We start from the raw sequence: 217,322 nt of genomic DNA, 5'->3' as shown, positions 1-217,322 counted from the left end.
AGAGTCGTCCAGGTGTGTGATCTCCCACCATCCAGAGGCCCTGGGACTGCAACGCTGGGCTCCTTTGACTCTGGGCTGGAAGTCCCCAACCTGGGACTGAAAGGTGATCTGCAGCCCCGCATGAGGGCTCCTCTTAGCAGGAGTGCATGATCTGTGCTTGAGGTGCCCAGGTCATGGCCTGCTATGCCTGACTGCATGGATTTCAAGCAGTGAGTGTGGAGATCCCCTTTACAGACAGGGAAACTGACACTCAAAGGCTTTATGGGACTTGTCCAAGGTTACCCAGCTTTTCAGTCATAAAACCTAACTTTGCCCTCATTTGATCCCAAAGTCTCTGATTTTCCACCTTCTGCCCTCCCAAACACACCGCCCTTTTCTGAGGGCCCAGAACCAAGAGGACCACCCTTCCCTGCCCTATCAGGTCCTTTGCAAATACCACCGTCATTCATTGAAAGCTCATGGAAAATCATCACAACAGCACTTCTCAAAATTTAATCACCCAGGGAGCTTCTTAAGATGCAGATTCTGATTCAGTAGATCTGGGGTGAGGCCTGAGAATTTGCATTTCCAACAAACTCCCACATGGTGCTGATGCTGGTCCACAGGCCACAGTTTGAATAACGAGGCCTTACAGTCCGAGAGATTCTGAGTTGAGAAAATTCCTAAGCCAGCTCAGTGGTAAAGAATCTGCCTGCCAATGCAGGAGATGTAGGTTCGATCCATGGGTCAGGAAGATCCCCGAGGAGGAAATGGCACTTTAGTATTCTTGCCTGGAGAATTCCATGGACTGAGGAGCCTGGCAGGTTGCAAACAGTCCATAGACGTGCAAAGAGTTGAATGCAACTGAACATACACACTCATCCTAAGCCTCTTGCTGAATGCCCAGCTTTGTAGCATACGGAAGGACGTTTCCCTCTGCACCATGGCATAGGCTCCCCACGCAATCTCAACTCCTCTTCCCAATGAACCAAGGTAGACATGGACACAGGAGGGGATTTATCATCCTCAGGGGTCCACATTTATGGATGAGGGCATCACAGCCCCGAAAGCCCCCAGCTCATTAGTTAAAGGGAGTACCCACGCCCCAGCCTCTTGACTCATAGCCCCAGTGTTTCCACTTGTCTTGCTTCCCGTGTGTCACTTACTCCCCGAAAGCAATATACTGACCATCTGGGCATGCACTCCAAAGCCACATTTCCCAGGAAGGGAGGCCAAACTGCTGAGGGTGTTGTCTCAGCATTCAGGAGGAGCCAAGGAAGGTGAGAAGGTCTGATGAGAGGAAAGCGAAGCCAGCAAGGGCACAGAGCTGAGGGAGGAGAGTCTCGTGCAGCAGGCTGGCCTGCCATCTTGGCTGAGTGGAGAGGGGCTGGCAGCATCTGGTGGTGCCCACTGCCCCAGCACAGGGTGGTGAGGTCTCTCTCAAACAGCAGTCTCAGCCCAGTCCTAAGTGCAGAGGCCACACTGCAGGGCAAGGGGAGGCTGGGCAGTGCATTCGCCACACATACCCTTCCCTCTTGGAGAAGGCAATGGCACCCCACTCCAGTACTCTTGCCTGGAAAATCCCATGGATGGAGAAGCCTGGTGAGCTGCAGTCCATGGGGTCACGAAGAGTCAGACAAGACTGAGCGACTTCCCTTTCACTTTTCACTTTCATGCATTGGAGAAGGAAATGGTAACCCACTCCAGTGTTCTTGCCTGGAGAACCCCAGGGACAGCAGAGCCTGGTGGGCTGCCATCTACGGGGTAGCACAGAGTTGGGCATGACTGAAGCGACTTAGCAGTAGCAGCACCCTTCTCTCTATCCTGAAAAAGATAACCTCCATCATTTGATGTGACTATAATTACATTTGCTAGGGACTAGGTGCTTTCTTCACCATCTCCTTCCCTTCTCTCTCTACTCCCCTTCTCCACACACCCAAGCTGCTCCCCTGCCCTCCCTCCAGGCAGGGAGCACACATTCCACACCCAGCATGACCCTGAGTCCACCCGCCCCAGCTTTGCTCTCCCATCCCCCTCTCCTTCCCCAAGGGACTGAACTGGCTGGCACCAAATTTAGTCTTCCTTATGCTTTTACTTTGAGTACATTAAAAAAAAAATAGCATGAGTTTTTATCTGACAAAGTGCAAAAAAAAAAACTTGGAAATTATGGGAAAATGCAAAGAAAAAATAACACCCATTTTCCTATCACTCGGAGAGAATCTCACTTTGAAAACATTTTGGTGCACTTCCTTCCCATCTTTTTTATGCATGTAATACATGCTGCTGCTGCTGCTGCTGCTGCTAAGTAGCTTCAGTCGTGTCCGACTCTGTCCGACCCCATAGATGGCAGCCCACCAGGCTCCCCCGTCCCTGGGATTCTCCAGGCAAGAACACTGGAGTGGGTTGCCATTTCCTTCTCCAATGCATGAAAGTGAAAAGTGAAAGTGAAGTTGCTCAGTCGTGTCCGACTCTTAGTGACCCCATGGACTGCAGCCCACCAGGCTCCTCCATCCATGGGACTTTCCAGGCAGGAGTACTGGAGTGAGGTGCCATTGCCTTCTCCGGATAAGTATTACAAAATGAAAGTCACACTTGTGCATTTCATAATTTCTCAGTAAATTTTCTTGGTAATTTGGTCTTCCTGTCTTATTGACTGGCTGCAGAGTAGCTAACCGCCACACTCGCTCCTGATAGCATTGAATCTGCCTGCAATGCTGGAGACACAGGAGACCTGGATTTGATCCCTGGGTTGGGAAGATGCCCTGAAGGAGGGCATGGCAACCCATTCCAGTATTCTTGCCTGGAGAATCCCACAGACAGAGTAGCCTGGTGGGCTACAGTCCATGGGGTCACAAAAGAGTCGAACATGACTGAGCGAGTGAGAACACACACTCACATCCTTATGTACACTCCTTCGGAGGCGTCGGCTTTTTTCCAGTCTTAGATCCAGCCTTAGAAGCAGAACTGGAAGCAGGAATTCTTGTGCAATTTGTGGAGGGCACCCCCTGGGGTTTCCCTCGTAGATCAGTTGGTAAAGAATCCACCTGCAGTGCAGGAGACCCCGGTTCGATTCCTGGGTCGGGTAAATCCCCTGGAGAAGGGATAGGCTACCCCCTCCAGTATTCTGGCCTGGAGAATTCCATGGACTGCATAGTCCATGGGGTCACAAAGAGTCAGACACGACTGAGCGACTTTCACTTTCCTCTGGGCTGCAGCACGTGAAGGAAGTAGGACAGAACAGGGAAAGGAGCTGGAAAAAGATGTGGTTCCCATGAAGCCCAGCCTCACCCTGATCCCGTGGGAGCTCTGAAGCATAAAGGCCATCACAGGACTGTCCCACCTTGAAGCAAGGGGACAGTCAGACACTGGCTGCAGCTGCCCCCAGAGGGGTGATACAGTCTCCTAAGGTGGAGTCACTTCCCTTTAGCCCAGGGACATGTTCTCGGGCAATAGGCATCACCAGCTGTTAGCAACCAACATCCACAGTAGCTGGAGATGGTCACACTGGTCCCTTAAACAGGATCCGGGTGGGATACCAGCAATAGGCAGTGTCCTTAGGATACATTCTAGAAGGCAGAATTGCCGCATTTCTAAAACATTTGAGTCATATTACCAAGTTGGGGGTCCAAAAAAACTAGTTTTTACTCCACCCAGCTGTGTGTGAAAGGAGCTGCTTCCCCACAGCCAAACTGACTGGGGGTTCCCCTCACCCCATCCACCTGCACCCCATGCCTCTTCCTCTTCATCAGTCTGATGAAAGAGAAATGGCATCTTTTCCTTCATTTGGATTTCCTTGATTACTGGTGAAATGCAGCATTCTTTTTCAGAGTTCATTGGTGAATCTTACTTTCATTTTCATGAACATCCTTTGTTGCTTTTATTTTTAAACCAAGTCACTGTTAAAAATCCCTTTGGTTCACTTCCAAAATCCAATTCAAGAAGGATTCCTTTCTCACTTGTGTTCGGCTTCCCTGCAAAGTATAAGCAGAACTGTGTGTCCCCGCTGGCTCCAAGGAAGTCCTGGTTTGTATCTCGCAGGGCCTCCTCCACTATTTCATGCTACCTCCCCAGAGCAGAGAAAACAAAATGTTGCAGGTGAGCTGCTTCCCAAAGCTCCCCCAGGGGCTGTGGCCAGGGCTGGCTAGGTCCTTTCCTCTCCTTGGGCCCCACTGCTGTGGGTCTCGGCCACCTATCAACTTGCTTCCTTCCTTCCAGGCCTTTGAAGATTTTTACCTTGACCGGAAGCCCACGGTGAAGGCCTTGCTGGAGTACACTGACAGGGTGTTCACGTTTATCTTTGTGTTTGAGATGCTGCTCAAATGGGTGGCCTACGGCTTTAAGAATTACTTCACCAATGCCTGGTGCTGGCTGGACTTCCTGATCGTGAACGTGAGTGACCCAATGGGCATTTGTGGAGTTGGGGGTCCTTTCCTCTGGCTGATGGCTGCAGCTAGTGCAAAGAAAGTTTAGCAAGGGGTCTGAGAATAGCCCTGCATCCCTGTGATCCAGGTAAGACCTAAACAGTGCATGATTCGAACACAACAGTGACCTTCGGGTGAGTCTTTAGGTCCTTGGTCTCCATCCAAAAAGACCACTTTCTACTCTCTGTATTTTATATTCAAAGCAAGATAGACATGACCTTGAGTCCACTGGCTTCCAGACCTCATGATGCTAAAGACTGCCTGGCACAGAGAACCTGCCCTCCCTCTGACTCAGTGATCTCCAGCCCTGGCTATGCTTTAGAATCACTTGGGGAGCTCATAAGAATACAGTGAACAAACACTCCTCTTCCCAGAGATTCGGGTCTTCCTGGCCCTAGATGGAGTCCAGGCATTAGTGTCTTATAAAAGTTTCTGGGCAGGTCCAGTGTGTGGACAGGATGGAGAACCACCGAGCTTGCGCCACTGGCATTTCCCAAGTGGCACTAAAAGTGGCAGAGGGCCCCACTGGAGAGGTGATGGCCTGGAGCCTGCATGTTCAGATGAACTTGTGGCCACTGGCCCTGCATTAGGGGATTTACCAAGTGCCTCCCACACATTAAACTTGGGCTTTCTCAAAGCTCTGGGGAGACCATACTCAATAAAGTCTCCTAATAGTCCTTCTAGCCCCCAAAGCCCAGAGAGAGTGCCTCCTCTTCTGAACCATACAGTCCTTCATCTGTCCAGGCTCTTGCAGTCTTGGCTTTTCGGGATGGCTGCCTGAGCTATTTGTTCACTGCTGCATGTCTGAGGGTCCCTGCAGGCAGGGGGAGGCACGTGCTAAGTTTGTCTCTGCTTCCCACACTCCCACAGCCATCGGTGCCAAGGTCTGCACATCAGAGGTGTTAGGAAATGTGTCTGTATTTGGTGCTTGCCTCCTGAAGCTGGATGGGGTCCAGTTCAGAACATTCTGTCCAGCCTCCTGTGTTGGCAGGTCCCCCACAGCAGGTCTGGGCACCCAATTCTCTTCTTTCCTGATACCAGTGCACTAGCAGCATCAGGCCACTGTATCACAGGGATTAGCTGTGAGGCCTGAAATCTGAGTCACAGGTGATAATTTCGTAGGTTATCAAATAATTATTCATAGATGAAGGATAAATGTTTAATTCCAGCCACCCACCCTTGTGAGGTGCAGTCACTCCTAAGTAGGTCTCACTAATTGCAGTCCTAATCACCTGAAATGGTCACCCACTCATCCACCCATTTTCCTACTAATTCTCCTTCTGACCACCCATCCCGTCTTCCATCTATCCGACCATTCACCCTGCCCTTCTTCCTTCCTTCCAAACATCCGTTCATGTTTATGTCTCCTATTTATTCTCTGTCAGTCCTCTCCCTCCCTTCATCCATCCTCATTCTTCTTCCTCTCGTCCCTTCTGTCCCTTTGTTCACCCTAACTTTCTGTCCATCCATCATTGATCCTTAACCCTTCTCTTTCTATCCTTTGATTTCTCTTTCTGTCAAACTGTCCAGCTATCTAGCTTTCTATTCATGCATTCAAGCACCTTCCATCCAAGTTGGACGTTTCTATCTTTCTCTTCTTCCTTTAATCTTCCTCATCCGCCTGTCCTTCCTTCCTTCCACCCATCTGTCCATTCATCCCCTTTTCTTCCATTCATCCATCCTGTCAGCCTTCCAGCCATTCTCTCATCTCTTCCATCCTTCTATCCACCTATCTCTTCATTCATCCATCAGTCATTTCACCCAGCCAGCCCTCCTTCCCCAATCCACCCACCCCATTTATCCACTATGTCAATTCTTCTTTGCCTTCTTTCTTCCATCCTCTCTTTCAATTCTATCATATCCATCCTTGTATCACGTAATCCATTCTTCTATCCAATCATCCTCAACTTTCTATCAATATATCTTCCTTTCCTTCCTTCCATCCACCCATCCCAACATACTGCTGTCTCTCTTTCAATTTGTCAAAATGCTTATTTATAACTACAGAATATAAGATTGTCTTATGAAGTGTTCTGGGAGAGATAGAAATTCCCTATCTCCAGAAGTTTATACTTTAATCCTCCAGCAGATAGGACACACAGAGAGAAATAAACATATGATGATTGAGGATGCTGTGAGCACTGCTGGAAATAATTACTGTCTTAGGGACATAGAGATAAAAACCTGCATCTGCTCTGGGGGTGGCATAGCTGGGAAGGCTTCATATAGAAGTTGGCATTAGATATAGAACTTAAAATGAGTGGGAGCAACAAGGTACAAAAAGGGGTGGGGTGGCCAATTTAATTAAAAGATGACCCTGGGCAGAGGCACAGACACAGGTGCATTCAGGGAATGATTTGATTTGGATATATGGATGATATATGACTGGAAAGCAGGCTGTGGCCATATAATGTAGGCTAAGGAGTCTGGAGCTTGTCCTGCGATGATAAAGCATCAGGGAAGATTGGGAGTAAGGGAGAAACATGATCATAACCAAGTTTGCAGTGGAGAATGGGTGGGATGGATCCAGCAGCGAGGCCTAGAGATCAGTTGGGAGGCTTGTGGCCTGAGCTGTAGGAATGGAGATGGACTTGAGCAGGAGAGCTTTGATGGAGAGGCCCCAGCTCCTGATTGCCCCAACTGCAGATTTTGCAGCCCTCCTGGGGACTGAGCAAAAGACTGAACAGGGTCCAGGATGGAACTGGCCCCAAACCTCCTGCTGTCAGTCAGCCAGGTAGCTAGGTGCCGCCTGCTGACGTCTGGAGAGTTGCCTGGGTGAAGGAAGGGGATCTTTCCCATTCCAGTTTTTTGTCCTAGTGGAATAAGCTACAGTTCAGAGAACAGGCATTATTTGGGGCTCTAGCACCCAAGTGTAAACCCTTTCTTTTCTGACATACCTACCCAGCTATCAAGGCAAGCTGAGCCTGAATTCAGCCCACCAGTCATGGTGCAGTTGGGGTCTCCCAGGATTGGGTCACAGTCTCTGGCGAGCTCATGCCAATGCATAAGGTATCTCTCTGGAACCTTCAAAGTTCCTGGGGAGCATGACTATTTTTCCATGTCAGTTTGCATCATTTGCAGTCCTTGGTCCAACACTTTAAAAATGCAAAACTGACTGACCAACAGGGACTCACAACTCAAGTCATTGTACTTCAGCTGTCTGTCAAAGCTGAATCTCCCGACCCCATGCCAGTCATCATTCCTGAAAAACTGCAGACCTGTGAGGGCCTCAGAGTTTCTTAATCTGACTCCTCACTTTACAAAGGGTAACAACTTTTGTACACCTGGACTAACAAGGCACTGACTGAAGGTCGCAAAAAATATCAGTGTTGAAAGGGAACTAGACCCCACCCAGTTTCTCCAGCGGCTCAGCGGTGAAAAAAAATCTGCCTGGCAATGCAGGAGACACAGGAAAATCCCCTGGATCAGGAGGATCCCCTGGAGAAGGAAATGGCAACCCACTCCAGTATTCTTTCCTGGGAAATCCCATGGACAGGGAAGCCTGTCAGGCTACAGTCCATGGGGTTAGACACAACTGAGCAACTAAAAAACAACAGGCCTCACCCAGCCCAGGACTCTCTCCTTCCCTCTTTTCTGAGCACATACAATTGAGACTCGCTTTATAGTCCTCAAGGTAGACTTTGAGCATCACCCCCATGAAGGGCCAGCATCTCTCCAAGCCTCTGAAAGTCAATCAAATGTTGAAGGCTGTTGGGACCTGGCTAATGCCCCTAGAGGGGAAAGGGAAGGCTGATTTAACTCCACCAGGAGCTTGACCAACTACAACCAGGGGGTGGCAATGTGAGAGACTGAGATTTCCTTGAACAACAGTTCAGCTTAATGTTGAATGAAAGCTTTAATGAAAGTGAAGAGATGGGACTCTTGCTATACCTCTCATTAGAGTTCAGAGTAAGGTGGAAGCCAGGATGACGGCTCCTACAGAGTTGGGAGTGGCAGGGATTTCCTGTCTTCTTCCACCAGGGCCAATGGAGGAAGCTTAGGGTGATGCCTTTGCTCTCTGCCTGCTCTCTTGCTAGATCTCACTGACAAGCCTCATAGCGAAGGCGCTGCAGTATTCTGATATGGCGCCCATCAAAGCCCTTCGGACCCTCCGCGCCCTGCGGCCACTGCGGGCTCTGTCTCGATTTGAAGGCATGCGGGTAAGACTTCTCTCCTAACTGCTCTGGTCTGCAGCATTTGGGTTCCCCGCCACCTTCACGCTCTGTGCGCCACTGACCCTGAGCTCCGGGCCCCGCCCCCACAGACCCCCGCTTTCTGCTGTCACACCGGTGCGGCAGTGTCCCAACTCTCCTGGTTCTCCTTCAAGCCCCTCAGTAAGCCCTCTTCGCTTCTCACATCCAATAGGACTCAGACCTTACTCTCTCTTGCTCTCAGTGAGGTGACCCTGCTTCACGCCTTTGCAAGTATCTCTGACCTCAGTCTTCCACTCTGCCTTTTGTCCTTCTTGTAAAAGTCTTCACAACATCCCAAGCTCTTCATCTTTCCATGACAAATGAGCCTTGCCTCTGACATTCCATTTAAATGCAGTGACACACAGCAGCTTAGCCACCACCCACCAGCAGGGATCGTTTCTCCAACCCAGCCCAATCATTTGTCCTATGGATTCTCTCCTTTGATCCATCCCTCTCCTCATCCATGGCTTCGGCCTACACCTTGCCCTCCCTGTCCTCAGAATGGAATGCTCACAAGCCTGACCCTTGTCTCACAGGGGGACAGGGGACTGCTCATTTCTGCTCCCCCCTCTTCCTCATAATCATGAAAGTCTCCTGGTACAGAAGCAGGTTTGCTTTCTTCCTCCACCATTGCCTCAAAAAATACACAGGACTTTCAAAACAAGTGTGGACTTTTAAAATTAACTTGTATCTTTACAAACACTAGGAACTTATGATTGAAATATTTTGATATTTATTTTATCTCTAGGTTGCTGATTTACAAATCAGCAAGTTTGTGAATATGAATTTGGGTTCTCACTGATTATTGACCAAAGTACACTATATATTTTATAAAAATATACTTTATAAAATAAAGTTCTAGAAGTCTGTGTGTGCAAGTACAAAACACACTTGCACCCCCAACTGAGCATGTATGTACTTATAAATGTGTCCTCAATTTTGAGGAGAGACAGTGAGCCCCCCTGAGTGACCTTGAGAGAGAAGGTATAAACCCATCTTCAGCTGCCCAGTGCCTCTGTCTTCTGAGTCTGAATTTTGGCTCTGATTAACCCACTTCTCTTCCTTCCAAAGGCCACTGGCTTGTGACGCAACCTGAATAAATGTAGAAAGAATTGGAATTTAGCAAGAAAAGTGGCACATTGGTGGGGCTCCAGGTCTTTCTGCCTTTCTCCCCAGGTGGTGGTAGACGCCCTGGTGGGCGCCATCCCATCCATCATGAACGTCCTCCTCGTCTGCCTCATCTTCTGGCTCATCTTCAGCATCATGGGCGTGAACCTCTTCGCGGGGAAGTTTCAGAAATGCATCAACAAGACCAATGAAGGCTTTCTTCTTGTGCCTTGGTCTACTGTGAATAACATGTCTGACTGTGAGCGTCAAAACCACACTGGAAGCTTATTTTGGGTCAATGTGAAGGTCAACTTTGATAATGTTGCAATGGGCTACCTCGCGCTTCTGCAGGTGGTGAGTCCTGAGATCAACCTTGTCTCTTCCTTTGGCTGCTCAGTAATGTGGACAGTCTGGGGTCTCCAGAAGATGCTATGTGGAGACTCTGCAAGGGATAGCACTCAGCGTGAACTGAGATTATTCCCTATTCCTTCAGAGGACACTGTGAGGCTAGAGGAGCTTATCACTGAGTGTGACCTCGTGGTGGTGCAGTTAGACCAATGTGGGCTAACAGAATAAAGGGATGGGCTTGCCATGGGACTCTATCGGGTGATAATTTAGAATTCACTACTTTTACAAAATAGACCTGATACAGTCACATAGACTAAACAGTCTTCTACTGCAAGTCATCTCCTAGAGGGTAATAAACTATGTTCCAGGTCTGTTGTAATGACAAGTAATGCTGGCTTGTGAATGTCAGTGACAGTCACACTTCCATTCATTCATTCATTAATCCCTTGCCTTCATCCACTTGTCACTCAGTGTTGCTGCAATTACTTATATATTTGTCACGCAATTACCCACGACTTCCTGCACGCCACCATTTGTTCACAGATTTGTTCCACAACTAGTCCCTAAGCAGCTATGGCATGCCAGCCTCTGAAATCAGAGGCGTGCCAGAACTGGCTCCGGGGAGTGGCGGGGGGTTGGGGGGGAATGCTCTATGAGAAAAACAGACAAATAAGTGAATCAAAATAGAGGCCAATGGAGATGACTGGGCGGACACTGAGTGTCCTCTGCTCCTTGTTTCCAGGCAACCTTTAAAGGCTGGATGGACATCATGTATGCGGCTGTCGATTCCCGGGATGTGAGTCTCAGCCTGCAGTGCCTCCCGCCTCTCCCTCTGTGCATCCCACCCACACTAGTCTATTTGAAATGGACTGAAAGCGGCCTTGGTGCTGAGAGAGGCGATCATCTAGCAGTCTGGCTCTATTCCACAACCCGGAACAGCAGCCAGCGGGCCCTCTGTTGGATATTTAAACCAACCTAGTCTTCTAGGCTTCTCAGGTTCTTCCTCTGTTCACCATTGAGGAAATTATCAGAGAACCTCTAAAAGACTGTGTGTGAGGCTACTCCCTGGGCAGAGGGGGGGCCAAGGGCCGTGTAGCTAGAACAGTGGAATTTCAGACACCATCATGGCAGCTGATGGGTGGAGATGGGTGCTGTTGGGGAAAGATCCTTTCCTGCTGGGGCAAAAGACACTACTGACAGTCTGTCCCATGTCCCCTCGGCCACCTCTGGGTTCGCTCTCATGCTCTGTTTCTGGTTTTATCTGAGATTGGATTTTCTTCAGTGCCTCAGAGTTTGCTCAGCAGCTCCTCCTGCAAGCACAGAGGACTGCAAGCCTGCAGGGGTGACCCTCACGTGTCAGCTGTGGGAGTCTGTAGACACATGCTCTTGCTTCCTTGTCCCTTCGAAGTACAGTTCTGAGGTGTGTTCTGCGGTCCTTAGAGGATGGAGCGCCACTTGCCTGTGATGATGGTGCTGCCTTTATCCTATTCCTGCTTCCCCTCCCCTGCTCTCATTTCTGCTTCCTGGGATCACTTCCCAAAGAAGCCCTCTGCACCCAGGTCCTTGTCTTGGGGCTCAGGGTTCCTTGGGGTTACCACAAGCTAAGATGTCCCCTTGTTCCCATGCCACCACTTGTCTGCTCACAGGTGAACTTTCAGCCCAAGTGGGAGGACAACGTGTACATGTACTTTTACTTTGTCATCTTCATCATTTTTGGAGGCTTCTTCACGCTCAATCTCTTTGTTGGCGTCATCATTGACAACTTCAACCAACAGAAAAAAAAGATAAGTGGGGCTCAAGTGTTTCTGGGGGAGTGTCAAATCTTAGACTTCCCATCTGTCCCCTGGCCCCGTGACTGAGGCACCACGAGTCACAGCCCCCATGCCTGACCAGGAGCCCAATCTTGGCCTTTAGCACCAACAGTGACCGTGGCCCCCTGATGTCAGCCTTCATCCCTGTCTGGAGTCTGGGCCCAGAAAGGGCTGAAGGCTGCCCTGGGGGCAATAACAGTGGTGTGTATTATCCTGTCTCTTTGCACTTAGGAGGCCAGGACATCTTCATGACAGAGGAGCAGAAGAAGTACTACAATGCCATGAAGAAGCTGGGCTCCAAGAAGCCCCAGAAGCCCATCCCACGGCCCCTGGTGAGCCCCAAATCCCCCCGTGCCCCTCTAGCAGAGCATGTCTAGAGCTCCAACCTGGCAGCCCATGCCTATGCTGGTAGCGGTCTGACCAGAATTCTCTGTGGAGGAGGACATCTAGTTGAGTTTGGGGATGAGCTAATGAGAGTTTCCAGGCCCCAGGGAAAAAAGTCTGCGAAAATCAACTCTGGTCTTCTGGAGTGAACGTACTCCTGTAGATGTTCCAAATAGACCCGTGTAGGGAAGTAGTGAATTGCCCAACAGGCTTAGGGCTCCAGCACCAGATCAGAAGCAGATTAGGCTAAATGATGTTAAGGATGGTTCGAGACCTGAGATAAAACATTTGTGATTATGAGTCACGATGTAGGTTGCAGTGTATCTCCAGGCTCACCGCCACATTCCACCCTATGCTTACAGGTAGACAGAAGAAATGGCCAAACCCAGCCCACCTGGGATCCTGGGCCCAGCCATGGTCATGGTCAGGGGACACAATAGGAACCAAAATTATCCCACTTTAGTGTTTAAAGACTGACTGAAGCTTAGCACCATACTCCCCTTCGATTCCTTTGTTCACTAAGAGCCATGGCTCAAGCCCAGTAGCCCTTCCCCACACAAGGGCAAAGCCTAAGGACCTTCAGCAAAGGCACAGGCCTTTTCCTAAATGAATCAGGGAAACATACATTCTGTTGGTCAAGGCGTTAGGATTTCTAAATCAAGGCATGGGGTTTGCATAAATTACTAAAAACTTCATGAGCACAAAGTCTTAAAAACATTTACAGGAGGGGGAAAATGCTGTGACCTCTCACACATTTTACTTGGAAACTGTGATCACAAATGTATTACTACTCTCAATTCTGATAAGATGTGTTACGGTGGGGAGTGAGAGGACGTTTAGATCTCTGTAGGGGCAGAGGTTTCCTTCCAAATCCAGTGTAAGATCAAGATAACTGGGGTTGAATTAGCCTGAAGTGAGTCCCTAAGTTTCAGCAAGTATCCCTCCAATGTCCAATGAACAAGTTCAAACTTAGAAAATGTAGATGAAAGGCTGAGCCCAGCCAATCATACTCAAGAAGGGGTTACAGGAGAAGGCTCCTAAGACCTACTGAGAAGCAAGCAGCTGAGTCCCTGCTAGTCTATACTGATGGCTGGACTGGTTTTGAATCCACGTTTGAACAGACAGAAAGGTGTTCTCTGCTAGAGGCAACCCTTGGCAAAATCATGACAGTTTGGGGTACCTCTCCCTACATACTTGCTCCGTCTCTCGATAACATCGCAGTTTCTCCCCTCTCATCAACCAGTCCCACATGCCATCACAGCTTTCTCCTCTCAAGGAGGACAGTTTCCTTGGGACAGAGTGGGTTGCATTTCCAAAAGGGACCATGGAGAGGGTGCTGTCTCAGTACAAAGGTAGGAATCTAGTATTGAAATTTCAGACAGTACAATAGGGGTGGAAGTCAGTGATTGAGCAGGAAGACCTACAACAAAATCATCATGTTTCCTAATTGTGTGCACCATCCCCAAGGTCCTCCAAGCTGGGCACTGGAGGAGGCCTTCCATGTGGGTGAGAAAAGTAAGGCCTCATAGCCCAGCTGAGTTCCTGACATTAGTCATCCCTTTGGATGGGATGGGGGTATATCATTAACTATCAACACTGATAGCTCTAGTGGAGGAACGTGACTCTCTCCTTAATATTCTGGTCCAGGCATGGCCAACATTCTTTCCTTTGTTCCGTTCAGCATAGCTGAGGCAGGGTTGGAACATTTAAACGAGACTCTGAGGCTTAGGGATGCCAAAAGGGAAACTAGCAGAGCAGGGCCTGAGCAGCAATTGCGTCTGGCTGGTCTCCAGGACCCACAAGCCTTGGCCCGTCCTAGCTCCTGGCTGGCATCCACATGGCAGGCGACATCTTGGCACCCACTACCCACTGGGACAAAGCTGATCATCTGCCCTCCACAATGTCCAGAGCCAAGAAAGAAGCCCAAGCCCAAAGAGAAATGCCTGCTCCCATCTAAGACTCACCTCCCCAGGTCCAGTCTCCTCCTCATCAGATTACTGGCACTGGAATGGCTACCTTCTTCCCTAAGGGGTCCCAACAGGTGGAGCTGGTCAGGTAAGGTGAGCATTGGCATAGGACTCTGCTCCACAGGTGCCTATGTGCCAGTTCATAGCAGGGCCAAGCTCGGATGGCATACAGACCTCCAACACATGCATGCACGTAGTACTCCTTGCCTCAGGTGAAGCCCGAGTTCTAAATCTTATGCTTCATTATAGCAAAGACAAAACCTTCCACAAGACTGGTAAATTTTATTCTGCAACATTCCCTACTACAGAAATCACTAAAAGTAGGTTTCATATACTCCACTTTATAAGGAAATAATAGGCTCCAGAATATCACATCATCAGTCACCCACTTCATCATCTCTGAGAGCACTGAGGGTTCCAAAGAGGTGATCTCTGCCCACAAGCTAAGCCAAGAGCAGCTAGAAAGCTGCATCATTCCCTAGCAGCTGAGTATCTAGGACAAACATGATGTCCAGAACTTAGTAATGTTGCCTGCTCTGTTTCATTAGAAGTCATGAATGGGCCTGTATTTTTTTTTTTCACCATTTTCAGTGATGAAATTAAAGCTACTAGTGGCTCAGCATCCCAGAAAAGACATGAGCCAGCAGCTATGCCTGGAGCCAGGCCCACTTGGGTCTGATTCTTTGCTCAAACCCTGCAGGGTAGCATCGCATCCCCACTGTGAAGCAGAAAGCAGGAACCAGCCTCTATCACAGCCCTTCTCCCCTCTGCCTGCTTCGCAGCTCCTGGGAGCTCCCTTGTGAGACTCGCAACAGGTTCCTTTCTCCCTCACAGCCACTCATGCAGAGCCCTGCATATATTATGCACTCAGGAAGTCCTTGTACAGAATTAAATGTAATCAACCTAGTGCAGGGACTTTATAATTCTATTTGAAGTGTAATTCAGCTGTCCTTTCGGTCATCCATTCATTCAGCTATCTATTGACCATCTATTGCATGCTAGATACTATGCAGACTCTGGGGATAGAGCAGTAAGAGGTTCCTGCCCTCACAGAGATGGCAGTCCAGTGACACAGGAAAACAGTTAGCAAAAATCACGCACATATTAATTCACAGGCTGGAGAAATTGCCAGGAAAGAAAGAATGGGCTGAAGAGCAAAGGGTACCTAAGACTGAGCCTGGAGGAACTCTAACATCTCAAGGTTGAGTAAAGAAGACTCAAAACAGAGCAGCCAGAAAGGCAAGAAAAGAATCGGGGAAGTAAGGCCTGCTAGGAACCAAGTAAGGAGCGTTTCAAGGTGGAGGAAGTGCTAAATGACGTCAAACAAGTGTCTTGGGATTTTGCATCACGGAGGTTATGAGATCTTAACAAGAGACATTTTAGCGACAGGATGGGGACTAAAGCTATGTTGGAGGGAGCTGAGGAGTGCATGGGAAACAATGACTACACACAACTCTTTCAAGAAATTTAACTGTGAAAGTGGGGAGAGAAGTAGTCTGGTAGCTGGATAGAGACATGAGGTTCAAGATTTTTCTCTAAGGAAAAGCTAGATCATTAGAGATTTAGCTAAGGAACTGAGAGCAAATAGCCAAGAGCAGTCAAGTGTGGCCAAGAGTCTCACTCATGAGTAATAAAGCAGAGAGACCAGGATGTAGGTAAGTGGTAGCAAAGAAGAGAGGGCGAAGCTGGGCTAACTTGATGACGCAGGTGTCAGAGGAGGCGAGGTTTTATGAGACACAGGAGGAGCAAAGGTCTGGAGCAACAGTGAGGAATTAGAGGGACTTCACCTCTGTCCCCAGCCCTGGGGTCTATGGAGTAGGGAGAATAAGCAGCTGGTGAGTAAGAGAAGTTTACAGATCAAGGCAGGTGAGTTCCAGAGAGCTCAGAAGTGTCCAAGACAAGGTGAGGGAGGAGAGTAAAGTTGGAATCAAGCACTCACAGAGCAGTAAGATGTTAACAGCACAGGAAAGACTAGGGGGCCACACAAGGAAAAAAAAATTTTTTAATGCCATAAAAACAGCCCCTACCCAAAATAATCTCTTGGTTGTCCAGGCCACTCTGCCTCCCTCTAAGAAAGCAAACAACCAAGACCTGGCTCCGTGCCCTGCTTAGACATCTACCCAGGAATAAAAAGAGCATTTATAAGAATCAGTTGTACCACTGCACTTGACTTTGTATGCGTGTGCACTACTTGACTTGACTCTCAAATAATTTTTCAAGAAGTTCTTGAACTCTTGCTTCTCTTCAGGGCGCTGCAGGAACACAAAATTAAATAAGACATGACCCCATCCTCAAAGAGCTCATTTTCTAGTAGAAAAGAGAGGTATACACGAAACACTAGAACTCTAGACCGACTGTAAAGGCTGTTCAGTTCAGTTGCTCTGAACTGAGTTGTGTCTGACTCTTTGTGACCCCGTGGATTGTCCATCACCAACTCCCGGAGCTTGCTCAAAGTCATGTCCATTGAATCGGTGATGCCATCCAACCATCTCATCCTCTGTCGTCTCCTTCTCCTCCTGCCTTCAATCTTGCCCAGCATCAGGGTCTTTTCTAATGAGTCATTTCTTCAGGTGGCCAAAGTATTGGAGTTTCAGCTTCAACATCAGTCCTTCCAATGAATATTCAGGACTGCTTTCCTTTAGGACTGACTGGTTGGATCTCCTTGTAAAGGCTGGGGGAGCCCAAAGAAGGGATGAAGCAATGTGACTGAAGAAGATTCCCTGAAGGAAGTGGGGATTAAGAGAGAGAGATCACTCAAGGGGATTAAATGGCCAAGAGAAAGGACTGGAAGGGCACTGTAAGTGGAGGGAAGAGCACAGACAAGGACAAAGTGCCTGGTGATGTTATGGGGCCAGGGGTGGCAACCAGGACTTGAACTGAGGCACTGAGTTAGAATCAACTATGAGTGAGATTTTGGAAGATCAAGACTTGGCTTCTGTCAGGATGTGGAGTGCGAGGGAGACAAGAGACAGACTTTAAAAACCCTTCTGTAAAGAACACTGCCTCTCCAGGTGCCTGGTTTATGTTGCCCAAAGGCCTGATGTCCCACCTCTTGTTTCCTCAGAATAAGTACCAGGGTTTCGTCTTTGACATCGTGACCAGGCAGACTTTTGACATCGTTATCATGGTCCTCATCTGCCTCAACATGATCACCATGATGGTGGAGACTGATGAACAGAGTGAAAAAAAGACAAAAGTCCTGAACAAAATCAACCAGTTCTTTGTGGCTGTCTTCACGGGAGAGTGTGTCATGAAGATGTTTGCCTTGAGGCATTACTACTTCACCAACGGCTGGAATGTGTTCGACTTCGTCGTCGTGGTCCTCTCCATTGGGAGTAAGTGGACATTGCATGTGGTTGGGTCACCCAGCCTCTGCTTGGGGTCGTTTTGACTGGTCTTTTAAAACCAAAGGGACAACTAACAAACTTCTAAAAACCTATGTTGTATATTAGAGGAGTCCAGTATTTGCTGCTTTGCAAGAGCAGCGGATTTAAAATGCCCTGCGCCTCCTAGTGAAAGGGAGAGGTTCCACTGGCTTTCTTCATGCTGCCATCAAGGGTATTCCAGCACGTGCTGTAGGCACCACCATCGTCAGAACGTGGGGGGCGGGGGGCAGTAGGGAAGCTAAGATGACGGAATTTCCAGTGGGTCTTATCTTTATGGCCTTCAAAGCAGAGAGTGGGTGGTGTGGTGTGAGGTGAGTCATAAAATACTTTCTGGAAAAGGAGTGGTTGCCAGAAGAGTGAAGAAAGACTAGAAGGAGATTGTTCAAAGGAGATTCTTAAGTCAAGGGTCTGGAATTAACTCTCTGTATAACTATCCACTTAGGGAATATGAGTGACAGAAAAGTCAAGGGACCAATGCCAAGAGATCAATGCTGTTATGAGCTAGTCTGGGTGTTGTTAAATGACAGGCCCAGTATTTGGGGGTCAATGCTATTTGGAGAAAATGAATGGAATCAGAGGCTCAAGTGGGTAATGCAGCCACCATATAATTGAGTGCTTGCTGAGTTCTGAGAACTGGGCTGGGATCCATGGATCTCCGCAGCAGCCCTGGGAAGGAGATGACTATAGTCATTTTGTACATTTAATATGGAGCTTCAGAATTAAGAAAGTTATACAAGGTCATATAGTTTGTGAAAGGTGGAGCTGAATTTAGACCAGGTTAATGTTCTTTTTAATAAACTAACAGCCTCCTACCAACAACCAAGAGACTGTCCCTAGCCTTCATGTGATTTGCCAAAGTTCGGCCCTATAAAGGCCAAATCCCAGCACAGCAGCTTTACTTTGCATTATAAATATATCCTGACCTGTTATATCATGACCTGCTCACTTTTCATGTCATAGCATAGCTATAGATTTAATTTCCCATTGATTTACCATCAAGAGCTAATAGCCTCTAAATACAACCAACCGGCACTTAATCAATCTCTCTCTCCTGGTGCTGAAACACAGCCTTGGGTTGTGTTTGGGGAGTTGAAATTTATTTTTGTTTTTTTGTTTTGTTTTGTTTTGTTTTCCTATTGCTGCTGGGTTTTCTGGGGGTGGGAGGGTTGCTTTGTTTGTTTTCCTTCCAAAGTGAGAGACTCTGAAAGCCATTTTTTATTTTATATTAGAGAAGGGAGCTTGCTTATGTGACTTCCCATATCAGTACTATAGCAATAAAAGATACACAAAGTACTCCATTCTGTCTTGGGGACAACTTAACTACTAGTTCCTTTGACCTACGCAGCAACACCCATCACTGGCAGAAAAGACAGCTTGAAAACAACCGCAAGAACCCATCAGCCATGCTTCTGTCCTCTCTGCCTTTCTTCCTTCCCACCGATAAGACATGTTTGGAGTATTTAATTGTTACAAGTATGAAGACTCAATCTCCCTTGTAGAAGTAGACTAGTTGATTGGCAAAATCTTAATAGATTATAAAAACACATAATGTACCTCACACCATGGGAGAATGCCCCAGTTAAACTGGACTTTAAGAGAGGGGCTTTCATAAAGATTTCATAGTACAAAATTATAAGTATTTCCCAGTTCTCCTCCCATTTCCTTCTTCCTTCCAACATACTACCATAACTATCCATATTCATATGACAAAAGACAAGTAGGAGAATTGGATCAAGGGCACCCTGGCAAGGAGAGCGAGCTTCTGCCATACCCCCTCACCATTTCTCCTGAGAGGTTTTGAATCCTGAATGACCTAAAGGCCTTGCCTAAACTTTGGTGGTCTTAACTAGCCTCTTCATGTCCCCAAGACAAATCTTCGAGTTGGATATCACACAAGGAGACATGCAAACTCTAGTTCATAGTTTGGATTGAGGTGCTGTAATTGACCCCAAACAAACTCATCTCTGGGCCGTAACACATAGTTCAAACACAGCTGGAAATGAAAGAAACAAATAAAAGCCATTATGCAGACAGCTGGCCATTCAGAGCCATTCTGCTTTAGCTGTCAGCAAGCTGCCCAACTCCTCAGGCCCCTTATAATTTATTCCAGGCTCTGTACAATTATCCATAGGACCATGTGCCAGGAACGGAGTCAATCTTCACAGTAGGAGACGAGGATATGAATCATAGAGGGTCCCGGCTCTCACAGAGCATGCGACCAGGGTGGAGGAACACGCATGACCTGAGGGCTGAATGTTCAGGGGAGAGCCAGGTCTGCGTCACAGACAAAGGATGCTCAGCACGTGGCACAGATGCAGTCACATCCAGCTGAACAGACAGCAGAACCATGGAGGCTGACTAGCAAGGCATCTGGATGTAGGGAAAGATAAGAACATGGTAGGAAGGGCGAGCCTGACTCAAAGGAGACAGATGTATGCAGTGGACACTTACTGAGCCCCTACTTTAGGCCAAGCACTGTGCCAGGCTCAGAGGGCCCAGAGTGCTTGAATGTAGATGCTCACATAAAAGTCCACTCAGGGCAGACATGAGGGGGTGAGATCACAGCCAGCTTTGACAGGGCTCATGGTTGGAAGTACTAATCAGACCATCTTCCCTCACTTTTAAAGGCCTGGTGTTCTCTGCAATTGTTACGTCACTTGGAAGTCTCTTCTCCCCGACGCTCTTCCGCGTCATCCGCCTGGCCCGCATTGGCCGCATCCTCAGGCTGATCCGCGGGGCCAAGGGCATCCGCACGCTGCTCTTTGCCCTCATGATGTCCCTGCCCGCCCTCTTCAACATCGGGCTGCTGCTCTTCCTCGTCATGTTCATCTACTCCATCTTCGGCATGGCCAGCTTCGCCACCGTCAAGTGGGAGGCCGGCATCGACGACATGTTCAACTTCCAGACCTTTGCCAACAGCATGCTGTGCCTCTTCCAGATCACCACGTCAGCAGGCTGGGACGGGCTCCTCAGCCCCATCCTCAACACGGGGCCCCCCTACTGCGACCCCAACTTGACCATCAACAACAGCACAAGAGGGGACTGCGGGAGTCCCATCGTGGGCATCATCTTCTTCACCACCTACATCATCATCTCCTTCCTCATCGTGGTCAACATGTACATCGCAGTGATTCTGGAGAACTTCAATGTGGCCACGGAGGAGAGCACAGAGCCCCTGAGTGAGGACGACTTTGACATGTTCTACGAGACGTGGGAGAAGTTTGACCCAGAGGCCACTCAGTTCATCACCTTCTCTGCCCTCTCAGACTTTGCAGACACCCTGTCTGGCCCCCTGAGAATCCCCAAACCCAATCGGAATGTATTAATCCAGATGGACCTGCCCTTGGTCCCTGGAGATAAGATCCACTGTTTGGACATCCTGTTTGCCTTCACCAAGAATGTCCTTGGAGAATCCGGGGAGCTGGATTCCCTGAAGGCAAATATGGAGGAGAAATTTATGGCAACTAATCTTTCAAAAGCATCCTATGAACCAATAGCAACCACCCTCCGATGGAAGCAAGAAGACATCTCAGCCACTGTCATCCAAAAGGCCTATCGGAGCTACATGCGGCACCGCTCCAGGACGATCGCCAGCCCTGCGGGGGTGCCCAGGGCTGAGGAGGGGGCAGCATCACTCCCCGATGAAGGCTTTGCTGCGCTCATAGCCAATGAAAACTGTACGCTCCCAGACAAATCTGAAACGGCTTCCACCACATCTTTCCCACCATCCTACGACAGCGTCACTAGAGGCCTTAGTGATCAAGTCAACTTGAGCACATCCAGCTCAATGCACAATGAAGGGGAGGCTGTCAGTAAAGAAGCTGCTGGGCCCTCATGTGGACCCTCCAGCAAGGGCACGTCCAGTTCTGATGTGTCCGCTGCTCTGTGATAACTTAGCACCACCGACTCACCAATGCATGCCACTACTCACCGTGTCACACCTGGGCAGGGAATGCAGTTGGTACCCACCTTTGGAGAAACCCTCACACAGCAACAGGAGTCAGAAGCCAAGGGCATCTCCACAGTGACTTCCTTTTTCAATTTCAGTATCAGATGGTGGGTTCCCTTACTTTCCAGAAAATGTCCCTGGTCCTTTTATTTTGATGGTGACTAGAGCTTATCTTTACCAAGACAAACATCTCAGGACCAGAACTTTCAAAGATACATGGCAAGGATGTTGCTGAAGGGCCAAGGTTGTCCTCTGTGAAACAGCGCATAGAGATCGGCAGTGCTATTTAGGATTTTGCATGACTGCATGTTGAGAGCTGCCAGACAACTACTCTGGCCTAAGATAATACCTGTGGTATTATCAGGCCTTTTCAAAGAAAGGCCTCTGAGCTATCCATTAAAATTAATATTTTTAAAGATATGTCAAAACCAATGTTATAACGTAAAGCATCATTTAAAAAAAATTATGTGACACTGATGTGTCATAAATCATGTCTCATTCACTTTCAAGTTTCCTGATATCTTGCAATTTGCAGCTAAAGCTGGGCAGACGGGAAGGAGCATTGTCCTGAGAGCTTGTTCTCATCCTAGCCAGTTCTTCCACTGCTCGCCTGGCTGACCTGGGCAAAACTCTTTCCCTTCTGAACCTCCTTGCCCATGGTGGCAGGAGGCAGAATGGATAGTCCCTGTAGTCCTTGCATTCCGAGTTGTAGAACTCAGTGATGCCCTGTCCCAATTGAGATGAAGAAAACACTCTTCTGAGGCAGCAATGGCCAGACCGTTCTGCTGTCTAGCCAAAAGGCAGCTTTTGAATATATTCCAGAGCCTCTTTGACATCTCATAGACTTTAAGGAGAAAGGTTTTCACATTCCCCTCCAGCCAGGACTCCATAATTAGTATAAGTGAAAGAAAAGAGACATTTTGAGAAAGATGATCTGGCAGATAAAAGGTAAGGCCAATGCTTTGTTTAATTCATCCTACAAATGATATTAAGTGCCTATTATTTGACAGACCCTGCTCTAAGCACAAGGCATAATGGGAATTAATCCCCCAAAGATTCATTGAATTTATGCAGTGGATGGAGTAAGGGTTGTCAGAGGATGATATTCAGGTCAAGGGCACATGGCAGGTCTTGAGATGAAAGAGAGTAAGAAGTCTGTGTGACATCATAGGACATGCAGGCTCTAATAACAGCTGTGATCGTCTGTCAACTCTTGGCACATTCTCTGTCATGATGATGAGACAAGGATCAGGTCAATTCATTGATATGTGCTTGATCATTTCATAAAATTTCCCATGTATTCAGTTACAAAACCTAAAGACTGGTCCAGCTTACGTGCTTCACAGACACAGATTTCCTGGGGCCTCACTCTCCTTTCCCTATCACAGTTGACCCATCAGAGACCAAAGAGGCTCTCCAAATGCTTGTTGGGGTTTGCAAGCACCAACAAAAGCAGATTAGTAAGATGATTATTAATAAAAGAGCACACAACCTAATTAGTAATCAGGGAAATGCAAATTAAAACCATACTGCTATATCACTATGCATCTATCAAATCTGCAAAACTTTTAGAATCTATAACAAACATCAAGTGTCAGCAAAGATATAGAGCAACAGGAAGCTTAACGCACTGCTGGAGCATGCAAATTGGCATAAGCACTTTGGAAAACAGTTTAACTTTCCTAAGAGTTTACAATGTACTTTACTAAAGTACATATACTCATCATTTGGGTTTTCCACTGGTAGGTATGAAACCTCGAAAAATCCATGCACACAAGCTCTAGGAGACATGAACAAGATTCCTTATTATCATTGTTCATAATAGACCCAAATTAGACACAGCCCAATGTCCATCAGCAGTAGAATAAATTAATAAATTTTGGTGTGTTCTTTAAATGTAATTTTATGCAGTAATGAGAATGAATGAGATATAGCCCTGTACAAGTCTATAGATGAATCTCAAAGACATAATACTTGGTGAAAGAAGCCAGACACCAGACTATATATACTATATGATTTTATGAGGTTCAAATCAGGCAAAATTAAATATACTGTTTGGGGATAAATAAAGAAAAGCAGGAATTAGTCCATGAAAGTCGGGGTAGAGGTTACTGAAGAGGCGAAGGAGGCATTTGTGACTAGGTCTGGCAATGTTCTAATTTCCCACCTAGCTGGTTCTCTTTACAAGTACTGTCTTTATAACCATGTGTCAAGTTAAATATATATATCTAATGCACTTTTCTATGTGTATACAGCTCACAAGTTAAATTTTTTTAATATCTTGGATTGGACTCTCCTCCCTTTTCACAGAAGTATTTACTATCTGCTGCTTGAATTGTGGCATTTCTATCTTGGACTTGGATTATCTGTGTTGATTTTTTAAAGGATTAGGAGTTCTATCTTGGGTAACAAAAGGAAATTCTAGAGAAAGGAAACTTTCAATTACCAACTTATTCAAGGAACCATCATCTCTTACAAGTATTATTTCAATAGCCTTCCAACTGGTCTCCCATGTCTACTCTTGTCCCCAGCAGTCTATTCTCAAACAGCTGCTGGAGCTCAAAATCCACCTGTGGCTTCTATGTTCTCCAAGTAAACATTATTACCATGTTTTACATAATCTGACCCTTATTCCTCTCTGACCTCATCTTCACCCCAATTCCCAATGCTTCTGCCACGCTGTCTTCCTTGCTTCTCCTTAAATACACTCGGCATAGTCTTGCCTCAGGACAAAGACCCTTGGAACTTGCTTTTCCTTCAGCCATTGTATCCACATTGTGCGCTCCCACACTTTCTTTAGTTCTTCCTTACCAACCCATCTAATTACCAGCCCAATCCAGCATTTACCACCTTCTGAGATGTTATATCGGAGAAGGCAATGGCACTCCACTCCAGTACTCTTGCCTGGAAAACCCCATGGACAGAGGAGCCTGGTGGGCTGCAGTCCATAGGGCCGCTAAGAGTCGGACACGACTGAGTGACTTCACTTTGACTTTTCACTTTCATGCATTGGAGAAGGAAATGGCAACCCGCTCCAGTGTTCTTGCCTGGAGAATCCCAGGGATGGGGGAGCCTGGTGGGGGTCTATGGGGTCACACATAGTCAGACACGACTGAAGCGACTTAGCAGCAGCAGCAGCAGAGATGTTATATATGTACTTGCTCATTGCCTGTCTTCCCCACTAGAATGTAAGCCCTGTGAGGGCATGGACTCTATTTGCTCATGGATGTATCCGCAGCACTGAGAGCAATGTCAAAGTAAATTAATACTATTAGTCTAACTTTGTTCTTCTTAAACAGTCCAAAGTTAGCTCCTCTTGGCCCAGTCCCCAAAGGCTAGCCATCACACAGACAAGGCGTGCTGGCTAAGTTGCTTCATTTATGTCCAACTTTTTGCCACCTATGGACCATAGTGGAGAAGGCACTGGCAACCCACTCCAGTACTCTTGCCTGGAGAATCCCAGGGACAGGGGAGCCTGGTGGTTGCCATCTAGGAGTCCCACAGAGTCGGACACGACTGAAGCAACTAGCAGCAGCAGCATGAACCATAGCCCCCCAGGCTCCTCTGTCCATGAGATTCGTCAAGCAAGAATACTGGAGTGGGTTGCCATGCCCTCCTCCAGGGAATCTTCCCGACCCAGGGATCGAACCTGTGTCTCATGTCTCCTGCATTGGCAGGCAGCTTTTTTTTTTTTTTTTTTTTTTACCACTGGCACCACTTGGGAAGCCCTCACATAGACAATAGTATAGGATAAATATGTTAACTTCAATAACAACCTCTATTAAGAAAAAAAGAAACCAGATCCAGAAGTGCCAGCCCACAGTGTACCCGGAGCCTGTACTGCTGGCCTTGACAGTGGAATGATTTCTTGGTCCTGCTTCTGGGAGCCTTCCTCATCCTCTCTCCTGCTCCCTCGAGACAGGAGCACCAGGAAGCAATTTCTTCTAAGGAACAGAGAGTGTATTGTACTTCCTGTTGGTTATCAGTGAGCCCTGCATGCTGTCTTAAGGTCTGAGCAATCACGGGCCATTATTTCCCTGGACTGAAGTTTCTGCGGCAATACAACTCCCTCAAAGCGCTAGTATGATTTCTGTCTCTTGCATTTTGCCAACTCATTAGATCTTGTCGGGTTATGGTCTTTCAGTCTAAAATTGGGACTGGACATTACTGCCTGTTAGCAATAGATGATTTGCCCTTCTTCACCCGTCAGCTGAATTGCATGCGTCCTGTCTGCAGGCAGCCACCATACAGACATATTGTTAACAAAAAAATTGGCTTGGGTGGCGAGGTACAGAGGAAGCTTACCTTCCCTTAACCCAGTCTGTATTCCATGGGCAGCTCTTTAGATTGGAGTAATAATCTTCTTTGCCTGGTAAGAGTACAGGGACGGGATCCTTGGAAGGAGGTGGGAGGAGGGGAGAGTGTTAGGCTTCTCCAAGCTCCATTCTTGCCTCTGTCTCTAATTTTCCAATCATCAGTATGCTGGTAAATATTAAACAGTTAGATTTTCAGGAGTAAAAAGGAATCCCTCATTTGTAGCATTTTCTGTCTTCTCTGATGTAAATACTCCCACCACAGGCCCATGTCAAGCTACCGATGTGATATCCCTGGAGGCAGAATTGGGAAACGATGTCGACCTGAGTCAGTATGAGCTGGCTCTAGCATACCACTGTTTCCAATTCTCCCTGCCTTTTCGCCACCAATATTAGCTTGGGACAGAAAGCTGGATGTTTTTTCACTCTCCAAGGCATGATTATAAGATCTTGGGCTGCTGGCCATAGTTAGAAAAGGCCTCCCTTTCTGTTCTCATATTGGCCAGTTGAGGCAAAGTTTGTTTTTTGTGTGTGTACCTTTACTAAACCTTCAAGAAGTAGCCCACACCTTTCCAAATTCTACAGATCTTTCTTTCAAGGTCCTTCAACTCCTGCTGCACGAGGTAGGTGGTCTGAGTCTCCAGTTATAACAGGTTACAGCATGACAGAAATTTCTAGATTCAGACCAGGGGGATGGGAGATTCTCAGTGCTAGCCTAGCTCATCTTAGCCAATGCTACACTTTAAGGTCTATTATTAATAACACCCATCTCCATGTATCAATTTCTATGTCAGTAGGAGTTATTTGGTTACAAGCAACAGAAATCCATTGCAGCATAAAATGTACTGGATGACTGCAGGGAAACTCAGAATGGAACTAAAAAGCTGAACACAGCAAGGAAAGCAGCCAAGACTGGGCAGGTTTCTGGGTATTAGGTACCAATAGACAATCTCTTCATGGGGTCAGGACCAATCAGTATCTACTTTTCTTTTTTGGTTAGTGTCCAGTTAGGATTCAGATTTCAAGGAGAGAGCATCTGATTGGCCATCTGCCGCAAGAAAAGGGAGGGGCATTTTGATTGACAGTTCCAGCATTGAAGAAGAAAGCTAGGCAGACAAACATGCCTGAGGAGTATTCAACCAAGAGTTAAATTCATGTTCTCTAAAGATCCCTCTGGTAACAGCGACAGGTTATAGAAATTTTGAATTTGGGGGCAGAGATTAAGGAGGGGGTTGTGCCAAATGGGGACCCGAAGTATGGATTTGTGAGTGTCTCTTGTATATTGACTGCTGGTCACCAAATCTACTCAAAAAGAATGTTTCCCCCCTCCCCACCCGACCCTCTGTCCCCACCCCCGCACCGTGGACAAGGGTGCCAGCTTCCATCTACATCTCTGGTGACAGTTCCCAGTCCTTTTCCTCCAGATAAATGCTCCCTAGGACCCAAATATCAGCAGTGTTACTATGGAAAATCACTCATATATTGCCTAAAGTGGAAATATGTTGCAAGCATCTTCCCCTGAGAAGCCCCAGATGACTTATCATCCAAGTGAGTTCAGGCAGAGAAAAGCTGGATTTGCCTGTGGGCATTGAATCTATACCAAGGAAAGTTCATGGCTACTGTTGGCCCTTTAAGACACCAGTCAAACCAACAACCACAGCAAAGCTTGGTCGGTATGATTCATCGCGCAAAGAACAAATTCTAAAGGGGTATGCATGGAGAGGACTCATTACTTTATTTTTCCCTGAGCAGAACTGAGTTAATTGATTATTAGAAATGCAGCTGCTCTTGCTTACAGACTTAATCATATTACAAAGTAACATAAAGGCATGTGTGTGTGTGCCTGTTGAATAATGATGCTTCTTGTAGTTAGAACAGGGAGCCCCAGCACTACTTGGAAGCTGAAGATGTCTGCAAATGATCCACACAGAAATACTCAACTCATCAGCTAAGTAAATTGGTGCTCCGGACCAAGTTCTGGATGAGGCCAGAAGGTCCCACTTTGATTCCAGACCTTCTCTTGCTCACACATCATAACTTCTCTGAACAACCTTCTTTGTCTCTACAGCAGGAATAAAGATTCTTCACCAAGGAGGTTTAACAGAATAAAAATGCCCTCTCTGCCCACTGAAAGAAGCAGAAAGAGAAAGGGGGAGAAAATGAGAGAACCCATCCTGCCGCACCATATCCCAGGGTGTCCTCGTTGCAATGCTGCACCCCACCCCCACTGAGTGCGAGCTGGGTGGGAAGCACTGCGCTTCCTGTGCAAAGGAACATCTCACCACACGTGGGGTCCTCTCTGGACACGACCAGCACTTTGAGGGTCAGAACAGATGGTAGCTCCTCCAAAGTCCGCTGTGGGAGGCCACACTTGGGTCCTACTGTTTCAACTCCACTGTGATTGTTGCCCAGTTGCTCAGTCGCATCTGACTCTGTGACCCCCTGGACTGCAGCATGCCAAGCTTCCCTGTCCATCACCAACTCCTGGAGCTTGCTCAAACACACATCCATTGAGTCAGTGATGCCATCCAACCATCTTATCCTCTGTCATCCCCTTCTCCTCCTGCCCTCAATCTTTTCCAGTATGAGGGTCTTTTCCGATGAGTCAGTTCTTCGCATTAAGTGGCCAAAGTATTGACGCTTCGGCTTCAACATCAGTCCTTCCAATGAATATTCAGGATTGATTTCCTTTAGGATTGACTGATTTGATCTCTCGGCAGTCCAAGGGACTATCAAGAGTCTTCTCCAACACCACAGTTCAAAAGCATCAGGTCTCTGGCACTCAGCCTTCTTTATGGTCCAGCTCTCACATCCATACATGACTACTGGAAAAACCATAACTTTGACTAGATGGACCTTTGTTGGCAAAGTAACATCTCTGATTTTTAATACGCTGTCTAGGTTTGTCATAGCTTTTCTTCCAAGGAGCAAGCATCTTTTATTTCATGGTAGCAGTCACCATCTGCAATGACTTTGGAGCTCAGGAAAATAAAGTCTGTCACTGTTTCCATTGTTTCCCCATCTATTTGCCAGGAAGTGATAGGACTGGATACAGGTCTTCGTTTTTTGATTGTTGAGTTTTAAGCCAGCTTTTTCACTCTCCTCTTTCACCTTCATCAAGAGGCTCTTTAGTTCCTCTTTGCTTTCTTCCATAAGGGTGGTGTCACCTGTATATCTAAGGTTATTGATATTTCTCCCAGCAGTCTTGATTCTAGCCTGTGCTTCATCCAGTCCAGCATTTCTCATTATGTACTCTGCATATAAGTTAAACAAGCAAGGTGACAATATGTAGCCTTGATGTACTCCTTTCCCAATTTGGAACTAGTTCATTGTTCCATGTCTGGTTCTAACTGTTGCCTCTGTAGCGGGTCCTATTTGTGCCCCACACCACAACATCCCTTGCCTCATCTGACTTTGAATAGAACTCTGAAGCTTTTTGTCTTCAGGGCCTTCTCCAAAGCCACTTCTCCCCACACAGACACGGCAGCCCAGAAGCGCAGAGGGAAGGGGAGATGTTGACAGCCTCGAGGACAATCCTCAACCAATGCAAGAATGCAGGATTTGGAAGATGAATTACCATCCCAGCCTCCCAAGCTGTGGAGGGACAATTCTGAATCAAGTTTCTCAGAGAGTCGATAGAAAGTCTGAGTCCTCATGTAGGGCCAGTCTTTCGCAATCCTGAAAGTAAGGGCCTCCTTACCTTTCCACTTGGGTAACTCTGTGGTTTCATCCTGACCCTGCCCTGCCCAGTTGCCCACAGCACTAACCAGCTTTGAGGGGAGTTTCTCCCTTCCTTAGCTAATTCTCTCTCTGCTTCTTTACTTTTGACTCCTGGAATCACCTTGGAAATAAACCTGCCTCCTAAGCAAAGCACTCCAGTATTCTTGCCTAGAGAATCCCATGGAAGGAAGAGCATGGCAGGCTACAGTCCATGGAGTTGCAAAGAGTCGGACATGACTGAGTGACTGACACACACACCCAAACCCTTGTCTCAGCTCCTGATTTGGGGGAATACAAATTAAGACAACCTCCCAGATAGCCCCCTGCTCAGAGTTAGGAAGCTGTTTTCTCATGCTGTCCACATATCCATCATCCCATCTGCAGGCTTTTTATATATTGCTGCTGGACCAAGGTCTGCAGGAAAGGAATCACTTCTGCAAGGTTATATGAGGTGTGCAAAGTGTCCCACCCAGAAGTGAGAATGTCATCTTCTCTCGTAGCTCTCTACCCATCACCCAGCTCCTTCTGACTGATGAGACGGTTAAAGCTCCTATCCCCTATTCAATAGGGCTCTCAAGCACTATTGAAGATTTTATTTTGGTGATAACTGTCCTAAGACCAAGTAGATCCTTGCCTCTGCTTCAAAATTGTTCTATGATGAATAAAAGTTTAATTACAAGCTTGAGTTTCAGTTTCCCACCACCTCTTATAAACGGTCCAAGGTTCTTGACAAGCCCACAACCTTCTATGGCCCCCTTTCCATCAGTTTATTGTATTGGGCTACTTTGCTGCTGCTGAGTCGCTTCAGTCGTGTCCGACTCTGTGCGACCCCAGAGACTCCCACCAGGCTCCCCCGTCCCTGGGATTCTCCAGGCAAGAACACCGGAGTGGGTTGCCATTTCCCACTCCACTATTTGCAATAAGGCTCTCCAAACTGGGACTTTGCCCAGAAGTTGTCATGGTGCCTTTTTCTGGCACACAGCATTATACTAAGTGACCGTCAGTTAACAAGGAACTCGGCTGGTGCCACTCGGAGCAGCAGAGGACTATGGGAGAAACTTCCTGGCTTCCCCCTTGTTGTCTGCCCCAGAAAGAAATCAATGAGCAGCCAAAGCTGTCTCCAGAACACTGACAAATAAGGGGTCAAACCAGTGGCTTCATTCCAGTGGCGGCATGTATGTGGACTGTGGTGCTCACCTGAGTCGCCCACTGTGCACTGTGGACTGGGTGACTTCTTTGGACTGAGCCTGCACCATGCTTTACATTGGTCTAAATCTCTCTGGATAGAGATCTCTTCGAGGATAATAGTGAGCACTTCTAGATATGTTTATTCTGCCAGTTGCAACACTTCCTGCAGCCACTAGTTCTCAAAATCCCTCCCAGGATCTCTCCCAAAGGGAACTTACCGGCTAAGACAAACTTTACCCACAACACCCTGCAATGGTGTGGAAAGGACTACTGTGCCCATCCTGGCCCCCCGAGAGCTGATGTCCAGTCAGAACTAGATGTGCAAGGGGTTTATCAGGAGAAGCATTAATGAGGAATAAAAGGGAAGGAGCAGGAGTCAGCAGAGAGAGACTTAGTCTGTGATGCAGGTCTGCCACTGTGAAAGGAGAGAGGGAAGGAAGGAAGATGAGACAGGAAGAACCTCAGACCATACTGCAGCTCTGAGAAAGTCACAGTTGGTGGAGACTCCCCGGCAAAAGACTGCCTAGTGGAGGACTCTGTCGGGCAAGAATGACCCAGCTCTTGTTCCCGCCTACCTGTCTTTAGTCATGGGTGGGTACAGCACAGGAGGAGCATAGCTTCTGCATGGACATTGCCATAGATCGCGAAGATGCTACAGCTGGAGGTCACTAGAGCACATGTTCCGAATATATTGTCTAAGAATCCCGAGCTGTCTTAGACCGTAAGAGATGTTTTCTGGTTACATCTAGCAACACCTCCTCCCTGAGTCCCCACGGTCACCATGGATTGCTCTGAAGCAGAGGCCCCATTCAAGAAGACTCCATACAATAATTTTCATATTTTCCAGATCAGGACAGAGGAGGATGCTTACCTCCTCCCCTCCTGTAGGGCTGGTCCCTTATCTTCTAGTACCATCTACCAGGGCAGGGACTAGAGTGAGAAAAGCAAGGTGTCCTGGGCAGAAAATTTCAGGAAATCGCTCATTTTCAAGTGCTGATCTTGCGCTTGCACAAAGCCAAGAGTTAAATTTTGCATCCTGACACCTTTCTGGCCTCATCTGGGTTTGCCCCATGACCACTGCTTCTAATTCATCCACGGAACTCTGGGGTGTCATCAGCGGTATCATCAGCCGGAGGTTATTCTCCACCACTCAGCCATGCCACAGCCTCTAGCTCACTGTCCACAACCCTATTCCTGTCCTCAGTTTCAGAGTGATTGGCCCAATACACAGGTTTCTCAGATCCAGTGATCATATCCCTCACCCTGCATTCGCTACTGAGACTGTGGTCTATCCTGAACCTTGTCATCACTATCAACAACACCAATCTTATGCTTTGGCCAACTATCCCCTCACCAGTACACTTACCTTATTCAGTTCAGTTCAGTCGCTCAGTCATGTCCGACTCTTTGCAACCCCATGAATTGTAGCACACCAGGCCTCCCTGTCCATCACCAACCCCCAGAGTTCGCTCAAATTCATGTCCATCGAGTCGGTGATGCCATCCAGCCATCTCATCTTCTGTCGTCCCCTTCTCCTCCTGCCCCCAGTTCCTCCCAGCCATCAGAGTCTTTTCCAATGAGTCAACTCTTCGCATGAGGTGGCCAAAGTACTGGAGTTTCAGCTTTAGCATCAGTCCTTCCAAAGAAACCCCAGGACTGATTTCCTTTAGGATGGACTAGTTGGATCTCCTTGCAGTCCAAGGGACTCTCAACAGTCTTCTCCAACACCACAGTTCAAAAGCATCAATTCTTTGGTGCTCAGCTTTCTTCACAGTCCAGTTCTCACATCCATACATGACCACTGGAAAAACCATAGCCTTGACTAGACGGACCTTTGTTGGCAAAGTAATGCCTCTGCTTTTCAATATACTATCTAGGTTGGTCATAACTTTTCTTCCAAGGAGTAAGTGTCTTTTAATTTCATGGCTGCAATCACCATCTTCAGTGATTTTGGAGCCCAAAAAAATAAAGTCTGACACTGTTTCCACTGTTTCCCCATCTATTTCCCATGAAGTGGTGGGACCAGATGCCATGATCTTAGTTTTCTGAATGTTGAGCTTTAAGCCAACTTTTTCACTCTCATCTTTCACTTTCATCAAGAGGCTTTTTAGTTCCTCTTCACTTTCTGCTTAAGGGTGGTGTCATCTGCATATCTGAGGTTATTGATATTTCTCCTGGCAATCTTGATTCCAGCTTGTGTTTCTTCCAGTCCAACATTTCTCATGATGTACTCTGCATATAAGTTAAATAAGCAGGGTGACAATAGACAGCCTTGACATACTTCTTTCCCAATTTGGAACCAGTGTGTTGTTCCATGTCCAGTTCTAACTGTTGCTTCCTGACCTGCATATAGGTTTCTCAAGAGGCAGGTCAGGTGGTCTGGTATTCCCATCTCTCTCAGAATTTTCCACAGTTGATTGTGATCCACACAGTCAAAGGCTTTGACATAGTCAATAAAGCAGAAACAGATGTCTTTCTGGAACTCTCTTGCTTTTTCCATGATCCAGCGGATGTTGGCAATTTGATCTCTGGTTCCTCTGCCTTTTCGAAAAACAGCTTGAACGTCTGGAAGTTCACGGTTCATGAATTGCTGAAGCCTGGCTTGGAGAATTACCTCCCCTGAAATATAATTCTCCAAAGGCTGTAGGTCTTCCATCCCTTGCCTTTTCATCACTCCCACTCTCCCCTTGCCCACTCTGATGTCATGGTCTAGCTTGATAATCACATGCTTCAAAACACTTTCAAATCTTTGCCGCCTGCCCCTTGAATCCTACATGTCCAATAAAACCTTAAACAGACTTCCCTGGTGGCTCAGACGGTAAAGCATCTGCCTACAACGCGGGAGACCAGGGTTCAATCCCTGGGCAGGAAGATCCCCTGGAGAAGGAAATGGCAACCCACTTCAGTATTCTTGCTTGGAAAATCCCATGGTCGGAGGAGCCTGGTACGCTAAAGTCCATGGGGTCGCAAAGAGTCAGACACGACTGAGTGGCTTCATGTTCACTTTCACTCCAATTAAACCCAAATCTCTACCCTCTCTGCTCCTACTCCAGACAGTGGCTGGCCTTACTTCAGTTTCATAATCACAAACCTTAGATGGCCTCTAAATACTGTCCAACGACCCTGTTGCATTTCTCTAGAAAGTTCATTTTCCTACCCACCAAAATGACACTTTTGTGTCTCTTCTCAAACCTCCAACCCTTCTAACTCCTGACTTCTCCCCTCATTGATTCTCAGTCTATGCTCCCAACTCTTACTTCTCTGCTCAGTGATGCAGCTTCATTTTTGCCATTCACCGTTTCTTAAATTTTTATTTTTTATTGAAGTGTAGTTGATGCACAATATTATATGTTAGAGGTATAAAATATAGTGACTCAAAAATTTTAAGGGTTTATCCTCCATTTATATTTACTATAAGATATTGGCTCTATCCCCTGTGTTGCACAATATACCCTGATACTTTATTTTATACATAATAGTTTGCACCTCTTAATCCCCCACCCTCATATTTCTCCTCTTCCCTTAACTCTCTCTCCTGGTAGCCAGTAGTTTGTTTTCTATATCTGATGAGTCTGACTCTTTTTTGTTAGATTCTCTAATTTGTTGTAATTTTTAGACTCCATAGATAAGAGATATTACACAGTCTTTGTCTGACTTCTTTTACATAGCATAATAACCTTCTATGTTGCTCCAAATGAGAAAATTTCATTCCTTTCCTTATGGCTGAGTAGTAGTCCAATGTGTGTGTGTGTGTGTGTGTGTGTGTGTGTGTGTGTGTGCGTGTGTGTGCGCACACACACACCACATCTTCTTTATCCATTCACCTGTTGATAGAGACGTGGTTGCTCCCATGTCTTGGCATTTGTAAATAATGTTGCTATGAACATGGAGTACATGTATGGTTTTGAACATGTGTTTTTTCTTTTTCACATACACACCCAGAAGTGGAATTGCTGGGTCATATAGTAGTTCTACTTTAGTTTTTTGAGAAACCTCCATACTGTTTTCCACAGTGGTCACATCAATTTACAACCCCAGCAACAGTGTACGAGATCGCGACGTCCTCGCCAACATTTTTTGTGTTCCTTTAGCTGACAGCCATTCTGACAGGAGTGTGATGATATCTCACTGTGGTTTTGATTTGCATTTCCTTGACTGTTAGCGATGTTGAACATCTTTCCAGGCACCTATTGGCTATCTGCATTTCCTCTTGGGGATACAAGATGTAACACTTCTGAATGAAATCTTGGATTATCCCAGAACTTTCCTAACTACTCTTATGTAATAAGAAGCCCATTGGTCACTCTAAGTCCCCTGTTGATGTGATACTTAGCATGTCAGTCCTGTGTAACAGCCAAAGTTTCCAACTTCACTCAAGGTTCTGGCTCTTCCTCCTCTTGGCTAAGGCGGGCTGCAGCAGGCTGCCGGCCTCCTGGGAAGGGCTGTTGGCCGTGTTGATTGCTTTCTCCCTCACTTGCCCTAGGTGCTGTCTCTGATTCCAACAGGGTTTGGGGGTTGGAGAGAGAAGGGCACTGGAAAATTCTCCCGCTTTCTGAGCCAGGCCAACATTTAAAGATAACTCTGGGAGTTTTTGTGAATTCATAAAAGCTCTGATTCCTGAGATCACTCACCTGCAGGTCCTTTGTTTGGAGTAATACCCTCCCCTCTGGCTCATCCTCCTACTCACCTCCTTCTGTAGCCCTGAGAAGCCCTGAGGCGGTCCACCTCCAGGTGCTGTCTGCTGAGGGGCCCTGATAGATTCATAGACTCCCTCTCTTTCTCTCTCTCATACCCCACATCTGATGCCTGGGAACAGTCACAGGTCTGACAAATACTCTGCCAAATTCTGGGAGGGCATCTCCATCACAACAAAGCCACCTCTCCTTCAGTTTCTCTGCCAACAGCTAGGACAGCCCACTTTTAGCTGATTCATGTCCCAGGCAGGAGCAAACACCAACCACTGCATCTCCCATTTGCAAGGATCTCAAAGCTGGCCTCTTAAAATCCTCCTCACAGGGTTCCGATATAAAGGCAGGCACCCCACCCACAATACCTCGCCAGTGGATGTGGGGATGAGCCTCTGTACACTGTCTCAGCCCGCTCTTGCCCCTCCCATCAAGAATCATCCTTAAACATCCTTCCACCTTCAGGCAGATTGCCTATCTCCACTCCTCCTAGTTTTCGCCTGGATTTCGCCTTGCTCCTTCCTCTGAAGGATGTATTGCATGGTGTCTAACTTTCTGTTTGCGGTCTCCATTCTGCAGGCCGCAGGGCTACAGCTCCTCCCACTTCAGGTGTCTGCCCTCGGATGGGTGGCGTTGGTCCAGGGGCCTGTGCAGGCTTCCTGGTGGGAGGGCCGGTTGCCCTCTGGAGGGTAGAGCTGGGTTTGTCTTTCTGGTGGGCAAGGCCACGTCAAGGGGTGTGTCTGTTTAGAGGTGGCTGTGGGCAGACTGTCTGCTGGTGGGTGGGCCTGCATTCCACCCTCTTGGCTGTTTGGCCTGAGAGGTCCCAGTACTGGAGCTTGCAGGCTATTGGGTGGGGTCAAGTCTTGGCACCAAAATGGCAGCCTTCGGGAGAGCTTGCAAAGAGGACTCTTCTCTGAGGCTTCCACCACCAGTGTCCTTGCCCCCAGTGAGAGCTCCAGCTGCCCCCCACCTTCCCAGGAGACCCACCAAGACACACAGGTCAGTCTGGTCCAGGCTCCTACAGACTCACTGCCCTGCCCTGAGTCCCAGTGCATGTGACATCTCCTGTGTGCCCTCCAGCACTGGGGTCACCATTTCCCCCAGTCCTGAGCAGCTCCTGCACTCAAGCCCCGCTGGCCTTCAAAGCCAGGTGCTCTGGGGCTCCTCCTCCCTATGCCAGACCCCCAGGCTGGGGAGCCTGACGTGAGGTTCAGAACTCTCACTCCTGTGGGAGAACCTCTGTGACAGAATTACTTACCAGTTTGTGGGAGACAGTGGATCTGGAATTTGATTATATACCAAAAGCTGCCATCCTACCATCTCATTGTGGCTTCTTCTTTAACTTCGAATGCATGATATCTTTTTTGGTAGGCTCAAGTCTTTTTCGTCAATAGTTGTTCAGCAGTTAGTTGTGATTTTGGTATTTTCGAGAGAGACGGTAAGCTCAAATCCTTCTACTCTGCCCTCTTGTCTCTTCTGTCTCTCGAGTGTTGGCATAGGTCTGTTCAACAATACATTCAACTTTTAGGGTAGTTGCAGGGCTTCCAGGAAAAAAAAAAATGCATGTCTCATAGCATATATCGGTGATCCATGGTTTCAGGATTCCTCTAGCCCCAAGGAATCCTGGAAGACTCTCACCCAGGATTCAGGTGGCCCTTTCTCACCTGGACCTCGAAAAATTCTTCCATCATCATCCTGACAGCCTTACTCCTTCATCCCTCAGTGTAGGTGGAGTTGTAAGAGTCATGTCAATATTTCTTCAAAAATTTGCATCTTGGTCTAGCACCTTACTTTAACATGTCAGATGTATTATATTTTGGTGTCCCAATCAACACTTACAATTTAACATCCTTTTACACTTCATTGAAAGAATAAAGTTATCAGACAACTTCCCACCAGCAAATAGACCAATTCACCCGCCTCAATGAGCATATTCTCTGTGTTCCTTCCTCCTCAAATGGAAAAAAGTTTCTGCTGAAATCAAAAGTCAGCCTGTACTCCAGACCACATACATCCTCATCCACCCGCCTTCTTCATCGTCAACGTCTTCATTCCCATCAGCCTTCAAATATATTCTTTATCCCCCACCTTAAAACACACGAACTTCCTTCCCCCTTCTCCTGAGGTCTTCCTCCTGTCCATCTCCCTGCTCTCCTTCACAGCAGAACTTGACTGAACAATGATTTAGACTCTGTCCACTCACTTAACTCTTGTTTGTTGATTTATTTGGTTCGGATAGAATTTTTTCTTGCTAATTTTTATTCTAACTTTAAAACAAAAAAGTAGAAAAGGACAATTCCACAAGCAACCCCTCATTGACCCACTACCTAGTGGTCAAGGGTATTGAACATCTTTTCTTGTCCTTATTTGTCATCTGTAAATCCCCTTCAGGGAAACATCTGTTCATGTCTTTGGTCCATTTTTCAGTTTGATTGTTTGGGTTAGTGTTACTGTTGAGATTAGAGAATTTTGTATATATTCTAGATAGGAGTCCTTTGTCAGGTGTGTGAGCTGCAAGTATCTTGTCCCTGACTGTAGCTTGTCTTTCCATCCTCTTTACAGGATCTTTTGCAGAGCACAAGTTTTTTAATTTTGGTGAGATGCAATTTGCCAGGTTTTCCTTTTATGGAGCATATTTTTGATGTCAAGTTTAAGTAAGTCCTGAAATCTTTCACCTACATATTTTTCTAAAAGTTTTTTAGTTTTACATTTACATTTAAGTATGTGATCTATTTTGAGTTAACCTTGAGATTTGGGTTTTGGTTCATATTTTTGCCTAGAGATAGCCAATTGCTCCTACACCATTTATTCAAACGTCTTGGACTTCCCTGGTGGCTCAGCTGTTAAAGAATCTGCCTGCAGTGCAGGAGACCTGGGTTCGATCCCTGGGTTGGGAAGATCCCCTGGAGAAGGGAAAGACTACCCACTCCAGTATTCTGGCCTGGAGAATTCCATGGACTGTATAGTCCATGGGGTCGCAAAGAGTCAGACACGACTGGGCAAGTTTCACTTCACTTTCATCCTTACTCCACTGAATTGCTTTTGCATCTCTGTCAAAAATCCGTTGGACACTTTGCGTGGGTTTTTTCTGAGTTCTGTCTTCCATTCCAGGGACTTTTGTGCTGAGCTCCTCACCGGTGCTCCACTATCTTGATTGCTGTGGATATGCAGTAAGCCTGAACATTGAGGAGAGTGATTCCTCCCACTTTTTATTTTCAAAATTATTTTAGCTATTGTAAATCCTGGGCCTTTCCATACACATTTTAGAGTAAACTTGTCAATGTCTACAAAAACTATTGCTGAGATTTTGGACAAGAATTGCAATAACTCTGTAGATTAATTTGGGAAGAATTGACATAGTCACTATAATGAGTCTTACAATTCATTAACATGGTATGTATCTCTATTTATTTAGATATTCTTGAATTTTTAAAATCCACATCTTCTAATTTTTAGCATGTAGATCCTATACATGTCTTACTAGCTTTATATGTAAGTATTTCATTTTCCTTGGAGTAATTATAATGATAGTTGTGTTTTAATTTCAGCTCACTCTTAGTATAGAGAAATGTGGTTATATTTCGTGTGTTGATCTTCTCTCCTGGGATCTTGCTCAACTCGTCGGTTAGTTATAGGAGTTTGCTTTTGTAGATTCCTTGGGATTTTCTAATAGATGATGTTATCTCAGATAGGGAGCTTTCTTTCTTTTTAATATGTATGCTTTTACTTCTTCTTCTTGCCTGGCTAGAACTTCCAGTACTATGGTGAACAAGACTGATGAGAACAGTCATCCTTGCCTTGCTTCCCAGTCTTAGAGGGAAAGCATCCTGGTTTTCACCATTAAATATGATGTCAGTTGTAGGTTTTTTACGGATGCTCTTTCTCAAGTTGAGGAAGTTCCCCTCTATTCCTAACCGAGTGAGAGGTTGTATCGTGACTAGGTGTTGGGTTTTGCCAAATGCTTTATTCTGGATCAGTTAATATGGACTGAATATAGCATTGGCTCCTACAGCAGAGGCTTAGACAGCCAGAGGTTCATTACTCTGACACATAAAAGTCCAGATGAGACGTCTAGGACTGAAAAGCAGCTCCAGAACCATCCTTCTATCGAGCTACTCTGACATCTTCACCATGAAGCTTTTATCTCATGGTTCTAGGGGGCTTCCCTGATCCCCACTGCTGGACCCGTATTCTGGCCAGTAGGAAGTGGGGAAGGGAGGGCTCATTCTTTCTTTCTGAAGGCATGAGTGGAAGCTGCCCACCTTTCTTTTCTCACAGCCCCCCTCACGACTAGCTGTCGCCACGTGACTAAGTTCTAACAAGAACACAATCCCATCTAGGTTCTGGTCCTGCACTATAACTGTTCACACCACTTTGGCTGCACCCTCAGGGAATGGCACACCACCCACCATGGAAAGGGTTCTCTTTACACCTTTTCAGTTACCTAATTGACAACTTAATACCTCATTAACAATCTTTATATTAAATTACTCTCTATCTAAATAAGTGGTAAGGAGTTCTAGCTTCAGCTTGAAGATGTAGATAGCTAAAAGCTGAAGCCAAGCTCCCTGGGAAGCAAGGCTGATCTGGTGCCCGACACTCCTTTCCAGTATGGGGGTCCTCAGGGATCCTGTTCACTGCACCTCTCAGAAATTACGAGTCCAGAGCAGCTCCATACTCCCACAGTGCACACTGAAGATGCCAGGGCCCCAGATTCACCCCTAGGGACCCCAGCAACCACAGCCACTGCCACTTCCAGGCCTGAGGCAGGCCACTCCTTGTCCCGGGACCATCCCCTCCCTTGAGAGCAGTGATGGAGCTGGCATGGTTGATGTCCCCGCCCCGGCAGCCCCGACGCTATGAGCGGGCGAGAGTGGGAGGCAGCTCCTCTGTTCTCCTGTCAGCCTTCTCTTGAGAAGCCTGCACTCCAGCCCCTGCCTCTTATCTCTTCAAAAGCTGATATACTCGCAGACAAGAGGCGGCTTTTGTCAGCTGCTGCCAGTTCTGAGCATTTTCTGGCCCAAAGCAATGACTTGCAGTGAAAAAACCAATTTCCCTACAAAGTCTTCTGAAGTCTCTTGTCAGGCCTGGGCACCCTGGCTCACCCTCTTCTCTCAGGAGTGTGGAGGTGGGGGAGAGGGGGTTGGGTGATCTGCCATGGCGCCCCAGGACACGTGTCAGCGTGTGGACAGAGTCCTTCCGTGGGTGCCTGTGGGCTTGTGGGCTTCCTTCCTTCGTTGCTACAGCATTCTTGCGAAATGTCAGAGAATTTCATAATCCCCACAGGCTTTTTGTCTTAGAGACGGGGAAACTGAGGCCCAGAGGATTCTGGGAGTTGGTCTGCCCAACACCAGGGCTTGAGTCACTGGGGCTGCTGACCCCATATTCTTTTTGTGTATCTGTGAAGCTGTTACTCTTAGGATGCTGTGGATGCTGGAGAGGGGCAGGTGCTGAGAAAGCTCAGAGGTTCTCTCGGTGTGGAGCCAGGACTCACTCACTGGCTCCCCTTGCTCTCCACCACTGCGGCACTAGGGAGGAAGTGTCTGGGGGAAAAAAAAAGAACCAACAAACAAACCAAAAAAAATCCAGGCTTTCATTTTAATGTCCACAACCCCTGTTTCTGGGCAACCAGAGCCTTTGGTTCAAGCTCATGTACAGAGCAGTGAAGACTGAATGCCTGCAGTCCAGAGACCCTGTTCCAGCTCTCTGGGGCTCGAAACAGCAGGTCTGGCCATTGTCTCTTCAAGAACCACACACACCTTTTCTTTCTCTTCCACACACACCCACACCCACACCCACACCCACACCCACACGCTCACACATTCCTGAAGGAAATACCCCTTCTGTTCAAAAAGGTAAAGATGCCTCCTTTTTTCAAGTTTTGTATTTATATTTTAATTTACATTCAGGCAAACTCATCCTTTTTAGTGTACAGTTCTGAGTTTTTGTCAAGTGCAGAGTCATGTAACCACCACCACGGTCATGACCCAGACCTTAAAACGCTCCCCGCCTCATGCTGCCCTCCACCGCCGCACCTCCCTCCACACCAGCCCCTGGCGCCCAACGATCTGCCTCCTGTTCCCTTAATTTTGCCTTCTCCAGAATGCCGTTTAGATGGAATCTTCCAGTATGTGTAACCTCTTGAGGCTGACTCCCTTCACCCAGCGTGGCACATTTGAGATTCACTCAAGTTATGTGTATCAATAAAAATGCTTCACGAAGGCAGAAAAATCAAACTGTGATAGGAGCTCTGTGACTAAGCACAGTGCCCATCTGGTGGGGGCCTCTAGCTCTGAGCATAGCTCCCCGGCTCCCCTGTAACCAGCCTCACCCTCCATCAGCCTCAATTCCATTCCTGCCCCAAACTGCTTCCCTACCCAGAGCCCAGAATTTCCGTCCCTCCCATCAGCACCCACCTACGTCTGATCCTCGTTCACGTGAACACATGGGGTGCTCCACAGTCCTCCTGGGGTGCTGGGCCCTCATCCAGAAGAGGAGAACCCCAACACTCACATAATACATAATGCAACGTAAAACATGATAGAGAAAGCAATGGTGGGAACCAAAGAGGACAGTGTGTGTCTTCCCTAAAGACATCTGTAGCACTACAAACTGTCAGACACACTGGAGCTGCCCCTCAACATCCCCTCCCACAAGCACATCTGTGGGCTGCACTCAGGAGCCCAGACTCTGGTTGCCAGTCTCTGAGTCTCTCATAGTGAACCTCTTCCTCGAATCCACAAATGTGCTGATACAAGCTATGACACAGGGCAACCACGTCACAGTTATGAAGATGGCAGGACCCAGGGTGACCACGTGTCCTTTGTGGAGTGGGACAGAACAGGAAGCAGGTTGCCCTCTGTGGACCTGGGATGCGCCTATGGAATATGCTTCACACAGGTGAAGCTGGGAGCAAGGGCCGCTGAGTAGAAGAAGTGAAGCCCGGGAGATCTGATCCTGGCCACAGCAGGGTGGTGCTTCTTATTCTACAAAACCCAGACCCAGGACGGTTCTTCTGTGCACAGAATCCATCTTTGGCTCTTTTCCAACACCTGCCATATCACATCTGCTGAGACCAACACACTCCCCCTCATATACGACCCAGGGAAAGGTGATGCTTCAGCAAACTGCCCAGAGCCCCTCTTAGGATCGAGGTACTGTTGTCCCTCCCGCTGCCAGGAGTATGGTTGCTGACAGCTCAAAGCTGCACCCACTCTGAGCACTGCCCCTGCCTTGCAGGAGCTGCCTCACCATTATACCACCGATAACTGAAGTTCAGGTAGAAAAGGTTGCTCACTCTCCTCAATCTCAACTGGGGACAACTCCGTGGGATCACTCTACTCCAGAGTCTCCTGTGGCCTTTGGCTGAAGCTTCTGTTGCAGTTGCATTGGAGATCAATGTCTCCTCTGCCCAACCCTGCTCCCTCACATCCTCACGGACATTGAACCCCAATCCAGTCCCTAGAAACCTCATACATGAAAACCTCCATCTCAGAGTGTTTCCAGGGAACCCAATCGAAGGCAAAGGGTGAAAAGGCTTCAGTCAGTACGAATGCCAAGTTCAGCCTGTAAAATATTTATTGTAGTTCTCACGTGTTGTTTCATTTGATCCTCCCAACGACTCAGGTGGGTATATAGTTATTCCACTCTGTATATGAGTAAAGTCTGGAACGGTTCTCTGTGTCATCCGAGTTCACGTGGACAATAGTAACTGATCCAACCTGAGCTTCCCACCCTCCAAGCCTGGATCTCTAGTTCACTACACTGGTCAGAGCTGATGTGTGAGGGACAACAGTCTATGAGGAAGAGGTGGTCGAGGCGGAGGCAGGCGCAGTCGGCCACATACAGCTGTGCTTCCCACAGTTTGGGGGCAAAGTACACATTCTTAGCCGTCAGAGATTTACGTCTGTTTTCTCTCGACTCTCCAGCAGATGGCAGCTGAGTGTCTGAAGGAAGGGGCGGCGCTTCATTTGAAGGCCGGCATCATTTGGGCTGGGAGCCGGCAGAGGTAAGCGGTTGGGGTGACTAGGGCTGAAGGTACATGTAGGACACAGCAGGCCCCAGCCGGCAGTGGTCCCTCAATAACTGTCAGCCTGTCCTTCATCTAGGTATAAAGGGGGCATCAGGTCACCATCCCCTGGTAGCTCAGCTGGGTAAAGAATCTGCCTGCAATGCAGGAGACCCCAGTTCGACTTCTGGATCAGGAAGATTCCCTGGAGACGGGATAGGCTACCCACTCCAGTATTCTTGGGCTTCCCTGGTGGCTAAGATGGTAAAGAATCTCCCTGCAATGTGGTAGACCTGGGTTCGATCCCTGGGTCGGGTGGACCCCCTGGAGAAGGGAACAGCAAGCCACTCCAGTATTCTTGTCTGGAGAATCCCCATGAACAGAGGAGCCTGGTGGGCTACAGTCCATGGAGTTGCAAAGTGTCAGACATGACTGAGCGACTTGCCCTTGACCATGAGCAAAGCCCCTTCCAAGAAGAATGCTGACAACCCACAAGGGTACCATGCGATTGCTACTTAAACTTTTCTGGAGGAGAAACTGATATGGAGGACTTCCTTCAAAATATAGTGGACTGAAGACACCTGTTAAAATTACAATATAATTGTACCGAAACAATTTTAAAAGACATAAACCCTCCCTACAAGGACAAAATGTCTGGAAAAAAAGCAACAGCAGATATGATGACAACTTTTTGAAAGTTTGAATGGTAACTGACTTCAGAGCGGGGAAGGTTGAATTCAAAGAGCGTGCCAAGGGAGGCATGCCAAGGAGTGCAAAGAACTCATCCACCTCAAACCCCCGGGGACATTTCTGGAACTCGGACACTGTGTACCTCTGGAAGTGGGGAGGAGAGGTGAGGCCAAAAACAAGAGAGCTGGTGTACAGTTTGTATTAAGAGCACCTGGGTTTCCAGACCCCTCCCCATCCAGCACAACCTGGTTGCAAATAACAGAGAATCTGGTTTCGTCTGTTTACACAAGGGGTGAAAGGAAGTATGAGGGGTGGGCTCTGGGGATCTTGGTCATTGGGGCCAATGGCTCCAAATCTCCTGGCCTTCCCTGCATGGCCACATGATGGCTTCATCAGCTCCAAGCATCGTGCCCTCATTCAAGGCAGGAGGAAGGGGAAGAAGCAAGACAGCTCACCCCACTGCTCCTGTCCTCTTTTATCAGGAGAGGAAATGCTTTCCCAGAATCTGCCCTTCCCCAGCAAAGCTTTGCTTATGACTCCAGGCCGCTAGAGAAGCACGTGGCCAGCCCCAGCTACAGGGAAAATTGGACAGGCAAATGCTCAGCTTGTCCAGCCTCCATGTCCAGCCTCCAGAGGGGAGACAGGCAAAGGAGAGATGATGGCAATGCATGTGGAGGGAGCGCAGCTCCCAGGCAGCAGGGCTTCCAGTGGACGAGACTGGGTAGGTGCCCCGGATCAGAGGTCTTTTCTCTTGGGCTGGTCATTCTCTCAATGAGGAATTCCTCAGTCTTTTGCCAGAGTTATGGCACCTGCAGAGAGAAACAGAGCTCTCAGTAGATCCCTTTACTCACAGGAAGGCTTCCCACTCCTGCCAGATGCCTGCCCCCAGAGCCAGAGGTAGTCGGGTGGACGGGGAAGGACCGGCCCTTAGCTTGGGGAGGTAGGGAGGAGGCATCTGCCTGGGGCTGTGGGGTTTTGTGTGCCGTTTCCCCCCATACCTCCTGTTTTTAGCCCCAACCTGCACCTCCACCTTCTAAGATGCGTAGTGCTAAGTGGATTCTGAACCCTGAATCAGCTTGCTTCTTCATCTCCCCCTACTCCGCCTCAGGCATCAGCAGAATGAAGCAAACAGAAACACAATCCAGTTACTACTCTTCCATCCTCAACCCTACCTAGCATCCCTCTCGAGGGGACTGGATAAATAAAACTCGGTGGGTGCATAACACAGAACACGCTGCAGCTATCAGAAGCCAAGAACTAGCTGCCCACACCAAAACATGGATAGAGCTCAAAATCACAGCGTTAAGGGAGAAACATAAGAAAAAGAATGAAAGTTAGAACAATGCCCATTTTATACAAATGGAAAGTACATACACACAAATGGCCAATAAACCATGAAAAACGCTCCATTTCATTAGTCATCAGGGGAATGCCAATTAAAACCACAATGTGAAACCTCTTCCCACCCACTCAAGTGGCTAAAATGAAAAAGACAAAAATACCAAGTGCTAGAGGATGCAGATGAACCAGAATTCTCTATACATTCACCACTGGTGGAGTATGTTGGTAGAACCACTTTGGAAAACTATTTGGCCGTGTCTCCTAAAAGTGAGCACACTCCCATGGCCCAACAACGCCACTCGCAGGTATGCCCCTGGCAGAAATGCACACAGATGGCCACTGAAATTCACACCCCGGAAGGTTCACAGCAGTGCTAGTCGTGGTAACCCCCAGGTAGAACCACCAAATGCCCATCAGCCAAAGAGTAGATAAAGTGTGGGGTATTCACACCGTGGAACTCTATGGAACAAATGAACTATTTATATGACTACAAGCAGCCACAGGGATGAAGCTCACAAACCTAATCAGAAGAACCAGACACAAGCATTTGTACTATCTGATGCTAGTTAAATAAATGTCAGAACTGGGCAAAACTAACCTAGGGAACTGGCTGTGAGTATAGCAGTTAATCCCGGCTGAGAAATGCTGCTGACAGGAAGCGGGCAGGAAGGGGAGGTCTGGGGTGCTGGTGCCATTTGGTTTCTTGACCTGTGTGAAGCCTATAGGGATGGGTTCAACTAACAGGGTTAAACAACTCTTGCACTGAACACTTTGGGTTTGTGCTCTTTTCTGTATGTCGTTTCAATAGAAGTAATGATGCTAAAGCTGAAACTCCAGTACTCTGGCCACCTCATGCGAAGAGATGACTGGAAAAGACTCTGATGCTGGGAGGGATTGAGGGCAGGAGGAAAAGGGGATGACCGAGGATGAGATGGCTGGATGGCATCAGTGACTCGATGGACGTGAGTTTGAGAGAACTCTGGGAGTTGGTGATGGACAGGGAAGCCTGGCGTGCTGCAATTCGTGGGGTCGCAAAGAGTCAGACACGACTGAGCAACTGAACTGAACTGAACTGAAAACAACAACAACAAAATGCTGGGGCAGTAAACACACATATGAAAATCCATAGGCACAAACAGCAATACTGCATATTTTACAAAGATGTGTACATATTTAAAGACCTCACCTATAAGGAAGGGCTCCTGTGTGGGGAGAGAGCTGACAGCAAGGTGGTGGTAGCAGGGAGGAGAAATGAAAGGAAGTAATACAAGAGGGGAAGGAATCCTCTGTGGGTGCACAACGACAAAGCGCTGACCCCAACTGTGAACCTCGGTTAGGGGAAAGAGCAGGAAAAAGGCAACGGTTTTTAAAACCTTGGATGTTCCTGCTTTCATTAAATGGGGCCTGGCAAAGAGAAGGGAGTCTCCCAGATCTTGACAAGGGCTCCTTGTGGGAGATGCCCTTTCTCTGGTCCATTAACCTTTCCTGCCCTCTGCCGCCACTCTCAGACCACCAGATATGTTTGCTGAATCTCTGAATCCGAACCAAATCAGGGCTTTTGATCCTCCTTCTAATGAGCTTCTTTGCCCTTGTTTAAATCTGGGGTGCATACCTCTCCTGCGAGCAAAATCCAGGTGCCCACCGTAAGGAGGAGTGCGAGAAGCTCACCTCTGCTAGACGTAGATGAAGCAGTCTCTCTGAGCCCACCTCCACCCCCAGCAGCCTCCGTTCTGAGTCTCCTTCTTGGCCCGACGTTCGTTTGCAAGTCTGAATCTTCATTCTGGGGCTCCAGAAGCCTGGTGGAAAACCTCAGGGAGAACCTAGGTTCTGGTGCCCTCTCCTCCCACCTAGGAGGCATGGGGTCAGGTGGTGCTAAAAACAGACATTGCCTGCACTTCCTTCTCTGGCCGCTAGTGGGAGATGCTGGCCTACCTGAGACCCATCAGGGGACCAGAAGCAGGAGGCGGGAACGTGGTTTATCTGGCGCCAGCCACCCTATCAGACCCAGGGCCAGAAAGGGTCCTGTGCCCTGAACTTTCCTACAGACTGACTTTCTGTAGGGACAGATAGCTCCTCAGTACATAGGTAAGGCACCCAGTGATCCCTGGAGCTCCACACCCAGGTCCCAAATGGAGGATGGCCCCCTGGTGATGCCTCCAAGATCCCGAAAATGGAGAAGCAAGTCACAGCTTCTAAACTCCCAAACACAGCACCTGGGTGCACTCTGAAAGCGCTATTTACATTTAGGAGCGTTGAAAAAAAAATGTCAGGAGAGATTAGAAGGCTGCTGGGGAAGAAGACAAAGGCTGTGTATCTCTGTGTGTATTTATGTGTATGCTCCTGTGTTGACTCTGGGCAATGGCCCGTCCCTTCCAAAGATGTTTCTGGCCTGTGGGCAAAAACTGGTGGCCTGTTTCTTTTAAACAAGGATGTGTGTTGCTGGGTATGTCTCCCTGTGGGTCAGCCTGTGTGTGTGAATGACTGCACTAGTCAGTGTTCGGGTCTCTGCGTGCATGTGTGAGAGACCGTCTGTCCCAGTGCCGGCACGTGAGTGCTGACGGGTGTGTCAAGGTGTACGTTTCCTGTAGAGCAACAGGGTGAAGTGAGTGTGTAGGTTTCAGTGTGGGTGACCCCGGCCGTGTTGGTGTGTCTGTTGTGTTGGTTGTTTCTGGTCTGGGCGTGTTTCTGTCAGCACCAATGTGTCAGTGTAAGTGTCCACCATTGTGCAGACTTCTGTGCTGTGTGTGTGCACGCGTCTCTAGGAGGCTGTGGTTTTCCATGTGTGTGTCTCTGTGTCAGTGTGTCAGTGGATGTGTGTCTCTGAGTCACGTAGGTGTCCCTGAGTTTGTCACAGTGTGTCTGCCTCAGTGTCTGTGTGTGTCAGTGATGTGTCTGCCTGTGTCCGTGTGGGTGTCTGTGTGTGTCTATGACAGCGGGTGTCTGCGAATGTCAGTGTTCGTCCGTGTCCACAGAGGTGAGGGCTGTGGGAGGGTCCCCAAGTCAGTGAGCATGTGTGAGTGTGTACCTCGCGTGTGCCAGGGTGTTTGCCTGTCCGCGTAGGCGTAGGTGGCTGTAGCAAAGCGTCTCCGGGGGGCTATGTGTGTACCCCCGCGTGTGCCGGGTCTGCGCGCGTCTGTCGTGTCCGCGTGGGCCGCTTTCTGTGGCGGGGCGCCCCCAGGTCAGCGCGGGGGTGTGCGCCCCGGCCGGTGCCCAGGACTTCACCCTGAGAGCGGGCGGAGCGCCACGTGCGGAGTCCGGGGCGCGTCGCTCTGGGGCGGAGCCAGCCTGGGGCCCCAAGCCCCAGGCCGAGCCCAGGCGGGGCCCGCCCCCGACCCCGCCCCCAGCCCGAGCCCGCGCCGCCCGCCGAGCCCCGGAGCCCGAGCCGAGCGGCGGAGCCGAGACGGCGGCGGCGCCCGTGGGATGCGGGGATCGCGCCCCCGGGGCCGCTGAGCCTGCGCCCGGTGCCCGGAGCCCCGCGCCGAGCCAGTCCGTGCCGAGCCGCTGCCGCCCATCCCGGGACCCGGGCCGGGGGACCAGCAGGTAAGCGAGCGCCTCCTCCAGCAGCCCCGGCCGGGCCGGAATCCCCTCTGCCTGCCGCCGCCCAACTTTCCTCCCCGAGGGTTGGAGCCTCCAACCCCTGCGCGCCCCCTCCCCAACCCAGGGTCCACCGGCAGGCTCCCTCCCCCATCTCTGCCCCCGAGGGTAGGGGAGGGAGAAGAAGGGGCGCAGAGCAGCCTGGCTGGAGGGTATCCCCGGGAGGGGGGGCGTCTCTAGCCGGCGCGCGCCCCCCCCCTTCCCTTTCCTTCCGGGTTTCCCAGTTCGCTGTCGAGGGCCGGGGGAGGGGGAGCTGCGGCCCCGGCTTCCCGGCCGATCCTGGCGCAGAGTCGGGGAGGGTCTGGGATTGGGACCCGGATTCCGGAGGCCGGAGACCCCAAGGTCAGAACAGCGACTAGGAGCGCAGTGAGTGTGACTCCAGAGAGCGGGGGAACTGACCGAGCAGGGCTGGGAATGAAGGGGCCATGCACCCTCCTTCTGGGCCCTGCGGAGCAGTCCGCCGGGGCTGTCCTCTCTGGGTGAGATCTCTGCGTGTCCTGACCGGGGATAGATCTCTGTGCACCCCGAAAGGAAAAGGTGTATGTCGTGGGTCCTATCTCTGCGCGCTCCGACCATAAAGAGAGCTCTGTGCCTTCTTGACGCCCTAACGGGGACACATCTGGGCTCTGTGAGCCCTGGCTGCGGAGGGATCTCCGTGGGCTCTCTCCAGGGGAGACTGTGCGCTGGATTCGGGCGAGTTCTTTGCCCTCTTCGCTCTGACAGGGCAGATCCAAGCGCCCTGACGGAAGGCCGTTTTCTACTTGTTATTTGATCGCCTTTGGTGGCGCCCTGGGAGGAAGCAGAGGTTCCTAACCTTGTGGGGGCTGGATATGTGGAGAGTGCTCGTGGTCAGGGGAATGCTGGGGACCAGGCGCTGGCCTTAGGCCCGCCTTGCAAACACCTGTTGGAGGTCAGCGCACGGCCGAATCCGGAAGCCAGGCCGAGGTTGCGGCAGGAGTCATCTTCTCTCCTTAGTGCTTAAGACCAGTGGGGGTGATGGGATCAGTCTCCTCTTGGGGTTCTGGGCTGGTATTCCATTCCCCCAGCTGTCTCCTCCCATCCTGCTGAGACCCCAGGCACCTCCACAGACAGCTTAGACATTCTGGTGGAGACCGGCACTGCATATGAGCCCACCATGCCGCAGCACGTCTCCCCCTCCCTGATTCCCACAGCCCTTCAGGATCCACAGGGTCCCTGAGTGGCAGAGGCCCCCCCCGCCATCAGAAACCCAGGCCCCTCCTGCTGCCATCAGCCTTTCCCCTTTAGAACTGGGCAGGTGCAGGAGAGTGGGCGGTAATGGAGCTGGAAAGTGGGATGAGAGTGGCATAGGCTGATAGCTCAGGCATTGCTGCAGTCACAGAAGTGAGGGTCGGGTCGGGTCAGAGAACTGCCAGAGTTGGGAACATTGCTTTTATACCAGAATGTCCAGTCCTGTGCTGAAATGAGCCTCAGTGAACTTTTAATCCAACCCTATCATCATCACCACATCGTGCCAGGGTGGTGAGAAACTGAGGCCGAGAGTGGGTCAAGGACTAATCCAAGGTCACCTGGGAAGTCAGTGGATTGGGGGCCCCACTCAGGGTGAAAATGCCTTGAGATCTACTTTCTGAGAGCCGAACTGACCTAGGACTGATCCCAGAGAATCTGAGCAGAAAGGGAACTGGCCCTGGGGTGCCGAGAGCCAGCATTCAGTCCAGTGTGGTGCAGCCAGCTGCTGTGCCCTTGGGGCACTTGGTACTGACTCTGTGGTGCTTGAAGTTCCTCTGGAAGATTTCTGGGATTGACTCACTCAACATGAAGATGGAACTCGGAGTAGTGGTGGGAAGCACCAGAGAGGGCTGGGAGTTGGGGAGCACAGGAGCTGGTGTTTAGGGGATTCAAGGAGAAGGGAATTCTGGGGCCAGCCTGGGACAGTGGTAAACAGCAGTCTCAGTTCTGTTCATAGGAAGCTGATTCCTGCTGACCCTTGGGAAGCTTATTGGAAAAGTGTGCAGCCATAGAAGTGTATTCCCACTCCACTCAAAAGAGGAGTGATTATCTTTGGCCAGGAGTCAAGGGTATCTATCTAACAAAAATAACTTTCCAGCTGGATTTTGAAGGATGAATAGGAGTTTTCTAGGTGGGGAAGGTGCAGCTTAGCCATAGAGACGCGAAACAGTACAATTGTTCAGTGACTCGACAGGTCCCATGGTATGAGGAAGAGAAGAGTGGAAGCTAAAGCCAAGGTCACAGTCACGGGGGCCCTTGTGAGCTCCGCTCAGGAATTGGGAATTTATCCTCAGTAATGGTACTAAAAATAGCTAACATTCACTGAGTGCTTTCTGCCAGCCAGGCACAGCACTAAGCACTTTATAAGACTCATCTTGCTGAATCGTTGAATCAACCCTGGAGGCAGAGACCATAATAAGGACCAATTTGCAGATGGTGAAACTGAAGGCCCGGAAAGGTTAAGTAAAGTGCGCACCATCACACATCTACCAAGTAGCGGCACTTGAGTGGGAGCCCAGGTGTCAATCTAACAACTTTGCATTGTACTACCTGTCCAGTGCAGACCATGGGCTCCGCCAAAAGTTTTTCAGCTGAAGGAGAGGGACAAGGAGATGACCACAGGTGATAGAACTTGTGGTGTTCCAACTTCCTTCCCTGTTAAAGGATATGCCACTCTCCCACCCCTAGCTTCAGCTGCTCCCTAATGAGGTTCGCTGCTGCCATATCACACTATGAGAAGAGGATGGACGAGTGGAATTTGGGTTGATCAGCTTGATGTAGAACCAAGGAGAAGGTGATGAATGTTTCAGGGTCCTGATCTGAACCTGTAGTACTTCCAGGGAGATGCCAACACCCTACCGTCAGTTGGAGGGTCTAGGAAGGAGATTTGGGCTGGAGGCAGAAACTTGGAATCATCCGCAGAGGCTGGTCGTTGGGGCCGTGGCAGTATTAATTAGATTTTGTTCAGTGAGAATGCAGACCAGTGGTTCTCAACCCTGATGATATTAGCATCACTTTGAAAGCTTTTTAAACAAAATCAATCTATGCCTAGGCCCCACCCCCAGAAATTTTAGTTCATTCGACTTAGAAGTGAGGCCCAGGCATCATAGTTTTGGAAGCGCCAGGGCAATCCTAATGTGGAGAAGAGGGTGGGAGAAAAGAGAGTTGAGTCCAGAGAGCCCTGAGACACTGCAACAGTTGAGGCTGGAGAAGTCTGCAGAGGAGGCTGGGATGGAGCAGTCAGAGAGGTGGGAGGGGAGCCAGCAGTGGGAGGTGTCACAGAAAGCACGGAGGGCACATGTCCCGGGAGTCTCCTGATTCTGCCAGGGAGAGTTAAAATACGTTCTGAGAAGCTTGTGGATGGATGAAAAAGAATGCACAGTTTCAAAATGAGTGTCCATTGGTTTGAGCGACTCTGAGGGTGCTGGTGACCTTGAACACAGAAATTTCCCTGTTGGCACCCACCGAATGTGGTGCTGGGTATGTTGTTGAATGAATGAATGAATGAATGAATTGGTGAGAATGGAATTTCAGTCTGGAGTAGGTTGAGGAGCAAGCAGAAGGTGAGGACGTGCAGAGAGCATGTGTAGACAGCTCTTTCGAAGAGTTTATGGTTCAAGAGGGAGGAGATAGAGGGGAGCTGGCCGGGGGGAGGTGGGCTCAAGGAGGGGCTGTAGGAGGGCCTGGGGTGGGCGGGCAGGCGTGTGTGTCCGTGCGGTGTGTCCACGTGTGCGAGCTTATGGGGAAGATGCCTCTCCCTCCCAGGGAGGGCGGGAGATCTGTGAGGTGAAAGCGTGCCCGTGGTGTTCTCAGTTGCTTGGTTTGTCCACTGGGCTGGTCAGGAAGGCCTAGGGTGGAGTGATTCTTCCCATGCGGCTCTGAGCGGGTGATTTTGATGGCAGGAACTGTGATTCCTGCTGGGGGCAAGGGGCAGGAAAGAGAGGAAGATTTGCTCTGAGGAGAGAAAAGGGTTCCGGCAAGCCGATGTCTGGGGGATAAGATGCGGTTGTCGAGAGCAGGTTTCCAGAAGTAGAGGGGCTGGGCTAAAAGTCCTATGGCTAAATGCACAAGGGAGGCAGAGTCGAGAAGATGAAGCCAGGGCAGCCCGTGGAGAGAGGCTGGACGATGCAGGGCACAGTCACGGGAGGGTGGGGCTTCAAAGGGAGCCCAGGCTTCAGTGCCCACTGCCCTCCGCCAGCCCAGACTTGCCTGTGGTGGTGGTCTGAGGCTGAATTCAGCCTTCGGTGGTCGGAGAGCACCTGGTTTGGGTGTCCAACACATAATCTCTGCCAGGGAACATTCTAGAAGCGGTACAATTCAGATATGATACCTGCTCTCATAAAATTTGCATGCTGTTGGAAAAGACAGGCTGGGTACCATGAAACAAATAGATACCAAAGGCAGCTTTAGATTTTGACCAGTGCTCTCTGTATGTGTGTTAGTCACTCAGTCGTGTCCAGTTCTTTGCAACCCAAGGGTTAGTCGTTCAGTTGTGTCTGACTTTTTGGTGATCCTGCGGAGCCCACCAGGCTCCTCTGTCCGTGGAATTCTCTAGGCCAGAATACCGGAGTGGGGAGTCATTCCCTTTTCCAGGGGATCTTCCCAACCCAAGGATTGAACCCAGGTCTCCTGCATTGCAGGCAGATTCTTTACTGTCTGAGCCACCAGGGAAGCCCAACCAGTGCTATAAAGGAAATAAAACAGGATGAGGTGGTGGAGAGATGGGAGTGACTCTAGACTGGCTGGTCAGGGAGGGCATCTTGAAGGAGGAGACTAAACTGAGACCTGAATAACACGAAAGAAGCAATCCTGAGGCGATCTGGGGCAGCAGTGTCTTGTAAAGAGAAGACTCCCAGTGCAAAGGCCCGGGGGCAGGACCAAACTTCTGAGCAGGGTTGGCTGCTGTGCTGGAGCAGAGGGACTAGTGTGGGGATGGAGAGGTCCCTTGTGTCTGTACCCCCACCTCCCAGTTCTCAGCCCCCTCAGACCACCCCTTTGCTTATGTACTGCTTATACCACTCACCTCGGACAGGCAGCAGTTCCTGGGGATGACACTATATTTAGACTTTTCTCCTCTCTGTGGGCCTGGAACATACTGTGTGTTTTTAAGATGATCAATATGGGATGGGTGCTATTTTTAGAGACCCCAAGTCAATTCCTGGGACCTGGGGCCCTTAAATGGTGGAGGAAATCCAGGACTAGGCTTTGTGGGGGCAGCCACCACCGCTGGCAGAGTGTTGGAGCCATCTGACTCACGGACTCTGAAAGTGGTATCACCTCTCCTGGCAGGCCCGCCTCACCCATCTCTGCAGAGTCACCACAGCCTTAGTGTGGGGAGCTTGGATGTCCATAGCCTATCCAGCTCCAACTCTGTTTTCTTTAAAAAAAAAAAAAAAAAAAAGGAACACTTCATGAATTTGAGTGTCATCCTTGGGCAGGGGCCATGCTAATCTTCTCTGTAGCCTTCCAATTTTAGTATATGTGCTGCCGAAGCGAGCACTCCAACTCTGTTTTCTGGAGGAGTACCTGGTGTGCCCCAGGCCCAACAGAAAATTTCACTGTGATTGTCGAAACCAGAGTCTGGTGGGACAGCCTGTCAATCTCTTGTTCATTCCTCGCTCTGTTTACTACTCTGAGTGAGCAGAAAAGGACCCTCAGGGCCTCCCAGGTTCACCCCACAAGCCAGAGAGAGGTCTGCCCAGGAGTAAATGCGAGGTTGGAGTTGGGAGCTTAGTCTCTCCAGCCGGAGGTCAGTGTGGCTAGGAACAGCCAGGGGAGGCTGCCTGGAGAAGGTGGGATGGGAGTCCAGCCGTGGAAAGCACACCATTAGGAGAGGCAGAAGGGAGCAGGCCAGGTTTTCAGCCTGTTTTCGGAAGAATGTTTATGATCTGAGGCTGGAGTTCTTTCTCTTTCTCCCCTCTTCAGTTCTTCTCCTGATTAAATCTCCCAGGGAGACAGTGGAAAGTCACGTCCCCACAGAGATATTAGCTGAGTGGAAGGACGAAGCTGCTCTCACGGAGTCTGTGTGGGCTCGAGAAGATGCCTCACCCACTTGGAGATCCCGCTGCCCGTCATCTCCAAGGGCATTCACTTCCCTCCTGAGAGCCCCAGGAAGCCAGGGCCGCTGCTCGTTGCCCCCTAGACTCAAGGTCACGCGGGCACGCACGTGGCACTAGGCCCAGAGCGGTGTCTCCCTGGCCCCACCCAGGCCTTGCCCAGGCAGTCCCCGTGCTTTCTGGGAATGGATTTTGAACAGCAGAAAGGCTCTTGCTGGCATCAGGAGGGTAGTAAACACCTTTCTGGCTGGTATTGATTCCTCGAAGGCCTGTGTGAAGGAAGAGCCTGGCTCAGGAGGCAGTTTTCCGAGGGACAGCAGGGTGGGGGCAGGGTAATCTGGCTTGAAGTACCAACTCAGTTCTCAGGCTCATTAGCATCCCTGCATCTGGACTGGGAGGTGCCCGGGAGGATCTAAGATGGGCGCAGGGGGAGATCAGACCATGGGAGGGACCAGCCCATCCCGGTCAATACCTCTTCGTGGCCATCAAAGCCCCAGCCTCATCGACCTGGGCCGAGAGCAGGAAAGTGGTCCAGAGAGCGTCTAAGAGCCAAGGTGCCTGCTCTCTGCTGCCCAGCACTGCTGCCTGCTTCTGGGCCTCTTCCTGGGGAAAATCCCAGCCCTGGGCCCATTCCCTTTAGGGCCCAGGGTGCCCCCCAGGGGACACCCAACTGGTGTAGTGGTGCAGAGAGGGTGAGCGATAGAGGCCTGCCCACCGTGCCCAGACTTGAGCAGGAGAAGTCCCAGGAGCTCAGAAGCCCATTCCAGTGCCAACCCTGCCATTGTGCTGGGTCACGGGCAGTGCAGATGCCAGTTAATAAAGCGACAGCTAGTTGATAACGAAACTGGAAATGCAGGGGAAAGCCCCCACTCACTTGCTGGGCCTGGGTGCTTATTAGATGTATAATCGCTGAGCTTCCATTTCAGGAAATGTCTGAGGGAAGAAGGGGAAAAAAAAAAAAAAAACCCTCCATAAGAATCCCCCGGGGCCGATTGTCCCCAGAGATGGCTAGACTTGGGGTCCCTTCCAGCACTTGTGCTTTATGATTGAATTAAGGACTTGTCCCCAGATGGGTCACTTGTGTTCCTGTGAATTGCGCAAGTACTTTAAATGGCACTCACCAGCAAATAAAACGTAGACGTCTCAAAAGCATTATGTTAAGCAAGAGCACAACACACAAGAGCCCATACATTGTGATTCCATGTATGAGGGGTTCTAGAACAGGCAAAGCTAATCTGCAGTGATAGAAGGCAGAGAAGCTGACTGGAAGGGGACAGTGGGGAGCCATCCTATCTGGGGTAGTCGTTACATGCTCATGCCTGCTGACTCTGTTCAGTCGTGTCTGACTTTACGACTCTATGGACTGTCGCCCGCCAGGCTCCTCTGTTCATGGGATTCTCCAGGCCAGAATCCTGGAGTGGGTTGGTTGCCATTTCCTTCTCCAAGGGATCTTCCTGACCAAGGGATCAAACCCAGGTCTCCTGCATTGGAGAAAGATTCTTTACCACTAGCGCCACCTGGGAAGCCCCAGTAGTTACACAGACATGTATTGAGTTGAGTTAAAACTCAGCCAACTGTACACCTAAAATCTATGCATTTTGGGCTGTATATTATGCCTCAGTTTAAAAGAGTGTCAAGGCTCAAGGGCCGCACATTTGGCTCTGCTGTGTTCTGGGCACTTTTGCGGCGTGAACTTTGTGGATTAGTGGATTGGCCTCTCCCTCTGGGGACTCCTAGGTTTCTCTGGGGGATTTGTGTCTTCTTCAGTGCACACAGTAGGTGCCCCCATAAATGCCTCGGTTGCCATGGCATCTGTATACAGTTCCCCTGTGGAGGCTTTTATTTACCCAGGTATTGAGGAAAGTGAGTTGGAAGGAACCAGGTCAGAGCAAGACTTGGGATGCTGATTGCTGTCTCGGGGGCACCTCTATGCCAGGAGGGTGTTTCCTGAGCCACAGTTGGGCACCTTTCCGGCCCGGTTGTATGTATTGTGTGGGGATAGCTGCTATAGGGTCTGGGGCCGAAGTGCCCAGGGTGACTGAGCCAGCTCTCCAGCTTCTGGTCTCTGAATAGTGGATGATCCAAGTCTCCACCCAGGAGACCCAGGGCCAGAGGCAGTGCTGGGCCTTGACTGACAGCTCAGAGCTGCTCAGCACATCCTTAGTCATGGGCATTGGAGGGGAGCGGGAGGAGGAGACTTGAGCTTGGGGCGAGGGGGTGCTGTGTGCCCTGTGGAGGGTTTGCGCTTCCCCTGACCTGCCATCAAAACAGCAGATGAGATGACCTGCCACTTCCTAGCCCCCAGGCCCCACCCTTGCTGTGGGGAAGCAGGGATAAAAAGGCAGGAGGCTTGGGCTGAATCCAGGGCTCGGCTCAAAAGTGCCCCTTTTGGACCTGAGCTGTCCCCACAGCTCCCAGTCCAGAAGGGGGCCTGGTCTCAAGGATCCCCTTTTCATCCCTGCCTGGGGAATCACTTGGGCAGAGCAAGCCAGTGAGGTTTTGCTGTCAGCTGAATTAGCTTCAGCTTCTGCCTGAGTGTTGGAATAAATGAGATGCAAATGCATGTAAATGAGGGCATCCCCGGCTTCTGGGGTGGGCGTGTTCACCTCAGAGAGAGATGAGGATGATTCTGCAGGACTTCCCCAGATTGCTGGGGGCTGGGAGGGCGGCTGGGAAAGGAAAGCCCCTTTGTGACGCGGCCCCCCCCTTCCCAAGGACCCTGCTCCAGACTGGACAGAGTTAATGCCTGTGCAGCCTCAAAGGAATGGAGCCTGCAGGGAGCCGGTTAGCTGAAGCCCCTGCACACACAAGGACATGCCAATGTGCCTTTGATCTGGGAGCAGGGACCTGAATGCACAGGCCACGAGCACCAGCTGACACCCCCACTGAGCCTTTGTCCAAGCTGTTACCCTGGGAGAGCCAGGACTGTGCAGATAATTGCCTGGGCAGGAGGGCTGGCCCGAAACACGCTGTTGACCCCTCCCCTTCCCCCCCCCCCCCACCATCCCAACCTGTGGCTGGAGCCAGCACAGCCACCCGCAGCCAAGACCAGAAACCCGGGTGGCCACTTTCTAGTCCGCTGAGGATGGCTCGCTTCCCACCCGTCCCCCGCCCCTCCATCTCTCCTCCCCTTCATTTTCTGCTCCCTCCCCTCCTCCACCCCCAGGCCAGCCAGAGGCCCAGCCCCGAAGCAGGTGGAGTTCTGTAAGGGTTTAGGGTCCAGTGGCTGGAACTCTAAGACAGTGCCACCCAATAGAGATATAATTCGAGCTACAAATGCAAAGTCCCAGAGGCAATTAAAAATGTTCTAGTAGCCACATTTTCAAGAGTAAACAAGTGAAATTAATTTTAATATGTTTTACTTCCCCCCAGTACATATATGCAAAATATGGCCAGTTTAAGTTGTAATCAATGTTTTAAAGTTAATAATGAAATAGTTGGCACTCTTTATCGTGCCAAGCAGCTTTCCGCACCGGTGTGGAGGTAACAAGAGCACATCTGGACTGGCCACATACCAGCCACAAGCCCCGAGCCACGGGGCGCGGTGGCTTCTCCCTGGGACCAAGCAGCTCCACCGGGCCTGAGCTGGAGAGAAAATCGCCGTCAGAGAAAATGCCGGCTCTGGGTAGGGGCAGAAATCAGGGGCAGAAATCAGTCAGGTCTCCCTGGCCACGCGTGGGCACCTGGGGGTGATCCTGGCCAGCTGGGCTGCGCCAGAGGAGGACCAGCCTCCATGGAGGCTGATGGGCTGGCTCTTAGCTTTGGAGCCAGGACCACAGACATGCTCAGTCCAGAAGGGCAGGCCACAGGTAACCCTGACCCTTCCTCCTTGCTTTCCGTGCCGTCAGAGGCGGGAGGCAATGTCGTGCAATGGCTAGTCTCACGGGCCTGGCTTCACCACGGATGGTGGCAGCAGGTCTCCGATCTGTAAAATGGGCATAATAACCTCCCCTCGTCCTAGGATTGTTGTGTGAAATTACTCCCAGGCAGATAACGAGCAGGTGACGCTGCTGGGATGACCCACCTCAGCTCATGGCTGGGGAGACTGAGGTCCAGAAAGGATGAGGTGGGTGGTAATAACATTGTCCAAGGTCATGGTGTGGTTAGTGGCTGAGCAATAGGAAGGTTAATCTGGCACTTCTATTCACGCATCCCTTCCTTCATTCACCAGGCCCTTATAGGCTCCTCTTGGGGGCCAGACTGTGCTTTGGGCGAGGGAGAGGCAGATGTGGAAGCAAATTATTCCACCTTGTGATAAAGCCAAGTATGGGAATGCAGTATGCCAGGAACACAGGGAAGGGAAGGGCCAGCCAGGCAGGGAGGGCAGGTGTGGCCGCAAGAAGGTTTTTCCAAGAAGGGTCTTCTGAGCTGGACTTCCTGGGAGAAAACAGAATGGCAACAGTAACCACAATGATTATAGCAAATGACACTCACTGAACGCTTTCTGTGTGCTGAGCATGTGCAAATGTTAATATGCTTATGCCTCAGAACAGCCCCATGAGATAGGTACTGTTATTAACCCCATTTTACCTGTGGGAAAAGTGAGGTAGAGAACCGTCAATTGATGGTTGCCCAAGAACTTGCCCAGGAACACACAAGTGGCCAGGACCCGGGATCACACAGGCAGTCTTGCTTCTGAGCCACAGCCCTGACTTTGCCGCTGTCCCGCATTGGACTTGGAAGCCTTTCAGAGACGGAGAGGCACGCAGACCCGGACACAAGGCTGGGTTCTCTGGTCCAGGGCATTCCTCATGCCAGTCTCAGCAACACCGAGTGGAAGTAGCCTCACAAGCTACCGCAGTCTCTTTGCTGGTGGCTCGTCTCCCTTTCCTATCATCGCACCTGTTGATTTGGAATCCGTCACCTAAGGAAGAAGGGTATTCTAAGAAGTCATTTGTAGGGCTGTGTGCAGTGGGTGCTGACTAAATGTTCACTGAGTCATTCAGTTAATAAAATGAGTCTATGTGTTGAGGTATTGATTAGTCCCAACGGATCCTCCTCAAGGAAGAAATGAAGTGGCTCCTGGTGCCCTTGCCTCTGCTTACGGGGAGTGAGCTCCTGCTTCCCGAGCACCCTGAGCCCCTGGGACTGAGGGGGCAGGGGTAGAGCAGGGGTGAAACCAGTGCCCAGGGCAATGGGTGCTCCGGCCTGAGGCCACCTGGGCTGCAGGGCGGAAAGGAGGCTCCCAGAGCCAAGGAAACCAGCAGAGATTTTCTAGGAAGCCAGGGAACCACTTCCACAGAGCGCTTTGCATAAATTTACATGGCAAAGAATATTCTTTGCCTGTTGTGTTCCAGAGGCTCCAGTTCCAAGGTGACCAAAATGCCAGACATGACTCAGGAACTGCCTTCAGGATCTGGGAGGAGAGTGGGCAGGAAGGGGCTGCAAGGAGGGCTTAGGCTGGAGTCGGGTCCCTCCTTACCCCAGGGCACGGCCAGCTGGCCTAATTTTCCCAGGACTGACGGGCATTTGGGGATTCAGGAATTTCAGTGCTGACACCAGGATGTGTGCGTGTCCGTCCTCCACCCCGACGCTACGCGGCTGCACTGCGGGCTGCCAGGCTGTCGTGCCCCATGTCCCGGCATCATGACCACCGCCGTCGACCCAACACCAGCTGTGTGCCCTGTGCATTCAGGGAATCTTCTTTCAGGAAGATGTAAAAATATGAGACAGTCTAGGGAGGTCCCGTTTCTGGTGTGAACAGTCAATACTCTCCCCCTACAGCATCTCCGCCCTGATGTGAATTCCTGTACCTACAGGCCAGTGGCTCAGAGGAGGGAGGGGCCCAGCCTTGCCCTAAGAAGGGGTTTCCCACATGTCTGGGGAGACCAGACCCACTCCACCAACTGTCAGAGGGCAGCTGAGGCCAGAAAGGGACGCAGGACGAGAGGCAGGCTCGGCCTCCTGGCCCAGAGGAGGCAGGTCAGTGTGGGCAGGGGCAGTCAGAGAGGGTCTCCTGGAGGAGGTGGGGCAGTGAGAGGAGCACGTGGCGACTCACGCTCAGGCCGTCAGCACAGGCCAGCGGCAGTGCTCGGGGTATCTGAGCCAGGGAGTGGTGGGAGCCGCACGTGGCGGGTGGAAGGAACCAGGGAGGAGGCAGTGGCGGTGGGATCAGGCTGGTCCCAGTCGGAGCCAGGAAGCCCCTCCCAGGGCAGTGGCTGTGGAGATGGAGGCCTGATGTCTGGTGGAGTTGGGGGATTGTGGTCAGTGTCCGAGGAAACGAAGTCAGGAGGAGCCAGTTTGAAAAGGAGGGCTCACCGTTTGCTCCCAAGGACTCTCAGGAGCCAGCAGAGCTTAGGGAGAGATGCACTGGCAATCCGCTGATGGACTTGGGACAGGATGGAGTACGGGCTCCTGAGAGCTTAAGTGACAGAACAAGGGGAACTGGCCCAGGAAGAGGGATCAGCTGGAAGAAGCTGACCCAGCCTAGGGGGTCGGTGAAGATGCTGGTGCAGATGGAGAATTTGGTACAAATGGAGAAGCCGGTATAAACGGAGTTGTTATTGTTTAGTCGCTCAGTCGTGTCTGACTCTTTGAGACCCCGTGAGCTGCAGCATGGCAGGCCTCCCTGTCCTTTACCATCTCCCAGAGTTTGCTCAAACTCATGTCCGTTGACTTGGTGATGCCATCCAGCCATCTCATCCTGTGTCGTCATCCCCTTCTCCTCTTGCCTGCAGTCTTTCCCAGCATCAGGGTCTTTTCCAGTTGAGTCGGCTCTTTACATCAGGTGGCCAAAGTATTGGAGTTTTGGCTTTGGTCCTTCCAGTGAATACTCAGGATTGATTTCCTTTAGGATTGACTGATTTGATCTCCTGGCAGTCCAAAATGGAGAGACTGGTTCAAGTAGAGAGACTGGTACAGGTGGAGAGACTGTTGCCAGTGGAGAAGTTGGTGCAGATGGAGAGGCTGTCCTGGGTGAGGGTGAGAGTCATGAAATGCTGGCGTCTAGAAGAGTATGATCTTTGTGTGATCTCTGAATCAGATCTGGCACCGGCTCCCCGATGTGATGGATGTGTGAGAGACAGAGGCCCCTGTACTTCCCCAGCCAGAGGTGGGTTCTTCCCACAGAGCTGAGGGCCTGTGCATCTATGCCAGAAGGGTATGGAGTCTGGAGTGTCCTCAGATCTACGCCAACGTCTCCTTACCCCGCTGTCACCGGAAAGCTTGCAGCCAGGGCTCAGCCAGTCTCAGCCTCAGCCTCAGCAGGGCGTGGGCCCCGAGCTTCTGAGGGAAGGGCAGGGCCAGAGCCAGGTGCAGGCAGCGGAGAACAAGGGAGAAAACGGATCCCACTCGCCCACAGTGGGCCACCTGTGGGGACCCAGAGACAAAGCACGCTCTTGGCAGGTTTACTTTGGAACCTGAAGCTGCCCTGCTGCTGGGGAGCCGGGAACTTCCTCTGGAATCTGGTTTCACAAACCACCAAGCCCCTGGGGTTTGGTTCCCTGCTGGAAGCCAGCTGCAGAAAGACCCTTCCCAGGACCCAGGGCCCTATTGTTGGGGCTTCATGATTACTTTATTAGATAATATCTAACAGTGGTTCTCGGAGAAGGCAATGGCACCCCACTCCAGTACTCTTGCCTGGAAAATCCCATGGACGGAGGAGCCTAGTGGGCTGTAGTCCATGGGGTCTCGAAGAGTCGGACGCAACTGAGTGACTTCACTTTCCTTTTCACTTTTCTGCATTGGAGAAGGAAATGGTAACCCACTCCAGTGTTCTTGTCTGGAGAATCCCAGGGACGATGGAACCTGATGGGCTGCCGTCTATAGGGTCGCAGAGTCAGACGCGACTGAAGTGACTTAGCAGCAGCAGCAGCAACAATGGTTCTAATACACGTGCATGCTCAGTTGCTCAGTCGTGTCTGAGTCTTTGCGACCCCATGGACTGTAGCCCACCAGGCTTTCTGTCCGTGGGATTGCCCAAGCAAGAATACTGGAGTGGGTTGCCGTATCCTCCTCCAGGGGATCTTCCCGACCCAGGGATTGAACCCGCGTCTCTTGCAATTGCAAGTGAATTCTTTACCACCAAACCACCTGGAAAGCCCCAGTTTTAAAGTAATCATGGCATAAGTGACATTCGAGATATTGCAGCCCCTCTCATGGGACAGGGAAATAGCTGCATTTCTGTTGGTCACCGGTAATGCTGGCCCTTCCATTTGGCTGCCTACATTCCTAATGGATGGAGATGTTAAGTTTCAGGTAGAGGTTAATTTGAGAAAGAGATGCAATCCCCTCCCCCGAATTTTTTTCCCATCACTCCAAGAGGTCTGTTAGGTGCCTCTGAATTGCAGAGACAGAGCTGGTGTCCTGACTATTAGCAGTCAGGAGAAAATGGTTATTCAGTTAGGGAGTGAAGGGGAACTAGAAATTACCTATTTCAGAGGAACTAGAAATTACCTATTTCCTGACCTGGATGCTAGATACTGGGTGAGTTCAGTTTGGAAATTCATCCACATGTGTGTACACTTAGGATATGGGCACCAATCTGTAGGAAAAGTTGATTTCAGTACAAATTTTACAAACAATTTTACTGGAACAGATGTATATGCAGGTGCAAGCTTGTGCACGCATACACACACACACATACACGGGTATGTACCAGTAAAGACTCCATAGGTCCGTGGGCATCCACGTGTCTCCAGAAACCTTGCAGGCGTGTGGACACAGATGGATACAGTGAGACAGAGAACACTATTTTTAGGAAATAATTCCAAGCAAAAGAGGAGGTTTCCTGATTTACGGGACTAGTGATTGCTCAGAGTGAAGAGGATTGCCCTGCAAGGAAGGGGCTGCTGGCATCCAGGCATCCTTTGATTAAAGGGGGACCTACTCCTTCACCTGCTGTTTTCAGCAAGGATGTGCCTTTCACTTTACTGGAGGGAAAGAGAAGGGCAAGTGGCTGAAGGACGGCTGGTTCTGACTGTCCTGGGACCTCTCTCCTCTGGCTTCCCTTCACACATTCCGCACCACGCCTCCCTTGGGACCAGAGGCGCGCTTTTGAGTCCTGGCTGTGTTGTGTTTGCTCACTGTTTACCTGTCACCTGGCCAGGTGCCTACTTCGAGGTGCTTGGGGCCCCCACCCTCGGTGGAGTATGCACAGGGGTCAGGGTGGCAGCCACTTGTTGGGGTCAGCAGTGACGTGTGTCAGGAGTCAGATCAAGGCCAAGCCGATCTTTGACGGAAAAGGATTTTGTCCTGGCAGAGACCTCCAACAGGTGCCCGGCCTTGCCTGGGTTTGATGTGGTAATTAGCAACACGGCCTTCCCCTCCCATTGGCTGAGGTGTCCCACTGGGGAGCTGGGCTGACCACATCCTGTTTTGGTGGGGCAGTCAGGCACACATTCTCCAGCCTCCGTATCAGAGTCAGAGCCTGTTCACACCAGGTCCTGGATCATCTGAGGCCACTGGGGGCCACATTCTCCCCGTATGGCGTCACGCGCAGGCGCCTGGCTGGACGTCCTAGAGGAGGCGGGGTCACCGTTTTCTGGTCCTGCTGTCTCTCGGGGTTTGTTCAGACTCAAGGGGAGGGGAGCGAGTGGAGGCATGGGGGAGTCTCAGATGCTCCGTCAGCATTTCCCATCTCTGGAAGGCTGTCTCCCTTGGGGATTTCCTTGAGATCCTCGGGGGTGGGCTCTGAGGCAGCTGTGTACACCAGGTTGCCAACATCTGGATGGCAGCTGCCAAATCGTTACCCAGCTGTTTCCCCAAACCTGCAGGACTTTCCTGGGCCTCGGTCAGCAGATCCAGATGCCCCAGCCATTGCCAGATGTTGGCACCTCTGTGCCCCAGGTGAAGTCTGGGCACCCTCCCCCACACAGGTACACGGTGGGAAGGCCAGACAGACTGTCCCCCACCCTCTGGTCCCACCACTCAGGCCAGAGAGCTGCCTGGAAAAGAAGCCCAGAGTTGGTACATTGGCCCGGGAGGCCTCTGATCGCCCTCCTAGGGTCCCAGGGTGACCTGCAGAGGAGGCAAGCTGAGAGGAAGGGCAGTGCCGGGTACCTTCTAATGGGCCTGCCCCTCGCCTACGTACTCACCCATTCATTCCCTCACTCACTCGTTCAGGACCAGCCCTGCCAGAGGTCTAAAGATGACCAGCCCCTTCCTGCCCCTTCCCGTCGAGTGTCCCCATCAGCCCAGATTGGGGGGGACAGCAGTAGTGAGAAGTGTGTCAAAGTGGGCTTGGTCAGAAAACCCACAGGTGTGAGGGTTTCCTTTTGTATTGAATAGGGCAGGATGAAGGGTCACTGGTGACCCAGTTTCTCATGCGTACTTGCTTTCAAAGTTGCTCCTCGGGATGGGGAAGGGACGAGTGCCCCTGCTGCAGATCCCCTTGCATTCCCTGCAGCCCAGAGGATTCTGGGTTTCCCCGGGTCGGCAACTGCAGGGTGTGCCTGTGGAGAGGTGGGGGCATCTCTGCAGGGATGTGGGTCTTTCCCTCCACCAGGTCTGAGCACCCTGGCCCCCAGCCCTGCGTGCAGCATCAGCCCCATGTCTGTGTGTCTTTCAGCTTCCCTACAGGCAGCGTGAGGACAGCCTGTGCCCCAGAAGCAGGATGAGAAGATGGCAGACTTCCTGTTACCTCGGGGCACCAGCAGCTTCCGCAGGTTCACCCGGGAGTCTCTGGCGGCCATCGAGAAGCGCATGGCAGAGAAGCAGGCCCGGAGCTCGGCCGCCTCGCAGGAGAGCCGCGACGGGCTGCCCGAGGAGGAGGCTCCCCGGCCCCAGCTGGACCTGCAGGCCTCCAAAAAGCTGCCGGATCTCTACGGCAACCCACCCCGAGAGCTCATCGGGGAGCCCCTGGAGGACCTGGACCCCTTCTATAGCACTCAAAAGGTGACTGCCACCCACTCCCACCCCGCCTCCCTGCAGCATCTCAGTCAACCAGGCAGATAGGGAGAGGGTCTCGCCTCCATACGGGGCTCTCTTTGGGGCTGGCTCCCTTGGGCCTCGGGGAAGTGAGTCATTAGCAATCTATATTCCAATCACCTTAACTTTGGAGTTCTAGAAAAAAAGCCCAGAATTATGCAGCCTGAGATGGTTTGGTGCTATGAAGGAAAGAGCAGGCAGCCACTCTGGAAATCTTGCCTCCTGATGGAGCATCTACTCAGGGAATAATCTGTGGTCAGATTTCCACCCCTGGAGGACTCCTGATCCTGCAGTGTGTGTGTCAGTCAGAGTCGGGCCCTGAGTCCTGTCCTGAGTTGAGTTTGGGCCTCAGAGCACGGCATGGGATCCCTCCCCCAAGCAAGGACAGCGTGTAGCCTCCGCCCCCCGCCCCAGAGAATTTGCTGGGCATTGGCTGTGCCATCACGGCTCGGGCTGGGGGCCACAGCAGCAGCATCTGGGCCTTGTGGGCTGGTGATGGGACTGTGACGGCTCGTGGGAAATCTGAGAGGAGTGGGAAGCCGGTGGCTTTGCCATTGTCCCTTCAGAGTGCGGGGAGAGGAAGGGACTTTGGTCCACTGTTTGTGTGCCTTAGTCACTCACCCATGGACTGTAGGTCACCAGGTTCCTCTGTTCATGGAATTCTCCAGGCAAGAATACTGGAGTGGGTTGCCATTCTGTTTTCCAGGGGATCTTCCCGACCCAGGGACTAAACCTGGATCTCCCACATTGCAGGCAGATCCTTCTACCACCAGAGCCACCAGGGAAGCCCTTTGTCCACTTGGATGGGTTACTCAAGCTTCCTCCAGCATGAATTTCTACCCAGGAGATAAATTCCCCAATCTGGGGCCCCTGCGCTGTCCTCATCTCTCAGGACCGTGTGCCCAGGCCTGCACCCGGCCAGACCTTGGGCACACAGGGCTCCTGCAGAGGCCTGAGTCCCCAACCCAGCTGCCCATACTTTGGGCTGCATGGCCAGGGGAAGGTGGGTTTCAATTTGGTGGAGGCCTCTCCCCAGAAGGCTAGGTGCTAAGCAAGATCGGTCCTGCCCACATCACTGCAGTCAGTCCCCGGGCTGAGGAGGCATTGAGACAGACAGGCTGGCGTTCCCAGGGCAGGGCCAGCACCTGGTGTTTGTGAGTGTGTGTCAGTGTTACCAGGCGTCCGAGCGGTGTGTCACTATGTACTATGCATCCAGGAGACCAGGGGTCTGAGAGTGGGAGTGATGCGCAATTGTCTCCCTGTGTGCACGCGTGTGTGCATGGGTAGAGGTCAAGCCCACCCAGGCTATGTGCACATGCGGGAGAAGAGACGGTGAATTTGCCCTCACTCCCCACCCCCCAATTCAGGTGACTCAGGCTCAGTGAAGATGAGGCCTCTGGCTATATTGGGATTAATCAGGGTGGGTGGGCCAGATCCTGGTTGGTCAGAGCTAGAATTAGGGCTGGGGTTAAGGCCACAGCTGGGACAAGCATGGGTTGAGTGGTGCATCAAAGTGGTGATGGGGCTGGAGTTCACAGACTGGAGTCATGGCAGAGGGACCCAACTGAGGGTGGCCCAGAGCTGGGCTGGGCTCTGGGAGCTGGTGGCAGCTGAGCCGGGGGCAGTCAGGGACACTCTCCTGTCCCTGTGACCGGGGACACTTGAGCAGTGGCCCCAGGTAGGATTCTGGCCTCTAACCCCCTGTCTTGCCTTGCTGACCCCTGGTCACACTGCCTGCAACCCCACGGAGTGACGCAGGTACCAGAGCAGAACTTTCAGTCCTGATCTTTCTGGACAACTTGTCTTCCTAGTCCACAGTAAATAGAACTTATCTCACCAGCTCAGCCCTGGGAGAAGCCCAGCCCCAGGCCTTGCCGCCTCCGCAGTGCCTGCGGTAGCCAACGGGGATGGACCGCTGTCCTCAGAGACGGCTCTGGACCCAGATGCCCGCTCCACGTGCTACAGTGCTGCCTCCAGCACCCACCATCCACTCCCGTGCCTCACTGTGCTGAGTAGATGGAACTTCCAGAAGCGTGAAGAGCAGGTTTACCCTGGGCAACACATGACCCTAGTGAGGAAGACACCAGGTCGTGGCCTCTGGTGTCAGCTGGGGCTACCATCTGTCTGGACTCCAGGAGACAGGGTCCCAGGGAAAGTTTCTGTCTCCTGGGCTGAGTTCTGCATTTTCCTCATCCCTCTTTGGTTGTCCCTGCTGACCCAGCTCCCTCATCGCACCCTCCGCCTTCAGTGGGCCCGGTGGGGAAGCACAGAGGGGTCAGAGGGAGAGGGGAACCAGGGGGGTGTCAGCTGGGTCCTGGCCTCTGCTATGATAACAGCTCAGCTAGGATCATGAAAGGCCCCTTCTCATTGAAATGAAACTAAATCTACGCAACCTGACAATCCCCTGAACTTGCTCTTGTCCCAGCCCAGCCATGGGTGACCTGCCAGCTCCCAGTACCCACCCCCACCCCCCGTCAGGCCGTCTCCTCTTCCTCTCACCCTACCCCTCTGCCAGAGTTTTAGACCTCTGAGCCCACACCTGCCCCCCAGGAGTTCCTCTCCGTTAAGGACCTAGGGCTGCCACCCTGCCTAAAGTGGCTCTCTGTCCACAGACCTTCATCGTCCTGAACAAAGGCAAGACCATCTTCCGGTTCAGTGCCACCAACGCCTTGTACGTCCTCAGCCCCTTCCACCCCATCCGGAGAGCGGCTGTGAAGATCTTGGTTCATTCATATCCTTTGCGATCCATCCCTGCTGGGTGGGCCCCACCCGGGGAAAGAGGGTGGACGGGGCGTTTAGCACTGAGAGCGATGTTGATTCCTGGTCGATCTTCAAACAAGCAAGCACACAGTCGTCACCTGGGAGCCATTTGGACATCAGTCTCTCAGACCCCACCCCAAGACCTGCCGATTCGGCATCTGCATTTTAACAAGATCCTGGGGGATAGTGGACACATGAAGGCTTGGGAGATTCGGCTGATTCTTCAGGAGAGAAGCGTCTTAGAAGCTGAGCTACTGAGGAAAGCAGAAGAAATGAGGCCGGTCAGTGTCCCCTGATTCTGGTCTTGGCTCCCCATGTCCCCTCGCATTGCACCCCCCCCCCGACCCTGCGACACCCTGCACCTCCCCACCCACTGGCAGGGACCTCTGGCAGGTCACCGGGGCTCAGCCAAGGAGAAACTGCTTCCCAATCAGGAGGCCTCTGGTTTAGTCATACGTGGGCCTCTTTCGAGGGAGGCAACACTTGCTTTTTGATTAGGTGTTGACAAAATGTTTGCAGTTTCAGAGTATCTCAAAGAACTCTGGTTAGCATTAAATTATATAAACCACAGCCTGAAAAAGCTTCAGGCTGTGGAGGAGACCGATGGGTGGGCTGTGGTGTGATGAGGGATAGGTACTGGTCTTTGGGTCCTAGAAGGATCCCGTTCAGACCAAGCATGAAACAGGGAAATGGCTGTTCTTCGGACTTCAGAAAAGGGATCCCAGGCGCAGAGCCTCTTGGGGAGGGCGGGTGTCTGGCCGTGGGGTCAGAGGTCCCTATGTTTCGGCATGAGGGCCTGGACAGCTTTGCTTTAGCTAAAGCTGGCTTGGCCATTAATTGATCAATGCCCCTGGGCTCAGCAGTGCGATTAGTTGTGGGGTTGGCAGGTTGGGCCCAAGGGAGCTCCCTAAAGTCTCCTCTCTGTTCCCCTTCTGGTTGGAAGGCCAAGGCCTCTGGGCAGGGCAGGAGGCTTGGGGAAAATGGCTGTCCAGTGAGGAACTGAGTAACCGAATGCTGACTACTCAGGGGGCCTTTCCTATCCAGGAAGGGTTGAGAGGTGCCCATTCCTGGCTCCATGGTCTGCCCACATGTGCCCCAGTGCTGACCCCAAACCTGGGGCCACTCAGAGGGCCTCAGGGCCCATTTGTTTTCCGCATGCAGTTGCTCTCTGGCCCGCTCCAGCTTGCTCTGGCCTTTCTCCTGGGGATCCTGAGACATGTACAGCCAGGGAACGCCGCTCCCCCCCATTTAGGCCGTGACCGTAGCATTAGCAGGGTGGTCTCCAGGGTGGGCAGACACCGTGGGGAGGGACTGTGTTCATGGAGCAGCCTGCTACTCACAGCTGCATCCTGCTTTGTGAGGCATGGGTGGTTCTGGATTTAATTTTGAGCCGTTCCCAAGCTTCCTGTAGGTGCTACACACTTTGCCTGGCACTCTGGGGTGCTTATCAAGCTGGATAAGTCCCTGTCCTTGCCCCCTTGGGAATTTTACAGCCCCCACCCCGGCCCCTGCCCAAGAGTGATTAGACAACCACATGAGGAGTTGTCATTTTGCCGGCGTGTGGGCATAGCCTGGTGAGAGCAGTGCAGTAGGAGGAAAGGCCAGCCTTCTTCTTGCTCTGAGCCTCTCTGGGACTCACTGCGAGGGCGTGGCCTCACTGAAAGCACGCTCTGGCTCCCACCTGGGGCTTCTCCTCCAGGTATCTAACCAACCAGCTCTGTTTAGCAGTCAGCTCAGCCCCTGGGGATGCACCTGCAGCAGGGCTGGGCCACGGGGCGGCTGAGGCCAGGGAGGCAGGTGGGCCAGGGGGACAGCAGGGCCAACACAGTCCCCAGCCTGGCCAGAGGGTCCACCAAAAGTGGTGGCTCTCAGGCTGTGAGGAGTTGGTTCCGCCTGGCAGGACTGCTCCTGAGGGCTCTGAGGTGGACCTTGTTTCCCAGGGCAGCTGCCCCAGGGAGAGGCTCAGCATCTGGGAGGCCCTGCGCTGGGCTCTTAGAGGCTCCCTGATGCTCTGCTACCTGGGGATGGAAGCGCATGGCGGGCCTCCCACAGCGCCCCCTAGCGGGCTCGGGAGGCACTGAGGGAGAGGAGGGGCCTGGATTGTGTGGTTGGGGAGCAGCCCTTCTGTGTCCTTAGGTCTCACCCTCAAAGTGTGGTGCACTGATCATCAGCAGCAGCATCACAAGGATCTTACAGGAACTGCTGACTCTCGGGTCCAGAACCTGTGTTTTAGGAAAGTGTCCATGATTTGTAGCTTCCCTGGTGGCTCACTGGTAAAGAATCCGCCTGCCAGTGCAGAAGATGCGGGTTCAATCCCTGGATCAGGAAGATCCCCTGGAGAGGGAAGTGGCAACTCTCTTCCAGTTTTCTTGCTTGGGAAAGCCCGTGGACGGAGGAGCCTCGCGGGCTACAGTCCATGGGGTTGCAAAGGGTCAGGCACGACAGCCAAAAACAACAACTGTGATTTGTGCACTCACTGCTCGAAGGCAGTCACTTCTAAATGTCAGTCTGAGTGGCACCAGGGAAGTTTGTTAAAAATGAAGACTCCCAGCCCCTTCCAGACCAGAACCGCCAGTGTGAGGCCTCAAATCTACAAGTTCTTCATGCATTTTTCAATCAAGATAAAATTCACATACCATAAAATTTACCATTTAAAGTGTACAGTTCAGTACACGTATATTCAGTACAGTATATTCATAAGGCTGTGCAACCATTACCACTCTCTAATTCCAAAGCATTTTTATCACCAAGAAGGAGTCCCATGCCGATCAGCAGTCACCATACATTTCTAAAGCATACAGATTTCAAGTCTTGAATTACAAAATTTTCCTCTCTTTCTCTGTCTGTGGATAGATAGATAGATGACTATACATAGCTAGGCTTCCCTGGTAGCTCAGCTGGTAAAGAATCCACCCGCAATGCCAAAGACCCTGGTTCTATTCCTGGGTGGGGAAGATACCCTAGAGAAGGGATAAGCTACCCACTTCAGTATTCTTGAGCTTCCCTGGTGACTCAGATGGTTAAGAATCCACCTACAATGCGGGACCTGGGTTCAGTCCCTGAGTTGGGAAGATCCCCTGGAGGAGGGCATGGCAACCCCCTCCAGTATTCTTGGCTGGAGAATCCCTAAGGACAGAGGAGCCTGGTGGGCTACAGTCCATGGGGTCACCAAGAGTCGGACATGACTGAGTGACTAAGCATAACACAGAATATACATATGTATACACACACGCGCGCCAGCTTCCCTGGTGGCTCAGCAGTTAAGAATCCACCTGCAGTGCAAGAGACACAGGAGATGTGGGATTGATCCCTGGGTTGGGAGGATCCATTAGAGAAGGAAATGGGAACCCACTCCAGTATTCTTGGCTGGAGAATCCTCATGGACAGAGGAGCCTGGTGGGCTACAGTCCATGGGGTCACAGAGAGTCGGACCTGACTGAAGTGATTGAGCACACACACACGTTTTGTGTGGCATAAAACATATAACATAAAATTGACCATCTTAACCATTCTTAAGTATCCAGAACAGTCATGCTGACATTGCTGTGCCACAGATCTCTAGTAACTTTTTCACGTTGCTAAACTGAAGCTAATTGTCTGCTTACATTGCTACAGATATTTAAACATCTCAGCCCCCAGTGTGCAAAGTTTTGTGCCAGGCCCTTTAGAAAGGGCAGTAGGGATAAAGACTGACTTGAAAGCAGGCAGGAACACAGGTCCTCCTCTCCAGGAAGAAATTCCTCTCACTTGTGGCAATCCAGGCATTCCCAGGGACCGGCTGGCAAGCGCATGATAACTCTGTTCAGCTCTGCTCTGGGCTCCACGCTCGCAGTGCGTCCCTGGGAAGGTGCCTAAAAAGTAAATATGGGCATGGAGAACTTTTTTTCCCGATGTATTTTTGTTATAATCCTGCAGAATGTGTTCCTGCCAGGATTAAATAAAAGAAACCAACAGAACTCCAAACTCCACTGCAGTCACATTCAGAGACGCTGCACATCCACGGCGGGCAGCATTTTGCCTTCCTGGGTGCACAGGATCTGTTCACAAAATCCTCCCACGTTCTTCCAGATTCAAATGGGCAATCAAACCGTGTGTGTGTGTGTGTGTGTGTGTGTGTGTGGTGTGTTCATTTAATAGAACAAATATATGAAAATACGCCGACTGTTAATTCCCTTCTCATTGGGAGTTTTTTGACTCCTTACCATCTGAAGACAGGCAGCCCCAGTTTCAGGCATTCCCCACAATCCAGGCTGGCAGTCCTTGCTGGCATTTTAATTATGAGGCTGGGAGTGGGTGTTTAGGGACAATGACATGACAGGATTGAAGATGTTCGGCTCGGCTCAGCCCCGGAGAGCTGGCCTCTGCCACTGCCCACGCAGAAAACCCGCTCAGTTGTCGGCCTGCAACCACCAGGCAGTGCAAACAGGTGTGCTCTGGCCGGGAGCGCGCCTGACTTCTCTCTCTGGTTATTGGCTCTGTGGTGGTTCCATGGGAACTCAGGGATGCTTGGGCAGAGTCACGTGGACTAGAGGCTCAGTCTATGTAGGAAAAGGTCACACACTCACACACCTACCCAAAAACGGCTGAGAGTAATGGAAGGGCCGTCCTCAAGAACTGGAGAGCCAGGCAGGGTTTTGAACAGTCAAGTGGCAGAGACTGGAGTCTCGGCAACTCACGCTAAGGCATTTCTTTGTCTGGAGAAGCCAAGATTCCTTCAGATGGCACCTTTCCTTTCGCCCTGTGCAGCGCAGGCCATGGCTGGCAGGGTTCAGAAGGGCTGTCCGGACCTCTGTCTGTGTCCAGCCGAGTCCTCTGGTCCAAGGCAGCCTGGCCACACTGCTGCTGTCTGCCAAGCAGCCTTTTCTCCACACTGATGAGAGCTGTGAGTGCTATAACCACAGCGGGGAGAGGCTCGGCTCCTCAGACAGGTATGTCTCTAGTCCTGAGCTTCCCCAGGACCAGCTGGGCTGACTGTTTGCTGGAGGAACCCTAACCAGCCTCCAGAACCTATGTGAATGCCTCCTCCAGGAAGCCTTCCTGCCCAGCCTCGCCGGAGACAGGTCTGATTTCTCATAATCTCCTATCTTGGAGCAGTTCAATGGCTTGGAGGTCTCCCTGTCTCCCACACAGAGCCATGCCCATGTGCTCACGTGAGGTGGGTTCTTAAAAATGACAAATAATTCAGTTCGTCTTCCTGGGTGGCTGTCTGCGCACACTTTACAGAGCGCTTCACCCCGTGTTTTTCAGCGTGCCTTGTGGGTGTCAGAGTCCCGAGTGTGGGACGGCACTCCCGTGATTCCCACAGGCTCTTCAGTCTGGAAGTGAGGGAAGGGACCAGGGGACGTTGCTGTCGTTGTGTAGAGGTGGTGAGGCCGCAGCAGAGTTCAGAGTGGAGCCTGCGTCAGGACGGTCAGGTCTCAGGTCTGGGCTCTGCCATTGACCAGGGTCGGACCCACAGTCATTTTCTGTGGCTGCTATAACAAATTACCAGACTTAGCAGCTTGAAACAATGCAGACTTGTCATCTTATGGTTCTGGAGGTCAGAAGTCCAAAAAAGATCTCACTGGGCTAAAAACAAGGTATCCGCAGGGCCGCAGTTCTTTCTGGAGGTTCTCAGAGAGAATCCGTTTTCTAGGTTTTTCTGTTTTCCAGGGGCTGCGGAAAATCCTCGGCTCTGGCCCCCTTCCATTTCCAAAGTCAGCAACAGCTGGTGGAGTCTTTCTCACAAACATCATGCTGACGCCTGCCTCTTTCTTTTTTATAAGGACCCGGTGATGACATTGGGCCCACCCAGATAATCCAGGATAATCACCCGATCCTTAATTTAATCACATCTGCAAAGTCCCCTTTGCCATCTACATGAGCGTTTATAGTTTCCAGGGATTAGGACGTGATTGTCTTTGCTGGGGGGCATTATTCTACCTACTAGAGTATCCTTCAAGGTAACCTCTTTGTGGCTCAGTCTCCTCATCTCTAGAGTGGAGAAGTCTCTACCTCCTGCATTCTCGCGAGAAGAGAAATAGTCAATGGATGCAGAGAGCAGAGCCTGGCACCTAGGAAGGGCTCAATAAATACTTGCTGTTAACATCATTACCTTCATATTTCAGGAGTCATCTGATCCTCAGTAGACAGTTAAGCCTGCCTTTGGGGATGAATAAAGGCTGGTTAAGGGGCTTGTTAACTCCCTGCCCAGTGAGGAAAGCCTTGGCAGGGAGCCGGGGTGTGAGGAATGTTTGTGTGTGTGTGTGTGTGTGTGTGTGTAGGGGAGAAGGGCTATTGAGATGGTTATCTAATCTGCCCTTGAATGCTGGAGAAGGAGCTAGGCCCAGTGGTGGAGACCAAGCTGAGGGAAGGACCCCAGTGTCTGGGGAGGCACCCCCTAGCTGGGGAGAAATCAAGGCTCCCTGCAGCCCTGGCCTCTGAGCTGAGCTACCAGCTTTCCAGTAGTCGTATGACTTTCCAGTGGTCATGTATGGATGTGAGAGTTTGACTATAAAGAAAGCTGAGCACCGAAGAATTGATGCTTTTGAACTGTGGTGTTGGAGAAGACTCTTGAGAGTCCCTTGGACTGCAAAGAGATCCAACCAGTCCATCCTAAAGGAAATCAGTCCAGAATATTCATTGGAAGGACTGATGCTGAAGCTGAAACTCCAATACTTTGGCCACCTGATGTGAAGAACTGACTCATTGGAAAAGACCCTGATGCTGGGAAAGATTGAGGGCAGGAGGAGAAGGGGAAGACAGAGGATGAGATGGTTGGATGGCATCACTGACTCAATGGACATGAGTTTGAGCAAGCTCCAGGAGTTGGTGATGGACAGGGAAGCCTGAAGTTCTACAATCGATGGGGTTGCAAAGAATCGGATACAACTGAGCGACTGAACTGAACTGAACCCTGTTTTAACTAGGGGTGAGGGTCCCCAAACTCGACCCCTGTCATCTCAGATGAGAAATTGGAGAATTCACTATAAAGCTGCGGGCTGGATCTGACATGCTATTGCCTGATTCCCTGGATTCTCTCGAAGAAGCACTGGAGGTGTGGAAGACATCCCACCTGTCTCCCCAGCTGGGCCAGCCCCCTCCAGAAATCAAAACCCTAGCTCAGCCCCCTCTCCAGTCTGACTGCACTGGACTCCGCATTGGGCCTGAGGTTGGGCAGGCCATGGGAAAGAATGGAACTGTGATGGGGAGGGAAAAGGCAGGCCCCTGGAGTTCAATTACTGCAGCACCTGAGCTGTCCATGTTAATCGCCCCGCGGGCCGATGCCAAAGCAAGATGGTGACTGTGGGAGCCGCCACAGCGGGTGGGAGGCCGTTTCCCCAGTCAGACTCCTGAGGGCAGCAGAGTGTCCTTGTTCTGGGCCGGGACCCTCGGGTGTCCCCGCCCACAGGAGGCCCAGGGTCTGGCCTTTGTTCCTCCGCAGTTCTGGTAGAGGCAAGAGAGTCCATGGTGGTCAGTCAGAGCTTCATCCACTCTGAAGCAGCGTCTGGGACTTGGAGCCAAGGAGTCAGGGATCAGTTCAGTGATGAGGCCAAGGGCCCCAAGGATGCCCAAGACACAGTCGTGGCATTTAAAGAGCTCCCCTTCTGGTGGGAACAGAGGGACACTGTCATTCGGAGAGGCAGACGTGCAAACAGAGGGGTGCCTGGTGCCCTGGGGATGCAGTAGGCAAGGAGTCAGGGCAGACCGCCCTGAGGAGGAGCTCCTTGAAGGAGAGAAGCAGGGTATCAGGTAGAGCAGAGGCCAAGAGAGAAGAGCCTGTGCAAAAGAAGCAACGGCCAGAGAGGCGGTCTCCTGCCTCCCCCAGGACAGTGTGTCCTGACAAGGCACATAGGTTTTGGCAGAAGTCCTGATTCAAAGGTCAGCCTGGGCCACTCCCGTAGCAGTGGAGGAGGGCACTCAGAGCCCAGCCATCGTGGCTTCCCTCCCCCCAGAGCAGTTGGCCTCCGAGCAGCCGTGTATAAAGGTAAAAACCTCTGAGGTCTGGGAGGTTCCTTCCTTCCATCCATCCCTCCGGGATGGGCCCTACAAGGGACTCTGCTAATAGCTCCAATTCAAGGGTCTGGTCCCTGTCAGAGGCTGTGGAGCAGGGCAGGTGTCCGGCCTCAGAGGGGAGGGATTGGCAAGGACTGGGCAGAGCCCCGGTGTGTTTCCTGGGAGCCCTCGTCTCGTCGACCTGGCAGCCTTGGCCTGGTGGTGTGGGGCCCGCTGGTGGTGGCGGCCCGGCTGGCCCCCTGCAGGCGATTTTCCTTGACACTGCGCCACGCTCTTCAGCATGCTCATCATGTGTACCATCCTGACCAACTGCGTGTTCATGGCCCAGCACGACCCTCCACCCTGGACCAAATATGTCGAGTGAGTATCCCCAGGGCCTCTCCAGCAGGCCCTGCCCCCTCTGCCTTTCCCATTCGAGACTCCTGGCCTCAAGGTCACCTGAGCAGAGGCCCACAGCTCACCCACCTGGGGCGCCCTAGGCCCAGCCCTTCCTTCCGTCTCTTGCTGCTTCCAGCACTGCCAAATCTGTGCTTTGATTTGTGTCCTCAGGAGAGGAAGCTCTCTGGGTTGGCAAAAGAAGGGCTTTCTCCCTGACCCGCCTGATGGTTTTGGAGAATGCACAGGGACAGTACTAACTAATAATTGAGTGAGCGCTTAGTGCACGCCAGGCGCTGTCCTAGAACTGTGAGCACCATGTCCCGTAACCCTCCTGGCAACCCAATAGGGCAGGTACAGCCGCTGGGCCCGTTTGACAGATGAGAGAGAACTGGAGAAGTAACCGCTTCAGACTGTGCAGCTAGGGGGAGTGGGCACCACGGAAAGGCCCTGGACTCTCCCTAGCTCAGCGCCACATGCTGCTGGCTCTTTTCCCTAAGTCCTACTTCCTATAACCAGTTTTAGAAAGCTGCCTGGTTCTTCCTTCCCAAATGAAAGTACCTGACCTATGGGCTCTAAGAGGACCCAACAGCCCTGGTGCGTTTGGCTCTTGTTTTCAGGGGACCACCAAAAGGCTAGGGAAGCCTCTCTTCCCTAAGCGGCTTGCCTTGTTCGCACAGGACCCGGCAGCATCACTGACGCTGCGCTCCGCATCCAGCTGCTAAGACCCGGGGACCAGCAGGGCTGTGGCCCTTTCCTCGTCTGGCCCTGTGGGCCGCAGTCCCAGCACCCGAGCATTTGGGATTGCTCAGCTGGCCCCGAGCACAGAGAGCAGCCCTCTTCCAGTCTCAGGTGTTAGAACATCAACCCGCTTTCAAAGCCCAAGGTAGACACCTGTACCCACCTACCTGTGGGTGGTTGACTACAGTCCAGGCTGTCCACTGAGAATCCACAAACAGAAGTGCGGGGCCATGACTGAGTGTCCTGCAGCCCTTCAGTGGCCACAGCGGGTACTTTACCCTCAACCCCCAGGGCTGAGGTGAGGAGACGGGTGAAGGGTCTTCTTACCTCAAGACAACTGAGAGAAGATAGAGAGTTCACACGGGAACGTGGGAGGCCTATGCACGATGCTGAGTAAACAGGATGACGCCTCAGCTGACCAGGTGTTTGGAACAAAGCTCCAGCTCCCGACCCCAGCTCTGCCATGAGGGCTTTGCAGAGAGGCTGGTCTGAGGGCCCTCGCCGAGGGGGACAGATGCACCGGGCGCGTGCCAGCCTGGCCTGCAGGCTTCACCCTCCTGTTGCTCTCTCCTCCCCAGGTACACCTTCACTGCCATCTACACCTTTGAGTCTCTGGTCAAGATCCTGGCTCGAGGCTTCTGCCTGCACGCGTTCACCTTCCTTCGGGACCCGTGGAACTGGCTGGACTTCAGTGTGATCGTCATGGCGTAAGTACCTTGTTGCTGAGCTGTTCAGGGAGAGGCCACACTGAGGGGCGTGGGCGCCACTCCTGGCCCCAGGCTGAGGCCACGTCAGCTCTGCAGGTGGCTATAGAGCAACCCACTTTCCTGCTCTGGAGGTGGGAGACGGCATGGAGGCCCTCAGCCCATCCTGGTGGGGAGAGATGGGTTCAGAGTAGCTCAGGCTTCCTTAGGGGTCAGGGCCACTGGCCCATCTGTGGCTCCGTGGCAGCCTTGTGCTCAGGGGGCTTCATTAAGATTCGGGTTTCGCATCCTCTGCGCTTTCCATCAAGGGAAACCAGTGTTACAACCTGAAATCTCTGGACCACTATGAAAAGTGACCTGGATTCCAAGGTGACTTAAACTGCAGGAGAGAGAGCAAAGGAGCCCAGAGAAGTGGCCAGACCTCCCCAGGAGCTCCTGCCAGGCACCCTGGCGTGGCTTCAATCTGCACTCACAGACCCCACGTCTGGCACATTGCGAGACCCCCTCCACCGACGTGACCCACCAGCCAGAGAGGTGGACGAGACTGGGGTTCCTTATCTCCATTTTACAGATGAGCAGACTGACGTAGGGACTCAGTGAGCAAACGCGACCCTAGGCCTGCTGCTCCACCGGCTGAAGCCCCACTTCCTTGCCTGGGAGGAGACCTCTTGCTGAGGGGCTGGATTGAGGCATGCCACTCTGGATAGCTCAGACAACGGATGCTGGGTTCTGGCGGAGTTGAGGGATCAGGGCAGGCCTCTCATGCAGGAGTCGTGGTCAGGGGCTTAGCCGTCAAACCCTTTCCGAAAGACTGATGTGTGGAGAGCCCAGTGTGCGCAGGGCTGGGCACTGCACCTTGGCAGCAGCAGAGCCGGTGAGGGTTATACTCCCTGCCCCCTCAGAGCCTTGCTTTCCCCACTGGTGAAGGGGTGGTGTTGAGCTGGGTGCTATCCGAAGTGCAGTTCCGCTGCCGCTTTCTAGGTTTCTCAGATTGACTAAGTTCACCTGTTCATGACGAAGTCTTTATTGGCCCTTGGGTGTGAGCAGCTCTGAGCTCAGCCATGCAGTGGAGGAGAGAGGGAAAGAGAGAGACTGGACCTTGATGATGGGGTGCTCTCTGTCTGCCGGTCAGAACAGGCAGCAGAGCCCCTGTTTCTAGGCACGCTACTGGTCAGCTGACTCCAGCCCACCCTTTTACAGGTGGGGAAACCAAGGCTCGGAGAAGGGCTACCAGTCTTCCCGAATCCAGTGTTGACTTAGGCCTGGACAGAGCTGAGCAAACAAGGGCCAGAGCCCTGGGCTGTGGGAGACAGACTTCAACCCTACAGGCCAAAAGAGTCGAGTGTGATGACAGCTGATGGGGGTTAAAAGCAGGGAGGGACGCACTCTGCTTTACCTTCGAGGAGGTGGCCCTGGCTGCTCTGTGGGTGGGACTCTGGGGAAGGGTAAGCGCAGAGGCTGTATTGGGAGCCAGGAGAGAGAGGATGGTGGCTGGGACCAGGGTCCCAGAGGAGAAGGTGCAAGATATGGTCAGATTCTGGGGGTGTTTGAAAGTAGGGCTGACAGGAGGCCTCGAGGCAGCTCTTGGCTCAGGCAGCTGGGTGGCTGGTGTGACCACGTGTCAGCCTGGAGAACGCAGGGCGGAGAAGACTCGAATATCCGGTCTGGACTATGTTAGGTCTGAAAGCATCCAGGGTGAGATACTGAGTCAGCAACTGATCTTCCAGCCTGGAGTTCAGGAAAGAGGTCCACTCGGAGGTATAAATTTAGAAGCCATTGGGATACGGATGGTATTTAAAGCCAGGAGACCGGATGAGATCATCTGGGAGAGTCGCCAGGGAAGGGAAGCCGCCTGGGGACTGTCCCTGGGATGCTCCAACATCCTGAAGTCAGGAAGAAGGAGGATGGAGCAAAGAGACTGGAGGGAACCCCCGGGGAAGGCTGAGGAAAATCAGGAGAGAGCAGTGTCCTGAAAGCCAGCAAGGGGACGTGACTCGAAAGGAACCACAAGGATGCTCGTGAGAACCGAGATGCACTGTTGAAGTCGACAACGTAAAAAGGGCGGATGACCTTGACCTTGACAAGACGGGGGACACACAGCTGATTAGAGAGGGCTCCAGGCGGGGTGGGAGGAGAATGGAGGAGGGCAAGTGTACCCATCTGGTCTGTGGGGTTTACTCTAAAAGAGGACCCAAGGTAAGACGGTGATCAGAAGGGAGGATGGGTGAAGGGAGGACCCTTAAGAAGGGAGCATCTGTGCAGGTTGATGGGAACGATCCAGGAGGGAGGGCAGGTTGGTGATGGAGGAGCGAAGCCCTTGAGCTGGCCCCGAGGGGTCGGGAATCCAGGGTCTGGAGGGAGTGTTGGTCATAAGAGCAGGGAAGACAGAATTCCCAGTGGCAGTGGGGGTGGCTGATAGAGCCGACGATGAGAGAAGGAACTTCCCTTCTGATTGCTTCTGTTTCCTCTGTGGTAAGAAGCAGGGCCATCAACTGAGGACACAGAGCTGGGAGGCGAGTCCCAGCTGTGAGAAGGGAGGTGGCGTTCTCTGTCTGCGCCAGGACTGATGAGAGTGGAGTAGGATCTCCAGGCCCAGGCTCTCAGGTGCCCTGCGGGAGGCGGGCGGCGATCCACAGACCCCCGAGGGCCCGAAGTCACAGGAGGAGGATACCGCCTCTGCCTGAGCCTCCCCTACCTTCCCATCCTGGAGCCTGAGCAGAGAACTGGATTATTGCACCAACACGCCCGGAACCCTGGGCCCCTTGTCTGATGTCAAGAGCTAGGCTTTGCCTTGTCTTCAGCCCGTGACTCTGGGCGGTGCTCTGAGTGCTCTCCATCTAGCTCTTAGGAAGTCCTCCAGTCCTGTCTCGCGAGAGAATCCCAGGCAGCTCCCCGCCCCCCACCCACAGAATCCCAAGGGAAGCTACTCCCTTCATTCAGAATCGCAGAGAAGGAAAGCCTTGCTCACCGAGGCCTCCTGCCCTCGCTCTATACTGACCCTGGGCTGAAAAAGCAGAGCGAACCTCCGAGGCAACCAGACTATTTCCACGTTTCTGAGTGTCTCAGAAGAAGTGGCCCGCTCACTTCCCCTGGGGCTGCCTGGGCCCACTGGGATGCCAGATCTGCTCTCTGGGCTAGATCGGCCCAGCACTTCGATTGACGGTGCTCCTGCTTTGTGAAAACAAAGAATTACTGCCGTGGTGAAGCAGTGAAAAGCGTTCTGCTGTAACCAAAGTGATTCAGTAATGTGGAGCTCCTAGAATAATCAGAGCGGCAGGAAAGTTCTGTTCAGCGACATTCCCGCGCCTCCCCTCCATTTTAACGATGGAGAAACTGAGGCTCAAAGAGAGCCTACCCCTTGCCTCAAATTGTAGGATGAATCAGCAGCAATGCAGGGACTCAAGCCAGGTCTCCTAACTTGTGTCCTTGAGAAGCACCCCTAATCTGATGTTTCTGACTTAGGCTTCCAGCTGATCCCCAGTCCCACCCACTTTAGAGATTGTGGAGGGTCAGAGGAGGGTGCCAGGAAGCCTGTCAGGCTCCACTTGCAACCCTCCAGCCAGAGCTCTTCCTGTGGCCCCCCTTTCAGCTGGGCATTACCAGCTGCCTCCCACCTTCTGGGGTTGTTATGGAAACCAAACCTGGAGGGGAAGGGAAGGAGGGCAGAGAGGAGAGGGTGGCAATCACCGCAGCAGCTAACGTGCCGGCTGTACCTCTGCTTCACAGCCCAGGAGGGGCCGTCTGCCTGGAATGGGAGGGCTGCCTGACCGGATTGGGGCTGAGCAGGAGCAAGGCCGGGCTCTGCCTTCCTTGTGGCTCCATAGCCTCCAAAAGCCTTCCTCTCGCACTGGGGCTGGTGTGTTGGGGTAGAACTCTCCCCCTCCACCATCTGATCTTTCTGTGTCAGGGCCCACGACCCCGCCCCAGCTGTCTGCCCCTGCCTTGAGGCTTGGCCCCCGCAGAAAGAGTGGAATGGCTTGATGGAGCATCTGGGCAGCACGGATCCCTGCTTCACCCCGTTCTGGGCCACTGTTGAAGCTGCCCCTTTGCTAGATGTCAGGTCTCTCCCACCTGGCCTTACTCCAGGGCCCCAAGAGAGGCTTCGGTGAGGGTCTAGGGCCCCGAGGTGGGAAGCAGTCAGGCACCAGGTTCTGGGTCGAGGGAAAGAGGCAGTAGCCCTCCATGTCACAGACGTGCTCACAGACACACCTTGCCCTCACCTTGCCCTGCACCCCACCTTCCAGGCTTGTTCCTCCTCGGTATTTTGACTGCTGGCCCCGCCCCATTCTCAGCCACCCCACTGGCCTTGAAGGCTATGGGAGCATACCCCTTGGGGTCTTGGCTTCCCTGTGCCCAGCAGGTGTTGACTGGAGGGCACTGTTGGTGCTAGGGACCCTTAGGGGATGGGGGAGACAGGGTCTACACTGGGACGGGCACAGACTGGCTAAATCCAAGCAGGAGACGGGCAGGGCTTCACTGGAGACCCGAGGGGACAGGCAGGCTCTGGGAGGGACAAGAGACTGAAGTAGTTGGCTCCCTCTGTGGCACAGCTCTCTGCCCATCCCCTATACCCAGGAGACACAGCCTTGAAGCCAGTGTCCTCAGCAAGAAAACTCAGTTCTGGGGCACACCCACTGGAGTAGCCACAGAAAATGGACCCAGAGCCACCTGCAGGCCGGAACTGTGGCTTCCATGTAACAGCGACATTGGTAACGGTCCAGGTTCATCCTGACAGCCCCATGGCCACACCTCATCAGGACAGAGTCCAAGCCTGAGAGGAGAATGTGCAACCCTCAGAGGCATGAGGGTCAGAGCCCTCACAGAAAGTGGACCAGCCAGCCAAAGTTGGGAGGGAGCTTCAACCAGATCAATAGATGAGGTGATGTTTACCTCCCATCGGGAGCCAGGGCTGTATCTGACTTTTGCACCCAAGAAAGATTTGCAAGCTGCCGTGAGTCCAGTGGAAGAAATGGAAACCACACCATAGAAAGGACCTGGTACAGGCAGAAGGCAAGCTCTGCTGAGAATGAGTCTGCTGACTTCCCATCCCTGAAGGGGTATGGAAAGGAGGGAGCAGGCTTGGTCCACAGAGCCCCATGAGGATGGAGGAGCCCCGTGAGTGGACGGAGAGGAAGCTGGTGTCAGCGCTGGACCAGGCTGGACCCGACCAACCTCAGGACACTGAGTCCCTTGGCGGAGCCTGCCAGGTCCCTCCCTGCAGACCCCCAGAGCTTGGAGGCACATTCAGAAGCTCTAAGCAGAGTGGAAGGGCCTGGAGGGCCACGCTGACTAGCAGAGTGAGTCCATCAGCCCTGTCAACCCACCCTCGACACTCACCCAGTGTCACTGGGCTGACATCACTCAGACACCGGGTCGGAGACACTTGGTTACACATGAGCCATCCAGAGTCCGCTGTTCTTTGTCAAACATCAGACACCTTCAGTTAAATGTCAGACACCCTGGATGTGAAACCTTTGATTAAATATCACCAGTCACTTGCCACTCTCCCAACAGCCCCGGGCACACACTATCCATCCATGCTCAGACATCCTGGTCATGGGACCCATCCACGCGTGTCCTTGTGTTCTGCTTGGGTGGGCGCAGCCCCCCAGAGACTGATGCCTTCCTTCTGGGCCTATGGAATCTGTTGTCCAAGGTGCACCCATGGCCACTCAGCCCAGCTAAGCACCACTCGGGCCCGACCAGGACATAGCCCCAGGAGGGCTGCTCACTTCCCAGGGTGACTCCTCCGATGGAGACCCATTGTAAGGGGACACCAAGACAGAGGTGGCCTCATGGGAGAGGGGTTGCCGCATCCCTAGGACTCCACAACCTGCTTTTTCCCTCTTCTTGTGTTGGTCATTGCCCGCAGTCAAAGAGCTCACTCTCTGGCCAACCTCCCATCTCGCCTTCCAAAGCATCCTCTTGGGAAGTCTTCTCCCTCTGAGTTCTCAGGTCACCACCACCTTCTGACTTCAGGGACTCCTGCACCAGCCCGTGCACAGAGATTTGTGGTTGGAAGGAGCAAGCAGGCTGCCTTCAGACACCCAGCCATGCCTCCACAGTGGTCTCGGGGGCTTCTGAGTCCCATAGGTCAGAGCTTCAAGGCGTGAGCCCATGCCACTGCAGAAGACGCAGGGCACACCCAGGACCAGACGCCGCCTGCTTCCTTCACTATGTTCCCCCTGGAAAATGGAGTTTCCCTCTTGGCCGTGTCCCCAGCCCCAGACCCCACCATGTGGCCGTGCGACAGTCTCCAGTGGCATGGAGAATGTGGCAGAGTAGCCGCCTCCTAGCGCCGGTTGTTCATGGGACCGTCACCAAGAGAGTTGCCTGGGAGCTTGTCCTGTGGACACTCTTGAGGCATCCTCGCTGAGGTCCCCGTGGCAGGAGGGATGAGAGCAGGAAAAAGACCTGGGGGAGGCTGCGGGTCGTGCCCAGCCCTTCCTGTGGGAGCGGGAGAAGAGAGAGAGGGCTGGCCGGGGAGGGTGGGCTGAGGTGCCGCTTTGTAATTCCCAATAACTGTGGTTTGATTCTGCAGGTATGTATCAGAAAATATAAAACTAGGCAATTTGTCGGCTCTTCGAACTTTCAGAGTCCTGAGAGCTCTAAAAACTATTTCAGTTATCCCAGGTAAGATGCTCAGCTTTGCTCCCAGATATCAGCTACAAGTGACTCTCTCTCTGTCTCCCCCACCCCACCCCCGACCGTGTGTCCTCCTGGCGTGCTGTCACTGTCCTGTGTGTGAATTTCCCCTGTTACAGATACACCACTGAATTTGTGGACCTGGGCAATGTCTCAGCTTTACGTACCTTCCGAGTCCTCCGGGCCCTGAAAACTATATCAGTCATTTCAGGTGAAAATCAGGTTAAACGCCAAGGCTGGAGGGATACGCTTGGGCCTTTCCAGCTACCTGGGGGCCAAGGCGGCCCTCGGGAAGGTCCCCCCGAATGTGCCTGTCCCCAGAGTACCTTTCCCAGAGCTCGGATGTGGGGGCTATTGGCAGTGGATATGGTTGTCCCCTCGGTGCCTCGAAGGGGCTCCAGGCCCACCCCAGCAAAGCCCACCACCACAGACCCCCGGGGGCCCAGAGTACACCATGGAAGGTCCTGGGTTGAACCCAAATTCTCCCCAGGACAGTGGTTGCTTTCCCAAGCTGAACTCAACTATCGGAAGGGGTCAAAGCTTTTGTGTGTGTTGCTTCCCCTCGAAGCATCGTCCTGCGATCAGGACACTAAAAGAACTGTTTGTAGGGAAACCACACCCAGAGCCCAGAAAGACAGCGCGGGCGCGGCCTTTCGTGGCTGAGCGCCCCGTCCCTGCCTGGAGCCCCCTTGATACATGCATAGCTGGCACTCCCGCCCCGTTCTGTGATACAGAGCGTACTCTGTGGACAGGTGTCACCAGGCCTTGGCGTCTAACAGCCCTCGCTGCATGTGCGGTAGACGTTTAGCAAACCGTGCATGGTAGCCTCGGGAAGAAATTCTCCTTGACAACATGTTGGCAATTGTCCCCGGGAAACCTGCTGAGGTCCAGGTGGCCTCTCTAGAAAGCCAGTCAACCCCATCCATCTAGGAATGTTCTCTAAGACTTCTAACGATGTCAGAGCCCAGAGGCACTTCCCAGCACGTCTACACTCAGAACCGGAGCAGGCGCTTCTTTTGAGCAGGCAGCTGGAAACAGGTTGTACACCACCGATCTGGGGAGATGGCAGAACCAGATGGTGGTATCCACTCCTGATTTGGAAAGCGGATGGGTCCTGGGCCCTTGGCCTGCTTTTGGCTATTGCTGCCTCCAGGGAGCCAGGGGCCCTGCTCTGAGCTCCCTAAAGTTCAGCCTCCCCTGATGGGGCTCATTTATCATATAAGGGGAGCCCCCATTCATGTTGACTTCACACTGAGCCTCAGAATGCTCCTTCTGACTCTGATCCCACCATGGGCTGAGTACACCCATGGGCTTGCCCCCACACTCCCCACAAGTGGCCCCAGCATGCTAGGAGCTCATAGTGAGTGGGACAGGCTGCTCCAACTCCCACGAAGCCTCCCCCACCCCACCGTCGTAACAGGTGTCATTGGCCTTGGTACACACACATCCTCAGATGCCTCGGGATCTGTCCTCTAGGGCCCTGAGGACTTCACAGCACACACCCAGCAAATGTAGGAAAGCACACTGACCAGAGCCATTAAGAAAAGCCATGCCCCAGTTTGTTTTATTAAAAAAGGGTGACAAGAAACTGTTTCTCCATCTGGGGTTAAAGGAGAGGGAGCCCGCCATTCCCAACCCAGCCCCACTGGATCTCTTCAAAGCTGCCAGACAGGAGCTCCTGAAAGTGAGCATCAGGAAAATGCTGTGGTCAGCGTTACGGAAGTCTCCCTGGAGGAGGTGTCCCCTGCGCTGAGGCTTAATAGCCGTGGCTCTCTCCAGTCTCCTTTGCTTTAAAATGGGAAGGAATCGGAATGGTTGGTTTCCTAAGGCTCTTCAGCCAGCCTGTTAGAGCTTCAGTGGAGGGAGACTTTCCCATTTGATCTGCCAGGACCCATCCCTTCCTAGGTCTTTTCAGAGAGAACCCCTCTCCCTGGTTGGAATCCTCCTGGCCAGAAGTGGACTCTGTCATCATCTGAGAAGTGGTTAAAGGGCTGGGCTGCCAACTGACTGTTCCCAAGAACACTGTCTCCTTAGACTAGGAGGTGTTCAGAACCTTGACCTGAGTGCTTTAGGGCAAAGATGCTGTGGAGGCAGAGTCCAGTTTGGAAATGTGAGCTGCTGCCTGCTGACACTCACTTTGCCCCCTTCCCCGTGCCTCTTTCAGTGGGCATGGTGAGGAGAACCAGATGCCCACCACAGGGTCCCAGAAGCTCTGCTAGAGATGAAGCATAGTCCCGGACTACAGAGGGCTCATGAGTCCCGTCACCACCACCACTCCAGGCCCAGACCCCTGCGAGGTCCACTCACTGCCCAGGCAGTTGCCAACATCTGCCAGGACGATTTCACAGAGGACGCTGAGTGCCTCCGAGCCCCGGGCAGGCAGCAGCGTTGCTGGCACTATGGGGATGACTTCCTCTCCCCTCTCCCGTGTTTGCCCATCGCTGCCTCCTTGTCTCTGAGTCATGGGCACTGCCACACGGGTGCTCCTAACACATTAACCGGCTGGACGATGGATGGATGGGGCTTAATCTGAGATCTGGCCGCTTTGATGGAGGGAGGAGGGCTGGGGAGGAGGGGTGGAGGGGGCAGGTCCCCGCTGCTGGCAGAGAAGCTCCCTCGCTCCCGATGCTCTGCTCGAACTTGTGAACTTGTCACAGGCCTGCAGCCAAGTGTCACACCAAAGGCGTCTACACGTGCTATTCTGTGTGGCGCTGGCTTCTGCAGGGAACTGGGCCGTGCAACTAACACATCACAGCCTCTCAGCTTTGGGAGCAGGATGGACGGGGACGAGTCCCCAGGGCGCAGGGCAGAGGAGGAAAGCACAAAACAGGTGCCCCTGAGCCATTCCCCAAAAGTGTGACTTGAGGCAGAACAGGCTCCTTGGGACATCCCCAACCACGGCCTTGCTGGATCCCACACCCCCACACACACCTGCCTGGCATACACATTCCCCCGCTGAGAATGGCGTGTCTCTTCCCATCTCAGGGTCAAGGCCAAGGCCCTCCGTTGCCCTGGCATGGGCCTGGCCCTCTGTCTCCTTCCCAGGGACTGCATTTAGAGGGACCAGTGAGAGAGGGACAGGCTTTGAGTGTTTTCTCCCTCAAGGAGACAGCATTTCCCATGCTTACATCAGGTATTTGCTATGGGAGAGCAAAGAGAACGAGGCCCCTCTGAAAATACACAGAGGCACTCCAGGCTGGACTCCCGCTGCAGGGGATCAGGACAGAATCTCGGCAGCAGAGGAAGAGGGGAGCTTTGGTCTGAAAGACCCGAGAGAGGCCTCCCTCCCCTGCCCGCACCTCATGATCGCCCGCCCGGCCCAGCACCCCTCAGGCCCGGCCCCTGCTCACTGGGGCAGGGGACGTGGCACCACTGGTGACCCCGTGCTCCGCCTCACCTCCCCCAGGCCTGAAGACCATCGTGGGGGCCCTGATCCAGTCTGTGAAGAAGCTGGCCGACGTGATGGTCCTCACGGTCTTCTGCCTCAGCGTCTTCGCCCTCATCGGCCTGCAGCTCTTCATGGGCAACCTGAGGCACAAGTGCGTCCGCAACTTCACGGTGCTCAACAGCACCAACAGCACCAACGGCTCCGTGGAGGCCGACGGCCTGATCTGGGGATCGCTGGACCTCTACCTCAACGACCCAGGTGCCAACTTGGCTCTGTGCCCCCCTGGCAGGGTTCTGACACCCCCACCAGAACTGGGCATCTCCCACCCAGGGCTGGGCATCTCCCATGCAAGCCTCCTTCCAGGGACATCCAAGCCCTACCCGCCCCCCTAGAGACCTGGCTGGGTGTCAGGGATCCCCGTCCCTGCCCTCTGGGGCTCTGGGAGAGAGGACAGGAGAGGAGCAGTCTTAGCACTGAGTTCTCAGGCAGAGTTCTCCTGAGTTCTCAGGCTGTACGGGGAGGTGACCCTTGAAGAGAAGGAGGATGGAGAGGTCGATAGGAGAACAGCAGTTGCGATGTTTGCAGGGTCAGGAATGGTGAAGAAAGCAGCCTGCCTGCAGGGCGAGGGGTTTCCCTTGGGAAGGGGTAGGGGAACAGGCTCAGAGTGGAGACCCCATCTGCTTGGCATGGGCTTTGTCACTGGAGGTCAGTGATCCTTGTCAGGATGTGAATTCCATCCGCGTGCAGCCCAGGACAAGCTCTGTGATGCCACAAAGCCATGCGGGCCCCTCGGGTTCTTCCACTGCTCTGTGAGTTACGCTTCCGCCGTCCAGGCTGATGGCCAGCACCCCCCCCCCGTCTAGAGCCGTCAGTCTGGACCAAAGGTTGATGGCAGAGGCTGGTACAAGGCCACATGCTCATCCACAAGGGCCCCAGGGGCCATTCTGAAGTCAAGGCCTCTGACCTACACCAGCAGTCCACTGTGGAAGAATGAAATAGATGGAAACTCTGTGAGTGCATCTACTTGTGATTCAGCTGTGGCCGTGTAGCAGCAGTTCCAAAACTTTCCTGCGTGCAAAGGTCACCTGGAAGGTTCCAGGAAACACAGACTGCTGGGCCCCACCTCCCGAGTTTCTGAGTCAGTATCTCTGGGAAGTTGCCTTTCTAATCAGCTCCCAGTTGGTGCTTGATGCTGCTGGTCGTGGAAACCTGCTGCCTAAGACTGAGGCAGCTAGTGGGGCAGGAGGGGGATTGATAGATGGCCCCAGAGTGGAGGTGACGGGATTGGTGTCCCATGTCTCACCTGGTCCAACCCGAGCCCTGTCTGAACAGACCCCTGCCTCCTAGTTCGTGGCCTCTCATGACCAAGGTTGGCCCCTGAGTGATTGGAGCAGGTGTAGAAGTTCCCTGTGGGGACTTCCTGAGTCCACTGGGGACACTGACAGCTGACTGTCTGAGGAAGAGCAAGCGGAAGGCCAGAGAAGCAGCCAGCATTGCCTCAAACCTAGCCAGACAGAAGGCAGAGGTCAGGGCCAGAGCAGAGAAGCAGACGGAAGACACCCAGCGGTGCCTCTATACCCCTCCCCACGCCCAAGATGTAAGTTGGAAACCCCAGGAGTCTGGACCCCACATGCCCCTCATTATCAGATGCTTCTCTTCCAGAAAATTACCTACTCAAGAATGGCACCTCTGATGTGTTACTGTGTGGGAACAGCTCCGACGCTGGGTACGTACCACCCACTCCCAGGGCCACCTCACTCAGCCAGGGCACTCTCCTTCCAGTGCTTTCTGTTTATGCCCTTGACGCCAGGGACAGCAAGACCGTTCCCTGGCTCTCTTCCCTGCCAGGTCTCTGGAATATTCCCCCTACCCCCACAGGGAGACAGCCGGGAGAGGAAAAGAAAGAGAAGGGGGCTCACCTCTGCAGGGAGGGCAGACAGAATGCTAAAGAGAGGACCCAGGAAGCACTGCAGGGGCCCCCACCAGTCCAACCCTGGCTCCACTCCCTTCCCAAAGCCCCCCAGGGTGGCACCCTCCCCTTCCAGTCTTCGCTTTCTCCGTCTTGAACTGTCCATCAGGTTAAGAGTAAGTTTGGCCTCCCGTGGCAGCCTAGACTCTCCTCCAGGGCAAGCAGGGTGTGGCTCCAAGAGATGCCCAGTGCCACGAGCACCATCCGGGGCCCTGTGTGCGCCTGCACCTCGGGCAGGGTAACTGCTCCACAGGGCCACACAGGCTCACCGAGGGGAGTGCTCTGCGGGGCAGTAGGCCTGCACGTCTGACTGTGGAGTTCCAGAGCCCTTCTTGTTGCCAGAGAGAAAGGCTTCTTTTCTTAGTTTATCACATTAGCAAGGCGCAGAGGCCCTTTGGTTGCACCCTCCTACTTGCCAAGTTTCCCTTGTCCCCATCCTCTGTCCACTCATGGCTCCAGCCCAGTGCTCCCTTTTGGGAAAGAAACTGTCCCCTCCAGACATGGCCGGGCCCCAGCCTGTCCAGCCTGGAGTCACCCCGCAACCCCATGGTCTGGCCTTTGCCCGGGTCTGTCCTATTCAGCTCAGCCTCCGTGCTCCCCCCATGTGTCTGCCCTGTGCCCAGCTCCCCTGGGGTGGGCAGGCAGGGAAGAAACCTGAGCCAGGCCCTGGACACTTCCTCTGGGAGGGGAGAGGCAATGCAGACACCAGTTGGGATGGCATGTCGTGTGGACAGAGGGAGCTGGATTTAGGCCTGGCAGCAGACAGACGAAGAGAAAAGGAGAAGCCTGTCCCGGGTGGGAGGCACAGCGTGAAAAATCAGGAAGGCAGGACCCCGCTGTGTGGAACTAGAGTCTCGGGGACAGAGGACCCCTCACAGTGTGAAATAGTCGGTGTGTCTGGCCACAGGACATGTCCCGAGGGCTACAGGTGCCTGAAGGCCGGCGAGAACCCTGACCATGGCTACACCAGCTTCGACTCTTTCGCCTGGGCCTTCCTCGCACTCTTCCGACTGATGACGCAGGACTGCTGGGAGCGCCTCTACCAGCAGGTACCTGGGGCGCAAGGCCACCAGGATGGGCGGAGGGCCCAGAACCAGGGCCCAGGCTGCACAAGTGACTAGTCGCAGGCGGCCCCAGCAGCTTCCCCACTGGCCAGAACAGAGTCGGGGCAGAGGGCTCTGAGGGGCGGGGGCTCAGCAGGCAAAGAAACTTGCCTTTTGTTGGTGACCAAGGACCCCGCACTCTATATAAGACACTCTGTGCTCTGTGAGTGGGATGCTAGTTCATCCTATGTGATGCAACACTTTCTCTGTCAACTGGAGCATTCTGCCTCCTCCCACAAGTGGGGCACCACCCCGTGCATGTAGGTCCCCCTCTGTAGGTTCAGATGCTTCTGTCTATAGGCGGGACATGTTCCACTGCCTCCCCATGCTGTGGCCGTTTGAACCCTTGGCACAGCCAGGCTGGGCAACTTGGAATTTGCGCACATGACCCGTATGGAGCTCCAGTGAAGATGACCTCTGCCCCCTTGCTCCCCTAGACCCTGAGGTCTGCAGGGAAGATCTACATGATCTTCTTCATGCTGGTCATCTTCCTGGGCTCCTTCTACTTGGTGAACTTGATTCTGGCTGTGGTCGCCATGGCCTACGAGGAACAAAACCAAGCCACCATTGCAGAGACGGAGGAGAAGGAAAAGCGATTCCAGGAAGCCATGGAGTTGCTCAAGAAAGAGCAGGAGGTGAGTGAGCAGTGCAGCCAAGGAACCTCCAGACCAAGCCTTCACCTGGCCATGGGTGCCTACAAGCGTGATACCTGCTGGGTCATACTGGTATCTGGGGGCGTGATGCATGTTGGGGAAAGCTGGTACCAGTGTCTGGAGGTATGATGCATGTTGGGTACAGCTGGTGGCTAAAAGTGATGCATGCTGGGTAAAGCTGGTACCTGCTGGATAAAGCAAGTGTCTGGTGGGTAGAGGTATTTCCTGTGAACATGGTATCTGCTGAATAAAAATTTGTTAGCTGCTGAGTAAAGACAGAGCCTGTTCATAAGGTGGGTATAAGTGGTGCCTGCTGTGTAAAGGTGGGCCTTGTGAGGATGATGCCTGCTGGGGGAAAGCTCTTCCCTATGACCATGGTATCTTCGGGTGAAGTGGTGCCAGGTGGATAAAGGTGGTGGCTCCTGGCTAGAAGCGGTCACTGTGAGCCCAGTGCATGCTGGGTAAAAAAGAATCTTGTGTCCACAGACATAGTTTATCCTGGTCAAGGGATACCTTCTGTTGGGATAGGAAGGCTCAGGCTCAGACTCAGCAGATGAGGACTGGTGATGCTGCTGTGGCTGTCCCCAGAGTCCCATACATGGGTGCCGGCAGCCAACTGCAGAACAAACCTTTTAGAAGCCAGGCCAAGGACATCCACGAACTGCCCTACGCCACCTCCTCCAGCACCCATTTTGGCCAGCCAAACCTTCTAGAAGATCCCCTGCCCTCTAGTTCTGTCACTTCTGCTCATCAGCACCCCCAGTCGCACCTGCCCAACACTCTGCTCTTTCATGAGCTGCCCACTTTGGCCACTACTCTCCTCCTCCCTGGATCTGGATCTCTCTCAAAACATCCTGGGTCTGTCTGTGCACACCTCTCCATAGCGCCCTCCTTTTGGGGTGAGTGGGCAGGTGCACTTACTGTTGGGGAAAACCAAGGTGCTGATAGTTGCCTGGCCTACCTTGGCCTGAGTCTGCACCCTGTCTCCATGACCACGACATCCCTTCTTCCACCATTTTCAGGCCCTCGCCATCAGGGGTGTGGACACCGTGTCCCGCAGCTCCTTGGAGATGTCCCCACTGGCCCCAGTAACCACCCACGAGAGAAGGAGCAAGAGAAGAAAACGAATGTCTTCAGGGACGGAGGAGTGTGGGGACGACAAGTTCCCCAAGTCCGACTCGGAGGATGGTCCCCGAGCAGTGGTAACCCCCAGCTGCGGCTCTGCCCCTTTCAGGATGGATCTGGCATCCAAAAGCCATCATGCTAAGCCTGGTGCTATCAGAGCCCCCACGGTTACTCCCCAAGGAAAATGTTCCTTGAGCCCCCTCCCAGTCCCTCCTGTTTCCCATGGCCACTCTTAGAGTGGAGGAGCCCTGGGCAGAGGGATAGGGTAGGTTTGGGTGTTAGCATATCCCCAACCTCAGCTAAGTCCCCAGCACTGGAGCTGGGGGGCACCCCCGTCGTGTGGATTGGTAGGAGCTCACAGACATGCCCAGATGAGCAAGGGACATGGCTGATTGCCGAGGTCCTGCTCGGGCCAGGCCTGTCTATACCATCAGAAGCCTTCTGCCTGCTTCTTTCCCATGTGAGCTTCAGTCTCAGAGCCCCAGGAGCACAGGCCTCAGGTGAGCAGAGATCCCAGAAAATGCAGGATTGCCTGTAATCCTGCACCCCTCCTCGGAGCACCCCTAGTTCAGCCCACTCAGTTCCTATGTGGCAGACAGAAGCCCTCAGTGCTCCGAGTTGAGCCAGGACCGATACCACGAGTGACAGGCCGGGGGCATGTGAAACGCTGTCCCAGTCATGTCCTCTCTCCATGCCTTCAGAATCGTTTCAGCATCACCCATGGCCTCAGCAGGACCTCCATGAAGCCGCGCTCCAGCCACGGGAGCATTTTCACCTTCCGCCGACGGGACCTGGGCTCCGAGACAGATTTTGCCGACGATGAAAACAGCACCGCCGGGGACAGTGAGAGCCACCGCACATCACTGCTGGTGCCTTGGCCCCTGCGGCGGCCTAGCACCCAGGGGCAGCCCAGTCCTGGAACCTCAACTCCCGGCCTCGCAGTCAACGGCAAAAGGAACAGCACTGTGGACTGTAACGGGGTGGTCTCCTTGCTGGGGGTGGGCGACCCCGAGGCCGCCTCCCCAGGGAGCCACCTCCTCCACCCTATGAAGCTGGAGCGCCCCCCGGACACGGTGAGCCTGCCCCACGACGCAGCACCAGGCACATCCCATCTCCCAGGCTGCTCACCACAGCCAGGTCTAAAACTACTTGCCAAGTATTTACTGAGCACCTACTGTGTGCTGGGCTTGGGGATAAATAAGCCTACCAAAAACAAATCTCTCCTTCCTAGACTTTCCAGACAGACACAAATCAAGAAAGAAAAAGAAGAAGAAGAAAAATATATATATATATGCATATCAGGGCTTCCCTGATGGTTCAGTGGTAAAGAATCTGCCTGCCAAAGCAGGAGACCTGGGTTTGATCCCTGGGTCGGGAAGATCCCTTGGAGGAGGAAATGGCAACCCACTCCAGTATTCTTGCCTGGACAATCCCATGGACAGAGGAGCCTGGTGGGCTACAGTCCTTGGGGTCGTGAAAGAGTCAGACACTACTTAGCGACTAAACAATGAACGAACGAATATATGCATATAATGGTGATAAACAGGGATGAGAGTTAAACATTTAGACACTGCAGCGGCACAGGAGCGGTGCTCCGGAGGCCTTGTGTGTGCCTGGCGTGGGCCCGGGACGGCTGTGGATCCTGGACCTTCTGGAGAAGGGCCAGAGTGGCAAGGGGACCTTTCTGAGGTTCTGGGCAACAAGAACCTCATCAAGTTTAGTATTTCAGCACTTTACAAACTGGTAAATGTCAGGGAATACCAGCCCAAACTCTTAAGTATTATGGAAGAACAAAAGTAGGAGAGAGAGAAAGGGAAACCTCCTTACTGCAGGGGTATTAAAACAGCAACTTGAAGGAGGCAAGTGGAGGGGGTGTTATGGCAGACAGGTTAGCACTGATTCTAGAAACAAACTGGATTTGAATCTCGCCTCATCGCTTACCAGCTAGATGGCTGTGAGCCAGTTCTTTTCTTCCTCTGCGCCTCAGATCTCTTGTCTGTAAAATGGATTTAAAACAGCCACCTCAGGGGCTTCCCTGGTGGTCCAGTGGTTAAGACTGCAGGCTTCCATTGCAGGGGGAATGAGTTTGACTCCTGCCCGGGACTAAGGTCCTCATGCTGCACGGTTTGGCCAAAAACAAATAAAATACCCGCCTCAGGGTCGACGTCAGGATGAAGGGCTAATATGCATAAAGTGCTCAGGACAGGCACACGTAGTTGATGTGGTGATAACGACGTAGAAACGGACTGTCTTTGCATCATCTGGGAGATGCATGTTCTAGGCCCAAAGAACAGCAAGTGCCAAGGCCCTGAGGCAGAAGCATGCCTCCCATACGGGAGTACACGCCATGAGGGCAGGGTGCTGGAAACCAGGGAGTAAAGGGGAGAGGTGTTGGAGCGACTGTCAGAAAGGTGACGGGGACGGAGGTGCCAGATAGTGAGAGGCTGGTCAGAGCTTTGATCACTCAGTCAGCCGATCCCGTGACAGGCTGGTGACCGCCCAGCCAGTCATCGAGTGCCCTTGCTGACCGCTGCCCCCCAACAAAGGCCTCGGAGCAGCCCACCCGGGAAAAGGGCAAACGTGCGGCTCAGACCCTGAGGCCGGCAGGAGGTGGAGAAGGACAGACTTTCTGAGGAAGCGGAACCAGACAGGGAAACCTGAGCAGGAAGGTGGAGGCAGGCCGAAGAGAGAGACCGTTGCTCCAGCTCAAATGGGTGCTGCAGCTGTGGGACTTTGCGCGGGTTAACAAACTTCCCTGTGCCTCTGTGTCCCCACCTGCTGGTGGTGGTGGTTTAGTCGCTAAGTCGTGTCCGACTCTTGCGACCCCATGGGTTATAGCCCGCCAGGCTCCTCTGTCCATGGGATTCTCCAGGCAATAATACTGGAGTGGGTTGCCATTTCCTTCTCCAGGGGATCTTCCCAACCCGGGAATCAAACCGGGCTCTCCTGCATTTCAGGCAGATTCTTTACTGACTGAGCTACAAGGGAAGCCCCGTCACCTGTTAAGTAGAAATAAAATAATATCCACATCAGCAGGTTGTCATGAGCCAAGCATGTACCATCCGATGAAGAAATAAAAATTTCGCCGGCACCTCAGATGCTCCCCAGCATCCCTCTTCCCAGTTTCCTCCCACCTTCCCATCCAAAGTTAACCATTATCCCAACGTCTAACACCAGAATTTCATTTGGCCTGTTTTTTGTATATTATATAAATGGAATCATAGAGCATTAAAAAAAAAAAAGTTGTGGCAAGGACTGAAAGAGTTAGAACCTGTCTGGTGCTTAGCCCAGCACCTGCCTCATGTTCCAGGAATCATTGTTATTAGCTGTTATTGTTATCAGAGAGCGAGAAGGAGCGGCAGCTCCAGGAGCACCCCCGGAGCGCCTGGGGCTCCCACGCTGCTCTGCAGTGGGCAGTCAAGGAGACGGTCCTGCGACCACACTGGGGGAGACCGTAGCTTCTGGGTGGGGCTGGGGAGGCCCCTGGCCGTCACCTGGAGGCTGGGGCGTCCGACTTCCCAGGAACACAGATTTCCAGGGCCGCAGGTCCAGCCCTGGAGCCTCAGCCTTGTGGAATCAGGTCAGCAGCTGGAGCGCTAATAGAATTTCCTAATCTCATTAGGGAGAAAATCATCTCATTGTACTGCACATGTCGGGAGGAATCCAAGTTCAAACACTTCATTACCAGGAACTCTGACTTCACCCATTCTCACTTCTGTGGGGCCCATTTGTAACCTTAAAGGGATTAGCAGGCCAAGGGGGTTATTTGAAAAGTTAAAGAGATTAGCAGGCTGTAGTCCCCTGAGGAGGCCTTCCCTGTGTCTGCGGGGCCCCTGGTGACACTCCTGCCCAGTTCTAGTCTGAAAAAAAAAGGCAGTGTCAGGCATATAGTGGGTGCTTCATCAACAGGGAGAGAGCTGACCCGACCGACAGCTGGCTTTAATTGGGAGCAGAGGGTGAAGGTTTGCTTTGCTTGATATCTGAATATGTGCCTGGCCCCAAAGGCAGAGGGGGTGTTAGAGGCACCTTGAACAGATTCTTCTCCTTCCTCCCTCCCGCACCCCCACAGTCATCTTAAGGACAGAGCTAGAATTTAACCCAGGCCCCTGGCTGCCACGTGTTTATCCATCCATCTAACATCTACCCAGGACCAGCCCTCTGTGTTGAGTGCCAGCCAGTGTTTAAGGCACCAAGGACATGAACAGAACAGACAAGAGCTCTGACCTCGTGGAGTTGGCATCATAGTCAAGAGGACAGTAAACGGATCAATATTTCTAGGGACCAGTAAGGGTCATGTGATAGAAAGTGGCTAGGGGGAGGGCTGGAAATGGGGAGCTATTGGTTAGAATACACAGGGAAGTCCTCCCCATGAAGGTAACATTAAAATTGACCAGTAGAAGATTTTAGGGAGCCAGCCACACATATGTCGAAGAATAGTGTTTTAGGCAGAGGGAACGGAAAGTGTAAAGGCATTGAAGGAAATAAGCTTAACATGTTTAAGGGATGAGAGGGCTGGGCAGGGCTGGGTGTGGTGGAAACGGAAAGGAATATGAAATGAGTTGGAGCAGTTAGGGTCTAGACTGTGCAGGGCCTTGTAAGCTATAGAGAAGTTTGATTTGCTATGAATAAGATGGGGGAGAGTTGTTATTCAAAGGATTCTCATGAACTGATTTACTTTTTAAGGGTATCTTTTTCAGCTGTGTAGAAAATAGAGAGACAAGAGGCCAGTTAGGAGGCTGTTGTAGTATTTTGGGGAAAGAGATGGTGATAGCATGCACTAGAACAGTACATTAGTCATTTCCATAATACTGCTGCGTAACAAACTCCCCCCAAAGTCAATGGCTAACAACTAGTGAGAAATCACACTCACTTCTCTGCAGGTTGACCATGGCTTGCCTGGTCTAGGTTGATCTTCAGAGAAGGCAATGGCACCCCACTCCAGTACTCTTGCCTGGAAAATCCCATGGATGGAGAACCCTGGTAGGCTGCAGTCCATGGGGTCGCTAAGAGTCGGACACAACTGAGCGACTTCACTTTCCCTTTCCACTTTCCTGCATTGGAGAAGGAAATGGCAACCCACTCCAGTGTTCTTGCCTGGAGAATCCCAGGGACGGGGGAGCCTGGTGGGCTGCCGTCTGTGGGGTCACACAGAGTCGGACACGACTGAAGTAACTTAGCAGCAGCAGCAGCAAGTTGATCTTGGCCAGGCAGCTGTGCCTCAGACTGCACATGGCCTGGCTCCATAGCATAGGTTAGGCTCAGGGATGCTCCCCTTGTGTTTGTCCTGAGCTGAAAGGGTGGCAGCTACTTGGGGAAGCTCTTTTCCTAGCGGATTACTGGCACACAAGAGCAAGGTGAATGGCACAAGGACAGTTAAAGCTTCTGTTCACAGCATGTCCACTGACATTCCCTTGGCCAAAAACAAGCGTGTCACCAACAGGACGGGGATTTTGCTTCAGTCACAGTGGGAGAGGAAAGAGGAAAATTTGCTGAATCACAGATGGTAGAGAAGTTGGGAAAATTTAAGACATGTTTGTGAGAAGCTGGCCTGATTTGTGGATGCACTGGACCCAGGGTACTACTGTTCCACCAGCTATGTCAACCCTCTCAGGCGCCTCTGCCTGAAAACTTCCATGACTGGGAGCTCACTACCTCCATAGGCAACACTTTAGGGCAATTCCACGGATCACAAAAGCTGACCTTAACTTGAGCCCAGATCAGTTTATTACCCTACCCAAGGCCCTGACCCTCCCACCCTGTGTTGCCTAGGCGCATTTTCCCTCTGACCCACAGAGATTATAGTGCCTCACTCTTGCACACTGAAGAGCCCAGTGCCTTCATCAGCCCTACCCTGGGCTCACAGACTGTGGCCATATGTGGCCATGCCGACACTAAGCCTCTGTGGGACCCGCCTGGTTCTGTGGGAGGCTCTGAGTAAGCCCAGGGAATGTATGTTTTGCCCCTTTTTTCACCAGGACACACGCCATCTCCATTCACAGGCCTGGTTCTTTTACTTACAAAATTGGTGCAAGCTTGTTGAAAACAAATCTAACAGTGCAGAAGTCAAAGTCCCTGCCCTCCCCACCCAGTCCCACTCCCCGGATATAGCCACTTTAACAATTTAGTGTGTTATCTTCCAGATCGTTTTCCTGTTTTCTCATCAAACTGTCCTGGAAGTGCTCCCATGGGAACACACGTGCAGCAGACTTGCTCTCCCTACTGTCTGTGTCAGAGTCCAGAGTTGGGCTGTATCCGTAACTGATTCTAATATTCTTCCTATTGATCAGTTGTTTTGTTTTGATGGTGTTAGGGACAATGCTGCGGCGAGCGGCGTTGCATGCATATTTTTGGTTGCACGTGTATAATTATTTATGAAGTTCGATTATTAGGCAAGGAACTCAGAGCCAGTTGGAAATTTTCTTAGTAGATATAGCTAAGTTACCTCCACAAAAGCTCCGACCAGCTATGTCAAAGCATCGTGCTTTACGTTCGCTTCCATTAACGTCACCTTAGAGCATGATGCGTTTTTTTTTTCAGCTTCTGTATGCTCATGACTCTAGGGAGCTTGGGACCATTTAAGACTCCCAGATCGTTTGCGTATGTACTAATGTATGACAGCATCTGGTTAAAGAACTCAGTACATGTCATTTCCCGCCCAGGAATCACCACTAATGAGAGATGGTGCAGGAAAAGAAAACGAAGGAGATAATGATTGGCGAGAGGGGAAGTGTTATCTGGGAGGGAGCTGGGAGCTTAGAAGCCCAGTGCCCCGTGTCACATCAAGACCCCTATGGTGGCCCCCTGGGACCTCCCCAGCCTGAGTCTGGGGCAACTGCCCCAGGTCCAGGTGGACCCCCATCCATCCCCAGGCTGATGCAGATCTCCCGGTTACACCCAGACCACACCATCGGAGGAGCCAGGCAGGCCCCAGACGCTGACGCCCCAGGCTCCATGTGTGGACGGCTTCGAGGAGCCAGGAGAGCGGCAGCGAGCCCTCAGCGCAGTGAGCGTCCTCACCAGTGCCCTGGAAGGTCAGCACCCCGGCGTCGTTCAAACACCCCCCCCCCCCCCCCGCCCCCTCGCTTCTGGTCTGAGCCATTGTCCGGACCGGAGCCAGGCTTGCCCTAGCTGCTGAGCCTGCCTTGGACGTTCCCACAGCTGTCCCAGACTTTTCAGTCTCTGTCGCCTGTCCGGAGTGTCTTTCCATCTGTGCCAGCTTGTTTTGTCCTGGGCATCCTCAGGAGTCATGCCTGTGTTTCTTCCAAATGTCCTTGCAGCCACCATGCCCCATCCTAGGTGATCACTGGTCTCATCCTGTCCTCTGCCGAGTATCCCCAGGTCTGCTGGGGCCGTCTCACCCCGAGCAGGCCTGTTCTAGCCTATTCCCCATCATTCCCCGTCTAGCCCAGGCTAGTCCAAGCATCCCACATCTGCCTCAGCTAGTCCCACTTTAGGCAACCCCACATCTCATTCATCCTGAGCTTGGTACCAGCAGTACCAGCCTGTCCCAGGCACCACCCCCACCCCCACATCTCTCCTGACATGTCCCAGATATCCACATCTGTTCCTACCTCTTGGGTCCTGAGTGTCCTTATATCTGCACTTGCCCATCTCAGATGTTGTCTCTGCCTGTCCTCCCCCGAGGGGCCCCACATCTGTGTGGCAGTGTTGTCTCCAGAGAGCCCACACCTGTCCTATCTGTCTTGTCCCCATTTTCCCCATACCGATGCTGGCCTTCTGTCCCTGTGGCCCTCTTTCCCCACATTCTAAGAGAAAGAAGTCAGGACGCAGGCCCCTCTTCCCCCTCGCCTTCCCTGGCCCGCTTTCTGTCCCCCTGCCATGTAGCAGCCCTGTCGTCTGCTGGGTGCGTCATACAGCTCTTCTGGAAAGTTACGTGACGCAGTCAACAGAGACAGGCCAGCCCACTGGCTCCCCCGCCCCCGCCCCCAGAGCTGGAGGAGTCTCAGCGCAGGTGTCCGCCGTGCTGGGTCCGCCTCGCCCAGCGCTACCTGATCTGGGAGTGCAGCCCGCTGTGGATGTCCATTAAGCAGACAGTGAAGTTCATGGTCATGGACCCATTTGCTGACCTCACCATCACCATGTGCATCGTGCTTAACACGCTCTTCATGGCGCTGGAGCACTACAACATGACAGCCGAGTTTGAGGAGATGCTGCAGGTCGGAAACCTGGTAAGCACTGCTGGCAGCTAACTCTCAAATGGGCACCGTGGTGTGAAGGGCTCTCGGCCAGCTGGCACAGCCTTCGTGGGTGGGGGAGGAGGGGCTCAGAGCACGAAAGGGTCTTCTGAAATAGGCCTCTTTATGGAAGACGTTCTGGTAGGAGCCTCAGGATCAGCTTTCAAGGATGGGCGATGCAGCTGGGAGAGAGAGGTTAGGGATAAAGATGCCCAAAGGCTAGAAAACAAAAGTGAGTTGAGGGGAGCCTCAAATGTGTGGGGACACGGGGCGTGGCAGTAATGGAGGAGGAGAATATGCCAAACAGAGGCAGTTCTCTTAGGGAAAGGATGGATGGATGTTAGGATGGAGAGAAAGGAGGAAGGGAAGGATACAGAGATGGATGGATGGATGACTGGGTGAATGGAGTGAGTGACTAAATCAGGCAGAGACAGATTTGAATTCTGACTCAGTCTTACTATATGACCTCAAGCAAATTACTTAGTCTCAGTAATTGGTACAGTAAGTATTTGTTGAATGTGATAAATGTAAAATTAGAATGACAATATCAAACTCAGGAAGCTAATGAGGATTGAGTGAGATAATGTGTGTAATATGCCTGGCTCAGAGTTTGATAAACAATAAGCACTCGAAATAAATGATAGCTGTGGTTATTATTTTTGTTGTTGTTATTGAAGAGACTATCCCTGGATGTCAGAACGTGCCAGTTCTTATTCTGATTTTTTTTTTTCTTGACACCAAATCAAGTCCTAGCTCTTCACCCTAAACATGGAAAACTGAGGCCAGAGAGGTGAGATGCTGGTGGCAGGGCTGGGCGTGTGGCTCTTGTCTCCTGACCCTAGGGGACAGGGTCCTGCTGGCTCTGTCCAGGTAAACGCAGGGTTGGCCCTTCTGCAGCAGATCCCAGGGCAGGGCTGCAGAGAGCCCACTGGCTTCTGGAAGGAGCTCCTGGGGTCGTTGCTGAGGTTGAGTGGGCAGAGGGCTCGTTCAGTCCGAGCTCTCTCCTCTTGCAGACCCAGCCCAGTCTGTCTCAGTCCCAGCTCCACAGTGGCCCCCACAGGCGGGCAGGTCCCCTACACTGTGGAGTGTGAGGATCATTTTCCCTTATTACTTTCCATGTCCAGAGCTCTAGGCAATTCTCTACAGGGTCTGTTCACATTTTTTCACAAATGTGAGTCTGTTTTGCTGTGGTTCTACTTTTCTTTCCTTCTTCTGTGTACAAACAGAAGGAAAAGCTAGCTCTCAGTCGGTAGGAGTCTCGCTGCACTATTGTGCCTGCCTTGTGTTGGGTGGTCTCCAAGTGGTGGTGATGTAGGGTCTCAGCTGAATGCAGTTTTAATGGAATGTGACCACTGGGTTGGAATGAGCCATAGTCAAGGTGATGAAGAGCACAGGTGGCTTCCCTGGGCCACTAAGTTGTGACTGAACTGTGACTGTGTTAAACTTGTGGTTAGATTATTAGTAATAGGTCATGTCATCAGATTACAGCTATTCTTTCCTATTTGGATAGCTTTATTGTTAGTATGTAAGATTTTAATTGTCTTGCACTTAATATATTCTAGATGGTTTAAATATTCAATGTAAAGAAACAAAACCACAAAAATAAGCATGGGTAAATAATCTTGGTGTGAAAAAAGCCTTTCTAAGCATGTCGCTAAAGACAAATTCCATAAAGGGGAGAAGATCGATAGATTTAACTAGCCCATTATATAAACAGAGGTTATAAGCAAATGAACCATCTGTTTTTAGCAATACTGTGGACAAGAAAACCTGAGATGTCTCCAGCTACAAAACAATTAAAAATATAGCAAATATTCTTTGACACGCATAGCAACGTTCATGAGAGGGAAACAAAAATCTCCAAGTGACAAAAACAAAGAGGGACTTTAAAACCGCAGCAGTAAACATGGGAAATCATTCTGTAGTTGCTCTGGGGGTGGGACAGGTGCTGATCGAGTAATTTTGGGGGCTTGGATTTCAGTGATCATGCAGAGGCAAGACTTGTGTTTGGGACAGTGAAAGTAGGGTTTGGAACCGAGTAGCCCATAAGAATATGACCCTACATTCAATACAGTGGTGAACTAAAGCAAATTCACACGCTGGCCCTGGGAAATGCGAAAGAAGAAAGGTTGTCAGTCTCAGTCAGGGCTGGAGAGAGGGGCTGAAAAAAAGTAACCCTTGGAAGCTTGTGACTATGAATTTGGCTTTATACAGATACGGAGTTCGAATTTATACCTGACTGTTCCTTGAACCTGTTTAAAAAATTAACACACAAAGAGATTCTAATAAGCATAGTTAACACTTGTTGAACACCTAATTTTTTATAACAACCAGTAAGGGAAATGCTATTATTATTACCCCTATTTTACTGATGGGGCTTCCCAAGTGACTCAGTGGTAAAGAACCCACCTGCCAATGCAGGAGACACAAGTTCAATCCCCGGGTCGGGAAGATCCCCTGGAGAAGAAAATGGCAACCACTCCAGTATTCTTGCCTGGAAAATCCCATGGACAGAGAGGCCTGGCAGGATACAATCCATGGGGTCGCAAAAGAATCAGACACGACTCAGTGATTAAACGAAAACAACATTTTACTGATAAGGTAGCAGAGGCAGAGTGGTCACACAACCAGGAAGTGAAAGACCCAAGATTAAAGTCCAAGCCTTTTGTTTCTCGGGCCCGTGCTCTTCGCCAGTAGCTTACACAGCTGTGCCGCAGCTCAAGCTTTGTTTCCGTCTCCCTGCTTCCAGTCCAAGCTATACTGGCGTCCTTATCAGTGTCGTAAGAGAAGAAAAAGAAGAAAGAAGGAAGGGGAAAACAGATCCAATGTGATTTTCTAGATTATGTTGTTGTCTAGAGAAATAATCCAAGAAAATCTACAGAAAGAATATTAGAACTAGTAAGAGAGTTCAGCAATGCTGGTAGGTACAGGCTCAATATATTAAAATTAATTCTGCTCCAAGCCACCATGAGTGATCATTTGGAGAGAGGAATTTATAAGTTAACACGAGAGCAATAAAAACTGAGGAATATAGGAATAAACATAGCAGAAGATTATAAATTTGATATGAAAAATTGTAAAACCATTGAAAACCAGTTGTGCAGCAATATGCCATTTTCATGGATGAAAGTCTGAATATTGTAGAAATATCGGTTCTGATCAAATTACACCTAGATGCTTGGTGTAATTCTGATAAAAATCCTAACATGCTTTTTACCCATGAGATTTGACAAAGCAATCCTATAATTCACATGGAAAAGTAAAGTCTGTCAAGACAAATTAAGGAATTAGGTGAGGAGCTTACCCTGCGTGTGTGCATGCTAAGTTGCTTCAGTCGTGTCCGACTCTTCTGCAACCCTATGGACTGTAGCCTGCCAGGCTCCTCTGTCCGTGGGGATTGTCCAGGCAAGAATACTGGAGTGGGTTGCCGTGCCCTCCTCCAGGGGATCTTCTCAACCCAGGTATCGAACCCGCGTCTCCCACATTGCAGGCGGATTCTTTATCACTGGGCTCCTGGGGAAGCCGGAGCTTACTCTCCCATGTATAGAATATGTTGTGGTATTTTCATGCGGTGAAACACTATGCCCAGCTAGAAGGAATGCATATATATCTTTCAATATGGATAAATCTCATAAACGTGATGTGAAGAGTAAAAGAACTGGCAAAAAAGGGACACATATGGCCTGGCCCCTTTAAATAAACCTTAAAACCAGGCAAAAATACTAGATGTCAAAACTGTAGAAACATGCATGATAGCAATTACCTTGCAGTCAGTGTAGTCCTGTGGAGTGGGTTGCCATTTCCTTCTCCAGGGGATCTTCCCGACCCAGGGATTGAACCCGGGTCTCCCGGGTTGCAGGCAGACGCGTTACCATCTGAGCCACCAGGGAAGCCCAAATAGGTACCTGCAAGACTCAGTTAGGTATTTGGCTATGTTCCTCTAGAAGTGAAGTGAAGTCACTCAGTCGTGTCTGACTCTTTGTGACCCTATGGACTGTAGCCTCCCCGGCTTCTTAGCTTTACCATCTGAACCACTGGGGAAGCCCTTCCCGTGACTAAGGATACAGCAAAGAGAGCTTCCTTGGACACGCCTCCTTGCACAGACCTGTGAGACTTTCTTAAGAATATACATATCTGACATTGCTACAGCTTAGGGTATGCATAGCTGTGACTTACCAGATACTGCACAACCGTTCCCTGAAAGGGTTGTACCAAATCCACGCTTTTACGGAGCGTGACTTCCCACTGTTTCATATCGTTGCCAACACACAGAAGTTTATTTTTGATTCTCTTATGGGTGAGAAATAGTAACTCAATGTTGATTTAATTTGCATTCTTCTGTGTTTCATTTGTTTATAGCCATCGGAATTTCCTCTTCTGTCATTTCCTCCATCCAGTCCACATCCTTGTGGTTGTGTTTTGCCACTGAGTTGTCCCCCTTCTCCTTATGGATGTGTAAGCGTTCAATATATATTCTGGATCCCATGTCTTTCCAGTTAAATACTTTTCATAACTTCAATTTCCAGTCTGTGGTAGTGATTTCACTTTGTTTACCATATCATTTATTATACAGATATAAATTTTAATGTATGTAAATTTAGCAATCTTTTCTTTCATGGTACAAACTTTCTGTGTTGTTAGGGAAAGCCTTCCTAACCTCCAAATTTTAAACATTTCCCCCCATTTTTATTCTAGAAAGTTTAAATTTTTATTGTATCTGGGTATTGAATCCATTTCCCTGCAACTAATTAAGGAAAGTACTGTGAGGTAGGAATCTAAACTCATTTTCCTCCATAGAGGTAACCATTCTTCTCAGCATAGTTTACTAAATAGTCTGTCCTTTTCTTACTGATTTAAAATGCCATCTCTGTTATTTATCAAGTCTCCAAATATGCATTTCCTATTTCTGAGTTCTTAATTCTGTAGCTCTAGTCTGTTTTTCTATATTTGCACCAATATTATAAGAAAATCACAATGTATACTGTGCATTTATTGCAAGGCATAAAGTACATTTATTTATGAACAACACCCAGAAAAGGCAAACACTCGAACAGGAAAATAAGTAAAGGATATAAAGAGGCAACTTTACAAAAGGAGAAATTTAAAAAATTGAAGAAATGTCCAACAAAACAACAATAAAAAATGGCCTTTGTCCTGTTGGACTGGAGAGGTGAGTGAGACAGGAATTAGCAACTTTATGAGGAAAACAGTTTTCCCATGTGGTTCATGGGATTGGTTAAAACCTATCTCTGAGGATCATTTAGCACCTATGTGTCAGAATCTCTGAGAATGTTTGTTGACTGTGCAATTCCGTTTCCAGAAATTTATAATAAGAAATGAATTGGACCAAGGATCATCGCTGGCATGGCTAGGACACGAGAGCACAGCTGGATAGTTTAAGATGTGCAGAGAACAGCAGCCAGACCTGGGTTCCAGAGCAGGGTCTGCCATGGGGGAATCTTGGGCCAGTTTCTCCATCTCTCTGAGCCTTGAGTGCCCTTATATGTAAAATGGGGAGAATAACAACTCCACAGGCTGTTTATAAGAGTTAGAGTTCAAGGATGTCAAGTGGGTGAGAGGGTGGTTATTGTTCTCTTTGGCCTCATTTATTATGACTGCTGAGATCTCCAGGCCCCAACAGGGGCTTCAGATACAAACAGCTCTTCGTGTTTTATAAGCTCACTGGGATCTGGCAGACAGGCTGTGAGTGTGGGCACCCACCTCCCCTGGCTCCCAGCAGATGGTTCACAGAGCCCTGAGTGCTAATAGTGGCTTCCCAGGAAGTGGGAAGATTTTGCCTACAAAGGTCTGTCTAGTTAAAGCTATGGTTTTTCCAATAGTCATGTAAGGATGTGAGAGCTGGACAATAAAAAAGACTAAGCGCTGAAGAACTGATGCCTTCAAACTGTGGTGCTGAAGAAGACTCTTGAGAGTCCCTTGGACAGCAAGGAGATCAAACCAGTCAACTCTAAAGGAAATCAACCCTGAATATTCACTAGAAGAACTGATGCTGAAGCAGAAGCTCCAATACTTTGGCCACCTGATATGAAGAGCCGACTCACTGGAAAAGGCCCTGATGCTGGGAAAGATTGAAAGCAGGAAGAGAAGCAGATGACAGAGAATGAGATGGTGGGATGGCATCACTGATTCAATGGACATAAGTTTGAGCAAACTCTGGGAGATGGTGAAGGACAGGGAAGCCTGGCGTGCTGCAGTCAACGGGGTCACAAAGAGTCAGACACGACTGAGCGACTGAACAACACCAAAACTCTCTAACCTTGGCTTATGTCTATAATGGGATCATACTGTACACATTATAAACTGACTTTTGAAACATAACACCTTGTGAATGTCCTTTCATACTAACTAAACATCATCTGCTGCTGCTGCTAAGTCACTTCAGTCGTGTCCGACTCTGCAACCCCATAGACGGCAGCCCACCACGCTCCGCCGTCCCTGGGATTCTCCAGTCAAGAGCACTGGAGTGGGTTGCCATTTCCTTCTCCTACAGCATCGTTTTTTTTTCCTGTAAGAAAAATAGTTGTGGGATATTCTACTGTACAGATGAGCCATAAATAGTTTAACCACTTCCTTGTGATGGGCATTCTTTTGTCCCTATTAAAAACACTGCCATAATGTTCTTCTGCTGGTTCTCAAATTTATGAGCTGCTTGACTCCAAGTACATTACTTAACCTCTCAGTGCCTCAATTTCCTTACCTGTAAAATGGGCTTAAGGCTACTTTTCTTACCTGGTTGTTAGGCAGGTTAAAAGAAACGATTTGTTCTAAGCATTCTAGCCCAGCTCTAGGCACATAGTCAAGCCTCAAGAAATGGTGGCTGATTGTTGTTACAGTGAGAAAAGTCATCACACGGACAGGGAGGAAGTGGGAACAGCATGGTTGAAGGTGCTGAGCCACGGAAGCATGAGTGTTTGTGGAAATGCGTGAATTTGGTGTGTGTGAAGCAGGGAAAATTTCCTGCAGCAACATGGGCTTGAACAAGTCTGGAGCTGGGTGGTATCGAGGTCCACCCCAGCCTCCCCTGATCCCAGGTGCCTCCCAGAATCTTCAGTCTTTAGAGCCTGCAATGGGCTCAGTTGTTTTTGAGGCCCAGGCTGGTGGGTCATGTCTGGGAAACAGCAGTTGGCTGGAGGCATCGGATTGGAGGTGTCCCCAAGGAGGTGGGCCAGGGCCAAGCAAGCACCACTGGGATTCTGGGCACAGTCAGAGCTGGCAGCCCTGGAGGGGGACCCTCCTGGAGCAAGAGTCAGGAGGTAGGGAGACCCTGCTGCCAGAGGCTCTTTCCAGCCTGAATGTTGGAACTCCTCATTCCCACTCCTTCCCAGGTCTTCACAGGGATCTTCACAGCAGAGATGACCTTCAAGATCATTGCCCTGGACCCCTACTACTACTTCCAGCAGGGCTGGAACATCTTCGACAGCATCATCGTCATCCTCAGCCTCATGGAGCTGGGCCTGTCCCGCATGGGCAACCTGTCGGTGCTTCGCTCCTTCCGCCTGGTACCCGGCTGGGCCTGGCAGGGGTGGGTGGGCGGGACCCTGGGGCCACTGAGGCATGCCCTCTCTGAGGCCATCACTCAGTGGCCCCTGCTCTGATCTTTCATACCTTCACCCAGAAGCTGCTCACTAGGTACAGCATAGGCTAGTATGGGCAATTTGGGGGACACAGAGGTGGGCAAGGGAGCTCTCCCTCCCTCCAGAGGGGCATTTGAGGTGGTATCCATCCTGATGATTTGCAAAGCCCTTTACGGTTCACCATGCCCTCTTTAGTCCTCACAGTATCCCAGGAGAGGAGCTAGTGTTAGTGCATTCCCATTCTACACATGAGGAAGCTAAGACCGAAAGAGGTAAACCAGTTTCCCAAAGCCACATGGCAGGTAACAGGTGGAACCAAGTCTCCTGGTAGCTCACCTGGGGCTCCACCTGCTGGTTTTAGAATCTGCATTTTTGAAACTTTACTGCGCACACAGATTGCCTGGCGGTCTTGCTAATGTTCCAATGTGGATTCAGCAGGTCTCAGATAATATCAAAGACATGAGTCTGTGGACCATGCTCTGAGCTCACACTGTCTCAGAGGTCCAGGCATGGGGCCGGAAGTAGGTCAGGGAAGGCTTTCTGGAGGAGGTGGCTTCAACTTGGGCTGGGAAAGCAGAATGGTTGGGGCAAAAAAGAAAGCCCAGGCTATAGATTCTAATCCCAACTGCACTGCCAAGATCCAAGGGATTTAGACAAGTTACTCCACCTCTAAAGTTGGCTTCTTCATCTGTCAAATAAGATAATAAAAGTGCCACCCTCGTGTAGTTATTTGGAGTTCCTAATTAGCTGATCCAAGCATAAGGCCTGACACAGTAGGTGCTCAATAAATGCTAAGCACTGGCTACCTTTCTCTATGATGACTGAGAGGAGGGAAGGATGGAGTTTACTGGGCGAGTCAGGGATGGTTTGAGCCTGCCTGGAAGGACCCCTGATGAGGAAAGGTCTGGAAAAGGGACATTCCATGATGGGGGAATCTACTGGGTGGTTCCTAGAAGTGAGACCAAGGTGAGTAGGAGGCTGGTGTGGGGACAAATAGAAGGGGTGTTTGGGGAGAGGAGTCTGGAACTGTTGGCCTGACTCCTAGATCAGAGCCCAGTGAAACTACCCTCAGGCTCTGGAGAGAAACAGTAGCGTGTGCTCTTGGAGAAAGGGGAGAAACAGGTGTTGATGACCTCCAAGGGAGCCCTGGGTTTTCAGGCAGGAGCTAGGGGCGTGAGGATGTCCATGGGCGGTGAGAGCCAGCGGCCCTCACAAGGACCCCTCCCTCCCTAGCTTCGGGTCTTCAAGCTGGCCAAATCCTGGCCCACCCTGAACACGCTCATCAAGATCATCGGGAACTCAGTGGGTGCGCTGGGCAACCTGACGCTGGTGCTGGCCATCATTGTGTTCATCTTCGCTGTGGTGGGCATGCAGCTCTTTGGCAAGAACTACTCAGAGCTGAGGCACCGCATCAGCGATTCAGGCCTCCTGCCCCGCTGGCACATGATGGATTTCTTCCATGCCTTCCTCATCATCTTCCGCATCCTCTGCGGAGAGTGGATCGAGACCATGTGGGACTGCATGGAGGTCTCTGGGCAGTCACTATGCCTGCTGGTCTTCCTGCTTGTTATGGTCATTGGTAACCTCGTGGTAAGTTGGCCAGAGGCCTCTCTCATACTCACTCACCTACCCGTCCATTCATCTACCTAGCTACCCACCCACCCAATCACCCATCTGTCCATTCGCTTACCCTTCCTTCCATCCATCCACTCCCTCTGTCAGTCATCTATCAAGTCATCCATCCACCCATCAATCTCATCCATCCACCCATGCACCCATCCACCCATCAGTCTCATCCATGCACCCATCCACCCAGCCACCCATCAGTCTCATCCATCCACCCATCCACCCATCCACCCATCAGTCTCATCCATCCACCCATCCACCCATCAGTCTCATCCATGCACTCATCCACCCATCCACCCATCAATCTCATCCACCCACCCATCCACCCATCAGTCTCATCCATGCACCCATCCACCCATCAGTCTCATCCACCCACCCATCCATTCATACTCATTCACTTACCCATCCATTCATCTATCCATCAACTATCCACCTATCAGTCCCCATTCATCCACACACACGTGCACCTGTTCATCCATCCATTTGTCCATTTATCTACACATCCGGTCACTCACCCACGAATCCATCCATTCATTCGCCCATCACGCATCTTTCCAGTCACTCATCTATCCCTCTGCTCATTCATCCATCTCTGCATCCATCTATCCATCATCTATTCATTCATTTGTCAATCCCACCCATCTACTCATTTATCCAGCCAGTTATCACTCATTAAGCTATCCATTCATCCACATCACTCTTTATTTGCTCATTCATTCATTTACCCATCTAGTTACCTATTTATTCTTTATGTATTCAGTTTATATCCATTAATTAATTATTTGCTCAGCTACTCATTACTTTATTAGCTATTCACTGTCTGATTTATTACCTGATTCAATTCAGCTTAACAAACATTTGCTGAGCCCCTGGTGCATGCTAAATATTGTGCCAGATGCTGTTGGGTGTACAGAGGTGAGTGTGGCCCTGACTTTGCTCGCCACCTTGAGAGAGTGAGCAGGTGGCGAGTTCAAACAGGCCTGAATGAAGCTGGTCAGAATGATCAGAGCCATTAAGGGGGAGACCATGGGTACTGATCCCTTTTAGCTAGGGAAATCCAGGAGGCCTTTCTGGTAGAGGGGACTTGTTGCTGACCTGATAGACAAGTGCTGCTAGAGAGGGAAGAAGCAGGTTAAGCAAAGCACAGGTGCAGGCAGGTGGAACGTGTGTGGGGCCTGAGGGAGCCTTGTATGTCACCCTGGGTAGCTGTGGTGAGAGGCCCTGCTGTCCTGTCGGAAGGAGCCCAGGTCTTTGCCCTCTTGGTCACCTGTCTGTCCCAGGGCGAGTGCATTTTGCCTTGTGTCTTTACAATGCGGGAAATTTCTGGAGTTGAGAGAGATCAAAATCTAAATGCCAGAGATGGAGGCTTTGGAAGAAGCAAGGCTGAGAGGGGTCAGTGGTTCAGGGAGAAGTCAGTGTCCGCTGTGGACATGCAGCCTTCTTCCTGGGTGTGCAGGGGGACCACACACGTTCCACCGTCACAGCTGCAGGGTCTGGCTCCCGCTGCCCCCGGTGTGGGCAGTGCAGGCTCCACAGCCACTCACAAAGAGGTTTTGGGTGATGTGAGTACCACCAGCTGCAGATTCCAAAGCACTTCTCAGACCTGCCTGCTTTCTCCTCCCATGTGCCTTAAGCAGGCCAGGGTGGGCTCAGTCTGAATTGAGGTCCATCTCCCTCGGGCTCCATGGATGGAGCCCAGAGAGGAAGCAGAGTGCTCAGTGCCCATGGAGTCCAGCTCTTTCTTTGGCTGGCCCCGCAACCCCCTCCCATCCCTTCAAACACACCGCCGCCACTCGGGGTGCCCCTCACTCAGCCCCCAGCCCAGCAGACTCTTGTGTGTTCCGAGGAGGATGTGAGTGCACAGAGCTCTCAGCCCAGGGCCAGGCTGAGCTGCTCTCACGCACACACAGCCTGCGATTTCCAAGCGGATCTGCCTGGGGATGAGAAGATTAGAGGCTGCTGGAGGAGGGAAGCAAACGCAGCCCACGCAGCCCCCTCCCTGGCCGCCTCAGGAATTGGGCCGCTGCCGGGCGTGGGTGGAAGCAAGATTGCCATTGAAATGGGAAGTGATGATCAGGCAGGGGCCGGGGCAGCAGCGTGTGATTGACGGGGAAAGCACCGGAAGCCACCCAACTTCCGAAGCCGGCGGCAAGGAAGGCCCTGGCACACTCTGTGGGCAGAGGAGGCTGCCCAGGCACCTCCTGCCCCACCCCCAGCCTGGCCCTAGATGCCTGGTGATCAGATGTTCAGCCAGGCGTGAGCGATGGCTGTGGTGGGCGTATCCAGGGTGGGCTACCAGGAAAAGAGGCAGGTCAGGCCCAGGCCAGTGTGGACAGAGGCCAGGGGCCTGGCCAGGGGTCAGTGTAGACAGCAGCTCTGAATCCCATCACATGCCTCACCCCTCCAGTGACGACATAAAAAAAAAAGGCTGCCAGGTGTCACAAGCAATCATCTCTCTGTGGATATAGGACAGGAGAGCCCACTTCTTAACCTTTCCATACTGTCCACATGAATGAGTGTTAATTTTGAAACCAAAGGCAGGTTTCTGAGGCCTGGCACGCCAATCCTGCCCACTGCCTTCGTCAGAATTCTTCCCAGCTTGCTGACAGACGTGTCTCAGGGGCTTGTAAGAAGCCAGGGCAGGAAGGATTCAGATTGGGTGTCCACCTTCACACCACCCTGCTGTAGAGGCCCCCATCCGACTGGACTCCTTCTGGGAGTGGCTGTGGGGGAAGAACAAGCCCAAGGTGGGGGAGGTTGCTTCTCTAGCCCATCGGCCTGGTGGTGGCTGGGAGCCAGACTGCCCCCTGTGTGGAACAAGCCCGCTGCCATCTTCAGTTACCCTCCCCAAGACCCAAGCCCAGTCCCTTGTCACTCAACAGAAGTTCGCCTTTTTAACCAAAACTAAAGCTTCAGACTTGCAGGGTGGTTTAGCAACAAGCAGTAGTCAAGAACCATCCAAAGACAGGATTTTGCAACCCCCCTGTAGGGGTCTCAAATCCATAATAGTGAGTCTGTGTCTTCTGGCACCTCTGAGGCCTCAGCCCCTCCCCTGCCTCCTTGCAGCATACGGGCACTAGAGCTAAGGCTGGCCCCTGGCCCCAGCCCCAGGTCTCTCCACTCCATCCCCGCTGTCTAGTGTTACACAGCACCCACCCGAGCACCCTTCCCTACCTGGACGCAACAACCCCCTCTCAGTGGCTTGACCCTGTAGTCAGTCCCGAGAGCTGCCACCTGGCCTCTTCTGCCATCGCCCTCTTGTGTGCTCAGTATCCCATGTCCTTCACCTGGGGAGCATAGTAAGATCTGGGGACACTGCTGGAGTGTGCTGCACGGCAGGAGCCCCCAGATGTTTGAGTGGGGAACTAGCTTCAGTAGGGAACTTAGAGGTACATCAGATGCCAACAGATGCACAGGCCCCTTCCCAGGAGGTCCCCAAGAGCAGATGAGCGATGGATGGTGGGCGGATGAATGGATGCTCTGGGCTGCTTCTGGCTGGGAGTCTGTCTTTTCCCTGGTAATCCCAGCTTGGATCCCACTTCCCAGGGAGCAGTCCTGTGCTCACCATGACTGCATGTGTACATGCTAAGTTGCTTCAGTCAGGTCTGACTCTTTGTGACCCCATGGACTGTAGCCCGCCAGGCTCCTCTGTCCATGGGATTTTCCAGACAAGAGTACTGGAGTGGGTTGCAATGCCCTCCTCTAGGGGATTTTCCCAACCTGTAGATAGAACCCCTGTCTCCTGTACCGCAGGCGGGTTCTTTACTGCTGAGCCGCTAGGGAAGCCCTCACCGTGACTGCATGGCCCCCCATTATTCCCAAAACAGCTTGACAGTATCTGCAGACTTTGACATCAGAGGAATCCACAGCTCTCCCATGGAATGTGCACCAACACCCAAGAATCCTGGGTCTGCACACCCTCAGTTCAGACTGTATCTGAACCCTTGGGAGGAGGGGTTGATTCTGGTGGTGAAAAGCTGGAAGAAGGACCTCGGTTCTTCTTTGAAGAAAGGATTTAGCAAAGAGACCACGACTGTGAAAAAGATAAAAGCGTTTATTAGAAGCAAAGTACGTGTGGAAGAGCAGACAGACAAGTTAGGAGGGAGCAGCTTAGGCTGCTTAAATCAGGCAGTTTTCCATTGTTGTATTTTTTTCTAGCCAGTCATCTCCATATCTGTTCCTAGTATGGACATGTATCTCTCAGTCAAGATGGATTCTAGCTGGCCTATTCTCACTCCTTTTGTCCTTCCCTTAGATTGAGGGCCTTCTCGGCACATGTGTTGGGCCAGGAAACCCATGAGAACACACCAAATCAGGACCCAGCGCTCCCACTGGTCTCCCATCTCGAAGCATCAGCAGGAGACCAGCTGCAGGGCCTATGTATCTGCTACCTCAGGATGAGAACTCACCTTTCCTTTCAGAGCCAAACTCTTTAAATTGAAGGGAGTGAGAGCTTAGAATGAGGCCCTAGGGTCCAAGCCTTGCACTCTTTGCTTCTGGCCCTCCTCAAGGGTTCTCCATCCTGAGCGCCCAGGGCTTGGCGTTGTCTCCACAGGTCCTGAACCTCTTCCTGGCTTTACTGCTCAGCTCCTTCAGTGCGGACAACCTCACAGCCCCCGACGAGGATGGGGAGATGAACAACCTCCAGCTGGCTCTGGCCCGCATCCAGCGGGGCCTGCGCTTCATCAAGCGGACCACCTGGGACTTCTGCTGTGGGCTCCTGCAGCGGCCGCCTCAGAAGCCCGCGGCGCTTGCCTCCCAGGGCCAGCCGCCAGGCTGTATCGCCACCTCCAGCCCCTCGCCCCCACCAGAGAGCGAGAAGGCTCCCCCAGCCCGCAAGGAGACGCGGTTTGAGGAAGGCCAGCGGCCAGGTCAGGGCGCACCCGGGGATGCCGAGCCTGTGTGTGTGCCCATCGCCGTGGCCGAGTCAGACACGGATGACCCCGAGGAGGATGAGGAGAACAGCCTGAGCACAGAGGAAGAGTCCAGCAAGAAGGTGAGCCCCCAAACCCTGCCCCTCATGTGCGTGAGCGCCACCTCCTGCCCAGGGGACCCAGCTTCACTCGGAACAGTTGCCCCAGTAGGGATTGGCCTGGAGGGGGAACACAGGCCATCCCCCCAGAACCAGCCTCGTGGAGGCATGCTGAGACCAGCTGGCAACCCTCTCTCCCCAGCCCAGCCCAGGAGGGCATCTTCAAGGGACTATCATTCATCCCCTGGCTGGACACGGGCAGCCAGTTGTTCAGAGAGAGAAACCGAGGCACAGCAAGAGAGACAGACTTGCTAGGAGTTCCTCACAGGTCTAGGACAGAGCCAGGAAGCCTGGCTCCCAGACCCAACCCTGACCTTATCCCCTCTAAGACTAACAAGGCAGAATGTCTTGGTGAGTGGGGGAGAGTGGCCTCCTGACCTCACCACTGCCCCTTCCCCTCCCCCCAGGCCCAGGGCTCATTCTGAGGTTTAAAAATAAGCATCCCTAAGATGGCAGGTGTTAGAGACAGCACTATCTTATCTCCCAACCTGTTATTTTTAACACTTAGGACTGGAGTCTGAACAAAAGGGACAGTGCACCCCACCCCCTCCCTGGCTCCCTCAGTGTCCTCACGGCCTGAGCCCGGCTCAGGTGGCTTCTCCCAAGGTCCTTGGTCAGAGAGTGAGGACTAGGTTTCTCGGTTTTGCTGGGCCCATGCTGGCCACCTCCTTGGGGCCTGCACTGGGTGGGTCTGGCTGAGAAGAGCAGCTGCTCCCCTGCATGGAATTTGATCTGTGGCTCCAGCCTTGATTCCACAAACTCCTGCCTTCCTGTGGTCCCAGAGGCCAGCTCCTGCCCTTTCAGGCAGGCGGCGGGACAGCCACAGAGTCGGTTGGGGGAGGGGAAGGGTTGGTGTTGCCAGAACCGTGGCTTAGAATTATCTCCAGGACGCTTCCAGCACAGGAGTGGAATTCCGGCTGCCCCTGCTGTTCCTGCTCCTCTGCTTCCCTTGAGCCTGTTGGCCCTGAGACGCACGCGCGCGTGTGTGTGTGTGTGTGTGGTGTGGTGTGGTGTGTGTGTGTGTGGTGTGTGTGTGTGTGGTGTGTGTGTGGTGGTGTGTGTGGTGTGTGTGTGGTGTGGTGGGTGTGTGGTGGTGTGTGTGGTGTGGTGGTGTGGTGTGGGGGGGGGGGGGGGGGGGGGGGGGGGGGGGGGGGGGGGGGGGGGGGGGGGGGGGGGGGGGGGGGGGGGGGGGGGGGGGGGGGGGGGGGGGGGGGGGGGGGGGGGGGGGGGGGGGGGGGGGGGGGGGGGGGGGGGGGGGGGGGGGGGGGGGGGGGGGGGGGGGGGGGGGGGGGGGGGGGGGGTGTGGTGTGTGGGGGGGGGGGGGGGGGGGGGGGGTGTGGTGTGTGTGTGTGGTGTGTGTGTGTGTGTGTGTGTGTGTGGTGTGTGTGTGGTGTGTGTGGTGTGTGTGGTGTGTGTGTGGTGTGTGTGTGTGTGTGGTGTGTGTGTGTGTGTGTGTGTGTGTGTGTGTGTGTGTGTGTGTGTGTAAGCTGAGCTGCCATGGGAACTCCTGGGGAAAGCCTGTCCTCCTAAGTGGAGCTGCCAGCACCTGGAAGCTGGACATCGTGGCACACTGACACCCTTTGAGAAGTGAGAGGAGGGGGAGATTTGTGCCAACCAGGCCAGGGGCTTTGTTTAGCTTTAGGCCCTTTGCCTGGTCCTCTCAGGAGCTTCCGTCAGCCTTAGAATGCCTGAAGGAGGGGTCTTCAGCGAGATGATGCCTCACAAAGAGAGTAGTGAAGCAGAGCCAGGATCCTGGAAACACTGGCTGGGTAGCTCATGGGCTGGGGGGCGGTCTCTTTAGCAGGAATCCCAGCCTGCATCCGGCAGCCCAGAGGCCCTCCCGGAGCTGAGGGTCTGGAGCCAGGTGTCGGAGACCACCTCCTCTGGGGCCGAGGCCAGTGAGGCTCAGGCAGACTTGCAGCGGCAGCGGCGAGCAGAGGCCCCAGCCCCAGGGTGCAGTGAGGTAACGCACACCTTTGTCCCCGAAGCCACTGGGGCACTGCCGCTGGGGCTGGGGGCCGTGAGAGGCCCCCAGACACCAACCTTCTGGTGGGAGCCACAGCTGCTATCACAGCCAGTGTGGGAGACCCATTTGCAGAGTGACCCCAGACAGGGGAGGGATGGGGCCCAGAGCCACGGGGAAACTCAGGAAGCAGGCCTCAGGAGCACGCCACAGGACTAACCCCAAACCCCTGCCTATTCACCCCTTCCTCACTGGGTTCCTGTGCTTTGGTCCTGTCGGCAAACGTCTGTCCTGTGAGTCCGCCTGGGGGACTGGGGGAGCTCTGAGCACAGGCTCTTAACACACGAGCCACTAGCTGCTTCTCACCTGGACGGAAGCTGAAGCAGCAAACACAAGGCCTGTCAGAGGCACTTGTTCTGGACACAAAAGAGTTTTAATTTGTGCTCATTACCAATACTTTGGCCGCCTGATACGAAGAGCTGACTCATTGGAAAAGACCCTGATGCTGGGAAAGATTGAAGGCAGGAGGAGAAGGGGATGACAGATAAGATGGTTGGATGGCATCACCAACTCAATGGATATGAGTTTGAGCAAGCTCCAGGAGATGGTGAAGGACAGGGAAGCCTGGAGTGCTGCAGTCCATGGGGTCGCAAAGAGTCAGACACAACTGAGCTACTGAATAACAAGACAACAGCGACCAACATTTAAAAGCCAGAGACTTTTCTATGAAAAGTCTGCATTCTGGCTTGTCTTGAAAAAAAAAATATCGGAAGAAGAGCTTCCCTGCTGAAGGGTGTAACCGCCTCCCTGACCGGCCAGAAAGCTGCGACTGGCCAGACCGCACCGCCTGCCCTCATTCCATCACCTGCCTGGCCCCGTAAGCACTTGGGTTCGCAGCCCCTGAGCTAACTGGACTGTGGCACTGCTGGCTACAGCCCACCCCTGCTCTGCCAAGCACCCAGGAAGGTGGAGGTCATGTGCTCAGAGACCGTGCCCAGGGCCCTTGTCCTGCAGCCTGACCTCAGCCTCAGTCGCAGCTGTGACTTGCCCCAAGGCAACATTTCTCCTTTGTCTTGTTCCTTTCATGGGATGGGCCCATGGGAAGCTTTGTTTTCATGGCCAGTTTGGGAGTACAAGGGCCTAATGGAATCATCGCCCTGACTGTGCAGGTCACACTTGTCCTCCTGGAGGGTCTGACACACCAAGGCGGAGGGAACAGGAAGACACGGGAGGGACGGAAGGTCACGGACAGAAGGGGCTCCCGTACTGGAATGCTGACCTTTGAGCAAGTCTGGTACCTCCGTCACCTCTTCAGATCAAGTCACAGTGGAAATGAGGAGACAGCCAGGTGGGCTGGGACTTTCCTAGGAGAAGGACCCCTCATCTCACTTGCCCGGGAAATCCCGAGAACTCGCCGTCTCACGTGACAGCTCTAGTGTCTGAAAAGAAAAGGCGCCCAAAGACCCTCCACTGTGCCTTTCCCAGCTCAGCACTGCACAAAGCTGGAGTGAGGACGTGAACCTCAGAACCACAGAAACCGCCCTACACCCAGGGGCACTCTACATTTTCACCAGGATCCAGTCACTCCTTACAGCCAATCTCAAGGTTAAAGAGGACTTTGAGACAGCAGTGGACTGAATTATGGAAGGAAGAGAAAAGGCAGCACTGAGAGCGAGGGCTGCCCAAGAACTCAAACCAGCTCTCCCCAGAGTGGAGCGAAGCCTGAGCAGCGTGAGGTGGACAACTGAGCTGGGTGTTGTAGATGTGATCTGAAGCAAAGGAAGGCTTCCTTCCTCCCCAGAACTCTCTTCCCTGCCACACTTGTCATTAAGGTGGATTCCCAGAGGCAGAGCCAGAGCCCGGCTTCCTGTGCAAATGATTCATTGAGAGGGTGCCCTCAGGAGAGACCTGTAAGGAAGTGAGAAAAGCAAGATAAGGCAGAAGCAGCAGCTCCAGATGTTATGCTGGCTGGATTCCAGCCTCAGCTGGGTCTCTTCCATATCAGTCAGTCACTGGGTGTCAGCCACCCTGGACTTGGGTTGTAACCCCCAAACTTTTTCCAAGGATGGCAGGTCCCTGGCTAAAGGCACTTTTCTGGAGATGGGGTCAGCTAAACAGTGTTCGCAACAGCTGGAGACAGGTGCACTGGCCCAAAGAGGGGAACTGGGCAGAACTACAGCACTCCTACACGGGTGCCCACACATGACACACAGAGGTGCTCGCAAGGGCAGCGGCACATACCTGTCATCATCAGATTATGTGGGATCAGGGCCACAGAAACCTGCGTGACCAGGCAGGGAAGGTTCCAGCACCTTCCTGCTCTAGGCTGTGTGCCTCACACCAGCACCCGTATGAACTGAGTGAGAAATGTGGGCTGGGGTCCCTGGCCTGTCCTTTGCATGTCTGACGCGGTGCCTGTGTGTGCCTCTGACCCTGGAGCTGACTGTTCTGGGCGTGGCCTGCCTGTTTCCTGTGTGTGTGCTGGGCTGCCACTGTGTCCACATCCCAGCGTGTGTCCCTGTTGCACCTCATGCCTGTTTCACTTCCACCTGGATGCCTTCCCCATTCCTGGGGTTTTCCCAGAACCCTTGTCCCACCCCTGCACCCCTGCCCTAGACACCAGCAGCCCAGAATCACTGACCCAGGGGCCCTAAGGTCCAGCCCTGGTGAGCTTCGTGGCAGGTTCCCATCCCCCTGGGCTCAGATTCTCCAGGTGTGCCGTGGGGGATGGCCTAGGCACCTCCACTCTGGGAGCCCCAGGCTGGAGGCTGCTACAGAGCCTACGCTCATGCGCTCACCCACCCCACCTCACAATCCTGCCTGCAGCTTCCCGAAGACAGTTACTCTGAGGGGAGCACAGCAGATATGACCAACACTGCTGACCTCCTGGAGCAGATCCCTGACCTCGGAGAGGACGTCAAAGATCCAGAGGACTGCTTCACGGAAGGTACGGCCCCGGCTGGCACTACGGCCCAGCCTCAGCCCTGCGCAGAGGGGCAGGAGGACCCGGAGCTCCTGCGTCACAACCCGCTGTGGCCTGGATGCCTGTCATCCTTTCCCCTTTCCTCAAGACCCTGGGGGCCTCCCCACCTGCCCGTGACGTGAATTATGGCAGGTGTGCCTTCAGATGTGTTTGGCTGGACCACTGTGGAGTGTGGAGTGTGTTTGGCTGCGTTTGTGGCGTGGTGGTATGACTGGGGGCCCCCATAGCGGCAGGGACTGGTCTAATTCCCCCATCCCCTCAGGCTGTGGCACAGCGCTTGGCACGTAGTAGGCCCTCTGTAAACATTCAAGGTGGGTGTGACATGTGGCTGTGTTGGTGACAGCATCTGGAGCTTTTATGAATCCATGGTATATTTGGAGGGCAGCTGGGGATAAAATGAGGGTTTGTCTTCCATGTGGCACACCCTTTGGGACTGTCAATAAGAAGTCTGCCCTTCCCAAGGCTCAGAAGCTGCAAACATGGAGAAAGTCCAGGGACCGAGCACCCCAGGGGATTCTGGAACATTCCCCCGGGGGTGAGTTGTCTGGGTGAGCACGGTTCAAGCTGGAGCCTAGCCCAACCCCAGCCTTGCCCCGGCCCAGACCTGCCAGGCCCTTCATCTACTTACTGGTAGCCTGGTCCATCCACCCTCTCCATGGAGTACCTGCTGCGTGAAGCCTCCTGAGGGCAGTTCCCACAGTCATGACCCCCCACCGTGGACCCGCCCCCCCCATGTGGCCCAGTTTATTATCCATCATTGTAACCGCTCTCAGTCATTCTTTCAAGCGCCCAGCTGTCAGATGTGGGCGTTCGCAGGTGCTGGGCTGGGTCTGAGCCCTCTCCCTCCCCCACAGGCTGTGTCCGCCGCTGTCCCTGCTGCTCCGCGGACACCACGCAGGCCCCCGGGAAGGTCTGGTGGAGGCTGCGCAAGACCTGCTACCGCATCGTGGAGCACAGCTGGTTCGAGACGTTCGTCATCTTCATGATCCTGCTCAGCAGTGGCGCGCTGGTACCCTCCTGGGGGTGGAGGGTGGGCAGGGAGGCGAGGAGAGGGCGCAAGCAGAGAAAGGGCATCTCCAGCTGGAAAGCCAGGTTAGAAACAGGGGCAGAGCCCTCTGCTGAAAATGAACCCCGCCCCCAGGGCCCCAGATGAAGACCAGCTCACACACTGTCAACACCACAGCATGTATGGAGGTCAGAGCAGAAAGGGGTCATGGCAGAGGTCATCCGTCCAGCCCTCCTTGTTCCACAGAGGGAAGTGACTTTCCCAGATCCCAGGGCGCAGCTGGCACAGGTCTCGGGTCACCAGCCACCTGCACCTGAGCCCTGGTGACACGCCCACCTGCACACAGCATCTGACACCCCATCAGGCTGGTTCAGTGCAGCTAACAATGCAGGCTGACAGCCCACTGGTGGCTCCACTCATGTCTTCTAGGGCTAGAGGCCAAGCTATGTGGTTCACACGTTATCACGTTTAATCCCCATAGCAACCCTTTGTAGAAACATTAAGTAACTTACCCAAAGCCCCACCACTCACAAGCAGCAGATGTGGCATTTGAGCCCAGAGAGTCAGATTCCAAGTCCTTTGTCTTGACTTTCCATTTGTTCAATAGATCTTTTCTAAGCTCTCCTTGTATCTACTGGTCCTGTGATGCGTGGAGGGGCGATACGAGGAAGAGACCCCGGCTCTGGCCTCAGGGACTCCTAGTCTAGTCGGGGAAACCAGATTCAGCAGGTTTGAGATAGTCAGAGATCAGCTCCAGAGAGAGGAGAACAAGAATGGAGTAGATGACTCAGAATGATGGAAGGTCAGGGGGAACTAGAACAATCAGAAAGACTCCTTAGAGGAAGCAGATGGAGCTGGACTATGGAGAACAGGGAGGTTTGGTGAGACCAGGAGGAACAGCGAGGCCCTCTGGAGATGCCCCAACTGGTTCCCAAGCACCCTACTCATCTCTCGGAGCCCTTCTAGAAGGAGATGGAAACAGCCCTGGAGAGGGTTGTGAAAGGTACTTGTGAACAGGGAGAGGGGTGATCAGGAAGGCAGAGGAAACAGAAACTTCACTAGCCCAGAAGCAGCAAGAACCCAATATTGTTGGGGAGATGAGAGCCCCATGAATGAGCAACTAACAAGGAGTGCTTTGGACTTTAGATAGGGAGAGCGAGAGGGCTACTCTGATCCTAGGCTGTTTGCCTCCCGCTGATGCTGCTGCTGCCTCCGAGACTTCCCTGTAGCTCAAATGGTAAAGAATCTGCCTGCAAGGCAGGAGACCAGGGTTCGATCCCTGGGTTGGGAAGTTCCTCTGGGCAAGGGAATGGCTACCCACTCCAGGATTCTTGCCTGGAGAATTCCATGGACAGAGAAGCCTGTTGGGCTACAGCCTGTGGCGTCGCAAAGAGTCGGACATGACCAAGCGACTAACGCCACCCACACACTGCCTCTATGGGGCCAGGCCATGGGGAGACACTGAGGCTGCCACTTCTAAACCTCTGGGCCTCCCATCCCCCTGTACTGTCCTGCCACTGTTCCAGAGTGGGCCTGGAGCCGCTGCTTACAGACTACATGCTGTTTTACCATCGGCTAGAGCCAAATCTCTGTAGGCTTCAGAGAAGGAGGATTTGACAATATGTTAACGAGTTTTGTTTTTAAACAGCCACAAACAAGGGCAGCCAGAGCCACTTAATCTGAGCTGTGGAGGAAAAGCTCAGCCTGGCATAAGTGAGGAGGTGTTTTGGCAAGCAAATGGTGAATCTCATCAGGGTAGACAGCCAAGCACTGTTTAAAAAAAAAAGAAATCCACATCAATGATATATTGAGAAAAATAAGTCAGAGTGTGTTATTTAAAGTTATAAACTTGTTTAACAGAAAGCAGACTATGTATCACTTTGAAATTGCTGAAGGGAAAAAAATTTCTTTTGAGAACACAGATTTTACAGCAAAAGATAGGGAGAAAAGAAGGAACCAGGAAGCATTAAATCAGGAAACAAAATAATATGGCAAAGACAAGATCAGACATGTGTTTTACTAATAAATGTAATTGGATAAAATTCATCATTTTAAAAGGAAAGGATTCTAAGTGGATCAGAAAAAAAAAAAAACTACAGCTGTGTGTTCTCAAAGTACAACCCTGAAACTGTGACTCAGAAATATTAAAAGTGAAGTAATAAGATATAGCAGGGAAGTGTAAACAATGACAACAAAAATCAGAGTGCTTTTGTTTGTTAATGTTAAACAAGGTTGAACTCAAGGTAAAAATCTTGAGATAAAAAAGAAGGTCCAACCTATAATAAAAACACAACTATTATGAATATATTTATTTGGGGCACTTATATAAAGTAAAATCAGGAAAAAAGTGGCAACAGTACAATAATACAGTGAGATTTTACCTCATTTGTTTAGTACTTGGCTAATCAAGTATTAATAGAAAGAATGAGACAATGAGATATCTTAAAAGACATAGTTAATAAATTTGATCTAACTTAATATGGACTGATAGATAGAGTGCCTGATGAATTGTGGAATGAGGTTCGTGACATTGTACAGGAGACAGGGATCAAGACCATCCCCTTGGAAAATAAATGCAAAAAAGCAAAATGGCTGTCTGGGGAGGGCTTACAAATAGCTGTGAAAAAAAGAGAGGCGAAAAGCAAAGGAGAAAAGGAAAGATATAAGCATCTGAATGCAGAGTTCCAAAGAATAGCAAGGAGAGATAAGAAAGCCTTTCAGCGATCAATGCAAAGAAATAGAGGAAAAGAACAGAATGGGAAAGACTAGAGATCTCTTCAAGAGAATTAGAGATACCAAGGAAACATTTCATGCAAAGATGGGCTCGATAAAGGACAGAAATGGTATGGACCTAACAGAAGCAGAAGATATTAAGAAGAGATGGCAAGAATACACAGAAGAACTGTACAAAAAAGATCTTCACGACCCAGATAATCACGATGGTGTGATCACTCGTCTAGAGCCAGACATCCTGGAATGTGAAGTCAAGTGAGCCTTAGAAAGCATCACTACAAACAAAGCTAGTGGAGGTGATGGAATTCCAGTTGAGCTATTTCAAATCCTGAAAGATGATGCTGTGAAAGTGTTGCACTCAATATGCCAGCAAATTTGGAAAACTCAGCAGTGGCCACAGGACTGGAAAAGGTCAGTTTTCATTCCAATCCCAAAGAAAGGCCATGCCAAAGAATGCTCAAAACACTGCACAATTGCACTCATCTCACATGCTAGTAAAGTAATGCTCAAAATTCTCCAAGCCAGGCTTCAGAAATACATGAACTGTGAACTTCCTGATGTTCAAGCTGGTTTTAGAAAAGGCAGAGGAACCAGAGATCAAATTGCCAACATCTACTGGATCATGGAAAAAGCAAGAGAGTTCCAGAAAAACATCTATTTCTGCTTTATTGACTATGTCAAAGCCTTTGACTGTGTGGAAAATTCTGAGAGAGATGGGAATACCAGACCAGCTGACCTGCCTCTTGAGAAACCTGTATGCAGGTCAGGAAGCAACAGTTAGAACTGGACATGGAACAACAGACTGGTTCCAAATAGGAAAAGGAGCACGTCAAGGCTCTGTATTTTCACCCTGCTTATTTTTAACTTATATGCAGAGTACATCATGAGAAATACTGGGCTGGATGAAGCACAAGCTGGAATCAAGATTGCCAGGAGAAATATCAATAACCTCAGATATGCAGATGACACCACCCTTATGGCAGAAAGTGAAGAGGAACTAAAAAGCCTCTTGATGAAGGTGAAAGAGGAGAGTGAAAAAGTTGGCTTAAAGCTCAACATTCAGAAAATTAAGATCATGGCATCCAGTCCCATCACTTCATGGGAAATAGATGGGGAAACAGTGTCAGACTTTATTTTTGGGGGCTCCAAAATCACTGCAGATGGTGATTGCAGCCATGAAATTAAAAGACACTTACTCCTTGGAAGAAAAGTTATGACCAACCTAGATAGCATATTCAAAAGCAGAGACATTACTTTGCCGACTAAGGTCCGTCTAGTCAAGGCTATGGTTTTTCCTGCGGCCATGTATGGATGTGAGAGTTGGACTGTGAAGAAGGCTGAGCGCCGAAGAATTGATGCTTTTGAACTGTGGTGTTGGAGATCCAACCAGTCCATTCTGAAGGAGATCAGCCCTGGGATTTCTTTGGAAGGGATGATGGTAAAGCTGAAACTCCAGTACTTTGGCCACCTCATGTGAAGAGTTGACTCACTGGAAAAGACTCTGATGCTGGGAGGGATTGGGGGCAGGAGGAGAAGGGGACGACAGGATGAGATGGCTGCATGGCATCACTGACTCAATGGGTGTGAATCTGAGTGAACTCCAGGAGCTGGTGATGGACAGGGAGGCCTAGTGTGCTGTGATTCTGGGGTCGCAGAGAGTCGGACACGACTGAGTGACTGAACTGAACTGAATATGGGCAGGGAGGCCCAGCATGCTGCAGTCCATGGGGTCACAAAGAGTTGGACACAACTGAGCAACTGAACTGAGCTGAACTGAATAACAATAATAGCTAACACTTAAATAGTACTGACTATGTGCTAGGCTCTGTTGTAACATTTTACAAGCATTAATGCATTTAGTTCGCCTGAGGTAGGTACTATATTACAGATAAGAAAACTGCTATATGTAGCAAAAATAGAAAGATTAAAAATAAACCTGTAGAAACATGAAACATATTCTTAAACTCTGGATTAAACAAAATAGTTTCATGGAGGGTTCATGGGTGTTCATTATATTATTAATAAGGTGTGCTATGATTCATGAGGTCGCAAAGAGTCGGACACGACTGAGCGACTGAACCAAAAGAAGAAAACTATTCATGAACCAAATATCGGAGTGTGTCATCAAAGATTATGATTCAACTAGTTTTGTCCTCCTGATATCTAAAAAAATAAGAAAGGAAAAATAGAGGTAGAGAAAAAACTTTGACTTGGGGCAGGGGAAGTCACTAGAAAGTAACTAGTAAATAGTCACTAGTCTATTGTTACTAAAAAGTAACAATATTGCTAATACTTTATGTGGGATGTAGCCAAAGCTGTGATGACTAAAATTCATAGACTTAAACATTTTCTTTGTTAAATAGAAAGAATAGATTTATTAACTCAAGAAATTAGAAATATAACAACAAAATAATTGTAAAGAAAGCAAAGGAAATAATTAATGAAGTAAAAACACAAATTAATGAATTAGAAAATAAATAGTAAAATTGATAAAATTCCAAAGCTGATTCCTTGAAAAATTAAAGTGATCAATAAACCACTAGCTAATCTAATCTCTTACATCTCCAAGAGTGGATTCTTTCATATTTTCAAAGAAGAAAATAATTTAAATTCTATTTTTAAATCTTCTGGAGTATGAAAAAAGATGGAAAATCTATAAATTATTTTTATGAAAGCTAATAGTGCTGATTTTTAAAACCTTAAGTATACCAAAAGTAAAACAACACACTAGTTTTCATGCTCTATACTTGTGAGTAGTGATGCAAAAATATTAAAATACATGCAAATAGGATTCAGTAAAATATTAAGAAGATTAAATGAGTCACAGCGAGGTATATCCTAAAACGTCAGAAGGACGCCCTGTTAGGAAATCTATTTACATGAATCAGATAAAGATGAAAAGCCGTATAATTATCTCAGTGAATGCTTGATTTTTAAAACTTTGGTAAGAATAGAAATAAAATAGATTTCCTTTACTTAATGAAAAACTTAATTTCAAGTTAACTTCTACATCGTCATGAGTAGTAAGTAAAGCACTAAAAACATTTTATTAAAGTCAAGGAGAAAAAAAAGATGATTTAACTACCTTTTAGCTGTTTTTCATTATTTAATAATAACTTTGAAGTACTAACCAGTGCTGTTAATCAAGAAAACTAAACATGCAGCATAAAAATAGGAAAATAGAAGAAACGAAGTTAATAGAATCAAGTATGAGTTTAAAATAATGCAAGTATATCATTACTTGTAGATAATGATTGCTTAGAGAAAAATTTAAAACTCATTAAAAACATTGTATGGCTAGTTATAAAACAAATGTATAAATAATTGTTGCTGTTGGAATAGAAACATTTAGTCACGAGTAACATTTCTCCAGTAGTCCTTAGATGCCAGGCATTGTAAACATAAAATAACTGAGAATAAATATAACATGAAATGTAACATAGATACATGAAGAAAACTATTAAACTTTCCTTTGGAGTGTAAAGGAAGACAAACAGATAAACGCACTAAAAATATACTCCATCCTTGAGCAGAAAGGCTGAATTAGTTCCTAAAACAGTTGATAAACTCAATGCAGTAATACATTTCTAATGTTTTAAAGGGAATTTGACAAAATGTTGTTTAAATGTATCTTAAAAATCATGAAAAGTGACCAGGAAAATTTGTGTGACGCTAATTCAGAAATAGACCAGGAGAGCAATGGAACCACACAGAAGTCGTAAGCAAATATAGAAGTGTAGTAGATTACAATGTCGACTTCTACTCTGTGGATTTGGAGTGGGTTCTTTAATAAAGTGTTAGGACACTTGACAAGTCACTCTGGAAAAAATATTAAAATAGATAATTTGCTCCTTACCAAAATATATTAGATTTTTTAAGTTATGATATAAAACAATGAAACAAGAAGGAAAGAAATAGAAAGAAAAGAAAGGTCATCTTTTCCCCAGCCTTGGGAATAGGCAAGGGCTTTCTTTTTTCTTTTACTTTCTTTTACATGTGTACCTCATTATTTTTAACTTTTTGTAGTCTTTTTTAAATTGAATTTTTATTTTCTATTGGAATATAGTTCATTTACAGTGTTGTGTTAGATTCAGATGTACAGCAAAGTGATTTAGCTCTAAATATACATATATCTGTATTCTTTTTCAGATTCTCTTCTCATATAGCTTATTACAGAATATTGAGTAGAGTTCCCTGCACTATACAGCTGGTTCTTGTTGATTATCAGTTTTATATAGAATAGTATGTCCATGTTAATCCCAAACTCCTAATTTATCCAGCCCCCTACCTTTCCCTTTGGCAGCCATAAGTTTGTTTTTCTGTCTAAATCTGTTTCTGTTTTGTAAATAATTCATTTGTATCATTTTGTTGTTTTTTTTTTTAGATTCCACATTTAAGTGATATCATATGATATTTGTCTTTCTCTGCCTTAACCTGCTGTGATAATCTCCATGGTCCATCCATAATGCAAATGGAATTTTTATTCTTTTTTTATGGCTGAGTAATATTCCATTGTATATCCATATTCCTCTGTCAATTAAGAATTTAGGTTGTCTCCATGTCTGGGCTGTTGTAAATAGTGCTGCAGTGAACGCTGGGGTGCTTGCATCTTTTCAAATTATAGTTTTCTTCAGCTGTATGCCCGAGAGTGGAATTGCTGGATTATATAGTAGTTCTGCTTTTACATTTTAAGGAACCTCAACACTGAATACATAATGGTTGTACCAATTTATATTCCCACCCACAGTGTGGGAGGGTTCCTCTCTGGCACTTATTGTGTGTAGACTTTTTGGTAATGGCCCTTCTAACCAGTGTGAGGTGATACTGGTTTCCTTGTGGTTTCTATTTGCGTTACTCTAATAATCAGTGACGTGGAGCACCGTTTCGTGTGCATTTTGGCCGTCTGTGTGCTTTGTTTGGAAGTGTCAGTCTTCTGCCCATTTTCCTTTGGAGTGTTTGGCTTCTTGGGGGTATTGAGTTGAATGAGCGGTTTGTATATTTTGGAGATGAATCCCTTCTTGGTCACTTTGTTTGCAAGTATTTTCTCGCATACTGTGGGTTGCCTTTTTGCTTTGTTTATGGTTTCCTTTGCTGTGGAAATCCTTTTGTGTATAATTAGGTCCCATTTGTTTATTTTTGTTTTATTTTCATTACTCTAAAAGGTGGATCCAAAAATATATTGCCGCAATTTATGTCAAAGAGTGTTCTGCCTATGTTTTCCTCTAAGAGTTTTAAAGCATCTGATCTTATTTTATTTTTGTGTATGGTGCTAGACAATGTTCTAAATTTCATTCTTTGACATGTAGCTGTCCGGTTTTCCCAGCATCACTTATGGAAGAGACTATCTTTTCTCCATTGTATAGTATTGCCTCTTTTGTCATAGATTAATTGACCACAGGTGTGTGAGCTTATTCCTGGGCTATCTTGTTCTATTGATCTATATTCCTATTTTTTGTGCTAGTACCATACTGTTTTAATTTCTGTAGCTTTGCGATGTAACCTGAAGTTAGGGAGCTTGATTGCACCAGCTGTTTTTCTTTCTTAAGATTGCTTTGGCTAGCTGTTTCACACGTGGCAGTGTTTATTGTCAATGCTATGTATGTATGTATATGTCTCCCAGCTTGTTCCGCCCTTCCCTTGTCCCCACCGCCACCTTTCCCACACGCCCATTCCCCACATCTGCATCTCTGTTCAGTTCAGTTCAGTTCAGTTGCTCAGTCGTGTCGGACTCTCTGCAACCCCATGAATCGCAGCACGCCAGGCCTCCCTGTCCATCACCAACTCCCGGAGTTCACTCAGACTCACGTCCATCGAGTCCGTGATGCCATCCAGCCATCTCATCCTCGGTCGTCCCCTTCTCCTCCTGCCCCCAATCCCTCCCAGCATCAGAGTCTTTTCCAATGAGTCAACTCTTTGCATGAGGTGGCCAAAGTACTGGAGCTTCAGCTTTAGCATCAGTCCTTCCAAAGAAATCCCAGGGCTGATCTCTGTCACTACCCTACAAATAGTACTGCCTTGCACCATTTTTCTAGATTCCATATATATCGTTAATACAAGATATTTGTTTTTCTGATTTGCTTCATTGTGTATGACAGACTCAAGGTCCATCTGCATCACTACAAGTGACCCAATTTCATTCCTTTTTCTGACTACTATTCCACTGCAGACATGGACGACATCTTTATCCATTCGCCTGTTGATGGATGTTTAGGTTGCTTCCATGTCTTGGCTGCTGTGAACAGTGCTGCTATGAACATAGAGGGTGCATTTGCCTTTTTGAATTAGAGTTTTGTCTGGGTCTTTGCCCAGGAGTGGGATTGCTGGATCGTATGACAGTTCTACTTTTGGTTTTCTGAGGAACCTCTGCATTCTTTTCCGCAGTGGCTGTACCAACTTACAGTCCCACCAAGCATGTAGGAGGATTTCCTTTTCTCCATACTCTCTCCAGCATTTGTTATTGGCACACTTTTAATGATAGCCATTCTGACTGGCGTGAGGTAGTACCTCACTGTAGTTTTAATTTGCATTTCTCTAATAATGAGTGATGTTGAGCATCTTTTCATATATTTGTTAGCCATCTGTATGCCTTCTTTGGAGAAACGTCTATTTATGTCTTCTGCCCATTTCTCGATTGGGTTGTTTGTGGGGGGAGGCTGTTGTTATTCTTGTTTATTCTCTTTTTTATAATTTCTGTATTATTTCATTTTTTTATAAAAGACATATATTTTTATAATCAGAAAGAAAAATGCCTACTTTTTATCTTGAAGAATCCCCAAACCCCACCTGGAGACCTGAATTATCCTTTTGTCCCACCTACACAGACCAGGTTAACCACGTGTTGCCTGGGCAGTGCGTCCTTGGGCACTGCTGACGGCACTGGGGCCCTGGATCACTGTAGCTCACAGAGGCCCTGTGGTTGCACAGGGAGGCCCAGAGCGAAAGATGGGGGCACTCCCCAGGGCCCTCAGTGACGCGTTCAGTTGCCTAGACTGGGAGCCTCAGAGCACATCCTGGGGGAGGGGCAGATACATATCAGAAGCCTGGAGTTGGAAGAGGGCAGCGGAGGCCATCCGAGTCTCTCTCGGCCCAGGGATTTGGGTTGAGGCAGGAGTGAGGAGGTAGGGAAAGACCAACAGCTAGCTTATTAGACACACTGACTCCCAGATTCTGAGGATTACAGAAGGCTTGACTTCATCTAGTCCTGTGTTTCCTAATCTTCGTATCTATTTTCTGCCTTCACTATCACTTCTGTGAAACTTTGCATTCGATATAAACACTCACTGGTTTTTTGTTTAAATAAATTTATTGTAAAGGGCAACTTTGAATGATTGTTGTCACTGGAAACCAATATTGTTTCCTATGAAAAGTAGGTAAATGCCCAAAGTAAAGAGAGTAAAAACACAGTGGAGGAGGACAGGGGCAGATAGATGTATGCTGTTTCTGACAATAGGCTGTGAGCTGTTTCAGAGAGACCTTAACGATGGACACACTAGCACTGACCGGAGACTTGCTCTTCAAAGTGAAGGTGGAAGCATTCTCACTACACATTCTTCCTTGTTGTCCACACACCACAGAACATCATTTCCCGACCCAGCAATGGTGCCCGCAGGACTCAAAGAGCATGCCGCGGAAGCCCCTCCACTGTGCGGCCTCCTCCGCCCTGCCCTCCTGGGGGAGGGAGGCCATCAGGGATGAAGGCTCGTGCAGGCTGGGACCAGCTGGGTCAGGACGCCATGTCTGCCTTGCCCACCCTGGTCTGCAGGCCTTTGAGGACATCTACCTGGAGGAGCGGAAGACCATCAAGGTCCTGCTGGAGTACGCCGACAAGATGTTCACCTACGTCTTCGTGCTGGAGATGCTCCTCAAGTGGGTGGCCTACGGCTTCAAGAAGTACTTCACCAACGCCTGGTGCTGGCTTGATTTCCTCATCGTGGACGTAAGTGTGGCCCCTGAAGGGAAGAGAGGGGAGGGGGCACCCTTTGCCAGTGTGAGAAGGAGCTGAGGCTGAGGGATCGGAGGACAGAAGGACAGGTGGCAGGAGTTCGGCAGGCTGACATGGAGGCTCTTGGCTGTGCTGCAAGGCAGGCAGAGGGGCAGGAGATCCGAGTCTGAGGTCACGGAGGGGAGGCAGTCAGAACCCCCAGCCGGGGGACAGGGAAATATAGGCCCTGCTCCTGGGAGAAACTGGACTCACTGTGGGGGTCAGTACGTACAGTCCTGGCAGGGCTGTGAGCCAGGGCAGGAATGAGTTCTCGCCCTCTCAGGACCACCAGAAGCAGGGCGCTGACGAGCCTGTATTACAGCCCTCACCACGCCACCCTGTGGAGTGTCCATCAGGACCGCTACACACATGGCCAGTTAAGAGCCTACATGTCTACACATGAGAGGGGGCTGTCTGTACAGGAGACGGAGTGAACCAAAGGCCAGAGGGCACGGGCTTGGGGAAGGGGTGCTGGGCAGATGGGAGATCGTCCTGGCTCAGGTAGAAGGTACCACAGCGGGGAGGATGAGTCGGGGTGGAGTCATCTGCGAGAAGGAGGAAAGCCATGAACATGGGCTGGGTGAGGGGTTCCGGCCAGCTGCCCCGGGGCATCTGGTAGCTGGCAGGCCATGCCAGTCTCTGATGTGTCCAGAAGGGCCTGGGGTAGGAGGCTGGCATGTCCTCTGGGCACCCGGTGGGCGGATGGAATGCAGCCCCTTCCCCACAGCTCCCCAGGCCCCAGAACCTTGTTGGGTGCAAGCAGGGTGAGTTTGGGGTCTTGCGGGGCTCCTGAGTACAGTCAAATGAGAGAGTAACTAGAGGGTGATGGGGGGAGAACTGAGGCTCACGGTGCAGGGCAGCCTTGGATCTGTGCTCCCTGAGGACAGAGGGAACATGGCGAAGGGCCCAAGTGAGGGCTCACCATCTGGCTGTGGTGCTTCTCCCACAATAGAATGTGGGCCAGGATGTGCAAGCTGGGAAAAGCTTTGCAGAAGACGTCCGTGGCTTCTGGGCTTGGCATCAGGTTCTGCCCACGTGCAGGGGCTCTGCTTCCTAGAGTTCCAGCTTAGGCCTGTGTTCAGTCCCTACAGCAGCCCCAGAGGCCCGAGGGGGGCACTCAACAGCCAGTGGGCCTGGCCAGGGTCAGGCCTCGGTGGAAGGTCAAGCTTGAGTGGCCCCCTGAGCTAGAGCATGCGTGCAGACACAGAGCCTCATGGGTGGGCCTCCTCACAGGAGACTCCAAGCCACCACAAGTGGCTGAAAAGATGCTAATGCTGGGGTAAGGGGTGTTGGGGTGGCAGTCAGGGAGGGGCTCTGGGTATGCTTATAGCCCGGGGCCCTCAGAGCCTCCCTGAGGTGACAGAAAGGACTGTGAGGCCTTCCTGCCAAGGGGCTGTGGGAAGGCCTGAGAGCCTGGCAGCTCTGCCCTGGCCCCCTCACCCACCTGTTTGTTCTTGCAGCTTCGTGGGACTGACTCCCCCAGGGCAGGCCAGACGGAGTCTGCAAAGATGTCTGGGGAAGCCCACCCTACTCCCACCCCCTGCCACTTTGGAGAACTTAGCTGAGGCCAGGCCTTAGGGCCTGAAATTCCCAAGATTGGAGAATCAGCCTGTGGAGAGGAAAACTGAGGGTCGTGGCAGAGAAGGGCCTGGCCCAAGAAAAAGGAGAAGGAAATGGTGCTGGAATCCAGCTTTCCTGACGCTGGCCATGCTCCCCCACCCCCATCCCCACACCCCATGGAAATGGTGGACTTCAGGCCTCAAGATCTAGAGAAAGGGGTTTCCATGTTCAATTCGTGCAGTTTTTAAAAACTGCCGAGGATCTCCTATATGCAGGTGCTATAGGAGATGCTGAGGACCTCAGGGAACAAAATAGACGAAGTCATTGCCTGCGTGGAGGAAGGTGCTGGGAACCAGAAACATAACACATGAGCCGGCTTTATATAATATTACACTGGTGATGGACACATGGAGAAAAAGAAGTGCAAACGGAAGGGGATTAGGAGGGCCTGGACTCAGGGAGAAGGGAAGCCCCAGATTACAACTTTAAACAAGCTGGCTAGAAATAGGCCAACTGTGGCGATGTTTGAAGGAAGTTGGGGCTAGCCAGGCAGGTGTCTGCAGAACATTCCAAGCAGAGGTTGGAGCAGCAGTGCAAAGGTCCTGGGACACTTGAGGAACCACGAGGAGAGCAGAGTGGCTGGAGCAGCGGAGAGGGGACGGGAAGTGCAGGAGTTGAGGCCAGACTGCATAGGGTGGAACGCGTGCAGCCTTTGAAAACCATGGGCTTTTATTTAGAATGAAATGGGAGGCGCTGGAGGGCTTTGGACAGAAGAGTGACATCATCTGACTCATTATGAAAGGATCACCCTGTCCAGGGGAGGGGAAGTGGAAGCAGGGGGAAGGTTGGGGGCCATGGCAATAATCCAGGGGAGAGATGACGGTGGCCTGGCCAGGATGGCGGCAGTGGGAGCGGTGAGAAATATTTGGACTTCTGACATATTTTGAAGGCAGAGCCAACAGGAAATCCTGATGGGTTGGATGTCGGTGTGTGAGACAGAGAGAAGGCAGGGATGATGCCAAGGCTTGTGGCTTGGGCAGCTGGAAGGATGGAGCTGCCATCAGCTGAGATCGGGTGGAAAGGCGGGACAAACTTGGGAAGGAACAGACAAGGGCGGCCTGCTGGGGACTAGCTGGGGAGCCTGGCCAGACCTGGTCCCTGGGACCCTGGCCTCAGCAGCAGGTCCCTGGGAGAGGCCCCTCGCCCTCTCCAGAGTGGGGACCAGCATCCTCGAGGGGTGAGTTGGGGGAGCACGGAAGTCCATCCTGGGAGTCCTTGGAGGAGGCAGCTCCTCCAAGCTCTTCTGCCCAGCCTTCTCCCAACCTGCGCTTCCAAGCCTGAGAGCAGGCTATGGGGGTCACACCTACCCCCCACTCCCCATGGCCCCTCCCCACCCCCAGGCTGCCCTCAGAGCTGGGTGGTGGTAATGGTGATAGCCGGCGAGGTCAGGCAGGAGGTCACTTCCAACGTGCGATCACTGGCCAGCAGTGACATAAGGAGGGATTGGATGCCCATGGAGCTTTAGAAGGATCAAGTTCGAGGGGCAGAAATGTCCCGGTGGGGGCAGGGCAGAGGAAGCAGAGAGCAGTCCACAGGGGCTCCGTCTGAGCCTCTCTTCCGTGAAGATGATAGAATGTTGCAAGGTTCAGCCTTGAGGAAATGCCCCAGGATGGTCTGTCTACTCATTTTCAACTCAGGATGGTCCTTCTTCCCGTGAAGAGTCTACTCTGGGGGAGGGGAGGGGCCAGCCCAAGAATCTGATTTGAAGGAAAGCGCACAGGGACCTAAAGCCACCCAGGCTTTGTGGCCCTGCTCTTCCACACTAGCAAGTGGCTTTGGAACTCCGTTTTCTCATCCATAGAATGGGGAGATGCATTCCAAGGCCTGGGGTGAGTGGAGCTATCACAGACACGTGTGTGAAGTGCACACAGCAGGCCCTTGGTGAAGGCCTGAAAGCTGGGACACGCCTGGCCTTGGCCCCAGCCTCTTGGCCCTGGGGAAGGCTGGCCCAGCACAGGACAGCCTGTGAAGACGATCCAGCTGGAAACCATAAAGCCTGGACACGAGGAGGCTCTCTCTGTCCAGGAGAGAGCTGAACTCTCTCACTGGCTGGCTCTCACTGAACCCAGCCTGAGTTCGGTGGGCCAAGAGCCCTGCCACTGGTCTCGAGCTGGCCTCGTGGCCTCACCGCCCTGTCTCCCACAGGTCTCGCTGATCAGCCTGGTGGCCAACGCCCTGGGCTTTGCTGAGATGGGCCCCATCAAGTCACTGCGGACCTTGCGTGCTCTCCGACCCCTGAGAGCCCTATCACGATTTGAGGGCATGAGGGTAAGAGGGGTGGCTCTCCTCATGGGAGCAGTGGGTGGTGGCTGCATAAAGGGGACCCCCAGACTCACTTCCTGGCCTGCTGCAAACATGTGTGAGATCTCCAGGAGGTACGGCTGGGCTTAGAGGTGCCTGGAGGTGGAGAGCTGTAAGAACCTCCCCCCAGGCCTGACGCCTCAGCCCTGTGGGCTCCACGAGGGCCAGAGAGCGCTGGACAAAGGAAAGGAAGCAAGGGCTGGACCGCGGGCGTCTCAGCTGCAGCCCAGCCCCACCAGCCCGGGGCCCCTTCACTTTCTGCTCTCCCATGGGGCCTCGTGTCTGTGGGTGCCCTGGCTCCACGTGCCCGTCTGTGTCCCCCACCTCCTGACAGACACAGGGTGCCTCCCCTCTATCCAGGATGGGCAATAGGGCAGGGCTGGTGAGGATAAAGCAAGCAAGGAAGCAGCCAGTAGTCCTACCGATCAGAGAGCAGTTTGATTTGCTTAGTAAACTCTTTGGCACTATTTTCTAAGTGCAGAGAGCTCTGCCTTTTTTCCAGTCACTAAGTTTTACCGAAGAATGTGCACATTTAAGGCAAATTTAAAAGCCCACCAAGAAAAAACATTACCCGTAATATATAGCAAGAAAACAAGCCTATATGTTTGTGTGAGTATGTTGTTTGTTTTTTATTGTTTGTACGAAATGTGCACGGTTCTGTTGTGACTTTAGCAGACACCTCTGTGTGTCTCTCACTGACCCAGGAGACGCCACTATACAGCCCCATTCAGTTGATGGTTTTGAACTTTGCCCACATCCCCAATCCATGGAGAAACAAACTGCTTATTTCTGGTGGGAAGCCATTCACAAGTGAATAATCCGACCTAAGTTAGATGCTCCCAAATGTCCAATAGGAGAGAAAACACTTGGTTCTGGGGCACAGGGACATGGGGGAGACACTAGTTACCAGGATTGCCTCTGCTGTGGCTGTTGGCCACAGAGCCAGCCAAAGACAAGTGCAAGAGCTGGTTCCCCACCCTGTTCCCATGTTCATCGCATGCTGGGCCAGGGGCACCCCCCACTTCCTCTGCACGTGTCCGCATGACCCGTCCTGGCACCATACCCACCATAGAGCCCCATGCCAGCTCCGCCTCCAGTTTGTGTGGCAAACATGTTCCTGGCTCACAGACAGGAGTGAAGTCCCTCCCTGGAGTGAAGTCCCCAGTTCTTTTTGCCAAGGATGCCTCTCCTGGGAGCTGTGAGTTTAAATGAAGAGAGCATGGGGCCATGGCTCCACGGGGTCAGAGGGCTGCTCCCTGGAGAGGGCAGAGGCACAGTGCGCGCACACCGCCCTGCCAGCCCTGATCCCATCACTGCGTGAGGGGGCCGTCAGAGCACCCTCCACTCGCACCACCCGGAGATATCCCGGGCACACCTTGCGGGCAAACACCCATCCATCTCAGGAGCAGCAGCCCCAAAATGAACCAGAAACTCAGCTCAGAGAGTGTGTCTCCAGAGACCCTTTCTTCCCCATCAGATTTCTGGCGTACTATGTAGCAGAGACCGTGTTGAAAGTTAAGTTTGAAGGTCATGGATTCCAGGCAGGGCTATGAAGGATAAGAAGAGGCTCTGAGCTGTGTGAGTGTGGGATGCAGAGCAGAAGGCACGTGTGTTCTCTCTCACTGCCCACCAGAGCTTCCAGCCATGGGCCATCCTTCCTTGGTGACAGGGAATGTTCCCCACCCCTACCCCCACAGGGACCTATACCGAGGGGGTTCAGTAGGTTTGGGGGGGCATCTTACAAAGGGTGTGCATGCTGAGCACCCCCAGAAACTGAGTCTGTTCTCTGCCCACTTGAGGTTGTGGTCAACGCCCTGGTGGGCGCCATCCCATCCATCATGAACGTCCTCCTCGTCTGCCTCATCTTCTGGCTCATCTTCAGCATCATGGGCGTGAACCTCTTCGCAGGGAAGTTTGGGAGATGCATCAACCAGACCGAGGGAGACCTGCCCCTGAACTATACCATCGTGAACAACAAGAGCGACTGTGAGTCTTTCAACGTGACTGGCGAATTGTACTGGACCAAGGTGAAAGTCAACTTTGACAACGTGGGGGCCGGGTACCTGGCCCTTCTGCAGGTGGTGAGTCCTGTGGCGGGCGGTGGGGGGACTGCCTTCCTCTCACTGGTTGACCAGCAACAGGCACCTTCCCCTGGGCTGTGGGCAGGAGGGGGACAGCCGGGCCACTCTGGATCCTCACAATAGGGTTGTGTCGCCCAAAGACTCTCCAGAGACTTCTCGTCTGTTTGGGAAGGTGCCAGGTGTTCCTTCCTAAGGAAGATGCTACACTTTCCAAATATCGCGTGGGACTCTGTGCTGCGGCATTTTACCCAGCTCACTTTCACTTTTCACTTTCCTGCATTGGAGAAGGAAATGGCAACCCACTCCAGTGTTCTTGCCTGGAGACTCCCACGGACGGGGGAGCCTGGTGGGCTGCCGTCTGTGGGGTCGCACAGAGTCGGACACGACTGAAGCGACTCAGCCGCAGCAGCAGCAGTCAGGTTGACTCCTCGCACTGTCAGTTTGCGGTGCGATAGCACAGGCGGCAGATGAATGACCACAGACACCCAGGGGCTGAACTGTTAGCAATATTGTGACTCTGGCCACCCCTCTGTTATACACGGCAGGGATTCCTCCTGCATTGTTTAAAAGAATGTATTTACTTTCATCTCTAATGTGCAAGATGTTCAAACACTCACAGCCCTACCAAAGTTTCTATTGATTTGTGAGGATGATAGCTTCAGCGACTATAACGCATAGCATACGAATAGCCTTGACAGCAGAAATTAACACGTAAAGCTGCAGCTTTTTCTTCTTGTCCCAGTGCAAAGCCCAGACACCGGTCTCTAGTGCTGAGCAGAGGGAAACTCGGCACATCCCCTCACACCTCCATTGTTGTTTTTGTTGTCTAGTCGCTCAGCCGTGTCTGACTATTTGTGACCCCATGGACTGTAGCCCACCAGGCTCCTCTGTCCATGGGATTTCCTAGGCAAGATTACTGGAGTGGGTTGCCATTTCCTTCATCAGGGGATCTTCCTGACCCAGGGATCAAATCTTAGCCTCCTGCACAGTTTCTGCATTGGCAGGTGGGTTCTTTACTTCTGAGCCACCAGGGAAGCAACCTCACCCATCTCTTAAATCCCAGGAGTAGCTTTCTCCAGAGTCCCTGAAATACCTCATGGGGAACAGGATTAGAGCCCAACCCAGAGAGCCTTCCCTTCTGAATGTCAACACTTGGAAGGAAAGCCCCCTGTTGTAGTCTGAGAGCTGCCTGCCGTTGCAGACACAACCACACAGTGGCTAGAAAGAATTCGGTCATGGGCACCTCGTAACCTTGGGTGGTCCCCAGCAGGTCCCACCGCATCTCCAGGCCTCTCTGTGTGGGTGAGGCCCCGTGGCACAGGAAGCTGAAGCAGTTGCCTTCTCTATGGCTGCTTTGCTTTCCCCATCCACCCTCCCTGACTCCTAAAACCTCTCAGATGTGGGAAATCTGTGTAGACCAGCTTACACCCTGAAAAGACTCCTAAAAACTCTCAGATGTGGGAAATCTGTGTAGACCAGCTTACACCCTGAAAAGAGGCTCAGGACACGATAGGATTATGCCGAGGACACAGATGAGATCCGCTAGTTAGTCAGTCTCACCACCAAGCGTGTCCCTCAGCTCTGAATCGTCCTAGCAGCCCAGACTGGGGCCGTCCATGCAACTGGCGCCAGGACCCTGTCCTGTTCGGCCTCCTCTTTCCTGCCATGCCAGAACCAGCGAGTGTGGCCTCGCAAGAGCCAGTTGTTATGTTTTCCGATATTTTGTGGGCCATTATTAAAAATTAGATTTATAAACTTGTAATTAACTCAACGATATTGAAACAAAATAAAAACTTGCCGTTGCCGCTTGTTCTCAGCTATGCTCTTGAGGTTCGCACGCCTGTTATAGTCACACCATGGAAACACTGCAATGCTGTGCTCCTGTGCCTCTCTTCCCAGCACTGAGTTCAGTAACGACACTTTGGCAACTTGAGGTTGGCCATGATGGGAATGTTTACACAGAGAAGTTGGCAAACACAGTCAGGGCTTTTTTCGTGTATAATTTTATGGTGTTTATTTTTGGCTGTGCTGGGCCTTCATCGCTGCCCGGGTTTTTCTCTAGTTGCAGCAAGCGGCAGCTCTCTCTAGCTGCCATGTGTGGGCTTCCCATTGGCTTCCCTTGTTGCAGAGCACAACGTCTAGGGTTCAGGGGCTTCCGTAGCTGTGGTTCCTGGGCTCTAGAGCACAGGTTCAGTAGCTGGGGCAAACGGGCTTAGCTGCTCCTCTGCATATGGGATCTTCCTGGGTCAGGAATCGGACCCATGTCTCCTGCATTGACAGGCGAATTCTTCACCACTCAGGCACCAAGGAAGTGCAATCAGGGCTTTTATTTTTCCTTCTGGAAAGCCATTTGTTGTTAGTCATTTGCCAACACACCACTAGCAAAAGGACCCCCTTAAGTATGAGGGAACATTAGGATTCTTGAGGGACGTCCTTGGAAAGCTGTGGAGCAGAAGCCCCAAGGCTTATGACAGAGAGGACCAGGTGAGCACTGAGGCCTGCCTTAAACCAGAGCAGAGAACCCCCTCTCTGCTCCAGACACGCCTGTAGGCCTCTGTGTCAGTTTAGAATCGGAAATGAATGCAAATCTGAAGGGTAGTCTCTTGGCCAACATCAGAATGCTAATTCCCCCATGAAATGACCTTCCTGGAGTGTCTGCTTGGCTGCTTCCCCTCCGCCTCAGCCCTGAACAAGAAGGCCTTTCTCTGACTGCCCAGCCACTTGGACACCGCTGAAAGGGTTAGCTTCTAGTGGGAGGTTACTTCCCGGTCCCATCTGTCCAGATAAGAGCCTGAAGTAGCTCCATAGATGCAGAATTAAATTTCCTTACTCTTGTCTCTTTCTTGCAGGCAACATTTAAAGGCTGGATGGACATCATGTATGCAGCTGTAGACTCCAGGGGGGTAGGTTGTCACGCTGGTCTCTCTCCTTGAATCAGTCAAGGTTCTAAGCACCCAAGGTTCCCAGCTGCTCAGCCACCACAGAAACAGGGTCTGCATCCCATAAGGGCCAGGTCTCTTGTGTGAGCCCAGAGCTGAGCCTCTCTGGAATGCCCTTGGCTGCCCCCGGGACATGGTCGCATGGTCTCCCGGGGATGCCCCAGATTCTCAGATATCTTGTGAATGGTATTCACTGTCATTTAGTTGAACCAAAATCCTACCCCTGGAGGAGGGGGTGGGAGCAGCAAAGACCCAAAACAAGTTTCTCTGTGGTCCTGTGCCCGCCCCACATACATACACCAGCCACCATGTCACACTGACCGCTGAAGGCTGGGAGACACCCTCATATACTCAAACCTCCCAGTGGCCCAGGGCCAGGAGCCATGCAGGGACACAGCGCCAGCTCCGAGCCCAGCATGCCTGGCCTCCTCACCTGCCACCACCCAGCCTCCTCAACTCCATCCCCGCCCGCCCTGCACACGCACACGCACACGCACACGCACACGCACACGCACACGCACACCCCAGATGCTGACCTTCCTCTGACACACTCGGCCAGCCCATCCCCCGTTGCTGCCTGCCTGACCTCCTGTCTGCTTTCTCCCCTCTAGTACGAGGAGCAGCCCCAGTGGGAGTGCAACCTCTACATGTATATCTATTTTGTCATCTTCATCATCTTTGGGTCTTTCTTCACCCTGAACCTGTTCATCGGTGTCATCATTGACAACTTCAACCAGCAGAAGAAAAAGATACGTAGAGCACAGGCCCCAGGCTGCAGGGCGGGGCTGGCTGCCAGGCACCTGGCAGCCTCTCTGGCTCCTGGCCCCACTCCTCCTTCCTGCTGGGGACTAAGCTCCGACCGGGTTGGGGTGGGAGACGGGTGTATCCATGATGTGGCCTGCTTAGGCCCGTAAGTGTGTAACAAGGGGCCCCACGCCTGCCCTAGTCTGAGAGAAGAGGCTCCTGAGAGGAGCTGGGGTGAGCGTTGGGACTATTCACCTGGCCCATGATCAGGGATCATGGGGGTGGGGGTGGGGAGCCACCGCACAGAGGCCTGGGTCTTCCCAGAGTTCCGTCATAGAAGCTACGATCAGGTGGCAGGCAAGCCAAGTGGGCAGAGGGAGCTTCCAGGATGGCTGAGCTGGCCAGGGGAGAGGATGGAGGTCGGGCTCCATTTGCAAGTCCCAAAGTCAGAGAGGAGCCCAAGGTGAATGGGGAAAGGGGCCTGGAGAAGTGGGTCTGGGGCGGTGGTTGAGGGAGACTCTCTGATGTAGGATAAGGCATGCTTTTCTCCCCTAGGAGAGGTAGTGAGGAGAAGGGCCACCCTGGCACACTCACCAAGGAGGCTAGATCCCTGAGAACCCCCAGATGAGGCTGGTGCCTGTGTCTCTGCACTTAGGGGGCCAGGACATCTTCATGACAGAGGAGCAGAAGAAATACTACAATGCCATGAAGAAGCTGGGTTCCAAGAAGCCCCAGAAGCCCATCCCACGGCCCCTGGTGAGCAAGGCTCTCGATTCAGTGGGCGTGGGGAGGATCTGCCCGAAGGGGGCCCTGGGAAGCCCCCACGCCACAAGACCAGCTATCGGGGCCTCTTCACAGTCTTTTGGTGCAGCCTGGGGCCCTTGGCCTGTCCAGGGAAGGAGGGACCTCCAATCATGTACAGGGGCCTCAGTCTCATGGAGGTACGGGAGAAGGCATGAGACAGCCTGGGAGCCCAGGGATGATCCCCTCCCACAGGAGCTTCTGAGTGAGGCCCCTCCTCCCCTACAGCACTTCAGACTTTCCCCAGGGAGGGTTGGGCAGCCCCGTGTGTAACCTCATCCTTGTAACTCCCTGAGCCGTAGAGTCCCCAGGTGGGTGGGGCCTGGGAGGGCTTCTGGGTTCTCCGCTAGGCTGACTCCCTTGGCCAAATCAGGCCAACACATACCCGTGTGTGTGTGTGTGTGTGTCTCTGTGTCTGTGTGGTCTGTGTGTGTGTCTGTGTGTGTGTCTGTATGTGTGTCTGTGTGTGTCTGTGTGTGTCTGTCTGTGTGTCTGTGTCTGTGTGTGTGTGTGTGTACTGGAGCAGGATGGGGGCAATACTTAGGTAACTCAGGTGAAAGTGTTGGTCACTCAGTCATGCCCGACTCCTTGTGACCCTGCAGACTGTAGCCCACCAGGCTCCTCCGTCCATGGGATTCTCCAGGCAAGAATCCTGGAGTGGGCTGCCATTTCCTCCTCCAGGGGATCTTCCTGACCCAGGGATCAAACCCAGGTCTCCTGCATAGCAGGCAGATTCTTTACCAGCTGAGCCACCAGAGAAGCCTAGATTATGCAGGTGATGGTACTTAAATCATTAGCTTGTAAGGGGCAGCCCCAGTTTTTGCATCCAATTCATCCATGTCATCTGACTCTTTTCTGTTCTCCATGCTCTGGTCTAGGTTAGGAGTGTGTATGTGTTTTCAATTATTTATAATCATCTCTCTTCCCCAAAATGGGGCTCCCCTGGTGGATCAGATGGTAAAGAATCTGCCTGGAATGTGGGAGACTGGGGTTCAACCCCTGGGTTGGGAATATCCCCTGGAGAAGAGCATAGCAACCCACTCCAGTAGTCTTGCCTGGAGAATCCCATAGATAGAGGAGCCTGGCAGGCTACAGTTCATGAGGTCACAAAGAGTCAGACATGACTGAGTGACTTAGACTTTCCCCAAAATAATCTGAAAATTCAAGACACATATAAATACAGTTTCAGTGGAAAAAATAAATTCCACAGAAAGAATGGAGAAATTTTGTTAACCGGAGGGCTGAGACAGTTTCTAGAGCTGAACTTTAGATCTGACCTTGAGCCTTCAGACAGTGGGAACAAAAAGAAAAGCTTGATGAACAATGGGCTGAGGAAACTTGGGGTAAGAGAAGTCCTTTCCTGAAGTGCCATGAGAGATGGTGTCTGGGACAAGGAGCACGGGGCTGGGCCTGGAAGCCCAGGGAGCTTTCAGCAGGGAGCCAGGCTGTCCAGCACCCGCCTTTTTCCTCTCCCCATGATAGTCTGTGAGCATTGGACACCCCTGCCCCAGAGGGGAGTAGGAGGGTGGGTGGTCTGGGCTGAGCGGCAGCAAAGTAGGCCTGCCAGCCTGCCTGCGGCCCCTGCTGAGCCCTTCCTTTGCCCTTCCTTTCAGAACAAGTACCAGGGCTTCATATTCGACGTTGTGACCAAGCAAGCCTTCGACGTCTCCATCATGTTTCTCATCTGCTTGAACATGGTGACCATGATGGTGGAGACAGACGACCAGAGCCCCGAGAAGGTCAACATCTTGGCCAAGATCAACCTGCTGTTCGTAGGCATCTTCACAGCCGAGTGTATCTTCAAGATGGTTGCCCTGCGCCACTACTACTTTACCAACAGCTGGAATATCTTCGACTTCGTGGTTGTCATCCTCTCCATCGTGGGTGGGTATGCAAGTCAGCTGGGCAGAGAAGGCCTCCCCTGGCCAGGCATCTCCCTCTCCCCCAGCCCCTGATCTGTGCTCCATGCCAGTACACCAGCTCCCTGCATTCTTCGCTCCCTACAGTCCTTCCTACCCCCATCCCCCACAATCACACACACACATCTGGGAAGGCCACTCGGGCCAAGGGGCCAGCTTGGTAGAGGACCCAACACCCTCTCCTGGTCCCACCCTCCCTGAGACCCTGGAACACAGCTCTCTGTTTGGAGAACTTCAAGGGTGAGTCTAGGAAAGGGAATGGGGCCTGTGGGGGTTCCCTGCCTTCCCAAGGGAAAGCCTTCAAGCCCAAGGAAGAGTTGGGAGGCAGGTGGCCCTCTAAAGTAGACGTTAACCCTGGAGATAGACCTTCTGGAGTTGAGAATTGCCACCTGGCCACCCTGGTGTGTGCCAGGCTTCTTCAGACATCGCTTGCCTCATGCAATTCACCATATAAAGTCAGCACCAAGGCAGGGAAATCGTTCAACTAGGGAGAAGCTGAGATAGGAATCACACATAGTCTACTCAGGCTGATACAACAAAAATAGCAGACGGGGTAACTCATAAACAACAGCAATCTACTTCTCACAGATCTGGATGCTGGAAGTCCAAGAGGAAAGCACCAGCATGATCAGGTTTTCTGCTGAGGGTCCTCTTCCTGGTTCATAACCCACACCTTCTTGCTGTGTCCTCAGAAACTGGAAGGGACTAGGGAGCTCCCTGAACCTCTTCTATAAGGGCACTAAGCCCATTCATTCGGGCTCCACCCTCATGAAATTAAGCCCCTCCCAAGGCCCCACCTTGGGGAAGAGAAAGCAATGGCACCCCACTCCAGTACTCTTGCCTGGAAAATCCCATGGATGGAGCCTGGTGGGCTGCAGTCCATGGGATCGCTAGGAGTCGGACACGACTGAGCGACTTCACTTTCACTTTTCACTTTCATGCATTGGAGAAGGAAATGGCAACCCACTCCAGTGTTCTTGCCTGGAGAATCCCAGGGGTGGGGGAGCCTGGTGGGCTGCCGTCTATGGGGTCGCACAGAGTCGGACACGACTGAAGTGACTTAGCAGCAAGGCCCCTCCTCCCAATACCATTATCTTTGAGGGGGGGAATTTCAACATATGAATTTAGGAGGAGGCAGAAACACTGAGAACAGAGCACACGCTCGCATCTATTTGACCTCAGAGCCCAAATTCCTTCTTTAAAGAACAGTTTAAGATATACTTTACATAACACAAAACCCAGCCTTTCAAGTGTGCAATTCAGTACTTTTAAGTATATTCACACGCCTGTGCAACCATCATTATGCTCTAAGTTTAGAATATTTTCCTTACCCCCAAAAGAGACTCTGCACCCACTGAGCTCACCAGTTTCCCTCTCCCTACCTTCTGGCAGCTCAGCTGGTAAAGAATCCGCCTGCAATGCAGGAGACCCCAGTTCGATTCTTGTGTTGGGAAGATCCACTGGAGAAGGGATAGGCTACCCACTCTAGTATTCTTGGACTTCCCGTGTGGCTCAGCTGGTAAAGAATCTGCCCACAATGCAGGAGACCGGGGTTCAGTCCCTGGGTTGTGAAGATCCCCTGGAGAAGGGAAAGGCCGCCCACTCCAGTATTCTGGCCAGGAGAATTCCATGGACTATACAGTGCTGGACATGACTGAGCAGCTTTCACAGTCACAGCCAGCCACCCGCTGGCAGCCACTAATCTAAAATTTTGAGGGACTGCCAAACTATTTTCCAAAGTGACTGCACCACGTTACAGTCCCAAATTCAGTGTAGGAGGGTTCCAGTTACTCCATATCCTCACCAACACTTGTTCCTCTCTGTATATTTCAATTACAGCCTTGCTAATTGGTATGGAGTGACATCTCATTGAGGTTTTGCTTTGCATTTCCCTGATGACTAATGAGGATGAACATCTTTTCACGTGTTTATTGGGCATTTTCCTTGGTATATCTTGGTATATAACAGGAGAAGTGTCTTGGAGGAATGTCTGTTCCAATCCTTTGCTTGATTTTTTAATTGACTTTAAGAATTCTTTATATATTCCAGAGGCCAGTCCCTTATCAGATATAAGATTTGCAGATGTTTCCTCCCATTCTCTAGGTTGTCTTTTCACTTTCTTGATTGTCACCTCTTGGAGCACAGAGGTCTTAACTTTAAGTCCAATTTATCAGTACTTACTTTTGTCACTTATGTTCAGAGCCCAATCTGGACCCTGCCCGCACAGACCTCTGCCATAACTGGCTTTCATCTTTCTGCCATGTATAGCCTCTTCAGCGGCACAGAGGGAAAGACAGGGGCCAAGAGAGGGGCTGCTGTGGCTATAGTGATGCGCAGATGCTTAGAATCTGGAAAGTGGGCTCAGGAAATGCTCCAGGAGGTCTCAGGCAGGGATGAGGCTGAGACCATGCCTGGTGGGACTAGAGAGGATCTCTTCTCTAAAGCAGGTGTCAGGAGCTGGAATGGAGCCCTGAGGGACAGTCTCAAAGATTCCAGGAAGTGTAGACTATATTCAGGAACTACTGGTCCCAGAGCTTGTGTACCAGAGAGGCAGGGTTAACAGCTCAACTTGGAGCCAGAGTGTCTGAGTCAGATCCCCACTTCTCACCGACTAGGTGGCAACTTGGATAAGTGAGCTCACCTCTCAGTTTCCTCTTCTGGAAAATGAGGATGCTAGTATCAGCTTACCTCCTCGGGTAACTGGAAGGGGTAAATGGACGTGTCAGTTGCTCAGCCCAGGGCTCTACTGACAGTGAACGCCTGATACACATTCGTGAGTGGCATTATTATTAGGTTGGTGCAAAAGTAATTGCCGTTTCGGACCGTGAACTCTAAACCATTATAACTAGGCTCAAATACATCTTTATTCATCAACATAGGAGCCATTACAATCAACACATTTTTGCCAATGAGAAATAAGTGTTTATTCCTACAGCACCAGAATCCATGCCTTGGGATTCGACGAACTCTTGGAAAGCATTTTCTGCCTCCAGCTGGTTGTGTGTTGGTTGTTCCATGTGTGGTCGAGCACTGTCATGGAGAAGAACTGGGCCCTTTCGGTCGACCAGTGCTGGCCGTAGGTGTTGCAGTTTTCAGGGCATCTCATAGATCTGCTGAGCATGCTTCTCATATATAATGGTTTCGCAGGGATTCCGAAAGCTGTAGTGGATCAGATGGGCAGCAGACCTCCGAACAGTGACCGTGACCTTTTTTGGTATAAGTTTGGCTTCGAGGAGTGCTTTGGAGTTTCTTCTTTTTCCAGCCACTGAGCTGGTCATCACTGGTTGTGGTATATAAACCACGTTTCATCGCATGTCACAATAGTTCGTTGTTGTTGCATACAATAAGAGAAAATGACTTTTCAAAAGGATGCTTTTTTTGATTTGCGGTCAGCCTAAGAGGTACCCACTTATCAAGCTTTTTCACCTTTCCAATTCGCTTCAAATGCTGAAAGACGGTAGAATGGTCAACGTTGAGTTTTGGCAACTTCTCATGTAAGAGGATCAGCTACAATGATCCTCTCAAACTGGTCGTTGTCAACTTCCAATAGCCGGCCACTGTGCTCCTCATCTTCAGGGCTATCGTGTCCTTTGCAAAACTTCTTGAACCACCACTGCCCTGTGCATTTGTTAGCAGCTCCTGGGCCAAATGTGTTGTTGATGTTGCAAGTTATCTGTGCTGTTTTATAACTCGTTTTGAACTCAAAAAAGAAAATTACCCAAACTTGTTTTTTGTCTAACATCATCTCCATAGTCTAAAATAAATATAAAATAGCAAGTAATAAGTCATTAGCAAAAATAATAATAATAAAGCGAGAAATGCACATTAAAATGATGTAGAACCTAGCTATGTTTATTTAAAATGTATTCCAATATCAAACGGCAGATAAAATATATAGCTACATTTATTTAAAATGTATTCCAATATCAAACGGCAGATTTCAACAGTACAAAAACCACCATTTCTTTTGCACCAACCTAATATATGAGAAGTCTGGAAAGTTCACTTGGGCCAATACAAGGCAGGTATATTCGCTCCTTGAAACTCCAAACTCAGAGTAGTCAGTAGAGATGGAGTGGGCAGGCCTGGCAGCTAGCAGGGGTGGGAAGGTCATAGGAAGCACCTCAGAGAGGCTGACTTGTGACAGGTGAGGTGTGAGGAGTGTGCCAACTACCTGGCCGGTGCCTCTTGTATTTCAGTGTGCACACGAACCACCTGGACTTGTTAAAACACAAGGGGTCTGGGTGTGCAGCTGAGATTCTGCATTTCTGATAAGCGCCCAGGAAATCCCAAGGCTGTTGGTCCTCAGACAACACTCTGAGCAGCAAGGAGCTAAAAGTTCTAGAGTTCTGGTCCAAGCTAGGCCACCAGGGATGCTGAGCGAGTCCGCTGAGGCCCCTGAGCCACAATCTGGATAATGGGCCTGGTATGTGCAGGTAGGCTCAGGAGACTAAGGGGCGGAGGGCTGAGAAGGCACTTTGCAAAGGATGCAGGAACTGTGGGTCCTCTTCTGGACCATAAATGCAGAAATGGAGACTCAGGTGGGTGGAGGCAGGGTCCTTACAGGCCCCAGGTGACCCGGGCCTCCACTCCCAGGCTCCGTGCCCCTCCCAGCAAGGCTGGGCTGGAGGGGGACAGTGACGCCACCTGCGGCCACAGTCTCCGTTGTTTCCCACAGGCACTGTGCTCTCAGACATCATCCAGAAGTACTTCTTCTCCCCGACGCTCTTCCGCGTCATCCGCCTGGCCCGCATCGGCCGCATCCTCAGGCTGATCCGCGGGGCCAAGGGCATCCGCACGCTGCTCTTCGCCCTCATGATGTCCCTGCCCGCCCTCTTCAACATCGGGCTGCTGCTCTTCCTCGTCATGTTCATCTACTCCATCTTCGGCATGGCCAACTTCGCCTACGTCAAGTGGGAGGCTGGCATCGACGACATGTTCAACTTCCAGACCTTTGCCAACAGCATGCTGTGCCTCTTCCAGATCACCACGTCGGCGGGCTGGGACGGGCTCCTCAGCCCCATCCTCAACACGGGGCCCCCCTACTGCGACCCCAACCTGCCCAACAGCAACGGCTCCCGGGGCAACTGCGGGAGCCCGGCGGTGGGCATCCTCTTCTTCACCACCTACATCATCATCTCCTTCCTCATCGTGGTCAACATGTACATCGCCATCATCCTGGAGAACTTCAGCGTGGCCACGGAGGAGAGCACGGAGCCCCTGAGTGAGGACGACTTCGACATGTTCTACGAGATCTGGGAGAAGTTCGACCCGGAGGCCACCCAGTTCATCGAGTATTCGGCCCTGTCCGACTTCGCTGACGCCCTGTCCGAGCCGCTGCGGATCCCCAAGCCCAACCAGATAAGCCTCATCAATATGGACCTGCCCATGGTGAGCGGGGACCGTATCCACTGCATGGACATCCTCTTTGCCTTCACCAAGAGGGTCCTGGGCGAATCTGGGGAGATGGACGCCCTGAAGATCCAGATGGAGGAGAAGTTCATGGCGGCCAACCCGTCCAAGATCTCCTACGAGCCCATCACCACCACGCTGCGGCGGAAGCACGAGGAGGTGTCGGCCACGATCATCCAGCGGGCCTTCCGCCGGCACCTGCTGCAGCGCTCGGTCAAGCACGCCTCCTTCCTCTACCGCCAGCAGGCGGGCAGCAGCGGCCTCTCAGAGGAGGACGCCCCCGAGCAGGAGGGCCTCATCGCCTACATGATGAACGAGAACTTCTCCCGCCGCCTCGGCCCGCCCTCCAGCTCCTCCGTCTCCTCCACCTCCTTCCCGCCCTCCTATGACAGCGTCACCAGGGCCACCAGCGACAACCCCCAGGTGCGGGCGTCTGACTACAGCCCAAGCGAGGATCTCACTGACTTCCCCCCAACCCCCGACAGGGACCGCGAGTCAGTCGTGTGAGCGCAACCCAGGGAGGGGGGCGCCAGCGCAGAGCATCGCGGCAAACCCAAAGGCAGCCCCAGCCCAGCAGCCGCTGAGCCGTCCGACCTTTGCTTTGGGCTTCGGGAGTGAGACAGGAGCCTCGGCCCCGTGGACCGACAAGGCAGAGTCCTGTGCACCGCACTGATGGCTGGAAGCACTTGGCTGAGCTGTCCGTTTGGGGTTACCAGTCCTGGGGGCCGGGTCTGGTCTGGCAACGCCCTGGGGCTCTGACCACCACCTCCATCCCAGCTGCTGAGACAAAATGCGAAACCAAGACTGTGTATGTTGTGAATGGGCTTTCATAAATTTATTATATTTGATATTTTTTTACTTGAGCAAAGAACTAACATTTTTTTTTCACGGGTGGATCGGCAGCGATTCACACTGCCTCTTCCTAACTCTGAACAAGAGTGTCTGGGAGCTGCTGGGGCTCTGCCGTCAATGCAAAAGTGAGATCTGGTGTGGGTCCCACGGGTCTTCACTGCCTAGGGGCAGAAAGGGGGTCCCCCGCCGCTTGGGCTGAGGTGCCAGGAGGGCTGAACCCTTTCCCCTACACACGTGTGCACACTCTCACACTCACAGAGGGCAGACACAAGCCACATGTGGCCTGGACTCCCTGAGATGAGCGAGGTGACCGGCCTTTCCCCCCGGCCCCCCACAGGTGGGATTCTTGTCAGCCAGGGCTCACTCATTGCCCCATTTCCCCCCTGTATGTTTATGCAGGCCACCCTGGAGTCAGGCCTATAAATACAACAAGCTTCCAGAAGAGAGTGGCCTGGCTCCCAGGGCTTGTCCTCGGCACTGACATTGCCTTTCTTCCCTGTAGAGCTTGGCCTCTGTTAGAGTATTAACATTAAGGGAAGGGCCTGAGGGAGGCACATACGTCCAGCCACCCAGCTTGTCCGTGCTGCCCAGCCTGGCTGACCCTGTCCCACAGGCCAGGAAGAGAAGGCTGAGCCCATGGGGTTGGGGTGAAGAACCTACTCCACAGCCCCCAGCACGGTGCCCGCCAGCCCACCTGGAGAATGGAATCTGCTGTCATCACCCAGGCTCTCTCTCCAGACCTTTCTGCCTCTGCCTGGGGCTGAGGGGGTGCCTGTGTGGACCCCAGCTCCTCTCGAGCTGCGAAAGCACAGGAGCGGGGAGGGCTGCCCAGGCCCCATACACAGAAGGGGCTGCAGGATGCTCAGCCCAGTCCCAGGGCCCTAGGAGGGGAATGGGCCCCAGGTCTCCTGGGAAAGGGAGTCGAGTGACCCTGGACCAGCGGCCCCCTGCTCAGCCCAGGGTCCCGGGGACACTGCACATGGGACCTCCTGGGGCAGGGTCCAGGCTGCCCATGGGTCTTGTGAGCAGGCCTTTTCAGGGAAAAATACTTTTTTCTAGTCCAATCACTACCACCCTTCCCACCCGCCCACCCCGCCACAGGGCCTCTTCAGCTGCTGACAATCCTACTGAGCATATGCAAATCTTTCAACGCAGAGAACTGTCACCCTGAGAGGGACAGTGGTGGCTGGTGGAGGCTGCAGGCAGGGGCTCGGCTGCCCAAGTCCACTCTCCAGCAAAGCCGCCCTCCACCCGGCGGCCACCTCACAGGCCGCCTCTCGGGGCAGCCCCGGAAGCCAGAAGCTGGCTGTCCTAACCTACCTCGCCGAGCCGTCGGGGGGGCCGGCCATGGGGAGCTGAGGGGGAACCGCCAGCGGCGAGTCAAGTATTAACATTTCTTCCTGTCACTCGAGTTCCCTTGGTGGCAGCCCCAGCCACCCGCCGCCCCCAGTGCTTTCTCTTCTCCCATGTTCCCTTGAAGTCGGCGCGGGACGTGGTTTTAACTGTCCCAGCACCACTCCTCTGAGTGGAAATCTTATTTTTGTAGCTCTCTGTGCTGTGCTCTCAAGGCCTGGAGAGGTATATGCCCTCCGCGACACCTGGCACCCTACGTGGGCAGGGAGGCAGCGGGCAGGCCGGCCGGGCTACAGGCCCAGCTGACCAGAAGGAGACCGGGGTTTTGTGTGTGGGGATAGCCCGGGAGCCGGAGGCAGGTGCCGGGGCCAGCCACTGACTGCAGACCGTGTGGCCGAGGGCAGGGCCGAGCGAAGCCGACTCCTTAGCTTTTAGCGTGTCTCTCATTGCTTTTTTTCCAGAACCGCACAGTGACCAGCAGGATGGGAGAAGGAGGGGAGGGCACAGGAGGGAGGGACAAGCGCCAAGTGCCAGCTGTTGTCGGAACCACCCGAGCACTTCGCACCAAACTTCGTGCATAAACAAGATACATATTTTTAACACAAACCAATAAATGGCTTACATGACCTGGTCTGGATTCTGTCCATTTTTTTAAGTATAGTTGATTTACAAATTGATAATATTGTGTTAGTTTCTGGTATACAGAAAAATGATTCGGTTGCACACACATATATTTGGGCGGGGAATAGATACCTGTGAAGTTGGTGTGTGAAGAGACATGACCCCAGTGTCATCAAATCCAGCCTTTGCTTTTGCCTCTCTCTGTCCCTTTCAACTTTGCTCAGTGGAGATAAACTTCCTTGGCCCCAGATGAAAACCAGGCTAGCCCTGGGGCTTTTCCACTCAAGTCTTGGTGAAACAGCAGCCTTCAGCCACCCTGTGTTGTAAATACCACCTTAGCTTCCTTCTGAGCATGTCCAGTCCCGTGACAGTCAGAGATGGGGTGGCTGGACAGGCACCACGCAGGCCTCTTCAGGCTTGCGGGGCCTTCTCCCGGTGGTCTCCCAGCCCTGGGGATGCACTCTTCCTGGTGCCCCGTGACCCCTCCTCTGCCCATGGGTACCTGTGGGTCCGTTCAGCCTCTTCCTGCCAAGCCCCTGGGCTCCCCCCAGTAGCCCTGCTGTGGCGGCTCACACAGGCCCTCTCTGCCTGCTGCCCCTGCCCCACCCACGCTGGCCTGCGGCCCGGCCCTGGCAGCGCCGCTCTCCACAGCCACCGCCAGAGCAGCTGGCCCACAGCCCTCCGCCCAGATCCCAGAGCTGGACTCAGATCCCTGTCACTGGTCCACCTGAGTTTTCTCAGCCCCAGGGGGGCCCAGTCCTCACTTGGAAAGCAAACTTATGGTCACCAAAGGGGAAAGGTGGGGGTGGGGAGGGATAAATTAAGAATTGAGGATTAACCTATACAGACTACTGGGCTTCCCTGGTGGCTCAGACGGTAAAGAATCCACCTGCAATGTGGGGAACCTGGGTTTGATCCTTGGGATAGGAAGATCCCCTGGAGGAGGGCATGGCAACCCACTCCAGTATCCTTGCCTGGAGAATCCCATGGACAGAGGAGCCTGGTGGGTTACAGTCCATAGGGTCGCAGAGTCAGGCATGACTGAGCGACTCAGCACAGCACACTACTATATATAAAATAGATTATCCGCAGGGAACTGCTTAGCACAGGAACTCCACTCGATACTCTATAGTAACCTATACGAGCAAAGAATTTGAAAACGAACGGATGTATGTACATGTATAACGGGATCACTTTGCTGTACACCTGAAACTAATAAACTAACGCAACACTGTAAATCACCTACCCTCCAACAGAAGACATTGGCCCGGGAGGTGCAGGCTGATCCAGAGGGAGGCAAGGGGGCCCTCGCGGCCACTGCACCACCACAGCTGTCACCCGGCCGCTCTGGGGCGAGGCAGGGGTCCAGGCTCCATGAGGGAACGGACACCGGCTCCTGTGTCAGAGGGAAGGCATGCGGCCCGGGATCTCAGCCCTTGGCAGGGACAGAGATGATCCTGGACAGACGTCAGCTCTCACCCTGGGGCCGCAGCCCTGGCAGCTCCCTGCCCCGTGCCAGCCGCTCTTCCGCCTCAGCCCTGATGGCCATGGGACTTGGTGTCCGGAGGCTGGGAGGGGCAGGGAGACAGCCAGGCACTCACTCCTACAGGTGGAGATGGAGCAGGCAGCAGCCGAGAGCCAGGAGACGCCAAAGGCCAGCTCTCATGGGCTGGGGGTGCCACGGGATTGTACACCCCTCCAGCACACTGTCCTCTGTGTATATGCTCCCTGAGGGCTGGGGAAGGCCCAGCCAGCGCCCCCATACCACCGTCTCCAGCCCTGCCCATGCCCGACACAGGTAGGATCCCAGGAATGTTAAAGCAAGAGGCACCCCATCAACCCAGCTCTTCAGTGTCCACAGGGTTCACCTGGACCCTCTCCTCCGTCTGAACCCTTCCTGCCTTTCTGTCCTATGAGATCCTTGGCCCCATTTCTCAGCCCCATTTCTACCTTCCATTCCTTGTTCTTCTGGAAGGAGGTCACCTACACGGAGGGGCATGGGCAGATTCACACACAGGGTACACTTAAGGCAAGTAGCCAGTGTCTATGTTGATGAGGGGGCAGGTGTGCCCACAGGGAGATGCCTGAAATCCTAACACTGAACCTGCGGCTTCCTGTCCCAACCACCCTGGACCACGATCCTCGGAATAGGGGGAGGCAGACAGCCCAGAGGTGGGGGGCAAGGGACTTGGTTTAGAAATGACACTCAAAGCCTGGCAGCTGCCAAGCTCTGTCTGGGGGGAATCCCAAGAGGCCCTCACCTGAGGCACCTCTCTCCTGTGGGTGTCCCAAGTCAGTGTAAATGGCAGGGGAGGGGGCTGGGCCAGCCCAAGCCCAGCACGTACAATCACCACTCTGACAAGCACTTCCTCCCATGCCAGCTCACGAGGCTGGCATCCACGGTCAGCTGCCAGGCACCTGCTGCCGGAGAGAAAAGGCCCATCACCCCAGCCTCCGTGGTGGCATGAGCCAGCTCGGGTTCCAGAGAGGCGTGCAAGTTGCCGCAGAGCCCCCTTCCCCGGATGCGGGCGAGCAGCGGTGGGCCGTCCTGGCCTCCCGCCCTGCCATCCTCTGTGTCTGGCTGCCGTGGGCTGAGTCTGCTTCCAGGATTTGCTCTTGGAGCCATGTCTCCTGGGGACCATCTGTCTGCCACTCACCCTCTCGGGCTGCACTTCCTGGACAGCCAGGGGCCAGGCTGCTTCTGCGTGCGGGGCTGAGGGAGGTTCTGCAAGGACAAGAGGGTAGGCAGGGCTTGACCAAGAGGAGAGGCCGGCTCGATGGAGATAATTGGGCCTCCTGTATCCTGTATCAATCCATCACGTTTATAGTCTCCCTCCAGACAGGAGACAATGAGGAAATGACAAAAGCCAATAAGGCCAATAAATGAGGGGTAATGGAATAACCAGTATGTGCAGCCCCGAGCCCCAGAGCCAGGAGCAGGCCGAGCCCCTCCACTCCCCTCCCCACCCCCCCACCACCAGTCTCTGTCCTGACTTCAGCCACAGGCCCTCAAGGGACAGGCAAAACCAGACAACAGCCTCCACGGGAGTGTCCGGCTGGAGATCCAGCTACTCAGTTCCAGCTGGGGTCCTCCCCGCCTCCTCTCTCTCTCTCTCTCTCTCTCACTCCACATCCAATCCCGCAAGAAATCCTGTTGGCTCTGCCTTCAGAATGCATCCCAAGCCTGACCACTTCTCAACACCTGCACGGCCGCCATTGCTGGTCTGAGCCACCATGGCCTCTCACCTGGAATCTCCCAAAGGCCTCCGGCTTGGTCCTGGGCCCAGACCATTCTCAACACAGCAGCCAGTGGGGTCTATCAAAAGTCACGCTGTTGGCTCAGGCTGCTGCTTCACACAGAACCCCAATGGCCCCCAGCTCACTCAGAGAACAGACTTAATGTTTTCTATCAACTCGCCAAGAATTTACTGACATATCCAGTTCCTCTCTTTTTTACTTTTTTTTTTTTGTGAGAGATGGCTGGATGGCATCACTGACTCGATGGACGCAAGTCTGAGTGAACTTCGGGAGTTGCTGATAGACAGGGAGGCCTGGCGTGCAGCGATTCATGGGGTCGCAAAGACTCGGACACGACTGAGTGACTGAAATGAACTGAACTGAACTGAGAGATCTTCACTCTCTGCTTGAATCGTTTACAAAACGAAATAGGGGCTGAGGTCTGACAGCGCTGCCATTTTACTGTAGAGGGGACCTGGATACCTTGCAGGGTCCAGGCTACCAAAAGGCAGTTGATGTTGTTTACTCACTAAGTCATGTCCAACTCTTTGCAACCCCATGGACTGTAGCCCACCAGTTCCTCTGCCCCTGGGATTTCCCAGGCAAGAATACTGGAGTGGGTTGCCATTTCCTTCTCCAAGGGATCTTCCCGACCCAGGGATTGAACCCACGTAACCCATGTCTCCTGCATCGTCAGCAGATTCTACCACTGAGCCACCTGGAAGCCCACCCGAGGGCAGCACCATTCCTCAAAGGCATGGAGAGCTGAAGGGGTGAGCAGTACTTTGACTCTTCTCTAGGGGACAGTTCTGTGGATAAATAATCACAGTCTCCAGTCAAGAGCACAGGCCCAGTTCATCACCTCCCCAAAGTGGCCTCACTCCACCCTGAAGCCAGCCTCCCCCCCATGAAACACAGGGGAGCCCTGCCGCCACCGCTGACTTCTGTTTCCCCATCATTTCATTTCAGAAGCCCCTGGCCCAGGGCCTTTACTCCACTGCACCGCAACCTCCTTCCCTTCCCATCTCAGGAAGCAGCAGGTGGATACTGGGTCCTTCTGCGAACTGATGCTGTTCCGCCAGAGGCCAGCTTTGCATACCTCAGATTTCAGAGAGAGGAAGCCTTGGATCTTGTCTCGAAACGGTTAACTAACTTCAAGTGAGGGACTGGGGATACCCACTCACCTGATATTTGCATAACTAACAAAGCCAGACAAGTGGCCTTCACTGGACCCCAGGTACTTTCTTTCTACCTGCTCCTGTGGACATGGCGAGTGGGCTGTGCTAGGCATGAACCATTCGTGCTGGTCCCCCGAGCCTCGCGGAGGCTTATCTGGAGAGCAGACCTCCAACAGCACCCCAGCCCTAACCTCAGCAGAGGCTGTGTGCTTTTCGTGCAGGAAAAAGGAACGTTTCCAGGTGGAAATCTTCCAAATGTGTCTTCCCCAATCACCCTGTCACCAGATTGTTCTAAGCAAAAACTTTCTCGTAAATTATCTTTGCCTTTGACTGTTCACACACAAAGGTCGCGTAGTTGCCTGCCTCTGGTATCACACACGTAGCTGGGGAGTTGGTTTCAGAGGTTCCCACAGCTGGAATCTCCAGAGGAATTCTAACCAAGAAAGGGGACATGGGGTCATGATGAAGAGGGAGAGAAGGAGAGAGAAGGCGGGGAGGACTCAGACAGCCAGAGAGGGGAGGGACCCTATCCAGCCCACCTTGCCCTTCCCATCTCCAAGCTGCCATTTCTTTGGCGTTGCCCCCACCACCACATCCAAATGAACAGATGATAAAATGCTCAACTAGGAACAATAATACACTGGTATCAATGAGCGCACGTAGCACCCGAGTCTTGCTTTCTAAATACTATTCTGGGGACTTCCCTGGTGGTCCAGAGGCTAAGACTCTGAACTCCCAGTGCAGGGGGCCTGGGTTTGATCCCTGGTCAGGGAACTAGGTCCCACATGCCACTAAGAGCGTGCAAGCTGCAGCTAAGACCCAGCACAGCCACACAAACAAATATTGTTTACAAAGATTATAAATACCATTCTCCATTCAACGGAAATAGGATTCCTTGGTGATTCCTTGGCTGATTCATTGTTAGAGCAGAGAAAAAATACAAGATGAGCCCTGGGCCTTCCTGGAAAGTAAGAGAGTACTTAGGCTGATAGATACACATCAAACACGCAGGAGGCAGTTTGGATGGGCCAGCTACCAAGTTCAGAAAGAGGAAGGGAGTAACATCATCAGTGGATGAAAATTTAGGTAAAAGTGTGATGAGCAACAGAGTCTCAAAGTATCCTCCCACAGTTGCTTTTTATAACTTTCTTAATTTAACAGTGGGGAGGGGGAATTTGGCGCTCACCTCCTAAACCACGTGATCGAAGACAACATTTCCAACAAATGGGAAAATGTACATTGCCTGCCTCCCCATGTGATTCTCAGAGAGACACATCATAACCTATGTGGTCATCTTACCGAAAATGCACAGCCTGAAAGTAGTCATGAGGAAACAGCGAACAGAATCTGAGCAGCATCACTCTACAGAATAACGGGCCTAAACCCTTCAGAAATGTCAGGTTCAAGTGATACAAGGAAAGGCTGAGGAATTCTTCCAGATTAAAGGAGATCAAAGGGACATGGCAGCTAAATGCAATGGGTGACTCTGGAAAAGGAAAAAAATAAACAAATAGAAGACAGGATTGAGACAATGAACGAAATTCGAATGTAGCCCAAGGATTAAATAACACGTTTTCTAATTTTGTTAACTGTGTTGTGGTTTTGCAAAAGCATATCCTTATCCTCATCAGTATACTCTCACGTATTTAGGAGTAAAAAGGCATCACGTCTTCAACTTACTCTCAAGTGATTCAGAGAAAGAAATGCGTACACTGTGCATAGTACATTACAATATAGAATATATAGTGTATATAGAATATATGCAGTAGAAATATACACTATTTATAGTATATTATATACACAACATATTGTATATGTAGTATATGCATATACTGTATAAATATATTAAATATACTATATATATTATATATATACATACATATACTATATATACAGTATATTATAGATACATATATCTAGAGAGAATTATAAAATAAATGAGCAAAACATAAATAACTGGTGACTCAGCATAAAGGATATAAGTGAAATTTAAGTAAAATTTACACAAATGATAATAATGGCCAAAACTCCATGGTGCGTGCTGTGTGCTGGGCCCTATCCAAATACTCTACATGTAGTAACTCATTTGATACTTGCAAGAGTCCTACAGTGTATGCGGCATTATCATCCCTATTGTCATGGAGGTGGGGAAACTGAGGCCCAGAGCAGTTAGGCTGGCAGAGCTGGGATGTAACGCCAGGCGCCCTTAGACCGTGGGCCCTGAAGACGCACAAGCCGTGCAGAAGCTGAGAACGGAACCCAGGGTCGGGAGCACAGAGGACCCCACACTCTTATGCCCGAATGCACATGGACGGGCTGCCCGATGCAGCGGGCTGCAGCCTGAGAATCAAAACCACCGCCAGCTCTGAACACATCAGCGAGCCTCTGAGAAAGCAGGAGGAAGCTCCGAGTTGAGTGCCTTAGGCGTGGGGGACAAACACCCCCCTTCCCAGAGGGTCCGAGCAGCCTGTAGCCCAGATGGTTGGCCTTTCCCTTCCCCATCCCGAGAGCTCGAAGCTCTGGTTCTCTTCCTCCCTGACCCCCGGCCCACCACCCGGAAGTGAAGGGTTTCTGGCCTTGGCCTGCTGGTGATGATCACTGCCTGAGGCCATGGAGGAAAGAAGGTGGCCCCTTTGGAACGGTGGCCTCAAAGTCAGAGCTGGTGGGAGGCGGGGATGACTGAATGCTGGTGGCCACGTGGCTGCAGGAGATGGGGTGAGGGGGCGAGGTCCCTGCAGGAGCAGCTGGGCAGGGGCGCCGTCCTCCTGGGCTCTCTGCCAGAAAGGACGGAGGGAGGTCTGCTCCCTGCACCAAGCAGGCTGGGCCTTGCTGCCCAGGACAGTCTCCAGGCTGGGGCAGGAGGGGCTGCCTGGCCTGTCCAGCCCGCCAGGGAGGAGGGGAGGGGGAGGAGGCCGCTGCCATCCAGGCTCGGCCGTGGATGGACCCCCCTATCCCCTCCCCGCTGAAGGGCCTGTCACATGGCAGCCGTGGCTCACACCCGCTTATCGGCGCCCGGGTGTGGAGAGGGTGTCGCGGACGGGAGATAGCGCTGGGACAGAGCTGTCCGCACCGGCCTGCTCTGCCTCCCTCATTCGCACCTCCTCGGAGGCCCCCCAGCCCGTGCATCCCCGGGGCCTCCAGGCTACCCCTGCCTGCCTCCCCACAAGCCCCCTCTGCAGGCTGCCTTTGAGAAGCAGACCCTGCCCTGGACAGTCAGAACGCTGGCTGCTGAGCGACCCTGGAGGGTTTCTGGCCCTCATTACACCTAGGGGACCAGGCAGATCTCACTCACCTGAAATCATACTGCAAGCAGGCAAAGCAGCAGAGCTAGGCTCTGACTCTAGACCAGGGCAGGTGAGGGTTCGAACCTCTGCCTGGGACCCCGGAGGCAGGGTCCTGGGGCCACAGAGAAGGAGCAGTGAGGGGCACACTTGTCCTGTTCAAGCTTCAGCCTCATCTGGGGAGTGAGGACACAGACACGCCATACTGTCCGGGACTCCACTGACCTTGGAGAAGATCCAAGGTCTCAGCCTGTGCCTGAATGGCAATGATGGTGAGAGGTTGAAGGCCTCCTCTACAGTGTGGGGGCTGGGGGACGGGGTTGCAGAGAGGTGAGAGAGGACCCACTGCCCAGAAATCAGGAGGCTGGGGTAGAAGTCAGGGGCCCATCATGAAAGGTGGTGGGAATGAAAACCTGTGGCCTACCTGATGGCGTTCCCTGGTGGCTCAGATGGTAAAGAACAGTGTGGAGATTCTTTAAAAAATTGCAAATAGAACTGCCTTATGACCCAGCAATCCCACTGCTGGGCATACACACCGAGGAAATCAGAATTGAAAGAGACACGTGTACCCCAGTGTTCATCACAGCACTGTTTATAATAGCCAGGACATGGAAACAACCTAGATGTCCATCAGCAGATGAATGGATAAGAAAGCTGTGGTACATATACACAATGGAGTATTACTCAGCCATTAAAAAGAATACATTTCAATCAGATCTAATGAGGTGGATGAAACTGGAGCCGATTATACAGAGTGAAGTAAGCCAGAAAGAAAAACACCAATTCAGTATACTAATACATATATATGGAATTTAGAAAGATGGTAATGATAATCCTCTATGCGAGACAGCAAAAGAGACACAGATGTATAGAACGGACTTTTAGGCTCTGTGGGAGAGGGAGAGGGTGGGATGATTTGGGAGAATGGCATTGAAACATGTATACCATCAGGTGAGAAACGAATTGCCAGTCTATGTTCGATACAGGATACAGGATGCTTGGGGCTGGTACACAGGGATGATCCAGAGAGATGATATGGGGTGGGAGGTAGGAAGGGGGTTCAGGACTGGGAACTCATGTACACCCGTGGCTGATTCATGTCAATGTATGGCAAAACCAATATAGTATTGTAAAGCAAAATAAAGTAAAAATAAAAATTAAAAAAAAAAGAAATGTTTTGTGTCCTTAGACACAAAAGACATTAAACTTTATATGTGATTTTATGGATAAAATGGGTATAAAAATTCTTGACTCAGGCAAAAATGTTTTTGGGGAAAAAAAGCATTATAAGGGTTAATAAACTTAAGATACAATTTTGTGAATTTAAATAAAAGTTAAAATGTTAAAAAAAATAAATAAATAAAGTATTTATATTTCCATGTCAAAAAAAAAAAAAGAACCTGCCTGCAATGTGGGAGATCTGGTTTAATCCCTGGGTGGGAAGATCCTGTGGAGAAGGGAAAGGCTACCCACACCAGTTTTCTTGCCTGGAGAATCTTCATGGACAGAGAAGTCTAGCAGGCTACAGTCCATGGGGTCACAAAGAATTGGACATGACTGGGTGGCTTTCACTTCACCTGATGGGCTAAGGATGGGCCTCTGACCTGGGGCCTGGGGCCTGGGCCAAGGTCTTGCAGGTGTGGGGTTGCTGCTGCTGCTAAGTCGCTTCAGTCACGTCCGACTCTGTGCGACCCCATAGACGGCAGCCCACCAGGCTCCCCCATCCCTGGGATTCTCCAGGCAAGAACACTGGAGTGGGTTGCCACTGCCTTCTCTAATGCATGAAAGGAAAACTGAAAGTGAAGTCTCTCAGTCGTGTCCCACTCTTCACGACCCCATGGACTTCAGCCTACCAGGCTCCTCCGTCCATGGGATTTTCCAGGCAAGAGTACTGGAGCGGGGTGCCACTGAAGGCCTGGCAAATTCAAGGCCCCTGTCTGCCACTGTCCCTACCCTCACAGCCTTGGAGACATTTGTGCAGAAAGGATCCCTGGCATCAGCAGACGGAGGCTGGTCCATCTTGCACCTTTCAAGGAACTGAGGCCGGGGGAAGGAGAGGTTAGAAACAATCCCAAGATCCTGGCTGGGGGCAGGGGAGAGGGCAGGGCTCCACACCTGCACACAGCTGGAAGACCTAAATTTAACTCAGCTTCTCCCTTCACCAAACACACAAAAACCCTGCTCAGCACACTCCCACTGGCACCCCCTCGCTCCCATGCTCCCACTGGGAAGGGCGGCTTCAGGACCAGACCTGGCAGAGCCTGATGAAGAGTGAGCAGGGAAAGCTCCCTGAGAGTTGCAGCCAGCCAGAAGCAGTGCTGGGCACCCAGACATCCCAGACACAGGGCCCTGCTCTGCTCCGCACACAGCAGCCCACCCGCCGGCACAGCCTGGGCCCTGGCTGGAGCCTAAAGGCCAACGCACGTGCTTTGCTGTCCCCTCTGAGAAGCCTTTGTCATGGAGGGTCTCACAGTCAGCTGGTTGAACTGGTCTCTGCAGGGGGATCAGCCCACAAGCCAGATCCAAGTCCCCAGCCTTCCTGGGTTCCTTCCCAGGGACAGGGAACACGCCGGGACTCAAGCAGGATAACTTGCTGGTAACTCCACAAGTCCTGGGCACATGCTATTTACAGAATCCTCTAGAGGCCCCAGAAAAGAGCCACCTCCACAATCTGCCTGCCTCCAGGAAGTTAGCAGGTCTTGGAGAGCTAAGGTGAGTCAATGATGAATGACTGGATTATGAAGCAAAGTAAAATAACTGCAACGGCCTTAGGGAAAGTGAAAGTGAAGTCGCTCAGTCGTGTCCGACTCTTTGCAACCCTGTAGACTGTAGCCTACCACGCTTTTCCATCCGTGGGATTCTCCAGGCAAGAAAACTGAAGTGGGTTGCCATTTCCTCCTCCAGGGGATCTTTCCAACCCAGGGATCAAACCCAGGTCTACCACATTGGAGGCAGACACTGGACTTAGGGGGTGGAGGTCAAATGTTAGATGGGTGAGTGGAAAGATGGTTAGGCAGACAAGTGTGCCTCCCTTTGTCCGAAGCACTGACCCAGCTATGATGTGGGCACCCAGAGGTGAGTGGGCCACCTCCCTGTTTCAGAGTGCAAGCGTGTGGGCTAAGTTGCTTCAGGCGTGTCTGACTCTTTGCAACCCTATGCACTGTAGCCCACAGGCTCCTCTGTCCATGGGATTCTCCAGTCAAGAAACAAGAACACTGGAGTGGGTTGCCATTTCCTTCTCTAGGGAATCTTCTCGACCCAGGAATCGAACCCACATCTCTTATGTCACCTGCATTAGCAGGCAGGCTCTTTACCACTAGCTGCAAATTATTATTAAGACCTATTTTTGCACTGTGCAGTCAACTGAGTTTGTTTTTTTAAGATATAGAAGAGAAATGAATAGAAGTTCTGAAAATATCAGAGCCCATTATTATCAGGTGAAGCTTGCTGGGTGAGTGTGTGAAGGAGGTTGCTATGAAAAATGAGATTTTTACCAAAAGGACCCTCCTTGGCTCTATCTGCTTCAGTGTTTTCAACGGACACACTGAAGGCTTGTTTATCCAATCTGCAATTTCAGAGCTGGGAGGCATAGCTAACATGTCAGATGGCCAAGTCAGGATCATAAAGAATGAGAACTCACCTGAAGATGGGCAGGAACTATAAGAAAATAGAATCTTAACAGTTGGGCATACATAGAATGCCACATTTGTGTTCCAAAAATTGACTATGTAAGCACGTGATGGGAGAGTGATCATGTGGAAAAGACGAGAAGGTGCTAGTTAGAGTGAGCTCCACATGAGCCAGCGGTATTGTGAGAAAAGTGGGGTGCCAGTCCCCTGACTTGATTCAGCATTGCTAGCACCTCACCCTGAAATCTTTCCCCAGATGCGGCTGTCGACTAGGGGGAGGGGCTTGTGAAATCATGCTGAAGGGTCTGAAATCCATGAATCCCTGGGCATAAAATGAAATGCACAGATGTCTCTAGGAGCTCCTCATCTCTAAAAGGCTATCAGGTGAGAGTGGGTACCCGCCAGTTCTGCGTAGCCTGGAACAGCTGTTAGGGTCTGTCATTGATAGGCAGAGTTACAGAGGAAGGTTTTGTCTTAATGTTATGAAGCTCTTCTACAAAGAAAATTGGACACCTGGGGGCCCAAAGGCACAGGAGAAAGTTCTTCCTTGATATTCACAAAGTGAAAGTCACTCAGTCATGTCCAACTCTTTGCGACCCCATGGACTAGAGTCCATGGACTTCTCCAGGCCTGAATACTGGAGTGGGTAGCCTTTTCCTTCTCCAGGGGATCTTCCCAACCCAGGGATGGAACCCAGGTTTCCCACATTGCAGGCAGATTCTTTACCAGCTGGGCTACTAGGGACGCCCAAGAATACTGGAGTGGGTAGCCTCTCCCTTCTCCAGGGGATCTTCCTGACCCAGAAATCGAACCATGGTCTCCTGCATTGCAGGTGGATTTTTTACCAGCTGAGCTACCAGGATGCTCACAAGGTCAAGCTCAAAGACCTCCTGCTTGCCAGATCACTCCTGTGTAGGGGCCATGTGCATAACGGGAGGGTGGGAGTAAGATGCTCATCAGGATCACCAAAGTTGCTTGTTCACAAAATAGATTTTAGCTTCACACACATGCGTGCACCCAGAGGTGAGTGGGCCACCCCCCTGTTTCAGAGTGTGAGCGTGTGTGCTAAGTCACTTCAGTTGTGTCCAACTCTTTGCGACCATATGGACTATAGCCCACCAGGCTCCTCTGTCCATGGACTTCTCCAGGCAAGAATATTGGAGTGGGTCACTGTGCCCTCCCCCAGGGGATCTTTCTGACCTAGGTATCGAATCTGGGTCTCCTGCATTGCAGGCAGATTCTTTACCACTGACCCACCAGGGAAGACCTTTAGCTTCACATCAGATACAGAATCAAAATCTTCTTCAAGTATGGATTTGGAGAATCTCCTCTACTTTTTGAAGCTCACCAGGTGGATCATTCAAGATTGGGAGACTAGACATAATAACAAAATATATGAACCTTGATTGAAATTGATGCTTCAAAAAGTATAAAAAACATTTTGGGAATATGCAGGCAATCACTGAGATTGTTATTAGATGATACTGAGTTCTTGATAATGTTCTTAGATGGGATAATACTTATTTTGGGTATAGGGGCTTTTTTTTCCCTGGGTAATTCAGGCTGAAGTATTAAAAAGTGAAGGGCTGTGCGTTATTCACAATAACCGAGGCATGGAAACAACTTAATTGTCCATCGACAGAGGAATGGATAAAGAAGATATGGTGCATATATCCAATGGAATATTACTCAGCCACAGGAAAGAGTGAAACCACGCCACCTGCAGCAACATGGATGTAATTAGAGATTATCACACTCAGTGAGGTCAAGAGAAAGACGAATGCCATAGGATGTTACTTACATGTGGAAGCTAAAATATGTCCCAAATGAAACTATGAACAAGAAACAGACTCACAGACCCAGTACAGACTTGTGGTTTCCCAGGAAGAGGGTTTTGAGGGAGGGATGGAGTGGGACGTTAGACTTAGCAGATATAAGCTTTTATAGAGAGAGTGGATAAGCAACAAGGTCCTACTGTACAGCACAGAGAGCTATATGCAATATCCTATGATAAACCATAATGGAAAAGAATATTTGAAAAGGGAACCCTCTTACACTGTTGGTGGGAATTCAAACTAGTACAGCCACTATGGAGAACAGTGTGGAGATTCCTTCAAAAACTGGAAATAGAACTGCCTTATGACCCAGCAATCCCACTGCTGGGCATACACACCGAGGAAACCAGAATTGAAAGAGACACATGTACCCCAATGTTTATCGCAGCACTGTTTATAATAGCCAGGACATGGAAGCAACCTAGATGTCCATCAGCAGACAAATGGATAAGAAAGCTGTGGTACATATACACAATGGATATTACTCAGCCATTAAAAAGAATACATTTGAATCAGTTCTAACGAGGTGGATGAAACCGGAGCCGATTATACAGAGTGAAGTAAGCCAGAAAGAAAAACACCAATACAGCATACTAACACATATATATGGAATTTAGAAAGATGGTAACAATAACCCTGTATGCGAGACAGCAAAAGAGACACAGATGTATAGAACAGTCTTTTGGACTCTGTGGGAGAGGGAGAGGGTGGGATGATTTGGGAGAATGGCATTAAAAAAGCAAAAAATAAAGAATGGCATTGAAACATGTATAATATCATATAAGAAATGAATCGCCAGTCTAGGTTCAATGCAGGATACAGGATGCTTGGGGCTGGTGCACTGGGACGACCCAGAGGGATGGTACGGGGAGGGAGGTGGGAGGGGGGTTCAGGATTGGGAACACGTGTACACCCGTGGCGGATTCACATTGATGTATGGCAAAACCAATACAGTATTGTAAAGTAAAATAAAGTAAAAAATTAAAAAATAATAAAAATAAAGAGGATGTATATATTTTTGCCGTACAGCAGAAATTAACACAACATTGAAAATCAACTATACTTCAATTAAAAAATTAAAAACAACAACGAAAGTGAAGTGCTGTGTCTACAACTTACTTTTTTTTTAGACAATGAGTGAATTTTAGGTAGTTCAAGAAAAGAAGAACACAAATGAGACGCAATATCGAGGGAGAGGGCTTTCGATGCACTTCCAACTTTTCCAAAGGCTTGAAATTATTCAAAATAAAACTGGGAGGAAAAGTTAAGCCTCCTAGGCTACTCTGACGTGAGCCAAACATGAGGCGCACTGGACGACAGGGTCCCTCCTGTCCCACCCCGCCTGCTGACTGAGGCTCCGTGTTGGGGCTGGGTCCCAGCAGTGTGGCATTACCTCAGTGACCCCCAGAGGTGCTGTGCGCTCACGGTAGACTGGCCCTTGGCCAAAGTGTCAAGTTGATGAACACAGAAGAAAAGTCCATCCCACTACCCCATCTCCCCTGCCCCAGATTATAGAGTGCAGGGCGCCCGGCCAGCCCTCTGACCTAAGGGTCGGTCCCCAGAGGTGGGGGGCCTATGGCATCCCGTGATGGGTCGTCTCCATGACAACATCCAGGACAGCGGGCCAGATGGAGGCTGGAGGCGGCAAGAGCAGGAGTTGCACAGCGGATACGAGGCCGCCCCTCACCAGCTCCACCAGAAGCAATCAGAGGTTCGAGGAGGAGACCGAGGGCCCATGAAGGGGAAGGGCAGACAGGGTGGGCGTGGGAGTGAGCAGGCAACACACGGCAGGCCCTGGGTCGGGACAGGCTGCTGGCGGGAAATTCGAGGTGCACCATGCTGACACCAGTGACAGACAGACATGGGCTCAGGAGGATGAGGCCAGGGAGCCCGTGGGTACTCACGGTCACTCCTGCAGCAGGCTGCGCCCGGCCCTATAGGGAGCCGCTCCCTCCAGAGCAGACTCTGCCTCTCCTGCTGGGCTCCAGTCTAAGTCCTGAAGGAGGGACGGAGGTTTCCAGCTGGAAGATCGAGGCCCGAGGCTGGAAGCACTGGCAGGTGTTTAAGGGGCTCGCACGCCCATCCTACCTTGGCCACTTGGGTGAGGTCCCCCTTGCCACACGATACTGGTGACACAGTCTCAGTCCACAGACCAGAGAGCCTGAAGCCTCGAAATGAAGATGTCGCTGTGAGTGGAGAGATTAGCGAGCCCTTCACCCCCGGGGGAGCTCTCAGCAGCAGAGCCCCCAGCCTGGTCCTTCTCTCCCAGCAGCACCAGGGGCTTCCTGGGTGTATCAGGGCAGAAGGCAGAGTCCCAGGTACAGGAGCCCAAAACCTCACAGGACCGAGGAGGGCTGGACGGGGATCGGCTCAGGGCAGTGGTGAGGTGGACACGCCTGGCCTGGGGCTCTGCTGCATCTGAGTCCCAGTTCTCAGACATCCCAAGGGGGGAGGCAGAAGTGATCTGGTTCAGAGGAACATCCTGAGCTCTATCTACACAGTGCTTACATTGGAAAGTTTGTCTTGTGTCCAACTCTTTGTGACTCCATGGACCGTAGTTCATCAGGCTCCTCTGTCCATGGGATTCTCCAGGCAAGAATACTGGAGTGGGTTACCATTTCTTATTCCAGGGCATCTTCCTGACCCAGGAATTGAACCTGGGTCTCCTACATTGCAGGCAGATTCTTTACCCTCTAACCCTTAAGAGAAGCACTGAGATAAAAATTCAAGCATCACCTGTCATACACCAACAAAACTTTTACTTATAAAAATGAGGATTGGGAGACCGCATTTTTTAAAATTACAAGTAGTTATCTCTATTTTTCACAATGACCAGGGAGCATTTTTACAGGAACTAAATACATGTTAAGACCCGTTACCGATTTCCCTGGTGGCCCAGTGGTTAAAAAGTTGCCTTCCAAGGCAGTGTGTGTGTGTTCAATCCCTGGTTGGGAACTAAGAATCGACATGCCTCGTGGCCAAAACACTAAAACAGAAACAATATTCTGACAAATTCAATAAAGACTTAAAAAATGGTCCACATCAGAAAAAAAAAAATCTTTTCAAAAAGACTGTAATTTACTGACCTAAAAATCAAGATTCTCAACCATCCAGGTGGAGATGTGGGAGTGGAAACAGTATGGGGATAACCCCGCATTTGCTGGAAACTCAGGTCAGGGAACTGCTCAGACAGGCCCAGGGGACAGCGGACGGGGGCTCACCTCTGAAGATGGGCGGTAAGACCTCCCCCCAGAGCCACCCTCGGGCTCCTGGAGAAACACCCAGACCCCTCTGTCCCCTCTCCAACAAGGAGAGAAAGTAACAGGTGTTTTGGGGTGGTTTTTTTTTTTTTGGTCACAGTGACATTTTGGCTGTTTCTCCCTGAGAAGAAAAAAGACTGGCACGAGCTAACGGGGAACGGTGTGATAAAGAGGCCATTATAATCAGGCTGCGGTGTTCTGACCCCACCAACTTCCTTCTTTTTCAACGATTGGCAGAATCAGGCCAGTCATTACCATCTTAACTTTATCTCAAGCCCTGGCATTTCTGTTAGAGACAAACACAAAACACCATGAAAACTGTCCTGGTAATACCAGTTGCAACCACAGCAGTGATGGGACACAGACAAGTCCCCACACCCTACATCCTATTTTAAGACATTTTTACCTCCTACCCTGATGACAGCCCATGAAAGGATTCCACATAAACCCAAACTAGAGACCTGGCTCAGAAACACAGCCACTACTTCCCTCAGAGCTAACAGTTTTGGGGTCTTTGGCCCAACCAGCCATCCTATGCCATCCAGGTAGACAGACAGGCTCAAGGCGAGGGCTGGTGACTCTGCGGGCACAGACCCTTCTTAGGTTCCTCAACCTCTGGAACAAAAGGCCGACCTGGAAAGCAAGTGACACGCACAGATTTGGCACCAGCCGGACACTAGAAGAGCCACATTTCTGAAGGCAAGTAGGGACTCTGATCAACCCCAGAAAGACTGACCTCTCGCCTTCAATGACCGTTTTTTCTAATTTATTTTTGCTGCACCAGGTCTTTGCTGCGGTGCGAGCTCTCTCTAGCTGGAGTGTGGGGGCTACCCTCCAGCTGCGGTGTGCAGGCTTCTCATTGCGGCGGCTTCTCTTGCTGTGGAGCGCGGGCTCTAGGAGCACAGGCGCAGTAGCTGCAGCACGCAGGCTCGATAGTCGTGGCTCACAGACTTAGTTGCTCCTGGGCCTGCGGAACCCTCCTGGACCAGGGATCGAACCCACGTCCCCTTCACTGGCAGGCAGGTTCTTCACCACTGGACCACCAGGAAAGTCCCCCTGTGACTGTTTCTTCCCAAAGCACTAAGGAGGGTTCAACTCGGAGGACATTCAAGTCTCTTTGGCTGGATGGCAGGCAAGAAACCAGACCCTCTCACCAAGCAGGACCCAGGCTCACAGACACCCGTGGAAGAACGTCTTTCTGAGCCAAAAGCCTCTACGTCAGGGAAGATTTTAATGTACCCCATGTTGGGTGCCTCTTTCCTCATGGATTACTTCTTTGGGAAGGTGAACTTTGGGCAAAACACCTAAGCTCTCCAAGCCTCAGCTTCCTCGTGGGTAAAATGAAGACAGTGCCATTTCCCTCAAGTAGGATAATACATGGAACACACTGAGCTTTGTATACACGACCCACTAAGTGAGCAGAAAATGCAGGCGCTGGGGGCTTCTACGTGACGGAAGAGGGGAAACCGCAGGTCCACGAGAGGAGCAACAAGAAAGAAACAGACAAGGCACGCGGTCAGGATAATGCAGAGAGGCGTTAGAGCAGCTCAAGTCCTAATTACAGAAAACACGATATTGGGTTCCAAGAAGGCTGAGTAAATACATGATTTGGAGACAGAAAACATAGCACCTGTACAATAAGGGACATGCGTCCAACGGATTTAAATCCACCTGCCAAAGGTGATAAGAAACCAAAGCACAGACTCCCAGAGAAGACGAGCATTAACACGCGGATTCGTATTGTCTTTAGAGTAAGGTCACCCCAAAGAGAAGGGTCCCATCCTCTGCTGTTTGTATGACAAAGGAATGCCAGGAGTGAGTCCTGGGTTGTTTTTTTGTTTGTTTTTGCGACACTACAAGGCATGTGGGTCCCATGATCAGGGGTCGAACCTGTGCCCCCCCACTGGAAGCACAGTCTTAACCACTGGGCCGCCAGGTAAGTCCCCCCGGGTTTTTTAAGAAAAGCCAGGGCCTTCTCTTTGTCTCACAATGAGAACTCCTGGTGCTCTAAACATTTAAAGGTCAAAACCGCCAGCTTGGGAACTCCCATCACTAGAAATAAAAATACGGCCTCAGTTTAGCAAATTCACTAGGCAGCTAAACACATAGCCTTTCAAGAAGCAGCCAGACAGACCACATCAGAATTGCTATCTCCAGTGTCACCTAGACTGCAGCTCATTTTTAAAATTACATTAGGTAAATGTAAACGCCGTCTGCTCAGAGCTCTGCACACTCGGGTCTGCCATCAAACACACAACTCCTGAATGTGTCATCAAATCTAACACTTTGGAAAGGTCTCTACACAACGAAGAAGCCAGAGCTGGAGACAACTCGGTCGCCTGTGCAGGCTGGCTGTAATGATGAAATAACACTGTTAGGAAACCTGTTCAGATTTCCTTCCATTTGGCCTAAGAGCCATTATCTGTTTTCTGCAAAAGAAAAAGTGAGCATCCGTTTCCTTAACGGCCTCCAATAAAATGACACGATCCCACAACAGCATGCTGTGCAGCCCCTGGTCCTCCCAGGCCCGCCCATCCTCTAAGAGGCCTCCCTTCCAGACCCAAACTGCCAGCTTGGGAGGCCCCGCCGGAGCCCAGATAAGACAGAAGAAGGAGCCTAGAGGATTCGCTTCCGCCTTTCCCAGCTCCTACCCACGTGGCACAGCCCAACGACTCAGGCCATCTGCTGCCTAACACGCAGGGAGGCCCCGCCACCATGACCCACCCAAAGGAGTGATGTCTAACTAGCTGTCCTGGAAGTTAGTGCAAGCGGTTGGTCAGGGTGCAGTTTAGAGTAAGGTTTACGGAACTGCACAACCTACGTAACCCCCTCCAACAAGTCACATACGCATGTCCCTCACAGACCAAAAAACGCACTGAAGTGAGCCCGATGGAGTGCACAACGAACGCACAGATCACCAAGAGATGTTCACTCAAAACTGCAACTCAGAGGTGCTCTGCCCGGCATGCTGGAAATACTAAAGGAATAAGGCTGAACGTAAATACAGCTCGTCCTGCCCTCGGAAGCGTCCCATGGCGGGGAGAAGTCAACACCCACAGTTTTCACTGCAGGTAGAATGTGGTGAGATGTCAACACAGAGCATCAATGCCTGCGCTGAGGGCGTGGGTGCAGAGGAAGTCAGGAACCAGAACTGAGGGCAGAGCAGCAGCTGCGCCAGGGTTTACAACTAGGGGTGGGGAGCGGGTAGCTGGAAGTTTAAATGGGCTTCAGGCGTTCCAGGCGTTAACTAGCTGGGAGCCAACGGTTAGGCAAATCCTTGGTGCCACCTGGTGGACATCCTCTGTCACTGCGGCACAGACCTCAGACTCCGATTCTATTCTAGAAGCCTTTGAGACCAGTCACTTGAATATTTTCTCTCCTCATGGACTCTTTGTCTACAAATGACAATTCTCAAAAATAATTAATTGGTCATATCCATGTGTTGCCAAACAGGGCTTCTAATCAGGTTCATTAAATTCCATCCAAAAGTAAAGAAGCTTGGCATCTCAAGATTCATTGCTCTACCTCACGGAAATGCACCATTTCTATTAGATTTTTAAAAACTGTTAACATAGCTAAAGGACCTCTAATACTGCTTTTGAGAAATCTCGCGGACATAGAAATTCCTACCAGGAACCACAAAGTGTGACTCTTCCACCCATGACGTTCTCACAATATTTCAATAAAGGGGGGTAAAATACTATTCCCAGAAATAAAGAGAAAAATGAACACTTAGTTACTCACTATCTTCTCTGATTCAGTCCTCTTTTTTTCACAGGAAGTAAACATCTTTAATCTATCTAATGTAGGAACAAGTCCTACTTGGAAATTCAGAAAACTCTTTTTTTCCTCCCTGATTTTAAAACTTACCAAAAAAAAAACTGAAATATTTTAGAGCTCTCTTCTCTGCAGATAACTCAGTCTACATAACAAATTCTTCCCACTTTCAGGAAAATTGGAAGACTTTCAGAAAATGTTTCTAGAAACTAGGGTACTGAAGCAGAATGGTTCACCAAATCGAAACCCCAGAGACCTGAGGCTTTGCACTAAGTTGCAAATCACAGCCACCAGTATCTTCTCTTTCATTCATAAAATGGGTAATAACAATCCCCAAATCGTCCATCTTATGGAATAATTCTGAAGACACAAAGACCCGTTAGTTTAAAAAAAAAAAAAACTTAGAAATCTGCAAGGCCTATGTGAACAGCTATTTTTGTAGCAAATGTCATTCAAAAGACAGGAATGCAACTGCATTTGGTACAAAAGATGGTTCTGCAGAGGGACAGTTTTCTGTGGGAAAACACGGAATTAAGCAAGATGAGACCAGTTCAAGGTGGACAAAAGGGTTTCAGAAGAAAACAAGCTGGACACGAGTGATGCCCTCAACAAAGGACCCAAGGGCTTAACGTGAACCAAGTCTTTAGCATCAGTAAATCAGCAATAATCCTTTTCATATAATATTTAGGTATAAAAATACTTTACAAAGGAAATCCTTGCTGCTGTCAAACTACCAAAAACCACTGAACTCTTGTCAAGGCCGAACGAAAACTCAAATCAACCAGAAGTACTAGGAAATACAATACATGGAACAATCATAAAGCTGGCACTCGCTCACAACCTGAAATCAGGTTTTGTACATGAAGGCCTGAGCTTGTTTCTTCCCACCCAAGAGACAGAGATGACAATTTGTCCCCCCATCTTACCCCCAACTCCACACACATATAGCTGGGCCTTCATGCTGATGCAGCGCCAGAGAGACTGGCCACAAACGACACAGGCTGAGGCTAAAATAGGTACCTGCAAGACTCAGTTAGGTATTTGGTTATGTTCTTCTAGCAAGACATAAAAAAAGACACTCCAAAAATAAAGTGATTGGACACATCAAGAGATGAAGGCCTTAAAATAAACTCATGCCAGTCAAGTGAAAGAAAGAGATTGTGACAGTGTGATAAACGGGGAATCCCCACCTGAGGACAGAGGCACAAGAAGGGAGAGAGTCACAGGGGTGGGGGGTCAGCAGGGGTGTGGCCTCCCCGCGTGCTGCCTGTGAAGCCTCTATAGACGGACACTCAAACCCCGGGAGACGGTCCTTCTCACACTGGGCACCTGCCCTGGCAGGGGGTGGGAGATGCCAAGCCAGTGAAACAAGCACATGGTCACTTCCACTGAGTGATTTAGGATGGGGGTAAGGAAATGTTTAACCAATAAAATAGTGGATTCAATTGAAACAGATATGGAAATGAAGACTGCCTAAAGATAAAACAGATTTCAAAAAAAAATTCCTGATCTCTTCAGCTGAAGCTTCAAGATCCCTGGAGGCATACTTTCCCTTTCCTCCCCGTCCTGGAATTAGTGGAAGTTTGGAAAATAACACCATAGAAGGAAAACACAGACAGGTGAGCACTTCTAATAGGACCCCCACCCCCAATGCCGAGCCGTCAAATCTGAAGCTCACTTTCTTGCCAGGACAATGACAATGTTCAGGCTGGAATCTTCAGGTATGTTTCACTTGCCTGGATTCTCTCTCTTCTTGAAACAGGCACATGGCTGACCTAAGCTATAATAAAGGGGGTGATTCTGATTAGAGCTGTCAGATGACTCACTTCTGATAAAATCACTGCCTCTCATCTTCCCGCGGGCTCATGTTCACTCCGGTCCTATGACGCAGCAGTTCTTTCCTACATATTCCAGCAGACATTTCTGCCTGGATAGAAGGAATCCTCCTCTTGGCCCATTTTCTGCTCTTATTTTTGCACGCCAGCAACTATCACTTGTAACTGTTCTCCATCCACACCATGTTTTATCTCCAGGCCTTAAGCTTCCACATATGAAGAGCAGAACCATCCCTTCACTGGAGATTTATGAGAGCTTAAAAAGCAATGCTATGAATGACGGGCAATTCTCATACAAGGAGAGAGACCCACGTTTAGATTTCCCCCTTGACAATTACTAGCAATGTCACTTGAACATGACCCCTCAAAACCTCAATTTCCTTCCTATAAAAGAATATAATCACTACCTGTTTGTAAGAGCTGTTTGCAAGGACTGACCGGAATATCATGAACAAAGCTGCATACATACTGGGAGGTATACAAGGCCCTTGATAAATACCAGTTCACCTGCTCCACTTTCTCCAAAGTACATGCATATGTGCTTCATTACCTAGATAGAAAAGTAAATAAATACCTTATTTTTATTAGCCACATTCTCCTAAAGTAAGATTCAAGGTATAGTTGTAAACAAGAAGTAAATACTAAATGGATGGATTTAAGAAAACAAAACACGAACACTTCTCAGGCTCTCTGAATTGCCACATGTAATTACACGCATCCCCTTGGAAACAGGAGTTCATGGTTCAAATACAAATTCATTCCCTGAGAGGAACAGACCCACCTTGGGTCTGGCGATGCCATGTCCCCTTTCTCAGCATCACTAAAGGACATGATTTTACTCACAATGATTTCATTATGATTTGCTAGAAAATAACCTGAATTTTTAGCGGTGCATTCAAGGTTTCTACCATCTGGTGCAAACCTGCCCCCCTTTTTTCAAAGCAACTTTTTATTGAAATATAGTTGACTTTTAATGTTGTATTCATTTCAAGTGTATGGCAAAGCCATTTAGTTTTATATATACACATATATATATTCTTTTTCAGATTATCTTCCATTATGGTTGTTACAAAATACCTGATATAGCTCCGTGTGCCATATAGTAGGTCCTTATTGTTTATCCTTTTCTTTCATTTTTGCCTCCTTCCCTTTACAAGTGCCCTGACCCAACTGTCTGTGGGACTGTTTCTCAGCACACATCCTGCCTCTTCCCCTTGCCTGCCTTTGCCTCCCATGTCTGTTTTCCTTAACCAAATTCACCCAAGTTTCTACATGTAGATATTTGTACATATACATATAATATTTTTTACCCAAGTAAATTCTTCAATTGGCAAGCTCTAAGACCTTTTTGCCAATTTAACTTATTAAAATAGCTTTTTATTTTGCTTTCATGCTAATAGATATGCTAAAGATTTTTAAATTCAAAAATCCACCTGAAGTCAAGTTTGATCTGAAAAATGTTGCCAAATTTAACAAAAGCTATAACAGAAATTGTGAGTGAAAAATATAAATACGTATATAAAAGTTGATGTCCCTTTGATACGATTCTAAGAAAGATGAAAAACTACACACCCAGAGTAGATATATATTCCTATCAACATTTAACTTTATGTCCTCATACATAACACACAGAGTTACCTGCTTCCTTTACAACCAAGGTCTATAAATCTCCTTCTCAAAAAGCACAGGAATATTGAAGGTGGAGGAAAAAGGTCTTCTGAACAGCGAGCCACTAAAGGCAATATGATTCACATACTACGTTCTTGGGGGCTCTCTCCACTCACTATAAAAGGCTAAAAATAAATGTGGTGAACACACGTGACAAGCCATACGGCAGACCAAGTACTCGAGAAATCAACCTGTCCAGATCTTGGTTTCTAAACGCCAACCCTAGTTAAAAGGAACCAAGAGAAATGGCTGACTCCAGAGTCTGCAAAAGTTGAGTCCGGAACATCCCGTTATACCAGAAAGCAGGAAGTGCAGAGAAACGTAGCGGAGTCCTCAGCAATACTGCAGAAGTTCAGAGCTTCAGCAAAAAATCTGAGTACAAGCTATTAAGTAAAAGAATTGATAAAAGTTGTTGATTCAAAGAAATCGAGAGAGAGAGATGACTCCCACGTGGTTTGAAGCATGTCATTTATTCCTCCCATGCAACAAGTACCTAAAGATTTGTTGAATTTACAGATTCACCAGTGTGAACACAAGTGCGTGCTCAGCCCTATGGACTGCAGCCCGCCAGGCTCCTCTGTCCATGGGATCCTCCAGGCAAGAACACTGGAGTGCGTTGTCATGCCCTCCTCCCGGGGATCCTCCCGGCTCAGGGATCAAACCTTTGTCTCTCATGTCTCCTGCATAGCAGGTGGATTCTTTGCCACTGAGCCACCAGGGAAGCCCAGACATGAATAGGTCCTATCAATTAATGTAGATATGGAAAACTAACGATACAGGTTCAGAGGCTCAGAATGTGAAAGAAAAGACCGATAATGCTTTAAAATAAAAAAAAAAAAAAGGACTGTTACTCAGAGTATACTCCTCAGGAAGCTTATCTTGACTGCCCGCGCACATTCATCATCCTGACATGAATTATGTGGCGAAGAGCGGACAGGTCTGTTTTGAAACTCTCTTCAAGGCTACTCGAACATGCCTGAATAGCCTTCACTGATTGACTCTTCAGGAGAAGCAAGGTTAAGTCTTTTTAATGGTTAGTTTTATACATTCCAGTGTAATAAGAATTCTGGCATAGACAAGATACACTGAAAGGTACAAATATACATGTTTTATTCTGAATTAATTGCAAATTTAAAATGTGTACAGATGGCATAGAACACCTGCATACTCTTCACCCAGATTCACCAACTCTTACCACTTTGTCCAATCCACTTTATTGCTTTCTCTCTCTCTCTTTAAATCTTTTAAAAATAAGTTGTAAGATAACCTTCGGGATCTGTTTCCTAAGAGCAGAGATATTCACTTGTATAATCACAGTACAATGATCAAAATCAGGGAATTTAACACTGATAAAATATAATTATCTAATCTATAGACCTCAAATGTTACCAGCTGTCCAAATAAAGTCTTATATAGCAACTTTTGTATTCCTGATCCAGGATCTGACCTTAGATAACACAAGACATTTTATTTTCATGTATTTGAGTCTTTAGTTTTTAGTCTTCATTAATGTGGAACAGTTAATTTCTCGGCCTCTGTCTTTGAGGACACTGACATCTTTGAAGGCTCTAAGTCAGCTATTTCATGGAATATCCCTCAGTTGAGGTCTGCTAATACTTCTGCGTGATGAGACTCAACATTATGCATCTGGGGCAGAAATATCATAGAAATAATATTGTATCCTCCTTAATGCATCATGGGTTTCCTTGATAGTTCAGTTGATAAAGAATCCACCTGCAATGCAGGAGACCCCAGTTAGATTACTGGGTCAGGAAGATCCCCTGGAGAAGGGATAGGCTACTCACTCCAGCATTTTGGCCTGGAGAATTCCACGGACCATATAGTCCATGGGGTCGCAAAGAGTTGGACACAACTGAGCGAGTTTCACCTCACTTTAATGCATCACACCAGGAGGTACAGTTTATTAGTAAGTCCCACACGTGTAATATTAACCTTGATCACTCGGTTAAAGGGCAGTTTCTCTACTGTGAAGTTATCATTTCTTGCTTTGTTATCAATAGGTAATTTGCGGAGGAAATCTTTTGGACTATGTAAATGTCCTATTCCTCATAAAACTTCACTTTCCAGCTTTAACAACCACTGATGACTGTCTGAAACACTTACTGCCATTAATGGCTACAAAATGATTTTTCTCTTTCATGCTAACAAACTTATTAGTTGACAGTAAGCAGAAGTTTTTCCTTACACCCATGTGTTGACTTACATACTAAAATACGGATTCCTGTTTAAGAGGTCTATGATCCGTTTTATTTTGATATCCAGTAGCTCCAAACACATTAAATTAGAACTCCATCAACCTGATTCCTGCGTCCCTTTGACATACCCTTGCCATCTGTTTGGCCGCTTTCTTGCTTTCTGGCACAAGATGTTCCAGCAGGTACCTTCCCTCACCAGCCCTGGAATCAGCCATCTCTGCAAGTGCCAGATCCTTTCAGCAGGAGATGTTTTTTTTAGAAACCAAGATGCTTGTCTCAAGGTATACTCATTGCTAATAGCATATCACTGCTTCTAGGCCCTTTCAGCAGATAGATCATACAAATTATAGCCAGGTTAAGAAAAACAACACACTTTCCATGACAGCATTTGGTCAACACACTTTTAAGAGAAATATTCACACACACACACACACAAAGCTGTTTTATGAAAAGCTCTTAATTACTGATTAATTTCCCCTTTTAAATTTTGTATATGTTTTGCTTCTACTACACAGGAAGCTAGTCATACAAATTTTATGAAAACAGCGCACACACAAAATTGTGATTTGCTCACTAAGGTGTAGAAGTGAAAGCTGGGAGAGCCTATTTTCCAAAGGTAAGAGTGAAAAGGATTTACCAAAGCTCAAGAATAATCAGTATTTGAAAAATAAGTGAGTCTAGGGAGCTTTAAGCCATTTTTCTTCTAATATTACCAAAAATACTAAAATCTGCAAGTTGATCAGAGGAGAGAGATTAATCTGCTTGGAATACTAACTCTCTTACACTTTCTGACTCCTACAAGAACGCCTGGAATGCTCTGAGGGTGTGAGTATCCCTGGGAACACCTTGGAGACTTACACATCACTGCTCATCAGAGCCAAACAGGCTGATAAAAAGCCAGTCAAGTGCAACAGAATATACCCTAAAATTGTTTTTGTCTTCCTAACTGTTTCTAAGGTCATTCCCTCTTATCACAGATCCTGTTAAGTAACTATGTAACCTAAGCAGCATTTACTATCTATCAAGTGTTCCGCCCCCACCCTCCCAAATACACCTCCTCTTGGACTTAAGTCTTTCTTTCCCACAGTACATCAACTCAGCCACCATCTTGGCAGAATACTCAGTCTTAGACATCAATTGGAGCTGTCCGCAGTTCCACGCCACCAACTATTCTCCCGTTTTCTTCATCTCCCTTTCCTTTGGTCCATAAAGATCGCAAATATCTTGCATGTAAAAAACTTCACCTTAAAAAAAAATCCAAGCGTCTAAAAGAAAAGCTTTCCCTCCCATTTAATCAGCTAAGTGCAATCGGGATGCCCTCCTAAGTTCTTCCCTCTTCCTCACCCCAAAACGGAATTCACGCTTCCTCTCTCCTCGGTCACTCCACGTGCGTGGGTTCAGTCCCGCGTGGGTCCTCGCGTGGACTTCTGCACTCACGTCTCAGACCTCTCCTGCAAACACCAGCTTCCTCACCTACCACTCTACACAGTGCTGCCAGAATACTTCTTGACAAAACCCACAAGTCAAGTCACCCATGCTTTAAAAACCTATGACTTCCCAATGGCTAACAATTAAAGCCGACGAGACGCTTTCAAGGAATACAAAGCCGTCTAGTATCCGGCTCCCTGTCCTACCCATTGTGGTAGAAATCAGCCCGCTTCTGAGCCGCCCATGCACCCAGGATGGAGCAACACCTAAATCCCAGGACACTGCGGTCAACCGCCAGCCGGGGCACCTGAAGGCAGTTACGCCGGGGCGCCTGACCCGAGGCCGGCACTTGACCGAGGGCCACGCGGCCCCGCCCCCGGGGTCCGCGCGGAGCCTCAGTTCGCGTCTCGGCTTCTCGCCGCTTCAGGGTCTCGCACCGCCCGGAGCCGAAGAGGGCGAGGGCGTGACCCGGCCCACACCCGACCCCACCCAAAGCCCTGCCGCTCCTGCGAAAACCCGTCTGCGCTCGGGGCCGCGCGCCGGGTGAGTGGGTCCGGACCCTGCGGCGCGTCCCCGGCTGCTGCGCGGCGCGCGGGCTCTGCTCACAGTCGCCGCTGCTGTTTAGGAAGAGCTGCGCGCCGCGTCTCCGGGGCAACTTCGGTCCCTCCTGTCGCCGGCGCCCTCCGCCCGGCTGACTCGGGCCTCCCGCGGTGGGGAGGGGGCCGACTTGCGCGTCCTAGCGGGAGTTGGGGAGCGGCAGGTGCAGCGTCCGGGCTGAAGTCGCAGCGCCCCTCCTCCTGAAGGCGGGAAAGCTGGGGGTCGGGGGAGGCTGTGCGGGGGTCCCCCGAGGCTGGACTCGCTGCGGTGGGCCTCAGCCTCCTAACCTCCCCTCCCCTTCTTACAGGAGGTTCTAATAACGTTAAATTGCGTCTTGGCTTCCCTTGTGGCTCAGCTGGTAAAGAATCAGCCTGCATTGAGAGAGACCTGGGTTCGATCCCTGGGTTGGGAAGATCCGGCGGCGAAGGGAAAGGCTACCCACTCCAGTATTCTGGCCTGGAGAATTCCATGAACTTTCCATGGGGTCGCAAAGAGTCGGACACGACTGAACAACTTTCACTTCACTCCACTTGCGTCTTGGGGCGTTCTGGCTTAAAAATCATCCCTAGGCTAGCAGGTCCCTGAATTCAGCCAAATCTCTCTGCGCTCCTTCCTCTCTGAGATGCAAGTACCGAGGGCAGGGGAGCAGGGATTGGACGGCAGCGCTGGCCTCCGCCCGGAAAAGGGATAGGGACCTGCGGTATTACAGAAGCCCCTGGACCCTTCTGGCGGAATCGAGGGGTACAGTTAGGTCGTCCCTGCCGCCTCAAGTGAGTATTAATCACCATAGCGTGGGGGAGCAGGCTGACCCCTGAGAAGTACTGTTAAAATGATGCCTTCCTCCTTCCACTGGAAGGAGGTGGATGGGCTTGGAAGTTCCAGTTCCCCATCCTTTCCTCGCCTTCCCGGTATGATCCCGCAACCAGCGACCTGGAAGCCTGGCTTCCAGCCCCAGAGCTTTCCAGGCTCCGGGAAGAATCCAGGCTGGAGGGAGGCTGGGAGCTGGAACTTAAGAAGTGCTGCCCCGTGGGTTCCAGAGGTGGAGGCGGAAGGGTGAACGGAGTAGTGTGGTGGAGAAGGGAGAGGTGAGTGAGTGCTCCGGGAGGCTTTGGGAGAGAGAGATACGCCCCTCTGTAGAGACTTCATTGCATTTAGAGGGAGAGGAGGAACGAAGTCAGGCTGGAAGGTGCCCAAGGCCAAGCAAGCCCCTGGAGCTGGGCGGTCAGGAGGAAGGGATGGGAGTGGTCGTTAGAGAGGATGGCCGCAAGAGGGCGCAGGAGCGCCGGCGGAACGCAACTGCGGCTCCCAGGTGAGACTTGCAGGCTCTGAGATGGGGCATGAATGAGATGGGGTTGAACAGCAAGGCGACGCCCATAGTGATGGTTGGTGGTTACCAGGCGGCTCTGACTCTCGGCCCCAAATTGCCACGCCTCACAAAGGGGACAGAGGTCTGACTACAGCATGTGCTGGGGGCATTTCCAGCCTGGCAAGTGCCTCAGTGGCCAGTCAGCCTGCTGTTCCGTGAGTTAGACTTCAGCAGATTCTCCACAAAGTTGAGATGACACACTACTTTCCTTTCTGCGTTCGCTTTTTCAACTTAGAGTAATGTTTTTCCATTTCATTCACGTTGTCTGAAGTGGGAGGACGTCTCTTTTTGTAAGACTGAGTGAAATATATGTGTGTGTATGTGTAAATATGTCACATTTTCTATATGCTAGACACCAGGGAAAAATTAAAAGATGGCACCTCAAATTTCTGGGTGCCTAAATTAAAAAAATAAACCAAAAATGGGTCACATCAAGTTTTAGTGAGAACACAGAGGAATAAAAATTACCCTGTATAGCTTCAGTTCAGTCGCTCAGTCGTGTCCCATGTTGCTCTTTGTGTCCCCATGGACTGCAGCCCGCCAGGCTTCCCTTTCCATCACCAACTCCTGGAACTTGCTCAAACTCATGTCCTTTGAGTTATGGGAGTATAAAAAATACATCTAGTCAGGAAAGCTGATTGGCTTTTACTTAAAAACTTAGATCTTGTACCCTATTGTTGTAGCCACGTGTCTCGGGAAACAAACTCCCTCAGAAGGACAATGCAGGTAGTGGATTGCAGTTTATTACACCGGCGGGCCCAAGGCAGAGTCTCCTCTCAGCCAAGGACCCCGACCAGTTTTTATGAAAACCTTATATACCCTAAGTGTACGTGCTCAAACCCACCTCCCCACATTCTCTGAAACTAGTCTGAAGAAAGGGAAAGAAAGATACAATCAAACTTCACCCGTGATTCGTATGCCTTAAGCCTAGGTGGTCAGTTAATAACAGTGGACAACATCAATAGGCCTGTGGTCATACCCCAGTAAGCATAACAGAATGTATGATTCTATTCGGTTACACAGATAATTAGGGTATCCTTTTAGGCAGCAGAGAGTCTAGGTACAAGCTCTGGGGCTCTTCCATGTGGGGGGGGGTCTGATTTTCCAGTTGGTATGTCATTTCCATAGATACTGGGCATATAGCTCAAAGTCCACAGCCCGGCCCTGTTCTGTTTCCTCCTTCACTATTAGAAAAGAGTAAAAGTAAACACAAAATAATAAATTTCTAAAAACAACTCTCTGAACTTCTAAGATAGACTTCCTTTCTGTATTCCTCCAGCCATCTATAGGTAGTCTCTATTGTATGCAAATATTAAAAATGAAAGTCAATGATAGAGACTCATCTATTTTTCTGTTTCTCTATCTACATTGTCATGGTTATTGTGAGACTCCTAGTGCCAAAATCCTAGGCTATCATAAAGGTTAACTCTAATAACAACGGCGAGATGTCCAAAACAGCGCATTATAACCTACTTGCAAACACACAGTGGAGACTCAGTAGTCATTGCACTGATGACGATATACATGTGTTCCAAAAAGAAATTTACTCAGGTGTTACAGCCTTCATTAGGCTTCCGTATGCCTTAAAGTGCCAGCCAGACGTATGCGCCTTCAAGACCGTGATAGCGTGGTCTTTGGTGGAGACGGCAGTGGTTGTCCTGAGACAGGGTGTTTGGTGGTAGGGGCTGAGGTGTGGCGTGCCTCCTTGCTCCACTGCTGCTCAAAATGGGTCTAGCAAGCAGCGGACACAAGGAAGAAGCTTGTTAAAGATGCCAGTTGATGGGCCCCACTCCAAACCTGCAGAATCAGTTTCTTCCTGGGTTGCGGAATGCTTTGTATGCATATTAAAGTTTTAAAGGCAAGATTTACATATGTGCTTTTCACCCTAGGCTTACTAGTAAAGATGACTAGGCGAGTTTTAATTACTACTACCCCTTGTGACCCCTCTCAGAGTCTGTCTATTGGTCTGGACGAGAGTACATTTTAAAAAATATATAGTTGACATTTGGCTTCCCGTGTTGACTCAGTGGCAAAGAAGCTCTCTGCTGTGCAGGAGACACAGGTTCCAATCTGGGTCAGGAAGAACCCCTGGAGAAGGAAATGGCAGCCCATTCCAGTCTTCTTGCCTGGAGAACCCCAGGGACATAGGAGCCTGGCTGGCTACAGTCCACAGGGTCACAGAGTCGGACACAATTTGAGTGACTAACACACACACATAGTTGATGTTCAATATTGTATTTGATTCACAATATTGTATAACATAATTTTAGGTGACCAACATAATTTATATAGAATACAAATTTGTTTTAATTACATCTTCCAGGCAATTCCCAGATGAAACCAGGATTACGCAAGAAGGCTATCATATTTTTGTGGTGTGAGACTTGAGTAACCTTTGATTGATAACTTTTGATTCAAGGTAGCAGAGTCTGTGTGGGTAGGTCAGGTCAGCGCACCCCACCCTCCCCATTGCTGTGGCAGCGTTAGTGTCTGACCGTGAGACGGAAGGGCATATGAAAATGGGGAAGGAGAACATTACGTTGTGGTCTCCATATGGAAGCTCGTTTCTTCCTGACTATGCCTCGTGGCAAAGGGCAGGGCAGTGTGGTCTTTTTGCATTTCACGGGCCTCCTGAGTATATAAGGTAGCAGGTGAAAATGCTACCTTCAAAGATGAACAGGTGTGATTTCTCTATATAATAGCATCTGGGAAAGAAACTCAGAAATGGAGGAGAAAGGAAGAAATGGTAGGTTCTCAGATAAAATCTGTGACTCAGGTCAGCAGCTGTGTCCTCTTTTCTTGCTGAAGCCCCATGTATTCAGACCTTGTAAACATTTACTTCTGTATCTCTGGTGGTCCTGCCTAACAAATTTATTTTTAATACTTTTTTTCCTCCTAATGTTAGCCAAGGTTAGGTCTCTAAGGATATCCCGCTGCCTTCTCTCCATTTTCTTCACCCAGGCTCCCTTTAGAGCATGATGAATTCCTGCCATGAGTGACTGATGTGCACGTTAAAAATGTTCTCTTTTTTCTTATTAACTTGGCGATGCATTGATACAGAAGATGCCTGCTGAATATAAGGGTAGGTCGTGGTATATCAGCGAAGAAGGAGAATATGTAATATGTAGGTCCTGTTTGGATTCAGCATCAGTCTGTGTCACTGGTTCCCAACCTTGTTTTGGCACCAGGAACAGATTTCACGGAAGACCATTCTTCCATGGATTGGGGACAGGAGGTGGTTTCCAGATGATTCAAGCACATTACGTTTATTGTGCACTTTATTTCCATTATTATTCTATCAGTTCCACCTCAAATAATTAGGCATCAGATCCTAGAGGTTGGGGACTCCTGGTCTATATAGACAAGGATAACGAAAATGCTCCAATAAAGCTGATTGCTATATGGCCTAGAAATAACACAGAGTTCTAAAAAAGAGCTCTCAGTTGCCTCAAGGAAGGACGTTCTATTCAACATACACAACAGTACAGGACATGAGAGTTATATGTGATTTTAAATGAGCTGTGCTTAACCCTGTTCTCATAATCAGATTAATGTTTCAGGGGTTAATGTTTTCATTCACCTTTTTTGCAAAACTGTCCCAACAATGCCTGCATGCAGGCAGCTGATAGCAATTTGTCCCAGCACAGCTGATGTTAATTTTGTTCACTGGAATCAGGGGCAGTTGGCCAGATTCCTCGACTGAAAAGATAATAATTTTCCAATTATCATTAACGGGGCCTTGGAGGGGTCTACTGAGAACTGTGCATGAACCATCGCGTTTCATGTGAATTGCCCTTGTCTGCTTCATTTCCCTTGCCTGGAGATTTCTTTGGAAAATGAAGCCTCTCACCTTTGTGCAGGCTTTCGTTATTAAGTGTTCTGTAAATTTCCTTTTTCTAATTAAAATATTTGTATTTATTTATACATTTATGTATTTTTTTATTCGGGCTATGCTGGGTCTTCCTTGCACCACGCAGAATCTTTAGTTGTGACACAAACACTTAGTTACATATGGAATCTAGTTGCCTGACCAGGGACTGCACGTGCTCCGCCTGTATTGGGAGAGCCGGGTCTTAGCCACTGGACCACCAGGGAAATCCCTGTAAATTTCCTTCAATTCCATTATCATTTCACAGTTCTTTTCTTGTTTCTTACTTTTTGTTTCTCCAGGAAAAAAAAAAAAGCGTTCTATAGTATATATTCAAATATCTTAAAATGCTGGAATATAATCAGCACAAATGAAAAATGAAATCATTTCAAGAAAATAACAATTTGTTGATGCGAAAAAAATCTTCATGATGTTTCATCTTGTCCTCATTTCTTGAGCTGATCTGTATCTTCCACTCTAGATGAATGTTCATTCTAGATATTTAAAATAAAATAAGATATTGTTGCCCACATCTTAAAATCGCATAACCATTCCTTACTTTTGATTGAGTAGTACTTGGAAGTAGAGTTAAGGATCTGCAAATGAGAAATGCTTCCTAAGTGTTTTAAAGAGGCTGTCGGGAAATACTATTTGGTGAAGTCATTTTGTATAACTTATAGCTCTTACCAGAGTCCAAGCTCACTCTGCTCAGAGGTGTTAGGATCAAGAAGGGACTTTATTCGGGAGCTGGCTGACGGAGAAGATGGCAGGCTAATGCCTTATAATAACCATCTTCTCAGGGCCTGGTTGCTAGGTTATTTATGGATTGGAGACAGGGGGAGGTGAGGAAACCAAGTAAAAAGACTATTAAATCCTTGCAAATGTCTCCTAGAATGGCAAGCCTCAGGCAGGGGAATGTGTTAGTTGCACTTCCTTACAGTTCTTCACCGGTGGGCAGCTCAGGTTATCTCCCTGAGGCAGGCCATTATGTACAGTTATAATAAAAAAGGTGCCGTGGCCAGCACAAGCAAGAGTCGCACCTGCACAGGGAGAGAACGGAGCGTCCCCGCTAAGAAAAATAAGAGAGAGACAAAAGATGGGGTTGAGAGGATCAGACCAAAATGGCTGATGCCTTCCTTTATTGTGCTGCAGTATATATAGGATAAAGTACGTGACTTCTGACATTCACAAGATTGTATATTAATCTCCAGATACAATCACTAGACCCTTACCATTGTGTACAGATCACAAATAGATAATCTATCTTCTATCAATAAGCTAATCTATCTTCTATGAAATGTTGCAAGACCGAGATGTCCCGGAGCCTTAAGGGTAGTAAATTCTTCAGGGGGGCGGGACAGGGAGCTTAGGGACGTGCCTAAGGCTCTGCATAACGCCAAGCAGCTCCCAAGACTTAACCCTTCACGGGCAGTCCCCCGCAAAAAGGGTTAAAGTAACTGAAGCAGATCCAGTGTAAATTTAAAATTAACTCTTGCTGGTTACATAGTGTCATCTCTACTGAACACTGCTGCTGCTGCTGCTAAGTTACTTCAGTCGTGTCCAACTCTGTGTGACCCCATAGACGGCAGCCCACCAGGCTCCCCCGTCCCTGGGATTCTCCAGGCAAGAACACTGATTGAAGGCAGGAGGAGAAGGGGACGACAGAGGATGAAATGGTTGGATGGCACCACTGACTCGATGGACATGAGTCTGAGCAAGCTCCGGGAGTTGATGATGGACAGGGAGGCCTGTTGTGCAGCAGTTCATGGGGTCTCAGAGAGTCAGACGTGACTGAGCAACTGAACTGAACTGAAATGATAATGTTGTCAATTCATCAAGATGACAAACAAATAAATATGCACTCACCAGTGTTACTGTGTTGCTGCTGCTAAGTCGCTTCAGTCGTGTCCGACTCTGTGCGACCCCATAGACGGCAGCCCACCAGGCTCCCCTGTCCCTGGGATTCTCCAGGCAAGAACACTGAAGTGGGTTGCCATTTCCTTCTCCAATGCATGAAAGTGCAAAGTGAAAGTGAAGTCTCTTAGTCAAGTCCGACTCTTAGTGACCCCATGGACTGCAGCCCACCAGGCTCCTCCCTCCGTGGGATCCCAGGCAAGAGTACTGGAGTGGGGTGCCATTGCCGTCTCTGCTACTGAATACCACTGGGTTGGAAAATGTAGAAACCCCAGGATGAGTAATATGTTCCTTTTTTTTTTTTTTTTTAATAAGCAGGTCTTGCTGTCTCTAAGCTGAACCTGGTCACCTTTTTTTGAGCAAAGAAGAGCCCTGGGATGTGAAGAAAAGGAGACAACAGTCACGCACCCAGGTAGGTGGGGATGAATAACGCAGATTGCGCAGGGCTGATGTCCAAAGGCCAAGGAGGAACCGAGGCCTTAAACTGTGGCTGGGGCGGCTCTGCTCACTGGGGATTCCCTCGAGAAGTCCAGGCCTCTGTGTCCTGCCGTCACAGAGGTCCCGCTCCCGCTCCTCTCCCCATGTCCTAAATCCTCTAAGAGTTTCCTTTTGCTCAGGTGATCTTCCATGGCAATCGGAGTGAGAACCAGAGGCTTCTCCATGCCCACAAGGGATGTCCCAACTCTTCTTCCATTGCTTGGGGGGGGGGGGGGTGGCTGGGAAAATCTGTGCGTTTACAGTGTTCCTTTATGGAGTTTGTGTGAGTTTCTCCTCCTGTGTCTCCTAGAGACACCTGCACGTCTGCTGACACCAGGAATGTGAGATAGACTGACTGCCCCCCATTCACGTCTATGCGGAGCAGGCCTCCCCAGGGCCAGACCCTCCACTGGGTCCTTAGAAATGAACCTGGAGCCTCCCAGTGTTTACCCAGCGTCACAGTGGAATAACCTGGGCCACTTCTTTAAGATATCATTGATCCTGGGTCCTGCCTCAGACTAATTGACAGAAGCTCTGGGGGTGCAACACAGAGGATGGTAGAGTCCAAAAAAATTACAGAAATGATCCCAATGGAGAGTCAAAGGTGAAAATCACTTTGGTGAATATTGCTCAGAATTTCCCGTCTATATGAATTACTTTTGGATCCCATTAAAAACAGATACTGGGGGCCTAACACTCAGAGGTTATGACTCCCCAGGTCTGGGTCATTAATTTGCAATTTGAGCAATCAATGAAGTTGCTTCCCCCAGACCTCATTCCCAGCAGCATTAATCTAGAGAAATCAAGAAAAGTGCCTGAGTGCCTTACACACAACCACCCTATCTGAACACAAATACTGCTGCTCCCAGTGAAGACCACCACCAACTTCTGGAAAGATGACATTCTCTGCTCACCAGTTGCAAAATGAGTAGGGACTAGAGAAAGCAGTGGAGTCTGAACAGTGGGGGACAACACGTATTCATTCACGAAAGGAATGTTTCATGAGGATCTACTGCGTGCTCACACGCATGTGTTAAAGACACTGTGCTAAGATCCACACATTACGAGAGTTGATTGTTGTAATCTGCTGGGGACGGAGGCTTCAGTGTTGGGGATGGGGTCTTCAGTGTTGGGGACTGGGTGTTCTGTGTTCATCTTTACCAGGAGGATTTAGATGTCAGGCTTGCCTTCGTGGGAGTAGAGATTATCTTTGTTTCTTCTCTTTCCATATCATGGATAATAAAGATAAAACCCACCCACCAAATTTCAAGTCCTTTGCTCTCCTTAACCTGTCTGAGTCTGAGCATCAAAACCTGGAAATGCCAGATCCGTTCACGAAGGTGGCAGAGCTGCCGGGAGCTCTGGTCTCTGAGCTGCTCTGAGAAGGGTAACCAAGGCATGGGGGCGGAGCCATGGCGGGACATTTTTTCCTTTTTTGGTCGTTTAAGTGATCATTTTAAACGGAATCTGAACTGACATTTCCTATTAGGCTCTGCAAGTCTGATTTTGGAAGAGGGACTATATTCTGGATGAAAACTCTGGAGCAGCAGAGCTGTGGCCGCAATGTTAAGCATCAAATGAGAAACAGGAATCTGGGGCATTAAATGGGCTGCTTGTGAGATGGGACTGATCCTGGGTGACCAGCACCCCTGATTCCAGTCTGCTCTTGGGGCAGATGCATTGTTAGAGTTACCAGATTCAAGTCACCGTGAGTTTCACCTGGATTCCCTGTGCTGGTGTGTGCCGGAAGTCCTCCGTGGGCTGTTCGGTATGTGGTGGGAGACGGATAAGGCAGGCAGAGTGATATTACTATCAAGGGCGAAGTCTCTGATCGTAGGGCACAGAGGTGCTGAGGAGAAGTTGACACAAGTGAGGGGGGCTGGGAGGAGTGGGAAGAGACTGCACTGAGAGTCCTCAGCCCCAGTGCACCTCAGCGAGGTGTTCAGGGACAACAAGAGGAGCGCGCTCCCTGTGAAATGTGGCACTGTGTGTTAGAATACTAATTTCTGCCCATTTCAGGTTTTCAAGAGTTAATCTGAACCTACCTCTTTTCAGTTCCAGCAGCCTCAAATCAAAGGTGGTTAAGAGCACTTTATCTGAAGGAACTAGGGGACAGGTTTTTCTAGGAAAGGAAAGTGGAAAGTGAAGTCGCTCAGTCGTGTCCGACTCTTTGCGACCCCATGGACTGTAGCCCACCAGGCTCCTCCATCCATGGGATTTTCTAGGCAAGAGTACTGGAGTGGGTTGCCGTTGCCTTCTCCAGGAGATCTTCCCGACCCAGGGAATGAACCCGGGTCTCCCACATTGTAGGCAGACACTTTACCGTCTGGGCCACCAGAGAAGTCAGTTTTTCTAGAGAAGACGCCAAATGAAAGCAAGATTACTATTTGATTGTATATTACCCAGTCACCTTGGTCTTGGAAAGCCTAGGTCGCTGGGTGTGATTGGCTGTTCTTAATTTGTTTTCTCAGGTTAAAATGCCTTGACTCGATATTAAGTTTTGTGTGCTTAAATAGGCTACCAAAGCATAAGAATCACCTCAGCGTAGTGGCCTCCTTGTTTAATCAGTTTTAACAGTGGGAACTCAGTAGGCGGAATATTACACTTCTCATCCATTTGCAAGGTAATTTAGGAGTTGTCCACCTAACACAGAAACGCACAGGCGTTTGGGTGCAACAGTTTCACCAGATAAGCCACGTGTGTAGAAACCAAAGGCCACGTCTGTGACAGCAGGAAAAAGAACACGAGCAGCTGTGTAGACGCATAACTACCAAGTATTCTGGTTAAGTCGTTTTATTCATAATTACCGTGCAATAAGGCGCTGTTTGGGAATGCAGGAGATCCATTTCTACCGGTGTGAAAGTATCACCTTCAAATATCACTGTAAAGGAAAGCAATTTCATGCACAGAAAGTCTGATCTGACAATATGTCAGTGTTGAACCATGTACGTAGTATCTTAGCAGTGGGGTATGTTTGGATGTGTACTATACAAATTCAAAAGTAGTTTGTGACACATGGAAGTTGCATAGCCAGGAGGATACAGTTAGTAGAGACTAGAACATCTGGAGATAACATGTTACTACCTCTGGGGGGGGAGGTGGTTAATTCATGGACATTTTTACTCGATTTTATTAAATATTTCATAATGTGTATTACTTTATAATTAAATTTGCTCCTCTGTAATTTTCTATTGCTACCTTAATATATGACCACACATTTCACAGTTTAAAGAACATTCTACAGTTCATAAGTTAGAAATCCAGCAGTCTTGGCCGTGCTTTCTGTTTCGGGTCTTAGAAGGGCAATGAGGAGGGGCTCACGAGGCACAGGTCTGCAGCTTCCAAGAGAGAGTCCACTTCCAGGCCCACTCAGGTGCGAAGCAGGACCCAGGTCCGTCTGGTGGCCTCTGTGCCACCCTTCCACGGTCACACCTTGCACCTGGTGTCCCTGGAGAGAAGAAATACTGTGTCATCGTGGACTCATTTGTTCTCTAATCTTGCACAGTGTATTCAGCTGAAAGGATCATCACAAGTATTTTATGTCAGGAAGGTTATTACCTCAAGGTCCAAAACTAGAAACTACTCACAGATTATGATTTAAATGCAAGTCATGGGATTAGTGAATAGAAAAAATTAGTGACCCCCCAATCTACCCACTGCAACTACCATCACCCACCTCCATCCCTCTCCTCCTTCATTCTCTGCTCCTCATTGTGACCTCATGCTCTCGGCCTGTGACCTTCAGATATCTCTGGAACTAATGCTTTCCCTTCTCAGCCTCTTTACTGCGCTCCCACACCCATCCTGTGCATTTCAGACCTTCATCTCCATGAAACCTCTGTCCCCTGATCCCAAACTCTCAACGCAGCCCTCCCTCTTTCTGCTCTCCCAAGCCTTTTATCCTTTGTTTCCTCCTCCTTTGTCCTCCAGTCATTCCAGAGACTTCGGCCCATTTCTCATGTCTTGTGTGTCTAATGCCCTCAAATGTCCAGTCTTCAGTTACCAAGTGTCCTGCGCCATTTCCCCCAACCCTGTAATTCCTGACTCTGCAATTTCCCCTGCAATTTTGGGGAATAGTTTGAGAAGAATAGATATTAACTCTTCTCTAAGTGTTTGGCAGAATTCACTTGTGAAGCCATCTGCTCCTGAACTTTCATTTTTTGGAAGCTTTTTTAAATAGCACATCTATATATGGCATTCTCTGATGACTTAGCAGGTAAAGAATCTGCCTGCAATGTAGGAGACACAGGTTCAATTGCTGGGTAGGGAAAATCTCCTGGAGGAGGAAAATGGCAGCCCACTCCAGTATTCTTGCCTGGGAAATTCCATGGACAGAGGAGACTGGTGGGCTACTGTCCATGGGGTTGCAAAGAATCGGACGCAACTGAGCGACTGATGCCTGCATATCTATATCTATATAGATAGATAGAAGTGTATATCCATCTGGTGCAATGTGTCATTTAAGGCCGGTGTTTCCTCATTGATTTTCTGTCTGGATGACCTGTCCAGCGTTATGAGTGAGGTGTCAAAGGTCCCTACTTTTATTGTGACTGTCAATTTCTCCCTTATGTTAATACTTGCTTTATGTATTTTGGTGCTCCTATGTTGGGTGCAAAAACACTTAAAATTGTATTTTCTTCTTGGATTGATCCTTTGATCATTATGTAGTGTCCTCCTCTGTCTCTTTTAAAAGTCCTTATTTTAAGGTCGAATTGGTCTGGGAATTTCCTGGCAGTCCAGTGATTAGGACTCAGCGCTTTCACTGCTGTGAACCAGGTTCAGTCCCTGGCGGAGTACTAAGATCCTGCAACCCACGCAGCCAAAAAACATTTTTTTAAAAGGTTGTTTTAAAAATCACTTAAAATTTTAAATATACTGGCATGTGGAGTATGAGAGACTTCTTGGGATATACTAAAGTTTCAAAAAAGTTAAAAATAGAATTACTGTGTGACCTAGTGATTCCACTCCTGGATATATATTGAAGAAAAAGCCAAAACACTGTTTCAAAAAGATATATGTACCCTGGTGTTTATACTAGCAGTATTGACAATTGCCAAGATATATAAGCAACCTAAGTGTCCATAAACAGATGAATGGATAAAGAAGATCAACATGGATGGCCTTGGAGGGCATTGTGCTAAGTGAAGTAAGTCAGAGGAAGGCAAATACTGTTTGAAAAATATAATAAATGAGTGACTATAGCTAGGGAAAAAAAAAGCAAACTCACAGATACAGAGAACAAACCAGTGGTGACCAGTAGGGAGGTGGGAGGTGCAGTATAGGGGTTGCGGAGTGCGAGGTACATGGTGCTGGCTGTGAGACAGGCTCAAGGGGGACTTCCCCAGTGACCCAGTGGCTAAGACTCCCATGCTTCCAGTGCAGGAGGCCCAAGTTTGATCCCTGATAGGAAACTAGATCCCACATGCTGCAACGAAGCCCTGGCACAGCCAAAAAAAAAAAAAGATAGGCTCAAGGGTATAGTCTACAACATGGGGGAAATAGCAATATTTTATAACCGTAAATGGGAAGTAACCTTTAAAATTCTACTACATTTTTTTATTTGTTAAAAATAAAAAAATTTAAAGATATTTTATTCTCAAAGAATATGTGAAAAAGTAGATAAGCTTTTGTCAAATTTTTCTCTTAATCAGTGCACTTCAGAGAATTGAGAAAATATAAATATGTAAGTTGCACCACAATTCATAACACACACATAGACACACAATAAACAAAACTGCTGATCTACTGATTCAGTTATAATATGCTTTATTAACATAGATCACAGTTTCCTTGGTGAATCATCAGTATATATTCATGACATCATTTTTAAAGGCTTCTGTCCATTCCCAGCACAAAATGCCAGTCCACCCTCCATCGTTGCCATTGGTTTATTTTCAACCAAAACTGCAATGCAAACAACTTCACTGCAAACAAAATGAACAGTCACCTCTGCTTATTAAAGATACCGGCTTTTCAAGTGGAGGTTATAATCCGTCCAGGCTTGTTCTTGAAGGTTTCCATTACTCTCCACACTCTCGTAACAGACAGTGACATTCTTCCTTATTACTTCTTTGTATTTTATAAACAGTTTACAAGAATCATATTTTCAATGTATGCTCAGTCATGTTAAATTTCTGAAATACGTTTGAACTCAACTGATAAATATTTTCAAAGACCTCAAGGATTCAGAACCAAGAGCTCTAACATTTTTGATATTGTACATATGTGTCCCCTAGTGTATTTGTAAAATGTAAAGTGTATCATCCACAGAGTGACAAGATTGACCCAGGTGAAAATAATTAGTGTGAATTCTTCTGTAAATGTTTGACAGAGGGAAAAAAAGCTCAGCAGAAATCACCAGTGATGTCATATAGTCCTGGTACTATTTGCTGGGAGATTTTTGAGCACTGTTTCAGTGTCCGTAATAGTAATTTGATCCGTTCAGATTGTTTTACTTCTTCGTGATTCAGTCTTTTTCTTTTTTAATTTTTTACTTGGCCTATAGATGGCTTAGGATCACGTTGTTTAATTTTTACATATTTGTCAACTTTCTAGTCTCTGTCCTGTTGTTCATTTCTGGTTTCTTACCATTGTGGTTAGTATGTAAGTAAGCAAGTCAGAAAGAGGAAGACAAATGCTGTATGATATCACTTCTATGTGAGATCTAAAATACAACACAAATGAGCCTATATATGAACCAGAAGCAGAATCCCGGACATGGAGAACTGACAGGTGGCTGCCGAGGAGGAGGGGTTCCGGGCAGGATAGAGGGAGGTTGGGTTAGCAAATGTGAGCTTTTATGTACAGAACAGATAAACAGCAAGGTTGTACTGCAGAGCACAGAGAGTTATATTCAGTATCCTATGATAAACCATAATGGAAAAAATGTGTGTGTGTGTATATATATGTGTATATATATATACACACACATAAATATATGACTCACTAATAATTAGTATGATATCAGTCTTCTTAAATTGGCTAAGATTTGTTTAGTGAACCATTACTTGATCTGTCCTGGAGAATGTTCAACAAGCAGTTGAGAAGACTTTCGCTGCTATTGGATGAACTGCTGTGTTTTTGCCTGTTAAGTCCATTTGGTCTAACGTGGAATTCTAGTTTAGTACTCCCTTACTGACATACTTTCTGAATGATCTGTTCACTGTGGAAAGTTAGGTATTAAAGATCCGAACACTTTTTTTCTATTCTCTATGTCTCTCTTCAAATCTGTTAGTATTTGCTATGGCACCCCACTCCAGTACTCTTGCCTGGCAAATCCAATGGACGGAGAAGCCTGGTGGGCTGCAGTCCATGGGGTCGCAAAGAGTCGGACACAACTGAGCGACTTCCCTTTCACTTTTCACTTTCATGCATTGGAGAAGGAAATGGCAACCCACTCCAGTGTTCTTGCCTGGAGAATCCCAGGGACGGGGGAGCCTGGTGGGCTGCCGTCTATGGGGTCGCACAGAGTCGACACGACTGAAGCGACTCAGCAGCAGCAACACAGTAACACTGGTGAGTGCATATTTATTTGTTTGTCATCTTGATGAATTGACAACATTATCATTATTTCAGTTCAGTTCAGTTGCTCAGTCATGTCTGACTCTCTGAGACCCCATGATCTGCAGCACACCAGGCCTCCCTGTCCATCATCAACTCCCGGAGCTTGCTCAGACTCATGTCCATCGAGTCAGTGGTGCCATCCAACCATCTCATCCTCTGTTGTCCCCTTCTCCTGCCTTCAATCTTTCCCAGCATCAGGGTCTTTTCAAATGAGTCAGTTCTTCACATCAGGTGGCCAAACTTCATCAACTTCAGCATCAGTCCTTCTGATGAATATTCAGGACTGATTTCCTTTAGGATTCACTGGCTTGATCACCTTGCAGTCCAAAGGACTCTCAAGAGTCTTCTCCAACACCACAGTTCAAAAGCATCAATTCTTCAACATTCAGCTTTCTTTATGGTCCAACTCTCACATCCATACATGACCACTGGAAAAACCCTTGCTTTGACTAGATGGACCTTTGTTGGCAAAGTAATGTCTCTGCTTTTTAATACACTGTCTTGGTTTGTCATAGCTTTTCTTCCAAGGAGCAAGTGTCTTTTAATTTCATGGCTGCAGTCACCATCTTCAGTGATTTTGGAGCCCAAGAAAATAAAAAGTCTGTCACTGTTTCCATTGTTTCCCCATTTATTTCCCATGAAGTGATGGGACCAGAAGCCATGATCTTAGTTTTCTGAATGTTGAGTTTTAAGCCAACTTTTTCACTCTCCTCTTTCACTTTCATCAAGAGGTTCTTCAGTTCCTCTTCACTTTCTGCCATAGGGTGGCGTCATTTGCGTATCTGAGGTTAAACTATAAAGAAAGCTGAGCACCGAAGAATTGGTGCTTTTGAATTGTGGTGTTGGAGAAGACTCTTGAGAGTCCCTTGGACTGCAAGGAGATCCAACCAGTCCATCCTAAAGGAGATCAGTCCTGGGTGTTCATTGGAAGGACTGATGTTGAAGCTGAAACTCCAAACTCCCACCTGATGGGAAGAACTGACTCATTTGAAAAGACCCTGATGCTGGGAAAGATTGAGGGCAGGAGGAGAAGGGAACGATGGAGGATAAGATGGTTGGATGGCATCACTGACTCAATGGACATGGGTTTGGGTGAACTCCGGGAGTTGGTGATGGACAGGGAGGCCTGGCGTGCTGTGGTTCATGTGGTTGCAAAGAATCGGACACGACTGAGCAACTGAACTGAATTCTGCATATAAGGTAAATAAGCAGGGTGACAATACACAGCCCTGACGTACTCCTTTCCCAATTTGGAACCAGTCTGTTGTTCCATGTCCGATTCTAACTGTTGCTTCTGGACCTGCACCAAGATTTCTCAGGAGGTAGGTAAGGTGGTCTGGTATTCCCATCTCTTAAAATGAATTTTCTACAGTTTGTTGTGAGCTACACAAAGGCTTTGGCATAATCAATAAAGCAGAAGTAGATGTTTTTCTGGTATTCTCTTGCTTTTACAATGATCCAGTGGATGTTGGCAATTTGATCTCTGGTTCCTCTGCCTTTTCTAAGCCCAGCTTGAACATCTGGAAGTTCACAGTTCACATACTGTTGAAGCCTGGCTTGGAGAATTTTGAGCATTACTTTGCTAGCATGTGAGATGAGTGCAATTGTGCAGTGTTTTGAGCATTCTTTGGCATGGCCTTTCTTTGGGATTGGAATGAAAACTGACCTTTTCCAGTCCTGTGGCCACTGCTGAGTTTTCCAAATTTGCTGGCATATTGAGTGCAGCACTTTCACAGCATCATCTTTTAGGATTTGAAATAGCTCAACTGGAATTCCATCACCTCCACTAGCTTTGTTCGTAATGATGCTTCCTAAGGTCCACTTGACTTTGCATTGCAGTATGTCTGGCTCTAGGTGAGTGATCACACCATCGGGGTTATCTGGGTCATGAAGATCTTTTTGTACAGTTCTTCTTTGTATTGTTGCCACCTCCTCTTAATATCTTCTGCTTCTGTTAGGTCCGGACCATTTCTGTCCTTTATCAAGCCCATCTTTGCATGAAATGTTCCCTTGGTGTCTCTAAGTTCTTGAAGAGATTTATAGTCTTTTCCATTCTATTGTTGTCCTCTATTTCTTTGCATTGATCACTAAGGAAGGCTTCCTTATCTCTCCTTGCTATTCTTTGGAACTCTGCAATCAAATGGGTATATCTTTCTTTTTCTCCTTTGCCTTTCGCTTCTCTTCTCAGCTATTTGTAAGGCCTCCTCAGACAACCATTTTGCCTTTTTGCATTTCTTTTTCTTGGGGATGGTCTTGATCCCTGCCTCCTGCACAATGTCACAAACCTCTGTCCATAGTTCTTCAGGCATTCTGTCTGTCAGATGTAATCCCTTGAATCTATTTCTCACTTCCACTGTATAATCATAAGGGATTTGGTTTAAGTCATACCTGAATTGGTCAAGTGGTTTTCCCTACTTTCTTCAATTTAAGCCTGAATTTGGCAATAAGAATTTCATGATCTGAGCTACATTCAGCTCCCAGTCTTGTTTTTGCTGACTGCATAGAGCTTCTCCATCTTCACCTGCAAAGAATATAATCAATCTGATTTTGGTATTGACCATCTGGTGGTGTCCATGTGTAGAGTCTTCTCTTGTGTTGTTGGAAGAGGGTGTTTGCTATGACCAGTGCGTTCTCTTAGCAAAACTCTGTTAGCCTTTGCCCTCTTCATTTTGTACTCCAAGGCCAAATTTGCCTGTTACTCCAGGTATCTCTTGACTGCCTACTTTTGCATTCCAGTACCCTATGATGAAAAGGACATCTGTTTTGAGTATTAGTTCTAGAAGCTCTTGTAGGTCTTCATTGAACCGTTCAGCTTCTTCGGCATTAGTGGTTGGGGCATAAGCTTGCATTGCTGTGATATTGAATGGTTTACCTAGGAAATGAACAGAGATCATTGTGTCATTTTTGAGACTGCACCCAAGTACTGCATTTTGGACTCTTTTGTTGACTATGATGGCTACTCCATTTCTTCTAAGGGATTCTTCCCCACAGTAGAAGACTCAAACACAGGTCTGGCTCAGTCTCTGTGGGGTCTCTGGATCCTGGTGCAGACAAGGTTTTGTCTGAGCCCTCTGAGCATCTCTGGTGGGTATGGGATTTGAGTCTAAACACGATTTTGCCCCTCCTTTCTTCTTTCTGGGGCTTCTCTTTGCCCTTGGAAGTGGGGTATCTCTTTTTGGTGGGATGCAACATTCTGTCGATGGTTGTTCAGCCGCGAGTTGTAATTTTGGAGTTCTCGCAGGAGCTGATGCACACACTTCCTTCTACTCTGCCATCCTGCCCTTCTCCTATCGTATAGTGACCTTAATTTTTTTCTTGTTGCAGCTTTTGGCTTAGAGTCTGTTCTGTCTGGTGTAACTCTTGCTACCACTGCTTTCTTTTAGTTTCACTTGTATGGCATGTCTTGTCCTAAAGCTTCACTTTGAGCCTAGTTTGTGTTTTTAACACTGAAGTCAGTCTCTGATAGGCAGCATATAGTTTGATCTTATATATTTTTTCTAATCTAGTTGATTTACAATGTTGTATTAGTTCCAGGTGTACAGCAATCAATTATATATCCGCATATACCCATTCTTTTTTAGATTCTTTTCTCGTATAGGCCACTACAGACTCCTGAATAGATTTCCCCTCGCTATGCAGTTGGTCCTTATTAGTTATCTATTTTACATATCGTAATATAGTAGTGTGTATAGGTCATTCCCAATTCCCCAATTTATCCCTCCCCCACCCTAACGCCAGTAACGATGTTTGATTTCTACATCTGTAATTCTATTTCTGTTTTGTAGATAAGTTCATTTGTACCCTTTTTTTTAGATTCCACATATAAGCGATATAATATGATATTTGCCTTTCTCTGACTTCACTCAGTATGACAGTCTCTAGTTCTATCCGTGTTGCTGCAAATGGTATTATTTCATTCTTTTTTATGGCTGAGTAATCTTCCATTGTATATATGTGTTGTGGTCTGTGCGAGGGTTGGAAGAGAATCTCCAGACATGGAGTATTTTAGAAAGGAGCATGTTTATTAAGAATAAATAGCAGAGATAATGTGGGCACTGCAAGCACAGTCAGGCCAACTTCCTGACAGATCAGGGAGCAGTGACCAAAGGGAGGATAGAGAGGGAGAAGGGGATAGAACCGTCGGCAGGCTCAAAGGAGAGCTGACGCTTTCATGGGCTTGAACTTGGGTGAAAGACGCGCAGTTGTGTCTGACTCTTTTTGACCCCATGGACTGTAGCCCGCCAGGATCCTCTGTCCATGGAACTCTCCAGGCAAAAATACTGGAGTGGGTTGCCATTCCCTTCTCCAGGGGATCTTCCCAACCTAGGGATTGAACATTGCAGGCAGATTCTTTACCATCTGAGCCACCAGGGAAGCCCTTTTGTGGGCCAGCAGCCAAGTATTATAGCCTCAAGACAGAAAATTCTTGCTGAAAGGGTGGCATTAGGTGATTGGTTAGGGCATTTTGGGTGAATACTGGAGTGGGTATTTTTACCTAATATGGGGTCAGGGAACTGGTCAGTAAGGATGATGGGGGAAGCTCTTAGCAATGGTTGCTATAGAGTTAAGTCAGTTCCAGAGATAACAGTGCTGGGCTCCGTATCTGTGGCCTTGGTTCAAGGCCTCATACCTGTGACCTCAATATGGCACTCCACAGTATGTATGGAATCTTCTTTATCCATTCCCCTGTTGATGGACATTTAGGTTGCTTTCATGTCCCAGCTACTGTAAATAGTGCTGCTATGAGCATTGGGGTGCATGTGTCTCTTTAAGTTATGATTTTCTCTGGATATATACCCAGGAGTGGAATTGCTGGATATGGTAGCTGTGATGCTGGGAAAGATTGAGGGCAGGAGGAGAAAGGGACGACAGAGGATGAGATGGTTGGATGGCATCACTGACTCAATGGACATGAGTTTGGGTAAACTCCAGGAGTTGGTGATGGACAGGGAGGCCTGGCGTGCTGCAGCCCATGGGGTCACAAAGAGTCGGACACGACTGAGCAACTGAACTGAACTGATGGCAGCTCCATTTTTCATTTTTTAAGGAACCTCCATACTGTTCTCAGGAGTGGCTGTACCAGTTCACATTCCCTCCAACAGTGTAGGAGGGTTCCCTTTCCTCCACACCCTACCCAGCATTTACTGTTTGTAGATTTTTTTAATGATAGACATTCTGACTGGAATGACGTGATACCTCATTGTACTGAATAGTTTTGACTAGAATTTCTCTAATAATTAATAATGTTGAGCATCTTGTGCTTTTTAGCTATCCATATGCCTTTGGAGAAATGTCTATTTAGATCTTCCACCCAATTTTTGATTGGATTTTTTTTAATTGAGCTGCATGAGCTGTTTGTGTATTTTGGGGATTAATCCCTTGTCAAGTTGCTTCATTTGCAAATATTCTCTCCCATCCTGAGGGTTGACTTTTCATTTACAGCTTCTTGATGTATTAATCCTTGTATCATTATAAAATCAGCTTGTGCCTTGCTGTTGGTTTTGACTTAAAGTCTGTTTTCTGTGATGTGAGTATGGCTGCCTCCACGTTATTTGGCTTCCACTCGCATGAAATATAGTCATCCATCCCTTTACGTTGAGCCTATTTGTGTTCTCTGAGCTGAAATGAGTGTCTTATATGCAGACTATAATCCAGCCAGCCACGCTATGGCTTTGATTTGTGCACTCAGTCTGTTTACGTCTAGAGTGATTGCTGACATGTATGGACTTAGACTGACATGCTAGCGGTTGCTTTCTGACTGTGTTGTTACTCCATTGTTTCTTTTCCCGCTCTGTGCCTGTCTGTCTCTGTAACTCAGTGATTTACCAAGTTGGTATGCTATGCTTGCCTTTTTTTTTTTTTTTTACTGTTTATGATTCTACTAAAGAGCTTTGCTTTGTGGCTACCGTAGGGCATACAGAAAACATCCCATAGTTAAAACAGTCCATTTTATGCTGATGGAAACTTATCGTTGCACGCCTGTAAGTGTTCCATTCTTTTATTCTTCTCCTTTTATGTTATTTCACAACATACCTCATTTTACCTGCATATTTGTTAAGATGCTATCGTAAGTATCCACTTTTCTCTGACATTTTTCATTTCATTCATTTTAGTTCCAGACTGGTTTTTGGTTCTTTTTTTTTTTTTTTACAGTTTTTGCCTGTTATGTTTTTCTGCTCTTTTCTTCCTTTTTTTTTTTTTCTGATTTCATTGAACTCTCTTTCTGTCTTTCCTTGTAGCTTACTGAGATCTCTTATAACCGCTTTTTAAAGTTATTAATTAGGTAGATTGAAGATTTCTAAGTCTTTGGGGTTGATAACTCAAAGACTTGTGAAGTCACTTAGTATTGTTAGATTACTTTTTTTTTTTTTTTAGTGTTCCTGGGGGGTTTCTGCTACTATATTCACTTCCCAAGTAGCAGCCACCTGCTCCAGGGTTTACTAATTGTCCTCAGGAAAGAAACACCCTCTCTCAGCCCTCTAGAATTAGAGAGGGCTTTCTCAGCTTTCTCAGGCCTTTATGGATAAACCTGATTCACATTTCTTATCATATCTTTTGTCAGAGTTCTTGCGCTTATATACCATCTTTTGATCTTGCAACACAATAGGCTGGGTGCTGACAGCCCCTCTTTTCTTCTCCTAAGGATGGTGCTACTGCAGAAATTTCTGGTCTGCCTCTGTCCTGCAGATGTGACCCAGCTTTCTGTGTGTGTTCTCAAGCTGTTGCCCAAAGCTTGCTCTCAGGGCCTCGGTGGGGAGCGCACATGGTGAGCTGACCACCAAGCTGCGGATTTGTGGTGGTAAGCTGTGCAGGACACCGAGGCTGCCCTCTGGCCGGTCTGGAGGCTGTCTGAGAGGAGCATCCCTGTTGACTGGCGGATGGGCGTCTTGATGGAGCCCGTGACACGGTGAGTAGCATCCGTGCCACATCAGCGTCTTAGGAGAATCCTATGAGCCTTCTTCCCGGCCCTCAGGCATGAAACTGACTCAAAATTCAGCACGCTGGCTGGGGCAAGAAAGCAAGAGGCCTGTTTCGCTGCACTCACAGTTGGGAGCGTGCTGTCCCCAGCTTGGGTCTTTTTCCTCAGGATTGCTTTGGCAATGTGGGTATTTTGTGGTTCTGTATTTATTTTAGGATCATTTGTCATAGTTCTCTGAAAAATGTCATGGGTATTTTAATTGGAGTTGCTTTAAATCTGTACATTGCTTTGAGTAATAAGGCTATTTTAAAAAGACTAATTTTTCCAATCCAAGAGCATGGGATATATCTTCATTTATTTGTCACCTTTAATTTCTTTTATCAATGTCTTATACTTTGGGTATATAAATCTTTCACCTCTGTGGTTAAATTTATTCTGAGGTATTTTATTATTTTTGATACAATCACATTTTTTTTTCTTTTTTTTTCACTTTTTAAGTTCTCTGATAGTTATTAGTACAGAGAAAAATAACATTTCTGTGTATTCATTGTGTATATTTCAAATTTACTGAATTTATGCTAATTATTCGGTGAAATCTTTAGGGTTTTCTCTACATGTTATCGTGTCATCTGCAAACGTTGACAGTTTTACTTCCTTTAGAAATTAGATCCCAGTTTTTATTTTTTCGCTGTGACTAGCACTGTTAATACTGTGTTGAATGAAAGTGCTGAGAGTAGGCATCCTTGTCTTGCTCCTGCTCTTAGAGGAAGTTCTTTCAGCTTTTCACCACTGAGTGTGATAGCTCTGATTTGTCATGCATGCCCTTTAGTATAAAAGCTATGTTGCCTTTATACCCACACTGAGAGTTTTTATCATCAATCATCCTTTGAATTTTGTTGATACCAAAGTTTGCCAAATACTTTTGCTGGAGGAAGATCATCATATGGTTTTTATCCTTTGTTCTGCTAATCTAGTGTGACACCTGTTGATTTGCATAGATTGAAACATTCCTGCAGGGGTGAGCTAAATCCCATTTGACCATGGTGTATGGTTCTTTTAATGTATTGTTGAATTCAGTTAACTACTATTTTGTTAAGGGTATTTGCATCTGTGTTCATGACTGATATTGACCTGTGATTTGCTTTTTTTTTTGATAGGGTCCTTCTCTGGTTTTCATCTATTGGTGATGCTGGCCTCAGAAAATAAGTTTGAAAACACTCTTTCTTGGGGGGAATAGTTTGAGAAGAATAGATGTTAACTTTCCTTTAAATGTTTGATAGAAATTTATCAGTGAAGTCGCCCAGTCCTGGACTTTTGTTTAGTGGGAATTTTTTGATTACTCAATTTCATTTCTAGTATTGTTTCTATTTTTATTTATTTTTTATTTATTCCTGATTCAATCTTAGAAGATTTGTGTTTCTAGGAATTTATTCACTCCTTCTGGGTTGTCCAATTTGTTGGTATATAACTGTTTGTAGTAATCTCTTCTGGTACTTTGTATTTCTATGGTGTCTTACAACTTTATCTCTTTCATTTCTGGTTTACTTGGGCCCTTTCTTTAAAAAAAAAATATTATTTTTGTCTTTTATTCTTTACAGAAGTTCAATAAGTGTTTGATCTGCTACCCTTACTATATGTATACCTTTTCCAGGGAGATTTTTTACTTTTGTGTGGTTTTTTGTTACTGATTAGTGACACTTCTTTTAAGCTGAAGTAAATTGCTTCAACATTTCTTATAAGGCTGTTTTATTAGTGACGAACTCATTTAGCTTTTGCTAGTCTGGGAAACTCCTGATCTCTCCTTCAATTGTGAATCATAATCTTGCTGGTAGAGTGTTCTTATTGTGGGCTTTTTTCTTTTTAGAACATTGAATATATCCTATCATTCCCTCCTGGTTTGCAACGTCCGCTGATAAGTCAGCTGACAGTCTTAGGGGAATACTTTGCACATAACTAGTTGCTTTTATTTCACTACATCCATGATCCCTCTTTAATTTTTGACCCTTTAACATGTCTTGGTGTGGACCTGTCTGTCTTTACCTTGATGGGGACTCTGTGCTTCCTTCCCCAGATTTGGAGAGTTATCAGTTGTTATACCCTCTGATAAGGTCCCTGCCCCTTTCTCTCTTCTTTCTGGGATCCCTATAATGCGCATGTTGATATTTCCTGATGTTGTCTCAGAGGTCCCACTTTCTATTTGTTCATTCTGTTTTCTTCTTGCTATTGAGCTTGGGTGATTTTCATTTCTCTGTCCTCCAGATCACTGATTTGTTCTCCTGTATCACATAATCTAATGTTGCTTCCCTCGTGTGTGTGTTGATCTCTGTTATTGTATTTTCCAGCTCTTTGGTTATTATATGTTATTACTCTCTGAAGTTCTCACTCTGTCCATCTATTTTTCTCCTGACTTGGATGAGCATCTCTGTAATCATTATCTTGAACACTTTTTTTTTTTGATACAACACTTATCTCTGTTTTATCTAGTTCTTTTTCTGATGTTCTATCTTGTTACCACAACATAACAAATTCCTCTGTCTCCTTACGTGTCCTGATTCTCTGTGCACTTCTCTTCATTAGGTTCGGTTCATTCCATTTCCCGGTCTTGGAGAAGTGGCCTTACCCAGGAGATGCCTGGAGGGCCCAGCAGCACACTCCCGGGCCAGCACTGCAGGCGCCCGGGGGTGACCCCTCTGTGGGCTGCGTGGCAGGGCCAGCTATTGGGGACCAGCTGGTAGGTGGCGTTGGACCCTGAGCTAAACTGACGGCAGGTCCTGCATTTTGTGGTCGCCCTGGGCATGCTGGTGGGCAAGGCAGGCCCCCCCCATTATGGGTGGTGGTGTGTGGCGCTCCAGGTGCAGAGGGGATTGGCTAGGCCCCCAGTGCCTCTGGTTGTGAGGCCTCTGGTTGTGGTGCAGAAGCAGCGTAGGCATGCTGGCAGCTGGGGCACGCCGGGTACACCCCAGGTCGAGGGAAGACCGAAATGTGGCCTGCCAACGTCTCGGTCCCTAGCGGGAGTCCCAGCTGCCTCTCGCCTTGAGAAGTGATCTTGAGTTGAGCAGGTGGATCCGAGCCCGGTGTCTCTGAAACTGCTGGCTCTGAGCAGGGACTGAGGACGGGGGAGAGTCTGTGTGGTGTCTTCGAGAGCAGAGTCTCAGTTTCCCTTAGCCTCCAGCTCTCCGGAATGTGAGCCCGGTGGGTTCTCGGAGCCGGACCTGCTGCGCTGGGCTGAGCAGCCCGATGGAGGCCTCAGACCCCAGCCCCCTCGTGCAGCTGTGACCCCTTCCAGCTGCGAGTCACTGTGCTGGAGGCGTGGGTACCGTTAGACTATGATTCCAACCCTCCTATTCACCTGTGCTTTCTCCTTCTTTATACTTGCAGCTGTGAAGAATTTCTCTGCTAGTCTTCAGGTCATTTCAGAGATAATTGTTGTGATTTTGATGTGTCTGTGGGAGGAGGTGAGCTCAGTATCTTCCTGCTGCTGCTGCTGCTGCTAAGTCGCTTCAGTCGTATCCGACTCTGTGTGACCCCATAGATGGCAGCCCACCAGGCTCCCCCGTCCCTGTGATTCTCCAGGCAAGAACACTGGAGTGGGCTGCCATTTCCTTCTCCAATGCAGGAAAGTGAAAAGTGAAAGTGAAGTCGCTCAGTCGTGTCTGACTCTTAGCAACCCAATGGGACTGCAGCCTCCCAGGCTCCTCCGTCCATGGGATTTTCCAGGCAAGAGTACTGGAGTGGGGTGCCATTGCCTTCTCCGCAGTATCTTCCTACTCTTATCTTTTTGATCGCCTCTCAAGAACTTTTTTTAAAAAAAAATATATGCACCTAACACTGTAAACATAACTCTAAATTGTTTTACCTGTACACCACGAGCTTAGATACTTGCATTTCCAATTTTGTCTGCTTTAAGACATGTATTTTTTACTTCTCTATTCCTTTATTCTTTTAAAATATTTATTTATTTGACTGTGCCAAGTCTTGGTTGTAGCACACGGGATTTTTAGTTGCGGTGTGTAGGATCTAACCCAGGCCCCCTGCATTGGAAGCCCAGAGTCGTAGCCACTGGACCACAAGGGACGTCCCCTATTGATTTAGTCTCGTGCGAAATGGCTGTTCGGAGCTTGTTGTTCAAATTGCTAAGTGTCCTTGAATTTTTAATTATTCTTCTTGAGTTTCAGTTTTGAACCACTGTGGTAGGAGATGATGCCGGACCTGATTTCAATCTCCTTAGATTTTTGAAGATTCCTTTTGTGGTGTAACATCTAATCTACCCTGGGAAATGCTCTAGGGATACTTGAGAAGGATGAAAATTTTGCTGCTGATGAGTGCAATGTACTGTAAATGTCTGCTACGGCCACTTGATATCAAGTGTGTATTCAAGCTCAGTGCTTCTGGGTGGGTATTCTGTCCGGGTGATGAAAGTTGGGTACTGACATTTCCTACCATTATTTTATTTCTTCATGTTTTCCCTTTCACAAGTGTATTTCCTTTATATGTTGAGATGCTCCAATGTTGGATACACACATATTTATGTAGGATATATGTATGTTGGTTACATACATAATCTTTTGATGAATTAGTCCCTTTATATAAGCTTCATTTCGTTGAGAGGTTTAAGTCTTCTTTGCCTTATAATAGTGAGACAAGTATCATTTGCATGGAATATCTTTTTTCCAGTTATTCAATTTTATCCTATACATGGCCTTAAAATTTACACAAATCTCCTGTACACAGTATGTAATTGATTTTTGTGAATCCATTCAGCCACCCTATGGATTGTTTAAATTGAAGTATATGTCATTTATAATATTACATTAATCTCAATGGTACAAAATTTTAGTACTTTTATACATTATGCCCCTCTTGGTTATTACAAACTAATGATTATATTTCTGTGTTGTATAATATATCCATGGGTGTTTTTCCTTTTTTTTTAATTTATCTTTTTATTGAAGGATAATTTCTTTACAGAATTTTGTTGTTTTCTGTCTAACTTCAACATGAATCAGCCATAGGTACACATATATCCCCTTCATCTTGAGCCTCCCTCCCACCTCCCCCCATCCCACCCCTCTAGGTTGATACAGAGCCCCTGTTTGTTTCCTGAGCCATACAGCAAATTCCTGTCGGCTATCTATTTTACATATGGTAATGTGAGTCTCCATGGTACTCTTTCCATGCATCTCACCCTCTCCTCCCCTCTCCCCATGTCCATAAGTCTGTTCTCTATGTCTCTTTCTCCATTGCTGCCCTGGAAATAAATTCTTCAGCACCATTTTTCTAGAATCTATATAGATGTATTAGACTACGATATTTATCTTTCTCTTTCTGACTCACTTTACTCTGTATAGTAGGTTCTAGGTTCACCCACCTCATTAGAACTGACTCAGATGTGTTCCTCTTTATGGCTGAGTAATAGTCCACTGTGTATATGTACACAGCTTCTTTATCCATTCATCTGTCGATGGGCATCTAGGTTGCTTCCATGTTCTAGCTGTTGTAAATAGTGTTGCAATGAACAATGGGATACATGTGTCTTTTTCAATCTTGGTTTCTTCAGGGTTATATGGTTAGGAGTGGGATACTGGGTCATATGCTGGTTTTATTCCTAGTTTTTTAAGGAATCTTCATACCATCTTCCATAGTGGCTGTATCAATTTACTTTCCCACCCACAGTGCAAGAGTGTTCCCTTTTCTCCACACCCTCTCCAGCATTTATTGTTTGTAGACTTTTTGATGAGGGCCATTCTGACTGGTGTGAGGTGATATCTCATTGTGGTTTTGATTTGCATTTATCTGATAATGAGTGATGCTGAGCATCTTTTCATGTGTTTGTTAGCCATCTGTATGTCTTCTTTGGAGAAATGTCTGTCTAGGTCTTTTTCCCACTTTTTGGTTGGGTTGTTTCTCTGGTATTGAGTTGTATGAGCAGCTGGTATATTTTGGAAATTAATCCTGTCAGTTGTTTCATTTGCTATTATTCTCTCCCATTCTGAGGGTTGTCTTCTCACCTTGCTTGTATTTTCCCTTGCTGTGAAAAAGCTTTCAGGTTTAATCAGGTCCCACTTGTTTACTTTTGTTTTTATTTCTGTTACTTTATTTCTGATCTGGCATAGAGGATCTTGCTTTGATTTATGCCGAGTGTTCTGCCTATGTTTTCCTCTAAGAATTTTATAGTGTCTGGTCCTCCTCCATTTAGGTCTTTACCATTTGGGGTTTATCTTTGTGTATGGTGTTAGGAAGTGTTCTGATTTCATTCTTTTACATGGAGCTGTCCAGTGTTCCCAACACATTTATTGAAGAGACTGTCTCTGCCCCATTGTATATTCTTGCCTCCTTTGTCAAAAATGAGGTACCCATAGGTGCATGGGTTTATTTCTGGGCTTTCTATCTTGTTCCATTGGTCTCTATTTCTGTTTTTGTGCCAGTACCATACTGTCTTGATGACTGTAGCTTTGTAGTGGAATCTGAAGTCAGGAAGGTTGATTCCTCCAGCTCCATTCTTCTTTTTCAAGACTGCTTTGGTTATTCGGGGTCTTTTGTGTTTCCATAAGAACTGTGAAATTTTTTGTTCTAGTTCTGTGAAAAATGCCACTGGTAATTTGATAGGGATCGCATTGAATCCGTAGATCGCATTTGGTAGTATAGTCATTTTCACAATTTTGATTCTTCCTACCCAGGAACATGGAATCTCTCTCCATTTATGTCATCTTTGATTTCTTTCATCGGTGTCTTATAATTTTCTGTGTACAGTTCTTGTGTCTCCTTGGGTGAGTTTATTCCTAGATATTCAATTCTTTTTGTTGCAGTGGTGACTGGGATTGGTCCCTTAATCTCTCTGATTGTCATTGCTAGTGTATAGGAATGCGAGTGATTCTGTGTATTGGTTTTGTCTCCTGCGACCTTGCGGAATTCCATGTGTGTTTACTTTCTACGTTTGTTGTTGTTTGGTCACTAAGCTGTGTCTGACTTTTTGCAACCCCGTGGACTGCAGCATGCTGGGCTTCCCTGTCCCTCACTGTTTCCCGGAGTTTGCTCAGATTCATGTCCACTGAGTCGGTGATGCCATCCACCCATCTCACCTTCTGCCACTGCCTTCTCCTTCTGCCTCCAATCCTTCCCAGCATCAGGGTCTTTTCCAATGAGTCAGTTGTTCAAATCAGGTGGCCGGAGTATTGGAGCACCAGTCCTTCCAGTGAATAGTCAGGGTTGACTGGTGTGATCTCCTTGCAGTCCAGGGTGAGTCGCCATGTCCTCCTCCTCTGGACCACATTTTGCCAGAACTCTTCACTATGACCTGTTCATCTTGGATGGCCCCGCATGGCATGGCTCATAGCTTCCTTGAGTTTCATAAGCCACTTCACCTCGACAAGGCTGTGATCCATGAAGAGGATTTTCTGCATAGGGTACCGATTATCTTTCCCTCCCTGCTTCATTCTCCCCCGTGGTAGCCATTACTTTGTTCTCTCTGAGTCTATTGCTGTTTTGTTATATACATTTCTTCCTTCCATTTTTTTAGATTCTACATGTGAGAACATAGAGTATTTCTATAACTGATTTCACTAGGTATAATACATTCTAGGCCAGTCCACGTTGTTGCAAGTGGCAGAATTTGATTTTTTAATTATTTATTTTTATTTACTTATTTCTCTTTTTGACTGTGCTGGGTCTTCACTGCTTTGCATGGGCAGGTTCTCAACCACTGTTCCACCAGGGAAGCCCCTCCTTACAGTTTTGGTTTGCATTTCTAGGAATTACCTAATGGATGATCTTTTCAGCTGCTTTTTTCCCCCCATGTTTTTAAAAGAATAAAATTTACCTCTTGAAATGAGCAACAGAAATTTGGCCCAGTTTTGAATTATTTTTCTTATTCTTATTGCTTTTCTTATTCTTATTACATATCACATGATGTTTCTTGATGGCTGAGGTCATGTAGAGCCCGTAAAAAAGTGTTCATGACTCAGGCATGTCCGACTCTGAGACCCCATGGACTGGGGCCTGCCAGGCTCCTCTGTCCATGAGATTCTCTAGGCAAGAATACTGGAGTGGGTAGCCAGTCCCTTCTCTAGGGGATCTTCCCCACCCAGGGATTGAACCCAGCTCTCCTGCACTGCAGGCGGATTCTGTACCATTTGTTGTTATTCAATCTCTAAGTCGTGTCTGATTCTTTGCAACCCCATGAACTGCAGCATGTCAGGCTTCCCTGTCCTTCACCATCTCCCTGGGTTAGGTCAAACTCATGTCCATAGAATCGGTGATGCCATCCAACCCTCTCATCCTCTGTTGCCCCCTTCTCCTTGTGCCTCAGTCTTTCCCAGCATCAGGGTCTTTTCCAATGAGTCAGCTCTATGCATCAGATGGCCAAAGTATTAGAGCCTCAGCTTCAGCACCAGTCCTTCCAATGAATATTCAGAGCTGATTTCCTTTAGGATTGACTTGTTTGATCTCCTTGCTGTCCAAGGGACTGTCAAGAGTCTTCTTCAGCACCAAAGTTTGAAAGCATCAATTCTTCAGCACTCAGCCTTCTTTATGGTCCAACTATCACAGCCATACACGACTACTAGAAAAACCATAGCTTTGACTAGACGGACCTTTGTCAGCAAAGTGATGTCTCTGCTTTTTAACATGCTGTCTATGTTTGTCATAGCTTTTCTTCCAAGGAGCAAGTGTCTTTTAATTTCATGACTGAGGTCACCACCCACATTGATTTTAAGTAAGTAAGTAAAGTCGCTCAGTCGTGTCCAACTCTTTGCGACCCCATGGACTGTAGCCTACCAGGCTCCTCCCTCCATGGGATTCTCCAGGCAAGAGTACTGGAGTGGGTTGCCATTTCCTTCTCCAGGGGATCTTCCCAACCCAGGGATCGAACCCAGGTCTCCCGCATTCCAGGCAGACGCTTTAACCTCTGAGCCGCCAGGGAAGCCCATGTGTCCATAAAAACCACTTTTAAATTTGTTGTTCTGGGAAATGGCCTCAAGGGGGCAGCATTTCTTCATGCCCCATTCTGGTAACAAGGCCAGGCCTCATCACAGCCCAAGTCCTATCCGTGGGATGTAGAGTGCACAGTGATAAACAGGAAAAACAAACAGCCAAGGGTCGAAGGTCATTACTTCTTACTCATTACCCTTCACCCTCCAGACATATCCCAAGTCCTACCAGAGTGCTAGGCTGAGACTGTTGTGGTAGGATGGTGAAATGATTAAGTAGGAGGCTAGAAGTGGGAAGGCCACCACCAGGAGATGTGGAGACAGGATGACTTTTCAGAGCTCTTCTGACCCAGAGTACGCACCGTTTTTGGGGAAAATAGGCTTGGTGTAACTGCAGCAGAGCCCTGCTGCATCTGAAGATGACTGTCCCATGCAGAGGAAACCAGGCACTCGAGTTCACCAGGGGAGGGCTCACTTGCTTACACATCCTCCCCACCACCTTAAGCAACATGACGGTCCATCCTTGGGATCCAGGCCTGCTCAAGCCCCAGGGATGTGACGCTCTCAGACTGCCAGGCCTGGGGGCTCTAGCGTAGGCATTTGTATTCATTTTCTTCTCATATAATTTTCATTTTCTATTAGCATATAATTCATTTACAATGTTATGTTTGTTTGAGGTCTATAGGAACTTGATGCATATATACATTTATCTACTATAATTCTTTTTCAATATAGCTTAAGACAGATTGTTGAGGAGCTTCCTGTTATATCCAGTAAATCCTGGTTCATTATACTTTTGTTCTATCTCTCAGTCTTGCTATCTACCTATATATCTTTTTATCCAGGCTATGTAAGTATCCAGCTATCCAACTGTATATCTATCTAGTTGTATCTATTTGTATTTATATCTCTTTATCTAGATGTCTGTAGCTCTATCGATGTATCTATCTATATTGAATTCCATGGACAGAGGAGCCTGGCAGGCTACAGTCAATGGGGTCACAAAGAATCAGATGACTGAGCAACTCACACACACACATATCTATCCAGCTATCTATATATTTTTTCATGTATATTTGTATCTTTGGGCTTCCCGGGTAACTCAGTGGTAAAAAATCCAACTGCAATACAGTAGAGACGCAGGCTAGATCCTTGGCTTGGGAAGATCCCCTGGAGAAGGAAATGACAACCCACTGCAGTATTCTTGCCTGGGAAATCCTATGGAAAGAGGAGTCTGGCGACTATACTCCAATGGGGTCACAAAGAGTCAGACACTACTTAGCGACTAAAAAACAACAATAATTTATACCTATATTTATCTAAGTATCAGTTTATCCAACTATCTAGCTATCTATCTTTCTCCCTATTTTTATCATCCAGCTTTCTATATATCCAGGTATCTTTCTTTCTATATTTATATCTATAACTCAAGCTATTTATTTGTTCTTGTTCAGTCACAAAGCTGGTGTCCCACTCCTTGCCATCCCATGGACTGTAGTCAGCCAAGCTACTCTGTCCCTGAGGTTTCCTAGACAAGAATACTGGAGTGGCTTGTCCTTCCTTCTCCAGGGGATATTCCCAATCCAGAGATTGAACCCGCATCTCCTCCACTGGCAGCCACATTCTTTACCACTGAGCCGTCAGGGAAGCCCAACATGCTTATCTATTAATCTCTCTATATATCTATATGTGTATTTACGTCTATGGGCTTCCCAGGTAGCTCAGCAGTAAAGAATCCACCTGCCAGGGCAAGAGCCGCAGAAGGTGCAGGATCAATCCCTGTGTTGCAAAGTTCCCAAGCAGGGGGAAATGGGAACCCACGCCAGCATACTTGCCTGGGAAATCCCATGAGCAGAGAAGCCTGGTGGGCTGCAGTCTATAGGGTCGCAAAGAGTCGGACACAACTGAGCAAATGAGCACACACGCATATTTGTGCCTGTCCAGCTATCTATACGCTCAGCTATCTATACGCTCAGCTATCTATACACTCAGCTATCTATATGCTCAGCTATCTATACACTCAGCTATCTCTCTATACTTCTATCTTTGGATCCAACTGCTTACAGCTATCAAACTGTCAATTTACCTACTTATTTCTGGTTATGTTTCTGTCTCTCTATCCAGTTATCTATAGATATATCTATAAATATATGTTTATATCTACCCACTACCTATCTCTTTATGTATATTTATATATGTCTTGTGTGTATATATACACACACACACACACATACATACACACATATATATCAATCTTAAGGGAAATCAACCCTGAATACTCATTAGAGGGACTGATGATAAAGCTGAAATCCAGTATATGGGGCATCTGATGGGAACGGCCAACTCATTCGAAAAGTCTGTGATGCTGAGAAAGATTGAGGGCAGGAGAAGAGAGCATCAGAGGGTGAGATGGCTGGATGGAATCACTGATGCAATGGACGGGAACTTGGGCAAACTTCAGGAGATGGTGAGACAGACAGGGCTGGTGCGCCGCAGTCCACAGGGTCACGGAGTCAGACACACCTGGGGGACTGAATAACAACGTTATGTCTATCTATCCAATCTCTATATATCTCCAGCTATCTCGTTTATCTGTCTACCCCTCTTTATATCGACATCGGTCAAGCTATGTATAAATGTATCTACTATAATTACTATCTGCTGCAATTAATACATTAAGCTGTATATCTGTCTCTGTATACACCTATCTATATGCAGATATACTCATCTGTCTTTATATCAGTAACTACATACATAGCTATCTATGTATCCTCCTCTGTATCTATGACTATCTTTCCAGCTATGTATGACCCAGCTATTCAGGTATCTCTTTATCTATCTGTCCATGTAACTGTATCTGTGTATGTTTTAATTCCTGCCACTTAGATTACCTAACCCCCGAGGCCCACACTTCCCTTCGGTGACTCTTAAGTTTGTGTCCTAAGTCTGGGAGTAGCTTGCTGTTTGATAAAGTAGATCATTTGTATTCGTGTTGGATTCTATCTCAAAGTTGGTCTTCCTGTGAATATGTGGATCAGAGTGGTCTTCTGCAGTGTAGCAATGTTGCCTCCACTGGGAGGCTTCACTCTTGTCTTTCAGCTGAGTAACATCCATTGCACACGCACACCCAGTCCTCACTGTCGACATATATGCATGTGTAGGTTTCATGCCTTGCTTCTTGTAAACAGCAGAGCATGGAACGTTGGGGTGCATGTGCCATTCAGAAGAATGGTTTTCTCCAGATATAGCCCCAGAAAATTTTAGTATCTCCTGGTTGCTGTTTTCAGTTTTGAAAGGAAGCTGCTCATTGCTTTTTTGAGTGGCTTTTAGCCATCTGCATTCCCCTTATGAAGAAAAATGACGGTTCCATTTTCTCCATCCCCCTCGACCATTTATTTCTCGTAGACTGCCTGTTGACCAGCGCTGGATGACACCTCACTATCCCTTTGGGTTTCCATTTCTCTAAGAGATGATGTTGAAAAAAATATCCAGGGGTGTTTTGTTGGTTTGTTTTTTAGTGTGAACATATTATGCTCTTGGTGGAAAACAGATTCTAAAATTTGGCCATTCTTCCTGCATTTTGTCTCACAAAACTCAGGCTCTGGGAGCATTTGAACTCCGCAGGCCTTTGCCCAGGAGATGGCATGAGCCACAGGCTTTCCAACTGTAGTTCCCAAACATGGCCACAAGGAGGCGACATTTCTTGATGCCGCCTCGTGGGAACCGGGGCACGCTGAGCCCTGGTCACAGCTGGGGTCCTGGGAGGTAGAGTGCAGAGAGAAACCACAGAGGGCCAACGGTTGAGGGTCATCTCTTCAACATTACCCTTCACCCGCCCCCCCCCACACACACACACACATTCCAGGTTCTGCCAAAGGGCTCTGCTGAAGCGGTCACGGGAGGATGGGGAGGTGACTGGAAAGGAGGAGGTCAGAATTGGTATGCCTAGCGACCGGAGTCGTGGAGACAGGGTGCCGTCCCAAGGCCCTTCCAGCCCAGAGTGTGCGCCGTGTGCTGAGGACCACAGGCCTGCTGGCGTGGCCGTGGAGGGCCCCGAGGAGCCCCACACTGTTGTCCCATGCAGAGGGGGCCAGGACCGCGACATCCACGGCAGGGCTCCTTGGCAAACGCCTCCTGCCCAGCTGACTCGCCACTGCACTGTCCGCCCTCGAGGTCCACGCCTGCTCGGGCCCGGGATGGACCACTGCCCCAGCTCAGCGTGTCTGGTGAGGGCTCCAGAGCAGACAGCTGCACTCATTTCCTACTCTCCACAGCCTGTCTACCAGCGACTGGAGCCGTCTTATGTACCGCTGTGCTTGTCTGAGGGGCACACCCACTGGATGTGCTTCTGCACGTGCGTCCGTCTGTCTTTCTGAACATCCCCTTTCCTGTAGCTTGAGAGTGCTGAGCTCTCTGTTGTTTGCAGTATGGCCCGGTTCATCACACTGCCCTTGTGCCTCCCTCTCTCCTGTATCCCTAGATTCCTCTTCACAAATTATCACGCAGCTCTTGCTACCCAGCTTTCCAGGTATGGTGCTATCCACCCATCTCTGTTTCTAGCTGTTTCTCTCTGCAGCTGTCTCCAGATCTATCTGGGTACCTACCTGTACCATCCAGTGTGCATGGACCTTTGTGTTGATGTCTCTGTACACTGACATCTGATTCACCCGGCCAGCTCTATATCTGTCTGTCTATATACCTGGTTAATCTCCTCTTCTGAACTCGATCCAGCTCTCGATATATGTATTTATCCGTGTGTACTATTTCGTCAGCTCCCCAATGTTCCAGCTCTAACTTTCCATCTTAAGTTCTAAGTAGGCCTCTCTTGCTTTTAACACACAGCTCACTCACTCTCTGATTGTAGCTCTAATCTCTTTTAGCTCTCCATAGATCTATGTGTCGATATGTATCACAGTCGATACTTCCATCTCTCTGGCTACCTCTAGGCCCAGCTGTGTTCTATATCTACACCAATATATGTGATCGAACTGTCTCCTTGCAGGTGCCCACCTATCAATCCATGTGTGTATGTACTTGTCTCCACTGCACCTCTCTCTCTCCAGCCAGCTGTGTGTCAATCTACCTGTCAATCTGTATTGATATCCACTTCTGTACACATATCGGTCCACATGCTCTGTAGA

General features: G+C 49.9%; 2 protein-coding genes across 6 annotated transcripts in view; both read left to right on the top strand.

Moving 5' to 3' along the window:
• Nucleotides 1-21,860, top strand: part of SCN10A (sodium voltage-gated channel alpha subunit 10) — an 87,484-nt gene extending 65,624 nt beyond the window's left edge. For all 3 annotated transcript variants that reach the window (XM_018038477.1, XM_018038475.1, XM_018038476.1), the window contains 8 exons: nucleotides 4,195-4,368; nucleotides 8,438-8,560; nucleotides 9,770-10,054; nucleotides 10,791-10,844; nucleotides 11,695-11,832; nucleotides 12,087-12,191; nucleotides 17,275-17,545; nucleotides 20,224-21,860. In XM_018038477.1, the coding sequence (XP_017893966.1) occupies nucleotides 4,195-4,368; nucleotides 8,438-8,560; nucleotides 9,770-10,054; nucleotides 10,791-10,844; nucleotides 11,695-11,832; nucleotides 12,087-12,191; nucleotides 17,275-17,545; nucleotides 20,224-21,485 (2,412 nt within the window). In that variant the 3' untranslated portion in view covers nucleotides 21,486-21,860. The remainder of the gene's footprint in view (nucleotides 1-4,194; nucleotides 4,369-8,437; nucleotides 8,561-9,769; nucleotides 10,055-10,790; nucleotides 10,845-11,694; nucleotides 11,833-12,086; nucleotides 12,192-17,274; nucleotides 17,546-20,223) is intronic.
• SCN5A (sodium voltage-gated channel alpha subunit 5) lies at nucleotides 48,886-152,317 on the top strand. Of its 3 annotated transcripts, XM_018038398.1 has the most exons (28): nucleotides 48,886-49,030; nucleotides 65,636-65,961; nucleotides 68,607-68,725; nucleotides 77,020-77,109; nucleotides 78,444-78,572; nucleotides 85,334-85,425; nucleotides 88,621-88,860; nucleotides 90,265-90,328; nucleotides 91,479-91,620; nucleotides 92,112-92,309; nucleotides 93,350-93,529; nucleotides 94,154-94,525; nucleotides 100,351-100,483; nucleotides 101,403-101,641; nucleotides 108,994-109,167; nucleotides 110,476-110,832; nucleotides 115,424-115,864; nucleotides 117,702-117,863; nucleotides 120,690-120,810; nucleotides 121,701-121,855; nucleotides 132,348-132,521; nucleotides 136,332-136,454; nucleotides 138,287-138,568; nucleotides 141,418-141,471; nucleotides 142,119-142,256; nucleotides 142,903-143,007; nucleotides 144,666-144,936; nucleotides 149,650-152,317. In XM_018038398.1, exons 2-28 carry the CDS (start codon nucleotides 65,689-65,691, stop codon nucleotides 150,888-150,890), a joined length of 6,069 nt encoding a protein of 2,022 aa, XP_017893887.1. In that variant the 5' UTR covers nucleotides 48,886-49,030; nucleotides 65,636-65,688; the 3' UTR covers nucleotides 150,891-152,317. The 3 variants fall into 3 exon arrangements, with proteins under 3 accessions (XP_017893887.1, XP_017893885.1, XP_017893886.1); XM_018038396.1 differs by lacking the exons at nucleotides 48,886-49,030; nucleotides 65,636-65,961; nucleotides 68,607-68,725; nucleotides 117,702-117,863 and having other exon boundaries at nucleotides 76,627-77,109; XM_018038397.1 differs by lacking the exons at nucleotides 48,886-49,030; nucleotides 65,636-65,961; nucleotides 68,607-68,725; nucleotides 85,334-85,425; nucleotides 117,702-117,863 and adding an exon at nucleotides 85,111-85,202 and having other exon boundaries at nucleotides 76,627-77,109.

This window comes from Capra hircus, chromosome 22 (genome assembly GCF_001704415.2).
Source record: "Capra hircus breed San Clemente chromosome 22, ASM170441v1, whole genome shotgun sequence".
Lineage (NCBI taxonomy): Eukaryota > Metazoa > Chordata > Mammalia > Artiodactyla > Bovidae > Capra > Capra hircus.
This window is presented reverse-complemented; position numbering and strand designations above follow the sequence as displayed.

Coding starts and splice junctions, on each gene's coding strand:
- SCN5A (XM_018038398.1), top strand. CDS start 65,689: ATGGCAGACTTCCTGTTACCTCGGGGCACCAGCAGCTTCCGCAGGTTC. Junction 91,621..92,111: donor GGGAGCGCCTCTACCAGCAG/GTACCTGGGGCG, acceptor TTGCTCCCCTAG/ACCCTGAGGTCTGCAGGGAA. Junction 143,008..144,665: donor AGCCCATCCCACGGCCCCTG/GTGAGCAAGGCT, acceptor CCTTCCTTTCAG/AACAAGTACCAGGGCTTCAT.